A 288,358-nucleotide genomic window follows, 5' to 3' on the forward strand; every position below is an offset into this window, starting at 1 on the left:
CTCAGCTGGATTTCTCAACGCTGTTTCCAATCTATTATTTTTCACTGGAAACACCTCGATTTGTTCAGGCAACTGTCGTGATATACAACTGCGAGCTACTGTGAACGATACATCGGCTGGTCCAGGTGGTTACAGAGCAATCGCTGTTATACTGTCGGACAAACAATGTTGCTTGAAGGTGTTTGCGGACGAATGAGATGCAACGTAGGAAACGTGAATATTTTCCAAAAGTAATTAGATCATTCATTATGTTATAATATCAAATCATCACGTCAACGTTACTCTGACATTCGGTCAGATTAAAAAGCTACAGTCAGCATTTATTTCGATTCGTACGGACTGGTACCACCGACGAAATTTTTACAATGTGTCATCGGACTTCAAAGCACTCCAATCTGGTATTCGACATTACAAACGCAGTCAGTAACAGATACACCAATATGCGGTCCAGAAGAACTTGCCGTACTTGACGCATAAAGTCGTGTACAAATACACTGCTCGTCGTTTCAAACAGGTTAATGGTTTATAATGGCAGATATTTACGGAAGATCTGCTAAAGGCAAGCCCCAGGGTGACATTGATCTATCGAAGTATGCAACACGAGTTGAACTTGTCGATCTTTTGCGTCTCGCTGGGGTTGATCCGGATGAGGTTGTTGTTTTTCAGGATCAGCATCGGCGGCCAAAAAATGCTAACCTTGCCCAGGTGGACTTTCTCGGAGGGGCGAAGCTCCCCGACGTCTGTTACATTCAAGACATGTCAGCGTGGCATTTTCGCGTGTGTAGTTGAGACTACTATCGATTCTGTCCAAGGTAAATTGTCGTACGTCGTTACGAAAATATTGCTACAGCATTATAGTGTTACAGGAGGCGCATTGATTATTTTGTCGTTGTTGTTTTTCGGCTGCAAATGATAATTTTATTTGTGCATGATTGTCTTTTTCTAGTTTTCTTGGTTTAAACCGCTAAGTTTCAATTTTTTCAGGCGGCGTATCCAGTAAGATTCCTTTTCTTTCCTGTTGGGGACTCCAGTTGGGGTTGTGAGCAATTGCAATAAGTGTTATATCACTGAAAGTGTGTCCAGGGGAGGATAAGTGCTATACATATCCCCTCTCTGCGAAAGTATTTATGTGCATTATATTTAGGAGGATATCAAAATAAAACATATTACGCCATGCAATGAAAATAAAATTTCACTCGCCAATTTCATTTAGTTCAAATGAGAATTTCATTTACGTCACTAACTTATTTATTTCTTGTGATCGGTGAAATTGTCCAAAACGTTTGCACAAGTATGTTTTTGGGGCTGGCAGTCTACAGAAAAATGGCTTGGTGGTCCGTATAGTATACCGCGGTCAAAAGAAAAATGGCTTGGCAGTCCGGATGGTATACTGCGGTCTACAACTTGAGTACTAAGTAGTAGCGGGCGACAAAAGTTAAAATTAACGCCAGTATTGGTCATTTGGAGACGCTAAACTTAATTAGACAAATACATTTTATCTGCTTTCCGCCCTTTATTAAAAGATCGCCGAAGTAGCTAAATATTTGTAATAAATATTAGCCATTACTGAAGAAAACCAAGAAAAATGGCAGTGTTTGTCGATTTAGAAAACTGAAAAAAGGACTTATTCAATTATTTAAATTTGGTCAGCGCTTTATTTTTAATTGCAATTGGAATTTTGTTTTTTATATATAGATGTTATTATTTTGTGAAACTAATGCAACTGTTTATCAGTGCTTCGACAATGTTTTGTTCGAATATGCTTTACTCATGCAATCTATATGGCAGGAACAGTTTATTAGACAAAGATTGGTTCGTAATTATAGAGGGGGCAGTAAATGTGACAATACGGTATATTTGACCGTGTACAATAATGGGTACGAATTGACCATCACCTTGAGTACGAAATGACCAGTTTCTACTGGGTAAGAAACGACTTGGGTACGAATTGACCATCAGCTGTTTTAAACATATTTTACATATATTCACTTAGGTTTCTATTATGACACCCGTTTTAGCCTCAGTGTAAATCGTCCATGAACTTCTGCTTGAAAAGATAGAATGTGTGAGAGTTAAATCGATCCATGAACTTTACTCGTGGTTACAGCAGTAAACAAAAATGATTTAAATAAGAAACACCATCCTGGGCCATTCCTTATGGATAAACACCTATTGAAAAAAAAACTAGCGTCCAGCAGTCTACACTGATGGGGGGAGGGGAGCTATTGTAATGTCCCCTGTGTCGACGTCTGCACGTGTACAAGTATATAATAAGTCTTAGTGCATCTTAGGATTTATTCATTCGTACTGGGAAACAGTTGTGAGTGGTTTCACAGCACATATCCCCGTGGGAGGGTGCTGTGAATTTGGGGCTGGATGCATACACTTTTTTTGCTATGCGCTTCAATTGACTTGTAAGGTCAAATGAATGATATTGTTATGTTTTGATACCTATACAAAAATATGGACATTTTTCACCTGTGTACTCTATTTTTAAAAATGAATTTCTACTTGAGGCAGGCTGCTGTGACCTCAAATTTTCCCATACGCTCATATGTTGTCATCGAGTTCATCCATCGAACCTTCCATTTAAACATCATTGAGCAGAATCACATGAAAACTCTTGATATATGTTCTGATATAAAACAGAGAGAATGTATGTGATGGAAGGTTTTAAGACTAACTAATCTCCATCCTTACAGCCCAATTTCTCTTCCTACAGTTCTATCAATGACCCGTGTCAACACGACAGCATACGTGCCACAGAAGCACTGATGGGTGAATCTAAACCCATGGTTTGAGGTGATTCTTTGTTACAAATATGAAGTTACACATTAATAATTCAGATGGAAGTGGATTATAGATAGTTGATTGTGAGATCGAAATATCTCATAAATACATCTTGCACTTCAACGTATATACATTTAATTTTAACAGCATGTACCAACTGGAATCCTTTTTCATTTGTCGTTTGTATTAAACGTCGCCATTAACACAGTATTATATACTATTTATGGGACTGGAAGGCCCCCGGGTGTTTGCTAGTCATTTACATTAGATAACTAATTTACATTCTGAATATTGACAATGTTTTCGTACCATCTGGTATTCATACACATCTGATAGATAGATAGATAGATATATAGATAGGTATGTAGGTAGATAGATAGGTAGATAGGTAGGTAGGTAGGTGGATAGATAGATCGTGAGATAGATAGATAGGTAGATATGTAGGTAGGTAGATAGATTGGTAGATAGGTAGGTAGTTAGGTAGATAGATAAATAGATAGATAGGTAGATAGATAGATAAGGTCAAATGAATGATGTTGTTATTTTATGATGGATGGAAGGATTGATTGATGGATGGATGATTGGATGGACAGACAGGCAAAGGTAGATAGATATATAAACAGATATACAGATAGATAGGTAGGTAGGTGGATAGATAGATAGTGAGATAGATAAATAGATAGGTAGATATGTAGGTAGGTAGACAGATAGGTAGATAGGTAGGTAGGTAGATAGATAGATAAATAGATGGATAGGTAGATAGATATATAGATAAGGTCAAATGAATGATATTGTTATGTTATGATGGATGGAAGGATTGATTGATGGATGGATGATTGGATGGACAGACAGACAAATATAGATAGATAGATAGATAGATAGATAGATATGAATCTGGCCCACGGGAGTTTGTGTTTACACGACAGTCATGCATTTTTGACATACTTTATTGAAAACGATCAGTTCTAAGACGAACATGAACAATAAAAACAATAGCAACTTATTTTGTTCTCTTTACCTACTGCGTAAAAAATGAAAGCATCATGAAAAACAGGTAAAGTAAACATTGATAGTATGGCGTGTCAAAAGTTCAAAGATCAGCTTCAATGCATTTAATATTTGTAACAGTATTTTATTCAATATTTAGCATTTGCGTGTATTAAATAGTTTACTTTTTTCAAGCAGTTTCGCACTAAAGGATTGTCTTGTTTATAATACCATTCCTATTCAATATATTTTACTTCGTTTAATTGATATTTTATAGTCATTGTGGTTTTTCAGTAAATGTATTAATATGAAATATTTCATACAGAAAATTGCAGCATTTGATACAACTTTATTTCAACATAAATTTGATGTCTTGAATCACATTCAAATATTCAATCAAATTCTCAGGAATCCGGACCATAAATTTCAAAGGACCAGAGGGTATAGGCGATGATGAATTGACGCGAACTATTTACCGAAGCTAATCTTTGGCGTCCCAGTGATACCTTCATGGCTTCGATCGATGGCTGACTGTCGCTCTATAGGCAATAGGACGTTCTATAATACTGATATGGTACAAAATGTGAATTGCTTTGGTCTTCTTTTCGCTAGCAAAGGAAATTTTCTAAAGCTCAGCAAACTTTGGCTGATAAAGCACTAAAGGCAATGAATATGCTTATTCGTAATTAGACAAAAATGTTACTTATATTATAATGAATGTTTGAAACTTTTTTATATTATGTTGGTTCCAGTGTTGATTTTCGTATCAGAGGAATTGAGTTTTCGCCAAGCCAACGCATTTGAACATGTACAAGGAAGGTTTTTAAAAATATTTTGCTAAATGTTAAAACATCTATTTATGAAGTTGTATTCAGTGAATTTGGCAGAATCCCATTGAAATATTTAAAGCTGGTCAAGTCAGTTAAATATTGGTTTATAATTCTAGGCAGTTATATGTTAAAAATGAATCAAATAATGGTATGCATTATTTTACACTTCTAAAAGAGACTTTTAACGGATTTGGTTTTGGTAAAGTGTGGATGTTTCCTGATTATGCCAATTACTCCAGGTTTATTTACATTTTTAAACAAATAGTTGCAGATATTTTTCTATAAGATTGGAAAAATAAATTACAAAATTCTTACGAAATATTAGTATAAACAAAAAATAATAACTTCGGCAGATTAAATGCTTGCAAAACCGTAAACATCGGATAGTTTTGTCAAAACTCGAGTGTCTTCCCATAATTGGAAAAATGAAACCGGGTAGCAAATAATAGATAGTAGTGAAAAATATTGAATGTTCTGCGCCATCTATGATATTGAAGATTAGTATAATTTTATTTTAATATATCCTGTGTATTTGAGTTTTCGTGTAAGCCTAATTTGAAAGTACTTCTGGGATAAACTATCCATGCACAAGTACATTGAATTGTTAACTTCTAGTAATACAAAAATAATATACTCACTACGTTTGTATCTAAAGCATTTAAAATAAGAGATAGTTATTTCAAGATAAATTATTACAAAGAGTGCATATTTGTCCATCTTCTTCCTTTCAACGCTCGACATTTTTTTGAGTTTATGTTTAATATTGTAGCACTGGGTAACTAAGCAGAATCTGTAATTTACAACATATACTCTATATGCATACAGTTATATTTCACTAGTGGCGCAGTTCTCTGATGATTTCATCTTGCAGTTGTTGATACGCTTCGACTATTTTCTCGCGTCGGTAGGTTTGAGGGTCTATCATAATTCTTCTATAGATATTGTCAACATGGAAACTAATTTCTCAACATGCTGACCTTGTTATGCTTCAGTAATTGTATGCACTCTCAGCCAAACACCTTCTTTACGGTACAATCGTCATACAATGATAAAAATCTCTAAATATTTTAAAATCTTCGACGATTGTGCGCTCCTGTGACCTGGCAATTAGTTTCATATAGAAAGACACCGGTTTCACATTTCCGTTTCGCCTCTGACGATCATTTTTGTCCAAGAACTTGTTACGCGGACAATTGTGTTCTTGATGATTAAGAGTTAAGATCTTTCTCGTCTTAGTTTAATCAAAGTTGGTTTATCATAATCGCCGCTAAGGAATCTAACTGGCTGGAGTGGATTCTGTTGTGAATTTCACTTCATCATTGTGGAAATAGTCTTTGGTTCATCGCCTGACCGTCGTGTATATTTTGTCAGGCGTTTTCGTGTGCTAATGCTATTACTCTTAGTTGGCCTCGAGTTGGCACTGGTGCCAACGGTTAATATATATCTGGCGCTAATTTCGAATATATACGCGAGTTTTGAACCACTACTCTGAAGCAGATAGAAAGATTCCATTAATTGACAATTGGTACAAAATTACAACTGAATTAATCTACACCAAAAGGTGCTGCAAAACCAATATCAAACCCAAACATTTTAGTTTGATTGTGTAATAATTTCGCTGGGGTTTTGTTTAGAGACATAGTGCACTGAAATCAAACCATTTTTGTCCTCTTGACTCAATACTCCACCAACCACCACATACTGCTAAATAGGTCTAAATGCTCCAGGTTAAAGTAATATAACGTAAGAAAGTTTTGCTGAGAAATCTACTAGCCTTTGTCAATATTTTGGTCTCGGTCCAGTTATTTCAACAGTCCATGATACATACGAACATCTTGATAGTTGTCAAACTGTCGTAAGACGTTTTCGGTGGGTTCTTGGTAAACGTTCAACCTTGTAAGAACCTCAGTTACTACCAGGTTTGCAAATATCATCAGATTTTTCAGTTGGTTATTCAGATTGTCTACCATTTAAAATTATATAAACACATGATGTGGTACAACGACATTTTGCTTAGTATTTTTGGGGGATGATAACTCTTCTCGAACGGTGCTTTGTTTAGAGTCTTTGGTTATTGCGAGAAATTAAATTAGAGATTTTCTGCCAGACAACGTAAAAATGTTCAACGCGTGTCTTTGACAAATTGTGGATTTATTGGTGACATCCAAACTGTAAATTTGAAGAACTTAAGTATATCCTTGTTAGGAATCATCTTATTATCACTCCGAATCGCATCATTGGTAAAACCATGTGTGACTGTGTGCTTGTGTGTTTGGTACCGAAAATAATCAACTGAAAGTCACTACAAAACCTAACTATGTGTGAGAGGGGAATCGTGCCTGAAATCTTTTTATGCATTAATTTGGGCTAGACGCTGTGCAAATCCACTGTGAAGTTACTAGTGTCTTCGATTATGGCATTTCATGCTTTCAAGGTATATTTTTTATAATCAGGTTTTTTGCTTCGGTCCTTAACAGAGCTCATAGACTGGCAAGAAGACCTTGCGTAATCGTTACTGTAACGGGAGAGTCTGAGAATTGTTGTTTTGACGTCGACGTTGTCAAGAATTGCTTCGATGTACTTTGCATCGACGAAGTAACCTTTTCATTGTAAATGCTGCAATTATTATATTATAATGATCAAATAACGGACCAGTGCCTTGACTAAACCCGGTAATTTCCATGTATAACCATTTGGTCCATGCATCTTCTATATTCGATTCTTTATTTTTTCTCCATTTCCACTGAAGGTGTGATTCCGTTAAATTTTGTTTAAGTGTTTTCACGGGTAGTGGTGGTGGTGAAGTTTCTCAAGTATCGCTTTGATGTTTTCGTCAACTTCTTGAGTATCTCTTTGGAATCTCTCCATCTGCGCTGGAAAGTGTTAAATAGCTTTGGCTGTCCTGAAAATCGGACAAGGTTCTTCTTTTGTACCCACGATCGCCGCGTTGGTTTCACAGCTTTCTTCATCTTTTCTACAGTTTCCGTGGTCGTGATTACAATCTCTTTTGTTTGTTTGATGAGGAGTACAAACGTTTGTGAGATTTTTCAGCGCGATCTGTCGCGACTCTATGTCTTTGATACGTTTGCTAATATCAATTGTTATGTATATTTAATTTAACTGTTTCTTTGTTAGATTTAAAAAATTATATTCTGTTATATGTTATTGTAATGTAATATTGTTTCCTGGACTTTATTTCTTTTTCAGAATTAAATTCAGTTCCGTTTGACTTAATTGTTTTTTTTAATTTATTTAAATACCTAATAATAGAAACATTGTATCTACTTGCTCACCTTAAAATCAGTGACAGTTTTGGTAAACACCTTTTTTTAATTCTTTCTCAGAGTAAGAATCATTAAGTTGAGTCAAGGTCATATATGGACTACATGACATCAGGCACGTGTTAATTAGTAAGCAAACTTCTATTTTTTTCCAGAAGGATGAACTCTTGACCCCTTTTCGGGAATCTGTTTTGCGTTTTAGTTAGTCTTATAACTGATGTTTTGATAAAAATTCAATCAGTCGTGTCTTAACACTTGAGACGTCAAGTTGTTTTATGTTATGTCCAGTTAGGGGCTTAATTTTTCATTTTCTTTAAATTATTGAATTTCAAGTGAGAGTTTTCCCTGGAAATACTAAAGTGATCTGATAGTTCATGGACAAAGACATTTACCGGAATTTATACGGAATTCTAAAACTGTGATTAAACAAGAGACTGTTGACACATCAGTACATATTGCATACGTCATCGCCTTCCATCTTGGATTTTCATCATCTTTTGAACTGTGATTCCCTTAGAACTTTTCATTGATAGGACTTGTGTTTTTTAATTCTTGGATTAAAATTTGGATTTATTTCGCAACCGTAAGTTCTTTTTTCGTATTAATCTTTACATTGTAGTCTAGGGAAAGAAATTAGTTGTTAAATTTTACAAAGTATGTTGTGTTCCCTCTTTTCTGTTACGTTTTTTAAGAGCATAGACTAGTAACAGAAAATTGGAATGCTCGTCTTTGGGATACGAATTTGTGATAAAATATTTAAGAAAACTTTGGGTTTTTTTAAATGTAATTCCCCTTGTTTCGGAATTTTGAATCCCAAATATTATTTCACATTTAAAACATCTTTAGTGAAATCAACAGACATTTTTTTACAATAGCATCGAAAGTGGAGAACTTTCTTTCAAATCCTACCCGGAAGCAGTTAGACTGTTTGAAAACATATGAATTGATTCAACTTGCCAGAAAATATGATCTTTCTTAGGCAAAAGCGTCTTTAACGAAGCAAGAAAAAATTTTTTTCCAGTATTTGGTGGAAAATAATGTTTTGGATAAAAGTGCTTTGATTTCGATCAGTAGGTCTGTATCAGACTCTGACATAAAAGTAAAGGAATTAAAATTAAAATACAAGATCGAATTAGTGTTAAGAAAGCTTAAACCTCAGAATGAAAAAGTGGACAAACAAATGCAAATACAGTTACAGAAAGAACAAATGTAGTTACAGAAAGAAATAAAACAAATGTTATTGGAGAAAGAGGGAGAGAGAAACAAGTGCAGTTACAATCGTAGAATTGGGTGGGAGAGAGACAGATGCAAATGCAAAGAGAGAAGGAAGAAAGAGAATATCAATTTACATTAAAAGAATTAGAGCTGGCAAATTAAATACACGTTCCCACTTTGCATGCAAATTCAAGTTTTGATGTTACTAGGAATATTAGGTTAGTGCCCCCTTTTAGAGAAAAAGAAATAGACAAATATTTTCCACAGTTTGAAACATTGCTAAACATGCCAAGGTAGCATTGAACTCTATTATTACATAGTGCACTTTTTGCAAAGCCCGAGACATCTATGATTCTCTGTCAGTGCAGCAGAGTGCTGACTATGATATGGTTAAGGAATGCATCTTAAAGGGTTATGAGTTAGCCCCTGAGGATTATCGACAAAAATTCAGGAACAATAAAAATCAAGCTGGACCAACTCATGTCGAATTTGCATGTGAAAAAGAGCATTCATTTGATAGGTGGTGCTTAGCCAAGAAAGTTGATCAAGATTACGAAAATCTCAGACAACTCGTTTTACTTGAAGAGCTCAAGAACTGTGTCCATAGTGACTTTAAGACTTATCTTGATGAGCATAAGTTCAAAACCTTGGAAAATGATGCTCGTTCTGCTGATGAGTATTCTTTAACTCATAACGTTTCTTTTGTAAGTAAGTCTTCCACTCAGCAGTCTTCTGTTAGAAAAGTATTTCAGCGAAAAATACATGCCCTTCTAAATCTCAATCTGGCACAACTGTTAGAAATCACGTTTCTGATAAGAATGATCAGAAATCCTTATCTCTTCCTACGTGTACCTATTGTGCGAAGAAAGTACATGCTATTTCTGATTGCGACAAATTGAAAAATAAGCAGCGGAATCAAGACAGACCTATTCCAAGTGTTCTTATTTTTAAAAGGTCAAGGTCACGGCCTTGTATTGAAAGCAATACATTTGTTGGGTCTAATAAATCCCAGTCTGATGTTATTATGAAAACTTTTTAACCATTCATGTCGAAGGGTTCTATATCGCTCATGGGTGGTTCAGCCAATCCCATTAATATTAAAATTGTAAGGGACACTTGAGCTTTTCAGAGACTTTTATTACCAGGTACTTTGCCTTTATCTGAGAAGTCTTCTTCTAATGAGAGTCTTCTTATTCTGGGAGTAGTGTGCGACTTTGTTAATGCTCCTCTTCATTGTCTAAATTTGTCGTCAGACTTTGTCTCAGGACCCGTGACGGTCGGAAGAGTCTCTGTTTTACCCGTTGAGGGCTTTCATTTATTACTAGGCAATGGCCTAGCTGGATATAAGATTGTAGTCAATCCACTTGTAACTGACAAGTCTTGTTTGGATCAGAAAGTCGATCCTATTGAAAAAGATTTCCCTGATTTATACCCAGCTTGTGCAGTTACTAGAGCTATGGCAAAGAAAGCTCTTGGGAATGATGTTGATCAGGAAAGTATTCCTTTAGCTGACACATGTATTGGTCAGGCTTTTGATGAGGTCACTTTCACTCCTTGTTCGAACCAATCAAAGGGTATTGATTACAGTGATCCTCTTTTAACTACTAATTCTCTTTATTCTAATCAGGGTGACAAACGACAATCACTTGTCGTCGAACAGGAAAAAGATCCTGATATATCCTGTTTATTTCAAAAGGCCATTAATGAAACTGGAGCTACAGAAGTACCTATTTGTCATTGCATTAAAAATGAGATTCTTATGAGAAAATGAAGCCCACCCGAAGTAACTGCTGGTGACGAGTGGTCAGTGAACTATCAAATTGTAGTTCCAAAATCTTATAGACAGGAAATACTAGGTCTGGCCCATGAAACTCATTTGGCTGGTCATTTAGGGGTTAATAAGACTTATCACAAGATCTTTAATCACTTATATTGGCCAAAAATTAAAAGTGATGTTTGTAAATACTGCAGATCTTGTCATAATTGTCAAATGGTAGGGAAACACAATCAGAAGATACCTAAGGATCATCTGCAGCATATTCCTGCATTTGACGAACCATTTAGCAGACTAATGGTAGATTGTGTTGGTCCCTTACCTAAGACCAAGTCAGGTAACTAATACTTGTTGACCATTATGTATGCGGCAACAGGATTCCCAGAGGTGATTCCTTTGAGGGAATATTAAAACTAAAACAACACAGCAAATCAAATGAATGTTTGCGAGGCCTAGCGAGTGCATGCCGTGAAATATTATCAACATGTTGCAATTCTTCCATAAAACTCCTGAGTATATCAAAACATGGTTGATCGTGCCCTGACGGGCAATCATATTCAGCCGATGGCACGCTAATCATCTCATGATTATATTCGTTAATAATTCGAATTTCCTTGATTTGGATTGGCCGATGATTAACGTGCAAAATACGTTTGGCAATCTGTCACCGCGCTCGGGTGATCTGGACATTGCCTGCGCTGAGAATCCAGTGACTGTGAAGGCGGAGTTTTTTCTGTTTCGTGATCTCATGCTAACATGATCAAGCGTTCATGCTGTGTGCGATGCCACTTGAAAACTCGTACCCAAATCCAATGCAGGTTCAAACACGTAACGGAAGAACCGTGATCGCTGAAACTTGTGCTCGTTATGGACCTGGTAAATGCAAATATTGATCTAAAAGACTGTAGGTGATGTTGCTGATTTCTGAGTACAGCTACTGGGAGTACTGTGGAAAGAATACCCTAGTGAAAAGCACACACCCAGATACAATTACTCTGATCCTGAAACACTATTGGATATACGACTGGATTCTAACAAGCCAAAGCCTGGGAAAGCACTTATAAATCGTGTCGTGGCTGTATGGCTTCATGTATCTAGCAGCTCTCGATATCCATGTAAGTGCTGATATAGATATCGTCTGTGTGGTTTGGAACTAACTTAGTACATTCTCTATAATTGTGTCTGGAATCGTCTACTATTAAAGCACGGTGCTAGTAGTGAATAATTTGTGTGACTTTTGTGAAGTTCATCTGGGTATTCAATGTCAATTTCATAACATTACTCGCTATCACTGTTATGATCCTACCCACATATAGCCACAACTGGTGGATTGACCCACTTAAAACCACCAGCTAGTGATCTCAAATCGATCGTTTGATTCAGCTGCAATGTTACTGGCTAGCCTAGAACGTATAAACTGCAGATGTCTAGGCCTAAAAAATTATTTTTTCCATGTTATTGTGGTTGACGCATATTTGGGCTACCAATGATACTGCCACTCCTTGCATGATCTGGTTACCATCATACCCATCCAGGTAATGAAGCATCATATGGATTTTTGTTAAGCTTGGATAAATTCGTTACTGTAGATTGCATCGCTGTCTGAGCTCCTATATACATGCTTGTAATCAGGGCCGGCGCCAGACTATCTGGCACCCTAGGCAAGGTTAGATTCTGGCGCCCCCACCCCACCCCCCGGAAAAAATCAATTTCAAAATTTATAAACAATAAATTTTTAAAAATTTTTGGGAGAAATGCGCCCCCTGAAATCAGCGCCCTAGGCGGCTGTCTAGTTTGCCTATATGGTAGCGCCGGCCCTGATTGAGAGAAGTTGTCTAGTGTCTCTCCCTGATCTATATATGTGTGGGATGATTGCCGCATAATTTTCTGATTAACAACTACGCTTGTGAAACTCAAACTTAGGTATTTGTAATTTCTGTACATCTGCGTCAGCCACAGTAGCAATGGTTTGTGTGATACGGTGACGGCAACTTTATTCAAAAAACCTACCCAGCAGTCTTGGCATTAATAGCGACTGCAATAAGACGACGGTTTTGTTCATCTAAAACCAAGCGTACAATTTTGGCTTGCCAGGCTCGTGGAGGAATTTGGGTATGTAACCATGCTGAAGTCACACGAAACTGACTCACAGTTTGACGCAGGTCGGCTATAATACTTAATAACGCAAGTTTATAAGTTTGTCTTGCAACTTTGGATCTTTGCATATCAGACTCACGCGCCAATTGTTTCAGTTGCAACCAACTGCAATTGATTCAGTGGAAGTTGTTGTTATCCTAATGATGCAAGTATGTCAGCTTTTCGCAGACGGAATGGTATACGCATCCTACGCCCACGCGAAAGTTTCCTTACTTTAATCGCGTCCTTATTCTAGTATATACAAGAAAATCTAGCTCAGGATCAGATAATACTCATAATTTCCTTCAAAATACTAAAAGCATCAATGTATGAATTTTAGTACCTCGATAACTATTTAATATAAACATTCTCTGCCACTGGAAATTATTCTCAAACTACGTGTGCCACAGAAAAGACACTTTATTTTCACAATAGACGTTGGTTGCACAGAAAATATGGAGTATATCCTCAGTCAGTAATAAAGACCAGACTGATTTTGCTTTACAAAATCGCTTACGTGATCATATGGTGTAGTAATTGTATTTCCCGAAAGGTTATAATTGTGTTTGCCAAAAATTACAGTTTTACGCTGCTGATTTTACCACCTAAAATCTTTCACGCTAAGGTTCTAATTATATTTGTATTGTCTCATAACGTATGCTTTTGAGTGTGACGATCGGGTGAAATTAATAACATCATGGAGTACAAAAAGTGTTAATCTATATCGATACCAAAAATCTATAACACACGTTACCACTCTACTCATGCACTTGTTGTTCTTGCTTCATATATCAAGGATCACAGAACTTGTACCAAAACATCCTACAGTACAAACCTTAACAAAGAACCTAACCTTTGCATTATTTGGAATCAGGAATATTCAACAATATTTGACAGTTGTAGGAGAGATGAAGGTGTGTGGCCTGATATTTACGAAATAGGTATATAGATCAGTACTACTGGATAAAAGCAAAAATATTACAAATGTATAACTTGTTAAATCTGAAGATTCTCGAATCTTCGGTAAATTAGGCATTTGTCTATAAAAGAGGTTTTGGAATGTTTAAAACGTATGAAACCTGCTGTTCAGACAGTGGAAAGGAAAAGAAGTAGATGGCTCGGTCATGCGTGTCCAGTCCAGAACCGCATTACGCTGGACACCAGACGGAAAGCTTAAAAGGATCAGCCGACGGATATAGTTGTCCAAAAGATGAAGGCATGCGGCCTGACATGAGAAACCATCGATAGAGGGGCTGCAGACCAGCAGCAGTACTGTTCTCTCGTGAAAATCGTATGTGGCACGTGAGGAAAGTAGAGAATTGAATAAATGAATGAAGTATGTTATTTTGTGTACCTCGTCTATTTTCTAGTTCACTATGTAAATTATTTATGCGTTGTAATATCGGCCTTTTTTGGGGGGGTGGGGGATAGTTCGTAATCACAGCCCGTCTTGGACTTTTGGCAGGGATGGATATCTTTTTGACATACTGGTCAAATATAGAATGACTTGTTTGGAGAAAAATAATTAAGTCTAAGGACTGTCGAATTTCTCAAATTTTCTATCATTTTTTGCTTCAACTTGAAACCATGAATTATTTTATTCTCCAGTGACTTAACTATAATAGAAATATTTTGAATGATCGTGACCTTACAATGATATGGACACATCAGTCAGTTCCATATTCCCATTTATTCAAAATTGTCTGCCGGATCAATACTATGTTAGCAAACTTGACATGTTAGCAAACTTGACATGGTGAACTCTTTTGTTTGTCTAAGTGTACTAACTATGTTTTTTAAATTATGGATTTTGCTTTGAAATATATTTAAATTCTTTAGTAGTTAATTTACGTATTTCTTTTCGTATGTTTAGGCTGAGAAATACCGAATTTACAGCAGTCGTAGGTTTGTATGACAAAGTAGTAATTACTACTTGTTCATTGTGTATGTCACGTGTCGCTAGTGACGAGTTTTATGATCTTCTAGAGTGGGAGTTTTAAGGATGAGATAAATACTATATTATTAGGTGACTTTACTCTTCTATTGAGAAATTTATCAACTTAATGTTGTTGATGTGTTGTTTTTCATGCAAATTAAGATTTATCATCGAAATTCCTGTCTGTGTGTTCAATCCCCTGCTTTCTATTTTATTGTCATTACACGTTCAGGTCTATCCGTTTGTTTCATTGTCGTTTCATGTGTTAATGTTTATCACTGTGTACTTGTATTTCCCTTTGGGATCCAGAGTTTGCATTAAAGTTTCAAGCACTCATGCAGTTGAGTGCAGTCCACATTTTCAAAGACCATGAAAGTTTCCTGCTTCCTGTGGGTAAACATGTTCTGTTTTCTCGAGTTCTGTCATTCATCCTTCTCCTCACTGCTTTAATATATCAGAATTTCTAGCACTTTTTCTCAGAATCCTGCTTTAATATCAGAATTTCTAACACTTTTTCTCAGAATCCTGCTTTAATATCAGAATTTCTAACACTTTTTCTCAGAATCCTGCCTTAATATCAGAATTTCTAACACTTTTTGTCAGAATCCTGCTTTAATATCAGAATTTCTAACACTTTTTCTCAGAATCCTGCTTTAATATCAGAATTTCTAACACTTTTTCTCAGAATCCTGGTTATATATCTTCACAAATTATTTGCTAATCTGGCGGATTTGATCGATAGCCACATGCGAAAACACAACAGAGGCGACCCAAATTTTTTTAAAATATTTATTTCAAATGAAGAAGCGGCTCTAAATTGATGCTTTCAGGGGTTCAGTTTCGGTAATAACATACCTTTGATATTATCCACTGTTTGGGTTTATATCTAAATTTAAACGTGAATTATACGTTCATATTACAACCTTATTTAACTCTGTATTTTGAAAGGCCAGGATGAAAGCAGAAGACACTCAAACACATCTTTGAAGCATTATGTGTGGGGTTTACAGGTAGTAACTTTACTAATGGAAATTGTAATACACAAAGTTGCAACTAAAACAGATGACATCGATTTTACAGTGTGATTAAACCAAGTTATACTTATAAATTGTAACAGTTTCTTAAAATTTGGTGAATTGAATTCATCGTTTTTTGATCCCCATGTGTGCGTGTGTGTGTGTGTGTGTGTGTGTGTGTGTGTGTTTACTTTCGGCTTCCATGTTCAACTATCAAAATATAAAACACCATATATATTTTATGGTGTGGACTTTTAGGTTTACAACTAATCGTTTGACCGTTTGTTCGTCCTTCAGTGGAATTAAAGCCCCTTATCGTAAGACATATTCAACTTGTTACTATACAACTTCTGTATTATTGGATTTTCCCCAAAATTGTAGGAAGCTTGATTTTCATTAGATTTCAACTGAGTTTGATTGCCAGTTTTCGGCATCATCATTTCGCGGCCTTAGAGCTATGAATATCGCACCCACCCGTTTTAATATCTCCACAAAAAAACTAACTTTGAAAGAAAACTTGATATTATGGAACTGAAACTTGATATTTAGGGGACTAAATCTTGTTATTTATGGGACTAAAGCTTTTATATGACTAAATCTTGTTATTTATTGGACTAAAGCTTGATATTCATATGACTAAAGCTTGTTATTTATGGGACTAAAGCTTGATATTTATATAACTAAAGCTTGTTATTTATGGGACTAAAGCTTGATATTTATGGGACTAAAGCTTGATATTTATATAACTAAAGCTTGTTATTTATGGGACTAAAGCTTGATATTTATGGGACTAAAGCTTGATATTTATATAACTAAAGCTTGTTATTTATGGGACTAAAGCTTGATATTTAGGGGACTAAAGCTGGTTATTTATGGGACTAAAGTTTGATATTTATATGACTAAATCTTGTTATTTATGGGACTAAAGCTTGATATTTAGGGGACTAAAGCTCGTTATTTATGGGACTAAAGTTTTATATTTATATGACTAAAGCTTGTTATTTATGGGACTAAAGCTTGATATTTAAGGGACTAAAGCTTGTTATTTATGGGACTAAAGTTTGTTATTTATGGGACTAAAGTTTGATATTTAGGGGACTAAAGCTTGATATGTATATGACTACAGCTTGTTATTTATGGGACTAAAGCTGTCTTTAATTATAAACATTGTCGGTCATCTGACTTTATTTATCAGCATTGTAGATCATCACTTAGTTGAGATGTAGACCCTGGTTATCGTGCCCAGTTTCTTTCATTTGTATACAGTAAATCTTGTATCTATTATTGTCCCAGCTTGATATGGATCATTACTCTGACAAACATGGCTATCGGCATTCTACGGTGTCATTAACACAGTTACGACCCCTCTTTTCTGACCTACTTTCGTAGTTAAATATCTTAGGAGATGACGCACAACACATTCACATACAAACACCTTCAAAAATGGTTACAACAACATTAAAATAACAGTTTCTAGCATACTAGCGCGACGAACTGATATTATCGTATGGGATATGACAACACCAAATTATCAAACCCTAGCGCAGAACTAACATGTAGATATAACACCTCTACATAGTGCAGTCAGACCGGGAAGTGTGGGTACGGAGGGAGGGGTCTCTAGAACAGTCTTACATTCGTGCTATCTTACACAAAAAGAAAACGTTCATGCTAAAACATCACAGTTTTAGAAATAATGAAATATAATTAAAGATAGTAATCACTAGGACATCTGTCTCCTAATATTATGCAATTCGAGCATGGTCAGGATGTATAAAGGCCAATAAAAGACACATAGCGCATATGGTTACCTTAAACAGTTTTCCAAATAAAAATAGACATCTCAATTGACAAATATAAAAAAGAAAAGAAAAATAATACAATAAGGAAGCCCTATACTGCTATTCATAAAGTTACTAACATGCTTTCAAGTGTTACGAGTCTATGCTCTTAAAATAAGTAGCAGAGAAGAGAGAAAAACAACACGCTTGGTAAATTTCAATAAATTATGTTTTCCCAGAATACAAAGTGAAAGTGTAAAATAAACACTTCCGGTACTGAGAATTAAATACCAAATAATTATAGAATTACAGTTACAAGTCCTAACAGTAAAAGTTCGGAATAAACCTTAGTGGAAATCCAAATTAATCCAACGCTGGAAGTGTTGATGTGTTAGGGGTTGCCTGTATCGTTGTGTTGTGCCAAAAGTTTTTGCTGAAACAAAGTAATATAGGTCCAGCTTTGAATTAGCTATAAATCCCGGTGAATGTCTCTGTCCGAGAACATTATATTTTCCTGAGTACTCTGTATTTCCAGAGAAAAACCACTTGAATAATTTCCAACCCCCAAAAAACATCTGGACACAACAATAATACAAACTGATTCTGCTAGATCTTAAAGAACGTAAGGCTAATTTTCCAGTAAACAAGATTTATATTCTACACTAGGACGCAAAAAGAGATCCCGGATAAGGGTCAAAAGTATATTGTTCTAAAAATATCTTTGTTATAGTTAGAAAGTCCATCACCAAAATAACAATAAAACGCATGACAATTATCAAATAGACTAACTTTAAAACTAGTGTCCTTGATCTGCATAGATAATGATCTTTACTCTGAGAAAAAGAGAGAAAACAGTTGTTTACACCAATGCTGTCACTTATTTTGGACAAGGCCAGCCACTTGATACAATATTTCATTACCCACAGCATATCATAGAAACACAAAAAGCCTAACAAACAGTGGACATTAAATATACGTGACAGAGATAACTCCTTTTCACGCGGCATTACTTTAGCACGATCAGTAATTTATATATCCGATGCATACTTTAAATTGCAGACACCAAACTTGGAGTTTGGTAGGTGTTTTTCAACAAAGACACCAATCTTTGGAGTTTGGTAGGTATTTTCCAACAGAAAATCATTGTATGAATAAATAGAATGTATAAGCAACTCTGGTCATAAATGCTGTTGTAAAAAAAACAACTGAACAAGTGTCATCCATCTCAACGTGCTTAATCTTAAATTTTACAAAACTGCCATTTAAGCCTTAGGCAAAAGTAGCTTTGCATTTTAGCCGCAGTTTAGTATTTATACCAGGTTGCTTTAGCCCATATCAGTTTTGGCAATAGCACATTGACCAACCTTGGTTCGCAAAGATATAGTGCATTACTGATTTCGTACGCATGCGTCGTAATATATGTAGCTTTTAATGTTTAAACAGTTGGCCTGGACCAATTTAAAAAAACTGTATTATTCTACCATATGAAAAAGAAAATCATATTTTCTTTTAAAAACTTGGTTTGTAGCTGGGAATACATAATTTAGGCGTAAGGTTACAGATCGAAAGGTATTCGGTTTAAATTTCAGCAGACCATGCTGTGCAATTGAAAACCAGTCAGGAATATGTTGAACGAGTAATGAATCATACTAAGCACACCTCAAATATCAGTTTGATATTTAGGACTAATTGGACCATTAAACGATGACGTATTGGTAGACATGAAACTGGCGATACGTACTTCAACACACTCAGATATAGTTAAAATATATTTTTAAATATCTTCAATTAAAGAAATGACAATACACACAATTATACTTATGAATCAACACTAAACAACGAGAGAAAAAGAGTAAAGATCCCTTTTATTGAATTGGACTCTAGAACGAATTGGAACCTACCAATAAGCGTAACAGAATTTAAGTCGATTTATCACTAAAAGACCTAGAAATTCGTTTAAAACAAATGTAAAGGAATACAGAATTCATAGAAACGGGAATCAAGATTTATATCAATTTTTAAATGATATGGGAGATCATCGTTATTTGAAAACTTCGATACTTTCGTTCCGTTTAGCGTAAGAATACATACTTTACATACACTTTAATGGCTTTCCGGGATATGTTGCATAAAGTAATATATATCTCGTATGCAGTTTTGTCATTATTGTAATTACCTCAGTTTCAGTTCATAGTAACATCCTGTACAATATAAGATCCAAAGGAAATTAAGTATTGCGCTGGTAGAATGCAATGCATTACATATTTTTTACAAGACATAGAACACTTCACTTGCTGCCAAGAAGGTCTTAGAAAAAAGTAGCATTGCATAAGCATAAGACCAAATATATTTAACCTAAGACATAATTATATCCGGCAACAATCTGTGCACATTTAGATAGTCTGTTTGTAATATCAGCTGTACTATCGGGTCTATTTGTAATATCAAGTGTACAATCAAGTCTATTTGTCATGTCACGTGCACAATCAGGTCAATTTGTAATATCAGCTGTACCATCGGGTCTATTTGTAATAGCACGTGTACAATCAGGTCTATTTGTAATACCAGCTGTATTATCAGGTCTATTTGTAATATCACGTGTACAATCAGGTCTATTTGTAATAGCACGTGTACAATCAGGTCTATTTGTAATACCAGCTGTATTATCAGGTCTATTTGTAATATCACGTGTACAATCAGGTCTATTTGTAATAGCACGTGTACAATCAGGTCTATTTGTAATACCAGCTGTATTATCAGGTCTATTTGTAATATCACGTGTACAATCAGGTCTATTTGTAATAGCACGTGTACAATCAGGTCTATTTGTAATATCAGCTGCACAATCGGCTCTATTGTAATATCACGTTTACCATTAAATTTATTTTGTAATATCACGTGTACAATCAGTTTTTATTTGTAATATAAGATGTACCATCAGGTTTATTTGTAATATCAGCTGTACCATCTGGTCTATTTGTAATATCATGTGTCAATACATTTATTAATCAGGTCTATTCGTAATATCACGTGTACCATTACGTCTATTTGTAATATCACGTATGCAATCAGGTCTATTCGTAATATCACGCGTACCATCAGTTTTATTTGTAATATAAGATGTACCATCAAGTCTATTTATAATATCAGATTACCATCGGGTCTATTTGTAATATCAGCTGTACCATCGGGTATATTTGTAATATCACCATTCCATTACTGAAATTGTTAGTCCCCAAGACAACCAGTTTAGTACCGCTGCTTACCGAAGCTACGAAGAAGGATAAGAAACGAGTCATCAGTCATTGGGTTAAGGTTTCATTAATTACTATATTAACTGACTGTTCTTGAGATAAGGTCACCCAAGATTATGATATACCAATTATCATTCAAACATTACAGAATAATTCATATAGATGATGACTTATTGGCAATCATATGATTATCCACTCTGAGAAATTTATGTTACATTTGCAAGACAGTAAATTTCGACGAATATTATTGGCAAAATACACATATATGACCATATTTGTATTACAACATTATTATGTCAATACATTTATTCATCAATAATGACATAAAAACATGAGATAAATTTTGTAAAGATCGTAAAACACGAAAGACAAATTGTAAAAGAATAACATAGCCTGGCTGGAAAGAAAATACCAGCTCCTATCCCCCCCCCCAAAAAAAAGGAGATGAAATGGTCCGTCCCCAAGACAGTCGGTTTTGTAACAATGCTTACCGAAACTATGAAGAAGACTTAGTCAGCTACAATGAGTCATGAGTCATTTGGTTCCAAGTCTCATAGGGTCTCTATGTATTGACTGTTCTTGAGATATGGTCACCCATGCTTTTGATACGCCGCTTATCATTCAAACACGACAAAAAAATTCATATAGATAATGATTTATTAGAAATCATTTACCTATCTACTTTGACATTTACAACATATATTACAGGCAAAATGCACATTTATGACGATAGTTTGTATTACAAAATGCATCTGTCAAAACATGTATATGCATCAGTAATAATACTAGAAAGAGATGAGATAAAATTAAGTACAAAACGTAAAACATGACAAAGATTATGGGTATGCGTAAGATAAAATTCTAATACTTGAAAATGTCCAGTTAAGCCGCATCTAGAAATAATTAGCCGACGAAATGCTTACCAGAATGACCTATAATCGAAAAAGAAAATATTCTAAAAAAGGAGAAATTCCCCTAACTGAACCGCTGGATGGCTTGAATTATGGTATTCCTTCCATTAGGGGCATATATGGCTACTGAGTCAAAACTAACTGCCTTCTTACCGCCTGCATCATCATCATCATCATCATCTTTATTTCCTTCCATGGAAGATTACATGATATAAGAATAAATCATCTGAATACGATCAATAGATAAGTATTAAATATATATATATATATATATATATATATATATATATATATATATATATATATATATATATATATATATATATATATATATATATATATATATATAAAATACAAACAAAAAAAAATTAATATTAGAATACAAATTCTTACACTATATCAGTCAACAAAGAAACTAATTAACACATTGAATATAACACTTTAACCGGACAAAGTACATAATTGGGTATTTCAACCAAACGGATATTCAAAATTATTTTCTCTCATTAAATTGGTTTGTCCGTTTTGATTGCATAACCTAGTAATCTCCGTACATGGACTCATATTATCTCAGTAAAATTGTACTTGGATTAATTCTTTTAATGCTTTTTGGATCCAGATATAATTTTCTGGCAAAAAAAGATAAAATACAATTATGAATAGACCCCAGTTTGTAACACCTACCGATAATGTTACTTGAATAATACTGGCAATGTCGATGAATAGACACCATTTCGTAACACCTACCGGTAAAGTGAATTGCATACTGACATTGTCCAGCAACAATCCCAAAGTCATTGGTTCTGCTTTATTGGGATAACGGGGGTTTAATTTTCATATTCATTTAAAACATAAATCCAGTTCATACCGATTAACATATTGCAACGTGGTTGAACTGGAATTGTTACTTTATGGAAAATCTGACCGAGTTGGTACTTATATGAAAACAATAATCAAAGTTGGTATGATTATTCTGATTAAATGCTGAGTTTCGTGTAATATTGTAAACGTGCACGAGAGAGAGAGAGAGAGAGAGAGAGAGAAGGACAGTGTGTGAGACCAGTGTCAAGTGTTAATGTATGAATGCAAATTAGTGTATGCAATGAAAAGGGAGAGAAAGAAACTAATCTATGAATTATAAATCATTGTCCAGATAAATCAACAAATAATTTAAATAGTCAACAACTAACAAGTTATGAATAATCATTTACAGTGAAAGTATCATACTATCTACAATAACTATGCAGTTTATGACAGACAGGTAGACCGGCAGTCAGATAGACAAAGAGTAGAAAGGTAACATGAAACAATACACCCTTATTATACTTAAAACCCCTTATTATACTTAAAACCCCTTTTTATACTTAAGACCGATCAAAAAGAGGGAATAATGTGGCCGCTCATTCCAGTAGCTTAATATATTAGGTATTTGGTTAGTTGTATTCCCCAACAGGAAATGGGGAGAACTGCAACCTCGGTGTAACCACGATCATATTCGGATTTACTTCCCCTGGTACGCATACGCTCTTAACTCGAAATGAGAATCAATCGTAATCACCTTTAATACTGACAAAGCTCTGGTTCTGGGTTTCTCTTCTGACGATGCTGACAAAAGCTGGATACTGTGGTTGCTTGATGTTAACTGGCGGACGGCCAAGGACACAGCTGCCGAACGCTCAGATCCCGTACTTTTATACCCGATTCTGTGGCCATAAACTGAATAACAGAAAGAACCAAAACCAACAAGTTTTGTAAAACTTAACAAATAATGCAATTATTAAATTTATAAGATGAAAACGTAAGAAATTACAGTATTATTAAGTGAATCCAAAATACTCCTTTAAAAGGTTCTATTCAAGTCTAAAAGAATCGAATGTTCCGAATGAATTTCATATCCTCGAATGTATGTATCACAATGGCATTGTCCAGCAGTGAATACTTTACAATTGTCCTACAGTAATGTTTAAATCCAATGAGCACTTTGTAATTCTAATGAGTCATTCTAACAAATGTCTCGTCTCAAATTATCTAAACACATTCAACACATCTGCAGACTGGTTCCAAGATATAAAACAAGAATCATACATATGAATGAATCCAAAATAGAAATTAATCTGATTGCTCAGCCCTCTTCTTATATACACTTTCACGGGTCTATTTATGACTAGATGTTGCAATATATCCCACGTGTGAGATCTTTACTACTCAATCTAATTTGTCAAAATACATATTTATGGGACCTAACTAATCCAATGGGAAATAACTTAATTCTTCTAAGAACTTAACTGACCTAATCCATCTAACGGAAAATAACCCCAAAAATAATAAAAAGGTATTTTTATTAATATTATTATTAATGGTCGTAAACACCTATTTCAACAACTATTAATAAATCCTACGCAATCTATACTACTACTATCTTAAAATAGAACTTTATACCCATGTACATAATTAAGTATCTAATATATTGACCGTAGATGATCGTTACAATTTATTGTCATGAATAAAAACTACACATAATATAGACACAATCACGCACCAAGAATTACAAAAATATAGATATATATAACAACAATTATTAAATACTTCTGAAAGAGGGACTGGTATAAGGGAAGATTGCGTGCATTTGCAATGAGGAAAATGGAGGGAATGTTTAAATACATCTATGCTACTTTCATGCATTTTGACTGAAATTTCTGTATATACGGTATTAGGACAACAATACACTGCCTAAAGCAGTCGGCTGATCGAAATGGCTGCTCCCATGAGCTTGAGAAATGAACCTGAATTAGTTAAAAGTGCACTAATTTAAGCAGTCGTTACAATAGGGAAAATACATTTTGCCACATTGGACAATATTAACTTCTGAAAGTGCAACAAATGAATCATATAACATATTTCAAAAGATTTAAGCATATTATCGGCTGTGGTTTTGTTTTCTTCTAAATTATACCCGAAGTTCAGGGCGTGAAAATGATCAAACGGAGCTAGCAGTCTTTTGAGAAATTCACATCTAAAGTGACGAAAAACTGTCTATGGCTTTTCGGACACTAGGTTATTTCACTTGAATCGGAACTCTCCTGTTCACTCAGTGCGCATGCTATCTTTGCAGGTCAACTTTCTGGGAATATTGATACAGGACATATGGTACTAATGGTATGGAAAAATTGGAACCAGCCAGGAAATGGAAACCTAAAATAGAGTATATATGGGTTAGGCTGACCAGGATTGGTTAATAATGTAAGTTATGTTGTAGGAAAAAGAACCTTTTGAGAGATTATCCAAGTTGCAAGTGAAAAAAAATAGAGACATTGTTTTATTGATGGAATTTCAGTCCTTTAACAGTCTTGAGTTTGGAACACTCATTACTAAAATTATCACCTGACTCTTTGGTACGGAGTTGAAAGCACATGTTTCAAACACATGCAGGTTCAGAAAATGTCGTGGCTCATATCCTTTCCTCTACACAGAAGCTGACATCCAGGTTTCATCTATACTGATAAATTTAGGTTTGATCATGAGCACTAAAAACTTTTAAGTTATTGAATTTTTAATATCATGGTGTTTGCATAGGTTTACTGTGGGAACTGAATTAGTACCGTGAGTCCTATAAATGCACGCAACTCGTCACATATTAAAGTGAACAGTTGTAATCTATGTTGTAAGTCTACAATGGAATTACACCCATCAATCGTACACACCCTGCCCAAATGGAAGCACAGTTTATTTGGACAATGCCATTGATGTACAAAGTCTTTTATTAAGTAACAAGGATAAAAGGGAGGAACTCCTGGGGATTTTTTTTTTCTTTAAAACTCAAACCTGTGTTAAGCACGAAACGGTATTCATTGCACTAGTCTCAATTGACGTTCTGATTAGTTGTCATTTGAAAATTAATTACATGCACAAAGTTAAAACAAAATACATTCCAATAGCACTATGTATATACCACAAAGATTTTCTTGAAACTTTTGTTATGTTCTTAAAGGATATTTTCTTTTTTAAACAGCTTCTATCATACTCTTGAAAGCGACATTTACGCAAACTGGACCACCATTTTAAACTGATTACTTATTAGGTACATGTACATATATAATTATACTTGGAGATAACACAAAATCTAGTTCTACGTTTATTTCCTTTCTCGTCGGAATGCGTGTATTTCTGACTTAAAGGCAAATAATAATAACCATTCGTGTATAACAGCTTTTGAAAGATTAATTTTCTACGCAAGAAATGCAATTTTTGCAAGAATGTATCATACATGAATGATTTTTCAATATTCGTCATCGGAGAAAATATTTTTGATGCCCAGTTTGTACATGATTGTATTTGTTGTTGTTGTTGTTGTTGTTGTGGGGTTTAACGCCATTTTTCAGCACGATAGGCTATACATGGCGGCCAGTATTAATGATGGAGGAAAACCCCGGAAAGAACCACCGACCCACGAGAAGCTACTGGCAAGCTTTCTCACATGCCCACATTGGCTGAATCTTAGACTCGAACCGCCGCAGACAGAGGTGAGATGGCAGTGATCCGTAACGAAGAGCGCTTTAGACCACTCGGCCACTGACTTAACGTATCTTCTACTTTTATTGGAGAAATGAGCTAATGTGTCCATTGTTCTACATGGCTGTTGTAAATATTCTTCATTTGTGTGATGATATTGTTTCATATTCAGTTTTTTATTTTTTGCTTGCAGTCCATTGCGAAACGTGTTGTATTCTCGTCATTTGAAATCAGGTGCCATTATTCCTAATGTATGTAGGCCATTCAGCTTTACACTTGAGGGCGCTCCGTTAATATTTTTCTAAAGTTTTCCATAGTTAGTAATATTCGTAAAAACTTTGCCCTTGGATTTCCTGAGCGTGTTCCCAAAACCTTAGGAAAGGGGTAAAATCCGCCAGCTATGGTTCAGCTGGGTCCCAGTGAAGATCTATACACCAAACAAACAAACAAAAAGAGCCTCCACCCAAATTTCGACAGTTGAAACTTCTTTGAATTTAATTGAAAGATATACTATTTATTAACGACACATAAACTAATTAAAATATATTAGTTTTATACCGTTATTATTATTACTGACCGTTATTGTGCGTCTTCACTAGTACACTTTGCCGAACACAACCTGTGAACAGTGTTCAATTAGTGTTCAATTAGTGATTTTCCAACATAAACTTTGTCGTTGAGACAAGTTATCAATAATTACAATAATAATTTGTCTACGATGTTTCAGCGATTATTTAATTCTACAAGGTTGTTTTAATTTTTGTTTCTCTCTTCGTATCAGATAGAAGTTTCCACATAGTTACTGTGTCGTCGTCAACATAGACACATGCTTTCCTTTGTCGTAGTCCAGTCCATTAGACTCGGGTCATAATTATTTTTCCTATAAAGTCTTTATGTTTCTCAATAATGAACTTTCCACTGTGTCCAAATCGTAATAAATCAGATCTTAATCTAAAATACCTTTAAAGATGATTTCACGGTAAAGTTCTTGTCATACGACATCAGGCATTGTTTGCTGTTGAGATGCTGGACTGTAAACAGTGCACCGTTCAATGGGTCACAAATTTCACTTCTGGATCAGCATCAATGCCTCGTTACTCACTGTTGCCGAAATAACACAGGGACAACCACACCATAATACCCATAGTCTAACGAATAAGCAACTACTTTTATATTAATGCCAATACTGTCTAAATCTAACTCTTGTATCACCAACAAGCTGAGAGAGGAATAAATGCTCTAAAAATAGACTGGGACTATAGGACTATACTTGTGGATGTTAAGCAAGAAGTTAATAATTGTGACCTGAGTCTATTGAAAATTTGGTATTCTGATTAGCTTGATCGAACTTCCTATTCAGCTATATTTATCACCCTAAAATTACAAATTTCAATATATTTTGTAATTTCCTTGTCCCCTGTATGTTGAAATAATTTACAATACATAAATACCCTCTATGCCAAAAAAAACCGACAGACTGCGTCACTTCCATCATTATTTAAAGTCACTGCTTCATAATGTTTTGCAGTAATCAAGGCAATCGAATTTGCAATTAAAAATAATAAACGATGGTTTGGAATTGAATGCCAAAAGGCCTGCATTAAATTTCACAGTGCAAGAAATATCCTTATAAATATCACCAAACAGAAACAAATAGGGCCAATCTTATCCATCCTGATTTGAATTACAGATCAAGTATTCCATTTTACTTTTTAATGCCGTTTGACGTTTGCAAATAATGAGCACGCGCTTCATTTGTAATACATTTGCATCCGCTGCCATAGTGACTCTGCCAACTAGAGTTCAGCACACGCTTAGCTGTGATGTCATACAGGGATTCTCCGATGATCCCTAAATGGAATTGAGATGTGATGACCAGTGCCATATATCAACCTGATCCGAGTCATAGGTGATTTGTAGGTATGATTAATCTCACCCCGCAAGGCGAGGTGGTGGTGGTGGGTGGGTGGATCGGAAGCCTCCTAGCTACTTTTGAACAGGGAAGTGCAGCCCCGGGTCCAAGAATGTTCGCGAAGACGCACTGCAGCATATTTAATCCTATACCTATTCATTCAATAGCATCATACGATATTCTGATTTACCTAACCTACTATAAACATAAATTGTACATTGTTAATGTCAACATATCCATGTCAAAGCAAATGTTCACCAGGTTTATTTCGTGTCCGATATTCACTTCGAGGTAGTTATCTCCGATTTCTAATTCGGGATCTTGTTCAAGAATTGAGAATGAAAGATGAGGATAAAATCATGTATCTGGATTTTATATAGAAAGTAAACGTAATTATATACCGTCCGACTTTAAAAAATACGCCCAATCAGGTGGAATGTACCAGGATAGCAGCATACGGGAAGCTTGTTTCTTCCCTCTTCCCCTTGCACGACATGGAAAACATTCGATCTTATTCAATTACTATTGAAACTAGGTACATGATTTTATGAAATTCTTCTTTTCAGACTCGTACTAACTCATGCAGAAAAATCTGAATTTTAACCTGTTTATTCAAGTGGAACAACATTCTGTAGCACAAAAAAATATTTAAATATTTATCTCCATGCATGACAAACTACGCGATCATTGTCATATTACAGGCAGGGCCGGCGCTGATAGGGCGCTGATTTCATGGGGCGCATTTCTCAAAAAAAAATTAAAAAATTTATTGCTTATGAATTTGAAATTGATTTTTTTCCTGGGGGGGGGGGGGGGGGCGCCAGAATCTAACCTTGCCTAGGGCGCCAGATAGTCTGGCGCCGGCCCTGCTCTCAATAAGATTCCTGGAATTATATCGGTGTTACGGCGCTCTGCTACTTCAGGGGTTAATGCGGATATTATTCTTAAGCGGCCGTTGACTACACCGCTTAATCGCAAATCAGTAGACAAGGACGGTTTCAAGATCAAAGTCCTGTGATTTTATGGTGGTCCACTTATAATCTTAAACGGCAAAAACACCGTGACTAACAATGATGAAATCGACAAAGGTTTTGAAAAGGATTCTGGATTCGTTACAAATATGAAACCACGCAGTGTTATGCATATCTATATGTTTTGTAACTCCTGGCAGATTACTTTGTCTATTTTTTGTGATTTTTGTTCGTGACTGTGAATTGTAGTAATTATCTATATCTGGAGTTAGCTTACATGTATAAGGTCTATTTTAAGATATTAAAGAACGTAAACTTTTATAGGATCTATAAATAGATGCGTGCATACGTCTTGACAGTTGCTAATAATACTATTATTAGTAAATATGTTTACAAGTTTGGGGCTTTTTCTCATTGGACAGGTCGGACAGGTGGTATCTTAGAAGAGTTAAGTTAATTCCCATTGGATGGGTTAAATCATGTGAGTTTTCCTACAATGTTATAATTTTGCGATTTAACATGTAGGTAGTAGTGATAATATGCGTTTTGTAGCCTTGTCGCCTGAATATAAGTCGCTCGGACTGAGCATATTTCTTATTTTTATTTGTTGTGTTCTTGTTGTAACATCGAGTCTGCAGACGTTTTTAATGTTGTGTTTATATACCAACCTTTAAATCAGAGTTATTGGCCTCGGATGCACTGCTGTCAAAAAGCATAGTAGAAGCGGAATTGTTCATTGATATTAATATGCATATGTTTATTGCTTGCTCACATTTTGGAGACATTTCAATAGCAAGCTTTCGTTATGTTCTCGCAAACAACCCTAGCATAATTTGGTACGACCCCGTTGTTCCAAAACCGTTAAATCGTTTTCTTAGCTCAAACAATCATTATGAGTGGCAATGTTACAACCACTGCCTCTTGGCGGGTTTGGGTGGGTTGACTGCTTTTACAACAACATCACAACACATAGACGTGCATATACACAAATATGACAGCAAGATTAATATCGGATAAGTCTTTAAAGTGGATCTAGAATACCCCGATGAACTTCAGCACATTCACAATCATTATCCGCCAGCATCAGACACGCTGTTCTTGCCCCGCCACGAGTGGTTGTCCCGTTATCAGTGTCAAATTGTAGACGAATCTAGACGCAAGTTTACTGAATCCACCAAGCTTGTTTCAAATCTTCGGAAAACAAAGAACTATGTAGTGCAAGTACAAATTTTGCAGTTATATTTGCGGTTGGGAATATATGTAAGTACAACGCATTGGATGCTTAGATTTCGCCAATAAGCTTGGCTGGCGCCGTATGTACAAATGAATGTAACTTTGTGAACGGATGCAAAACACGATTTTGGGCTCATGAATAGTACGTATTCAATGAAACCATGGAGAATTTGCGAAGGCGAATCCACGTCCACCTTGGAACAAGACACCGATGCACCAAGGTGAGTTTGTCACCGCTTTATATCAAAACTATGGATATTCCCATACATAACTACATGTACCAATTACACGCTTGGACATCACGCAATTGCGATTAACGTTAGTTCACTAGCGCCGCATTGATACGTTAACGTCAAGGACGTAATTTCGGGGGCGGGGGGCATTAGCCCCACCCCCCTTCTGAATCTGCATTTGCTGTAAAATTGACGTAGCCTATATATGAAAATTAACAAGCCAGTTAAGTCTTGCCCCTCCCCCCCCCCCCCGACGGCTTCACCTTTCCAATAACCACAAATACTGTGGGATATTTTGGATATTGTCAGACAGAATACATTTTATCAATATATTTTACCTCGAAGTGCAATCTTGGCCTTCATGCCTCCATTGACGATACGTATAGCGATTCGTTATCCGAGTGTAGGATTAATTACAATTAGGTCATGAATGAGATCCACGTCAGTATGTTTATGCTTTATAAGTAAGGGCATATCGTTAATATATGGCATACACATGATTTATAAATGGTTCACTAGGATTCGGTTGGTTGTTAGAATCAAGCGGTGTGTCATGCCCACAGTATGTTTTCATCATCATATTTACTTCACAATGCTCTAGCAACTTCTCTAATGCGGTAGTAACATCACCAACAACGACATTTTTTAGAACTGGACCCAGAGGGTATCACTCGTGAAAAGCATTTGCGTCCACCGATGGACCTGGAAGATCCCACATGTGTAAACTTCTTTGCTCCACATTAAACACAAGTTCTAATGATCGCTGATCTTCCATCACGTGCATGAACTCGAGTTTGATTTGTGGTACAAGTTTTCATGTGGCATAGCACACAATACTAAATGAAAAAGGATATTTAGGAATATTGTATCATACAACAGTGTTATTCAATAGTTCATATGGCATAGCAAAATAGAAAAGATCAGATTAAACGAATAAATCATATTTTGACCGTCATTGGTTTCTCAGCGCTGGTAAAATCCTAAACACCTAAGTATAGTTTGGAAGCGGTTTCTTGTTTCAAAAATCAGTCAGGATGGAAAAAAACCACAACTGTTGTTAAATGTGATTATAAGATTGTTAACGTGGACTGTACTGAACATGACTGCGCCGTGTGCTGACGATCACTGGTGTTATGTTGTTCGCAAAGATTTTAAGGTAGCACTTAAGTGACTGAGTGGCCAAAGGCCCACGACAGGAAAATCATGACCGTTGATTTCTTTTCTACAATTGATAAAGCTGCTACTATTACTAATCTGGATTCAGTTGCAATAATATTGTTGTGTAGGGCACTGTTATGTATGAGCACCAAATAAATCCCTGTGCATATGTTGTCGAGTCGATAAAAAATCACCTAAAATATCAAAACATAAAAAAACGTGATCTATTTAAAACAAATATAAGCACACGTGTCGAAAGTAATCCGAGACAACAATATCTTATTTATGATATTTCATGGGACTGTTGCGCATGGGGCAGCAGAGAGGGTGAAAAGACCCTTACAACTAAAGTCAATTTACGAAAAAATAAGCTTTCCACAAGGTCAATAACGTCAAAACGAAGCCTCTGACCGACCGAGATTTTCTCTAATTGGATTAGCTCATTTTGTTACTTTATCTTTGTCATTTGTTTTCAAATTTATATGTGTGTTTTGTTTACCCGTCAGACACTCATTTGTGATCGCATCCTCTCTGCCGCTGTCTTTTTATCCAAAGATTTTATCAAGACGTATACGATATCGTGACCGAGGATCATGTAATTTATCGTGATAAATCCGTGTGGTGTAGCTTGCGCTTTTGAGAAGAAGTTTTTAAACATAATCATATCCATGTCCCCACTACACCAAGTCTGATGAACGTTTCGCATAGTATCAACTCCTTTCAACACAACTAAAATATTGCATTTATCTCTGATCACTTCGGGTATTTGTGAATATCGCTGAGTAACATAAATCACATCAGTATTGTTATGTCTGCCTCAAGAAAATATTCTAGGTGGATTTGATTGTTTGTCCAGCATCACGTCATCGTATACTACGAGATTATTAATAAATCCATTAAAATCGTCTATTGATGGGGCTTCATCAATATCGGTGATAAAATCAATAATATTATTACCATCCTCGTCCAACAATTTTGCGTTTTCATTAAAATCTTTAAGCATATCGTAGCATCTCTGATGATCCACAGATGTTGACATTAAGTATAATTTATCCCATTTGAGCCATGTCATCATCAAATTAAGCAACAACTGAATCTTACCAGACCCAGATGGACCTATGATAATTGCTCTGATAGAATTTGGAAGCGCTGGATGATGTTTGACTGGCTCTTGTTTTCGCGTCGCTGAGAAATCAATGACATCCATGTTGTACAAATATAATAAATAATATGGATTTATATGTTTTCGAAGCAGAGCACCCACTTTCTCAAGCTGATTAACAACAATAATAACAAAAATAAAATCGTGCACTTACTGGTAAGAGTGTAAAATGTGGTACAAAAATACAAATTTATTTCGTCTCGTATGAAGGCAGGTGGTGATATTGCTGCTTCAGTATTAAAATTACCAGGAACTCCGTGGGGCAAATATCCCGGTGAAAAACATCTTCCTGTATATAATTATTGCGGTCCTGGCACTTAACCTGATATCCGACTTGACGAGCGACATCAACCAAGACATGGAGAGTATCCAGTAAATGCGATTGATAAAGCATGCCATGTTCATGATGTTGCGTTTACAAATAAAGATCTAGAACAACGACATATTGCATATGTAAAGTTGATTCACTCGTTAAATTTAATAAAAAAAATATCAATCTTTCAGAGAATCATTAACTAATTGGTTGGTAAGATCTGCGATGAAAGGTAAACTAGAATTAGGAGCCGGTAATTAATCAACTTATTATTATAAGATAATGGAATCGATTTATTATAGCCCAAGAGGATATTGGAGGGGTAGAGCAGCGATTAGTAAACTCGCTGATGCAGCAAATGTTACACGTTCTGTTACTGCAAAATTCTTAGCACGACAGGCAATATGGCAAATGTATCTACCACCACCTAAACAAATTCAGTACGCACATTACATTAGTTCTTATGGCTGCAAAACTCCGATCAGGATAAGCCATACTGTTACTTAGAACCAGTTATCTTTAACATTTGATTTAATCGCTGCAAGACTTCACACTTTATCAATACGCTTCATTCTATAGTTACACACTAGATGATCCTTTAACTACAAACTAGTTCCTTCCATCAGTTATACGTGATCAAATAACTTAGATGACTAGGGATCCAATAGCTTAGATGACATCAAATGATGTCAATGAAGTTCATCAAGCAGATATTTTATTTTTACTACACGATACTATTAAAACACTTTGACGTCAATCACGCACATACAAATATGCGTTAACTGTCGTAGTGCAAGTAGATATAAAGCAGCAGAAGCATTATCAACTAAAACAGCAGCTGAAGTTTCATATGAGTTTGAACGAATTTATCAACGTGGTGGTCTACGATTACCACGCTTGCTACAGGTTGAGTATGGCAAGGAATTTCGTGATGCAGTATCATCTCTGATGAAAAAACATAACGTCAAAATCAGACGAGGACATACCGCATTTCAACGTGATGAGTCAATTTTTGAACGATTTAATCGAACATTTGCTGAGCGGTTATTTGGATATCAGTATGCGAAGCAAATAGTTCAAAAAGACAAGAGATCTCGTGAATGGATTGCAAGACTACCAAGTGTGATAGCTGCGTTAAATAATGAAATTATTCGTGCGATTTCTATGAAACCTACCAATGCGATCGCAAACATACATATACCATACAGCGACATGACTTTTCAAAACGACCATAACTAGGTAATGTGACTAATGTATTTATATGAACCTGGTGAACTTGAAGGTGGTAAATTAAAGAGCGACTAATCCTATTTGGAGTGTGACGCATATAATTTCCAGCGTGGTAAGATCCACGGGTAGACCTGCAATTTACAGACTAGATTCGACTGCTCCTCAACGTAGATTTGTACGTGAACAATTACAAGTAATACCTGAAGACACACAATTACCACCGCATTCACTTTGTGAACTGGCGCCTCGACGTCGATTACATTCAGGACAGGTCAGCATCACATTTTCGCGTGTGTGACCAAGACTACTATTAATTATATCTACAGTAAATTGTCTTGGATTATTATTCAAATACTGCCACAACATTATTGTGTTACAACTTGCACAAGGTCATGATAAATTCAGCGTCAAGATCAAAGTCGCGTTTATTTTTTTTATCACACTGTTTATAACTAATTTTTTTCTTTACTACATCATCGCCACTGCTAGCAGTTTGATTATTATTTACTGTGAATTCTACGATAACCATCTGCGGCTGAGATATTCTTCTAACACGAGATACTGCAAGATGTACTAAGTTTGACCACTCGTACGATCATCAACAATCCCAACATTATTATCAGAAATAATTGATTCTTGAGATAAATGAATCGACATAGCATGTCCTAGCGTCCGATGAGTTTTGTCCATTGATAACATATCCTCAACAACACTGACAGGAACTGAAACACTATCATTTAATACAAGATTTTGTTTACCCCGTGACAAATTCAGGGCGCCTGGAATTTCAACTTCGATATTTTGCCATCGCATATCTGTTGATTGATAACACAATGATACGGATAGATTGGAAAAATTTTCGTTTAAGCTCTCTGAATTTTGGATCAAGGGCTCTATGATCATCAGTTATCTCCTCGTAATAATCAAAAAAAATTTCAACCATCCATGCAGAGACAATCCAAGAAAAGGTGGCGGTTGACCATGAGCGCCACACATTATCACAACATTATTTTTTTGTCAACAACCAATCAAGAAATATTTTAACATATCCAAGGATACCGTGCATCTTTCATCTCAAACGATAATCGTTGGAATATATTTCTCGCCCATTCGTTCAGGAGTCCATGTATCTCCCTTCAACCGAAAGAAGCTGTGATAAGTGTGAGATTTAACTCCTCGTTTGTTCATTTCTCTGGCGAGTCTATGTGTACGGGTTAACATAATTATATCAGCAGAGTTTTGCGAACTCTGAGGAAATAATTCGATCACACATTTTGTCTTTCCTGGTTCTCCTGGTCCGCTTAGATAAACATATACCGATGGTGCAGATGACAATCATGATACTTGATTATTTTTGTAATAAATATCCTTAATTTCAACGTTGGCAGATTCAGAAAAACTAAGTATATTATCTTGTTTTTTTTTCTCCATTTGCCCCATGATGCATCAGCTTCAATATGCAGTTGTTCTAGCAATCCTGTATTTTTTTACTGATATAAAATGAATCTGTGGCGACTCTAACTGCAACATCATAAAATATGTTTATGACAATAAATTTATCGAAACGTACACGAGCATTGAAGATCTTAAATGAGTAAACTTCGGTGACTCACCATCAGTGTAACTCACAATTGTACCTAATTTAGTTCCGTCCGATAAATTAACATTACGTAGATTTATAAATATATTTCTCTTCGTTGTATCAGTAATTATAAAATCTAGTTCAGCATAGTCTATAATTAATATTGTACAATGTCGTTTATGATCATACGATCCTCCTTGGGTAAATTTACCAATTATTTTTCTCCCAAGATCTTTTCCGATTTTATTTTCAAAATCAGTCGTATCAAGACTTCATCATCAGAAATTTTTGTAGTTGTGGTGACCAAACTTGTTACTGCAAACTTTATGATATAAATGCTTCGTCTATAGTTTCTAATTCTAATATTTTTGAATCAAGCATATACCGTATTAATACTGTTGGTGCACACATTTTTTATGAAAAGTGTTTGCCAAACCAGACATAACAAATCGGATGAAGATTTTCGGATAACTTAAATGATTTAATTCGTGCAAATGCAGTCAAGTCAAAATCTGATAATGATCCGTTTATCGATATTCTGGTCATCTCGTGTGTTGGATGTCGAAATCGCTCAAAATATTTCGAACACTCTCCCATTCCGAGAAAATTCCAAGATAACATGCAACTATATCAACCGAGATAACATCCTTATAATAGTATCTGACATTCCACAACCCATCGTGTCCGTATTCAACACATCTGCGTCCGATATCTTCAAGAAATTTCAACCGTATTGGTTTCCATGAATTTTCCTACTGAGCAAAATGAGCAGCAACCGACGGAATGGTAAAACAATTACTCATTAATTGTTCCGTATCCTCATGGGTGTATTTCAGCGATGAATATCGCTGCGCAATATTTATATTTTTCATTTCTTCGTGGAGAGATTATGTACGATAAATATCTTAATTAGGTCGTACAAACTAATCATAGTTTCCATTATCTGAACTTTGAAACAGCCACTCGGATACAGGATCGTTTTTACTGATATTTCTGATAAAATCAAACCTATAACCGTTATAGAACTTAACAGTTCAAGTTCGTAGAAATAGTTTTATAGGATTAGTCCACGCATGCGTATTATGATCAATAATATTTATCGGAGCTCCTTTCGATAAATATTTTGGCTCATATAATATTTCTCCTGTTATTGTTTTTACTATTATTGGGAATTTTAGTGTTTTTCCTAGTTCACCAACATCATTTATTGTAGCTCATTTATCCTTGACTAATTCATCCCATTTGTTTATGTTTTTACGTCGTAGATCCATTAGTTTATTTCCATGTATCGCGTTTGTAAAATGTTCCATTACTCGTTCGGCTACACAATTTATTTTCGAAAATTTCATTGGTTTTAGATTATTAACGCTGGGTTTAGCATTCAGCGGATATATTGCATAAATAACTGCGCTCACAGGACACGCTCATTCATAATGCGGTTTGTAAATACCAGTCAACATTCCTGGTTTGGAATTTTTATTTAATGTAAGAATATTTCCAGTGTGAAGACGGACGGGGTCGCGTTTGTTACGGATAATCTAAGCATCGTCTACCGAGGTATCTACCGCTACAATAAATTTTAATCTGAAAAAAATAGGTTTCATCGTCGAGATAATTGATAAATTTTTCTGCAAGTTGACCATTCATCGTGGCAACGATTGCACCTTTCGTGTTGTGCATACTTCTGAATGCTGGCCACACATGAGATGCACCAGCGTCGCGAAATTATTTCTTGGCGTCATGAATACTTTTAATGAGAGTTTTTGTTGGATCAACCAGAGCTCTCCTCGGCAAGTCAGGGGTTCTTCTGTCAAAATCGAATCTAGATTTGAAGGTTCGATTGTAGATAATCTCTCAAACTCTTCCATATTATAATTAAAACAAATGTAGATTTAAACCGATATATAATTATATATATAACGATTCAAACAAAGAATAACTGTAGGTGGCTATTGATAGATTCTACAACTCCCTGTAACAAAGCCTGTGTAAATGAATTCTGTGGACTTCACTTACAAAGTGTACGAAGAGAGTGTTTAGGACCAAAACCGTGTTTGAAGTGTAGTGTTAGGGTTAGAGGAGAAGCGCAGTTTTGTGTGCAATGTGGTGGTAAAAAATACAGAGAGCTGAAACGATATTATGATTTTTTTAAAATAACACCGACAATAATGACAAGGTCATAAAAAACGCTGAAGATTATATTGCCAGATTTTCTAAATACCTTTTTTAAATAAATAATATTATTATTATACAGAATGGAGCGTAATGAGTTTTTAAAACATTCTATCATCAATAATTATGAAGCATCTCGTGATGGTATTATCAGAAACTGTCGACTAAAATACCAGTCAGTAATGTCATTAATACTGGTTATCTCAGATTTAATTTCTAAAGAAAATGTATTTTCTCATAAATTTATATATGAGTGTTTTCACGGAGTAATCGAAAAGGGTCTTGTGATTTATCATATTAACTCAGATCGGAAAAATAATTCGTTGGGTAATTTACGGGCTATTACACAGAGTCAAAATAGCAAATTTGGAGATGCTGGGAGACGTAAAATAAAATTGCAAGGAGGGTTAATAAATCTGTAAATACAGAGACTGGCGAAGAAATAACATTTCTATTGATAAATACAGCTGGGAAATATTTTGATATTCACCAAAATTTGGCACAAAATGTCATGAATAAATTATGCAAATCAGCATTTTTAAGAAATACAAGCGAAAAAATTAAGTATTGCATATAGCAAAGAAATTTTGAAGGGAAATAACTCTGTCGAAATACGAAGAGCTGTTAAAGAGTCACCTCGTTTGTATTTTTACAATATTCTCTTATAAATAAATTATATTTTTTGGTCGGTATTTTCTCCTTTGGTACAACAAGCCAAATCGGCTTTACAAGCAACTAAAAGATACTGAAAATTTCAATCCTGAAGTAAAATTGGAAACACTCCTATCGTAAGACAGAGTAATCTAATGTTTTATGAGTTCGTCGATGACACGATCCATCACAGCGTCCTGATGTAATCAGGGGTAATAACCATGTCAGATAAAAGTAGAGCCTGTAATAATAATGAATATTTACTGATGAATAATGTTTTCTACTTGTTTTTTCCAGAAACATCATCTTTTTTTCTGGATCTGTCAGGCTTCTTGCTTCATCTACATTTAGTCAGCGATAATAATTAAGAAAAACAAACAGCAAATAAGCCACGCCCATTGCGTGGGCTACTTTTGGATTTCTGAGTGTTGGTTAGTTTATTTAGCATAGAGCCCGTGTTATAATAGGGATTTTCCTAAATTTTCGATTTAACAGACAAGCACACCCATCCACCATGTCATCACGTGGTGGGTGCTCTTTAGCACTCACCGGGGTTAATTTTTGGGAAGGGTGTGCAGAAATGTTGAACATAGAGAAGGCCGTTTATATGTATTGGGTTGTCCATAGAATTAAGTTAGATAAGATTGTATGTTGTGCAGTCCATAGAATTAAGATTATATATATATCCTCCGAGACCGTTCCAGTGGCTTAGTGGTTAGAGCGTCCGCCTCAGATGCGGGAGGTTGTGGGTTCGAACCACTGCCGAGTCATATCAAACACTTATAAAAATAGTACTAAGAGATGCCTCGCTAGGCGCTCAGCATTAAGAGGTTTGTGTTAGGATTGGTTGGCCATGGTGTCAGGATAATGTTACTGGGTGGAACATCATGCTACATGCCTGCGGCATGATGTCCCAGTGCTAGACATCACTATAAACTGCCAATCTGCAGATATCGTAGCGATATGACTGAAAAAAAATTAATACTACGTTAAAAATCTTAATCACACACACACACACACACACACACACACACACACACACACATGTATACTCCGAACCTGCTAGAACGTCGTTTGTAATCTAGGTTCTCACATGGGAATTGTACGGTCAACAGAACTAAGTTAATTAAGTTAATGTTGTGCCGTCCATAGAACTAAGTTAATTAAGTAATGGTGTGTTGTCCGTAGATCTAAAAATGTATATACTGTAAATATTTCGTGCTTTCTGAACCTGCTAGAATGTCGTTTGGCAGCCTAGGGTTTCACATGTGAGTTGTTCCGTTCTTAGATCTAATATTTACTGCATATAATTCGTGCTCAATGAACACGCTAGAATGTCGTATGGCAAATTAGGCGTTAACATGGGGGTTGTGCCGTCCTTAGATCTAAGATTTACTACATATAGTTCATGTCCTCTGAACCTGCTAGAATGTCATTTGGCAATCTAGGAGTTCACATGGGAATTTTGTGTTCTGTAATTATTTTTTTTTATTTTAAATACGTATTTATTATTTAATGAATTACGAAACCATTAATGATATTATTTCTGCAATTACAAAATTTAAACATGACGGTATAAAAAAATGATGGGGGCCCCGAGTGGCCGAGTGGTCTAAAGCGCTCTCCGTTACGGATCACTGCCATCTCACCTCTGTCTGCGGCGGTTCGAGTCTAGGATTCAGCCAATGTGGGTATGTGAGAAAGCTTGCCAGTAGCTTCTCGTGAGTCGGTGGTTCTTTCCGGGGTTTTCCCAGGTTCTTCCTCCACTATTAATACTGGCCGCCATGTATAACCTATCGTGTGCTGAAAAATGGCGTTAAGCCCCAAAACAACAAAACAACATAAAAAAATGATGAATTGAACCCTGAAAAAATTATTTGTTATTTTAAATCATTACAACAACGAAAATTTGAAGATCGATATACACTACCAGAAGAATACAGATTTATTAAGCTGATTCAACAATCTATGATTCAATCATTGGCAACAGTCAAATATACAGAAGTTGAGCAATTCGTTTCTCTCTCACACGCAATTGAAAAAAAATAGATCAGATTTATCTCATGAATACGAAGCAAAAAACATTTTGAATACACGCGCATTGAGAAAGATTATATCAGATCGTGAAACGAACCATGTGGAAAATGATTGTGAAAGTGAAAGCAGTAAAAATGTCACAGATGAAAGTGAAAGTACGGCGATAGCGAACGTTTCAGTTTTGTCTAGTAACGGATTGTGAAAAATGAAAAACAATGACTAATTACAAAAGTTTTAACTCCATTATAATATCTATTCTGATAATAATATTTATTCTGATTCAATCTTATAATTATTACTTTTAGTATTTTTTACCCCCAAAAATTATGAAAATAGTCCTATAATTATTTTAGTACATTACCCCAACAAAATTTTGAAATCTGAATGATTGTCATGATTTTGAGTAGTATTTACCCCATCAAATTATAAGATCTTAATGATTTTTACAATTTCGGGTAGCAATTTCCCCAGCAAATTCAATAATCGGTGAAGAATAAAAATTATTCTGATAATAATACTTATTCTGATAATAATATTTATGTGATAATATTTATTCTGATAATAAAATTTATTCAGATTACAATATGTGTTATGTAATTTTCTGTTTTTCAATATGATTTTTACAATTTCGAGTACGATTTACCTGAAATCTGACTGATGATCAGTACAATATAAATTCTGTTATAATATATGTATTTTTTAATTGACAAAGTCAAGGGTGAAATTATTCTTGTTATGTAATATTTTATTTTATTTTCTATTTCCGATGAGATTTTTGTTATTTTGAGTATTATTTACTACATCAGTTTGATGAAATTGTTTTATAATCTGATTTAATTTGGGTATTTACCCAATCAAATTATAAAATCTGTCGGCCTTGACTTTATTTCCCTGATTAGGAATCAGGATAGAAAATCAATCACGAACTTGAAGATCTATGATATTGCGTACAGATTCAAATTCAAAACTTTTTTATTGCAAATCAAGAATGTGTCCGGATAGGTCAGTAAGTTTGAAATGCATCATTGATAATAGGGGATTATAACATCGCAGATAAACTGGATTAATAGTTTCAAGTACGACCAAAAATCCAGGAGGCACTTGAGGTGTAAATGTATATAAAATATATCCCTGCTGAGCCTGACTAGATTTTTCAAGATCAACTTGATAGCTGCCATCACTTGCATTACATACAAGACTGACTGCGATCGTTGATGTTATATTAACAATACCTGGTGAAATATGACGTATGGATCACTGTTATGTTTGAGAATATTTGATGGCGAGGTTATTTTTCTCAATGACTCGACGATTGTAGGAAAATATTTATTGATAAGACTGATTTATTCAGCTCATCACTGGCAAATCCTGGTACTATGAATGTTGCTAATTGTGCTTCTGTAATCGTATATGCTTTCAGGAAACATTGCTTAATTGTTGAGACACGATATATTCTACCGCCATGGTAAATTATATTTTCGATGACAGTTTTATTGGCAAGCTCAAGGTCGGTTATAACCTGATTTAAATGTTGTATCTTGCGATGATCTGCTGTTTTATATCGTCGTTGTAATAATGTGTGATGCTTAAAAAAAAATTTGCAGTTCATCGAGCATAGGTTTATATTCTAACTTGATATCGCCGGAATATACATCAATTTCTTCTTTGAATAATTCATACTCATTAATGTCCGCATTGTAAGCAAAACCAAGTCTAATTTCAGGAAGCCTTGTACCATCGGACGCAATGAAATTATTTTCCGTAGTTCATTGTTCTTTTTGATAATTTGGAAGTTTTATAAATAATTTCCTATCCGTTAGGAAATCATCTCGTTATGGTACTGGTGGTCTTTGATATTTCGGCAGGATTTTTGACCATCCTAATATTGTTCGGATTGACGATTGATATATATTTACAGCATAATCTAGGAAATTTATTCATTTTGCCGCTGATAATGTTGGTTCGTGAACAGTGATAGCAATTTTAGATTCTTTTTTCTATGATAGATATAATTCTGCGCTGAAATTCATCATTGATTTTATACTCATTGGGTTGCATACACGATTGATCAACGTGGAATTGTTTATCTTGATTCGTATGGTTGGCTCCACCAAAAGAATTTATAAATTATGTAAACACAATAAAAACTCCAGTTCGGTATTCAACATCACCAACACAAAAAATGACAGATCCGTCAATATGCGGCCGTGAAGTAATTGCTGTACTCGACGCTGTATCGTGATCAACATTACCATCTCATAATGTCGTGCACGATTACACAAGTAGATGATTTAAATAGATCTTAAAGTGATGTGATGTGATGTGATGTGATTTGAATTTTTAACGTAGCTTTAACAATTTTTCAGTCATATCGCTACGATGTCTGCAATGTGGCAGTTTATAGTGATGTCTAGCATTGGGGCATCATGCCGCAGACATGTAGCATGATGTCCCACCCAGTCACATTATCCTGACACCGGGCCGACCAGTCCTAACTCTAACCTCTTAATGCTGAGCGCCAAGCGAGGCAGCTGTTAGTACCGTTTTTGTAAGTCTTTGGTATGACTCGGCCGGGGATGGAACCCACGACCTCCCGCATCCGAGGCGGACGCTCTAACCACTAGGCCACCGGAGCGGTTAGATCTTAAAGTATAATGGTAGATATTTACGGAAGATCTTCCTGTAAACAAAAACAAAAAAACCCCCGACAAAATATGTAAGTAAACAGATTAGTGATAAAATATCTTAATTATTAAATCTTGCAAGTGTAGATTCAAATGAAGTGGTTTTATTTCGAAAAAAGCAAGGAACATTAAAAACGAGTACTCTTTCATAAAAGATATTATCGTTAAAGTTACTGAAAATGGTTTAGCTCTGTTTGATAGTAATGGAAAAATTAAGCCTGGTGTTATTATGTCAACGATATTAGGCATACGTTTCGATGGTCTTTTCGCCTCCTCTGTTGCGGACATGTTGGATCAATTTGTCTTCCTTGTCGCACAAGTAATGTACCCAACGAAGGTTTTGGCCGAGTATTGATGTTTGACAAAGTTGGCCATTTGAGGGCTGATGACAGCCAGGGTATTTTCGGGCGTGAATAGTTGGCGGTACACTAAGGAACACGCTTTGGCGATGGTGCAGGCTTCTTTGAAAGGATTGATCGCTCCGTGTTACGTAAATAATTATATAAATTTTTCACAGCAACGCCGTAAAATGCCCACGTCGGAACGACAATACTTTAACGTTTCTTCCTGAAAGTCGAAGGGGTCCGAGGCGTGAGTCTGGTACCCAGCGTTGAAAATTCTCGTTGTTTGGTACGCATTTTGTCGGGGTCGTAGTAGTGAGACGCGTAGAACGGCGTGTTGATTGGCTTCGGTATTGAAAAAGTGTGGAAAGTAGCCTTTGGTCATTTCTGTCATTCCAAAAGTTTTAGGCATTCGACTCAAAGGCATGGCCAAGTAGCTCATCGAATCTTTAAACTTCACTTGTCCCACTTGCTTGGAAATTATTTTGGCTCTGTTCGAAATCACTTTTTTCTGTATAGTATCTCAAAAGAAATTTCCCTTCGTATCCCGAGAAATTGTGAGCCATCACCGTGGCATGGCGATGACAATGTCCGTAACGTTCTATGTCCTCTTTGCTCCACGTCTCGTCGATGGGGTCTAAGATCCATTGGGCGAAATCGGCTAGAAAGATCGGTCCCCGAAAGCTTTTTTCACGTCCTCCAGGAATCTTGCTGCAGTGAGGGCAATGACGAAAGATAGGCTCTTTGATGCACTTATCGCATGCTCGATGAGCCATGCAGAAATTAGGAATGTAAATGCCGGTCTCTTGCATGCACTCGAAATCGAAAAAGATGAAATTGCTTTTCTTGTTGTCATCGTCCTCATCTTGATGTTTGCAATGATATTTTTGAATGTAGCATTCGTGTTCCAAGTCCACGATTTGGTGACAAATGTGACATCGTTTCTTTCCTGAACATACGTGTGCCTTGACATTATTGGTACGTATACCTTGTCCACAAGTAGGGCACAATCTTAGGAGTTGACAAGCACTTTATTGCAGTGAACCTTGCGTCTTCCGATGTTTTGGGTAACAAACAGGGCTGACAAAAGTGCGCTGACAAGCTGGGCAATGCACTCGTTCTTGTCCTTCGTCCAGACAGGTTTGAGAGGCCAAACATCCTGAGCATTTCGATCCACAATGCTTGTGTTGCTCTCGGTTGTTATAACCATGGTCACATTCCTCACAGTAATATCCGTATCCCAAGAATGCAGTGATACTGGTGATGGCATCGAAATGTTCATCATCATAATAGACGTGAATGTATTTTCCGTCTTTGAAATGTTTGCCTCGAAACAATAGCGGTCCACGTACGTCTTGAGGGTGTACTTTCAAGGTACAGCGTGGAGCTAGGACATTTTGCAAATTTTGCATTTCAGATATTCCACAGGGTGTGTCATTGGATATCCCCGCTTGCTGTAGCAGGAGTTCTCCTCTTCGTTGTTTGGGTAGGTCCGATCGTTCAATAGTTTTCCAGGCTCTTTTCCATTCTAACGTGTCGTTCTTGTCGGCATACGTTCATCCACCACGCTGGCATGGGCTAAACACATCTGGTCTTAAGGGTTGTTAATTTGGACGAGGCTACGCGTGATGATACGAAGGTCGTCCACCAATAACACTTTTCTGGGTTGTTGCGAACAGTCCCTTTGGGGAGAGACACGTGGGTAATGCACAGTGTCGCTTTTCCATCGGTGAGGTGAAACGTGTCGTTAGATTGTTGAATCTTTTCGATGACTTTGGAAGGTGTCAATTCTGCGGGATTGCTAAACTCGATCCAAACGGGGGACTTCAGACTGTTGTGATGAATGGAAAGTCTCAAGCAATCATCTTCTTTACCTTCACATTGTCGTTTCAGTGTGGTTAACAAAGAATCCCACACCCTGGTGATGAAACCCTCTGCTTTCTCCAGTAGTACAATGGACTTGAAATCTTTAAACTTCACCGTGTAAGTGTAAGCCGTCGTTCTAAATTTACTCGAGGAGCGCTTTTCCGTTTCTCGAATGTGGTAGTCATTTTCAGGGTTTACTAATGGTGGTGAACTTTTCCTTGGGTGTAGACTTTCTGGGTGTGGATTCTTGCTCACTCATGTCATCTTCAAAATCACTAGCATGAATTTGTGCCAAAACGTCAGCTACTGTACGAGGCGAGAAATCACATTTCTGCTTCTTACTTTCTTCTCCTTTCTCCACGAAATGATGCGATCGTTCCATCTTGATTGCGAAAAGTCAAATGACTACATTGTAAACACCATGGGTCACTTTATATCCATGTCAGACCAGCGGATATATAAAGAGTGTGTGTCTTCCCTTCCAATATTCAATTCACTCTCAAACTGAGCAGAAAGATTCAAGAGCCCACACAGATTGAACTTCTAATCAGATCTTTGCGAGGTGTCATAAGAAACTTTTCTTCAGACAAGCCGACGGACTACTCATCCTCCTTTCTAGATAAAGGTCAAGATACTTGCTATATCTGTAAGAAAACTGTCACTGGGCTACAGAGTGTCCAGACCGTCACAAAAAAACAAACCCAGATGTCAGAAGAGACAAAGGTCAAGATACCTGTTATCATTGTCAAGAAAAAGGAAACTGCACTTCAGAATGCCCCAAGAAAAAAACAGGTGCAAGAGGAAGAGAGGGATTTTGAACAGGAAGAAGAGGTACCCTCCCTAAAGGAAGAACCCAGACACGTGCAGAAAGAGAAAAAAGAGAAGAAAAGAAGACGAGGAGAAAGTGAGAATAAAGAGGAGAAAAAATCTGTGAAAGTGAAGAAATTATAAAAAAAAACAGAGAGAGCGAACAAAGAGACAGAAGAAGTCTTTTAACTTTTTAAAGTCTTGTGTTGTGTTGTAAATTGGATTGTAAAATTTGTACCAGAATAGACCAGATAGAAACCTAAGTGTCTCTTGGTTTTGATTTTTAAGATTATTGACATACACTCACGAATTCAATCACTCACTCACACACGTACATTATTGGTAAAAAAAGGGCTTTTGCGTTTTAATTAAATTTGGCAATTGAAATACTATCTATTTTTGAGAGAAGTGGATGACCCTGAAAAGGGTATTTGTTTATAAACAAACTCAGGAACGGGACGTAATCATCTTTAACTGCCTTACGTCTTTGCCACGGCCAAGGCCTATTTCTGGACTGGCTCCTGTCGATGATGATTTGGTAGAAATCACTAGGGGTGGTATCGCAGGCGCAGTAACAGGGTTGGGTTGTTTGGCTCAAGAAGGTCTTTTTCTCTTGGGTCGTAATAAATAAGTCTGATGCATTTGTTTGAAACTCCTTAACTCTGCTAAATGTCTAAGAGTAACGTCACCATTTGACTTTCACTGTCCTCCTTCTCTCTTAGACCTTGTTTATTCTCTAATGATCCTTCCTGTCGTTTCCTTATTGTCTCTTCTTCTTCTCGCAGTTGCTGATGAAGCAGAAAAGCTTGTTCTGCTTCTTTCTTCTGTTGTAAAAATTTATCCAATTCTTCTCTCTGTCTCTGCTTTAAATCCTCGACGTGTGATAAAGAAGGAGACGATGGTGAAGGTACGGGTACCGGAACATATTCTTGCAAAGAAGAATGAATATCGACAAAATCCCAATTTATAATCGACCTCTTCTGGAAGTAAGCCTGTGTTGACTTTGGTAGCCGCTGCTATTCCATCGCTTCTCGTCTTCACGGCCGGTGCACCCTATTTCATTGTCTTCTTAGTTTCCGTCATGTTTGAAAATTCTGTTGCATGAATTGAATGCGCACAGACACTAGTGAATCTATGTAGGGAATGTGACGTCACAGTCCGCTCTCTTCGGATTGGAAGACTGATTCTGTGTTGTGACTGAATTTTGTAACGCGTGTTTGGATAGGTGAATAAACTCAGTCCGTTTCGATTCGCACTTCCCCTATAAATAACCACATTTCGCTGCACTCCCTTCACATGTTCTCGTCACAAAATATGGACAAACGTAGAATCATCTACTCTCGTATCGTCAATGCTGTTCCGTACGGACTAACCCATGTTTGTGAAATCATCATGGACAATTATCAGAATCACCGATACGAGTATTTGGAAAAGAAGAATTTATGTGGAGAGACAAGGCTGTTTAAAGAGAGTTCTCATCTACGGACCAGCAGTCAGAAGAAGTTTCAGGAAGAGAAGAAGACCTATGCGTTGCCCTCTATGTCAACGGAATGATGCTAACAAAAACCAAAGGCCCTCTTCAGGGCTACTCATATACCTCGAAAAGATTTGCTTTCTCGCCTAAAAATTTTTTGTTAGTTGTATAGTTGTTTGTATAGTATCTATTGTCTGTGTTTTCTCTGTCTCTGTCCCGTTGCCGCCAAGCGTTCTGGCTTTTTCCCGCTCTTTGGTCCCGATTGAGGTTAGCCCCTTGCTACATTATTGATAATCGTCAGTACCGTGACGTCACCTTACCTGTAATGTATTTTCGAATTGTCGCTAAACATCTTGTCGCTTTATCGTTCGTGACACTATATCGTCCCAGGGGGTCTTGTAATATTAAATCCCTTTGTCGCTATAAATCGTGTCGCCATATCGTCCCGGGTGTGTATGTGTGTGTGTGTCTTGTAATGCTAATTCCCATTATCGCTATATCGTCCCCCTTCAATACTCACATAGTGGCTTAAGGGTAAAGGTTTTCAGGTCAACTGTGACCTGATCTTAATGTACATCTCCACTGTCTTTATCTTTACAGTATGTGTTTTGCGGATTTTGTAACACATTCCTCATCGCTAGCCACCACAATACGCGCATTAATAACACCGGCATTTATCGGAAGAGTAAGGATACAATTTTGAACCACGAGGTTTAGCTCACCCAGCAACTAGGGGTTCCCCATGGGGGGTTATTTAGCAGCATTGTTTCGAACAAAAAAAGTTTACATTTACTGGGGTTCTTCAAGCACCTAATCCCTAAATGTTGAGAATTGCATGCTTTGATAGCAATCTCTAAGAACACCCTAATTATTTAAGATTACAATAATGGTATGTTACGAGTCTGTGTTCTTAAAATAAGTAACAGAAAAGAGTGAAGACAACAAGCTTTGTAAAATTTAACAAATAATTTATTTCCCTAAGATACAAAGTGAAAAATGAGAAATAAGAACTTACGGTTTTAAGAATAAAATCCGAAAATAATCCAAGAATTAAAAAAAACAAGTCCTATCAATGAAAAGTTCTAAGTGAATCTCAGTTCAAATCTCGATGAAATGCAAGATGGAATGCGATGACGTCTGTAATAGTCAGCGTTGTACTGATGTATCAAGTCTCTTGTTGAAACACAGAAAATATTATTCCAGTTTTTGAATTCCGTATAAATTCCAGTAAATGTCTTTGTCTACGAATTATTAGAGCACTTTTGTATTTCCAGGGAAAACAATCACTTGAATTAAAAAATTTATAGAAAAATAAATAAAATTCAGCCCAAACTGGTCACAACATAATACAACTTAACGTGTCAAGTGTTTAAAGCCTGACTGACGGAACTTTTATCAGAACATCAGTTATACACCTAATTAAGACGCAAAACAGATTCCCGGATGGTGGTCAAAAGTTCATCCTTCTGGAAAAATAGAAGTTTGTTTACCAATTGACGCATGCGTAATGACATTTAGTCCAGGTATGACCTTGACTCAACTTACTGATTCTTACTCTGAGAAAGATAAAAAAATGTTGTTTACCAAACCTGTCACTGATTTTGGAACAAGGTCATCAACTAATTACAATGTTTCAATTCTGAAAAATGTCAAATCCAGTAAACAATGTTATATTTTATAATAGCATGTAATGGAATAAAAAATTAAAATCTAACAAACAGTTAAATTAAATGTACATAACATATTTAGATATGTTAAATCAGATATGTGTGAAAAAAGATCACCGAATTTACGCCTGATATTATCAATGAATGACTTGAGTAATCAACTTAATAACTGCAGTGCGGATTACATATGTTTCCTAGCAAATGAGTGGGGGAAAATGTAGATATAATCTTTTACAGAGACATATGCATCGTTTTTTGTGTCGATCTTGTAAATAAAAGACCCACGCAATTAGGTACCCATGAATAAGTACCTTTTACCAAAACTACTAAATTTGAAACCCACGAAAATAAAGTGTTTCACGGTATGAACGTGGTGACCGTCCCACCAGAATGCACAATCGACGAACACTTAAATATTCCTTAAACAGAGATTTCTATAATTGTATAACAGTTGTACCAGTCAAAAAGGTAATTGGTTGGAAGTGCGTGTGCGTGTTGCACCTGATGAAAGTCGGTCGGTCTAGCAATTCTACTTCGCGATTACATTACTGATAGAAGAACTATGATACCGACGCGAGAAAATATTCGAAGTGGAGCATCAACTCCTAGATGAAGTAACTAAAAGAACTGCGCTACTTCTGAAATACGAACACATGGTCGTAGATGCTATTTGCGGGCTCACCGCGGCAGCAGCGTTTGGTCTTGGTGCGACGGGAATCACAACAACAGCAATCATTATAAGTACATCAATCGGAATAGTTGTCTGTGTTTTTCCCTTAGTAACCGGTGACACGGGCAATGCTGGTAAAATAATTTCGTCACGGCTACTTCAGCGAATACGTGTCTAATGAAAACTTCTCGTGGTGGCACAAAGTAGAGATCTTGACACGAATACTAAACTAAGTTCAGTGGCTATCGAGGATAAAATAAACCGCATGGCCGAGTTCGACACTGTGTTGGCAGAAATGGAAAGTCACAGGCGACTCCAGTCACAAATACGGAAGTAAAAATCTTTTAAGCGATCAAAAGGCCTAGAAATTTCAATTCCTAAAACCTAGATTACATAGTTTTTACGCTTGCCAATATTGCTACATAAAATCATTCACACTAACTTTCTAATTATATTGTTATGGTCACACGGTGGTGATACGAGTGGTTCTGGTAAAATATTATTTTTTTAAAATTTTGATTCTCAGAGCCACGTTTCCACATTTTGATAAAATGTTGCTACCCTCAGATAAAAAGTCTGACGACCTCCATAACGTCCTCGCGACCCTGGTGTGCGTGTGTGTGTGTGTGCACTTTAAGGAAAAGACGGCACACACACACGCCCGGGATCTGGTATGATACCTGCTCGCTTCTATTAGAGCACTATTGAAATAATCTTGCCGTTCATTAGCAGTCTTTGAATCCGGCAATTGTCATAAACTGTGGAAGAATACCAATATCGGTCCTATACACAAGTGCGGTGACGAGCGATCCAATATATAGAGGCATCTCCTTTGTTAATACACTGTGCACGATTGTTACTGATATACTGAATACTCGTATGTACATGGGGTCAGAAGACAGTGGTCTGATAGACAAAGCACAAGCAGGGTTTAGGAAAAAAATATTCTGCATGCAACATTATGTTCATTTTTCAGGCTTTAGTTCAAAAAAATATCTCTAAAAAGGGTGGATTTTACTGTCTTTTGTAGATTTAATTTTAAAAAAAGAACTTTGATAAAGTACAGCATGCTAAGTTATGGTCGTCAATAATAAATAAAGGTATGAATGGTAAAACAGTACACATTTTGAGAGATATGTATAGAAACCTGAAAAGCTGTGTCCGAGCACCTGAAGATTTAATTATTTCGAATTGATACAGCGGCTTTGAGTCCTATGCTGTGTTCCCCCTTTGATTAATGATTTGATTCCACATTTTTTTTAGCTCGACTGAAGAAGAGGTGGTATTTATGTCAAAATATATTGATGATATTTTTGCAATACTCTACGCTGAGGATGTTACTAACTATTCTGATACAGTTGGACTCCTGCAGCAACCAACATTTGTCATCGAACGTTTCTGTGATAAAACTGGTGTGATGGTCAATCTCGATAAAATTGAAATCAGTTTTCAAAACTGGGGGATATCATAAGTACAAGGAGGTTGGGTTTTTCAAAGAAAGACGTATTGAAAGTGTACCTTACTATGAACATATGGGCTTATTTTGGTATGGACAAACTCAAAGCAGACACTAGCGGCTCAGACAAAGAAAGAAAATACAAGGATTTTGAATGATCAAAAACGATTTGGCAGTTTTAGTGTAGAGGATGTTTCTAAAGTTTTTAATTCTGTGTTAAAACTAATTGTTTGCAATGGGTCAGAAATTTGGGGATGTGGATTTAGTACGTATCTTGAAATTGTGCAATGGAATCTTTGCAAATAGTATTTTTATTGTACATAAACCTACCAATAATGCGAATGTGGTCGGAGAGTGAGGAAGATAGCCACTTTGTACCTTGTATTTTTAAGATGAATTAAATACTGGCTAAAAGTTGTAAGTATGCCTTCAACTTGCTACCCAAGCCAATGTTATTTCATTTTGAAAGGATTAGATAAAACGAACTGTGTCAACTGGGCTGCCAAAGTCAATTACATGTTATTTTGCTTCGATTTTGGGTATGTCTGCCTAAACCAAGATGTTGGAGACAACAATTTCTTCTCTCACTATTTTCACAAAGAATTGTGGATTCGGCATTCCAAAATTGGCAAAGCGATATTAACAATGGACATAAATATGTGTATAAAACGGACTTACAACCGGAAAAATATTTATCATGTGGATTGTCATATTTATTTAGGAAGTTACTTGTTAAATTCAGGTGCTCAGCGCATACGCTAAAAATAAGACAGGTAGGCATAATTAGACTGAGAAAAATAATAGATACTGTGAATAATGCCGGAAAAATAATGTTTAATGGGTAGAAGATGAATTCCATTTTTTTTGCATTTGTCCAGATTACGACCATTTAAGAAAGAAATACTTTATAAAGTTTATTATCTTTATCAGTCTGAAGACAATTGTTTATCCCTTATGAGTCATAGTAATATATTAATTATAAGGTATATTTCTTACTGTATAAATTCGGCTTCGTCTTATTGTTGTTTTTTGAGTTTAACGCCATTTTTCAGCACACGATAGGCTATACATGGCGGCCAGTATAACTGGCTGAGGAAGAACCCTGGAAAACTCCGGGAAGAACCACCGACCCGCGAGAAACTACTGACAAGCTTTCTCACGTACCCACGTTAGCCGAGCCTAAGACTCGAACCCACGCAAAGGTGAGATGGCAGTAATGCGGAACGGTGAGCGCTTTAGACCACTCGGCCATTCGGGGGCCCAGGCTTCGTCTTAGACAAGCTTTGAAAATTCGTACGAATGGTGAATAATACATTTAGTGATAGTAGCATCCTTATATCATACATTGATTCTTTATAGGAAATTGTTTTGTATATGCAGGACCAAATGAAGGGGAGGGGATTTGGCTGGGCTTCAACCTCTAAGGACATTCGAAAGCGTTTTTTTTTTTTTTGTTTTTTATTTCCTTTTTTTATATTTTTTAAAAATTAAATTAATATATACACTTCGTTGTATACTTCCTCGTTTTAAACTTTTATATAGTAAATCATATGGGCTTGTTTTTTTTTTAATTGAAAATTTCAAGATAATCAGGACCTAGGAGCCACAAACTCTCGAATTGGCCCAGGACTCTCACAGACTCTGAAGCGGCCTATGTATACGTTTCTTGATCAACATAAATTACTGTGTTTGTGATTTGGATTTTTAAAGTAGCTTTAACAATTTTTCAGTCATATCGCTACGATGTCTGCAGTGTGACAGTTTATAGTGATATATAGCACTGGGGCATCATGCCGCAGACATGTAGCATGATGCCCCACCCAGTCACATTATCCTGACACCAGGCCGACCAGTCCTAACACTAACCTCTTAATGCTGGGCGCAAAGCGAGGCAGCTGTTATTACAATTTTTGTTAAGTCTTTGGTATGACTCGGCCGGGGATGGAACCCACGACCTCCCGGATCCGAGGCGGACGCTCCCACCACTAGGCCACCGGAGCGGTCCATCAATTACTGAACGAAGCATTCTCATATATATATATATATATATATATATATATATATATATATATATATATATATATATATATATATATCCAGGGGGACTTATAATGATTTCCTTTGATTATTATTTTGTTTAACACCTGTTTAGATGCCTGTTTCATGTCTTTTTTGTTGGTGTGTTTCTCATAGATATATTGTTAAGGAAATACATTTAGACGAATTATATAGACATAAACAGATTTTACCTAAATTATAATTCGTCAAATTTATTTCCTTGTTTTTGTACATTTATCCTGTGTTATATGCCTAGTAACTTTCGTCATCCCTCTCCACAACGAACATGTTCATGTGCCGTAAAACACCGAATAAAACAACCAGCATATTTGTTGTGGGAATGTATTACTGAATGTATTGCCAATAATCATCGAGATTAACATAGCTCCGGTTCTTGAACCAATTTATTAGTGACTTTTATTCAAAGGTCCTTGTTGTTGTCATTGTTGTTGGTATTTCTAGCTACCACAGTATAAGCTATATTTCATATATTTCACAGTATTAGCTATATTTCATATATTTCACAGTATTAGCTATATTTTATATATTTCACAGTATTAGCTATATTTCATATATTTCACAGTATTAGCTATATTTTATATATTTCACAGTATTAGCTATATTTCATATATTTCACAGTATTAGCTATATTTCATATATTTAACAGTATTAGCTATATTTCATATATTTCACAGTATTAGCTATAAGTAGTATATGGGGATCTTATAGGGTCTATGGGATTTATCATTACAGACCCCCTTGGGAACATATAGGGTCTATGTAAATTTAACATGGAGAAAAATCGTGGGAACATATAGGGTCTATGGGAATTAACATGGCCAAAAACCCTGGGACAATATAGGGTCTATGTAAATTTAACATGGAGAAAAATCGTGGGAACATATAGGGTCTATGGGAATTAACATGGCCAAAAACCCTGGGACAATATAGGGTCTATGTAAATTTAACATGGACATAAACCCTTGGGACTGTATAGGGTCTATGTAAAATTGAAACAGGGAGGGTCTCTATTTTTTTTAAAATAAAATAAAAAAATAAAATAAAAAATAAAATAAAAAAAGGGGTAGGCAATTCAAAGACTATCTCTTTTCGAGAAATATGGCTGGCCCTGAAAAGGGCCTTTGGGTTTATGTTAATGTATTCATAAACATAAATGGCACCGCATTGGTCTTCTTCTTCTCCTTAGGCTGCGTCTTACTGTTGGTCCGTACATCAGCACTCTTTTCAGGCATCCTTGTCTTTCCACGTAGATCCTACGTATCCACAGGCTGGTGTTTGTCCTGTGGACAACGGTCCACTTCGATCGGACATACATAAGCAAGTCTGTCCGAAACATCATGGAAGACACAAGGGTGGATGACTCAACTGTAGTCCACATCTTGAAGCGACGAGAATAGGTGAATCAATGCAGTGAACGGCGCTTATTTATAGGGACAGGAGGGATTGAAACGGATTGAGTTCATTCACCAATCCGAACACGCGTTACAGAATTCAGTCAGCCCGCATCCAATCCGAAGAGAGCAGTCTGTGACGTCACGTAGTCAATATAGATTCGCTAACGCTTGTGTGCAGTCAATCTATGCGACAGTGATTCAACATGACGGAAACTCAGAAAACGATCCATTGGGCTGCACCAGCAGGGGAGACTGCCCAAGGGAACTCGGACTTACTTTCAGAAGAAGTGAATTGGGATTTTGTGGATTTTCTCTCCTCGCAAGAATTTGTTCCGGAACCTTCGTTACCTTCTTCATTACCGCAAGTGGAGAATTTTAGACAGAGACAGAAAGAAGAATTGGAGAAATTTATGCAACGACAAAAGGAAGCGGAACAAGCTTTTCTCCTACAGCAACAGCAACAAGAAGAAGAGGTAAGAAAAAAACAACAGCAGCAACAACAAGAAGAAGTAACAGCAAAGAAACAAGAGGGTGAAAATGAAACGGCCACGGTACTGTTGGACATTTTAGCGGAGTTAAGAAGTCTGAAACAAATGTATCAGACTTCTTTATCACGACCGAAGAGAATACGACCTTCCCGAGCTAAACACGTTAACCCTGTGACTAAGCCTACCGTACCACCCTTAGTGATTTCAACCCAATCATTATCATCATCATCAACATTACGCAGTCCAGAAGTAGGCCTTGGCCGTGGCAAAGGCATAAGGCAGTTAAAGTTGATTGCTTAAACTCACCCCTACATCGTAAAGAAAAAAGGTCCTTTTCAGGGCCACCCACATATCTCGAAAAGAAATACAATTTCAATTTGCCAATAACTCAAAACAAAAAATAAACCCCACCCATTTTTACCCTTATAGTACGTGCCTGTGTATGAGTGCGTGAGTGTAGCTTCTTATTTTAAAATCAAAACTCAAAGACTCTTACCTTATATCATTCATTTATTCTTTTCTCCATTTTTTACAATCCAATTCACAATTCACAACACAACACTTTAATAAAAAGTTCATTGATTTCTTCTTTTCTCCTTGTTTAGTCTCTCTGTTTTTTGAATTTCTTCACCGTCACACTCTTTTCCTCTTCTTCCTCCTCGCTTTCTTCCCTTCTTTTTTTCGTCTCCTGTTTCTTTTTCTTCACCTGTCTGCTTTCTTCCTCTGAAGAATCCCTCTCTTCTTCTGAAGAATCCTTCTTTTCTTCTGACTCCTCTTGTTTCTTTTTTGGGCAATCTGGAGACCAATGTCCTTTTTCTTTACAATAATAACAGGTATCTTTACTTTTGTCTTTTTTAGCTCCTGTTTTTTGACGGTCTGGACACTCTGAAGACCAATGCCCTTTCTTCTGACAGATATAGCAAGTATCTTGACTTTTATCTCGAAAGGAAGGAGAGTAGTCCGTAGGATGGTCTGAAGAGAATTTTCTAATGACCCCTCGCAAAGCTCTGACGAAACGTTCCATCTGGTTAGTCTCTTCCATCGTTGTGCTCGGCTTGAGAGTGAAATGAATAGTGAAAGGACAAGACACACACCCTTTTATATACGCTGGTCTGCTATGACTATAAAGTAGTTCATGGTGTTTGAACTTGAGTCATTTGACTTTTTGCTTTCAAGATGAAACGATCCCATTCATTCGAGAAGAAAGAAGAAGAAAGTAAGAGGCAGAAACGTGATCTATCGCCTCGTACCAGGGCTGAAATATTGACACAAATTCATGCCAGTGATTTTGAAGAGGACATGAGTGAACCAGAATCCGAACCCTCTAAACCAAGTCCACCACCCTTTGTCAACCCTGAAAAGTACTATTCCATTCGAGAGACGGAAAAGCGCTCCTCTAGAAAATTTAGAACCACGGCTTACAAATACACGGTGAAGTTTAAAGATTTCAAGTCCGAAGTACCGTTAGAGAAAGCAGAAGGGTTCATCACCGGAGTGTGGGATTCTCTGCTCACTGCACTCAAGCGACAATGTCAACCCAAAGAAGACGATCGCTTGAGACTTTCCATACAACACGACGGTTTGAAATCCCCTGTTTGGATCGAGTTTAGCACCCCTGCAGAATTGACCGCTTCCAAAGTCATGGACAAGATTCAACACGTGCAACAATCTAATGACCAGTTTGACATCACCGATGGAAAAGCCACATTGGACATGACCCACGTCTCTCCTCCTCAAGGGACCGGACGCAAAAAGATGTTATTGGTGAACGACCTTCGCAGCATTAAGCGTAGCCTTGTCCAAATTCACAATCCTCATGACCAGATGTGTTTAGCCCGTGCCATCGTGGTGGGACGAACCTATGCCAACAAGAACGACACGGTAGAATGGAAAAGAGACTGGGAGAACATTCGACAATCGGACCGAGCCAAACAACGAAGTGAAGCAGAACTCCTGTTACGACAAGCTGGCATGTCCAAAGACACACCCTGTGGCATTCCTGAGATGCAAAAATTGCAAGATGCCCTAGCTCCACGATACACTTTGAAAGTGCACCCTCAAGAAGTGCGCGGGTCTCTGTTGTTTCGAGGGCAAGATTTTAAGGACGGAAAATACATTCATGTTTATCATCACGATGACCATTTCGATACCATTACCAGTATCACCGGATTCCTAGGATACGGTTATTACTGTGAGAAATGTGACCATGGTTATAATAATCGAGAGCAACACAAGCATTGTGGATCGAAATGCTCAGGATGTTTGGCCTCTTCACCCTGTCTGAGCGAAGAACCAGTGCCTTGTTCCACTTGTCTGCGCACGTTTGTCAGCCCTACCTGTTACCAACAACATCTGAAAACGCAAGGTTCACAGCAGAAATGTGCTTGTCAACTCCTGAGATTGTGCCCTACGTGTGGACAAGGCATACGTACCAATAGTACCAAGGCACACGTATGTTCAGGAAAAAAGAAATGTCACATTTGTCACCACATCGTGGACTTGGAACACCAATGTTACGTGCAAAAATACCAGCCCCCACCAGAGAAAGAGGACGGTCACAAGAAGAAAGGCAATTTCATCTTTTTCGATTTCGAATGCATGCAAGAGACTGGCATTCACATTCCTAATTTCTGCGTGGCTCATCGAGCGTGCGAGAAGTGCATTCAAGAACCTATCTTCAGTCATTGCCCTCACTGCAGCAAGATTCCTGGAGGGCGTGAAAAAATCTTTCGGGGGCCAAACACGTTAGCCGATTTTGCCCAATGGGTCTTAGACCCCATCGACAAGACGTGGAGCCAAGAGGACATCGGACTTTACGGAGATTGTCATCGTCATGCCACGGTGATGGCTCACAATTTCTCCGGATACGATGGACAGTTTCTTTTGAGGTACTATACGGAACAAGGCACCGAGCGTCCTAAAGTGACTTTGAACGGAGCCAAAATCATTTTCATGCAAGTGGGACAAGTACAGTTTAAAGATTCGATGAGCTATTTGGCCATGCCTTTGAGTCGAATGCCTAAAACGTTTGGAATGACAGAAATGGCTAAAGGGTACTTTCCACACTTTTTCAATACGGAAGCCAATCAACATGCCGTTCTACCCCATTTGCCTGAGGCTCACTATTACGACCCCAACAACATGCGTACCGAACAACGAGAAGCTTTCTACGCTTGGTACCAGATTCACGCCTCGGACCCTTTCGACTTTCAGGAAGAAATGCTAAAGTATTGTCGTTCCGACGTGGACATTTTACGGCGTTGCTGTGGAAAATTTCGAGAACTGTTCATGGAACACGGAGGGGTCGATCCTTTGAAAGAAGCTTGCACCATTGCCAAAGCGTGTTCCTTAGTGTACCGCCAACGATTCATGCCTGAAAATACCGTGGCTGTCATCAGTCCTCAAACGACCCACTATGTCAAGCGTCAATACTCGGTCAAAGCCCTACGTTGGTTACATTACTTGTGCGACAAGGAAGACAAGTGGATTCAGCATGCCCGCAACGGAGGGGGTGAAAAGACCATCGGAACGTATTCGGTCGATGGCTGGGACTTAGAAAACCCCAAGATCGTGTACGAGTTTAACGGTTGCTTATTTCACGGATGTCCCGTTTGTTATCCTGACCGTGGCACTAAAAATCAGTTTTTGCAACGAACCATGGAAGACTTGTACCAGGACACTTGTCAGCGACGCCTAAAGTTAGAACAGCAAGGATACCAAGTGGTGGAAATGTGGGAACACGAGTACGATCACCGTATGAAAACCGATCCCGAGTTTAAACGCCTCGTGGAAAGTTACCAGTTCATGGACCCGCTAAACCCGAGGGATAGTTTGTACGGAGGAAGGACCAATGCCACCTGTTTGCTGTACCAAGCCGACGAAGAGAACGGAGAAGAAATCAAATACTTGGACGTGTGTTCGCTGTATCCCTACGTGTGCAAATATTGTCGCTTTCCTGTAGGGCACCCGCAATTGTTCACGGAACACATCGACCTGGTCAACATTCGACAATACGAAGGCTTGATCAAGTGTAAAGTTTTGCCTCCCACGAACCTATACCATCCCGTCTTACCTCACCATTGTCAAGGCAAACTGATGTTTCCCTTGTGCCGTACTTGTGCCGAAACGTGCAACCAAGACCAGCCTTGTCATCACAGCCAGGAAGAACGGGCCTTGACCGGAACCTGGGTCAGCGTAGAATTGTTCAAAGCTCTGGACATGGGATACCAACTGTTAGAAGTGTACGAAATTTGCCACTTTCCCAAGACACAACAATACCACAAGGGTGACCCCACTCAGAAAGGCATTTTCGCAGACTACGTGGATGCCTTTTTGAAACTGAAGCAAGAAGCCAGTGGCTATCCTTCCTGGTGTCACACTCCCGAAGACCAAATACAATTCAAAGAGAAATACTACGAACAAGAAGGCATCACTTTAGACCACATCGAGAAAAACGAAGGCAGGCGATCGTTTGCCAAAGTGATGTTAAATTGCTTGTGGGGTAAAATGGCACAACGCCCGTGTTTACCCAAGACGGAATATTTGACAGAACCTTCCCGCTACTTTCAGATGATTCACGACAAAACCAAATTCATGAAACACGTGGACATCGTTCGCGAGGATTTGATCTTAGTCAATTACGAAGAAGATCTGGACTTTGTACAAGACGACCCCTTTGGAAATGTCATCATTGCGGCTTACGTGACAGCCCATGCTCGCTTAAAATTGTACGAAGCTTTAGAACTGTTAGAAGAACGCGTCCTGTACTTTGACACGGACAGTTGCATTTACATCCATCACCCGATTCAACATCACCCTGACATCGAAGGAGACCGTTTAGGAGCCTGGACAGACGAGCATCCCGACGACAAGATTCTAAGTTTCGTCAGTGGCGGTCCCAAAAATTACGGCTACGAATACCGGGACAAACAAGGAGAAGTGCACACGACGTGCAAAGTGAAAGGACTGACTCTGAATTATCGTACCAGTCGAGTGGTCAACTTTGGGGTATTGAAAGAAGCCTTGCAATCGGAAGAGGATGGAAACTTTAAAGTGACCACCTATCAACCGAACAAGATTGTACGTTTACCCACTCACCACATCGTCAGTCGACCCTTGGAAAAAGTCTATCAAATCGTGTACCAGAAGCGAGTGCGACTTCCCAATCACTTTACGTTACCGTACGGTCACGTCGGTATTGGTCTGTATATAAAAAGGAACCCTAGACAAGATCGATAGTTCATTGTGACTACCAAGACCGAGCAAACAAGATGAATACTTTGAAAGAGACATCGTTCCAGTTTGGGGATTGTAAAAAAGTTGTATCTTCCTCTAGTGTGACTAATATTGGATGGATAAGACCCAGGCATTGCGACGGAAAATGTCCGGAAGGAAACTGCGATTGTCCATGTGGTTACCATTGTAATTGCGTCACGGAGTTTGCAGACGAGTGCGATTGTGAGCCTTGCGATGGATACGATGCTGTACGTTGTGACCTGAGCGATGCCGTAAAGCATCATGGGAACTTTAGTGCCCCTACCCCTATCATGGAAAGTGATGCTGTGCGTGTCAAACCTGTCGGATGCGAAAGTGATGCCGCTCGTCCTCTTGGACATTTTACTGGGTTTCGTTTTAAAGGGGAATGTTCACCTTCACGTCTACCCCCCTACGGATGTCATCCAGCCTTGAGCAAACTCCTACCCATGTCACTCAACCCTCATCGAAACGAACCTGTGAAAAACGAATATTCGTTTCCTGTGCGTTTGTCGGAATACTGCGACTTTGAAAATCGTCTTCAATCGTTCAAAGGAAAATGGCCAAAGTATCTGGGAGGACCGACCCCCGAAGAATTAGCCAGAGCCGGATTTTTCTACTTGGGCGAAGGAGATAAAGTCAGGTGCTTCAGTTGCGATGTGACACTTCACCACTGGGAACCGCAAGATTCGGCCTACGTAGAACATGCTCGATGGTCACCGAATTGTCATTACTTACCCTTAGTGGGACCGAGACATTGAAGTAACTTCTTACCATAATAATCTGTTCATGGATACTTTACAAGAGAACATTCGTGCTTTGCCTGTGGAGTTGAGAGAACGCATTTACCGAGAGCTGGTCAAAATACAAGTGAAACGTAAAGAACAATTGCATCCGTTACGTCACCGGTGTTTGAACCACTGGTACCTGAAGGCTATACAAGGATTGATTCAATTGAAAGTGTTCCATCGGACAGACATTGATCAACGATCCTCTAGTTTTAAAAAGGATTGGTTTGGTATGGACGATTCTACCTACATCATTGTAAACGTACTGCATCGAATTCCAGAGGAAGAGTTAACGAATTACCAACATCTTGAACACAATGTCAACTTAGTGAAAGAGGAAACTTCTGAACGAATTGTAATGTGTAGATTAGTGACTCAACGATTTAAATTTGACACTGAAGTGAAACCATGTTTGTGCAAAGAGTACATTTCTTGTGTCAGACCAAAGAGGATTTAGTATGACCTATTCATGGATACTTTGCTAGAGAACATTCGTGCTTTGCCTGTGGAGTTGAGAGAACGCATTTACCGAGAGCTGGTGAAAATACAAGTGAAACGTAAAGAACAATTGCATCCGTTACGTCACCAGATCTTTAACCACTGGTACCTGAATGGTATAAGAGAACTGATTCGTCAGAAATTGTTTCAGTGGTCAGACCTTGTTCAACACTTTGAGTTAGTGAATGATCGAAATGTTCATTATTTTGGTTACTTCGAGATTCACCTACAGCAATACATTGAGGAAGACAAGTTAAAGGATTATCAACATATTTTACGTGGAATCTACTTAGAGGAAGAGGAAACTTCTAAACGAACTCTGAAGTTTCGGTTACAGTATGCAAGATTTAGATTCCCTACTGGAGAACGAAGATCTCTGGCTAGAAAGTACGTGTATTGTTTCCGAAACAAAGAGACTATAAAAACAGGCTGCCATGCCACGACTTATGTCACATGTCATCCAACAGATTCCGTGGAAGGAACTCAATGACCATATTCAAACCGTGGATCATTACCATCGATTATTACAAGAACTGTATCCATTCAATTTGGGACGACAAGTGGTGTGTGTCTTAGTGACTTGTTTTTTGGGATTTCGTTTACCAGCCGATTCTTTGTGGACTCTTTACGATCAGTACTTACCACCTCCATGGCCTTAAATGGTCACGAAAAACTCCTTTTGCTCAAAGCCTTGCGTTTTCATCTGGATACTTCTCGACCTCTACGGGAAAAAAAGATTCGTCAACTTTTAGCGACCCAAGACGTGTATGACGATGTGTGTGTAGCTTGTGACTTACATCCCCATTGGACAGATGTCCGTGCCTGGAAAGAATGGGATTTTGAGGCTTGGACCCAAGAAGTGGCCCAGTATGCACGAGAGTTGTTCAAGGAAAAAAGTTACTTTTCAACCCGTGTTAGTGACGGTGCCAGAAGAACCCGTCACCCAGGACAGGACTGTCGTGGACAGACCTGAAAGACCCTTTTGGGAGGACACTTGTGTGACCTTACCCCCTGTTGAACTGGTTAGAACATTACCCAAAAGATGTGATTGTTGTACAGACACTTGTGTTTATTCCACGTTCATCGTTATCATGTGCCTTTTATCCTTGTACTTAAGCCTTTGGCTTTTATGTATTTTTGTCTTTCGTATTCATGTTTGATAAAAAAACATTCAATAAACGTGTTCTGAAAAAGTATATAAACTCTTGTCTTGTTTGTTTTCGTGTCACAAGTGACATTTCTCACACCATGGCTACCTCTGCTGTCTCTGCTCCCTCTTCCTCTACTGTCAAAGTCATCGACGAACACTTAGATCGTGCCAGTTGGGAGGCTTTGTATCTTCGCCATCCCTTTAACATGCTCATTGCTGGACCTAGCGGTTCAGGCAAAACCGAATTCGTCAAACGTTTGATCGAACATAAACATCATTTGATCGATCGACCCCCTCAACGGATCGTGTGGTGTTACAAAGAGTGGCAATCGGCGTACAGCCTCTTGCGAGAAAGTCAAGGCGATTCCATCGTGTTTGTGGAAGGCATTCCTAAAGAAGACGACGGCATCGTCTCTGACTCCCGTCAAACCCATTTGGTCATTTTCGACGACATGTTAGGAGAAGACGAAGAAGAAATTAAATTGTGGTTCACGCGCAAAGGGCATCACCGTAATGCCAGTGTCATTTACATCACCCAAAATTTGTTTCAACAAAGTAAAGCCCATCGCACCATCAGTCTCAATGCGCATTACGTGGTCTTGTTTAAAAGCCCTCGAGATAAATCGCAAGTGCAAGTCTTAGCCAAACAGTTAGGAACGCCTTGGCTGACTCAGGCGTACGACGATGCCACTCAAACGCCACACGCCTATTTACTCGTCGATTTGAAACCTACGACCCCCGAGGATTTGCGATTTCGTACCCACTTGTTTCACCACTGGTGCCAAGACGGAGGGCCTGTCCTGTACACGTCTCCGTCCTCGACTTCATTTCACTCCCCATCAAAAAATCTATAAAAACCTCAGACCCTTTTTCGTCTGTCTCACACAGTGTGAACATGACGTCCCTTCAGTCGCATCTTCCCGTCAAATTGATTCGTGCCTTGTATGGCATCAGTCGAGAAAAAAATCCACAAACACGAGCCCGTGTCTTAGAAGCTAGTCTCAAAGAAGTCTTACGATGGTTCACGGTGACGGCACGTCAATTACTCCAAGGAATCATTCAGATTCCTCATCAAACCCAACGCTTTTTCGATCGAAACAAAGTCGCTTTGGTCCAACTGGCCGATCCCCGCATCGACACTCAAACCAAAAAACAAATCATTTTGAAACCTGGAGGGAGCGGTACTCTAGGAGGGGTCATCATTCGCTCACTCTTAAGATGGGATCCTAATGCCCCCAAAGTTATCCCCAAGACAAAAGTCCAACGAAGCCCCAAGAAGAAAAAGAAAAAGACCAGGTCCCCAAGAAGAATAACTTCTCCAGTGGCAGGACCCTCCTCTTACCAGACACCACCACCCCGGAAAAAGAAAAGAAGCCCCCAGAAAAAGAAACAGAGAAAAAGTCCCCAGAAAAAGAAAAGTCCACAGAAGAAAACTAGTCGCAAGAGAGGCACTTCGGCCAGGACGCAACCTTACACTCGCAAACCACGACCTGCCACGGCAGTGACTGCGTCTCCGGCATCCTCACGTTCATCCACTTCTCCGTTGATGACACCCAGAACTGAAGAGTACTTGGAGACGTTGATCACACCAAGAACATCTCCGTTGATGACCCCCAAAAGAACTTCCCCAGTGGCAGGACCCTCCAATTTAGTGGCAGTGGCTGCTGCTCACAAAGTACCTTCTCCCAAAATCAAAGTCCAAGAAAGATCGGGCATGTTACAAAGTTTACTGGATTTGTCCAAGCAAGAACTGGCTCGATTTAGTCCGTTGCGTACCCCTGCACGACGTGTCATGCCTGTCCTCAAACTGATAAAACGTAAAGACAATCAGTGGCGACGCGTTCCAGTATAAAAAGAGCCTGTGACCAAGTCGGGGTATCAGTGAACTTGTAAAAAAGATGTCACCTCCAAGAAGCCACAAAAGAAAGAGACAAAGGCAGACGCGTCATCCGACAAAGCGCTTAGCCAAGCATCGACATTACCCTAAGAAAAGACACAGTCGTTCCAAGAAAAAGAGGCGTCAACAAAGGGGAGGATTCCTTGGTGATTTTGGGAAAAACATTGTCACCTTTATGACAAAGCGATAGTCCCAAAAAAAAGATAAAAGGGTGTGGGTTAAGTCATCGACGTTAGTGTCTGTTCGGTGAATGTCCCGGAACCACAAGCAAAAAATGTCACCCTCCAGAAAACCCCAAGGAAAGAAAAGGAAAGGACTGCCACCACGTTTAGCTAAACATGGGGACCTGTTATCTGTCCTGTCCAAAGCTTCTTCACCCCTACGAAAAAAACTCATTCAAACGGCCTCCAAAGAGGTCATCGATACCGTGTGCGAATGTTGTTTGAACGTTTTGAAAGGCACGATCCCTTTGTCCAAACACCAGAAACAATGCTTAGGCAAACATCGTCACGTTCTTCGCCAAATGGTTCAAAAGAAAATTCCCATTCGTCAAAAAAAGAAGATGTTGGTCCAACGTGGAGGCATTTTACCTCTCTTGTTAGGCCCCATACTGAAAGGAGTCTTGGGAACCATGTTGGGAGGACTGGTGGGAGCAAGATAAAAAGGCCTCGGAAGTTCCAAGATCTCAGAATCGACCCCTGACAACCCCATGGAAGGACGAAAACTAGCTTTAGTGCCTTACAAACGATGGATGGAATACCATCGGTGGCAAGAACAACGCACCCCGCATTTACCTCCCAATCCCAATTTGAGCGAGATGTCCCAGTTACAACACGAATTGCAATCCTTGATGGATCGCCAAGATTTGTCCGAAACAGAAAAATCGCAAAAGTACGGTCAACTGTTGCAAAGACTCCAACTCTTTCACCAGAAAGCTTTAGACGAAACAGCTTTACCCACTCTAAAAGATTTTAAGACCTTGATGAAAAGTCCAGCACCATCATCATCATTACCACCACCACTACCATCCCCATGGGTCACCAGAGATGCTACCCCACAAAGACCTGAGGAAGAAGAGATGCGCGAAGTGTTTCAAACACCGTCAGCAGCTCCCATTTCGAGTAAGATTGCAGCATCCTTGTTGACCCCGTCCCCCACACCCCAACGAGAAGAAATGAAAGCTTGGGTTAAAAAGATGATGTCCACGCCTCCTTCGACAGAAGTGAAAAAGAAAGAAGGGAAACCAGAAGCGAAAAAAGAAAAGAAAACCAAAGCCATTCCATTGCCACCTCCACCTCCATCACCACTACCTTCGACTTCTACCCCCGTAGCCCATCGGACACGAAAATCCGTTTCCAAACCACCCTTTCGACCCACCCAAAGTAGCATCACCGAAGAGTGGGTGACTTATTAACACAGCAAAAAAATGGAAAAAGTCTTAGCTAGCATTTACTACGATCCCTCGCATCCTGCAGGTTACGCAGGAGTTCAAAAATTGTATCGTGCTGCCAAAACGCGACTGAAAAGTCTCCGTTTACCTCAAGTGCAACGATGGTTACAAGAACAAGCTACCTACACTTTACACAAACCCATTCGACGCAAGTTTGCCAGAAGTCGCACCCGAGTGGAAGGCATCGATCATCAATGGCAAGCCGATTTAGCCGATGTCTCTCATTTGGCCAGCTACAATCGTGGCTACAAATATCTGTTTTGTGTCATCGACGTCTTTTCCAAATTTGCCTGGGTCGTACCCTTGACTTCCAAATCCAGCAGCGAGTTAGTGCGAGCCCTGCAACGAGTGTTGAAACAAAGCGGCCGTCACCCTCTTCGATGGCAAACGGACAAAGGCACCGAATTTCTGAACCAAGCTTTCCAAAAAGAATTAAAGAAACGTGACATTCATTTTTTTACCACCGAGAATCCCGAAACCAAAGCCAGCATCGTGGAGCGTTTTCAACGCACTTTGAAAGAACGCATGTGGAAATATTTTACGCATCACCACACTCTGAAGTACATCGACATCTTACCGCACCTGGTGCAAGCGTACAACCAATCTTACCATCGAAGCATCGGACGTGCCCCGCAAGACGTGACTCCCGACAATGAAGTGTTGGTGTTTGAGCGTCTGTTCGGTACGTCCCCGACGAGGGCTGTCCCCAAGAAAAGTGGAGAGTTGGCCGTAGGAGATTGGGTGCGCATTGGCAAAACCAAACGCACTTTCGACAAAGGTTACTTACCTAACTGGACGACCGAATTGTTTCGCGTCACTGGACGAGTGCATGGCCGTCATCCTGCCGTCTATAAATTGGAAGACATGAACGGAGAAGTGCTCAAAGGAACGTTTTATTTGCCCGAGTTACAACGTGTCACCAAAAAAGAAGACGACGTGTACGACATCGAAAGCATTCTCGAACGCAGAACCCGTAAAGTGGGCAAACGACGTGTCAAAGAAGTCAAAGTACGTTGGAAAGGATATCCACCCAGTTTCGATTCTTGGATCGACGCTTCGCAAGTCATCGACTATAAAAAGAAGTGACCATCATGCCCTTTCACACATCAGACGCAGCTACGTCGACCACTCCTCCTTCTTCACCCAGTTCTTCTGTGCAAGATTTACAAAAACAACCCTTGTGGGTGTGGTGTGGAGAACGTGTGCCTAAAACGCAAATCGTCTTTTTCTGCCAAATCTTCGTGGTGTATTGTGTCATCGGGGCAGCCATCGCCAATTTGAGTTTGCAACAAGGAGACAAACAATTGTGGACCATTTTATTGAGCAGTTGCATCGGTTACCTGCTTCCCAATCCCTCCCTGAAATTCTCCTCGAACGGGAACGTTGTGTCCAGTGCCAGTGCCAGCCACCACTCCAACAACAACCACAACCAGAACCCCATTTTGGGCGGAGACACGCCTCTGACGTTCACTAACCCCTCGGACAGCCACAGAACTCTGGAATTATGAGTCACCAAAACCAATTTTACTTAACCTTACCCAGTGACAGTTCCATGGAGGTGTTTCCTAAGAACACGTTGTGCTGTTACACGGCTAAATTACCTCAGGCCATCCCCTTAGATCACGAAGCCCATTGGGAAGTGGCTTTAGTAGAAATGATTCACCCTACACAAATCCAAAACATCACCGAAAAACAAAACTTTTTTGAGGTCGAAATCCTGAACGAACAATTACAAAAGACCATAAATGAAATCGGCGGGTTTTCAGGGATCACAACACAAGCCAGCAATCCAGCCTTCAAAATCTACACCTTGAAAATTCCACCAGGGTTTTATTTTAGTGGCCAACATTTGGTGGACACTATTGCGGACAGGTTCGAGTTAGCCTTTGGCAAAGCCCTGAACAAACTAACTAAACGTGTCATCCTGGAGTACCATAAAGTGGCTCGTCGCTTACTGATGAAATTTCAGGACACCCAAATATTGTCCCTCAGGTTCAATGGTAGTTTGTTTGAAATTTTGGGTGGACATCCAACAATGGTCGCAAACAATTGGAGCCCCAAGATCAACAGTAATATGGATTTTTACAGAGCTTTTGGAAACCCGGTAGAACTGAACCAAGGACTGAATTTAATGTTCGTGTACTCCGATGTGGTGGAGTACAACGTGGTGGGACACACCTCTGTGCCATTACTGCGTGTCATTCCTTTCAAAGTGGATTCTACTACGAACACTGACGAGGAAGGTGGAAACACTTACCACGTCCACCGCGAATTTGTACATCCTCATTATTTACCCGTCAGCAAGTCGTATTTGGACACGGTCAACATTACTATAAAAGGAGATTTGGGACAAAATATTCCATTCACCAAAGGAAAAGTCACGGTGAAACTCCATTTTCGAAAACGGTTCTCTCACGACTCGTAAGTAAGTCATGTATCCAGTGTACCGAGGGGTGGCTCGACAGCGAGGACACGGTTTAGGAGACATGTTAAAATCGGCCTTTCGTTCGGTGGTCCCGGTGTTGAAACCGATGGTGACACGCGGATTGCACGCCTTGAAAGATGCGGCACTGACGCAAGGCAAAGAATTTCTCCAAAATGTCATCATCGACAAACAAAACCCTAAAGAAGCCTTCATGAGGGCAGGCAAAAATGTCTTGCTGCAAACGGGCAAAGACATTTTGGGCCGACGAGACACACCTATAAATGCCCTGCACGCTACCGAATCAGCCATTCAGCAAGGACAAGGCAGAAAGAGACGACGACGAAAACACCCTTTCACCAGACTTCAAGCGAGAAAGGCCAAGAAAAGAAAAACCGTTCGAGACTTAGACGTTTTCGATTATTGAGAAAGAGAAAAAAATGATGCACCGAGAGTCTTGCGCTTGTTCCAAGACGGAACTGGATCTGTTTGCCATGCCCCCCACCATGATGACGATGCAAGAATCCCAGTGGGTGGAATTTCATCCCGTCTCCTCATTGACAGCCTCAGCTCCCATCGAGTTTGAAATCAAAGGACAGCCCGAAGATTACATCGATCTGAATAGCAGTTACTTGTACTTGAAAGTCAAAGTTATCGAAGATGACAATTCGCCCCTAGAAAGTACTGATGTAATAGCTCCCGTCAACAATTTCATGCATTCCTTGTTTAGCGGAGTGGACTTGTACTTGAATAACAAACTGGTCAGCAGCAGCATGGATACTTACCCTTATCGAGCGTACCTGGAAAATCTCTTGACGTACGGAATAGACGCCAAGAACACTCATCTCGATGCCTGTGTGGTATGGGAAGCTGACGATGCTAACGAGTTTGAAACAAAAGAAATTGATACAAAGGATAAAACTAAATCAACAAATGATGGATTTATAGAACGAAGAAACAGAATCATAGAAAACAAAAGTTTAGAACTGATGGATCGTTTGCATTTGGACATGTGGTTGCAAGAGAAATATTTGCTGAACGGGGTGGATGTCCGCCTGAGACTGAATCGGAGCAGTGCCGCGTTCCATTTGATAGGTAATGATGCTTGCAAAACTGTCATCGAGGAAGCCAGGCTCTACGTACGACGCGTGGAAGTGTTACCTAAAGTGGGTAACGACATCAGTCAAACATTGAGCAGAACAACCGCCAAGTATCCCATACGACGCGTGGAAGTGAAAACGTTCACCATTCCCAAGGGACAGCGATCCATGATCGAAGATCATTTGTTCCAAGGACAGTTACCCAAACGTTTGATCATTGGTATCGTCGAGAATACAGCCTTCAACGGAGATTTAGGTAAAAATCCTTTTAACTTTCATCACTTTGGCGTGTCCAAAATCGAAGTCAGTCGCGATGGCAAGACCTTGTGTACCCGACCTTTCGAGCCTAACTTTACCCAGAACAATTACTTGAGATCGTACTTGTCCCTGTACGAAGCCACGGGTCAGTTAGGAACCAACACTAGTCACGGCATTACGTACAAAGATTACGCAGGAGGCTATGCTTTGTGGGCTTTCGATTTCACTCCAGACCAAGGCAGCGACGAGGGACATTTCCACCCTATAAAATCTGGCCAGATTCGTGTGGAAATTCAGTTTAAAGACCGAACCCCTGATGAAACGGTGAACGTCATCCTGTATGCAGAATTCGATAATACCATAGAAATCAACAGTTTGAGAGAAGTCATTCTAGATTATTAGAAGCCATGGAAGACTGCTATCCCTCTTTACAAAGTGGAGAAACTTTGGACATGAAATGTGAGGAGACTGTGGAAGAAGAAGTGATCATGATGAAGTCAAGATGGCCAGAACAAGAAGCCCATTTAGTCTCCTGTTTTGCCAAACACTTGGTCGACAAAATGACGGAATTGATCAAGAAAAATTGCTATGGATGTCAAAACGATCATCCCAGTCAAATTCAACACGATAAATGCCTGATGTTGAGTCAAGAAGAAAAATTGGACGAGTATCTGGACGAAGCTTGGAGCCTCATCTCGAACAAAGACGTGTTGTACCAGTGGTATAAAGACTTGCGTGAACATTCTTGTCCACCATTAACCACTCAAGAGATCCATCGTATCGAAGCTCTCCTGAATCAGAGTGAAGAAACAGAACGAATCACCGTTTATTCGTCAGACATTTTCAAGCAAAAAGTCAGAATCGAATTGACGACTTATTATTACCTGTGAAGAAAAAACACAAAAACAATGGATACCTGGGAACTTTATTACCTTTTGAACCACAGTTCGTATACGGCTTCTTGGAATCCTGTCGTCTGTGCTAAAGATGAACTCCCTCATCGCAAACCTAAAGACCATCAAGCTTACGTGATCAACACGGACGACAGTCATCTCCCAGGAACCCACTGGGTAGCCGTCTACTTTCCTCAAGAAGGATGTGTGGAATATTTCGATTCGTACGGATTGCCCCCTTTGGAAGACGATATCATCGACTTTATGAGAAGAAATGCTCAAACCACCCGATTCAATAACGTGAAATTACAAGGCACAGATTCCTTGGTGTGTGGACAGTACTGTGTGTATTTTCTGCATCATCGCAGCCTGGGCTATTCCTTAGAACATTTAGTGACTCATTTCGATCCTCGTTCTTCTGCTAGAAACGATGTGAAAGTAGATCGATGGTTTTGTGACCATTATGCTTATCTTTTGTCTCAAGCTAGGAAACGTAGTGTCCATCAATGGCCTAATGATTTCCAACAGTGGAAATCACAATTTCATTCACAACGTTGTCAGCCTTGTTTAAAGTAGATTGTCCATTGAGAAAAAAATGTTAGTGATATGAAAAAATTGTTTGATGTTATAGTGTTGGATTATTGTTAAAAATGTTAGAGTTGTTGTTTAGTGTTAAGTGATTTTTGAATAAAAAATGTTGTGTTTTGAAAAAATGCTTTTGTCTTTTGTTTAGCTATAAGAATGTTGAATTGATGCTCTTTCATTTCTTACTATCCCTCTCATGACAATCACTGAACGTTGCGAATCGAAAACCGTGTGGGGGATGTTTTCCTTCACGTCCGCGCTTTCACTATAAGAACCGGGGTTGTTTCCAGTCTAGCCATCCATTGTCGACTCATCCTCCTAAGAAGATGTGTTCCAAACTAGCTAAGCTCAACGAAGCCTACGTGAATTTGCATAGGGTCAGACACAGTCTGATACCGAAGCCAGAAGAAATAGAGAATGTGAGAATGTTAAAAATCACTGAAGACCTGATAGAAGAGCTCTTCAGAGAAGAAGTGAACAGGGAAAAAGAAGAATGGACGGAGAAGTACAGACTTCAGAGACAGCAGCAACAGCAGCAACAACAGCAACAGCAGCAACAACCTGAAGCTGACAGAGGCTTTGTCGATTGTCGTATCGACACCAAAGAGTTCTTCTTCTCTTTCCGAAGAAGCAGACCTATCGCCAGAAAGTCTATCCTCAGAGGACATCGCATTCTTAGAAACTAAAAAAGAATGCCATAGCAAAACAAAAAAAACAGCCCTTTTCAGGGCTACCCCAATACTCTAGAAAAGAAGTAACGATCGATTTGCCAATGTGTGTGTAGGTAGAGTAGTGTGAAAATAAACACTAACTCTTTATTGATAGTGAAAGTGTATGTGTTGGTGTGTTTGTGTTTGTAAGAGCTCAAGTAAGTTGGTGTGGATAGTAGATTAAAATGATATCTTTTATTAGTGTTTGAGGTGTATATTAGGAGTGAGATTGAATTGCTTTGCGTATGTGGATAGTCTATTGAAGTGATTTATAAAAAATTTTAAAATAGTGATGGGTAGCATAAAAAGTGAGTGTTTCTTTTAGGTCCGCGCGTTGTTGTTTTTTTTGGTCATGATCTAGGTAAGATGAATTTTATGTTATTAGGGGGATGTTTTCCTTCACGTCCGCGCTTTCAGTATAAATTGAAACTCGTTCGGCAGTCCAGCTACCCTTGTTGATTGATCAACACCCAAAAATGAACACGAGACTTGAGAAACTGTTGGAGCTTCATGTGCATCTGGAATATGCCAGGCGCATATTAAATGAACTGGCCGCGGAAGCCATTGTCGAGGAGGGAAGGATAAGAGAGGAGGAAAGAAGAAACAAAGAAGAGGAGGAGAGAAGATATAAAGAAGAAGAAGAAAGAAGATATAAAGAGGAAAGAAGAAACAAAGAAGAGGAGGAGGAAAAGGAGAGAAGAAATTTCAAAATCCCAGAGAGCGAAAATTGGGATTCTGAAGCGACATATCCTGTCTCTGCTCTCTCCCCCCAAAAGGCAAAAAGTAACTGGGGGATAAGATGTGTATGTGGCGCCAGGCCTGGAAGGTGCCACCATTAACCAGGTGTCCATGAAGTTCCAAACAAAACAGCCCTTTTCAGGGCTACCCAATACTCTAGAAAAGAAATAACGATCGATTTGCCAATGTGTGTAGGTAGAGTAGTGTGAAAATAAACACTAACTCTTTATTGATAGTGGGAGTGTATGTGATTGTGTGTTTGTGTTAGTAACTAATAAAGTAAGTTTGTGTGAATAGTAGATTATGGGTTTCTTTATTGTTTCTTAGCGTATGTGGAGAGTATAGTTTGGGTTATATTATATGAAATGAGAAAAGTGGGGATGTTTTCCTTCACGTTCGCGCGTTGTTGGGTCATGATCTAGGTAAGATAGATTTTATGTTTTTTAGGGGGATGTTTTCCATCACGTCCGCGCTTTCACTATAATAACCCACAGTGTTCGTTGTTCAAACCATTCTGCAAAGAATAAAAAGAAGATGGCGTCAAACCAAATCGACAAAATTCAAACCTTGCAAGACGTTTTAGACAACTTAGGAATAATGGAACAGATGCTATTAAGACTGGTTGAAGACCATTATTCCTATAGTCCCCATCGTGTGAAGATGGAAATTAATAATTTAAGGAAAGCAAAGGACAAGATTAGTGGTGTCATGAAAGAGATCAAGGAGGAGAAGGAGGATGAAGAGGAAAGAACAAGAATACGCAAATGGAATGAAAAGATTGAAAAAGAAGAAGAAAATGAAAAGAGAAAGAAAGAAGAGGAGGAAGAGAAGAAGAAAGAAGAGGAGGAGAAGAAAAAAAAGAAAGAGAAGAAGAGTGTAGGAGATAAAATAAGAACTTGGTGGAGGAAAAGAAGAAATTAGAAGAAGAAGAAGAAGAAGAAAACCCAAAGGCCCTTTTCAGGGCCAGCCATATTTCTCGAAAAGAGATAGTCTTTGAATTGCCTACCCCTTTTTTTATTTTATTTTTTTAAAAAAAAAATAGAGACCCTCCCTGTTTCAATTTTACATAGACCCTATACAGTCCCAAGGGTTTATGTCCATGTTAAATTTACATAGACCCTATATTGTCCCAGGGTTTTTGGCCATGTTAATTCCCATAGACCCTATATGTTCCCACGATTTTTCTCCATGTTAAATTTACATAGACCCTATATTGTCCCAGGGTTTTTGGCCATGTTAATTCCCATAGACCCTATATGTTCCCACGATTTTTCTCCATGTTAAATTTACATAGACCCTATATGTTCCCAAGGGGGTCTGTAATGATAAATCCCATAGACCCTATAAGATCCCCATATACTACTGCTATATTACAGCAGTCTTAGCATTTACAACACGTCGACTGATCGCAAGAACACACACACCCACACTTAGGCTTTGTTCAACCTACACTCTTTGCGTGTGAGATTAGTTTTTATTTCATATATATTTTATATACGGCATTAATGTACATATTTTACTTCATTTATAGGTACGCAAACCTAGATGCATATAGTTTTAATGCTCTACTTGGATTGCACAAGCCAATAGGCCTGTTCTAGTCAAGTACCTTTGAAATACATACCTTTAGGCTAGTCATGCTTGTTTCTCGATAATGATCATCGAAACGAGAATACCATATAGTTTCAAATTAAAATATCCATTGAAAGGCAGGGTCTTTATTATTAACCACACGTTACCCCACCGCTATGAACATTATTCTACCAAATTACCGCCCTGGTTAATAAGTCAGATCACGACTTCAGGTAATAGCCCTCACCTGATCAATTATGAACCTATCAGACAAGGACCCAATTATGTACATGACAAAAGTTAAGTTATACCTATTGATCCAAACGTAAATGTAAAAAATGAGCCCAAACGAGCGGCATGCGGGTATCTGTATATACATCCTTTCCTGGAAATAATAATAATAATAATAAAAAAGAGCCTCCCACAACCTCGTGCAGAATATACAAGTGTCCAAGATTATATATATATTGGAAGAAGTGTTCCAACCATTAATTAAAACATTTTTAAATGGGGATAAAGTTATCTCTCCTTCTGTGATTGAATGCAGTAATTAGATAAAATAGAAGTGTTTGAAGTGTCTGAGTATGTATGTATGTATGCACGGATGTATATATGTGCGAGCTATCTGAGCACTTAAGGTATAAAAGTCACAAATCCAGAGTTGAACTGATACAGAATGCTCTCTAAATAAATAGATAAATAAATAAATAATAATTATAAAAATAACAGCATTAGCTGTGTAAATTTAACCTTTTATTATCTGCTTTGTCTGGCACTGATACTGCTGAACTTTAAAACGGCAGTCCAAGGACAAAAGTAGACGATGCTCAAAGAAGTACAATAAAGGTAGTAGGGAGATATAGAGCAAGAATTGAAGTGGGTAGGTAAACAAACAAAATTATCCATCTAAGAAGCCCCTCGTAGTAATATTTGCAGACTGTTGCTTAAGCAAAGAGTAATGCAGTCAAAATGGCAGAGTTCTGACCGAGACCGATTGAGACATCACCATTAAAATGGACATATATAAAATGTTCTACAACGTATCTACCCATACCTGTATAAATTCGACATCTTCTATCTCAATATAACCGCGGCTATATAATTCTGCATACAAAAAGGAAATGTTGTCAACATAATTTGAATTTTGTAAGTGTGAAAGAAGATCCGCTAGCCTCTTAACCTTTTGATAAATGTCATTTTCTGCATTGAAATCTCCAAGAATTTCATGTACGTTCCTGTACTGAGTAACGTAAGGGGGTACAAACGCTAAACGCATGTTTTCTCGATGAAGGAAAAATTGAGTAAAATAACTACGCCAGATGTCGCTGACGCGACCATGGACGCTAATTGGCAAAGCCAAGTATTTGAACGCTGGCTCCATCCAAAGTGTTGCCTGAGCATTGAATGGTGCATACACGCCGGCTGGAAGAACAACAGGCAGGTGACTTTCTGTGGTGGCGCCGAAGTTAAACGGAGTATCCCTCGTGAACCTGTAAATTGCATCTACATCTGGTTGCAGGTTGGCCAGGGACTGAACAACACCTACTTTTATAGGTCTACTCGACTGACACAGTTTCGGAATAATGTCTTTATTTCGGATATCCTCCAAAGGAATCCCTCTGGGCCATGTATAAGATTCATTCACAACAAAGTAGGGGTACGGATTAAGAAGGTTAGACTTATATTCCGAACAAACCGTCAAGTACTTCCAGTTCTCTTGCAATATACTGGCATTCACAACTCCAAGGTTATCATCGTCAAAGTCCCATATTAACTTCGCTCCATGATGAATGGCGTATAAATATCCAATATTTTTCCTTCCGAAATGTGCACGGGGAATAAGTGTTGATATCTCAGGGTAGAGAGCATCCTGTTCCTCAAGTGTCAGGAACTTAACATTGACAGGACGTTTAATAGCACTTAAGTAAACCTCTTTTTTCGGCGTCTTTGTGTCGGCAGCTATAACAAGACACCATGTGCTATCCGCCGCCAATAACTGCACAGCTGATGATGGGCTGTAAATTGTAGTCATCACCGCCCAATGCGTGCAGTTTAAAGTGTCATCCTTGGCATGAGATATCTGCCTTGGTCGCGAAATATCCGGGCGTTCTCTAAATATATCTCCTTTGAATACCGGTGCAGACAGACCGCTAATGAATTTTTGTACAGTAGGCATATGTTTCGCAGATCTGAAACTACTTCCAGCTACATGTTCACATTTTCCTGGGTCGGTCTTAATGTGCCAGTTGTATACTATATACAACATGGTAATCGCGAAGAATACAGCAACACATGTCAGGACAGATGAATTCCTCATTTTTGTTTCCAAGTTCCCAACTGAAGCGACTATGGAGTACAAACAATTATGCATCCATGTCGCTTTACACTGTGCCTAGTAATATCGATGACTTGCTAGTTCATTGTTTGGAACACTATTTTTGACGTGTATCCAACCGGCAAGTAACTTTATTATGTTACTACCACTGCGCGTGCGCGATATTCTCCCGTGAATCAAATTTCGAGACCTCGTCAGGATAATATGATCATTGACAGGGAATAGGTTTCTTTAAGGTACGACACGCCCTAAGCGATCGGTGTGGCAGTACTACCTGAATAAAAAAATTAAGAGTCCTGCAATTTTAAAAAGAATTATTATGGTTTTCTTCACGCGATACGTTATATGTGATTTTTTGGCTCCGCGAAGTCTAAACTGTTGGGGGTGGGGGAGGGGTCCGGGTGGTGTAAAGCGTTCGCTTTACCGATCACTGCAATATCACATCTGTCCGCGTGGGTTCGAACTCCATCTAGCTCGACAACGTGTTTATATGAGAAAGCTTGCCAGTTTTTATCGCTGTTTTCCAAGTTTCTTCCTTCACTAATTATACTGGCTGCCAGAGAGAGCCTATCGTGTACTAAAAAATGGCGTTTAGGCCTAACACCCAACAACAACCTCAAAGCTGTTAAACACTCATCTGCGTCGGACTTGGTGTCAACACTTATAAAAATATAAAGCATTATTTCCTGGTCCTTGACAACAGTGTGCAGTCCGTTTCATAGAGCGGATGCAGACAATGAGGCATTGAACGTTGGGGGGTGGGGTGGCGGCAGCCACCACCATCACTCACAGCTCTTGCATTTTAAGCGTTCTCATGGCATAATTTTAGCTTCGTAACTGTAAAGGGGGCGCTCACCTGTTAATATGTACTTCTGAGAGAGTGACGTATGTAAGGTGAAGTAGTTCGCATTTAAAACATGCACAATGGAGAGAATGTTGGCATACCTCTATGCTACATTAATGTAATGTGGATGATATTTCTTTGGATATTGTACTTTTGGAAATTTTACATGATTTAAGCACACTGCTAACTAAAATGACTGCTCCATTGTGTTAAAAAATAGCCTGAATTAGTCTAAAGTACACTATACATAGCAGCTATTAAAATAGGGAAAATGAATTTTGCCAGACTAGACAATACCAGCTTCTGAAAGTGCAATGAATGAATTACCAAATATATAAAATGTAAAAAAATGTATCAGCTCTTTTTTATACAATTTACCTCTGCAGTTCAGGAAGTGAAAATGACCAAGTAGAGCTAGCACTTTTTTGAAAGGTGCACATCTGGAGTAAGGCCAAGCTGTATATTTTATAACCCATAGTACACCCATCAATCATACACCAAAATAAAGGCAATTAAAGGTTCTTTGAATTATACCTAAGATATACAAGGTCTTTTTTAAATAGCCAGTATAACCAGTGAGGAAAGCCGGGGAAATTCTTTTTCTTTAAAATCTATGCAAAATACGAAACTGTAGAGCGCCACTAAAGAAAAGTTCGTCTAGGAATGTTAATTGTTCCGGTCAGCACCCTCTTCCCTAATCTGCCTACTAGTGGTGGAGGGCGCTATCTTTCACTCATGTTTCAAGTTTATTTCACAAGCTTGGTTCATGATTAACTTGTTAGATTAGATGATTGTATTTATCTCTTTTAGTATTACACCTTTACAACAAAAGACATTGTAAAATAATTTCACATTTTAATGTCACAAGTTAATTTTTGTATTAATTTATCTCGTGACCAGCTATATTTGTTTAAATCCCAGTACACATAATGTTATACTGGAAACATGAAACTCGGCAAGGAGCTGCATCTTGGTGAGTACTACACCTGCATAAAAAGTATGTCTCTGTGGCCCATAGTTCATTCTTCACTGGTGTTGGTTACATTTTATGCTTTGGGTTTATTTATCAAGTTCTGTTCATACAATAGTCATCAATCATCCTTATTACTAAAACACACAACAAAAAGTCATGTTAAGTTTTTGCAATTACCTCATGACTACACAGGCTTTTTGCACCATGTATACATATTGCTATACCTAGAATCATGAAACGTGCTTATGGGAATACTTAATAAGTACTACACATCTATCATATAAATAGGTCACTGTGGCCCATATTTCATGCTTAACTGACTTTAGTTTAATTGTGTTAATTTGTTAATCATTTTTCATGCTAGACTTTTTACAATATGAATGAATGCATCTCTGATAGTACAAAATTATTACAACAAAAGAGGGTCACTATGACCTACATTTCAGATTTACTGGGCTGCAGGAAGAGAAGTGTCACAAATAGTTTTTTTTCCTACATCTGCACATTAGTGTTTTGTTCGCTAGATCTTATATTCACTTAAGCATTTTAAAATACCGTCATTTTGCTGCCACGTAAATTTTCCGCCATACATCTTGGCAGTAGCATGGGGCGGAGGGGGGTTTAATATGAGTGCAAGAGGTCTTGTGGTACCAAAACCATGGGTGCTGGCGGTCTTCGGATGCCAAAACCCCTTTGGGCCATCCTTGTTGCCCATTTACCCTTAGGATGCCACTGGGCATGGGCCTATAGTTAGCGAGTTCTCATGCAACTAGAGACCTTGCCTTTGACCTAGTTCCATCCTGTTTCAGTAATGAGCGCATGTCCATGTGATACTGAGTGCAGGTACAAGAGTTCTAGGAGAATGTTGCCGTTACTCGTGTCATGCATTCTTTTCCTGCTTGCAATGAATTATTAACTAATCTATTCGAATATAATGGTGTATGTATATAGTTAGCGAATATATATATATATATATATATATATATATATATATATATATATATGGATTTTCTTGAGTGCACATAACTATGGTGACTTCAGATACATTAGTAAAGAAATGATAGAAAATTTAAACCCATTATAAAAATTCTGAAGGGAAGGGATGGCCTCCAGGATGTAACACATTAAATGATATGATGGTATCTAACATACTACAATGTTGCCAAAATCATCTCAAGCAAATGTAATAGAAATACAAACAGAAATATTGTGGGTGACTTTGGATGAGACATTGAGACAGCTCTTTACACCTAACATGAAGAACACTGCTACTGAATGTTGCTCTCAAACTGAGAACTCATATCACCTCTAAAGCGGGAGCAGAGAAGAACAACGATAGTGGAAAATGCCAAATGTGATGCACTTTTTTAATTTTTATTGTGGTGCCCACAACTAGGAACATCTGTTAACATGTATTTAGCATTAGGGTGAAATTCCAAACCAGGCTGCCCAAGGATTGCCTTCCCACCACTTACTCTGACAGCTCTCCACACTCTCAGTCCTGAAATATTGTGAGGTATTGCGAGAAAAGTACAATGTCTGCACAGAAATATACTGCAAACAACCCACCTCATTTTTTGCATACAACGCCACACATCGGCGTAGAGCAATATCTGCCAGCACATAATGCAAAGGCAGATCTGGGTCTAATCTATCCGTAGTCGGCTGTAACTTGTACACAGGTTGAATATGGTGATTATCAGCTAAAATATCTGTAACTGTACAGGTATTTTACTAATTATAGGTGTTGGCATGAGTCTTCCATATAGGATTCATGAAATATCATAATGAACTGCATCGCTTACCACAACATTCTCACCTCATTTAACTTTTAAAAAAAGCATTCAACAAAGATGAATTGGCCACTAAGAAACTGTCAGATTTGGAAATTTCAAATGATAGAAAACGAGAATGTGAATTTTTTTCATCCAATATAACAATCAAGCAACATTCCCGGAGGCAAATGTCTACATAAAATATGTAATTCAAAACCCCTGTAAGGAGGCCTTTATAGTGGTAATAAAAACAGTGCATGCATTACACACAAAGCCACATCATCTAAATTATTTGATTCCCGTTCATGAACATTTCTTCTCCTGTGTTCAATGCCATTTTTAGTACCTGATAGGCTGGCTGTACAAGGGTTGCTAGTACAACTGGTGGAGGATGAATCTGGGAAGAATTACTGACCTATGGGAAGCTACTGATAAGCTTTATGACTTCTGGAAATTTCAAAAGCTAAAAAAACACACACACAAATTTATAAAATGGTTAGTTAAAATAACTCTAAAATTGGAACACATGGCAACCTTAAACAATGCTGATACCTCCTGGAGCTAAAACCTATCGGGATCAAACTTGAAATGGGCTGAAACCTCTGGCAGCCATAGAGAGTAGCTCAAAGAAATGCCTTTTTCTGCATGGATATGAAAAGACCGATACAAATCTAGAAAGTTCCATCGAAAACAAATTATCCCTGGTCATATGACTAGTTGCCCAGGTCTGACCTTAGTACATATACTAGGATTGCCTAATGTGGGCAAGATATTTTTGCTTAAAGTGATAAAAACCAGGAACTTTTATATACAATGCACAATTCTCTAGCACAACTCATTTTCCAGTGATCTAATGGACTAAAATAATTGAAAAATATTCTTTTTGGACAACACGATAAAAGATGTGTAAAACAGTTGCTTGGGTTTTGAATGATTTACCTAACCCATTACTGCCCTCCTTAATATCCATATCTTTTGACGTCAACACTGATGATCACTGTAAATTTATCTAGGTCAACAATGCAAGCCCCATAGAAAATGGACTACTTGGGATGTTTTCTGTGATAAATTACAGAAATACACATGTAGGAGATTATAAAATTATGTCTTTGTATAGGTAAGTAGAGATAGTTTGATTCTTAGAATGTGTACCATGTTACAAAGTGATGCGGATAATGGTAATTTATTGCATGTTAAATCTGTCAGATTATCTAGAATTTTATTACATCTGGAGCAATAAATTTGATATTGTGATTACAGTCTGTTAAACAAGAAACAGTTTCAGATCAATACAAGCAAAAATAGATATCTTCTGTGAAGTCATCAAACAAGCGAGAGTATTTTTGATTTTCATCCAACAAGATACAGCTCACATTAAAATTGCCCCAATTAGATTTTGAACAGAATCACATAACTTGAATACAGAAATGAGTTGTTATGAGTATATTCAATGAAAGAACAGCTACGTAATAGGTGTAATTTAAGAACTGTCAAAAATGAATATCACCTTTTGCGTTTTCCATTTTATAGGAGCTGAGAAGAAAATATTAACCATGATATTATTGTTCACGACCGAATATAGAAACATTTAAAGCCATTATATCTGCAAATTCAAAAAGAAATCTTACTACATAGTTTAAACAACAGAAATGATCTAAAAATAACAGAGTACAAGTGATTACAATTATATTAATATTAATTTGGCTTGTATATTTTATGTAATTGAGAATTTATACTCACTAAATGCAGTCGTTATTTAATATTCAATAAAATTATGTTACTTATCTTTTGTAGTAATACAAGTTTGCACCACAGCATCTGTAGCTATAAATAGTTTTTGCAAATGAATGCTAAGAAAGATTTTAGTTCTGCTCAGTTTATGGATACAGTTGCTAGGGAGATGTATGGGTGATTAAGTGAATGGATGAGTAAGAAATAACAATCATAGCTGGAAAGCTAGCAAAAAAACCCCACATGGACCAATGTTTGGTCAGGTATGAGTTCGTACTTGGTTAGGTATGAGTTTGTACATCACTGTCATCATTATTATGCACTAGGACTACCATACATGTACCCAGCTTGTTAATCCCAGATAGGGGCCTGGGTGGCCCAGTGCTCTAAAGTGCTCACCATTACTGATCATAGCCATCTCACCTCTGTCCACATGGGTTTGTGTGTGTGCATGTCATTTGGATTTTTAATGTAGCTTTAACAATTTTTCAGTCATACTGCTACAATGTATGCAGTGTGGCAGTTTATAGTGATGTCTAGCACTGGGGCATCATGTCGCAGACATGTAGCATGATGTCCCACCCAGTCACATTATCCTGCCACCAGGCCGACCAGTCCTAACACTAACCTCGTAATGCTGAGTGCCAAGCAAGGAAGCTGTTAGTACCATTTTTGTAAGTCTTTGGTGTGACTTGGCTGGGAATTGTACCCACAACCTCCCTCATCCGAGGCGGACGCTCTAACCACTAGGCCATCGGAACAGTCACGTGGGTTTGAGTCTTGGGTTCGGCCAATGTGGATTGTGAGAAAGCTGCCAGTAGCTTCCAGTGGGTCAGTGGTTCTTACTGGGATTTTCCCTGATTCTTCCTCTACCAGTTATACTATCCGCCATATACAGCCTATTTTGCACAGAGAATGGTGTTAAACCCCACAACAACACAACAAACAACAAAATCTCAACTATGAAAGATTTTACTAATATGCAGACAAAAATGCGTGCATTTGGGCGACACTACAAAATCTTAATAACTGACATTTTCATATAATCTATCACTTTATATGGGCTTAAATGAATGAATGTAAAAATAGAAAGTAGCGGACAGTTTTTTTATTTGATTTTAAATATGTTAATGTATTCATATTTTTAAATAGCAATATACATACATTTACAAGGAATAGCTTCTATACAAAATGTACAATAATTTAACCAATAAGCATATTTTCATACAAAGAATTACATGTACTCAGTTAGAAAAACACACAATTTATGTACTGTATGAAAGGAGAAGTTAAGAATAAGAATGAAAATTAAATGCCCAAAGAAAAACACACAAAGCATAAAAAATAGCATGGACACTGTAACATAAACTAGTATTCTGTAGAAACCAGTATCTCATCCGCATCTAGGCATCAACATTTCCCCGGCCTCAACCTCAAATCTCTGACTTGGGAAAACTTAATTCATAACTTTAAGGTTGATGCTGTCACCACTGCTGGAAAAGAGATACATGTTTCTTCAGGCTTACAGAAGTGAGACAACAAGGAATCTTCACTAACTTTACCAAACGATTAGTTATAATTTACTATCTGCATGTCAACATGTAACTACATGCAACTTGAATATGCTATTAGCAAGCACTAAAAATTGTATTACCATAAGACAAAGCATGAGATTCCCAAACAATAGAGCACTTTAAATGGTACCAAGTCCCTTATATTTCTCACTTCATACAAGAGCTTTCAACAACAATGTTTATTTCTCTACAGAAGAGAATTTAAATCATGCCTCTACTCATGATACCCTCATATCTACCCTAGTTAACGCTGCAATTCAAATTCTAACAATGAATACCAAGAATATTACATATATCACATTGAGAAGCATATTGTATATACTCGCTCACAAGTCTAGTTCAACTGCAAGCTTCACAAACCGAGATCTGCCACTGCAAAATACATCAGTAAATCTGGGTCCACGAAGTTTGTTATGAGTAATCAGTATAACAAACAAAACAGACTCTGATCTGCACGTGCATTATACAACAATAGATCAGAGTTAATGTTGTTTTAAGTTGGAATTGACTTATAAACGAGTAAAGACCACATTCATTTTCAAGCACTGTGAATTTATTATTTATCGTGGGTAGCAATTTTAGTGGTTTTTGCAAAAACTAGATCCGTCAGTAAGCAGATGCTTACGGAATGTCCACAGCAAGATATGGAGTGCAAATATAGTTTTCAACAAATGAAGAGGTAACTCTATAAGCACTAATCAGACAGCTGTTACAAGTTCTTAAAAATTTCATAAGAATATCTCGAATGGTTTTGGATACATTAATGGACAAGAGTCTGAAGGTCCGCCAGACAGGCAGACAGACAGAAGAACACAATAAAGATAGCTCTTAAAATGCCAAGCACAGAGACTCAATTGTTTTTACAGAGCAGAATATTCTTGTCACAATGCAAAAATATACCAAGTTTCATGAAGATGTAAATTATTAAGTCAACAAAAGTGTGATGGACTAACAGACAAGATAACTTCATTATACCCCTTCCCCCATGTTCCATGTACTTTGATCGTTACTTTAATTAATTACCAATATGCTTCAGATGGGGAAGAAGATCTTGTTTATTTTCCAGAGGAATTTTTATTCATTCGATCTGCAAAGTCTTGGTTTGTAGCAACTAGGAAATCAACGATAATTGGTACCCCACTTACAAGTGAGAATTCAGAATAAGATTCAAGAAAATTACCCCTTCTAATATTAAAGAAGATGTCTTCTACAATAAGATCTTTTATTCTTCTAGAGCACTTATCTGGCTTGTTAAATCCTGTCATCATGCTACTATCACTAGGAAGGAAAAAAATAATGACTTTAATTAAAATGTCTGGCAGTGTTTGCTAATTGTTCTGAACTTTCATAATCTTGTCATGAATGAAAATATTCATGATACTTGCAATTATAAAGTCAACAGTGTTTGAGACAGATTTCCAAATCACCATATTTCACATTACATGATGATGCAAGAATTTCCATAAATAATGGAAAATGTGCAATGCAGCATTCAGTCCATTCCACATCAATAAATGTTTGAAATATTTGTCTGTATCCATTATATCCATTTTTGTGTGTGTGAGTATGTTGGCCTTTCATCATGGAAACATCTTCAGCAAATGCTTGCAATTCAAACTTCTAAAGAAATATTTAATTTCTTTCAATCTGGGTCATCAAAAGGTCCTACTTCCAGGCTGGGACTTTGCTTTGACCACCTTTGGGGGCTGGACCAGGACCAGCTACTTTTCTGTCCACCTTCTTGGCCTGGCTGGACTTGACTGAATCTTGTTTGGGTTGAGATGCTTCTGGTGCCTGCAACATAAAATGAGGCTGTAAAGTAAAAAAGGCAAGGTAGAAGAAGGAGGCAGAAAAATGGTTTTGAAACAAAGATATTGGTGGTGGTGATGACAATAACGATGATGATGAACAAGACAATGGTGTGATTGAGGTGGCTGTGAAGATGATATTGATGGCCATAATGGGAGTGATTACTATATAGCCCCCCCCATATCTGATGTTAGAGCATAAACAGTCTTTGTGCACCTCTCCCCCCCAGCCATATCCAATGGTAAAGTATCACTCATCTGTGTGCAACCCACCCCCCATATCTGATGTTAGAGCATAAATAGTCTTTGTACACCTCTCCCCCCCCCAGCCATATCCAATGTTAAAGTATCACTCATCTGTGTGCAAACCCCCCATATCTGATGTTAGAGCATAAAGTCTTTGTGCACCAACCCCCCCAGCCATATCCAATGGCAAAGTATCAATCCTCTGTGTGCAAACCACCCCCATATCTGATGTTAGAACATAAACAGTCTTTGTGCACCTCCCCCCACAGCCATATCCAATGGTAAAGTATCACTCATCTGTGTGCAACCATCCCCCACATATCTGATGTTAGAGCATAAACAGTCTTTGTGCACCTCCCCCCCAAGCCATATCCAATGGTAAAGTATCATTAACCCAAGTGCACCTACCCCAGTTATATCCAACAGTAAAATATCACTAATCTCTGTGTGCCCCCCCCCCTTTCCAGCCATATCCAATGGTAGAGTATCCACAGTCTGTGTGCACCTCATATCAAATGATAAAGCATCACCAGTTTGTGTGTTTATTTTATATATTTATAGTGATACATTTATGAAAGCGGATGAAGAATGGCAATGTGCTGATGCAATTTATTCATATGCAAAATTTCAACAAACATCCAACTAATGCAAGGATTATGTCTAATGGTCAGTACTGGATTTACCATTGTGCTTAGTCAATAACTCCAAGTACAAGTAGATCCACAGACACGGAAGCTTCAGTTTCCCCCACCAAATGTACAGAAGTGAGTGTTGGCTCTTCTACTGATTTCATTGTCAAGAATGATAAAGGTTTATGGACCACATTGAGCAATGAAGAAATTTCATACTGGATTGAGAAAGGCCCTTTGGAATGTCAACACTGGGAGAGACCTTTCACAACTTCGAAGCGAACCTACAAAAACCAAACTCGTTAATGCTCAAGAAGTTTATTCTTCTCCACTAAAATAAATGGAGAAACCTACCCTCGGGAATGGCTAGTATATTCTCTAGCAGAAGGAAATGTCTACTGTTTTGTGTGCAAACTTTTCTCAAAATTCTCTAGGAATGTTTTTTCAACTACAGCTCTAGCTTCTTCAGGATTTGATAACTGGTCTCATCCTCAAATTATTAACACCCATGAAAATTCAAAAAGTCATATGGACTCTATGTTGACCTACTTAACAAGAAAATGTGGTCAGACGCTTACAACAAAACTTGTTGTGCAAGTCAAAGCAGAACAGGAATACTGGAGGCATGTACTTCAACGAGTGATGGCAGTGATTTGTCTGTTGGCAGAACGTGGATTGGCTTTTAGAGGAGATGATGAAACCTTCGGCTCACCAAACAATGGAAACTTTCTCGGTTTGCTGGAACTGATTGCCAAATTTGATCCCTTCTTATGTACCCACATAAACCAGTATGGAAATAAAGGATCTGGCCATCCACCATACCTATCCAAAACCATATGTGAAGAAGTTATCCAGCTAATGGCTAAAAAAGTTCATGACGAAATAGTGAAAGAAATCAAAGAAGCATGGTATTTTAGTGTATCGGTCGATTCAACACCTGATGTTTCCAATGTTGATCAACTCACTGTAATTGTTAGATATGTTTCTCCCCTTGATGGAATACCAGTTGAACGATTCTTGACATTTATTGACCTGAAGAATCACACAGGTGAAGGAATGGCTGAATTGATACTGAACTTCTCTGAAGAACTTGAAATTGATTTCAGTAAATGCAGGGGTCAATCATATGACAATGCATCTAACATGGCTGGAAAGTATAATGGCGTTCAACTGAAAATTCTGGAAAAGAATAAGTTTTCAAAATTTATTCCCTGTGCTGGACATTCCTTAAATCTGGTTGGAAGAGCTACAGTTGACTCTTGCCTGGATGCAGTGAATTTCTTTGGTGTGGTCAATGAACTTTATTGCTTTTTCTCAGCCTCTACAAGATGGTAGGCAGTGCTGAAAAACTTCTTGCCACCACAGTCAAATGTTCTGCAACATTTATCTGACACACGATGGGAGGCCCATGCCAGAGCTACGACAGCCATCAGTGAAAGTTATGCTCACATTCTTGAAGCAGTCACATCCATGATGATGACACTGAAAAGGATGATACTAGACGACAAGCTCAAAATCTATTGCAAAAAATGGAAGAATTTGAATTTGTGTTCATGCTTCTTCGATGGACAGGTTTGCTTGAGCAGTTTCACAAAGTAAGTAATGCCCTTCAAAGTACACAGATTTCATTGACCACATGTGCAAACCTATGCAGTTCACTTCTGCAATTTGTTTCCAACACATGGGAAAACTTTGATGAGATTGAGGAGCAAGCAAAAACTACTCTACCTGATGTAGAGTACAGAACTCTCCAAAGAAGGCATAGAGTACGAAAACGACAACACAATGATGGCAGTGCAACTGAAGCCTTGGATGAAATTGAAATTCCTCCAAGAGATAAGTTTAGGATACATTCATTTATCCCTGTAACTGATACTCTTCACTCAAATTTAGAAAGAAAAGCTATTGTGTATAGGAGTGTTGCTGACAATTTCTCATTTTTAATTGATATGCAAGCAATGAGGGAACAAATTCTCCATGGTGTCAAGAGACTAGAACAAGAATATCCAAAGGATGTTGATCTCAGTCTTGTTGATGAACTCTTGACTTTCCGCTTGTATGTCAAACAGGCTCATGCAGAAAAAGAAAGCTTCAGCCACCAAGACATGTACAAGATAATAAAACAGGAGAAAATTCAGGCTGCTTTCCCAAATGTGGAAACAATTTTTAGATTGTTCCTGTGTTTGATGGTCACTAACTGTTCTGGAGAGAGATCATTTTCTAGGCTGAAAAGGATCAAAAGTGACCTTCGTTCAACAATGTCACAAGAGCGGCTATCTGGTCTGAGTATTCTCTGTATAGAGAATGATAAACTGCGACTTACTAATTTTAATGAAATCACTGATGAGTTTGCAGTCAGGAAAGCTCGAAGGAAGATGTTCTGACATTAAATAGCCTACTGTAAAAATGTAAACAGGCCTTAACAGGGTAATACAAAAACATGGCAATTTGATTATTTGACTGTTTTGTGTAAACAGTAAACTTCATCAATCATCATTGTAAAAATAATGATTGATCAGGTAACACGTCACATTTTAACTACTCCTAAACTTCCTGAGTATGTATGCCTGACTACCTGTGTAGGCCTACCGGGCCTACCTCTTTCAGGGCCCAAGTAAGGGGCCTCATAACGTAACTAGCACAGGGCCTCATTTGTCCTAAATCTGGCACTGCTAATAGTTTGCAACAAACTTGTTGTTAGCATCTTTCTTTACTTCATAAAGATCATATTATATCCAGTTATAATAATTAATAAAGCTAAACTTCATGCAATCCAATGAAATTAGTAAACGTATGAGAATCATGACTGTATTAAAATTTCAGAAAAGTTAACAAGTTTGCATTTTTTTAAAAGCACATGAAATATTTAATTACCTTGTGTCTTTATTAATCCCTGAACATATCCAACATGTATGCATCATGAATCATTCTATTACCAACTGTTCCATACTGGATATATATATATATATATATATATATATATATATATATATATATATATATATATATATATATATGTGTGTGTGTGTGTGTGTGTGTGTGTGTGTGTGTCACTATTAACTGCTTCACTGCAGATATCATAGTGATATTACTCGTATTGTGAAAGCAGCAAATCAATCCCACCTTCTCATAACCCGTTTTATTTATGGCTGTCCAAGGTGACACTTTCTCTTGTGTTGAGATAATTCATTCAGCATGAATCGTCTTAAAGGTACATGCCTTTAAGTTTAAGTCAACTGAGACCTTAATTTAGAATACATCTGCAATGTCCTCACATTTTTAACTGAGTAATAACCCAAGCCAAGACAGATAATCTTGGGGGGGGAAGGTTTTACATGTGTCAACCACAAATAGGATACCAATTTCCCTTTACATGGAACAGCAGTTTCTCCTGACCATATGATGTGAAAACATTAGGGAGCAGTAGCGCCTTTCAAGTTTCCCACTTTTTTCACCATTCTCATTGCCACTGTAATAACTGAGAGGACTGTTTATATATTGAAAAGATAAGCTCTCTTTTATGTTATCCACTTTGTTTTAGCACCTAATCCCATATTGTTGAGAGTTTATGGTTTGACAGTGGTCTTTAAGGACATTGAAAAAAATGAATTCATTATTATAATGGAATTCAACTAGTATATGCCTACAAAAGCTAATCATCTTGTTTTGTTTAGATCTCCTTAGACATGATTGTTGTTGTTATTGTTGTAGGGTTTAACACCATTTTTCAGCACATGATAGGCTATACATGGCGGCCAGTATTAATGGTGGAGGAAGAACACTGGAAAACCCCGGAAAGAACCACCGACCCACGAGAAGTTACTGGCAAGCTTTCTCTCATACCCACATTGGCCGAATCCAAGACTCAAACCCACACAGACAAGGGTGAGATGGCATGAAAAATATTGACAATGATAAACTCATCACATTAACTACATTACTGCAGGAAGCATGTTTGCTTGCTTGAAAATGCATGAAAGTGAATGTCAGTATTATTTTCACTTAATACTTTCCATAATTTGGGAGTTTTGTTTTTTTTTCTTCAAATTACAAATCTATTAAATTCAGTACCCATGAATAAGCAATTTCCGCCCAAACAATGAAATCTGACACCCACAAATACCCCAACACCATACCAGAAAAGCTAAACTAAACACAAAACTTATAAACCATACACATATAGAAAGACAACACTAACATTATTTGCCTTGAGCACATTCATGGTGAAGTATACAAAAGCCTAATTTTAATTAATAAGTTCCTGAAAGTAAGTCAGAGTCCACAGGGATCCCTACTATGGCAAGAATTAATTAAATATTGGAACCAAAAGGGCAATAACTTGCTTTAAAAAGTACGAGTAAATCTGAAGATTTTTTAAAACTGACAAATAAATCTGTCAGCTAGTAGCCAATTTAAGATGTTTACAAACAGCAGCATGCAGAAATGGTACATTTCTAATTAAGGACCATAACTCTGTCAAAGCAGGGATTATGAACAGACAATACCATTCCTGCCAAACCCAACAGTGAAATAAGCATAACCAATATATTACATGTAATAATTACTAAACCCTACAGAGAAATAAGCATAGTGTATACATGTAATAATTACTACACTCTATGAATTTGACAGTTAAATCTGTCAGCTAGTTGCTGATCCATGATCTTTACAAATGGCAGCATGATGAAATGGTACATTATCTAATCAGGGACCATAACTCTGTCAAGGTATGGAGATGAAAAGATAATACCATACCTGCCAACCCTTACACTTGTATAAGTGGAATCTAAGTGGAAAAAACCATAACCTGATCATAAATGTAATCTATATATTACAGTCATAATTAAAATAAAATGTATGAAAAATGTACATTTATTTCTGCTACTAGCTGGAATCTGTAGCTGATTAAAGCTCTTGTCATAAATGGGCAAAATTCATACAAGCACAAAACATATGGACAATTTATACAACTAACTTTCACTGAGTGAACATAAAGTTAACTCCATAAATCCTGCAATGACCACGGACCCTGGTGGTGTGCTAAACATGGTATCAAGGTAAGGCATTTTTTTAAAAAAAAAACAATATATATATATATATATATATGACAGGGTAGTTTAAATCTTCAAACAGTTCATATAAAAATTATACAAAAAACTAAATCAGATGTATGGGTGACTACTTCAAGATGAAAGTGCCTTCCCTGGGTTCCATGTATAAAGGACTCCTGGCTCAGCAGTTTTGATTAAGGTCTGTGCAGTCAGAAATAACTCGAAGCGCTTTTACGATGACCTGAATGCTGTCTATCGACCCTGGTCCTCTGGGTCCTCTCCACTCCCAAGTGCAGATGCTTACTGAAAAGGATCAGATCCTGGAGCAATGGTGTCCTCAACGATGAAGCCACAGAACTGTCAGTGCTGTGACAACTGACAGCGGAATCTCCCTCTAGTCAATCGCTGGTAATGTCCTGGTCAATCATCTCAGTCACCATCTTGAGCAGGGTCAACATCCAGAAAGTCAGTTTGGTTTCCGTGCAGGCCATAGGACAGTCGACATAAATCTGCTTCATGACAACTCCAGGAGAAATGCCAGAAGCAACACAGAGACCTATTCACAACCTTTGCTGATCTGAGCGATGTGTTCAATACAGTCAGTAGAGATAGACTAGGAAGAACATGGCAAAATTCAGCTGCCCATATAGGTCTGTCACAGTTCCATGATGGCAGGAACCTTCAGATGCCTTCCCAAACACAAATGGCATCAAACAAGGCTGCATTCTGGTGTCCCCTACTTCAACATGATGTTCACTGCCATGTTCACAGATGATAGTGATGAAGTCATCCATGTCAGATACAGGACTGACAGGAAGTTGTTCAACCCATGCAACTGCAGGCAGTCATGAAGATGAAGGAAACATTCATCAGGGACATCCTCTTTGCTGATGACTGTGCCATAGTAGCCAGCTCAGAAGAGGACAAGCAGACCAGCATGGACAGGTTCACTGAGGCATGCTACGACTACAGCTCCACAATCAGCACAAAACAGACTGAAGTTAAGTACCAGCCTGCCCCTGAGAAGCCATATTGTTAACCAAATATCACAGTGAAGGATCGGAAACTTCAGCATGTTGACAGCTTCACATATCTGGGCAGCAAACCTCCCATGAGCAGTCAACACTGACATTGAGGTCAACAGTAGAATTGCCACAGCCAGCTCAGCCTTTGTGAGACTATGTGGGGTATGTGTGGGACCGCTGATAAATCAGTCTTACCACAAAACTGAGAGTGTACCATGCTGCGGTGCTCACCACCCTCATGATTATGTCAATAGCAGAATTACCAGTGAGATGTGGGCTGTCAATAGCAGTATTACCAGTGAGACGTGGGCTGTCAACAGCAGAATTCCTGGCAATTCACTCAATTTCATATGAACTGTCTCTGAAGGATAAGGCTGCAACACAAAATTCCTGATACTGAGGTTCTCATGAGGGCCAACATCTGTCTTCATGTTGCTGCAGAGGACCCAATTAAGTGGGCAAGACACATCATCCACATACTCGAGGAACGGATTCCAAAACAGCTGCTCCATGGCAAACTCTGCACGGGAAAGCACACTTTTGGAGGAAAAAAGAAACACTTCAAGGACTCAGTGAAGTTGTTCTTGAAAAACTGGCATACCAACTGTGCCTCATTGTAGACCTTGCTCAAGACTGTCCTTCCTGGCACAGGAAGGTCACATATTGTGCCCACGTAGCAAAACAACAGAAGCTCCGAGAAAACATGCCTCTCATAAGGCCAGAGCTGCCAATAACTCTACTTCTATACCAATCCTTGTGTGCTCCACATGTGGGGGAGACTTCCGTCCTCGGCTTGGCCTCACTACTCATCTCTGTACACACCGCCTGACAAGTGTGTGTTTTTGGATTTTTAATTTAGCTTTAATAATGAGTCATATTGCTAACATATCAGCAATGAAGCAGTTTATAGTGATATTCAACACTGGGGCTACATGCCGTAGAGATGTGGCATCATGTCCCACCCAGTGGCTTTATCCTGACACCAGGCCAACCAGTCCTAACACTAACCTCTTAATGTTGAGCGCCAAGCGAGGCAGCTGTTAGTGCCATTTTTACAAGATACCAATGGACAAACATCAACTGGAACAGCCCATACATCACTCACATGTTACATTTTAAAATTTCTACAGTGCTATTGATTTTTCCTTTTTCTCGTCTGACATAATTTAAAGTTTAAAAAAAAAACACCTCTGTTCTGAAGCTTTTTGTACAGTCATTTAACTCTCAAGAGTTGCACTGATAAAGCCTCCTTTTGTTGACATCTTGTGCCATTATTTACAATATAGACAGGTCTTCATTAATATAATGAAGTCTATATGGCATGGTTTCAGATTGAAGAAACCAGTCTATTTTCTTGGAAATCTGTCATTTAGAGCTGCTGTACTCTTATGTACTCTTATGCTAACATTATGTAGAAGCCTTCTGTTCTAGAATATAATGTGTATGATGTGAGATAAAGAGATGATAACAAAACTTACAACACAACTTTTTATGACTTTTTCCACTGTGTACCAAATAACCATAATCCATACAGAGTTGAGGTAAGATGTAATCGAGTGAAAAAACTATAGTGAAAAAAAACAGAATAATGAAAGTACCCAAAAAACATAATGGTTAGAAGGTATTCAATACTCTCATGAAGTGTCTTGATTCTGGAGCTTATACCGTAATAATCACTTCTGAGTCGAGTCCCACTGCAAACAGAGATCCTGATCTGCCATAGCATATTGCACCTGCAGATCAGGGTCTATGTTGTTTGTTCTACTGATTACTCCTAACAAACTGCACAGACCCAGATCTACCTGTGCATTATGCACCTGCAGATCAGGGTATATGTTGTTTGTTCTACTGATTACTCCTAACAAACTGCACAGACCCAGATCTACCTGTGCATTATGCGATGGCAGATCTGGATATGTACAGTTTGCAGTTGGTCTCGACGTAGGAGTATATACGGTAGCTAGATTACAGTAATGAAATGACTTTTTGTTGATTAGTACTTGTTCCTAGCAACAAACTAAAAACCATATGAGTTGTTACTCATGCTTTTGGGTCAGTTTTTCACAGTGACATAAAGACTTAAAAGATCAATGCTGGAATGTTAAAGGAGGATTAACTGACATCTAATTAAACACCTGATTGGTCAATTAAGTGCCTGCTTATTTTAATAGTCAAACATGGCCTCAACTCCTGTACAGGTAAAACTACTAGTTTCCAGAATCATGATGTGAGTAAGATTACCAGGTAAAAGTGGTTGTACCAGGCATTTTGCATGTACTTTGTGCAAGGACTCTTGGGATATTGAAAATTTCACAGCTAATAATTCACAGCAAATATAAATATGGTGTATAACATTTAGAATATAAATCAGGTGTGCTAAGATTTGTGTACATGATCTATGATCTATGAGTATGTATAATAGTGTTGTGTTGTTCTGGATCAATGAATCAGAAAATAGTTTACATATAGCTTTTACCACACTAACACATTCATACCATATATATAAGTCGACTCCAACTGCAAATAAAAAAATTCCTGATCTGCCATAGCACAATGTGCATGTATATCAGGGTGTATGTTGTTTGTTGTACTGATTACTTCTAACAAAGTGCACAGACCTGGATCTGCCAGTACATTATGCTACAGCAGACCTGGGTCAGCACATTATGCTATGGCAGATCTGGGTCTCTGCAGTTGGACTCATCTTATAAGCCAGTATAGATGGCAAATAAAATAGCACTACTACAGATTATCTGGGATGACAGGATATGAAGCTTAAAACTCTCAGTACTAGAAAAGATTTTATCAATTTGGAATAATATGTATGGGTGTATATTATTAAAATTGTAAATTCAGCATAATGATATAATTACAGTATCTTTGTTCCGATTCTCAGTCTTTGTTGTCTGCTGGAAGTTCAAAGTTCTCTTCACTTTGTTCAGTTCCTTTGTCCTGTCTGGAGTTCTCCTTCTCTCAGATTGTCCCTTCTTACTTCTAAGGGGACTCCTTTAACAAGAAACAAAAAATTATATTCCTGCATTCAGGTGCTATATTTTCCCTTTTCTACCCCCCCCCCCCCACAAAAAAACATTAACTCAAGGTGAATATCACATCAAATCAGTTAAGTTTCAATTAACAAAAATTTTCATGCTAAGAAAAGGTGTTATAACCAAGGATTTATTTTCTGTCACTGAGACTAACTATATGACAGAATAACAATTTTTTATTAAATATTTTCATACAAGAGAAAATATTCATAAGTGTCTGAAATTTAAAACAAGGGTAAATTGACATCCTTAATTACACAATACAACTAGGAACATTTCAATAGGATTCCAATTTTGGAATATTCCTTGCCGAAAGACAAATGAATTTAAAATTTTTATTTGACTATTTCCATTTTCACTTTCTCTGTATAGGCTTGTTATGAGTATTATTAGAATTTTTCTCAAAAGGTACTCTGCGTCTGGATATTTCCTTGCCTTGAGAATATTAACTTGCCCTGTGAAACGGAATTTCAAAGGCCTGCATATGACACAAAAGGATGTTTTTCCTGACTGCAATGAATATAGCTCCCAGTCAAACTGACTTTGTGGCTCAAGGCATCTATTACTACATAAAATATTCCTGGTTTGTTGCTGGGCAGTTGTTGTTTTGACGAATGCATCCAACTTCTAACACAGCAGACCCAGATCCACTGTCACATATTGGGCTAGCAGATCTGAGTCTATGTGGCTTGCCCCTCACATACCTGTGGTAGTATGATGAAAACCCACAAATGAAATGACAAGAACAAGTCTTGAAAAATAAATCAGAGCTGTTCCAGTAAATTATACTTGGAAGGAATTTTTAATGTGGAGCTCACCAATGGATGCAATTTAAAATTCTGTATTTTATTTTCATATTAACTCAGAGTAATCAAAAGAACCATGGCATGTATATTCATTTTTAATAAGCACATTCCAGGGGTAAAATGTATGTTTAAATGGTACAGCCCCCCAGGGAGAGGCCATCATATATATCTGCATTTTTTTTATTTTTGCCCCACCACACCACCATAATGACCTTCCCCAGCTCCCTTGAACTACATTAAGAATTCAAATTTGTATTGTTGTTTGCTCATCAAATTGAAACATATGCAATGTGATCACTCTCCCTCAAGTGGATTAGATGGAGTTGAGGTTAAATGGACGAGTCCATATCACCAATTACAATGTCACTTTTGACTCCCAATTCATCGTTCCTTCAGGGAAATGTTCATTTTAATCTAATCATCCTCCTAAAACATAATATCAAATATGATCACTCTCCTTCAATAGCTCATTTGGCGTTAATGGTGTGATGTGATTTGGATTTTTATTGTGGCAGATTATAGTGATGTCTAGCATTGGGGCATCATGCTGCAGACATATAGCATGATGTCCCACCCAGTCACATTATCCTGACGCCAGGCCGACCAGTCCTAACACTAACTTCGTAATGCTGAGCGCCAAGTGAGGCACAAGTTAGTACCATTTTTGTAAGTCTTTGGTATGACTTGGCCGGGGATCGAACCCATGACCTCCCACATCCAAGGAGGATGCTCTAACCACTAGGCCACCGGAGCGGTCGTCATAAATGGAGTTAAGCTCAAAATATATAATAGTGAGGACTGATGGATAGATGCACACAAACAAACAGACACTATCACATTATTTCTTCAACTGTGTTGATAACAAAAAACTTTCAAGCAAAGCATACATCACCCAACCCCAAGATTATAAAACAATTCTTAAGCTCATAATCAGAATCAACTCATAGCTCTCATGTCTGATTGGGCTAACATTCAGTAATTGACAAATCAGAAATCAGATGTCTGGCTAAAATCCAATAAGTGACCAATCAGATGTCTGATTGGCTAACGTCTAAAAATAAATCAATCAGATGTCAGACAGCCAGGTGACATTTAATAACTGACCTACCAGAGGCCAGAGTCTTAGTTAAGTACGAGTTTAAATCTGAGCTTGAGCATGACAAGTTTTATAATACTGGAACCTAATGTTGCCTGAATTACTAATATATGTCAAGTTTACTTTGGTGAAGTTCACCGCAGTCAAGTCCATAAAAACCTTATCTTTACCAACATTCATTTCAGATAGGTCAATTAGAATTCATATTTTGCAAGCATTCAAAGCAGATTAGTCCATCAAGACATCAGCATGATTCAGCATCAGTGAAATCACCTAAAATACATATCAGTAACAACAACTAAAATCAATAATATCTACTAACATGGAAGTCTGCATGTGTTGAAGCATGCCGATAAGTTGTGCAATCTGGGCTTGATCAGGGTTCTGGTTGCTGGGTTGCTGTTCGATGGGATGCTTCAGCTCCCCTTCCCTCTCTTCCTGTCGTTGCTGGGTAATGTAGTTTTCCAAGAACTTGGAAATGTTAGCAAGCTGCTCTGGTCTTAGGATCTTTCCTGTCCTCTCTACAATTAATAAATTAATAACATTTTCCTAATCATAAACTTTTTCTGTACTAAATGTGCAAATACAACATATTTACATCACCAGCAACATTTCATATAATGCATTGCAGGAATGAGAATTTTGCCATGTTCTATATCATTAACATGCCAACTCTCGTGACTTCTCAAAATGTTATAAGTTTCAGGTGTCATTTACAATGTTAAAAGGACAATACAAAACATGTTACAAGCAATACTGCCTCAAATGAAAATATATCTACGTTACCATTTCAACATGAAGATCGAGTGTTTATTGACACATGTAATAACTTTAATCAAAACTTTGACTGGAGACATTTCTGTATGATAAAAGTTCATTTTTGTTCACAAATCTTAACACTTTTTAATTTTTTCTTACATTTCTGGCTAATGATATTTTTTGTGACAATGATTTATTGCAATCAAATTATCATAAACATAGCAGAGACGCAGCTCTGTGATCTTCAAAAGTGCCAAACATATTTCCAAAAGATTTTTTTTTGAACAAAATGGAACCAAATGTATATCATCATATAGTTCCAAAACACATCTGCAGTATATTCAAAACTTTTTTTTTTCTTCTCTTTCTCCCTCAAGAATAGCTGCATTTGAATAGTACAGAAAGATTGCATAGAGAGATAAATAACATGGATCAATAGATAGATGTACGTGGGGCAAAACAGCAAGTAAATACAAAGATCAATAATAGACAGAAGTATATGGAGAAAAAATGGCAAGTAAAATACATAAATCAATAACAGATGTATATGGAGAAAAATGGCAAGTACATACAAAGATCAATAATAGATGTGTATGGAGAAAAATGGCAAGTACATACAAAGATCAATAATAGATGTATATGGAGAAAAATAGTAAATACATGGATCAGTAATAGAAGTATATGGAGAAAAATGGCAAGTACATACAAAGATCAATAATAGATGTAAATGGAGAAAAATGGCAAGTACATACAAAGATCAATAACAGATGTATATGGAGAAAAATGGCAAGCAAAATACATGGATCAGTAGACAGATGTATGTGGAGAAAAATAGTAAATACATGGATCAGTAATAGAAGTATATGGAGAAAAATGGCAAGTACATACAAAGATCAATAATAGATGTAAATGGAGAAAAATGGCAAGTACATACAAAGATCAATAACAGATGTATATGGAGAAAAATGGCAAGCAAAATACATGGATCAGTAGACAGATGTATGTGGAGAAAAATAGTAAATACATGGATCAGTAATAGAAGTATATGGAGAAAAATGGCAAGTACATACAAAGATCAATAATAGATGTAAATGGAGAAAAATGGCAAGTACATACAAAGATCAATAACAGATGTATATGGAGAAAAATGGCAAGCAAAATACATGGATCAGTAGACAGATGTATGTGGAGAAAAATAACAAGGAAATACATGAACCAATAGATGTATGTATGTTGGGCAGGGGAGAGTAAATAAAGATGTAGTAGTGTCCAATTCAGTGGTAATATTATGCACACTGAAATAAGCTAAGAATATACTGAGTTACATGCAGTACAGACTGAGAATATGTGTAGGTATTAACACAACATACAATATTTAATTGTAGGAGATTTTACCATGGTCAGATGTTGCGTTGGTTTCATCTTTCTCTGATTGGTTACTTGAAAAACCTCTTCCCTGGTCTGCCCCTGATGCCTTTAATAAATAAGAAAAACTGAACTACAAAATGTTTGTTCCAACATATTTTTTCTTTGACATGACTACATAAATAAATTATGTAGGTTGCATGCCAGACTTGTAACCTATCACTGGATCAACCTGGGCCAGCTACTGTGATTGTGTCCCTGGGCAAAGCACTTTATTCCAATGGCCTGGGAGTGGTGTAAGTTTCATATCTGACTGTGCTGTACCAAGCCAACCAAACAAGAATTATGAAGCAAAGCCGCAATGTCACTATTTATCACATTTACATATACATATATGCATGTGTGTCCTCCAAGCCCCACACAAGTTTGCCAATCGGGAGATGGATCAAAATTTCAAAACTGTTGTGTACATTTGCAGACTACCCCTATCATATTCCAAAGTTTGACATATCTCTGTCTCAGATAGTGCTGGACATGAATAATATCACACATCCATGCACACACATACAGACAGGATAAATCAATCCCCAACTTTTCTTTGTAAAGCTTGGTATAATAAATAAGAACAAAGGTTTCACAGTATGGTATAATAAATTAGAACAAAGGTTCCACATTATGGTATAATAAATTAGAACAAAGGTTCCACAATATGGTATAATAAATTAGAACAAAGGTTCCACATTATGGGATAATAAATTAGAACAAAGGTTCCACATTATGGGATAATAAATTAGAACAAAGGTTCCACATTATGGGATAATAAATTAGAACAAAGGTTCCACATTATAAGGTGTCTTGGCCATCTACAATGTTATGATGTACTGCCAGTTTATCTAAACTATAAAACTTTCACACAAAAGCTTGAACATCAAGTTATTAATGTTACCTGAAAGATGACATCTACAGTACTGAATCTTAACATTATATGAAAATAACATCAACACTACCAAGTCTTAACATTATCTGAAAGATGACATCAACACTACCAAATCTTCACATTACCTGAAAAATGACATCTACATGACCAAAGCCTAACATTACCTGAAAGACAACATCTACACTACCAAATTTTAATGATACCAGAAAGATGACATCAACACTACCAAATCTTCACTCTATCTGAAAAATGACATCCACACTACCAAATCTTCACTTACCTGAAAAACGACATCTACATGACCAAAGCTTAACATTACCTGAAAGACGACATCTACACTACCAAATTTTAATGATACCAGAAAGATGACATCAACACTACCAAATCTTCACTCTATCTGAAAAATGACAGCCACACTACCAAGTCTTAACATTACCTGAAAAATGATATCAACACTACCAAATCTTAACATTACCTGAAAAATAACATCTACACTACCAAATCTTAACATTACCTGAAAAATAACATCTACACTACCAAATCTTAACGTTACCTGAAAAATAACATCTACACTACCAAATCTTAACATTACCTGAAAGATGACCTGGTACAGTACCATTTATACTCCAGTATAAGTCAGATTAAACTACAAACAGACCAAGATCTGCCACTGCATTATGTACCAGTAAATTTTAGTCTGTGCAGTTTGTCAAAATAAAGACCTTGATCTGGTTCTATGTTGTTTGCAGCCAACTTGTATGCAAAGAAAATATCTGTTTACAATTTGAAAAGTTGTTTTCCATGTTCAGGCCATAACATTTTCTAACTGAAATTTGTACAAGTGAATTCAAGAAGATAAACATCTATAATGGCTAGGGTTGAAAACCAGTCAGTTGCTGGTAAGCAACAAGGCAGGATATGATCAAAAGGACTTTTTATTTGCTGAATAGTTAACTTACCTAACTGTATCAACCAGGTATTAAATATATAAAAATTTATTGGTCTATGTAAAGAGAACCACAGTAGCTTCGTTCAGCATTGGACTCTTAATCCGAAGGTCTTGGGTTCATTACCCACACAGGCCAGCCCGGGTCAGCTGTCTTTAACCGAGCTCCCTTTTTCTTGCCATGATACAACCAATAATGTGTTATAAGCACCAGTAAAACCAATACCCACCCACCCCAATTCATATTGTGGCAATCAATGTGCAAATTACCATGTACCACCCTGACATCAGGATAATTGGGTGTTAAGTTTTACCTGTCAAACACTGTCAGGTAGTCTTCAATGTCTAACAGTCAATTTGATTAAAATAAAAATTGTTGATGACAACCAGATTCAGACTTTAGAAAAAGAACAACCTGCTCCCATTGAAAGTAGGCCTTCAGCATTTAAAACTGCCAGGAGACAGCAATTAACGGGCAGATGGTAGGTATCGTATATACTTGTGCACATGTCTGATCCAACTGCAAACCATGTAGATCCAGATGTCATTGCATAATGTGTCCAAAAATCTGAGTCTGTGCAGTCTGTTAGGGTTATTAAGTAAAACAAACAACATAAACCCTGATGTGCCTGCACATTATGCTGTATCAGAAGATCAGGATCTATGTTGCTTGCAGTTGGACGGATTTGAAAGCGAGTATATATAGTAAGCATACTGGTACTCATTTACAGTTGAATATACTGTGTAACTCAAATACCAGTACTCATTTACAGTTGAATATACTGTGTAACTCAAATACCAGTACTCATTTACAGTTGAATATACTGTGTAACTCAAACAGTAGTACTCATTTACAGTTGAATATACTGTGTAACTCAAATACCAGTACTCATTTACAGTTGAATATACTGTGTGAATCAAATACCAGTACTCATTTACAGAAGAATTTAATGTGTAACTTGTATATCAGTACTCATTTACAGTTGAATTTACTATGTAACTCAAACAGCAGTACTCATTTACGGTTGAATATACTGTGTAACTCAAATACCAGTACTCATTTACAGTTGAATATACTGTGTAACTCAAATACCAGTACTCATTTACAGTTGAATATACTGTGTAACTCAAAACAGTAGTACTCATTTACAGTTGAATGTACTGTGTAACTCAAATACCAGTACTCATTTACAGTTGAATATACTATGTAACTCAAATACCAGTACTCATTTACAGAAGAATTTAATGTGTAACTTGTATATCAGTACTCATTTACAGTTGAATTTGCTATGTAACTCAAACAGCAGTACTCATTTACAGTTGAATATACTGTGTAACTCAAATACCAGTACTCATTTACAGTTGAATATACTGTGTAACTCAAATACCAGTACTCATTTACAGTTGAATATACTATGTAACTCAAACAACAGTACTCATTTACAGTTGAATATACTGTGTAACTCAAATACCAGTACTCGTTTACAGTTGAATATACTGTGTAACTCAAATACCAGTACTCATTTACAGTTGAATATACTATGTAACTCAAATACCAGTACTCATTTAGAGTTCAATTTACTATGTAACTCAAATACCAGTACTCATTTACAGAAGAAATTAATGTGTAACTCGTATATCAGTACTCATTTACAGTTCAATTTGCTATGTAACTAAAATAGTAGTACTCATCTGCAGATGAATTTAATGTGTAACTAAAACAGCAGTACTCATTTACAGATTAATTTTGAAAACTAAGAGTGATTGCGATCCAAACCTTTTTATGTACTGAATTTTCATTTACTGCAATTTTTTGTGGTTGTAGACAAAAGTATGCCATGCAATAAGTCATTTGAGTGGTACAAGTCATTTGAGTGGTACAAGTTATCTGAGTGGTACAAAGTAGTCAAGTACTTCAAGCTCTCAAAGTCATACTGTATTTCAGTGACGATAAGATTTCGTTATTTCACATCATGCAATAATTTTGTACAGCACAGTAAGCAGTCTTCATGGTCATGTGAGTTGTGAGGTTGCACACCTCCCAGATGTATTTTCAACGTAATAGATTTATAGGAAATTTGGTAAAAAAATATAATAATAATGTTAATTATTGTTGTTGTTCAAGGGTTTAATGCCATTTTTCAGCACAAGATAGGCTATACATGGCGACCAGTATAACTGGTGGAGGAAGAACCCTGGAAAACCCAGGGAAGAACCACCGACCCAAAGCTACTGACAGGCTTTCACATGTACCCATGCTAGCCGAGCCTTGGACTCGAACCCACGCAGAGGTGAGATGGCAGTGATCTGGAACAGTGAGCGCTTTAGACCACTTGGCCACTCAGGGCCCAAATAATAATAATAATAATAATAATAATAATAATAATATTTTATTCAGTAATTTAAGAAATTGGCCTATATTACAAAATACAATACAAGTAAATATAATATGCGCCATGGTTTAGAGAAGTTAATATGGTGTTCATCATGAGTATAGATACATAATTTCCAATAATTGATGCATTATTTTATAAAAATGTCACTACCTCTAAGTATATTAATCACCATTCGTTTGAGTTATCAAAGATTGTCTAAGACGAAAAGATGAATTGAGTTAGTAAGAAAGATTTCTTGTAATTAATATATTGTGACTCGTTAGGGATAAAAAAAATTTCTACAGACGGAAAGAGATGATAAACTTCATTGAAGTATTTCTTTCTTATATGGTCGTAAGCTGGACAAACAAAAACAAAATGGAAGTCATCTTCTACCAAATAAACATTATTAGTTCACAATATCTATTATTTCTCTCAATCCTGCTATGCTTACCTGTCTCTGTTTTCAGCGTAAACACTGAGCATCTAAATTTAACAAGTAATTTCCTAAGAAAATATGATAATCCACGACAGAGGTATTTTTATGGTCCTAATTCGGTTTTATACATGCTGTAATACCCACATTTATGTGAGTTTTTAATATCACTTTGCCAGTTTTGTAGTGATGAATCCTTAATTCTTTGCAAAAACAGTGCAAAAAATTTGTTTTTCATCTCTAACATCTTGATTTAGCCAAACATACCCAAAACCTAAATGAAATAACATGTCTTTAACTTCTCTAGCCCAGGGGACACAGTTAGTTTCATCTAATCTTTTCAACATTAAATAGCATTGGTGTGGGTATCGAGTTGAAAGCATTCTTACGACCTTCAACCAGTATTTAATGCATCGTAACAAATATGAGGTACAGAGTGGGTATCTTCCACACTCCCCTAACACAATCACATTATTGGTAGATTTAGGAACACCTAAATACTGTTTGCAAAAGTTGTATTGCACAATATCAATATCTCTACTAAATTCATATCCCCAAATTTCTGACCCATAGCAAGCAATTGGTTTTATTACCGAATGACAATTTTTAAATACACTAAAGCGGCTGAATAATTTTTGATAATTCAAAATCTTTGAAGTTGCTTTCTTTGCCTGAGCTGCTAGTATCTGCTTTGCTTTCGTCCAAACTAACTTTGGGTTAAAAAATAAACCCACGTACAGCACAAAGGCACAAATTCGATTCGACTTTCTTTGAAAAATGTACCTGTTTTATAGAGAAACCATTTTTAAATACGCAGGGAATGTGATGTGCTACCACCATCAACTGAATACAACTTTCAAGTATCTGAACACACATTTTTGTAAATATTAACAACACCAGAACCTGCACATACAGCCAACTATCAATCCATTCATGTAAACTCATGACTCTGACCCCAAGCTCAAAAGTTTGAACAAGCTTGAATCAAAAGCTTAATGAAGCTTTTCTGTGACCATGAACTTGACCCATAGGTTAAAAGAATTGAGCCTGAATGTTTCAGAATGAATTGTCTAAGCTTAATTCCAAAAGCTAAGAAAATACAATCAATGTAAAAAATTAACCACAACATTTAATGCACATTTTCCTTGACTGATTTTGATTCCAAGGTCAAAAGGATGAATGAGCAAAAAGAAAGAACTGTCTCAGCTTCAAAATGATTCACCGCAAGTAAGGAGAAAATCTATCAAGGGGTTTAGAAAATATAGGCAAATGAAACAGCATTAAACAAAACCTTAATACAAAATATTTCCATGACTGTGACCTTAATCGTCAAGGTAAAAGGGGTGACGGAGCATGTTTAAAATAAATTGTCTTTGCGTTATAATGAGTCGTGTTATAATGAGTCATGTTATAATGAGTCGTGCCATGTATGATCAGTAAGGGTTTAGGAAATATAAAAAATGAAAACCTTTAGCCAAAACTTTATCAAACTGTGGCTGCTGCCATTGCTGGAAAAGTGACTGCTATGTTTTACTTATCAATAATGTATGCTCAACAACTTCAGAGTTTTTATTTATACAAAATATTGCAATGCTCACCCCATTTTCTGTCACCTCCTTGGTTGTGCCACTGTGGGTAAGGATAGACCCTGGGACCAATGTTGTTTGCTTATCCAGAGCCAAGGTCTGGGACCAATCTCTTTGGTCCCAGCCGTGTAATGTATTACCGCCACTATCCCATAGGAAATTTAATATTTTTATTAGATGACCCTAAAAACTAAAAGTATTGTACTGAAAAGAGTCATATAAGTGCAACGATGCTAGTGTAAGATATAAGTAGTCAAATTATAAGGTAATGTACTTCATTATAAGGTGGTCTCACAATCATGTAGTATACCCCGAGTCCCTTAAACAGTTTTGTAATGCAGAAGTGCTGAGCTATCAATTCATTATTTTCAAGGTGTAAAAACTTCATGCATTTCACTGCTGCTACACACCATGAATGTAAAGACCCATCAAGCAATGTCCAATCTTTAGAAACTGGCTTCTTTTCTGGCGCCATGTATTAAGTACTAAAGAAAGTGTCATTCTTCATAAACCATGCACATTTATTCCCACAAAAATAAAAATGAATTCAAGTCATTAATAATAGTGTTTGGTCAGAATACATGTTGAAAATGTAAATAACACAGAATGTAATAAAAACAATTAAGGTGCAAGGAAGATCAAGCAAATAGGGACCTGTTTATCTCTCAGTTCCTGTATACGGCTAAGTTCTTTTTGAAGCTGTGCAGCTTGTGCTGTGTCATTGAGATCAAGTTCCTCTGAAAAGAGAAAAGAGTTTTGTCCATCACCATTTTAATGGACTTTTATTGTTACAGTTTGTTCTAAGGCAATAAAAAACCTTAAAACAAGCAAATTTACACCTACTAAGAAAATTATTATCCTTATGAATACTCTTCAGCATTTAAGTGCCTCACTTTCTAGGATGACTACAAGTCCTTGAGCATCATAAATCACAGATCATTTGAATAGGAATTGTACATTAGTGCCTTCTTTCATGAATGACTGCAGGTCCTGACACATCACAGATCATTTGAATAGGAATTGTACATTTGTGCCTCACTTTCATGAATGACTGCAGGTCCTGACACATCACAGATTGTTTGAAAAGGAATTGTACATTTGTGCCTCCATTTCATGAATGACTGCAGGTCCTGAAGCATCACAGATTGTTTGAATAGGAATTGTACATTAGTGCCTCACTTTCATGAATGACTGCAGGTCCTGAAGCATCACAGATTGTTTGATTAGGAATTGCACATTAGTGCCTCACTTTCATGAATGACTGCAGGTCCTGAAGTATCAGATTATTTGAATAGGAAATTTATATAACTACATCACAGAACCCTTATACTGACAATGATGCCTACAGGCAGCAATCAATGCCACATAAATAATGCCTACAGCTTCCCATTTACTAATGCTGGCCAGCAATTTTTTTTATACCTCACCCGCTTTCATCAAAAGCAGATTTCATTAATTAAATCTTTTCATAAACTGTGTATCTATAATGACAACAAATATTGATTTTACTTATGGACAACAAAGGTAACTGAATTTGCTTGGCATTGTGCCCCTGCTTGGCCTACATATGATGTTATAACACTACTAAAACATTAAGCCACTATAACATAAAAATGAACTGGTCTAAAAATACTAAACATACTAAACTCATGAAATACTTTCAGCAGGAAACACACATCATGTGAATGAATAGCGTTTTTTCTATTTGGATTAGTAATATTTGTGAACAAACATGTTTGTTTGTGACAAAATTTGGACTAGACATTTGACTGGCATTTTATTTACCTCCTCCCCCAACACAAGTATACTCCACATATTTCCTCATTTTTGCTATACTAATGTTCAGTACATAATGCTGTCAGCAGTTATGGACCCCCCACTACTGTGTTATAATGGGGGAGAGCTGTATTTTAAATAAAGCATTATGCCACTGTATCCCACAAAACATTTATCCCAGGATGATATGACACTATTAAAGCATTTATCACAGGATGTTGTGACACTATGGAAGCATTTATCACAGGATGTTGTGACACTATTAAAGCATTTATCACAGGATGCTGTGACACTATTAAAGCTTTTATCCTTGGATGTTATGGCACTATTAAAGCATTTATCACAGGATGTTGTGACATTATTAAAGCATTTATCACAGGATGCTGTGACACTATTAAAGCAATTGTACCAGGACATTATGACACTATTAAAGCACTTATCACAGGATGTTGCGACACTATTAAAGCAACTATCCCTGGATGTTATGACACTATTAAAGCATTTATCACAGGACGTTGTGACATTATTAAAGCAATTATACCAGGATGTTATGACACTATTAAAGTATTTATCACAGGATGTTGTGACATTATTAAAGCATTTATCACAGAATGTTGTGACACTATTAAAGCAATTATACCAGGATGTTATAACACTATTAAAGCACTTATCACAGGATGTTGCGACACTATTAAAGCAACTATCCCTGGATGTTATGACACTATTAAAGCATTTATCACAGGATGTTGTGACATTATTAAAGCAATTATACCAGGATGTTATGACACTATTAAAGTATTTATCACAGGATGTTGTGACACTATTAAAGCAATTATCCCTGGATGTTATGACACTATTAAAGCAATTATACCAGGATGTTGTGACACTATTAAAGTATTTATCACAGGATGTTGTGACATTATTAACGCAATTATACCAGGATGTTGTGACACTATTAAAGTATTTATCACAAGATATTATGACACTATTCAAGCATTTATTACAGAATATTATTACACTATTCAAGCATTTATTACAGAATATTATTACACTATTCAAGCATTTATCCAAGGTTGTTATGACACTATTAAAGTATTTATCACAGGATGTTATAACACTACTAAAGCATTATGCCACTTTGTGACCAACATACTATTTATCACAGGCTGTTTTAATATTATTAAATACAAAAAAATATCAAATACATTTTTTTACACTCAAACTGAATTTATTTACTTTCATGTGTACCCATTTTTGTGGTTTTGTGAAAAAACATTTAATTGGTATTTAAATTTTTGGATCAAAGGAATGGGTTCTGTTCTTTCCATGAACTTAGGAAGGGGTCCTATTGTTTCCACATAAGGAGGTCTATTGTTTCCACAAAAAGGCTATTGTTCATTGGCTCTATAAATTCATGGTATTGCTGCCACCATGAAGTTCATGCAAACTGGTACCCTAAAAATAATAGTGAAATTAGAGTATGGTGTTATGACATCAATAAATATAAACATCGTGTGATTAACACTTATAAAACTAGTACTAACCAGTCTGATCCTGTGAGAACAAGGATCCTGTCTCTGCCCTGTCTGATTCCCCACCAGCACTCACTGGAGACCTGTTCAATAGCTGTCAGATTTATAAAATAATTAAATTAATTAATGATTAGAATAAAGAGCAGTGTAAAAAATCTAACCATTCCTGACTTTTCTTATGAAAGGTACTTAATATTTTAAGATGACTAAAGGCAACACATACATTAAAAAATAAAAGAAATAATGACATTAAAGAACTTAAGAATGGCATTAAAGTTGTGTAACATTTCTTCTTCACTGGTATCAATTTTCATAGCTTTGCCAAAATTTACATTTTTATCATTGTTGGAATTCAAGGATGTACCCCTTGATGGGAATGGAATCTTTATTTTCCATAAAAGCAAAAATATTTTAAAAACAAAAGTGAATTAAAAGTACACTGTGATAATTCAAACTTTTGATCAACTATCATAATTAAATGATACAGTTATGGGAATAATGTATGAAAGGTTATTTCAATCGCTTGTTTACCTGACAACTGGTTTCATTAAACAATTTTGATGCGATTTTATTCTCAACAAGGAGTCTATACTGCATTTAAAATAATGTATGTCCAGATATAGAGATTGCTCATAAGGTTCACCTTTAATCCATGGCCATTTTTAATATGGGTAGGGTCAAGAAACCCAACAAATTGGCTACATTTAGGGTTATCATTGCAATCACGCTGGAGAAACCAATTTTTTCTAGTAAAAAAATTTTTCTTTGATAAAACTTAACCAATCATATTACCTTAGGAGAACTACTACTACAACCTTGCAAATTCTGACCTTTCAGGTTCAAACATTTTAGCTAAATGGCTAAATGTTGTTAGCCCTCCTAGGTGGCAGTTAGAGTTATCTCCCCATGATACAGGACTTGGTGCCAAATCCTGTGAAATCATTACTAGTGGAGCAGAAGGTATGCTCTTTATGAGGATGGAACTGCAGGGAAGCTGGGAGGGTGTATATTTATTATGATTGGGTAAGTATTATTGAAGAAACATATTTAACAAGAACACACTTCTTCAACATACTTTAACCTAGGAGATAAGGTAAGAGATGGATCCCCTTATCCCAGAGAGACACCATTTCTGGTCCCCTAAGGTATGTTAAACAGCTTCTTGATACTCTGACTGGGAACAGACTCCATATGTTGGCAAGTGACTGCAGGAAAGGGAAAAAAAATTTGCTCCTGCAAATCTAGTGGAAGTTGTGAAGCCTCCTCTTTATGAAGTTGTCAAACAACCCCGAGAGGTAACCTTATGTACAACAGGTAAAGATTTCTCCGGATCAAACTAAGCCTTTTAAGAAGAAAGATCTCTGATATGACTTGGATTTCAATTGCATGGCATTGATGATTAAAGTTAGAGAACAGTTCGTATGCAGTGATTGTGGCAACTGTACTAACTTTGAGTGCCAATATGTGAAGCAAATTCATTGGTGTGAGTTTAGTCCAATTTGCAGAACAGATGTCCCAACTGATTCAGGATGAAAGTACCTGTGTTGAAACATCATCCTTCCCCTCTTTTGATGGCAAAATGAGGTGTAATCTCCCTCAATGTAATGGCACAATCTTCCTGAATACTACTTAAGAGCTCACACTGTATCCTGTAGATGACCTTGAGATAAAGTGTCCAGAACTGACTGGCTAATATCTGATTCCCCATGAATGGTAGCCTGTTCTTGGCAATAAAAGCTTGGGGATTCACAAGTCATATTGATCCATCTTGCGAGAATTGCAGGTAGATGGGTCCAAATAGTAAAAAACATGTGCTGATTTCGCCTGCCAATCATCAGAGCAGTGAGGAGTCAGGACTTATATGGTGAACTAATTAAGCCCTTGAGAGCAGTTCAAATGGTGTCTTGGTCTGCCAAGTAAATACCCATGATAAATTCCACTTTGGCAAGGATACATTATCATTGGCTAGGTGATAAATTCCACTTGGGCAAGGATACATTATCACTGGCTAGGTGATAAATTAAACTTGGGCAAGGATACATTATCATTGCGAGATTAAATCCAAAATAAACAGAAGATCAGATCAGTCTATGATTTGTCTGATATCTTCTCTTCCATCATAACACAGTGTCCCAGTGATTGTAGAAAAGTAGGTTTAATTGTGTTTGGTGTCAACTGTTTCTCACCAAAGAGCCATAAGACGTTAGCTATTGAGGTATGGATGCCTACATTTTATAAACTGCTCCTGTACACTCCACTCCACTGAGATTGTATTCCACTACCTCCAAATGCCTCTAAGGTGGATGCCAATCAGACTTGAAGGATTCTCCACCAGTAGTTGTGAGAACTGATTCTTTAAGGGCATGATTAATAAAATCCCGATGTGCAGGTACAGTAAATATGGGTGGGATGAAACATCTGCCATCATGGTTGCTTAATGTACATGAGGAAATATATTGATTCTAGATAAGATTTCCCATCTTAGTGGATCAATCAGGATTAGGAGACATTCAAATTCTTTTGATTCCTGTATCAATTTCAGATCCTTAGGTACTGAAGATGTATATAAATTTTGGTCATTTCAATCTATAGGAAGAACATCAATTATCCAGGCTTTTTGGATTAAGAACTGGTGAGACAAAGGTTAGGATTTTGACATTCCACCTTGTCATCAATAGGCCATCACAGGTCAATCCCACCAAGTATCTATTGAGTGAAAACTGAGGAATGAAGAGACAATTTCATTTATTATTTGCAGGACAAAGAGTCCACCAATATATTAACCAGCCTAGCATATGTCAAATTTAAATGTGAATTTGTCACTGAGGACATCACGTTAGAAAATCCCAAACAAGAATACAAATGTCTGGGTAAATAGTTCTGCTATTTGAGATAAGTCACCATAGTGGAGTTGTCAGACAGAATGAGAACTCCATTCCATTTAGATTCTCCAGCCAACAACGAAAAACATTCCAAATGGTTTCATCTGAAGAATGTTGATATGTAAATAATGATCCTGAGGGGGCCACACTCCTATGACATCCAAAAATGGTGGGAGGCTTGCTCCCCCAATCATCTGTTTTATCCATAGTGATCATAATTGCCAGAGGCTGAATTTGTAGAGGTATCCCCGACATAAGTCCTGGGTGATTTACCTGCCTCTGAGATGCAATCTCATATGTGTTAATTGTGAAAGTTGGTCCAATGGTCAAAGGTTTGGCCTCCATTTGGACTACAGTTTCATTGTAATGGAAGCCCAGAGAAGTGTCTAAGGTCTAAGGTGTCTGCAGCCACAATGAGCAAAACTTGAAGGTATTGTCTAGCTGATGGATTGCTCCATGTAGACAAGGAATCTACCACTGCATGATTTCAATAATTGTTCCTGGGGTAAACATTCTTTTTACCTGAACACTGATTCCAGACTTAGTCGACTGAGTTCTTGAAAGGGTACAAAGTCAGAGATGTCCTGTTGACTAGAAGTTTGAGAATGACAGAGGGAAACATGAAATAACATCTTGCTTCAAAATATAACTAGCCTGCTGCTTTGTTGTCTATTGTAGGAAAATCACAAAACTTCTTTAAGGTATTTGAGTGGGGATGTAAAGCAATGCCTCTTGCATGTTCAAACTGACTGCACAGTCTCCACAATGAACAGTATTAGAACCCATTCTTTCATTCCATCATGAAGCCAAGAACATAACCATGTTGAATGAATGCACTCAGGTTGATGACCAAGTGATACATACTGCTTTGTATCCAAAAGAACTCTGGACAGAGGCTTAGTATGTGTGCAGAATGTGATACCAAGTCCCCAGGGAATCATTTGTCCGGTCCACATGTCATCATCGTAAATCTCCCTGCATTCAACAACAAAAGATTGGAGCCTGCTCCCTACCAGGATCTCTATGGGGGACATGTATGTAAGTCATTTGACATAGGGAAAGTCTCATGGAATGCTGGTGATCATGATCATGGGAAAACTGGTTTTTGATGGCTGTAAATCTGGTGGAACTGCTTCCCACTGGCATGTACTAGAGGGGCATCACTGTGACCTTTATGTTGATTGCCTTGCTAATCCCTCCACGGTAGCTGCGACTGTGAGGGATGGAAAGAAGGTATTCTTGGTGGCTGTCAACCTGATTATTAAAGAAGAGATTAGATGAAGGCTGCAAGTGTAGCTTGGCCTATTATGGTCTTTAAGAAAGATGGAGGTAGAGAGCACTGCATCTTGTTACAACCAGTAAGTTCATAGCTGATGTTATGGCCATTGCACCTCTATGTTACGAAGTGGACCATTCTATAAACATGCTCCCACATTCAGGGTGGGAGGAGGTAAGCTGTGTTCCACATATTGAAGATCGCCCTAGATATTAGATGCAACCTTGATCTCACAATCACGATGTTAAGAATCAACTCATGGGGACCAAAATGGAGAACTGGGAAGGCATTTGCAAGAAAAACACATCTGTAGAGACTTGTAACTGACAATGTTAGCAGTCCCAATGTGTTAGCAGCTTGCCAGACCATAGAAGCAACTGGAAGTTCTTCCATAGACAATGATCACCTGATGTCAGAACTGCAGATCTGGCAGGTAATGTAGAGGAAGAAGATGACAGAACTTTGATGAGAGTGGGCAGGAAACTTCTTCAGTTCCAGCCTGCAAGGCAGAAGTTCACTCATCAGAGTAAGATCTAATAATGAAAAGGGAAGTTGAGGGCCAGTTTTCGTCAGTTTTGGATCAATGGCGAGCCAATGTCTGCTGTGCTATATGCAAAGTAGTTAGAGAAGAATGTTAAATATGGCAGTTTACTTTACTACACTTACAACACATTATGAACAAAATCTTAAAAGGTGTCACTAAGTAGAGGCTCCCTTTGGGTGGCAGAGGTTTGAAGGTGAGTGAAGAGACTCTTGGGAACTGAGGCACCAAGATGGACATCATATGCCAAAGTGACTAAAGATACTATGCAGGTTAGAGAGATCCATGAGAGTGCCTACATAAACTAGACATCATCCACAGTAAATCCCTGAAAGCACTCTGTGGGTTAGACTAACAGAGCCTGTATAGACAGCACATCATCTGCAGGGGGTGCTTGTCAGTACTATGCGGGCTAGTCTGCTGTATAACTGGTTTTATAAAGTGGGTTCTAGGGTAGTGCAGCACTAAACAAAGCATCGTATGCAGGAAGTGCCTGGCAGCACTATGCAAGTCATGGAACTGGACAAGTTCGTTTTTTGGGTGACTAATGTATATTAACTGTGGCCATGGCCCATTTTGATTAGAGTTAAATGGCTGAGTCCAGTCGTGAAAGAACAAGGCCATCTTGGTTGGCATGACATTATCCAGTTCTTGATGTTAAGATAAGGCATGGGATTCTGATATGTAAGATCATAACTGAGGCTGTTGTTGTTCTCCATCTCACTCCCCAATAAATGGCAAGACTTTAAACTTGTGGGTCCCTCAAGCTTTGCTAAGTACCCTAAGAATTGCCATTTCTTTCCAAATATACAAGTCTGAAATGTACTCAAGGAATGACAACTAGAGTAAACAACACATTTTGAGTGGTTGTCAGACTGATCTCGCTCATGGTCTAAATCTGTAAGACAAAATAGAGCAGACAATACATACAAATGGTGTAGTTAGTGTCCTGCTTGATGAACTTGTGCAGCGTTACCAACAACGATAAATACCTGTAAAATCAGAGAACAGCTATTAATATTTACAAAACAACAAGTAACCTGTGGGAAGGTTAATTTTGACTGTCTATACAGGTAAAAGCACAGAAGCATCACTTTTAGCAACAACATGTACATAGTGAAGCCAAAATAATCAATTCTAGTAACAACTTACCCATAGGAAGGCCAATTATTTTTACTGCCAATACAGGTAAAATCACTGAAGTGTCACTATGTATGAGCTGGAGGCTATTGAGGAAACCATGTATAAAAAGCTTATCTGTACTTATCCGATCATGGTGGAAGCAATACAGTAACATAAACAAGTTTTCTATATTACACACAAAACCTGCACACAGAAAAGGAACTGAAGTGTCATTATTGATATTTATGATGCAGATGCTACAACATCCATTATGAGACCATGTTAGAAAATGCCCAGTGACAATATACAGTTAAAACCAGTAAAGTGGCACGTATACGACAATGAATTAGATGCTAAGACATGATAAGAAAGAAACTTAATTGCATTTATCCTGACTCGGTGGAAATTATACAGCAATACTAAATGAATTTTCTACATCATGCCCCAGACAAACATGTATTAATATGGTTATAGCACTGTGTGGGGATACTATCATGACCCATGTACATATCTAACAAAGGTGGCTAAGTGTGTGAAGATGGCAAGGTGTTACCTTTGAAAGTTAGGAGAGGCAATTGGAACAACAGACAATTTTGAAATTTATAGAGTATACTTCCCTTCAAAAGTGAAACTCTAACTTATTTTTAAGAAGAAAACTTTAAAACTGCTTGTATGGATTTTACAAGTCGTGTCTGTAGAGTGCGTGCTACACTGCTTGTATGGATTTTACAAGTCGTGTCTGTAGAGAGCGTGCTACACTGCTTGTATGGATTTTACAAGTCGTGTCTGTAGAGAGCGTGCTACACTGCTTGTATGGATTTTACAAGTCGTGTCTGTAGAGAGCAAGCTACACTGCACAAGTGAAAGTAGTAACTGGCAATTTCACAGGATTTGGCACCAATCCAGGCATCAAGTGGAGATCACTCTAACTGCCATGTATGTGGACTGACAACTTCTAGCTTTTTAGTTAAATTGTTTTAACCTGGGAGGGTTGGATTTGTGTTGCAGTAATAATTTGCCTAACATATTTTGAATAAGAAAAGGTGAACTGATATAATCGTTGTTATTTAGGGCTTAACATCATTTTTCAGCACATGTTGTGCTATACATGGCGGTCAGTTTAACTGGTGGATGAAGAACATGGGAAAGACCCGGTAAGAACCATTGACCCATGGGAAGCTGCTGGCAAGCTTTCTCACATACCCACACTGGCCAAGCCCAAGACTCGATCCCCCTGCACATAGGTGAGATGACAGTGATTGGTAAAGGTAAGAACTTTAGACCACTCAGCCGCCAGGGGACCCTGGAATGATGTTGCTGTTGTTGATGTTGTTGTTGTTGGGTTTAACGCCATTTTTCAGTACACGATAGGCTATACATGGCAGCTAGTATTAATGGCAGAGGAAGAACCCAGGAAAACCCCGGAAAGAACCACCGACCCACGAGAAGCTAATGGCAAGCTTTCTCACATATCCACATTGGCTGAATCCGTGACTCGAACCCACATGGACAGAGGTGAGATGGCAGTGATCTGTAACAGAGAGCACTTTAGACCACTCGGCCACTCGGGGCCCCCTGGAATGATGTAATAACACCTGTGCATGAATGCAAAAGGTTGCATAACAACTCCTATATTGTTTCTGGTAAAGAATTCAAACCTTGGATATAATTGGGGGTGGTCTGCAGATATGACATAGCTCCTGGGTCATAATGTGGAAACTACTGACATTCTCATCCTTTAACTTACTAAGCATGAAAAACAAATTGAAATATGCAACTAAATTTGGCCCCACATCTGCATCTATTCTTATGATCTGGCATTTTACCCATGAGCAACAGATTTTTGGAGTTGGGTGGGAAAAAATAGTTCAGTGTGCGGATGTGTGTCTCACAGACACTCTTTCTCCTGAGTTTAGTTCCTTGGCTGTCAACTTGCATTATTGATGATGATTCAAATCTATAATTTAGCCTATTTTTTATGGTTTTGTCTACAGTATGACCAATTATAACACCAGCTTTCATACCTCAGGATAATTGTCTTTGCCTATAGTAAAAGTCACACAGGTCATGCAGGCATGCAACACCGATTATTTCAGTAATGGGTGTCATCTTTTAAAATTTGATTTTACAAACCTTTTAAACTACAATTATTCACTTTATTTGGATCCTTGTACATATATAAACCTTTAGAAAGTCATTTTTTATGTGCCAGGAAAAGTACATACAGCAAAATAAATGTTAAAGTAAATGGATATTTTGGACAAGATCAACCAAAATATAAATGTAATCCAGTCCAATCCAGATTGAATGTCACATGCTGTGATGTGACAATGAAAGCTACGCATGTTGATGAAAATATAAATGTGATCCAGTCCAATCCAGATTGAATGTCACATGCTGTGATGTGACAATGAAAGCTACGCATGTTGATGAAAATATAAATGTAATCCAGTCCAATCCAGATTGAATGTCACATGCTGTGATGTGACAATGAAAGCTACGCATGTTGATGAAAATATGTGATCCAGTCCAATCCAGATTGAATGTCACATGCTGTGACAATGAAAGCTACGAATGTTGACAAAAATATAAATGGGGGGCCCCGAGTGGCCGAGTGGTCTAAAGTGCTCTCTGTTACAGATCACTGCCATCTCACCTCTGTCCATGTGGGTTCGAGTCACGGATTCAGCCAATGTGGGTATGTGAGAAAGCTTGCCAGTAGCTTCTCGTGGGTCAGTGGTTCTTTCCGGGATTTTCCCGGGTTCTTCCTCCACCATTAATACTGGCCACCATGTATAGCCTATCGTGTGCTGAAAAATGGCGTTAAACCCCACAACAACAACAACAACAACAAAATATAAATGTGATCCAGTCCAATCCAGACTGAATGTCACATGCTGTGATGTCACAATGAAAGCTATGCATGTTGATGAAAATATCTGTGCTACCCTATATTGTGACCATTAGACCTGACATACTCTTTTCTTGATACAGTTTAGTACATGGCCACCAGTGTACAAGTTCATAGTGATTAATCATATGAGTCTGAAGCTTCTTGATGACACTTAAGGTGCAAAACATTCAATAATCAGGACTGAATAAAGTTTGGTTAAACAAAATTAATATTAATTTTTAAAACAACAATTTTTATTTCATTAAAATGAGTAAATGCGCATACAAGACCAGTATGTCTTGTACTATATAACACTACATTCGGTGGTTAACATAAACCTATTTATAATTATGGATAACTGCAACTAAACTGTAGCTTTAAAAACAGAGCCTTAAATGATTCTATCACAACACAATACCAGTCAGAAATGATACACTCAAATGAACAGTGACCATCTTACTATCTGAACATAGTGTCTAAGTTCCGTCTGCCTTGTCTCATGCTGCTCAACTCGTTCAGACAGAAGACTGTAGTCATCATTCAACCTGTAATTTGTAACAAAATTTTGTCATGGGCTAAAAATGAAATCCACATTTAAAAGTAAACTCCTTCAAGAATGTGAGTATGCATGATTAGCTGTTGAAAAGCCTCATAAATCCAGTGTCTACAAATCTAATGTGTGAGTAGGAATGATTAGCTGTTGAAAAGCCTCATAAATCCAGTCTCTACAAATTTAATGTGTGATTAGGCATGATTACCTGTGGAAAGGCCTCATAAATCCAGTCTCTGCAAATTTAATGTGTGAGTAGGAATGATTAGCTGTGGAAAAGCCTCACAAATCCAGTCTCTACAAATCTAATGTGTGAGTAGGCATGATTAGCTGTGGAAAGGCCTCATAAATTCAGTCTCTACAAATTTAATGTATGAGTAGTCATGATTAGCTGTGGAAAAGCCTCATAAATCCAGTCTCTACAAATTTAATGTGTGATTAGGCATGATTAGCTGTGGAAAAGCCTCATAAATCCAGCCTCTACAAATCTAATGTGTGAGTAGGCATGATTAGCTGTGGAAAGGCCTCGTAAATCCAGTCTCTACAAATTTAATGTGTGAGTAGGAATGATTAGCTGTGGAAAAGCCTCACAAATCCAGTCTCTACAAATCTAATGTGTGAGTAGGAATGATTAGCTGTTGAAAAGCCTCATAAATCCAGTGTCTACAAATCTAATGTGTGAGTAGGAATGATTAGCTGTTGAAAAGCCTCATAAATCCAGTGTCTACAAATCTAATGTGTGAGTAGGCATAATTAACTGTGGAAAAGCCTCACAAATCCAGTCTCTACAAATCTAATGTGTGAGTAGGCATGACTAACTGTGGAAAAGCCTCATAAATCCAGTCTCTACAAATCTAATGTGTGAGTAGGCATGATTAACTGTGGAAAAGCCTCATAAATCCAGTCTCTACAAATCTAATGTGCGAGTAGGCATGATTAACTGTTGAAAAGCCTCATAAATCCAGTCTCTACAAATCTAACAGAGCTGTATCTGTAACTCTGAGTAAAAACTAATTTGCATCCAACATACTATCATAGAAATTATCTCCCTTTGACAATGAACAAATTTTATTTTATGTGGGATGGCACTTATAGGAATACAAATGAGGCTGTATGAATGAATGGATGTTAGAGTGATAGAATATACACATGGATGAATTAATTCATCAATGAATTATACACTGATTGAAGAGTTTTGCACATAATGGAAAAAAACAAAACATAATTTTCAAATTTATAGAATATGAATTAACTCAGAACAAGGACAGGGCTCACATGTGAAGCATATGCTGAAGTATTGATATACAATATGACCTTGATGTCCCTACTGCCAAAAGGTTACACAAGTTTGTTGCAGATGAAACTACCTTTGCTTTATAATGATTCATGCAAGTATGAACTTGCATACTATCAAGGGGTTTAGGAAATAAAAGTGAATAAAACTTAAATCAAAACCTTGACAATATTTTATGACAGTGACCTTGACCCCAAAGTTAAAGAGGTAAAGGTGTGTCAGAAAATGAATCTTCTTTGCTTATAATGCTTATATCTGATGTAAGAAACTGTCTATGGGTTTAGGTAACATAAGAAAATGAAAAACTTCACCTTACCACAAATAGTCTATGACCAAGACCTTGACCTCAAGGTCAATATGGTGAGAAAATATGTTACTGAGAGAAGTCTATAGTATTTTAACTTCATAATAATTCATGCATAAGTATGAACAGAATCGATCATAGGTTTTAGTAAATATAAGCAAATTAAAGTATATCTCACCAGATCCTAATTGCAGATCTTCTATGACTGTGACCATGACCCCTAAATGAATTATTTTAGCTTTATAATGACTTATCTTGTGCATGACCAGGATCCATCAAGGGGTTTGGAAAATACATGTATAGGCAAATGACAGTCTTTAATCAGAAACTTAATAACAAATTGCTGAAGACACAGATGACAACAAAGGTAACAACATAGATGACAACTCAGGTGGAACTGTGACTGACATGTCTTGCTCTCCCACTTACATGAGCTTGACAAAATAATTACAGCTTGTAAACCAAAATAATTCTGCAAGTTTTTTTTTTAAAATTCTACTACTGTCACTACCTTTTGCCAGTAGAAGTAGTAATGGTGTTAGTAGCAGTAAAAGTAACATTTACCTGCCAGAAGCCTCTAGAACAGTGGACATTTCTTCTTCTTCTTCAAGTTCATCTGAATCTTGTGATGATATTGATTTGCTTTGCTTTGTGGGAGGGGAGAAACTCTGTGTTGCAGTACTCCTATAGGACATACTATCTATAAAAAAAGATCGGAGCACAATGACTGATAAAAAAGGTTCTAGAACAAATCCAAAAGCTTCCTAGCTAATGACTTAAAATTTGCCTATATATATATATATATATATATATATATGATGAGTGAAACATTTTAGTGATGAAGGGAGACTTAAAGATGATACAAGAAAAGGTAGGCCATGGACACCTCTTTCCAAAGAAATAGGAGATCCTGTGAAAGTATATTTGAAGGAAGAAAATTATACTACTTCACAGCAAAGTGAAGAGGAAATTCTGAGCAAGGGATTTGGAATGCATGGGTTTTGTACCTGCTGGATGTACATATTGCGCTAAAGATCAACGAGGTCATTGGACTCTAGAGACAAAGAACTAAAGTTGTTGTTGTTGTTGTTGTAGGGTTTAACGCCATTTTTCAGCACACGATAGGCTATACATGGCGGCCAGTATTAATGGTGGAGGAAGAACCCTGAAAAACCCAGGGAAGAACCACCGACCCACAAGAAGCTACTGGCAGGCTTTCCCACGTACCCACGCTAGCCGAGCCTTGGACTCGAACCCACGCAGACAGAGGTGAGATGGCAATGATCCGTAACGGAGAGCGCTTTAGACCACTCGGCCACTCGGGGCCCCCCAAAGAACTAAAGATCGTTGAGGTCAATGGGCTGTGTAGAGACCTTGGAACTAAAGATCAATGAGGTCAATGGACTATGTAGAGACAAAGAACTAAAGATCAATGAGGTCAATGGACTATGTAGAGACAAAGAACTAAAGATCAATGAGGTCAATGGACTATGTAGACACCTTGGAACTAAAGATCAATGAGGTCAATGGACTATGTAGACACCTTGGAACTAAAGATCAATGAGGTCAATGGACTCTGTAGAGACAAAGATCTAAAGATCAATGAGGTCAATGGACTATGTAGAGACAAAGAACTAAAGATCAATGAGGTCAATGGACTATGTAGAGACAAAGAACTAAAAATCAATGAGGTCAATGGACTATGTAGAGACAAAGAACTAAAGATCAATGAGGTCAATGGACTATGTAGACACCTTGGAACTAAAGATCAATGAGGTCAATGGACTATGTAGACACCTTGGAACTAAAGATCAATGAGGTCAATGGACTCTGTAGAGACAAAGAACTAATGATCATTGAGGTCACTGGACTCTGTGTAGAGACCCTGGCACCATTACTCTACTAAGTGTTCATACCTAGACTAATTATAACAAAAAATTAGCCAATAAACTCACACCTGTGATGATATTGCTGTACATGATAATGCTATATTATAAAACATTCGTTTAGTCTGAGAAAGATACTATATGTGCATATCAAGTAGGCCTATATGTGCATATCAAGTAGGCCTTTGTTCATTGTGTTTGTGCATACTAAATGTGCATATCAAATAGGTCTTTATTGGTTTTGATGTGCATACTAATTGCAGCGATGAGCCACCACATCCAATAAAAATCAAGTTGTTCAAATTCTGGCTTGCCACTGCATCTAATGAAATTCACAGACCCAAAAGTAATGAAATATTGGATCAATCCACCAAGGTGTAGATAGGTTAACATATCAGAACTTTGGCTAGTGAAGATGACTTGATATGCACTTTAGCATGCATAGCAAAACCAACAAAGACCTACCAGAATTGTACATTTGATCCTCCATAATCGAGACAAAGGGTGCACACAACTGGAATGGACTCATAAATATGCAATTTTCCACTGCCAGTCCATGTTTGCACAAATACATCCTTTCCCTCAAATACATATGTAATGGCTCCTTCTGGTATGTAGTCAGTCTTTCAATATTAGACTTATAATGAATGTATCCTTTTGAAGTCAATTTGCTCCATCACTTTCGGCAGATGTACAATGCACCGCTGTTACATGCCACTGGATATTAGACATGCATGAAATCCAATAACTGTCGCTAGTGCAACTCACTGAAACACCATATCATCTGTTAAAATATCAGAACCTTGGCTAGCAACGATGATATCAAGTAGACCTTTGTAGATTTTGTGATGCATACTAAATGTGTACATTAAGTAGGTCTTTGTAGATTTTGCTGTGCATACTAAATATACATATCAAGTAGGTCTTTAATGATTTTGGTGTGCATACTAAATATGCATATCAAGTAGGCCTTTAATGATTTTGGTGTGCATACTAAATATGCATATCAAGTAGGCCTTTAATGATTTTGGTGTGCATACTAAATATGCATATCAAGTAGGCCTTTAATGATTTTGGTGTGCATACTAAATATGCATATCAAGTAGGCCTTTAATGATTTTGGTGTGCATACTAAATATGCATATCAAGTAGGCCTTTAATGATTTTGGTGTGCATACTAAATATGCATATCAAGCAGGCCTTTAACGATTTTGGTGTGCATACTCAATATGCATATCAAGTAGGCCTTTAATGATTTTGGTGTGCATAAATATGCATATCAAGCAGGCCTTTAATGTTCTGGTGTGCATAACAAATTAGCATATCAAGTAGGCCTTTGTTGGCTTTGCAGAAAATATCTTAACAATAAATGATGTTCATGTTAGCATCTTATTAATAGCATTTTTCCATGGAATAACATGCTATATATATATATATATATATATATATATATATATATATATATATATATAAATACACACACATTCACACAAAGATACAGATATAGTTTCAATATTTTATTTATAGGAGAAGGGTAGGGTTATTTCATACCACACAAGCTACAGAACCAGTTAAGATAAACTTATATTATAAAAGGATTATATGTCTTCATAAATCAGCTACTGAATTGTAATACTAGCAGTAGAAAAAAGGAAAATACAATAAGTTGTTATCATTAATTAAAGCTTTTCAGTAAAAAATGAAAAGAAATCAACCACTTCAACAAGTATCTGAATGTTCTATGTTACTTAAACCCATGGAGAAATGATAATGTTCTATGTTACTTAAACCCATGGAGAAATGATAATGTTCTATGTTACTTAAACCCATGGATAAATGATAATGTTCTATGTTACTTAAACCCATGGAGAAATGATAATGTTCTATGTTACTTAAACCCATGGAGAAATGATAATGTTCTATGTTACTTAAACCCATAAAGAAATGATAATGTTCTATGTTACTTAAACCCATGGAGAAAGATCATGTTCTATGTTACTTAAACCCATGAATAAATGATAATGTTCTATGTTACTTAAACCCATGGAGAAATGATAATGTTCTATGTTACTCAAACGCATGAATAAATGATAAGTTCTGCAGGACAAGTAAGCTTTAAGAGTCACTTGTCTGGAACAAATTGATCCCACAAATATGTGAGCATTCCTGTATAACACAGAGCAAAATGTGTTAAAAATATGTAAGAAACAACCTCTGATCCAAGTAAAACCCATGACCCCCAAGTACTGCAAGTGCATTAATTATTCGAGAGAATCTCATGAGTAAGCAAGAACACATATTTAAAGTTGCAATGAAATATGAACCAAGTTGATATTCAACGTGCCCTGCTTCCCTCACTACGCATTGGTAAAGCATCACTCAACTTTAGGGACTTTCTACTGGCTAGCATCATGCATATGCTATTTTGTACACTCAGGCTTTACAAGTCCAAAACTGTCATGGGACTTGCTTGATTAAATCTTGAATTTGTTCAGTTCCATTGACAAACACACTGGCTGGATTTCCAGTCTGTGCCAGTTTGCTATACTGTTTGAAATGACAGCAATACATCTTTCTTTCAAAGTCAATTCAAATCATGGATAATTTATCTCTGAGCACATTGTGCACCAACCAGTCATCGAAACACTGGATGATGGGAATCCCTAAAGAATTAACATGGCCTTCTATTACTTCATCACCCTGGCAAGGGCTCTGTGAGTGGAAGCAAGGCTGAACTGAACAGCCCGAAATTGAAATACCACCCCCTGCCAAGACAAAACCAGAAGCATTTCTTGTGATGTGAGAAGATGGGAACGTGAAGGCATGCATCCTGCAGATCTATGGAGACAGCCTAATGGTGTTCCTGACCAAGGCAGTTGTTTCCATCTTGAAGTGTTCTTCTTCAAGATCAGAAGATCAATGATGAGTTCAAACTTTCAGCCTATATCCAGACCAAAAATGGTCCTGGAATAAAATACTGGAATTTGATCATTTCCACCATGTTGACTGTTTTACACTAGGGCATGCACTCCTTCCCTTAGATGAACCAGTCTGGACTGGTGAAAGTAAATGAGGATCCATGATAGAGAAGGATGTTCCCAGAAGCAATGCTAGTAGCCCAGCTTTAGAGTGATGTCCAATCAAGCCTCCAAAATGAGGGCTAGTTGAGGCTGGGAAGAGAAAAATGCTGCAGAAGACGTTGCAACTTCCTAGGGTTGACTACCTCCTTCACTACGGAAGAGGAGGAGTCAAAAGGCTTCCTCTCTTGGCTTCTTTAACTGCTTTGTCTAGTAAAATGGGTACAAGGCAGAACTGGACTGGGTCTGATTGTTTGTCTGCTGAGGCTGATCCCTTCTAATGAACTTTTGAGGGGGTCACTATGGTCGGTCAGAGTGTGCATGCTGACTGACTGGTGTCAATGAGTCTGGAATAATGTCCAGGAACTGGCATTGCTGGTCCCTCAAATCATGCAATGCTACAGAGATATGTTTGGATGAGACCTCCAAAGACTATCTCTGCCTCAAGTGGTGTGGTGCAACCCTCAGAAAGTTCTTGCTGTGATCCAGTACTCCTGCAGGAGTTGCACTCTGCAGACAGCGCAATTAAAATAGCATGCACATGACTTGATGTTATTGCCACAGTCTTCTGCAAGTACTGAAGTGCCTCTAGAGACAATGATTCCTACCTCACGAGACTGAAGGAGGCAGCTCAAATGAGACTGGCATAGGAGGTGATCATCACCAGGGTTGCTGATGCAGGTCCGATTTAATATCTCCACTTGGGTCACACCAGAGTCTAAGGAGGGCAGGCTAAAGTGAACCTAATAGCTAGAGGCATACGACAGTGGCCTGAGTACCCCTTCTGATGCCTGGCAGACTCTGAGACAAGTTCCCAGATACTAGCATAATACCTGAACACCAGTTACTAAGAAGGGTTAACAATGAAAAGAAGCACCGCCTGCTGAGCAAGGTGTAAACAAATCTTCAAGATAATCAAAAGGACCACATAAAAACATTCAAGTAGTGCAAAGATGGGAGAGAAACACTCAAACAACACAAAAAGGTAGAAGACTGGTAACAAAGACATAACAAATTTGCATGCACGATCTTCATACATGTGTATATGTATATAGTCCAATTAAAAAAAGTGGAAGGTATTATGTATGATGACAATGAAAATAAGAAAATATGCTGGGATCATGTTCTTTTTGGTTATAGGACTAGATGTCAAAGGGTACCCAGATACTGACCAGTTGAGGATAACCCAGGTAATTAAAATGGGCAAAATCGGGTACAATTTATTAAAAAATTATAAAATAAAATTGAAGAAAAAAACATGTTTTCAAGTTCCGATCAAAGTCAACTGGAGCAAGCAAGACACTGAATAACAATTATAGTTCCAGGATCTATCCAAGCAAAACATTGAATAACAACTACAGTTCCAGGATCTATCCAAGCAAGACACTGAATAACAATTACAGTTCCAGGATTTTTTCCAAGCAAGACACTGAATAACAATTACAGTTCCAGGATCTATCCAAGCAAGACATTAAATAACAATTAGTTCCAGGATCTATCCAAGCAATACAATGAATAACAATTACAGTTCCAGGATGTATCCAAGCAAGACATTAAAAAACAATTAGTTCCAGGATGTATCCAAGCAAGACACTGAATAACAATTACAGTTCCAGGATGTATCCAAGCAAGACACTGAATAACAATTACAGTTCCAGGATGTATCCAAGCAAGACACTTAATAATAATTACAGTTCCAGGATCTATCCAAGCAAGACAATGAATAACAATTACAGTTCCAGGATCTATCCAAGCAAGACAATGAATAACAATTACAGTTCCAGGATGTATCCAAGCATGACATTAAATAACAATTAGTTTCAGGATCTATCCAAGCAAGACACTGAATAACAATTACAGTTCCAGGATCTATCCATGCAAGACAATGAATAACAATTACAGTTCCAGGATGTATCCAAGCAAGACATTAAATAACAATTAGTTCCAGGATCTATCCGAGCAAGACACTGAATAACAATTACAGTTCCAGGATCTATCCAAGCAAGACATTAAATAACAATTAGTTCCAGGATGTATCCAAGCAAGACAATGAATAACAAGTACAGTTCCAGGATGTATCCAAGCAAGACAATGAATAACAATTACAGTTCCAGGATGTATCCAAGCAAGACAATGAATAACAATTACAGTTCCAGGATCTATCCATTTATTCATTCTTAGACCTCCTTCTAGTTTCCTTATTTTCTATTTATAGTAATTGTACATGAATCAGTTCCAAGAAAACAGACAGGTTACCTGAACGTGAAACCATGTTTCACAGATTCATTCAATTTTGATACAAACATACATAGCGGACCAGTCTAATTAGAAAAAAATGGCACTAGATAATAAGAGAAACATGCTTTATCGATGTGATTCATGGATGTTATATGACTGAAAAATGTTACAGGAGATGGATTTTGTTAAGCTCAAAAACATGTTATATCCAGAAAAGGACAAATCAATAGCACTTTACAAATTTTGAAAAAATTCAAGTTATGTAATAGAGAATTCATCATTTATGGACCATTTGTGAAAGTTACCATAGATATGTAGACTAATAAAATGAGTGTCATGCATAAATAATTGATAAATTTGTTTTGTGCCTATACTCTTGTACTAACTACTAATCCACATGGATTTAGCCAATTCATGACATTAATTTTAACTGCTGAGCAAAACGTTCAGTTTTCTGTAATTATGGCATGTAATATAGAGATTGCTCTTTTATGCTCAGATTACACTTTTCTGTCACTTATATTAGTAATGATTACGCTTATACCTCTCTTGGGGGTTGGCATGTATGAACCTATAATAAAACAGTTCAGGTTCACATTTTATACAATTTCCCTTTGATCTGATAACCGGAACCAATCATTAGGATCGATGGGTACTTAGTAGAAGTGTCCTAAAATTCTGACATCCCTATCTCCAATTAGTAATCATGGGGTGCAATATTTAACTTGGACTGGGGACTTGGGGTCCTAGAAAAGAAAAACAGTGCTAAAGTAGCAGATAAAACATATTACTGATATTAAATTGTGTTATTTGGGGGGGGGGGTTTGGAAGACACAAATCATGTGACATGTCATGATCTGACATATGTTATAAAAACAATTTTTAGGATACAAGGTTTCTCTATTTTTTGCATGTTCACCCATACTTGATGGCACATTAACATCATTTGTCAACTATTTGAAAGGCCTGTACGCCAGGATGCTTTCTTTCAAGTTTGTTCAAATTTGTTGATCAAGTTGTTCAACGGTTTTTTGTTGTTAGTAATGGTGTCCATATCTGATGATGGACCAGCATCCCTTACACAAATATGAAAGATCTTTGTGCCAAGATACTTTTAGTCAATGTGGTCAAATTATACAGAACTCTTTTTGAGATAAATAAACATGAAAGTTTCAGTTAAGTGGATTCTGAGAAGTGTTTTAAAGGTTTTTCTATTTTCAGCAGCAGTGACCATATTTGATGGTGGACTGCCATAATTTGAAAGATTCCGAATTCCAGGACACCATCAACTTTGATCAAGCTATGTCAAGTGGTTTAATGAAGAAGACTTTTCCAGTTCGACAGTTGGCTGGAAAGTGAAACAGATGGACCGGTTGTACCAGTCCTCAAACAAATCAGTATAAAACAAGATGGTCTGCTGATATATGCCAAGGCTATCAAAAAAACTAACTTCTAATCACCAGTCATTATTTATGGACTGGCTGGTCCACAACCAAAATGGTATAAGGAAACCATGCAGGCTGCTAAAACATATCAGTGAGGCCAATATCACAATTAAAATACTGAGATTCACAAATTCACGGCTATGCTCTGGCATACAAATGAGTTATGCCAGCTGGACTGCCAAATATTGGGAGAAACTCACTCTCCTGTTAATCTAGTCTGTACTGGAAAGATGCAACCAATTGAAGGATAAAACTCCCCTGAAGCTAACAACTGTCCAGTCATCTCCAGAACAATTTCCTCATTTGCAACATCAGGAATGCTTGGGATGAATGTAGCATGGATGCATCTGACACAAACCAATTCTCCATCTTTATCTTCCTGGATGTGATGTGATGGTGGTGTCTCCAAGAATCTTCGAAGAGGGATGTACCATCAAAGTATATCCCCCTACAAAGATGTTTTAGATGGAGACACAGGATGTCACTATTGCTCAAACCTGGACTTTGCTCATCTATATTCCTTCCAAACTTTTCCATAGTACTAGAAACCATGTACATTCTAATCATTCTAGCTTTAGATAATGGGATACACAAAAAAAAACTGCACATTTCTATGACAGTAAAAAAAAGAGACAATATTTTAAATGGAATTAAATTACAATATATATACTTGCTTATGAGTCCAAGTGCAAACTGCACAGACCCAGATCTACCATCATATAATGCACCAGAAAATCTGGGTCTGCACAGTTTGTTAGGAGTAACCAGTAGAACAAAACAACATAGACCCTGATTGGCAGGAGCATTATGTGAGGGTAGATAAGGATCATTGTTGCTTGCATTTTGACTTGACTTCTACATAAGTACATACGGCATAAAATAATCATTTTCAATGTTGTCCTGGAAAATTTTGAACACAAGCTACATGAACAGCACATCTGCACCATGCTTAATAGTTTCCTGTACAGACCACATAAATATCTGTGCAGAAACAACTTTTCTTCTTTCAGTCAGATTTACTTTGATTTTTTTTAACTTTAAGATTCCAGATCAGTAGGTTTGTTCTAATGGTAAGTTACAGTGTCTGGTTGTTGTTGTTGCTGTGGGTTTTAATGCCATTTTTCAGCACACAATAGGCTATGCATGGTGGCCATTATTAATGGTGGAGGAAGAACCTGGGAAAACCCCTACAGTGTCTGGTACTGATCTGAGATGTAAAACTGACATTATTGTTAATGACACCATTTTTCTTAGCAGTGGCATTGATCTCTGACCCCAAAATCTACAGTCTTTGTTCTTACTCTAAGTGCAAGCCATCCACAATTATGTGGCATTATTACCATTTTTATTCTTTCAGTCTTGACCTTGTCTTGACCTTTAACATATTGGCCACATAATCAACATGATTGGAAGCCATCTACAATATGGCATAACTAAAGATCATCTCTCAGTAATAAACAGTGAGCCTGACCAATGACCTTTTGACTCCAAACTGAATAGGAGTTTTCATTACAAAGAATACATGTTAAAAACAAAGTTTGGTAACTGTAGATGGTGGATAAGGTAAGTTATTGTGCAGAAAGCATTATTTTCCTTCATTCAGTGAACTTGACCATTGACCTTTTGACCCCAAGATCAATAGGTTTCTTTCTTACCCCAAGTACAAGCCATCCACAGAATTTGGTAAAAATATGTGGTGGGAAGGTCAAGTTATGCAGTTACTGTAAAAGCTGCAATGTAATGATGATGTACATTTTGTGCTGACAAGGATCTATGTCATGATTGTCCTCGTCAAAATTCAAAATTGTATATCTAAGTAAACAATAAACAAAATATACAAACAAAGAAATAGCAACAAAGTGTCAATAAAAATCATAACCACAGTCATTAAAAATACAAGTGAGAAATTCAACTAGTGCTCACAATTTAAATGAACAAAAAACAAGCTGCATCATTACTCTGTGCAAATTACCAGTTCAGGAAAATGTACACAAATTGTGAACAATAATATAAACATCAAATAAAATTCACAATTAAGGTTTTACAAACCTAGTAGAAACCCTAATTACCAATACCGTAACATACTTTTTGATCAATAGATAGAAATAAAGATGATACTGATGGATACTGAAAGGCCGTTGACTTCACCGTTGTGAAAGTTCAAAGGGTTAACATTGTGTATTTGGACTGTCGTCTAGCAGAGGAAAGTTGGGTAATCTGAAAGAGTTTCTTCCCTTTATATATGCTATATACTAGACAGAAAAGGATTCTTCATCTTTCCAGGAAGGCAGGATTTGAGGTGTAGTGGAATTTATTTCTTAATGTTAGTATAATTAGGGGCTGTATTTGAAGGATAAATAATCATACCTACTTATTAACCAAACTTCTACACTGTGTCCAAACTCACCTGTTGATGACGGCCCATCATGCTTAAGGTCAGAATTCAGAATGACACTTGCATGCTGTTGTGGAGGACGGATCTGCACAGCTCTGGCTAACACATCATTAGCTTGTGCAACTGATTGTTTATATTTCCATTCTTCCTCCTTCTTATGCTTCCCTGTCATTACATCACTTCCTTGAAATCCAAGACTAATATCACTGGAGAATCCTACTGACTTGCTGGATGTATCATAACTTCCTTTAGACTGGTTCTCATAACATTGATAAGCTCTATCACTTGAAAGACTTTGGAATGGTAAGTTTAGTCTTTCTGTGGATTCTTGAGACCTTTGGACAGATGTCTGTGCTTGTTTAGATTGGTTCTCTAATGTAGGCCTGGCAATAGGATTGAAACTGAGAGGGAAACTTCCTGAAGACTGACTAAAGCTGAAAATAATTAAAAATGCATGACTAATCAGAGTGGAAATGAATAATCACAGAAAAATATGACACAAAAACCAGAAATTTGTTCAAGGAATATGGATGCCCAATCACAATGTCTGAAAACTGGCCTAAATGCAGAACCTAACCATGGTGGAGTTTACTGTGTGTGTGTTTGTGTTTTCTGGATTTTTAATGTAACTTTAAAAAAAATCAGTCATACTGCTACAGTTACTGCAGTGATGCAGTTTATAGTGATGTCATGCACTGGGGCATCATGCCGCAGACATGTAGCATGATGTCCCACCCAGTCACATTATCCTGACACCAGGCCAACCAATCCTAACACTAACTTCTTAATGTTGAGCACCTAGTGAGGCAGCTCTTAGTACCATTTTTATAAGTCTTTTGTATGACTCGGACAGGGTTTGAACTTGCGACCTCCCACATCCGAGGCTGATGCTCTAACCACTTGGCCACTGGAGGGGTCTGTAGCTTACTGATGGTTGCTTGGGCAAATGGACAGACATACTGATGAACAAACAATTGTTACACTATGATTCCTACTACTATTGTGATGAAGCATAAACAACTGGGACCCGGTTGTATTTTTTTCTTCATTTAATATTCGAGATGACGGGGCAGTTTGTCTCTCTCCTTTCCTTTTTCGACTCAAACTTAATTATGCATTTGTCATTCCATCACAGATATTTCACTATTAGTGGATGGTAATAGGTTCATTTCCTGTCATCAATCCCAGAGCCCTTGTCTGAGACCAATGGCAATTTTAATTGTGAGCTTTGCTATACCAAATGCCAAGTAAGTTTACAATCATTATGACTAACAAACTCGAATTCATAAATCATCATGCTCACGCATTTTGACCACCACATCAAAGTTTGAGCTTTTGGGGTATTTTTAGAGTTTAAGGATTTAACCAAAAGCAAATGTGTGTGCGTGTGTGTGTCTGTGTGTGTGTGTCTGTGTTATGAATATGTAATTTATATTGTGTGCTTGACATTTTACCATGAATGTAGCTTGGCTTTTGTCATAGTTTTTTTAAAGATATTTATTAAAATTTGAGTTCAAGGCCTAACCTTGCTTACAAACCTTGAGTGTTCTGAAAGCAAACTTGTTTACATTTTGAAGGAATTTTTCCTTTAGAAATGACTCACATCTAGGGAATTCCAGATTGCATTGTAGGTAAAGTGGGTATTTGCATATATATATATATATATATATATATAGCTGATTTGGTAAGCAAAATTCTTTTCTGTTTCATGTCTAACTCAGTCTTTGGGAATTTACAGTCAGAGTTTAGAGTTGTGCTCAGATAAAATTCTAGAAGAATTATTTAAATTATTCCTTGGAATTAAAATATGCTTATATGGGTTGTTTTTTTGGACAAAATTACTACTTCGTGATTACCGGGAAGTCATTCAAAGAAATTCTTGATTACATCATCTGGATACATCAGGACACTGAAAATTATTTAAATTTATTCAGAACATTTTATACTACTGGGACTTGTGATAGAATATTTAGGATTATATGGGATTTAATTCACAATACTGTAAAAGTCTTGTGAATTTTCACTGTGTATTCTAGGGAAACAAATTGATGAATTTTAATTAATTAGTCTATAATATTTTTAGTCATGACACATGGGCCAATTCCATTGTGGTAGGAATGTAACCCATGATCCATGTAAGTTGCATGTAGAAGTTTGTCTCTTCATGTCTTTTCAGTAAATGTATATAAGGTTTTAGAGTGAGGATCTCAAAAGTTTCCAAGCTGAGATCCAGGAGCTAATTTCCTGCCATTTGAGACAACCTCAAGGCATCACTTGGGAGACTCACTCAGTTGACACACAAACCAATTCTCAGACACGTTAGATATATAACTTGAATACAAATATCCCCCCCAGAAGCACGATTGATTAAAATTCCTAAAGTGTTGGCATAATAAACACCAATAGGACTATCATTTTACCAAGTTTCGTGTGTGTTTATCTTAATGGTGTAGAAGGATTTCAAGGCCATCACACACATACACATACATGTGCATGCGCACACATACACACATATATATCTATCTATATATATATATGTGTGTGTGTGTGTATATATATGTATAGAGAGAGAGAGAGAGAGAGAGAATATGTCACAAAGTCTCTGCACTTTCTTGAAAGTGCATGGAAAATAAATTATGCCATATTTTAAGCCTACGAAAATACTCTCACATACAGATTTTAATAATAAAGATATCTTCCTACTAATGGGCAATATGACTCCATGGTAAGGTCTACCTTGCCTGTCTGTCTGTGTATCAAGTTGTTAAATAAAAGTTTCACAAAAAACGATGGTTATACAGTGTAAAAAGAATGCACAGTAAAGTGGTCCCCATATTATGCAATTTAAAAGACTGTCCAAGACAGACCTCTTGTTATAAGCACTATCAGACTAATAGCATCTTCCCATGAATGAGTGCAGAACTGGAAAATCTAAATCAAAGGGATAAGATCACTTTCAGGGCCTGCCCTTATAGAAATCTTACACCCTGGAGTTAGATCTTTCTATCCTGCATAAACACTGAATGGATTCCTTTTCTTGCATTTTCCAGCAAACAACAAAACAACATAGCAGACCTGCCAACCCTGACAAATCCGTCTCAGTAAGGCAGTAGATTTTTTTCCGTAAGATTGACCAGTTTTCAGTAAGGTGTAACAAAATATCAATAACTAGTATAATAAAGCTGGAAAACATAATTAAAAGTTCGATAAACAGTATGTTCAACTGAAAAGTTTGTAAAAGTAGGCATAGACTTTATTTACCACTAGTACAGTTGCACAAACTCTAGTTCCAAACCCTATGCAGCTCAATGGCTTGTTACTATCTCTCAACTTGACATAATTCTTGGAAATTCTTTTCCATTTCACATGCGAATGGCAATGATATCTCATGCCACAAGATATACTCAAATTGGCACGTGATGTCCAATAAACGTAACTGTGTCCTTTCCAGCTTTTATTCACAAGAATCTGAATACTCCTTTTTATTCTTCTGTGTTGATCATTAAAACTTTTCTAGAAGCATTTTTTCCCTTTCGTTTTAAACATGCATTGCTTTCTGGATGCCATTTTTAAAAATTCTATAATCAACAGTTTGATCATGCCGATGCTTCTCATGAACAAATATGTGTAGTTTAAAGCATCTGGGGTGTTGCTGTAAGTTAGTGTGGTTCCCTGACTAATTTCACTAATTCTAAGATGAAATCCATATCCAAATAAAACACAGATGAACAAATCATCCAGATTTTTCGGCAAGCATCATTTTCCCGTAGTTTTTGCTAGTATGCCGTAAGTCGGTATTTTAAGGGTAATTTTTGTAAGAGCTGGCAGGTCTGACATAGCAGAATATGAAAAATCTGTGTACAATTGTGTGCATGACAATACTTACATTAACAAGTTCAAGTAAATGACATCACAGGGACTATATGTGAACTTGTGTTGTGAGACAAGTTTAGTTTTGTCTTTGTTGGTTTTAACGTGACTTTTAACACATTGTTGGCTATAATATGCTGGCCAAATGAAAGCCAAGTGCCTTTCCCAAGGACACACCCAGAACTTGAACCTGGATGGCCTGAGTGGGTACTGAAACTGCAACTCTTGGATTGCGAGTCTGATGCTTAACCAACTGAGCAACCAGTTTTCTGGGTAAGACAGGGTTTGACTAGTGCAGGGAAATAACCAGAATAATTGTGATGAGGAAAACACACAAAAAATGTGAACTCTGTTAAGACAACTTCTAGCAAGAAGAAGAGTAGCAATTTGGCATTTCTATTCCTGGATATTCACTGTGTTCCTGACTAGTATGCAAACAAAATAAAAACCAAAAAAGTAAAATCACCAAATTTGGGATAAAAAAGTGAAAGTTAAAATGAATGCAATAAAATTACAAACAAACAAAACATATTAACAAATAACTGTGTGACGATCCACCAAAATCTTACCCCCTCCCATTTCTTGATGAATGCGTTGCTAACTGCCGTTGACCTCTACCTGAACTTCCACACATGGACTGCATACGATATCTCTGACTAAAAGGATAAGGTAGTATAAGGGCCTATATTTGGTCCCATAATCAGACCGAGATGAAATTTGCAATCATAAAAGAGGTCCCCATCTCTTCCTTAAATATGTATTTAAATTTTTAACAAAGAGTTCCCTTAATAAATGAAAGCAAACATTGAAAGTGCCAATGGTTTTCTCCTCCACTGTGGTATCAATATTTGTAGATTACAGACGTGACGGATAACAAGGTCCTATATATGTGTTTTAAACTGTACATTGGCACAGAATAAGCATAAAAATGTATCTACAAAACGTGATTTTTCTTTTGCAACAGCGTATGTCTATATTTCCCTTAAGAATCATTGACTGTCTTTGACACCTATTTTCATTAATATTTAAAAGTTTTCATTTATGTTTGGCATTGACTTAATGTCAAAAACATGCAAGGAATTGCACAGAAAAGAAACATGTAAGCATATTTTAATCATTTTCTTTACAAAAATGCATTGCAAATATATTGTACATTAGTAATAACCAGACTTTGCTAACATGTAGGGTCAAGAATTAAAAATGCACAGAATATATTAGTGACCAAAGCTCTTTTGTGTATGTATTGCATGGGAGGGGAGAGAGAAAGTACACTAGATGTATAGTGTGTACCAAGTGAGGCACATGTACCGTATGTTCAGCAGTTCTGTTAGTGTGCAGACTAAGGAAATAAACTTTAATATCTTCATTGTTAATATGCTGAGCAGACAGGTACTGTTTTCATATTTTATATCAAATGAATCTCCAGAATGCAGGCAGGGATTTTTAAAAAAACCCAGTAAAATAGATTAATATAAATGTGTTTGTTTCAGTGTGCACTCTTCCTCCTCCATGATTTTGTTTTTTTGTCTATGTCACCACTGCCACATAGCCAATCAGAAGTCACCTTTATCTAATTTTTAAAACTACAGCATATTTATCCCAAAATTCATCATGAAATGGTGCTTGATTTTGTGGCCATATAAATTCATCATCACATTTTTTCGTAATAAATTTTGTGGATATGTTGCTCTGCTTGGGTACTAAGACTGTTTTCCTGCTTGTATCATCTAACAGTTTGCTATTCATCTGTATGCATTTTATGCTTTATACCTATGTTTGTAAATTAGCTACAGTCGGTTGTAACAGCTCATGTTGCTGGTTGTATGTATATATGTACAGACTTAAAATAAAATTTTATTTAATGGGCAGACAACTTATTATCATTGATAGTATATGGCCTTTTGGGGTTCTTTAGGGTAAAAACAGTATTTTAAAAAGTTGATCTCCTTGAAACAAAAAATTATAATTTTATACCTATTATTGCATTATAAACTTAAGTTATAAGTGTTCAATATAGCCTTTCATCAAAAATAAAATCTTCAAGAACTGTTGTAATCAATTTTATCTGTCCATCTTATGGTCAACATTAAGTGAAGATCTGATCTAGTTTCCCCATTGTAAGACAATCTTGTTTCCCCATTGTAAGACAATCTAGCTTCCCCATTGTAAGACAATACTTCTGAAGTCTGTATCTAAAAGAAAATCTTAAAATGTAAATAAATAATGAAGCCATTATATATTGCACTTTAATAGTATTCAATGCTGATTTCAGAATTTTCATACCTTGTATGGGTGTCATTCTCCTTGGTATCTCATATACCAACTTCAGAATTTTCATAGCTTGTATGAGTGTCATTTATATTGGTATCTCATATACCAACATCAGAATTTTCATAGCTTGTATGTGTCATTGATACTGGTATCTCATATACTGACTTCAGAATTTTCATAGCTTGTATGAGTGTCATTTATAGTGGTATCTCATATACTGACTTCAGAATTTTCATAGCTTGTATGAGTGTCATTTATATTGGTATCTCATATACCAACTTCAGAATCTTCATAGCTTGAATGAGTGTCATTTATGGTATCTCATATATTGACTTCAGAATCTTCATAGCTTGTATGAGTGTCATTTTATTGGTATATCATATACCGACTTCTGAGTTTTCATAGCTTGTACGGGTGTCATTTCCTTGGTATCTCATAAGCTGACTCAAGAATTTTCATAGTTTGTATGAGTGTCGTTTATATTTGTATCTCATATACCAACTTCAGAACTTTCATAGCTTGTATGAGTGTCATTTATGGTGGTATCTCATATACCGACTTCAGAACTTTCATAGCTTGTATAAGTGTCATTTATACTGGTATCTCATATACCGACTTCAGAATTTTCATAGCTTGTATGAGTGTCATGTATAATGGCATCTCATATAATAACAATAATAATGAGGACTTTGTATAGTGCCTAATCTTTAGAAGCTCTAAGTGCTTTACAACATTAGACAACACCTATAAGATAAAAAAAACATATAATGATATGATTACAAAAACAAACACCATGAAATTAGAAAACATTAAAAAAACATGCTGAGAATATTTAAGGTAGGAAACATTATTAGGTCTTTAAGTTTGTTCTTGCAATCGAAATAAGTGAGTTTTAAGAGCCCTCTTGAATGTGATCACTGTGTCTTTGTGTCTAAGTTCAGTGGGCAATTCATTCCACATTGCTGGGCCCTGGTATGCAAAAAAACGCTGTCCATATGACTCTGTTTTCATAGTGGGAATAATGAGTATACGATTGTCAGAAGAGGAGCATAAGTATCTTGCTGGTGTGTACACATGGGTGAGGTTGGATAGGTATATTGGACTACAGTCCAACAGTGAAACGTAGTACAGAGAACCAATTTTGTGTTTGATTCTGGATCGAATGGATAGCCAGTGTAGGGTACAGAGCAGCGGGGAGATGTGCTCTGATCGTGGTACTCTAAGTATGATCCAAGCAGCTGTGTTTTGAACTTTTTGAAGTTTCTGGAGCAGATATTGAAATGAACCAGACAGAATTGAGTTACAATAGTCCAGTCTTGAAAGTACTAATGAACACACAAGTGTTTTAGTGGCATCAACTGAAAGATATTTGCGAACTGAGCTGATGCGTCTCAGCTCAAGATATGCAGCCTTGCATATGTTCATGACATGTTGGTGCAATGTAAGAGTACTGTCCAGAGTAACACCTAGGTTTCGTACTGATTGTGTGAATTTAATGTTGGTGTTGCTGATATTCATTGTTTGAGGTAAAGGATGTGAATGAGAAAGTCTTTGTATTGTGATCAGAATGGCCTCAGTTTTATCATCATACATCTGCAGTTTGTTATATGTCATCCATGATTTCACATCAGAAATGCACCTCTCTGCACCTTGGATGGTAGCATCAACTTCAGTTGGGTGGCTAGATTTGTATATTTGGGTGTCATCAGCGTACAATTGGTGAGACACTGGATGATGATCTATGAAACTTGAGAGTGACTGAGTGTACAGGATGAAGAGAAATGGTCCAAGAACAGATCCTTGTGGAACACCACAACATAGATCAACTGGGCTGGAGTGTATTCCATTTGCAGATACAATTTGTGTCCTGTTGACCAAGTAGGACTTGAACCACAGTAAGGCTGTATCATGAATGCCAAATACATGCTGGAGACGGTTAAGTAATATATGATGGTCTATTGTGTAAAATGCTGCAGACAAATCAAGGAGGGTGAGGACTGTAATCTTTCCGCTATCCAATGTCTTTCAGAAGAGTAGTTTCAGTACTGTGGCAAGGGCGATATGCAGATTGTACATTGCTAAAAAGACTGTTTGAATCTAGATGAGATACAAGCGGGATAGAACAACCTTTTCTAAGATTTTTTATATGAATGGAGATTAGAAACTGGGCAGTAGTTCTTGAAATCGTTATGGTCTAGTGTTGGTTTCTTCAGCAGAGGCTTTACAATGTCAGTTTTGAAAAATGATGGGAATTCCCCGGATGAGAGAGAGGTATTAATAACATCAGTTAGTGAAGGCAATACTGGATCTAAGCACTCAAGCAGCAGTGATGTTGGAATTGGATCAAGTTCACATGACTTTGGTGCACTCTTCTTCAGGATTGTACGTACGAAATCCATAGAGACAGGTTCAAATGCTGCTAATGGTTGCCACTCAAATATACCGACTTCAGAATTTTCATAGCTTGTATGAGTGTCATTTATATTAGTATCTCATATACCAACTTCAGAATTTTCATAGCTTGTATGAGTGTCATTTATATTGGTATCTCATATACCGACTTCAGAATTTTCATAGCCTGTATGAGTGTCATTTATATTGGTATCTCATAAACTGACTTCAGAATTTTCATAGCTTGTATGAGTGTCATTTATATTGGTATCTCATATACTGACTTCAGAATTTTCATAGCTTGTATGAGTGTCATTTATATTGGTATCTCATATACCGACTTCAGAATTTTCATAGCCTGTATGAGTGTCATTTATATTGGTATCTCATAAACTGACTTCAGAATTTTCATAGCTTGTATGAGTGTCATTTATATTGGTATCTCATATACCGACTTCAGAATTTTCATAACCTGTATGAGTGTCATTTATATTGGTATCTCATATACCGACTTCAGAATTTTCACAGCCTGTATGAGTGTCATTTATATTGGTATCTCATATACCGACTTCAGAATTTTCACAGCCTGTATGAGTGTCATTTATATTGGTATCTCATATACCGACTTCAGAATTTTCACAGCTTGTATGAGTGTCATTTATATTGGTATCATAATTATGCTGCTCATATTTTGTCAGTCTTTGTTGTTGCTATGGGTCATCTTGCTTCATGTGTCTGCTCTATATTTAGCTACAATCATCCCAATGTTTTAAATGATTATTATTTGTGATTTGCACTAAGCAATGCCCCCCAACAACAACAATCTCCCATGCAAATGACAATCAAAATTTAAATGCAAGTTTCGTTGCAAGAAAAAGAAAATGGTTCTTTTTGTGATACTGTACAACAGACTTTCAAGACCCATACGTCATATGGCAATGGACATTATAAAGGGTGAGCTAACACTGTCTGTGAAAGCTGTTTTATTGATAGGTGAAAAATTTATCAGTAATTCTCTGCTGAAAAACAAGTAATAGTGACTACATCATTGTACGAATTTTGTACAATGTTAACAGAACAACTTTGATTCTTAGAAACATACCTATCTAGATATTTCTGGAAATCCTGCAGATGTGACAAAGCTGCCTGCTCATCATAAAAACTTGTGTCTTCTTGAGCCTGGACATTTAGTCCTGGACGAGTCCGTTGTGGTGATTCTTCATGACTTTTTGCTGTAGAGTGTGACACCATACTGTCTCTACTGGGACTGTCAAACACCTGCTGCTGTAGGGTCTGTTTTGGAATGGGGCTACCAAGGTTGAAACTAAACCCAGTCACTGCATGCACATTGGAGGAGGCAACATTTGGCAGAGAAGTGTTCAAAGTCTGCAGATGACAAAGAAAAACATTACAGATACTAAGAGCAAACAAAGTATTAACCATGGTAGTGCTGTGTTGTTTTAGGATGAAATTGAAACCAGGGATGATTTGTTTCTAACTGCCCTCTCTGTGTATGCTGAATTGTTTCAGAACAATACAGACTTTTCGGGCCAAATCAATATAACAACAACAAAACTAGTATTTATAATCAGATTGCTGTGAAATTGTACAAAGTGATGCATACATGCATACAGATTGCAAGCACTAAAAATGTCAGTGAAATTGATGTGTGTTCATGGTTACCATAGCAACCTAATAGAGAAAATGGGAGGAAAAGTAATTTTTGACCAAAAAAAATCGAATATAGTGTATACTTTTCCATCAAATATAGTCATTCTGAATTTGTACATGGACAGTTAATTTGTTTCTACATATTACATATCCTCAGTTCATTACTTTTAGGCCTCTGCTAGATAATTAAAACTTTACTTTCAAACATGTCTCTACATTTCAGCATGGTACAATATTTAGATGGTGCAATATTTATGTAGTTATTATTCACAAATTTTCTCCACATAAAACATAATTCCATTCTCTTATACAGTTCACTGAAAAGAAACAAATACTAATCATACTGAAAATGATAAATAATTATAAATTTACTTTGGCTGCCATATCAACCAAAAAGTAATGTTAGTATTTGAAAGGCCTATAAAACTGTTTAAAATAATATTGTTGGCAGAATCTTTTATCCAACTAAATACAGCATTCATTGTTCAAAGAACTCAATGTTATCAAGTTGTTTTAATTATGAAGGTAAAATAATAATTATCATAAATGTAGAACAATTATATTTGTCATGTTTTAGGGTGAAGACAATACTGTTTATACAATGAAGTCAAACTAATGGAAAACTAGTTATCTCATTTGAAAATTGTTGAAAGGCAGATGTCTTACAGATTTTTATGTAAACATCTCTATAAGCAATTACTGTTGGTGGCAAGAATAAATTTGATGAATAGAGGTATCTCTCTATACATGTGACAAATGTGACACAAAATCCATCTGCAGGTTTGTCAGTGACATCATTAATTCATCACATCATGTAAATAAAACAAATATAAATTTTTCTTTCAAAATAAAAAACAGTTAAAAAAAGTTAGGATTTCACACATGGAACTAACAACATTTAGGGTTATTTCTAGACTCAGACTACATACTTTTATTTTTGCCAGCATCATTACCAAATCTTATGTACATCATAACTTTCCTTGACTATTTATTAACATGCAGACTGAATTTGATTTCTTTAATAGCTTTTATAATAATGCATTCTTTAATATATGACAGCAAATATAGTTTTATAATAACTTTCTTTACAACTCAAGTTGTTTTAAATTCTCATTTTTAATACATCTTATAATGTTCAGCTAGTTTTTTTTTTGTTTTTGGGGGTCATCCATCTTTTGATCTTTTCAGACCATTAGAGTTTGGCCCACCTTCCTAACTGTAGTTGTACCCGTAAGGTTAGTGTATTTGTTCATGGTGAATGCTATTCATTAAAGTTTTTCATTTTAGTTTGTTTTCTTTAATTAGGTGTTTTTTTGGGTAGCTTGTCTGGGTTGTGCCTGTGCGCTTTCTAATATTGTATATTTTTGTTTGTTTTCTTTAATTAAGTATTTTGGGGGTGTAACTTGTATCGGTTGTGCCTGAGCGCTTTCTCAGATTGTATTTATTTATTTTTTTATATTGTTTCTAAGGTTTCATATATGCATTAATGAGGAAGATACTGGTCTCTGAAGCTCAAAATACATGATGAGATAGACAGGTTTGGATCTAACACATAAAGAACTTGAAAGTATTGAAAGAGAAATGCCTAGAGCCCTTAATGGTTGAGACTGACCATTCTTTTTCCTCAAAAAGGAAGAGAATAAAATCAGCAACTGCAGATTACAGGGGACAAATAGGATAAATGCAGTCTGATTACACCAGGTGTGGACAAATAAGATAAATGCAGTCTGATTACACCAGGTGTGGACAAATAGGATAAATGCAGTCTGATTACACCAGGTGGAGAACATTCTCCATGTAGCATCATAAACATGAAAATATACAGATTCCTAGTCTGCGTGATGCAGTTGTCAACTTTGCTCAAAAACTGGTCTTGGCATATTGATAGTTCAAAATATACAGGCATGAAGATGGAGAATCTGTGGATTATTATGTACAACACCCCCCATACTGCAACAACAGGTCTCTCCTCTGTGATAATCTCATGGACTCATCTACTGACAGGTCAAAGAGACTGTTTAACCATGACCATTGGGGTCATATGGGGACTATCAGGATGAGTTTAGACATAGAGATTCTCATCTGGCAGATAATCTGCGGAACTATATTGAAAGGTCATAATATGTAAGCACACAGAAATTCAACTTCAGAGTGAAAGCATCCACTACCCAAGGTCTCTGTTCTGGCACTGGAGTGACAGAAAGAGAGGTCTGTTGCTCAGTTTTGAAGCAAACAAGTCAACTATTTGATACTAGAAAGATCTGGGAAGAGAATTCTAGACTTTGGTCATTTGCCACCCTCTCTACGGAGCCCTTCTGTATAAGGGTGTATGCCTCCTCCTTTAGGTGAACCAGTTTGGACTGGTGAAAAAAATGGGGGTCCGCAAAAGGGGTAGAGGTTCCCAGAAAAGAAGTCAGTACCACACCTTTAATGTGAAAAGGACCCACCCATCATACATGATGCTCAACTAAGTCTCGGAAATGAGGGCTAGTTCGGCACCAACCTGGAAACTGGAAAGAGGAGGATAGTGCTGAACTGCAGTGAACTGTGTGAATCCCTACGGCTGACAAATTCCCTCCTTAGCAAAGTACTAAAAGTCCAAAGACATCCACCAGTCGGCTCCCCTGGCCTCTGTGGCAAACTTGTCCAGGGAAAGACAAGCAGGAGGGAGTTTTTAAATGGGGCTGCTTGTGTGGCCATTTATGATGACCCTATCTGAAACACTTGGGAAAAGATCACATCAACCAAAAAGAGTGAGTGTGCTGCATGTCACTGACCAGTTTAGAAAGAACCCAAATCCTATCATGTTACAGAAGAAATTTGATCTCCAGTGGGATTAGATCTCCAAAGAGCATTTCTGTCTCATGTAATGCAGCACTCAACAGGTCTTTGCACAACCCTGAAAGTCTCCAAAGCATCATTTCCACTATGTTGAGAAGCTCTGTAAGATCATGCTTGGATGTTTTAACGGCAACAAGAGACAATGAAAAGGGACTGGCATGTGACCAGTGTTCTAGCCTTTAGTTTTAAGGCCTCTAAAGATCTAATCAGGAGACAAGACCAGGTTCCTGGCAAAATCACCACCTGGAAAACACCCAAATCCAAGGGGTGGGGGCCTAAGGGGCCAGATAGGGGAACTGACCCAATCATTAGAGGCAGAAACCAGCAGCCAAAATGTAGAGGAGTGGACTACCCACCTCTTCTGCTGTCTGGGGTCTATAACGGATGTACCTCCTCACTGATTTTCGAATAGGACATGCATCTATCTGGCAGAATACAATATGTCTGACCAATTCATTGCAAGTGAGAGAAAAAAAGGCAAAGATTTACAATATGAATTAGATGGTACTTTATTATGGAAGCTATGGTACCCTAATTACAGTGGGAAAGCTATGGTACCCTAATTACAGTGGGAAAGCTATGGTACCCTAATTACAGTGGAAAAGCTATGGTATCCTAATTACAGCGGGAAAGCTATGGTACCCTAATTACAGCGAGAGAGCTATAATGGTACCCTAATTACAGCAGGAAAGCTATGGTACTCTATTTACAGTGGAAAAGCTATGGTACCCTAATTACAGGAGAAAAGCTATAGTACCCTAATTACAGTGGGAAAGCTATAGTACCCTAATTACAGCAGGAAAGCTATGGTACCCTAATTACAGTGGGAAAGCTATGGTACCCTAATTACAGTGGGATAGCTATGGTACCCTAATTACAGTGGAAAAGCTATGGTACCCTAATTACAGTGGGAAAGCTATGGTACCCTAATTACAGTGGGATAACTATGGTACCCTAATTACAGTGGAAAAGCTATGGTACCCTAATTACAGTGGGAAAGCTATGGTACCCTAATTACAGTGGGATAACTATGGTACCCTAATTACAGTGGAAAAGCTATTGTACCCTAATTACAGTGGGAAAGCTATGGTACCCTAATTACAGTGGGGAAAGCTATGGTACCTAATTACAGTGGGAAAGCTATGGTACCCTAATTACAGTGGGGAAAGCTATGGTACCCTAATTATAGTGGGAAAGCTATGGTACTCTAATTACAGGGTGAAAGCTATGGTACTCTAGTTACAGTGGGAAAGCTATGGTACCTAATCACAGCAAGAAAGCTATGGTACCCTAATTACAGCAGGAAAGCTATGGTACCCTAATTACAGCGGGAAAGATACGGTACCCTAATTACAGCAGGAAAGGTATGGTACCCTAATTACAGTGTGAAAGCTATGGTACCCTAATTACAGTGGGAAAGCTATGGTACCCTAATTACAGTCGGAAAACTGCTATTCCAAACCTAATGGTAGGTTTGTGCATAACAAATCCTTCAACAGATTCAAATTCCAGAATGCATATATCAATATTTAATCACATATTTCAGTAATCAGATTGCATAAAAGATTATTATAATTCCAATTTAATCTCTAACAGAACTGTAAACTTCAGCACAATTTTCAGAGAGTTGCAAAAACATTAATTATGATAACATTTCTGTAATTTACTATTACAATACATAATCAGTATATAAAAAATGAACACAATACTATCATCATTTTGTTTTTGAAATTAAAAGTGGGGTACAAACAAATGGGAGGGTATACAAATAATGTAGTCATTCATGAATAATTAAACATAGATTCTAAGATCCTCTCTGTAATGTATCATGACTATTCACATTCACAAATTATGCCTTGATTTGATTAGAGGCCTTAACATTACTAAACCAGACATGCCAACCCTAACAAGATCACCTCAGTAAGGCAGTTGATTTTTTTTCCCTTAAGTTTGACCAGTGTTTAGTAACGTGATATAAAATGTCATGTAAAGTTGGAAAATATGCAATATAAAATGTTTGGTATTGTAATCTAATGCAGTGATGGTAAACATATTCAACTGAAACGTTGTAAAGAACATGTACACCTCATTTACCTCTAGAACAAATTGCACAAACTTCAGTTCCAAACCCTATGCAGCTCAATGCTTGTTCCCAACTCTGAACTTGCCATAATTCCTGGAAATTTTTTCAATTATACATGGTGATGGCAATCATATTTCCTGCCACAAGACATACTCAAATTGACACATGATGTCCAATAAACATAAGTGTGTCCCTTCCTGCTTTTATTCACATGAATCTAAATATTCCTTTTTATTCTTCTGTACTGATTATTAACACCTTTAAAGAGGCATACTTTCTCTTTAGTTTTCAATATATATATATCAGTGGTGTCCAACCCGCAATCTGTGGGCCGCATGCGGCCTATGAATTGATTTTAAATGGCCCACCAGAGCTCAAGCAGCTATATAGCCGTTGTTTTCCAGTTTTCTGCTGTGGCCCATGGTGTCAAAAAGGTTGGACAGCACTGATATATATATATATATAACTTGCTGGACAACATTTTTTTTAATGACTATAATCAAGAGATTGATCATGAAGATTTGCATGAAAAAATGTGTGTAGTTTAAAGCATCTGAAGTACTGCCAGAAAGTAAGTCTGGTTCCCCGATAAACTCCACGATAACTAATATGATACCCAGATCCAAATCAAATATGGACAAGCCAAATATTCAAATTTTACAGTAACAATCTTATTTCTGTAGTTTTTGCTTTTATTCCATGAGTCTGTAATTTTAGGGTCATTTTCGTAACTTATGACAAAATCATAGGGGTTGGTGGCACTGCTAAACTATAAAATATCTTCTTAATTAGCAGTGCAGACTTAGAAAACCGCACAATTCTACTACAGTATCAGATTTAAAGATAAGAAGTAAATAAGCAACATACTGTAGGAGGTTTTCGGTGAGGGGAGGTAGCCAGCAATGACACTGCCTCATTCCACTGGGACTGCATTAGGTATTGTAGTTTTGTAAGGATTTCTAATCTGAAATGGAAATACATGTGCTAAAAGTTGTTTTTATATAATATACTTCCTTGGATAAGTATGCAATTTGCTCAAGATTGGATAAAAAGCACAGTTTTTAGTAAAATATGTTTCTTTGAGAATAAGTACCAGATCACAATTATGTTAGGAAAATAAACTCTGCTACCTCCCAAATCCAGCCCTCCTGAAAGAGCAATAATTTATTCTTACATTTGTCACGAACTATCATTCAAATTAGCCTAGAATATCTGGAGCTAGTACCAGCAACTTAAGTTTATAATGACCGAAAAAACATGGACTGTGCTTACAGCAGAAGCAATACCAACAACATATTTTATATTGATAAAAACAACATGGACTGTGCTTACAGCAGAAGCAATATCAACAACATAGTTTATATTGATAAAAACAACATGGACTGTGCTTACAACAGAAGCAATACCAACAACATAGTTTATATTCATAAAAACAACATGGACTGTGCTCTGTGCTTACAACAGAAGCAATACACTGACAACTCTGGATGAAATGCATACAGCTAAATGTTTTATGTAATACAAAAAACATTAAAAACTTGTGTGTTTCTAGTCAATTTGTGCTGAAGACTACACATATTGCTAACCATGAGACTCAGTCTGGCTGCATGTTCAATCTTTCTCACTTTCAAAATCTTTAACACAAAATCTTCATTCTGATAGTAACATCGTTGCTGCAGAAAAATCTGATACCAACGTCTAAACATTTACTAAATTCAGGTGTAAAAATAAATGAACCAATATCTGTCCATGTGACAGACATGGGTGGTCTCCCCTTGGAAAGAGAGCATGCCACAAAATCTCATTAATTGTCAGTTCCTATTAGCATGGATGTGTACATTCTTCCAGGGGTGTAAGTGATGTAAATGTAAGTAAAGAATAGGAGGGTGTCAGACCTGCCAGTCATAATAAGACCGTTTCAGTAAGGAAGTCAATATTTTTCCGTAAAATCACACCAATTTTCAGTAAGGTGGAATAAAATATGTACTGACATTGTAAAGTTGGAAAACATGCACTTAAACAGTTCCGAAGTGTAAATGGAGACTTATAAAGTGATGGTAAACATTATGTTCATCTAAAAAACCAAAATGTTTGTAAAATACATACACCTTAATTACCTCCAGTACAGTTTCACAAACTGCAGTTGACAACGCTATGAAGCTCAGTAGATTCTTGCTGTATCTAAGCTTGAAGTAATCTTTCACATTTTTACAAATTTCACATTGCAAAAGCAATAATTTCACCTGCCACAAGAAATAATCATATCAACACATGAAGTCCAATAAATGCAATTGTTGCCCTTCCTGCTTTTTCCAAAAGAATTCTGAATATTCCTTGTTATTCTTCTGTGCTATTCAAACTTTTGAAAGGCTTATTGTCCCCATCATTTTGAAAATGCCTTGCTTGTTGGATACCATATTTTGAAAATTCTCTAAGTAAAAGCTTTATCATGCAGGCATCTTGCCTGAAAACATTTGTACGGTTTAAAGCATCTGAAATCCTCCTATAGATAACACCTGGTTTCCTGACCAAGTCTGTTGATTTTAATATGAAACCTGGATCTGAAGCAATTATTCAGATGTTACAGTAACAATTGTATGTTCTTAAGTTTTGCTATAAGTCTGTATTTAAAGGGTCTTTCTGGAAGACTTAAGGTCAAACTGTAAGGGTTGGCAGGTCTGGCGTGTATGAGGATCGTCCTCCCTATATTGGTGTGTATGGCGTGCATGTGGATGATAACACTCCCTCAGTTCATGTATACAGTGTGCATGATAATCCTCCCTCAACTGATGTAAATGGTGAGCATCAGGACTAGTCCTCATTACTGTATGAAAATGTGACATCTGACCCCCAATCCCACCTTCACTGTCACATACTCTTCTTTCTGATTCAGTGTATTAAAATGAAATTCATTTTTACAGGGAAAAGTGAGTGATGGATGGACACATGGAAAGATGGATGCACTGACATACAAATGGATGGACAGGATTAAACACAATCTCACAAAAGTGTAGAAATAACAAAACACATATACCTCTGTGACTCTAGTTTCTGCTTAGTTGTCTTCAGTTCTGTATTTTCATTTCTGTAATCCTGAAGTCTACAAATAGGCAAACAAATGTAAGCAGAGCTTTGTATTTTTACTCAAAATATTCCTTGTGTTCAAGTCAATTATGCAACAAAATGTTTTTAAAAAAATGTCTCCCTATTAACCAATGGTCTCCTTTTATAAACAAGAACATAGTTTCTGAACATTTTTATGACAAGTTTACCCTCACATGACAGACTATAACTGTCAAAGATGGAGACATTTTTTTCACATTAATACTATTTTATAAAGATAAAACTAAAAGACAAGACAAACATTTTAAATTGTATCTTCCTATTGCAATATCTGAATGCAAGGATAATGTTTGAAAATTCCTGCTACTTAATTATATGATTTTGTATTATTTTATTTTATGCTTAAAAAATAAACTTTATAATAAATAACCTTGAAAGCTTAAGACTACACCACAAATACACTTTGATCTAGGATACCAATTTTCCTTCATTTGCTATGAACAAATTCAATGACCCAACAAACAATGATCCTTCTGTGGAAACTATGAGGACCTTTCCCCAGTCCACAAATGTAAATGCAAACTATGGGGACCTTTCCCCAATCCACAAATGTAAATGCAAACAAAAATGTCCTTTTCTTAGCAAAAACAGGAAAACTGATACTCACAAAAACTCACAGTATTCAAAATTCTTAAGCAAACTCATTAATTTAGTGATCAGTTACGTATGGGGTTATTTATTCATAATCTCAGAAACAAAATGTCAGACATCGTCATAAATTTCATCCTGAAGAGGAAAACTAGTCTAATACCCTGTGCAAGGAAATCTTTGAAATAATATTTTAACAAAATACTGTGAAAATAATTACGTTTTCTCAAACTCCATCAGCTGTCTTCTAAATTCCTCCTCCTTTTGGCTGAGTTGATCTTTAAACAGAGACATGTGTTCCTCGATCTCCTTGTTTTGCCTCTGACTAAGTTCAAGGATCTGCCGCGTGTGACTTTCTTGCAGTTCGTCTTGCTGTCGCTCCATTTTCTTCAGCACTTCTGCCACTTGCACAGCTATCTGTAAGATTAAATATGGACAGAAATTAATCTTGTTATTTTAAACTTACACTGCTATCTGTGAGATTAAATATGGACAGAAATTAATCTTGTTATTTTAAACTTACACTGCTATCTGTAAGATTAAATATGGACAGAAATTAATTTTGTTATTTTAAACTTACACTGCTACCTTGGTCTTGTCAGAATGATGTCACTATGCAAATTATTGTGAAAATTGTTATGTTTTTATTTCAAATTATGAACAAATGTAACAATATGACACAAGGGAACTGAGATTGCCCAAATTATATGCTTAATAGCTATACAGAAGAACATCTGGCCAAGAAACACATGTTAGTGTTATGCTCTCTGGTCAAATAGACTCAGGTCAAATGGACAAATGCCCCAAATTCAGAGTTAACTACTAATGCATATCCTTAAAACTTTTATACTGAAAATGTAAAAAACATTGTGTCAAAAATAGTGAAGTTTTAACAGTTTCAATCTGTTCATGTCGTATAGTAAAATGGACCACAATGATCATCCTCCAGTTAACCTGGTTCCTTTATATAGTGAAATGGGCCACAGTGATCCTCCCAAGTTAAATAGGCTGATTTAAAGGAAAACCAGTGGGCCCATGGAATGGGCCAACAGCCCACTTTCCTATATGAAGCAATCCTAAATTAAGAAAAACAAATGGCCATCCAAAATTTTAAGGGGCCTCAAATAAAAATCTGATGGGCCAAGTATCCCATAACATTATCCTTGGAGCAAAACAAATGCTATATTTCAATTGGTTATATAGGGAGGAGCCCATTCAAAAATGAATTCATGTTAACTATTTTACTTCTCAAGCAAACTTATGTCAGCCAATCCCAGCAAGATCCCAGCTTACAATAAAATACAATAAATCAAAGCAGATATAAAGGAGAAATGAAACTGACCATGAAAAATAATCCTAGTAGCCTTGACTTAGAAGACAGGACAACCAAATATTGAATGCAATATACATGGGGGGGGGGGGCAAGTGGCTGAGTGATCTAAAGTGCACACCATTACGGATCATTGCCATGTCACCTCTGTCTGTGTGGGTTTGAGTCTCAGGTTTGGCCAATGTGGGTATGTGAGAAGTTTGCCAGTAGCAAATTGTGGGTCAGTGGTTCTTTCTGGGGTTTTTACTGGGTTCTTCCTCCACCACTGATACTGGCCACCATGTATAGCCTATCTTGTGCTGAAAAATGGCATTAAACCCTACAACAACAACATATTCCAGGGACAATGTACAAGTGCACCAAATTTCATTCATTTATCTCAAAGATACTGGCACCTGAAATATTATCCTGTGACCTTGACCCTGAAGATTGGACCCCCAATATGGTATCAACAAATATAGTAAGTTCCTACTTCATCACAATTGGTTTTGTTGGAAAATGGAAAGGAAAATATGAAGGAAGTCTTAAAGTACTGACCCATGACCTTCACTTTGATGACATGACCCAATCTGGTATGAGACACACCTGCTAATGATGATGTATACGAAGACCAAGTTTCACCTCTTTATCTCAAACAGCTCCTAAATTAATAGGAGGAAAGGAAAGTGTAATGGAAATTTTAAAACTGACTCATGACCACGATCATCAACATACGACCATAAATGTGACATACTAGACATTTTCCAATAATAACATATGAGTATGCCAAGTTTCATCTCAAAATATAAAAGGACTTTAATGTTACAAAGCGGAAAGGAGGAGTGATGGAAAACTTTAAAATACTGACCTGTGAACTCGAACTGGTAGATAAGACCCCCAATGTGGTTCACAACATACTTTATACCTAGTTTCATCCCTTAATCAAAGATAGCTTTAAAAGTTATAATCAGGAAATGAAATTGTGAGGGAAAGCTTGATTGTGACTGTAACATTAAGACCTCCAATGAGGTACATGCCACACCTTTTAATGATGATGTACAAGGATACAAAGTTTCAGCAATTAACCTTATATAGTGGAAATGAAAATGGGATGGATGAATGGATGGATGGATGACAGGACATGAAAATGTAGATACTACATCCCCCACATTTTGTGACAAAAAGATTTATGATAAATCAAATATAGGATGTAAACAAAATAGGCAGAATCTTTCAAAAACAGCTGAAGCTCAACTTATTACTACCCATAAAAAAAACTAAGATTTTACTGAAAACATTCTGCACTAATGCAAATTACAACTGATAAATAATTAGTAAGAAAATAAACCTAGCTATGGCTATTAGATAACACATTCATCCATGCCCATCCAAATTAATATTTCTTTTTGACTTTTAATTTTGAATAACAAACCCTAAGCTTACATGGCCTTGTGGCCAAAGTAAGCTAAAAATGAACTAATTGGATTAAAGCAGTTTGACATGATTTTAACAGATTTGTTATTATATTATATTTATGATTATTATATTTATCATGTGTCTGATCATCTAGCAAACTGAATGATGTGCATGTTTTCTTTTACACTTAGTCGACTAACTGCAGATATTAAATTACAAATGAAAAAATCCACTTCATCAGTAATATTACACTAATTTCGTAAAAGGCATTTTATGGACATGTTGTTGTTACAAAACAGGTGTACGATTAAGTCATGTGGACACGTCAAAATACCCCAAAGCTTCCTTCCATTCTTTTTCCTGTTAAACTTCTCAATAACAAGTCTTGCCTTTAATGGCTGAAACAAAATTAAAATAATGTTGTATGCGTTTTTCATTTTATTCAATTTGTGAGTTATGTTTAATACCTCTTTCTCCATTTCTGAATGAAGGTCAGCTTCCAATTTTCTCTGAGCATTTTCAAACTTGGCCTCCATTATTCCCATCTCAATTTTCAGGCTCTCCTGTAGAAATATTGATATTGTTGTTATTTTATGCAAATGCACCAAATGGAAAAAGAAAGTATCAAATATTATATCTAATTAGCATAATGTGAAATCAACCAAGACATCACAATTACTCTTATATTTTTTTTCCTGATGTCTACATCAAATTACATCTTTCACATCAATAAAAGTAAAAAGTGTCATTTAGAACATAATGTTTCCAACAATATCTTTCCTTGAGATAAAAAAAAGAGTATGGGATTCATCTTAATAGGTGTCTGGCTTGTGCTGACATTGGCTGTAGTATTATTTTCATCATTCAGGCAACCCCTGTAACTGTCAGCATATTGTTGTTGTATTTTCTTAATTAATTTCTGTAATTTAGATACTTATGGATGTTAATATACAAAAGAAAATACCTTTAATGATGCAAACTTTGACAAAGGCAAATCCTAATCCTCACAAAAATGTCTTTTTTTTTACCACAGTATTTTGAATTCCAATATTCTATTTACAGTTTTTGATTAACTGCATATAAAGTTGACTCCGTGTACTATAATCCAATTTTATATGGGAAATAAAACACACAATTATCCTGTACTTGATTTTTATTCATAAAATACATATCATCATGCAAGATACATGTCACCATACAAGATACATATCATCATGCAAGATACATATCACCATACAAGATACATATCATCATACAAGATACATATCACCATACAAGAGACATATCATCAAACAAGATACAAATCATCATACAAGATACAAGTCATCATGCAAGATACATATCATCATGCAAGATACATGTCATCATACAAGATACATATCATCATACAAGATACACATTACCATACAAGATACATATCATCATGCAAGATACAGGTCATCATACAAGATACATAACATCATACAAGATAAGTATCACCATACAAGTATCACCATACAAGATACACATCATCATGCAAGATACATGTCATCATACAAGATACATATCATCATACAAGATACATATCACCATGCAAGATACATATCATCATGCAAGATACATGTCATCATACAAGATACATATCATCATACAAGATACATATCATCAAACAAGATACATATCATCATACAAGATACATGTCATCATACAAGATACATTTTATCATACAAGATACATATCAGCATACAAGATACATATCACCATACAAGATACATATCATCATACAAGATACATATCACCATGCAAGATACAGGTCATCACTTATTTCTTTAGCCTAAAGCCTGAAAATGACAATTACCTGATAAAGATAAAACCTATATAAATAAATAAATAAATAAATAAAAATAGTACTTGTACTATACCTTCTCCCTCTCCACAGCGTCCAGGTCCAGCTCAAGCTTTTTAGAGTGGGTCAGGCTTTTTTGTAATTGTTCCATTAGCTCTTCAGCCAGTTTACCATGCTCCTCATTTTTAACCTGGAAGACATGTAACATAAAATGCATTTATCTTATCAAGATTAGAATTCTTATATAACACATATGGTAGAATGAAAAGGTAATCAAAAAATTCCAATTCCCACATTTTTTAAACCCAGCCTACATTCTGTTCAACATTATATCTTAAATAATGTTTGTTAATGTGCCTTGATTATAAGCAAATTATATAAGGTTTCAGTTTGGAGGCACCAACTTCATAAAATATCAATCTATGATGCTGAAAAAGGTCTAATAGTCTATGTGTAATAAACAAGGGAACTATAAAGACAGGTAATGCTATATTTTTGATCTGTTAATTAGTATAAATGATTACTTACAACTGATTTTGGGTGCTTGGTAGTGGTAATTATTATTATTATGAATATCATTATTGCCATAGTTATTCTAATAGAAGCCCCATTGTAATAAACACTGCCCCTTATCATCGCCCCCCAATTCCTTCCTTATCAAGGCTTATAGATCTGTATATATCTATTATCGTATTCCAAATAATTAAAACAGCACATAAATAATCCAAAGACAGTTAGAAAAATCAAAACAATTTAATTTATGAATTTTTTAAGCAAATAGTGATGAATAGTATTCAATGTCACCCCCCTTTCTGAAACTGCACTTCATGTTTAACATTTATACTTTTGTAAATTTGTGTTTGTTCATAAAATAAAACAAGGCAAACAAGGCACTGAGAATATTTTTGTTACATAATCATGCGGACACCCATATCATTTACCACAGTAAAACTCAGACAAAAGATAATCTCTGCAGATAGGCTGCCAGGAATATTTTTTAAGAAAGGGAGATCCATAACACCTACTTCCAGACAGAGGAGGGGGGAAATCAGGGGGAGACAGTATGGAATGGGAGCTAATGAGTGACAACATTATATGAAACTCTAATTTAAGACAAGCAATTAATGACTTTATATCACTTCTCTGACAACAAATATATGCGCTATCTGCATAACCAACTAATATATACACTATCTGCATAACCAACAAATATATACACTATCTGCATAACCAACTAATATATACACTATCTGCATAACCAATTAATATATACACTATCTGCATAACCAACAAATATATACACTATCTGCATAACCAACTAATATATACACTATCTGCATAACCAACTAATATATACACTATCTGCATAACCAACTAATATATACACTATCTGCATAACCAACTAATATATACACTATCTGCATAACCAACTAATATATACACTATCTGCATAACCAACTAATATATACACTATCTGCATAACCAACAAATATATACACTATCTGCATAACCAACAAATATATACACTATCTGCATAACCAACAAATATATACACTATCTGCATAACCAACTAATATATACACTATCTGCATAACCAACTAATATATGCGCTATCTGCATAACCAACTAATATATACACTATCTGCATAACCAACTAATATATACACTATCTGCATAACCAACTAATATATACACTATCTGCATAACCAACAAATATATACACTATCTGCATAACCAACTAATATATGCGCTATCTGCATAACCAACAAATATATACACTATCTGCATAACCAACTAATATATACACTATCTGCATAACCAACTAATATACACACTATCTGCATAACCAACTAATATATACACTATCTGCATAACCAACTAATATATACACTATCTGCATAACCAACTAATATATACACTATCTGCATAACCAACAAATATATACACTATCTGCATAACCAACAAATATATACACTATCTGCATAACCAACTAATATATACACTATCTGCATAACCAACTAATATATACACTATCTGCATAACCAACTAATATATACACTATCTACATAACCAACTAATATATACACTATCTGCATAACCAACGAATATATACACTATCTGCATAACCAACAAATATATACACTATCTGCATAACCAACTTAGCTTAATGAGCTGGTAAATATTCATCTCTCCTTATCACTCCACTTCTTCAAAGCATTTGAAAATAGTTATAGTTGATACAACCCCGTTGCATTTCAATACTCCTCAGTTTATTCACTGTTTCTATGTTAAGAGCAGTGTAAATTCTGTTTTGTGACCTAAATCATCACTCACAATCTGATGTTTCTAATGGGAGAACAACTGCAATTTTGGCCAATTTAAATAAATCAGGGAAATGGTCTTCATGATATTTGAACCTAATTTTCCTCAACTTGATCATGTTGTCTCTAGGATTGCAAGGCTTTATGCAAAGGTTGCAGCCTTTGAAGAATATTGGTTAACCTATGCAACCATTTTTGTTAGTGAATGGATTATCTTTCTTATATTCTCAAAAGAAAACACAAAGCATGGCCCCTTTTTGGTTCTTTCCTTAACCAGTTGATGATAATCAATCACATCTCTTGGAATTTCAGTTCTGTTTTGTCTCTTTTTCTCAGCCTCCAGTTCCACATGCTGTGGATGAGGTACCAACTATTTCCATGTCATAGGTTTGTGCGATGTCTTCAGCTTGTGTCAGGACATGAGAGCTTTTGTTTTGTTCTATAGTATCGACCATACCAGATGATCCTATCATAAAGAAATCTGTTTCTTCCATTTTGACAAACATAAACCTCAGTGCTTGTTAAACTATATAGAATTCTGTTATGGCATTCAAACACAAGATCTACCTCAGTATAGCTTGACTGAGATCCCAGGCAAAATGGATGACCAAGACTTATTTTGAACAAAGCAATATTTTCAGTTTCTTTATTTACTAAAAACAATCCAAAAATAACTCAATCGAGCTTAGGGCACAAAGAAACTGCAGGAACCAAAAATAGTTTGCATGACCTCCCCCCCCCCCACCGGTTTTGAGAAATTGCATGGTTTCTGATTTTTGTTTTGTGAGAAACCCACAATCCACGGCCTGGTAGCATCTCTGTCTCTGCTTTACATCACTGATCATCCAGAATGTGTAGATGATCATCACTGGTTGAGTGTCAATTTTCCGTTTACAACAATATGCTTTGACACGAATCACATTTTCAGTCAGTCATTAATTAACCAATGAACGGATTCCATTTTTGGCCATTGGGTACTGAAAAAATCTGTATCAACCAAATCATTCAGAGGCTCATATATAAATGTCTTTATATTAAATATAATGTAAAATAAATATAAAATAAGTTTATATGCAAAACATTTTTTAAAATTTTTATAAATGATCAACGTATTCTCAGTTAATTGTCCGTCATTTGTCTGTGGACAGGGAAAAAGAACAGACTTGCATAGATTTCACACTTAACACAATGACAACCTGATGGCTAAGAAATTTTATGGGGTTATAAAAAGATTGATCACTCAAATATTAAGTTGATAAAATTTGTTTCCCTGAATATATGATGTACTTTATTTAAATATCTATCAGTTTTCCTCATTTTTCTTAGTATTATCAATGTGATACTAAGCAAAATACTTTGTATATTCAATTCTTGACAACTCAGACTTGGGTAATAAACACGTCAAGCTGATCACAGAGATTAAAACATCTGACTGCAATCCAGAGAATACTGATGATGATGATGGTGAAAGATGTTATCTAGAAAGAAGCACACTTAAATAATTCCCTGGTGCATATGCCTGGCAGATTTTTCAACTTGTCCCAAGAATCTAAGGAATGGATTGTACATGGCTTATGTACTGATTCATTTGAAACAGAATTATTTCACTCTCACGTCATTAAAAGTAGAATAACATACACCATTATAAAACTGCTGAGCAACCTTAAAAGGTGGCTTGTTGGGCTTCTGCAGACCTGCCAACCTTGACGAGTCCTTCTCAGTAAGGTAGTCGATTTTTTTTAGCAAGATTAAACAGTTTTCAGTAAGGTGTAACAAAATATCAAGCTGGAAAATGTAATTAAAAATTTTGATGCATCGACCAAAAACATTATGTTCAACTGAAAATTTTGTAAAGTACGTTTAGACTTTATTTACCACGAGTACAGTTGCACAAACTCTATTTCCTAACCCTATGCAACTCAATGGCTCATCTCTCTCAACTTGACATAATTCTTGGAAATTCTTTTACATTCACATGACTATGGCAATCATATCACCCACCACAAGACATACTCAAATTGGCATTTGATGTCCAACCAACGTAATTGTGTCCTTTCCAGCTTTTATTCACAAGAATCTGAATACTCCTTTTTATTCTTCTGTGTTGATTACTAACAATTTTCTAGAAGCTCATTTTCCCTTTCGTCTTAAACATGCATCACTTTCTGGATGACATTTTTTAAAATTCTATCATCAACAGTTTGATCATGCAGATGCTTCGCATAAACAAATATGTGCATTTTAAAGCACCTGAGGTGCTGCTGTAAAGTTAGTCTGGTTCCGTAATTAATTTCACTAATTCTAAGATGAAAACCGGATCCAAACAAAACATGGATGAACCAATCATCTGATTTTTTGGCAACAATCATTTTTCTGTAGTTTTTGCTTTTATGCCATAACTCCGTATTTTAAGGGTAATTTTTCGTTAGACTTATGGCAAAATCATAAGAGTTGGCAGGTCTGCTTCTGGTATAGGTCTCACCAAGTCAAACAACTCTTTAACACTGAAGGCCTTAACGATATAAACTTAAGAATGCCTTCTTGGACTTCCATCCCAGAGCTTTGATGATGTAAGGTAGGGAATTGTTGTGCTCCAATGCTATGCTAGTGGGGATTTCCATAACCCTGTCAGTCAATATGCAAAGAGAAACTAAACTCAACTTGGTTTATGGCTAATATGCATAGAGAAACTGAAATGAATTTGGTTTACAGCTGATATGCATAGAGAAACTGAACTCAACTTGGTGTACAGTCGATATGCATAGAGAAACTGAACTCAACTTGGTTTACAGCTAATATGCATAGAGAAACTGAACTCAACTTGGTTTACAGCTAATATGCATAGAGAAACTGAACTCAACTTGGTTTATGGCTAATATGCATAGAAAAACTGAACTCAACTTGGTTTACAGACGATATACATAGAGAAACTGAACTAAACTTGGTTTATGGCTAATATGCATAGAGAAACTGAACTTAACTTGGTTTACAGCTAATATGCATAAAGAAACTGAACTTAACTTGGTTTACAGCTAATATACATAGAGAAACTGAACTCAACTTGGTTTACAGCTAATATGCATAGAGAAACTGAACTTAACTTGGTTCACAGTTGATATACACAGAGAAACTGAACTCAACTTGGTTTCAGCTAATATACATAGAGAGACTGAACTGGACTTGGTTTATGGCTAATATGCATAAAGAAACTGAACTGGACTCGGTTTACAGCTGCTATGCATAGAGAAACTGAACTCAACTTGGTGTACAGTCGATATGCATAGCTAAACTGAACTCAACTTGGTTTACAGCTAATATGCATAGAGAAACTGAACTCAACTTGGTGTACAGCTAATACGCATACTAGAGAAACTGATCGGGACTTGGTTTACAGCTGATATACATAGAGAAACTGAACTCAACTTGGTTTACAGCTAATATGAATAGAGAAACTGAACTCAACTTGGTTTATGGCTAATATGCATAGAGAAACTGAAATGAACTTGGTTTACAGTTGATATACATAGAGAAACTGAACTCAACTTGGTTTACAGCTAATATGCATAGAGAGACTGAACTGGACTTGGTTTACGGCTAATATGCATAAAGAAACTGAACTGGACTCAGTTTATAGCTGATATGCATAGAGAAACTGAACTCAACTTGGTGTACAGTCGATATGCATAGATAAACTGAACTCAACTTGGTTTACAGCTGATATACATAGAGAAACTGAACTCAACTTGGTGTACAGCTAATACGCATACTAGAGAAACTGATCGGGACTTGGTTTACAGCTGATATACATAGAGAAACTGAACTCAACTTGGTTTACATCTAATATGCATAGAGAAACTGAACTCACCTTGGTTTATGGCTAATATGCATAGAGAAACTGAACTCAACTTGGTTTACAGTTGATATACACAGAGAAACTGAACTCAACTTGGTTTACAGCTAATATGCATAGAGAAACTCAACTTGGTTTACAGCTAATATGCATAGAGAAACTGAACTCAACTTGGTTTACAGCTAATATGCATAGAGAGACTGAACTGGACATGGTTTACAGCTAATATGCATAGAGAGACTGAACTGGACTTGGTTTACAGCTAATATGCATAGAGAAACTGAACTCAACTTGGTTTATGGCTAATATGCATAGAGAAACTGAACTTAACTTGGTTTACAGCTAATATGCATAGAGAAACTGAATTCAACTTGGTTTACAGCTTGCAAAATGAGCAGATAACACATCCAAGGAACCAAAGAATGAACAGAAATATCCTCCATTCTTTAGTAAGATGCAGCAATCAGAAAGGTCTCCTTCTACTGGTTGCCTCAGATTGCTTCAGGTATAAAGGGAACCCTGGGATAAAGGGTTCAAAGAATATTATGATCCAAAATTGTGGAAGAGTAGGCTTGATTGACATCGGAGCTAACTTCTTCCTGAAAAGCACAGGAGGATATTAGCCAACCATGGTACTGACACTTTATGGGACAGATGTTCTCTACTGAAAAGATTAAGAGAAAACTTTCCATTTCTAATCACATACTTCCCAAAGGGCTAGATAATCTTCCTTGAGCAGTTCAATCCCCTGCTTGTTCGGACAGTTTTTTTTCATAGGGCTTATTTGATATGAGCATGTCATGCAGGTTCAGTATCTTTGGCTTGGGATGCATACTTGCATTCAGTTTATTCAGCAGGCAATGAGAAGGCAGGCATTCTTTTGACTAGATTCAGGAGGTAGTTGATCCATATTGTTTCCTGCTTTTAGGTAAGTCATAAGGATTGATTTGCACTCAGATTCCCTCACTTCCAAAGACTCCTGGAATCTGAGGAGTTAAGTGAAAGGGAAGCTTAGCGAGAATGTTCAAATTCAGAAAAAAGGTGTCCGTTGTCCAGGATATCATACATGTGGCTGCCAATGTGAGTGTCAGGAGCTGGCATTTCTTCCTGCATGTCAGAGATTCATTAATGCAGCTGTGGCATTAGCGAGTGGGTAGGCATTAGAGAGTGGGTGTTCATCTCTTTTAGTGAGGATAGTGTACATTCTAGTAAGTGCCACCAGAAGGTGGGGCAGGATGTCTCAAATTCCATGGTGAAAAAGTGAAGACTTCTTCCATGGGAAGTATCAGAAAAAAAGAGCAACACAGGAAAGATTTTTTTTCTGTGAAAAGGTTGCTGTGAAGGGAAAGTGGGTCTAAACCAAATGTTCTCACCATGTATTATATCCTGGGTTGCTGAGATAGTGCGAGGTTTCTCATTTTAGTTCCCTGTTTTCTGTAACTCTTTCTGGCCATAAAATAACATTTGGAAGATAGAGGGTATGATCTAAGGATGGTCTAGTAATGGTCTTTGCACAGGACATGGATTGAAAAGCATCTCTTTTTGTGAGCTAGAATTTAGTGGGTGCCGCTATAGTATATGAGACAGGGTGTTGAGCTGCCCTTGTGAGTATACAAACACTATGAATCCCAGATAAAGACAATATGAATCCCAGAGAATGAATCCCAGATAAAGACGGAGTATGAACAGGTTGCTATAATATAGCCAATGACAATAAACTAAGCAAAAGTCAATCACTACAGTGTTGTAAACCAGTTGTTTTGTTTTGAAAATGGTTTCTGGTCCATGCAAAGAAAGGAAGGTTTCAACATTTCCAAAACCACAATGTCTATATCAACAGCTGGGATGTCAGTGTAAAAAACCCAAATTCCTACATCATAAGCTAGGATGTGAGTGTAAAAGACCAGCATATGTCTTGTAAAAAAAGTTAAAAGTTAAATGTTTTTGTGAGTCATTGTTACAAAATGAAAGGCCTGTTGATGCTTGAGTCTCAAAGTTGCCTTTCAAAGAATTGCAAAATGTGAGTAACTCAACAAAAAGCTGCTTTGATAAGGGCTGGTCTTTTAATGGATGCGGGGATTCTGTATGAGGCCACTCACGGACCAGTAAGAGATAAAGGCCAAAATACGATTTCAGTCGATGCACAGAATGCCATAGTGATGGTTACCCAGGACTGCTGTCAAGACAGATGGTATCCACATTCTTGGTTGTACACTCCATAACTCCCTCATTTGCCTGAGACAGCTGTCAAGACAGATGGTATCCACATCCTTGGTTGTACACTCCATAACCCCCTCAATTGCCTGAGACAGCTGTCAAGACAGATGGCATCCACATCCTTGGTTGTACACTCCATAACTCCCTCATTTGCCTGAGACAGCTGTTTGACAGTGATGGCCACCCATATATCCCCAGACCAGTAATAACATATATTGCACATATGGCCTCAACTGTACCCCATACAATTAATAAAGGAAAGCTTAACTGACTGGCTGGGTCTTTCTGGATATCCCATCAAGAAAGGAAAATGGTACCTATGAACATGTGTCAGTCCTGCTGTACCACAGTAAGGCAGCCAAAATCTTTCTGTAAGTTAGACCCCTTTTCAGTATGATGTAAATATAGAATATATACTGCTACATGGAAACTTGCATTTAAAAAGTTCAGATGCATGATCCGAGACTAATGCAGCAAAGGCAAACATTAAGATCAAACAAAAAAGTTTGTATAGTACACTCTGACCATAATTACTTCCAGTACAGTTTCAGAAACTGCAGTTCCAAACACATGTATCTCAAAGGATTCTTTATTGTTAAACTTGATGTAATCTTTGCATTTGTCTTGTTTTGTTTTGTTTTTGTTTCTTTGATTTAATGTGGCAACAGCAATCATCTCTCCTGCCATGAGACATACTCAAATTAACACATGATGTCCAATAAACATAACTGTTGCCTTTCCTGCTCCTTCCTTGAGAATCTAAATATTCCTTGTTAATATATTTTTAAGCGGACTTTTTAAATTTTTAAACATTTTAAGAGTAGTATTGTCCCTTTAATCTTCAAAGTGTGTTTGTTCACTGTATGCCATTTCTAGAAAATACTGTAAGTACCAGCTTGATCATGCAGGAATTTTGAATGAAAGATATGGACAGGTTAAAAACATCTGAGGTACTACTGAAAAGGTTGGACTGCTTCCCTGTGTTATCTATATTTAATTTGTATTGTTTAGTAGGTTTTTTTTCTCCAGGATTTTATGTCATGTATAATTGTATTTTGGACTTCATTGTGAACCTGACGAGTAACTTCTATTTTGCAAACAAAAAATACATAGTTAATATTTCTCTATGAGTGTCTGTTAAATATTAGGATAATATCAATAAAGATAAAAATGTTTAATTGGGTCTAGGTCTAGGATATTGGAATTCCCCCATAAAAAACGCTGGTCTACCAGATGTTTACCACATTCTTTATTATAATTTTAGTAACAGAATTTATCTTGTTGACAACTTTGAATTTTCTAGAAATGAACTGGTGACCCTCATCCTGGTTCTACTTGTGTGTCAGTTTTATATATAATCTTGATTGCTTGAGAAATTACTCATTGATGCATTTAACATCTGAGGCAAATGCATTATCTGCCAAGAACATTTGGCTACAAAACCTTCCCTGTGGCTTGTTACAAATGAATGTAAAACTGTAGGTACAATGGATATAGGGACTGGGAGGAGGAAGTTCAAAGACTAACATTATAATAATTAGACTTACAGTTCTAAAATTTAAGACACCAACCAGGATAGTTACAATGTTGGGGTGGGTGGGAAATAGGCCTAGATCCCACTAATCCCCCATCATTTCTGTCAGGGTTGATGTCTTGCACTGTTTGACTACTGGACACCCATCACTATAACCATTTACCGATATTCTTAATTTCATTTATAAGGAGCCCTTGTAGGTATCCTAAACTGTCAATCAGCATGAAAACAGATTTAAGAAACGAAAATTGGTCAGTGGTTACTCACATGTCTGGACAATAACAATTCAGCCAAGTCACAATGAACTCATCAAAGCATCAAATCCAAGAGTTATTCATATGTCAAAAAAACAAAAACACATCCTTTGCTTGGAATATTGGACTTCTACTCAGATCACATAGGCCAATTTAGATAAAATATTAAGAAAATTCCGTGGAATGTTCAAAACCTTCTATCGCCTACCATTGATAGAATCTGATGCTAACATAGTTATTAAGTCACAAATGGAGAATCCTCTGTTCCATAAGTAGCTAGTTAGCAGATGCCCTCTTCAAGAATTTGTATTCTTAAATAAGGCTATAAAACTGATAGAAAATATCTTTATAAAAAAAATACTAAAAAATATAAAGAATTGCAATTATAAGATTTTAATGTTGTCTTTTTACGAGTTTATCATGGTATAAAATGTCAGTTGCTGACTCACACAGCTTACATTATGGCCTTTGGGTGTTATTTGCTGTGTGATTCAGTGACGGACAGTTTATACCATGATAAACTCAGAAAAAACATTAAACTATTGAATAATTTTTTTAATCTACCATAAAGGAATATCAGAAAAAAAAGCAACACAAACGATGAGTAATGAGTGTTATTAGGTTGGAAACTGTAAGCATGTTTCAAAATTTCCCCACTGTTCATTTTCTGATGAAAAATTCCCAATTCTAAAGTCTGTGACCCAAAGATTTTATTGGTGAAATCATCCATGTATACTAAGTGGTAACTTTAATTAGTCGATATATCAGCCAATTATCTTGTATTTATGAACAGTCTATTCATACATGCAGTACTGTTCAGTCGCATCATCACAAAATCTCACGGCATCAGTACTTGATTGCAAGATTCCTTTTGTTTACAAAGAATGTTTCTACCGCATGACCTTTTGCCCCTGATGTCACGAAAAATGAAGTCCATGAAAACATGCAATGTAAGAAATAACTGACTGTGATGTCCTGTTTGTATGTGTGTGTGTGATTTAGATTTTTAACGTATTTTTAACAATTTTTCAGTCATATCACTACAATGTCTATAGTGTGGCAGTTTACAGTGATGTCTAGCACTGCGGCATCATGCCGCAAACATGTAGCATCATGTTCCACCCAGTCACATTATTCTGACACTAGGCCAACCAGTCCTAACACTAACCTCTTAATGCTGAGCGCCTAGTGAGGCAACTGTTAGTATCATTTTTATAAGTCTTTGGTATGACTTGGCTGGGGTTTGAACCTCCAACTTCCAGTATCTCAGGCGGACACTCTAACCACTTAGGCCACCGGAGCGGTGTCCTGTTTGTAAACACAACATCTGGCTCATGTGTCTGTATATCAGAGATTAAATAAGTTTCAATCGTTATGAATGACAAAATAAATATTCAACCTGTCACTATCAGGCAGTTATAATTTGATACAAAGTCCCTTAACTTATTTAAAGTGACTATTCAGTTATAACATGGGTTTTGCAAATTCTATATTGCCAAAAGGAAATGCACTCTGACCAGACACCCCAACAGCCTTGTCCAAATATATATGACTAAAAACAGGTGCCAAAAGGTCAGAGGTTTGGATTGTGCACTCACTTCTCCCTAATTTTGCTAACTCTGCCCTAATCTGATAGTATTTCATTTCATTCTAGACCAGCATGGACCCTGTATAAATCAAATTATATTTATAAAATTATTGTCTCTTGTTTCCTATTGAATGATGATATTTAGCCAGTATCAAGAGGGTGGTGGGTTACAAATGGACAAGTTTTTACTGCAATATATTCTCTAAACTGCTCACCTTTTCCGTCTGAAGGATTTTCATATTGTTTTCTGTCACCTCTTCAATTCTCTGTAATAGCTCTTGTTCACGCTGGTACCATTCATCTTGCTCCTGAATAAAAGAAGATAGAAACATTGTTACTTTCTGTTTTTTGTTTCAAAATAAAGAAAAGTGTCCACATTTTAATATTTAAAAAAAGTCAAAAGCTTTAATTTAACATTAATTTGATGCTTGGAAAGGCATGAATCCACAAACTATGTTCTCTGCACAAAAAAAATTCAGGTTTTACTATTTTTGTACATCTTTCAAAATACTTAAGACAGAAAAGTATTGTTCAATATTTCAACAATAATGACTGGATGCTGACCTTATGCAGTCGTGATTGTAGTTGGCCAAGTTTTGCATCTAACTGCTGACGAGATTCACGGACATGGTCACACTCCTGCTGTAGAAGCTGAACCTTTTCTCTCTCTGCTTCCAGGCAGTCTGCCACGTGGGCACGCTCACGCTCCTTGGAACTCACCTCATTAAAATAATATTGCAGAACTAAATACATTTTTTCACTTCCTGCAATGCATACAAGTCTGTAACAAAAACTATATTAAAAATGAATACCCTAACAAACTAATATTTTTTTACACAGATAAATGCATCTACTTTTCATATAATGTTGAAATTTGCTACAATAAATCCATTACATCAGAAAAATGGAAGCCAATGTTAATTATTTTACAAATGAAAAATACAAAGAAAACTAAAAAAGAAACAATGTTAAATTATTTTTACAACTGCCCTAAGATTAGGTCAACAATCTCTGAAGGATTTGGTCACATTACTGCTACTTGTATTATCATAAACATCGTTTTACTGGATTTGCTTACATAAACAAATGATGTGTTGAAATTAATTATCCATAAATGGACTAGCATCATAAACATTCTATCAAATCTGATGCAACAATTTCTACTCAACTGTCTCCATTATTTTCTATTAAGAAATAAACAAACCACTGCAGGCATATTTGTGCATCAAACTCCAACTGTCAAGTGGAGATAATGTAATAAATTCTAGACAATAAAAGGGGAGATAAGCCACCTACCTCCTCATTTAGAGATTCAATTGTTTGGGTGGCATTGTCCTTATCTGCTTGTAATGACTCAACTGCTTCAGACATCTCCCTCTCTATATTAGCAATCACCTGTCAATAAAACAACACAAGAGAATACAAAATAAAATGGAATAGATAAGACAAAAATAGAATAGAAAGATACATAGAACTGAAAATAGAACATAATAAACTAGAAGAGAACAGAATAGAAAGAAATGCAAGGTACACAGCTCATCTGCAGCACACCTGCTAAAATTCAATATAAAATGAAGAATAAGCAGTTACTTAATAATTAAACAAAAACAGAACATGTTATTACCTCTATATTAGCATTAAATTAAAGTGTCGAATATGGAGGTTACTGTTTTCAGTTTTAGTAAACTTCAAAGATCTTCTACTGCAGATTTTAACAAATACTTTTCATTAACCTAATGCCATTCCAATTAAGAATACATGGCATCCAGGGAAAGCAATTTTTAAAAATAAAATAATTGCAAAGGTATATTGATCACTCAAAAGTTTCATAACAAAATATACAAAATATACACAATTCTAAACTACCTCAATTGGATTATGCTCCACATTTGAAACACCTTCCCTGGGTCCCAAAAATATTTTACTGTGACTGCCATTTATAATGATAGTTCAAACTGAGAAACCATCATACAGTAATGACTGAAAATTGGCTGAAATAAACTCTACATAAATCACAATTTAAATCTGGAATATTATCTCAAAATCTGATAAATTACTCAGTTTTATTGTGTGCATGAACTGTAAGATTTATGCACAATTTATTTCATCCTTTATACTATATTTTAGACTGAAGAAAATAAAATATGAATAAGGAAATAATTATGAAGCTTTTGATTTTAGATAGTAAACTGAGATAACAGTGAATCTTGGGCTAAATCAAATATCTGTCAAAAGAGAAAATTAAGTTCATTTCTATTAACATGAAACCAGAAACTGAATGCCAATTCTATACAATCTTTTCAAAATACAAATGCTGACTATATTTGGCATTAAAGACTAAGATGATATTGTCATTTCATGAAAACATTGCAGTGATGTCTGATGATCATTTTCACTGCACTAAAAACTTAAATATTACACAAAATACAACCTGAATTTGGTTCATGTAATAAAAAAAATTAAGTATATATATATATATATATATATATATATATATATATATATATATATATATATATATATATAGTTATATAGATATAGATAGAGATATATATACTGGACTTTAAAAATTAAATTTTGACCAAAATTAAAGGTAAAGCACTAAGTGAAAACAGAATCTGGACATATACAACTTAAAAGATTAAAACATTCTTCAGATTTCTGACATGTCACCAATGGAAAAATGATTCATATGTTTTGCTTTTTGCAAAACCAGGCAATAAAATTTAATTTTAGTAAATACTTATTTGCTTAGAACCTGGAGAATTTAAGCATCCATGATTTTTTTTAAACTCATGAAAATTTATTTAATACATCTTCATGAAGATAACTGGTAATAAAATATCTGAAACAAATGGCAATTGTTTTTAGAGAAAAATGTCCTCATACATTTTCTTGGTGTTTTAAGATTTCTTCAATGCTCTGTTTATCTTGTTTCAATTTGTTCATCAATTCATCCTTCTCAGCATCTCTTCTCTTCCATCCTTCAACAACCCTGGCGAGTTGCTATAAAACAATGAAAAATATCTGAAAAGTATTTTCTCAAATAATTTGTAATATTTATAAATTACTGACCCCAGAAAGCATTGGTCACAGTCTGAACTATTCTATTTGCATATAATAAAAGTCTTTACATATTTACCTAATTATCTAAATAGGGATCACTGTTCCTTACAATAATATTACCATAAACATAGCTACATGTTTACTGGTATGATTTCAACTTTATACAATTAGTAGCTCAGTGGTATGCATCTCACAACCTCAAGGTTTCAGGTTCAATATCCTACTATCGGATCAGCCATTTCAATTACCATGGTGACACTTTAATATTATCATCTAAGCACTAAGTAACTTAATTAATTTGTGTCATTAAACACCAAACTAAATGCACAGAATATTATGCCTCACCTGTTTTTTGTTTAGTTATGGCTTTGCACAACAACTTCAATTCTGGCTTGCACAAAACATTTAATGCTAAGTTGCATAAATTGTTAACAGTGAGTTGATGTCATTGTTGCTGGAAAACATCACACCTGTTATGTCTCTCATTTTACTCCAACGAAAAGGCAAGAAAATAAAGCTGCATAAAGGACTATATTGCATAATGGCCATTTTCTGCCCCCATTTTTATGGAAATAATAATTACTTGTAAATTTGATGACTATTTGTCTCATTGTATTATTCTATATATAAATCACACTCTCCTGCATTAAATATGCTTATAAATTTACTTTTCATACCAAAACAAGACCTTTGAACATGGGCTGGTACGGAAAATTGAGGACAAAATGCTCCATTTGACCAACTTGAAACTGGAAATAAGATCTGAATGCAGGTTTATTCCAAGAAGGAATTTTCTACTGATTGAGTAGTTTTTATGACCATTTTTTCATATTAACTTATGGGAGCACAGTTGTGCAAATCACTAAATACTAAACAATTCTTGAATTTTACTGTCTAGGTAACATTGTCACTTTTTCCCTGTGACACAGTAGTTGTCTACATGTTGCTATGCGTGAACAACTTAAACAACTTTTTCTACAGTGCTCTGTATTATTTTTTCCATTATTATAACAAAGAAATTCCCCAAAACAATTTAGATATTTTAAAAACAATATTATTAATTCATTTCTTTCTTTCTTTATTCTTTCTAAATTGCCTTGGGCACAGGAGTTTTCGAAGAGGCACTAAAGGGGCATTGGGAAATGAAAGTAAACACTGAGTGGAGTAAACATTACCTAGAATTTTATTTTCATGTTGCCTATTTTCTCAAAACCATGCTATAAATAATAGGGTAAGTATATATATTATTTATTTTATAAAGAAATAAAAGAAGTTAACAGTTTCTGCTCATGTCCACCATGATACTTAACTATTTAATTGCTATGTGTACTGTACTCAATATTGTAGTGCATTTCTATACAGGTGATCAACAAATGAAGCTGTCAATTTTCAGATGGAGAGAACATTTGCAACCTGTGTATATTTCATCAAATTTTATTAACACAGTCTTTCCTGTAGCAATATTAATTGCTGAAAGCAAGAGCGAGCATGAGCTGAACAAAGAACAAGGAATCTTCTGTAGTTGTATAAATCTTCTTATAAGAAATGTGTCATCAGCATGATAAACCAGTAGGTTATCGACCACTTTAATAGCCCAACTGGTAGAGCATCGATGTGCCAAACAGCAGCAGAGGGGGTGAACAAATCACTTTTTTGGAGGGTCCATTTGTGAAATTAACCCTTCCTAGGAAAATGACACAGACACATCAATAACACTAAACAGAGGCCTCTAACTGGGTTAGCCCATTTTTATTACTGGGAGCTAGTGTGACACATTTTTATGTGTCCTCATTCACTGACCCGTTGGTTGTCACCCCCTCTGCTGCTGTGTGTGTGTGTAAAAAAATGGTGTGGTCAGGTGGAGTAATTAAATCATTATTATATCACTAATAATGAGCGATACTATGCAAACTATGGAATTTCGTACAGCTAAACTTGCTTGACAGCGACTACAGGAAAGTAAGAAAAACCTCCCCATCCGTGATTCTGTCAAGCTCAAGTGGAATTTGCAGAGAATACAGCAGAATTATTTAAAGCAGTCTTAGAGACTACTAAAGGTCTTCTTCCCACGTTAGAGTAAACCACTAAGTCAACTGGGAAAATCACAAAAAGAACTAAAAAAAACAAAAAAAAGATTCCACGAGAGCTTCCAGCTGAAATAGTTGCTGCTCAGCCACAATTACAAGAAGAAATACAAGTACTTGAGGGTATTCACAAAGTTCATAAGGAGATCGGTGATGTGAAGGATAGTGTTGCATCAAAACCAAGACCAAAACCAAAACCACCAGCCAGACTTACCAAAGGTCGTAAACTACTTCAAGAGAGAACTATAGTGGTTGCTGCAGCAGGATATTCAGATCGATGAATGAAAATTTCAACTTGGGATTGCAATCATGTTGATCAATGTTAAACAGTGATGAAGAATGTTAATGTGTAACTTCACTATCACATTTCTTTGGATTTTGCAAACATGTTAGAAACGTTATATTTGGTGCTAAACACACTGTGGTACTTGTGAGAAAAGCCACTGACAATGATAAAATATAGCATGCTGCTAGGGTTGATGCAGGTAAAGTAATACTAACAAAACTTTCATTGTGGATGCCAACAATGACTCCATCGCTTAATGAAGAACAATGGCTGTTCTCTTTCATGGACTCGGGTGGTAAATCAACATTGTCGTGGTTGACGATTACCATAGACAGTATCCAAAGTAATGTTGCTGGGTTATTCACATGGCAGATACCATCACAGTAGGGGGTGTCAGCACCACAATATATTCATCGCATTTCAGGAAAATGCCAGAGTAGATTTGCAGGAATGAAATCCAATGGCGTTTGACATAGTGAAGTTTCTCTGAGAATAAACAGACAGCAAGAACCATATGAAGAAGTGTTGCTGAATTTTGATAATAATCATGTTGCACGTGCTTATCACTGGTTGATGACATTCATGGGGCATGATCAGAACGTTGACACTGGTTTGCAGATATCTCAGCAGGATTTCACAACAATATATATCAGATCTATTATTTCTCACTGGAACAATTGAATTTGTTCTGGCAATCAGTCGCTGATATGCACTTGAGGGAAGCAATAACATCTTATCGTGTGCAAAAACAAGTCTGGCTACCAAAACCTCCTAATGCTAGTATTAGGGTTCTAGCACCTGGAAGTGAGAGCTTGGCCTTTGACAGCATCATGGATGACCATAATGAAGTTGTACTTGCAAAAGAGCTGGACAGAAAAATAAGTGGGAAATTTACACAAGGCGCATCATATGATCATAAACGGCAATGCACAAGATTAATCATCGATGATGCTGAGCTCAATTTCATAATTGCTGATAAAACAGAGAAAAATATATTTGCAGATCTAAACAATGTTAACCTAACAGATGGAATCAAACTAGGCACAATTGTGAGCTACATTGATGGTGACTCACCACAGTTTACTCATTTAAGATCTTCGATGTTAGCGTATGTTTCAATAAACTTATTATCAACGATAAACAGATTTCCTAAGGAAGCTGTTAGAGTTGCCACATATTCATTTTGTATCAATAAAAAAATACAAGATTGCTAAATGAATGATTGGAGTTGATGCACCATGGGGTGAGTGGAAAGTCAACAAAGAAAAGATACATAGTTATTCTAAATCTGCTGATTATAACCCCCCAGATGGATCTGGCATAACATATTACAAAAATAGTCAAATGTCACAACCATCATCAGTACCATCGGAATAAGATCCTGTGGCCAGACATAAAACCATTTATCTCAATGGACCTGGCAGTTCTGGTAAAACAACACATGCAATTGAATTATTTCAGAATGCTGACATGGTTATACTAATTCCAACTCACTGACTCGCCAGAGAGATAAAAGAAAGAGGGGTTAAGACTCATATGTTCACAGTTTCCTTCAGTGGAAGGGAGATGCGTGGACACCTGAACGAATGGGTGAGAAATATATTCCTAAGATCATTATATGGGATGAGATATGCACCGTATCCATGGACATATTAAAAATGTTTCTTGATTGGTTACTGACTCAGAATGCTGCTATTATCATGTGTGGTGATCATGGTCAGTCCCTGCCATTTGTTGGCTCATCTCCGCATGACTGGCTGAAAGAATTTGTCGATTATTATGAGGAGACACCTGCTGATCACCTGGCACTTGATTCAATGCTGAGGGAATTCAAGAAGTTAATCAGACTGCAGCCAGATAATATTCAATGTGAGATAATGCGTAAGGTAATTCCAGAAAGAAGTAGTCTCGGCCACACATGTCAAAATGTGATGCTGACCTGTCTTGAGTGTAATCGACCTTGAGGAGCTGGTTCCTTATTGCTAACAAATCACCCTTCACAAGAGTGAAGGCAGTGGTAATTGTGTGTCTTCAGGAATTACTTTTAATTGTTCATGTACAAATCCACGTTGAGGAGCAGTTGAATCTAGTTTGCAGATTGCAGGTCTACCCATGGATCTTACCACGCTGGAACCTGTATGTGCAGTAACACTCCAGACTGGGTCAGTCGCTATTTTTTTACCCCCCTCAGTCACATTACCTAGTACTTGTTGTTTTGAAAAAGAGCCATGTTGCTTAAATGGTATGTGTTTCTTCGAGACTGCATTGATGGGGTTCATAGAAACTACATGAGTAATTTCATTATTTAATGCAGCTATCACACTTGGTAGTCTTGCAAACCATTCACGGGATCTCTTGTCAACCTGAACTTTATTCAGAGATATTTCTTGAGTGTATTGATATGCAAACAATTGCTCAGCATGTGTTCGATTAAATCGTTCAATGACTGCCTTATTGCGATGAATTGCGGCATGTCCTCATTTGATTTTGACGTTATGCATAGCTGCCAACCTTCCAGGCTCGCAATTAGTGAAAATAGGGATAAAAAGTAGTGAATCTGGACATGAATTAGTGAAAAATACTATCACAATAACTGCATCCACTCTGACCGTCAATACCACACTATATCAAGATCGCAATATAAAACTAAAACACTACATATATGCAGAAACATATCTGCATTTCTATTTATTATGGTATTCATAAACTTCATTTGTTCTTGTGGTTATTTATCAAGACATGATACTGTGGCAGACTTGAACTTCCTCAACTGCTTATCATAAATTTGTTTTCTAAACAGTTCAGACTTCTTGCCTGCTGGTTGGTCTTGGAGACTAAAATTGCTGACAAATTTTCTACAGCTAAGGAGGCCCTAAAGTCTGTCTTATTTTTCCTCAATAGAGAAAATACTCTTTCGCTGTCACTGTTGCTGGGTGGAATGCACAGGTTCTGCAGCACTTTTGGTTCTTCGACAGGAAAATTTGGAAGCGATTTTCGAGTCTGGGAACACTGTCGGAACAAATGTTTAGCATGATCTCCAGCTGATAAAGGTAGATTGTGTTCAACAAGAAAACTCACAAATAATGCTTCAGCGTTGGTAGCTTGCAGGTCTTCAGGTGATGGCCTAAAATATTCCAGAGCTGAAATCTGCGAATTCTTAATTTTCCCAACTTCTACATGTTTTTTCCAACCGATGTGCTTCCTCACAGCATCTCTGCCATATGCCAAATACTAAAATTTGTGGCACACTCTGTGCAAAAAGCATGATGTATATCAATGTTTAATGGCAGAATGCACTTCCAGTTTTTAATATATTCCAAATTAAACTTCACTTTTTGAGCAATACATTTCTTTTTCCTTGGTGGTGAAGACATTTTCAACATCTTACATGCGATGCCGAAAGATAACTCAAATCAGTGTTGGTGACGCATGCGCAGAGCAAAATTCCGGTTAGGCCCCAGTTTCTCTCAAAAGCATTTGTAAAACTACTCTTATACAGATAGATTAAAATAGGCTAAAATGCATGCTACCGGGCCAACTGTACTAATTGGTTGTAGTTCTACTAATATCGCGACCAGCAGTACCGGACCGTTTTGGCAACTGTCAATATCATGACTAGTGCTTAAAGGGAAATGGTTATTTTATTAAAGATTTAAAATAATTGAGAATTGGAGAATTCATGAATTTTTTGGCTTGCGGCGTGAATCAGTGAATCGCTGAAAAAGTCGTGAAATTCACGCCAAATTCGTGAGCGTTGGCAGCTATGCGTTATGTTACTGCATCAAAGATGTTACTGCACCAATAAATTCTTTGCCAGGATCAACTTGTAGCAACTGTGGCCATCACAGGCTGCCATGTTGATAAATTCGTTCAAACGCAGATGCAACTTCAGTTGCTGTCTTTGTTGATAGTGGTTATGCTACTTTATATCTACTTGCAACTTCAATGACCGTCAACGCATATTTGTATGTGCGTGATCTACATCTACCAGTTTTAATAGTATCATGTGGTAAAAACAAAATACCTGCTTGATGAATTTCATTGGGAGTGCCGACATCAAAATATGCGTACTGAATTTGTTTTAGGTGGTGGTAGTTAAGTTTGACATATTGCCTGTCGTGCTAACCAATCTGCAACATCAGAACATGCTACACCAGCTGCATCAGCAAGTTTATTAATCACTGCTCTACCTCTCCAATATCCTCTTGGGCTATAATAAATTGAATCCATATAATAGTTATCTATGATTAATTACCAGCCCCTAGCACTAGTTTACTTTTCATTGAAGATCTTGTAAAAAAAATCAGCAAGTGATTCTCTGAGAGATTTATTTTTACAGACTTTAGAGTGTGAATTATCTCCACATCTGCAAAATGTCATTGTAACAGATTTGGATTTTTATACCCAATGTCATGATCATGGCACACTTGATCGCATTTATTGGATACTCTCCAGGTCTGGGTTGATCTTTCTCATCAAGCTGAATATCAAGTCGGGTTCCAGGACCACAATAATTATATCCAGGATATTTAGCCCATGTAGCCCCCGGTAATTTTCCCAGTGAGGCAGTGAGCTTGAGAGATAAATTTATATTTTTTTCTAGCACATTTCACACACTTGTCTGTAATTGCACGCTTTTTATTCCTCGTCGTTATTGCTTTTAATCCACTGGTATTGGTGGGTGCTCTGCATCGAACACGATATAAATTCATATACTTATTATATTGCTACAACATGGATGTCACTGACTTCTCAGTGACACAAAAGCAAGAGCCAGTCAAGTATCATCCAGCGCTACCAAATTCTATCAGAGTAATTATCATAGGTCCATCTGGGTCAGGTAAGACACAGTTGTTACTTAACTGATAATGAAATGGCTCAAGTGCAATAAGTTGTATTTAGTGGCACCATCTGTAGATGATCAGAGATGCTATGACAAGCTTTAAGATTTTAATGAAAATGCAAAGTTGTTGGATGATGACAGTAATATTATTGATTTTATTACCAACATCAATGATGCATCAATGGTAGATGATCTGAATGGGGGTATCAACAATCTCTTAGTATACAATGATGTGATGTTAGACAAACGGATATTTTCCCAAGGCAGACACAAAAACACCGATATTATATATGTTACTCAGCAATATATGCAAATACCTAAAGTGATTAGAGAAAACTGCAATCTTCTCGTTGTTTTTAATGGTGTTGATACCTTAACACTATGAAACATCCACCAGACTTGGTGTTCAGGGGACATGGATATAATCGAGTTTAAAAACTTCTTCTCAAAAGCGCAATCAATTCCTCATGGATTTATCATGATAAATTTACATAATTCTCAATCATGATATCACATTGGTCTCAATAAAATTTTTGGTTGAGAGACCTGCCACATGACTGCTACTTATTTTGCTACTTTTTTTACACACACAGCAGCAGAGTGGGTGATAACTAACAGGTCAGTGAACAAAGATATGTACAAATCTGTCACACAAGCGTCAATAATTAAAATGCGCTAACCCGGTTTGAGGCCTTGGTTTAGTGTTATTGATGTTTGTGTGTCATTTTCGTAGCAAGGGTTAATTTCACAAATGGACCCTCCTAAAAAGTGGCCTGTTCACCCCCTCTGCTGCTCAAACTAAATAAAAAGATGGCATATACAGCCTGCCTCCAGCAATATAAATAAAAAGATGGCATACAAAGCCTGCCTCCAGCAATATAAATAAAAAGATGGCATACACAGCCTGCCTCCAGCAATATAAATAAAAAGATGGCATACACAGCCTGCCTCCAGCAATATAAATAAAAAGATGGCATACACAGCCTGCCTCCAGCAATATAAATAAAAAGATGGCATACACAGCCTGCCTCCAGCAATATAAATAAATAAAAAGATGGCATACACAGCCTGCCTCCAGCAATATAAATAAAAAGATGGCATATACAGCCTGCCTCCAGCAATAGCCATGCCATTGACTTTTATTGGCAATGAAGTAAGGATATGATAAGCAAGGCTGACAAACATCTCATAAAGGTGGTTAAATATATTATGATTCAAAACAATCTAAGCAAAAACCTCACCTTGTCCAGTTGTTCTATCATTATGTCCTTCCGTTTGTCTGTAGACACAGCCACTGCCAACTGTTGCTGTAGCTCCAACAACTAGAAGTAGAGTAAAATAAATACTACTATGATATATACTCATGTATAAGTCAAATCCAATTACAAGAAACACTCTGATCTGCCCTCGCATAAAGTGTCAGTAGATCAGGGTCTGTATTGTTTGTTCTACTGATTACTTCTAGCAAATTGCACAGACCCAGATCTGCCAATGCATTATGTGACAGCACATCTGGTTCTCTGCTGTTTGTAGTTGTGCTCAAACTTACAGTAATAGTTCCTCTGTATACTCAGGATCCCACCCATCAAAATTTAAAGAGAAAATCTTTACCTATTGTGTAACAAAAAGTAAACTGTACCAACTAAAAGATTTATGAAGCACTAATCATTAAAATAAATCCAATTAACAGTTGTTGAGTTATTAAATATAAAGTTACAACATGTCTATGTGTTAGTCTGCTATGCTCCCACAGGATAGTCTGTGTTACCATTGCATACTACACTTCTTTGCTCCCAAAGGTAGCCTATGTTACACAGCTATGCTCTCATCTTGTGTTACTAAATGTATGTTACACTGCTATGCTCTCATCTTGTGTTACTAAATGTATGTTACACTGCTATGCTCTCATCTTGTTGTTGTTGTTGTTGTGGGGTTTAACGCCATTTTTCAGCACACGATAGGCTATACATGGCGGCCAGTATTAATGGTGGAGGAAGAACCTGGGAAAACCCCGGAAAGAACCACCAACCCACAAGAAGCTACTGGTAGCTCTCATCTTGTGTTACTAAATGTATGTTACACTGCTATGCTCTCATCTTGTGTTACTAAATGTATGTTACACTGCTATGCTCTCACAACTTAAGGTAGCTTATGTTACTACTGTATGTTACACTACTATGATCTTACAAGGTAGCCTGTGTTACTACTGCATGTTACAATGCTATGCTCACATATGGTACATTGTATGTAACACAGTATTCAAGTGTCAAGTTACAATATCTTCTCTGTATTTTAATGTTATGCTCACACAGGATAGCCTGTGCTAATACATTATGTAACAATGCAATCACACATGTCCAGCAACATGAGATAGTGTGTGTGCGATTTAGAATTTTAACGTAGCTTTAAAAAAATTTCAGTCATATCGCAACGATGTCTGTCTGCAGTGTAATAGTTTATAGTGATGTCTAGCACTAGGGCATCATGCCGCAGACATGTAGCATGATGTCCCACCCAGTCACATTTTCCTGACACCAGGCCAACCAGTCCTAACACTAACCTGTTAATGCTGAGTGCCAAGTGAGGCAGCTGTTAGTACCATTTTTGTAAGTCTTTGGTACAACATGAAGTAGAACTGTTGCTGGTCACCGGTAAATTCATAAGTAGTGCTGAGTAAGGTTGACTGACATAGCATGACCATTATTTGTGAAGACCAACAGGATCACATTTTGAATGAAACCATCGCAATTCAGCAAACAATTACCACATTACCAGTACAGCTCTCCCTCATTGTTATGGACTTCAATATTCCATTTTCAGCATGCTACCCATGACCAAAATTAAAAGGAGAGCTGTACTGTGAAATTATTTAATTTTACAGACAACTATTTTACAGATTTTGCAGAAAAAGAACATTTGTTTGGGTATTGAAAACCATGGAAGAAAAATCTTGTTCTCACTGAATTATCATTGTTCATGGGTACTTAAAACCATGGGTCAGGAACCATATTCTATTGTTACTGGTGAATTATCATTATTCACAGGTACTTAAGACCATGGATTAGTAATCAAGTTCTATTGTTATGACTGAATTATCATTGTTCACAGGTACTTAAAATCATGGATTAGCAATCAAGTTCTATTGATACGACTGTATTATCATTATTCATGGGTACTTAAATGATGAATTCATAGTACACCACTCCCTCGATAACTTGCACCCTGTTAACTCATGAACCCGCTTAAAACGCAGTGTCACGCATGGATCCCATTTTCTAAACCCGAAAATACCCCAAAAATGTATCCCTATTTGTTGAACTTGACGAAAATCGTGATCAAAATTGGTAAAGGAAACTTTGATGTATCGCTCGTTTTATCATTGAAAATGGTAGATAGGACCTGGAAATTTTAATCAACACTATGAAACATCAAATTTAAAAATAGCTCATACAATCTGTTACATTTTCTTTCCAAACGACATTCCTAGTACACCGCAATTAACGATATGTAAGAAAATTTTGCTCAATGAAAATGTCACTTATGCCGAGTGGAGGCAGCACTTTAATAAATAAATGCAAATTAAATAATTTTTTTATCAACTGAAAGTTGTGTTCTAGTTCCATCTTTTAGCTCCTTTTAAGTGTGATCATCATAAGTGCAATGTGTCGTCTTGTAATTAAATGTAAAATGCGTCAATCTACCATAACAGCTATGTCCGCGAGCGTTTCTCTGAGAACCTAATTAAGTACCGACCGTGTTTTGAGAACTGACTTATGGAAGTATCTGTTGTATTGTTGCACTGAATTAAATGCTGGCCTCCTTTATATTATCATGTTAATTATGTCTTCTGAATAAAAAAGGAGGTGGAATAAAATAAAAGTTAAAAGGCACAAAAATAGGACCAACTTAAAGGGGCCCCAAGTGGCCGAGTGGTCTAAAGCGCTCTCCGTTACGGATCACTGCCACCTCACCTCTGGCTGCATGGGTTTGAGTCTTGGATTTGGCCAATGTGGGTATATGAGAAAGTTTGCCAGTATCTTCTCATGGGTCGGTGGTTCTTTCCGGGGTTTTCCCGGGTTCTTCCTCCACCACTAATACTGGCCGCCATGTATAGCCTATCATGTGCTGAAAATGGCGTTAAACCCCACAACAACAACAACAACTAACTTAAAATCTAGTGGCCTCAGTCGTATGTTGGGTGAACTCGCTTCATTTGATCAATCGAACACTGTAATAAACATTATTGTGTATGTAACAGAAACTACCTTAAATTAACCGACTCTTTCATAACTGTGATCAAAGATAACAAGGCAGCAAAGCGATGAATACTTCATAAAATAAAGAGCTTGATTTCACAGATACGGACCATTGTGGGCAAGTGAGTTTCAGAGAATTCTTGAACTGGCATTTAGAGATGTCCTCAGGGATGATAAGAAGTTTCATTATTACTTCCAATGAAATCACGACATTAACAGTGTACTTACTGAACAATAGAAAATTGACTTTCAATGCAAACGTGTCACGAAATAATTGTCGCGTGTTTTTGAAAAAAAAAAAGGAATCTTGTTTGGTTGTGTATCAACAGTTAGTCTAGTTCCCAAATTGTGGACTACCGATTTGGCAAGATACCATTAAATACCAGTATGGGAACCAGACTCATCAAGAAAACAAAAAGCAGTGACGTAATACATCGATTTGTTGTGGACACGTGATGGTTGTTCAAACCAGTTGGAACGATCTTTCATATTTTGGATATTTTGAGAGAAAAAATGTTATTTAAACAGAATTATGAACAACTTTTTTTTGTAAAAGCGCATTATTAAAAATTATTATCGAAATGAGGATTCAGTCATTAAACAGCCCAGTTCCCTAATGCCGCCCCCACCCCCCCCGGGTTTTCTCGATGTCAAAGCGATTTTTTTCAATTTTTTGAGGTCCCTCAGTAACTTGTGCCTCGCTTATAGTGCGGTCTATGTTTGTGGACCCTGTTGTCTGCGACTTATCGAGGGAGAGGTGTACAACAATCTCGCTATAATACATTTCCTGTAATAAGGCAAGTACGGTTATGTATCATGAAACAGTAAAAACATAAATGTGTGTATATATATCTATATATATCTATCTATCTATCTATCTATATATATATATATATATATATATATATATATATAAAATAAATGTCATTATCAGGCAGGGCAGGATGATAAAGATGTAACATTAAGTAGGGCATATTGATAATGATGAAAAGTAATGCTAAATAGGAAAGGATGATAAAAGATGTAGTGTAATGTATGACAGTGCTTGATTAAGGGTAATGTTAGACAGGGTAAAATGTTGTGTAATGAGAAAAAAATTATAGTGTAATGTTATATAAAGCAGGATGATCAAGACATAGTGTAACATTATACCAGGCAGGATACTAAAGATGTAGTGTAATGTTTGATAGAACAGGATGATAAAGATGTGTGTAATGTTAAATAAAACAGGATGTGTGCAATGTTTGATAGGACACAATGAAGAGATGTAATGTTAGATGATGAGGATGATAAAGATGTAATGTTTGATAGGACAGGATGATAAAGATGTAATGTTGAAAGATGTGTGTAATGTTACATAGAGCAGTATGATAAAGATGTGTGTAATGTTAAATAGAACAGGATGATACAAATGTGTGTAATGTTAAATAGAGCAGGATGAAAAAGATGTGTGTAATGTTAAATAGAAAAGGATGATAAAGATGTAATGTTAAACAGAGAAGGATGATAATGATATAGTGTAATGTTACATAGAGCAGGATGATAAAGATGTGTGTAATGTTAAATTAAAAAGGATGATACAAATGTGTGTAATGTTAAATAGAGCAGGATGATAAAGATGTGTGTAATGTTAAATAGAACAGGATGATAAAGATGTAATGTTAAACAGAGCAGGATGATAAAGATATAGTGTAATGTTAAATAGAGCAGGATGATAAAGATGTGTGTAATGTTAAAAAGAGCAGGATGATAAAGATGTGTGTAATGTTAAAAAGAACAGGATGATAAAGATGTAATGTTAAACAGAGCAGGATGATAAAGATATAGTGTAATGTTAAATAGAACAGGATGATAAAGATATAGTGTAATGTTAAATAGAACAGGATGATAAAGATGTGTGTAATGTCAAATAGAGCAGGATGATAAAGATGTGTGTAATGTTAAAAAGAACAGGATGATAAAGATGTGTGTAATGTTAAATAGAGCAGGATCATAAAGATGTGTGTAATGTTAAATAGAGCAGGATGATAAAGATGTGTGTAATGTTAAATAGAGCAGGATGATAAAGATGTGTGTAATGTTAAATAGAACAGGATGATAAAGATGTGTGTAATGTTAAATAGAGCAGAATGATAAAGATGTGTGTAATGTTAAATAGAACAGGATGATAAAGATGTGTGTAATGTTAAATAGAGCAGGATGATAAAGATGTGTGTAATGTTAAATAGAGCAGGATGATAAAGATGTGTGTAATGTTAAATAGAACAGGATGATAAAGATGTGTGTAATGTTAAATAGAGCAGGATCATAAAGATGTGTGTAATGTTAAATAGAGCAGGATGATAAAGATGTGTGTAATGTTAAATAGAGCAGGATGATAAAGATGTGTGTAATGTTAAATAGAACAGGATGATAAAGATGTGTGTAATGTTAAATAGAGCAGAATGATAAAGATGTGTGTAATGTTAAATAGAACAGGATGATAAAGATGTGTGTAATGTTAAATAGAGCAGGATGATAAAGATGTGTGTAATGTTAAATAGAGCAAGATGATAAAGATATGTGTAATGTTAAATAGAGCAGGATGATAAAGATGTAGTGTAATGTTAAATAGAGCAGGATGATAAAGATGTGTGTAATGTTAAATAGAGCAGGATGATAAAGATGTGTGTAATGTTAAATAGAACAAGATGATAAAAATGTGTGTAATGTTAAATACAACAGGATGATAAAGATGTGTGTAATGTTAAATAGAACAGGATGATAAAGATGTGTGTAATGTTAAATAGAGCAGGATGATAAAGATGTGTGTAATGTTAAATAGAACAGGATGATAAAGATGTGTGTAATGTTAAATAGAGCAGGATGATAAAGATGTGTGTAATGTTAAATAGAGCAGGATGATAAAGATGTGTGTAATGTTAAATAGAACAGGATGATAAAGATGTGTGTAATGTTAAATAGAGCAGGATCATAAAGATGTGTGTAATGTTAAATAGAACAGGATGATAAAGATGTGTGTAATGTTAAATAGAGCAGGATGATAAAGATGTGTGTAATGTTAAATAGAGCAGGATGATAAAGATGTGTGTAATGTTAAATAGAGCAGGATGATAAAGATGTGTGTAATGTTAAATAGAACAGGATGATAAAGATGTGTGTAATGTTAAATAGAGCAGAATGATAAAGATGTGTGTAATGTTAAATAGAACAGGATGATAAAGATGTGTGTAATGTTAAATAGAGCAGGATGATAAAGATGTGTGTAATGTTAAATAGAGCAAGATGATAAAGATATAGTGTAATGTTAAATAGAGCAGGATGATAAAGATGTGTGTAATGTTAAATAGAGCAGGATGATAAAGATGTGTGTAATGTTAAATAGAACAAGATGATAAAGATGTGTGTAATGTTAAATAGAACAGGATGATAAAGATGTGTGTAATGTTAAATAGAATAGGATGATAAAGATGTGTGTAATGTTAAATAGAGCAGGATGATAAAGATGTGTGTAATGTTAAATAGAACAAGATGATAAAGATGTGTGTAATGTTAAATAGAACAGAATGATAAAGATGTAATGTTAAATAGAACAGGATGATAAAGATGTGTGTAATGTTAAATAAAACAGGATGATAAAGATATAGTGTAATGTTAAATAGAACAGGATGATAAAGATGTAATGTTAAATAGAACAGGATGATAAAGATGTGTGTAATGTTAAATAAAACAGGATGATAAAGATATAGTGTAATGTTAAATAGAACAGGATGATAAAGATGTGTGTAATGTTAAATAGAGCAGGATGATAAAGATGTGTGAAATGTTAAATAGAACAGAATGATAAAGATGTAATGTTAAATAGAACAGGATGATAAAGATGTGTGTAATGTTAAATAGAACAGAATGATAAAGATGTAATGTTAAATAGAACAGGATGATAAAGATGTGTGTAATGTTAAATAGAGCAGGATCATAAAGATGTGTGAAATGTTAAATAGAACAGAATGATAAAGATGTAGTGTAATGTTAAATAGAACAGGATGAAAAAGATATGTGTAATGTTAAATAGAATAGGATGATAAAGATGTAGTGTGATGTTAAATAGAGCAGGATGAAAAAGATAAGGGGATGAATTAGTAGAGCGGTAAGACAGTTCTCTAACAAATATGTTGTTAGACTACAATGTGGTAGCCTTTCAGGGGCAGAGATGACATTTTCTATTATATACAATGTTCTCTACTATGACTTAGTCTGATAATTTATTTTATATGACTGAGTTGTCCCAGCCAAATTATTACTTGTCTGAGTTCTCAAGGATGCCATTATAATGAGAGAGTTCTGTATTTGTATTTCCAATAATCAAGCTGCATAACTCTTGTAACAAGGACATAAAATGTACTATTCTCTATTCCAAGCCATACCTCAAGTGAACTCATGAATAACCTAATACATAGCTTTTTCATTTACAAGGTTAACAAGTCAACTATAAGTTTTATGAAATAGCAGTTTCAAAATCTGTTTCTTTCACTTAAAACCTAACACTCACATGATGTCATTTTGCTTACCTTAACATTTAGCTGCTGTATATACTGCTCACAATGCTGAAAGAAAGCAAAAACATCTTAAAGATTACGCTTCTGATCAGTTAAGTTATGGCTGTTCCATTTAAACATACATTATATCCCCAGTTTTCCAGTTAAACATACACTGCCCATAGGGCTATTCCACTCAAATATACATGGTACACACAGTTTCCCAGTTAAACATACACTGCCCACAGGGCTGTTCTAATTTAAACATACACTGCCCACAGGGCTGTTCCATTTAAACATACATGGCACACTGGGCTGTTCCATTTAAACATACATGATACCCAGGGAAAGCATTTTTTAAAACAATATGCCATGGTACCCTGATTCAGGACTTCCATTAAGTTTATATTTTATGGAGTTCCAAGGACCCCCACATTTGAAATTTATAGGGTCCTTACAAGAGTCCCACTTGAGAGTTTCTACAGTAAGTTGTGTGTGTGTGTGTGAGAGAGAGGTCTCATTAGAAATTTGGTGAAAATAGGAGTTCCACCAGCATAAGTTGCAGTCCCCTCTCTCAAATATGCTGGGCATACATAAAGTAGATAAATGTTCATTACAATGCAAGGAATAAAGAGACAAAAAACCGTGTCAGTTTTACTTATTTATAATTGTTTAAATATTCATGTATTAAAATTGATAGCATGTCAGTCCACTTAGGAACATGCTACACAAGGCCATTATTTAGACAGTAATACGTCATGCCCTCCAAAACAAAAATGTCAGGTGTGGCATCTTAATTACAGAACTGGATGATTGTGAATTTTATTTTCAATTTGGCAATGAGCATTCATGTGCTCAATCCTGAGTGCTGTACACCGCTCCCTCGATAACTCGTGCCCGGATAACTCGCGATCCCACTTATAACGCAGTGTCCGTCTTGGCTCCCGATTTTTGCAAGAAAATGTTTTTAAAATATGCTGAACATGAAAAAATTACAATAAGAATTGATAAATTAAACCTTGATACATTGCTTGTTTTATCATCGAAAATGGTGATTAATGCCCGTAAAAATATAATCCATATTTTGAAATTTGCAAGTTCTAAATAAGAATTAATTTCAGAGATCTCGAAAACGCTTAATTACGCGTATTTGGATGCCAATATTTTATCTGGGACGCAGAAAATCACTGAGGCGGGAGTCCTCCGTATGCATGTAATAGGTGCGCGGGAAAATTCCATGATTTGCCAGTCCTGTTTCAGCCACCTGCTTTGTGGGAAAATGTGTTGATCAGTTAACAGTGCTGATATTTCCAATGACAGAATTCAGTGACTGAAAGACTCTTTGATGTACATACATGTTGCCATTTTATAAGAGTACATAAAAAAAAGAACATGATGCAAATGCTTGGCGGCTAGTTCAAAGGCTTTGACTGGCGGCCGCGTGAGAGAAAATGTACTGATATTTAGTGATTGAATTCAGAGGCAGAAAGACCCAGTTTTAAAATCCTAGAGAGACCTCTGTTTCAAGATATATATTATGTAAGTTTTTATGATAAATAGTTGTCAGTATACTGTAAATAAACAGTCTGGTGAAATAGCGATCAATGAAAACTTCTGGTAAATGCTAACAGGTGGCAACAGAGAAAGAAATAAACACTAATTAAACATCTTCCCGTGTGAAAGTCACGTTCTAATCCTTTAATTCCGTTTCAGTGTAAACATTATAGGTGGCGCTCACCAGATAATATGTACTTTTGAGAGAGTGACGTATGTAAGGTGAAGTAGTTCGCATTTAAAACATGCACAGTGGAGAGAATGTTTGCATACCTCTATGCTACATTAATGTAATGTGGATGATATTTCTTTTGGATATTGTACTTTTGGAAATTTTACATGATTTAAGCACACTGCTAACTAAAATGACTGCTCCCTTGTGTTAAAAAATCAGTCTGAATTAGTCTAAAGTACACTATACATAGCAGCTATTAAAATAGGGAAAATGAATTTTGCCAGACTAGACAATACCAGCTTCTGAAAGTGCAATGAATGAATTACCAAATATATAAAATGTAAAAAAAGTTATCGGCTCTTTTTTATACAATTGACCTCTGAAGTTCAGGAAGTGAAAATGACCAAGCAGAGCTAGCACTTTTTTGAAAGGTGCACATTTGAAGTAAGGCCAAGCTGTATACTCTATAACCCATAGTACACCCATCAATCATACACCAAAATAAAGGGAATTAAAGGTTCTTTGCAGTATACCTAAGATATACAAGGTCTTTTTTAAATAGCCAGTATAACCAGTGAGGAAAGCCGGGGACATTCTTTTTCTTTAAATTCCTAACCCTAGGCAAAATGCGAAACTGTATAGCGCCACATTAAAGAAAATAAAAAAATGCTTGCAATTATTTTTTTTTATTTTCATATAATTATGTATGATGTTCTGAATAAAATGGTACATTCATATTGCATTAAAGCATGAAAATAAGCTAATTATGATCGGTTTTCTCTTGCTTACATAATTTGCCATGAGGTATGTTTGTGTGAGTAGTGACCTTAATTATGGGGAAATTAGAAGACTTAGAATATAGGAATAGAGTCAACTTAAATTTAAAACTGTTGCAATAAGTGACAGAAATATATGGTGAAAATGTTTCTTTTCATTTATTTGCAATGAAATAAAAAAAATAAATGATGAGAAAGTGAATTCGCTTCTTCCATATTAAACAATAGGCAAATATTTTACACTTTGACCTTTGACCTTTATGAAGCTGATGAGTTACCTCCCTTTTCTAATTGTAAAATTCATTGTTGATATCTCAGAAATAATTCTGGCTAGTTTCATGTTCCTATCATTCAACATAACATTGGTTGCTATGTTTACAAAATGTAATATGCATTCTTAAAATAGCTCACTTTTATCATGGGGGCGGTAGGCTGGACTTGTTAGAGACTCTGACACTCATAAATACTGTTCTGTGGGGAAAAAGGCAGGAGAATTATTCATAAGGATTGTTTCGATGGCTGCGACTTAAATGTTTCAGCCATATAAACATAATTAAATCATAAAAAAATAATACCTACATCTTCTTTATGGTGGCGCTCACCAGATAATATGTACTTTTGAGAGAGTGACGTATGTAAGGTGAAGTAGTTCGCATTTAAAACATGCACAGTGGAGAGAATGTTTGCATACCTCTATGCTACATTAATGTAATGTGGATGATATTTCTTTTGGATATTGTACTTTTGGAAATTTTACATGATTTAAGCACACTGCTAACTAAAATGACTGCTCCCTTGTGTTAAAAAATCAGTCTGAATTAGTCTAAAGTACACTATACATAGCAGCTATTAAAATAGGGAAAATGAATTTTGCCAGACTAGACAATACCAGCTTCTGAAAGTGCAATGAATGAATTACCAAATATGTAAAATGTAAAAAAAGTTATCGGCTCTTTTTTATACAATTGACCTCTGAAGTTCAGGAAGTGAAAATGACCAAGTAGAGCTAGCACTTTTTTGAAAGGTGCACATTTGAAGTAAGGCCAAGCTGTATACTCTATAACCCATAGTACACCCATCAATCATACACCAAAATAAAGGGAATTAAAGGTTCTTTGCATTATACCTAAGATATACAAGGTCTTTTTTAAATAGCCAGTATAGCCAGTGAGGAAAGCCGGGGACATTCTTTTTCTTTAAATTCCTAACCCTATGCAAAATGTGAAACTGTATAGCGCCACCATAATCACAACATATCCTGTTCATTGAAAACATGGAAAGAGTCAATCGACTGTCACATCGACACCCGTGAGTACTTCTGTGAGAACCTAATTACATGCCAGCTTTGTTTTGATAAACAACTTGGGGAAGTGTTTGTTGCATTAAAAAATCAATTACAAGAGACCTGGGGTGCTGAATTAAGGGTCTTGGAGCTGCCTTTGACATAAAGCAAAACAATAACAGACAGCGACGATGATAGTGACTTCGAAGGTTTCAGTGAAACTGATGTCATTAATGCCGAGGCTGTTTGGGAGAAATTCATACAGACGCATGGTCCTGAGATGGGCGTTTCTCTTGATGATATGAAGGAGTGGATTTGTGCTGACAATGATTGCCCCACAGCCGAATACATGTCAGATGAAACAATAATTATTTCTATAACGAACAAATTTGCAGCAGAAGACGATTCTAACTGGAGTAACACAAGTGTTTAAAGTGATGCAGACGCATATGCTGCACCACCTCCCCCCTCTGCACAGGAAGCAATCAAATATTTTGATATTGCCATAAGGTGGCTGGAAACCCAAAATGTTGATTACGTAAAGCTCATGCAGTTGAGAAATCTGAGGGATTTTGCTCGGCAGCAGAGAAACCAAGGAGTAACACAAAAAAAAAATTAACTGATTTTTTCAAAAAGTGAATTGATATTTGTCAAGCGTGGCACAAACAGCAAGTATTAACTTGTTCTAATTTATGTTGTTTTAAATCTGTAGACCAATTAAATATGTTAGTACTGATTAACCCTTGTTTTTTGTTTTCCACTTTACTTCTATCCCATTAAAATCTATCTATCTATCGTTCGATCGACACTGTTTCTCGAAAAGAGTCGATCTTTTGTATAATAAAAAAACGTCTAATTTGGATCAAACAATAAAACTAGAATGTATCCAATTCAACATAAAAATTAGTTACGTAGTACACAATGTGTGAAGTGGTTCACATGTTAAGCGAACGGAAACCACGTGGAATAATGTTTTCGATGATCGCCTCAATATACTGTAACTTATCCTGAAATCAATGTTGCCCTATGAGGAAATAATAAATAAAGTACACTGTTATAAAGAGATATTTATTCACAGTTAATCTCAGCACGATCATAAAATGAGCATTCAACACTATAATCTGCCTACCTCCCCCCTTATTTTTCCTTTATGTCGTCGATCACTTTATTGGTTTTGGACTTATTTTATAGGTCCCTCGATAACTCGCGCCTCACTTACAGTGCGGTCGATGTTTCTGGACCCCGATGTGCGCGAGTTATCGAAGGAGTGGTGTATTACATTACTCTCATATTCTTCTTTAAAGTTTGTGAAATAGTGTTGATTTGTCCTTTTTTCTGATCTGACATGTTTTGAAGTTAGGAAGATCCATCTGCTCTAACATTTTCCATCATACAACACCCACAAATCACACTGTAATGCATCTTGCTTATAATATGGTGCCATTTTCTATAAAACCATAGACCGGTCCGCTACCTAATTTTATTATGAATATAATGAATCTGTTAGGCTAAGTTCAAATTGATGAAACCCATCTGTTTCCTTGGAAATGAAATGGGTTATATATAGTACAGTTTCTATAAATAGAAAACAAGGAAAATTCTTATGCAGCAGTAATGTTTTTAAAGCAGGTTCTCAAATTTATACGAGTGGAATCAAAGAGATGATATTAAATAATCACACAACATTTTACTGATTTTTATTTATTTTATTTTTTCATTTACCAAAACAGCGTAATCCATATACTTAAGAACATAAAACATAATTGTTGAAAAAATGGCGTAATGATTATGACAAAACTGTTATGGCTGGCATGTATGCATTTAAGTCTCGACGTGAAAGTAACAAATGGTAGTAATATTATTTATCGTAGTGTTTATCTTTTAATATAATCTGAATCCTTAGTGAATCATCCTTTCAAGATCACGAGTACTATACTTAATTGGCTACACTCAGAAATGAACATAATGCATAATTAATAAGCGTGACCTCAAGAGATGGCATTGAAAAACTTTGAGACCTCTGTTTTGAGAAACCTTGACCTTTTCTGCAAGCTGGACATTAATTTGGTCAGTAATTTTTACTGTGTCCTACAGGACTCTTAGGCTAGGGTTTTAATGCATCATTTTTAATTTTATTGCATCAGGGACCAACATTTTGCGTTATCGGAAGTCCTGCTGATTACTCAAACAGTTGACATGAAAATGATATAAAATTCTAATTTGCATCACACTGGGGTTTGGGGAAACATGGGTGTGATTGCTCCGCAATGAAAGTGCCTTCCCTGAGTCCTAAGTATGTTTCACTGGAAAACCCCATAGCATTAAAGTTGACATCAATCTAATAATAATCAAACTATGTCTTATCGACAAATAGAAAACACTTAAAATGTATGGAATTCACTAATTTTCTAGGCCTGAGTGTGTAAGTTTACAACAAAAACTAAATGGAAATCACAACAAATGAAGAAAAAAACAAATAATGAAATGAAAATGAATGGAAACAAAATGCAGAATGAAGATAAATGAAATGTTGTATCGGACCTAGGATCTATTTCTTACCTTTGAAATCCTGATAAAGTCTATTCTGGCCTACTTTACACAAAACAAGCAAGTGTTCAGCCGAAACCAGTGTCTCACCTGTTTACAAACACCTGCAGGATTCTGACATAATTACCCAAGTATCTGACTGACAAAACTTTAACATTAAACTCAGACACAAAACTTAAACACAAATTTCAACATTGTTGATGCTAACACTGCAAGCACAAGACAAGAGAATTGCACATTACGCATATCTTGACAAAGTTTGAGAGGACTGGGTGGAGTAATTAATGGAGGTGGTGTAGATGAAAACTTTTGTCACTATAGTGAAATAAGCATTAAAGATGTTGTAATATGATAAAAAAATCTTTTGGCAAGCCTACTGTGTAATATTTCTATTAGCATACTTTATTTCATCTACAATTTGTACTGAAATCTGCAACCAATTATGTCAGAATCCTGCAGGTGTTTGTACAATTTTCTGTACTAAGTAAATGATAAAACTGTAAAATTTAGATGCAGCACGTAAGATGAATGATCTTCATAATTTTCTATATTATCTGTACACAATAACCCTGAAAAGTCCAATACATAGTATAACATAGTGAAAACTATAACGAAAAAAAAGACTGCATAAACAACCGTTACAAACGAAAATATTGACTCTTGACAAAATTCATAGAAATGATAATACAACTGCATGCAAGTTGAGTTAATGTAAATATGTTAGGAATCCTTGACACTTACAGTTACATACTACACTGTCAAGATGTGTTTGGAAAACCTTGCAACATAAATATTTAGATAAAGTTCAATAAAAGCATATCTTGCGAATGAAGTAGCCTGGATACTTTATCGAGTTAAATGATCCCTAAGAAAATTATACAAGTATCTCAGATTTAATTAAATAACCTGATTAATAACTATGAAATTTTCCAATCAGAATGATGGTGAATGTGACTCTTGAACAGGACAAGCCATGCCAAAGATATTTAATACAAATTTACCTATTGATGATCCTCAACATATCTAAATATATCTCACATACCATTGTATTGAGCACATTCTGATCTCTAATGTCATATATAAAACATGTATCGCAAATCTGTTTATGTGAAATGGACTTCAGAGTTTTTCAAACCTCACTGTAGATGCCATCTTGAATATTCTAATATCTGTAAACAAACATCTTTAACCAATAGTTTGGCACCATATCAATCAATAAATGTTCACAACAAAGCTGTGATGACATACAACTAACAAATAAAATGAGCTAACTCAATTGGTAGCAATTATTCACATATTTAAAATGCAATCTGTATACTTGGAATTTTTGTCAAATCATCGAGAAAGAATCTTTCTTCCTAACTATCCAAAATCGCAGATAACATATTGAATTTCTTTTCTCAAATCCAATAACTTCCAAGTCAATTATCATTTTGTTTTTACAGTAAATCATTTAGTTCAAATTACTGTAATAATTATAAATTATGAATTAAAATAATTGCTATGAATATTCATACATTATGTTGGCACACCCCTTAAATATATATTTATATGCAGTTCAATAGTTTAAATTCACTAGTTTATACTTCTCTTTCTTTTTTTTAACTGTCAACAGTTGTTAAAAATAATAAAATGAGTATACATTCAATATTAATTGTTTTGATTATAAATGAAAATTACACACTCCCCATCTAAAATAATTGTAATTTTTTTAATAAAAAAGATACTACTGTAGTATCATCAGCTTTTGGTGACGAACGAACAGATAGCCAAATTTCATTGAAATATCTTTAAATAACAAAAGCTGCAAAATTATTAAGAAATGTATTGTTGGTTTTAGGTCCATCATAGGGCAAAATAAAACCAGGCATTATACACGACTAAAATATCTGAAAATGACAAAAGGTTTGTCAACAAGTTATTTTAACTTTGGTTCTAGCAGAGATATCTTGATAGCTTAAACTCTTCTAAAGAGGTTTCAATTAGCTTTTTAACTTGGAATAAGTTTCAGTAATTTGTAAAACAATCTGACTGGGGTTGGTACTCTTAGATCTCCAAAGTTATGGGTCAGATCAAAAACTGTAATGGCTAGACATATGTATAGCAATGCCACTGCACCCCATCGTAAGCGTGCAAGTCAAAAGTGTGCAGCGAAATATGCCCATTAAATGCACGCCATCAAAAGCATGCAGCATAAACTATAAGCCTGTAATCTTATTATGACTTTGATTGATAAATGTCTCATTTCGAATGAAATACACTAATAGTTTGAATCACTGTTTCCAGTGAGCAGACATCAAAGTGTGTACACTCGCAATATTGAGTAGAAATTAATAGTTTGAATCACTGTTTCCAGTAAGCAGACATCAAAGTGTGTACACTCGCAATATTGAGTAGAAATAAAGTAATAGTTTGAATCACTGTTTCCAGAGAGAAGACATCAAAGTGTGTACACTCTTAATACTGAGTAGAAATAAAGTAATAGTTTGAATCACTGTTTCCAGTAAGCAGGCATCAAAGTGTGTACACTCTTAATATTGAGTAGAAATAAAGTAATAGTTTGAATCACTGTTTCCAGTAAGCAGACATCAAAGTGTGTACACTCTTAATACTGAGTAGAAATAAAGTAGTAGTTTGAATCACTGTTTCCAGTGAGCAGACATCAAAGTGTGTACACTTTTAATACTGAGTAGAAATAAAGCAACAGTTTGAATCACTGTTTCCAGTGAAGAGACATCAAAGTGTGTACACTCTTAATACTGAGTAGAAATAAAGTAATAGTTTGAATCACTGTTTCCAGTGAACAGACATCAAAGTGTGTACTCTTAATATTGAGTAGATATAAAGTAATAGTTTGAATCACTGTTTCCAGTGAGCAGACATCAAAGTGTGTACACTCTTAATACTGAGTACAAATAAACTAATACAGTAAAACCTGTTATGAGAGACCGCCCCTTCTGCCAACCAAAAGCGGTCTCTCAAGACAGGTGGTCTCTCATAAGAGGTGTGTGAAAATGGACTGGTTTTCAGGGTCAATAGTTAGCATTGTTGAAAAATAAATAATACCCATACTCACTGTACATGCATCATATCCTTTATTCATGAATCTTGTTAAATATTGCATGCATTCCTCTCAAAATATCTTTATATAATAAAGATATACATCTATCAAACAACGAGAATAAAATTTATATTTCAACATCACATTAATATGTACAAAAAATGAACAGTTAGATATGATGTATATATCTTATTTTATACACTTATTCACTTGTTTTTTTAAAAGAAATCCATTATACTTCTTTGTTGACATGTTTTACTCAGCTATTTGGTCTGAACATGTATCTCAATTATTGCCTTTTCCGGAATCAACTTTCCACTTACTGGTATGTTTTTACTCCTTGCAACACAAAACCATTCCCATACTCGCTCGTTCAGATCTCTGTAAACTGTCCGTCGTGCCATGGCATATTTCCTCTGTGCTTGTGCACCTTTCTGCCATTCGTTTCTAATGGACTTCTTGTCTTTGATTACATTTTGAACTTGCGTTTTACCGACGCTTAAGCTGACTACTATTTTGCGAGTGGTCTCGCCTTTTTCATTTCTTTCAATGACATTAATCCTTTCTTCCAGTGTTAAAATGTTTCTTTTTTTCAGGGGAGATTCTGCCGTTGTTATTAGTGTTGACGTTATAAAGACTATCGGTTTTGATCAGGTTTTGGGGAATTGTAGAATAAATATATATTATGTACCAATGAATGAAACCAAAAGACATAATTAACTCATCAAGAAACAATACATTTATTCTGAGACGAAGTTTAAATCAACAGCGTTATAGCTCGATAAACAAATGTTCCGACCATCTGCACCCACGTAAACAGATTGTGGCTTGGTGAAACACTAACAAAAGAAATAAAAAATAATTTTTAAAAAATCCGGAAATGATTCTCACTTACTAGTATTAAAGACAATGAGCTCATTCACCCTCCAGGCATTATGGATTAACTGGAAAGCAAACGACGTACTCAAACCAACACTGAAGCCCTTTCAAACGATTTCTCACTTGGACATAAGGACTACCGGCGTTTTGTGAGTTTTCATAAAGATAAAGAAAAAAATACAAACCTCTAAATTGACTGCGTATATCCATCATTACTCCCTTTAATGTTACTCTTACTGGCTATTCACATGACTTCGGCACTACAATGGCGGTTAGTGACATGTACTTTAGTCTGGTTTACTGCAGTTTACAAATGACACCGTACGCTGGAGTTGTAAATTTCACAAAACTGGTACTGTAGCAAGACAAATTATTTGTAAATACTTTATTAGAGCAATCTTTGCTATTTATGCAGTCTTTGTTACAAAGGATTAAATGATGGTTAGAGGTGTTTATCCCGATATATGGTTGTTCAACTATAGTGTTATTTAATGTGTACTTTGTTTGCATACTACATTTATCCCGAGCTCTAGTGTTTACAAAGGATTAAGTTAAGGTCAGTGGTGTCAATCTGTTTTGATTTTTTGGCGATGCGGTCGTTCATAGCAGTGTCAAAATGCATATTTTGCCAAGAAATCGCGGTCGCTGGTCGCGTTCAGCAGGTGGTCGTCCATAACAGAGCGTTTATATAGTAAAATCGATCCGTGCATTACGATTGTGGTCAGAAATGACAGGTGGTCGCTCATAGCAGAGGTCGCTCATGACAGGTTTTACTGTAGTTTGAATCAGTTTCCAGTGAACAGACATCAAAGTGTGTACACTCTTAATACTGAGTAGAAATAAAGTAATAGTTTGAATCACTTTTTCCAGTGAAAAGACACGAAAGTGTGTACACTCTTAATATTGAGTAGATATAAAGTAATAGTTTCAATCACTGTTTCCAGTGAGCAGACATCAAAGTGTGTACACTCTTAATACTGAATAGAAATAAAGTAATAGTTTGAATCACTGTTTCCAGTGAGCAGACATCAAAGTGTGTACACTCTTAATACTTAGTTGAAATAAACTAGTAGTTTGAATCACTGTTTCCAGTGAGCAGACATCAAAGTGTGTACACTCTTAATACGGAGTAGAAATAAAGTAGTAGTTTGAATCACTGTTTCCAGTGAACAGACATCAAAGTGTGTACACTCTTAATACTGAGTAGAAATAAAGTAGTAGTTTGAATCACTGTTTCCAGTGAACAGACATCAAAGTGTGTACACTCTTAATACTGAGTAGAAATAAAGTAATAGTTTGAATCAATGTTTCCAATGAGCAGACATCAAAGTGTGTACACAAATAATATTGAGTACAAATAAACTAATAGTTTGAATCAATGTTTCCAATGAGCAGACATCAAAGTGTGTACACTCTTAATACTGAGTAGAAATAAAGTAGTAGTTTGAATCACTGCTTCCAGTAAGCAGACATCAAAGTGTGTACACTCTTAATACTGAATAGACATAAAGTAATAGTTTGAATCACTGTTTCCAGTGAGCAGACATCAAAGTGTGTACACTCTTAATACACTGTACTGAGTAGAAATAAAGTAATAGTTTGAATCTCTGTTTCCAGTGAACAGACATCAAAGTGTGTACTCTTAATATTGAGTAGATATAAAGTAATAGTTTGAATCACTGTTTCCAGTGAGCAGACATCAAAGTGTGTACACTCTTAATACTGAGTAGAAATAAAGTAGTAGTTTGAATCACTGTTTCCAGAGAGAAGACATCAAAGTGTGTTCACTCTTAATACTGAGTAGAAATAAACTAGTAGTTTGAATCACTGTTTCCAGTGAGCAGACATCAAAGTGTGTACACTCTTAATACTGAGTAGAAATAAACTAGTAGTTTGAATCACTGTTTCCAGTGAGCAGACATCAAAGTGTGTACACTCTTAATACTGAGTTGAAATAAACTAGTAGTTTGAATCACTGTTTCCAGTGAACAGACATCAAAGTGTGTACACTCTTAATACTGAGTAGAAATAAAGTAATAGTTTGAATCACTGTTTCCAGTGAGCAGACATCAAAGTGTGTACACTCTTAATACTGAGTAGAAATAAAGTAATAGCTTGAATCACTGTTTCCAGTGAGCAGACATCAAAGTGTGTACACTCTTAATACTGAGTAGATATAAAGTAATAGTTTGAATCACTGTTTCCAGAGAGCAGACATCAAAGTGTGTACACTCTTAATACTGAATAGAAATAAAGTAATAGTTTGAATCACTGTTTCCAGTGTGCAGACATCAAAGTGTGTACACTCTTAATACTGAGTAGAAATAAAGTAATAGTTTGAATCACTGTTTCCAGAGAGAAGACATCAAAGTGTGTACACTCTTAATATTGAGTAGAAATAAACTAGTAGTTTGAATCACTGTTTCCAGTAAGCAGACATCAAATTGTGTACACTCTTAATATTGAGTAGATATAAAGTAATAGTTTGAATCACTGTTTCCAGTAAGCAGACATCAAAGTGTGTACACTCTTAATATTGAGTAGATATAAAGTAATAGTTTGAATCACTGTTTCCAGAGAGAAGACATCAAAGTGTGTACACTTTTAATACTGAGAAGAAATAAACTAGTAGTTTGAATCACTGTTTCCAGTAAGCAGACATCAAATTGTGTACACTCTTAATATTGAGTAGATATAAAGTAATAGTTTGAATCACTGTTTCCAGTGAGCAGACATCAAAGTGTGTATACTCTTAATATTGAGTAGAAATAAAGTTTCAATCACTGTTTTCATTGAGCAGACATCAAGGTGCATATTTACGTACCATTAATCAAATATCTGTGCGGAATCGCATATAACATTGCAATCTGAAAAATGATAGACTTAAGAAAATGAAAATCATATTAATTTTTATAATTGCTTTGCCTTGTCAGTTTGTCTTAATTATGCACATAAGGTTGCATCTTGAACAGTGATAGAAATAATACACTGAAACTCATGTTAATAATATTAAACATTTTTAAATAGCAAATATATGCTTATTTATTTGACATAATAACTGTTATAATTTATGCCTTGTGCGCTTTTGTCGGTGCACTTTTGATCTGTGCGCTAACAACAGGACACCCAATGCCACAATGTGTATACCAGACTTGAGACAGATACATATAAAGTGATGAATTTGTATTACCAAGCTAAGACAGGTGAGACAATAACCTAATTTGAATAATATGTCAATGAAAATGATGCTATCTTGACATATGAGGTACAGTAATATCATGAAAGCTGGATAAGAAATTATGGAAATCTACTTATGGGCTTGATGTCTCATGGATAACAGTTTCTAACCAATCATACTGACATCAATTTAATTAAAGAGGAACAAATACAATTAAACCTGTCTTAAAAGCCCACCTATTGGGAATTAGAAAAATGTCCTCTCAAGACAGTTGGTTGCTAAATATAGGTCAGCTTATTTCTACAACAATGAAGTATGCAGGACTTTAAAAGAGTGGCTCTTTAAGACATCTGTCTGCTTGATACAGGGCAAATTCAACTGTAAATATATGTTGTTGTTTTGGGTTGAGTTTAACATCATTTTTCAGCACAAGATAGACTATACAAGGCAGCCAGTATCACTTGTGGAAGACAAACCTGGGAAAACCGAGCCAGATACTCAAACCCATGTTTTAAAGAAGTGAGATGGCAGTGATTGGTAAAGGAGAGCGCAGGCAACAACTCTGCCACCCGGGGCCCCATAAATGTAAAATTTAAATTTGTCTCTTGATATACAAGTTCCTAAGTGAGGTGAGGAAGGGTGTGACAGGAAATGAATGTCCAACAATTTGTTCAAAAGTGTAAATATATCCTTTGATACTGTTTGTACAGTACTCTTGTTACATCCAAATGTTTCTGGATCTATAAAAATAGAATCAAACTTGTATATTATAACGACCTTGGAAAAATGGCCTCATAAGACATACCTACTCAATACATGCTCATTTCTACTAACTTCTGCTGCACGGGCTTCAAGAATTTGGCTGTTTAGGATAGGAGACTGTTTAATAGAAATGACAATTAAGACAGATTTACATGTATTTTCTTAGTATGGTTGTTTCTTGTAACAAACCGTTCTAAAGACGCAAGATTGTGCAGCGTTCACAGCAAATACTTAACATAGTCTATATAGTCACAAATTTCATTAAAAAAAGAACAACTGTTCATTAAATCTGGTAGAATTACCTTCCTTCTGTATCTTTCTTTTTCCACCATTTCCCTCAGTCTCTGGTTCTCCGCCTGAAGATTGGTATCAGAGCGGGGTATGTTGATGCTTTCAGAGAAGACATGAGATGAAAAGAAACTGGGGAAGTTTTCATACAACTCGGACACTTCATCCTGGGGATTACTGTAGAAAGGGATAAATAGTATTAAATACTGTCAATTAACATTAATTATCTCCATGTTCCTTTACAAAGTATTGTGATCACCCTATCTGTCCATATATTCATTTGACTGTAACTAAACTGATGTGTGGAAATTCACCAAACTTAGTACACGAGTCACCTTTGAAGAAACACTTCACCCGAAATAAGCCTTGAATAATTCCTGCTCTGAACTTTGTGTGATATTTTGCTACAAATATTGAACAGTGTGCAAGACTTGCAGGGCAATGTCAGAAAGAAAAAAAATCACTGCATTTATGTCTTGGATATAGTTTTCATGGATTGTCAAAAGCTGTCACGTTGCAACAGAGAAGACCCAAACAACTATTCTGATTGCAAACATGGATGTAATGGAAATTAAATACAGTGGTGGCAGCGGGGTTGGTTGTTGATGTTTTAAAAGCTGCACATTAATTTCTTAATTATGTTGCAAACTTCAAACCAGCAATTTAACAATTAATGAAATGTCACTTGCATGAGAAATTTGGCAATCCCTGAAATGTTTTGAGCACATATGTTGTAGATATCGAAATATATACTGCAAAACATACTCTAAAGTGATGTATACCAAGATGATTTACTGATTTTCACATGCTCTCACCTGATTTTTTGGACTTTAATAAAGTTGTGGAGAACAAAACAGATGAATAATCAAGCCATTTCTGTATAATGCTTACTGCCCTCTGGGGAAAGGTTTTCCCATTTTATGAAAGCTTTACTGAAGATCTGCAGCAATACAGCTTCAAATTGTTTTATTGTGCCAAATGTTAAAGTTGGCTTGTGGAAAGAGTCAGAAACAGAAATAGACTTAATAATAAAAGAAAATACTGAGCATTTCAAACAAAAAAGTAGATTCCAGTAATCTAAATATTCTTATATCATGCTAAGCTCTGATACTGACAAAAACACTTGTGAAGTTTAGCATACAGAGCTTAAGAAAGTAGTAAAAAGAGTAAAAACAGAATGGCTAACAGATGAGGAAACCAATGATGATGACAAACAGCAGAAATCTATATTAAAGATTGATACAGTGTACTGAAGGTAATGGCGATCTTACTCTTTTCTTATTCCTCAACTTCCATCCCAATTTTAGTCAATGAACATGTCAAATGTTTATATATCTATTATTTTCCAGGTCCTTATTTTTCTTTCATTTGTCACCAGAATAAATCGATGTGTCTTATCCTAAGATGTAATTCTGAACACTGCCAACAGTAGTGCAGTGCATATACAGCGTATTACTCGGCTTACAATTCATAACAGTTATCTGCATTTATAAATTTGTCCTGCAGAAGATCAAAGGTTTCTTCAGTATGTACTCTGATGAACACACACACACTATGATAAACCAGACATCAGCCATAGGATATTTCAAACAGTCTTCAATTTGCTGTTTTCCATTAAACTGTTAAATAACCACCTTAAGGAAGTAAAACTCAAAGGTATTAAAGGGTCTAGTTTACAGACTGTTTCTTTGTCGGACAATCAGCAAAGATGTAGCTGACAAAGCTTAACTGACTGGTAACTAGCTCTAGTTTACACATTGTTTCTTTGTTGGATTTGGAATCTTCTTTGCCATGTGTTTATCCTCTATAATGCCCACACCAAGAATATAACTGATTCTTCAGTTTGTGTAGCTAAAGGCTGGCTTAAAACAAACAGCCTATATTACCAATAACAAACAGAGTAACTCACTATTCATTGGCTGATCATATTAACACTAAAGCAGGATGAAATCAGGACCCATAAAGATAAATTTTCTGGTACATTTAATAATTATGCATATCACAGTTTATTTTTGGCAACTTGTTGTTTTAAAATAAAATAAACGTTACTCAATATAGTTCTTACATATGCAACTATGCAAATAAATTACTTTCATAAAAAGACACATTTAAACAATACTTTGAAATATTTAAACCAAAGTATAATGTTATAAAAGAATTTTGCAAAAGAACATTTTTAAAGTATATATGTTATCTACAAAAAGCATTTAAAAAAATTTCTATGCATAAAAATACCGCAACAAAAAACACATAAACATAATTTATGCCTCATTATTTTAAATGAAATTACTCAAAACTGACATAAATAAAAATGCATGAAAAATGTGAAATCATTAATTTCATCAATATTTTACACTGCAGCTTCTGAACAAATGGAACACGGTTTATACAGCACCAAAAGTTTTTTTCATGGACTTTTCAAGGTGTTTTCAAGTTTTCAAGCATTATTTTTCTGACAGAAATTGAAATTTCTCCACACCGTTCCAGTGGTCTAAGTGGTCAAAGCATCTGCCTTGGATGTGGGAGGCTGTGGGTTGGAACCCAGGCACAGTCATACCAAAGATTTATAAATAAAAATGGAACTAGCAGCTGCCTTGCTTGGCACTCAGCATTAAGAGGCTAGTGTAAAAGCCTGGTGTCAGGATAATGTGACTAGGTGGGACATGATGCCATGTGTCTGCTGCAAGATACTCCAGTGCTCGATATCACTTTAAACTGCCACACTGCAAACATCATAGTGATATGACTCAAACTGTTAAAGCCGCATTATCAATCCAAATCACACACACACACACACACACACACACACACACAAACACAAACTTACTCCATGTGTTACTTTGTTCATCAGTGCGTAGATAGGTACAAAATTAGAAGCAATATACAGCTGCATCACTAAATCAAAGGCATGCTACTCCACCTAGTAACGTCTAGTTTTATGTGTCTTTGATCAACCTAATTTTATCCCATTTAATATACCAGTTTCGTGGAAAATGTGTATACAAAAAATTTAAAAAAACAAGTATTCCAAATTTTAAAAAGTAACATGTCTTAATCAGTTTAAACTTCCGTAATCCTTGAAAAACTAAAAAAACTTTAGGCTGGCTTTTTATATACTTTACCTTATAATTTCAGAAGGTGCAAATGGCCATACAGAGCTAGGAATCTTCTTATGGTTGCACATCTAAACAAGGCACAGCTATGTCCCAAAATATAAACCTGAATCAATCTCCATCATACAGACATAAAAAATAAAGAAAGCTGTTGACTCTATATAAGATATGCAAACAAAAGCTATTACCAGTGTGGGACATCAGGAGACTACCATCTCTATACATTTTGTAGTTCTGCGCAAAATGCACAATTTATGTTAATAAGGAATGGCCTCCCTTGATTCCTACTCACTATGAAAACTTCATCTCTTGTTCCATTCCATTATACTTCATACTAGCTTCAGATTGGTCCAGTATATCTGATTGACCCACTGATCCTGAAACAAAAATATGTATTACCAAAAAAGTCCAAAATAAAAACCAATTCCTGAAACAAAAGCCAATTTGGTATTGCTCACCCAGAATATATGTAGATCCATTGCAAAAATCACATACATATTTCTTATATTCAATAATTCTGTCACAGGTTATTATGTGTCTGAATTCAATGGGAAAAATTAACATCAAAATTAGATTAAGAAACACGAAGCAAGTGTACGGTTCATTACGTTCCAGGGTCTATGAATTGTGTCTGTACAAATTTCATACTGCTAACATTTTCTCATATGCGTTTCTGTGTACATTTATCCATTGTAAATTTCCAATAATTAATGTTTGTACACCTATTTGTTTAAATGACTATAGCAAGAATAATTAACAATCAACACATGCTAACAGCGTGAATATAGCTTTTACTTCAGATTTTGTGAATATCGAAAGAAACATGTGAAAACTACTGTACTAATTAATCATTGCGCAAAGTGCAGAGAACGACTTGTGTTTGTGAACTTGCTTTTCCATAACAGTAAAATACTTTTATAAGAAATAGGAAATTAATAACGAGTTCATAAGCAAACACCATACACATGTAAAACCTGAGAACTAAGTGCAGTAGGCCTGCAACGGTCATAAGTCAATTTTATTTTAAAAAATTTAAGCTGAATGCATTTACAATTTCATACCCTTTCAATTTCCAGTTAATAAAGCGGACATTATTTACTGGTCAACTGATTGCGTCCAATAACACCACCAAGCAAAGCAAACATGCCGGCGGCTTTCGTTTTTTTATGCTTATTAAATTGTGAGAATCTTTTATCAACCACCGCATTGTCTGCTGCTTGGTTGTGTATGCAGTTAAAGAAGAAACACATGATGGCTATTGTTTGAGCAATGACTGTATACAGAATTAACTGAAGACAATCACAAAGACGACTTACTGGCTTTACTCATAAGTAACATTTTCGATAATGTTTATTTGGGCATAACACTTTAAAAACCTGGTGAAATTGTTAAATTTCAGAAGCTATGCCATGATAGTATTATATTAAAATTCATACGCGAACTCTTCCCCAAAATGATAATAAACCTTTTATACACTATTTCTCGTACTTAAAAAAGATATATTTTTTCCCAGTGCGAGAAAAATACACATAAATGTATTTAAAATTTCAGGAACCATGCCACGATCGTATTAAATTTTGAATTCATGTGTGATCTCTTCCCCAAAATAATAATAATTTTTTAAACACTATTTCATGTACTTTGAACAAAAAATATTTTTTCATGTGCGAATGAATATACGAAATTTCAGGAGCCAAGCCACGGCCGCATTATATACATAGAGCATTATGTCAGTACTACAAAATAATGAAATGGCTGATGGATGATGGATGATGTTCCATACCACAAGCTCACAGCAAAACATAAAAAAATGATTCAGAATCAGAAGCTGACAACTAATCCAACACAAGTACCATTATTAATAGCAAAAGGCGCAGGTGAACTGTACGCCTAATAAGTGTACCAAGTTTCATAGTGTTACCTTGAACGGTTTAGGAGTTATGCTTTTGGAAATTAAATTGTGGATAATAAATGAGTGGATGCTCATGGACAGAAAAATGGACAAAAACTGCAAAATTGTAAACAGCAGAAGACTTGTCTGGACCACTAGTCTAATACAAGTACCAAGTCTCATAGAGATATCTTTAAGAAATTTTGCTATGCTTCAGGGAATGAACATGTAGGTAGTGAATGGATGGATAGATGGTTGGATGGACTAAAAAAAATGAATAAAACTTGAAGGTAAAATATACTGAAACTGAAGAAGTGTGAATAGTATCAGGACAACTAATCCAACACAAGTACCATGTTGTACACCAATGCCTTGAATGATCCAAACATTATGCTCCAATTATATTTATGGATATACAGACAGGTGGACATAGTGATAGCTATATCCCCTTTTAATATATACATTATATATATATATATTAGTTAATGTAACAGAAGATCAGAAAAATATCTATGATTTATTCCTTCGAGTGCTTGTGCATCATCTTTATGGATGCTCTTCAGGTGAATACATCATTTCTTTACCATATTTTTGTAAAGAAAAACAAGTATATATATATATATATATATATATATATATATATATATATATATATATATATATATATATATATCAGGGTAAAACAGAAGATTCGTAAGAATTATCTCAATGAGAAACATCATGACTACAGTAGATATAATGAGCAGTTATAAATGTAGGATTCAGCCAGGTGAACAAATTGAATTATGCTTTAACATACAGCTGTTAATTTAAACAAGATCTTTTCATTAATATTTTGGCATGAGGTAAAATATGTATGACAGACTAACCTTGAACCTAGGACATCCATACACCCCCAACTCACGCATAGCTTACAACTTAAGAAAGATACTGAACTGCCCAAGTTATCTAACTTAGTCTCTTCTGTGACAAACTACCCTTATTTTAGCAGGCGCAACATTACACCTTTGAAGACTATGTCAATTCTGCTGATCCAAAAGCATAAATCACAGGGCAGAAATATACTAGGGCTGACAGGGTTTAAACCTTGAACCTCAATAAAACAAGTCAAACAACCTACCACTTTTACTACCCAAAGCTGATGCTATTTATATTCAATTTATATCATGTGCTTAACCTTTGTCCATGACTGAAAGTAGAGTTTTGGCCTATCTGACTATTGTCATATAATGTCTACCTGATTTTTGTCATAAGTGGTAAACAAGCTATTTACTAAAATGGTTACTAATATTTAAGATAAAGACCTTGTTTATGAATTTGATGGAATTTTCCATTTATAATGACCTACATCCTGGGCATTTTGCTATGTCATTAAGTCAGGAAACAGTCTGTATATAAAGAACTAGGTAAACAAATAATCATTCTTGGTTTAATACCAGTCTGTGAAATCACTTTTAAGTTGTGTTCAGATATAATTTGAGAGGAAAGTTTTTTTTTATTTATTGGAATTACAAAGAGCTCATTGAATTTTTGGGCTAAAACATTACTCTGGGATTATTGAGGACTCATTCAAAGACATTCTGGATGATATCATTGTGATTCATCAACACTAACAATAAATCAGCAAATTCAAGATTACTGGAATGTATTCTGAACACACCGGGTACTATACCACTGAACTTGCGATAGAACATTTATGATTATATGGGATTTAATTCACAATACTGTAAGTTCCACTTAAATTTTCACTTTGTATTCTAGTGAATAAATTGTTGAACTTTGCTAACCTTGTTGGCTTTGATTTTTTCTGTTACATAGTTTACGACAATAGTCATAACATGTATCAAATAGTTCCACCAACATTATACAGATTAGGCCTTCCCCATTTGATTCAAAAAGTGGTGGTGGTATATCAAGAGGATAACAAAATGGCACAAATACCAGTATACTGTTTTAGTATCAGGCGAGGTACCCTCTAGGCAAGGGCGGGTAACCCTCAAAAGAGGCCACTCAAGAAGGTGACAACTGTACTTCATTCATTACCTAATAATCTGTTTCTCTCTCATTTCTCACCTTGCATCTCTGAAGCATTGGACATCTGCAACATCTGTTTGAGTTGATGCCTGATATCCTCCATCCCCTGTACGTCTACTGATATATTAGCAGTAGCCTGCAATCAAAATCAAGTTTTAAAAATTGAAATTTTCACGGAGCTGCTTAGTAGAAGATCTAACTCATAAAACCAACAAAACAAAAATTAAAATAAACCAAAATTTATTTCCTTTTCTTCATGGCCCTGGATGGCCAAGTGGTCCTGGATGGCCAAGTGGCCCTGGATGGCTAAGTGGTCTTTCTAAAGTACTTGCCTTTACCAACCACTCACCTCTAATTCTGTCTGTTTTTAATCTCAAACTCTGCCAATGTACATGAGAAAGCTGCCAGTAGCTTCCACTCAGTCAGTAGTTCTTACCTGGGTTTTCTTGAGTTCTTCCTCCACCAGTTACACTGGCTGCCATATACAACCTATCTTGTGCTGAGAAATGGCATTAAACCCGAAAACAACAATTATTTCCTTTTTCAACTAACCAAAGGAATGCCAGCGTACATGTATGAACCACATTTTTATATACAATGATATACAATAGTATACAATGATATACAGTGTTAAATAATGATACACAATGGTGTAAATAATATATGGTGGTATACAATGATACACAATGGTATACAATGAATGTGTGATTTATATTTTTAATGTAGCTTTAATAATTTTAGTCGTATCACTATATTTGCAGTGTGGCAGTTTATAGTGAAATCTAGCACTGGGACATCATGCCGCAGTCACATTATCCCAACATCAGGCCAATCAGTCCTAATATTAGCCTCTTAATGCTGAGCGCCAAATGAGGCAGCTATTAGTACCATTTTCGAACCCACTACCTCTTACATCCTAGGTGGATGCTCTAACAACTTAAGCCACTGAAGCAGTGGTATACAATGATATACAGTGGTATACAATGGTATACAATGATATACAATGGTATACAATGATATACAATGATGTACAATGGTATACAATGATAAACAATGGTATACAATGATATACAATGGTATACAATGATAAACAATGGCATTAAATGATATACAACAGAAGCTGTATAATGTCCCTAAAATACCTAGTCACAGAAAAATAAACTTTATGACAAGTACCAGGTTTGAAATGCCAAATTTACAAACAAAATTTAATGACATTTTCAAATATTTTTTGACCAAACTGTATATATGCCTTTAGGGTAGCCATCTGCATGAGGGTGTTAAATGTGGACCCAGGGATACTTGGGCAAGGGTCAAATGTCAGTCTACAACAATTTCAATTATTTTCCTACCAAACTATATATATGCAGCCAAGCGAGAAACACACTGCATACAAGATGGGCTTTTCACTATGACCAATCAGATATTGTTGGGGTGGGGAGGTGGGGTTGGGATGAGTATGTAGAGGGATGGAATATCTTGCAGAAATAAAGGGGATTTTTAATTACTAAAGCAGCTGCTATAGTTACTATTAGTTCAGTCCCCCACTATGATACCCTCCGTCTGTCAGCTTATCCCCTTAACCATTTTCAGTAAACTTTGTAGTTATACAGGGTGCACCACAGCCTCAAATTTAGTTTACTTTTCTCCCCTGCCAGAATGTGGTGAAATAGTTGGAAAACAGGAAGAAGTTAGTACAAAGAGACAAATTTTTTGAATATTCAATGCATTAACTTAACCATTTTACTAAGTCTTTGACCCAAATACATGTACATGTAACATAAGAACACTGTCATTAAACTTAATAAAATGATATACAGCAAACTTAATGCTTTCTGCAAATGACCATCGACAATGGGTTACTAATGAAAACAGTACACTACAGATTACATGATTTTTCCTTTTTGCATGCATTAATTATTGTGCTGCCCATATCATATTCTTTGCTCATTTTATTTTGCTTTTTCTAAATGGGGCAGGGGAAGAAAATACCTAACTAAAATCCAAAACACTTATCTTTGCTGAAAAAAAATATACCACATACAAAACAATAAGGCTATATGCAAAATAACAAGGCTATGTGCAAAACAATAAGGCTATATGCAAAACAATAAGGCTATGTGCAAAACAACAAGGCTATATGCAAAACAACAAGGCTATGTGCAAAACAACAAGGCTATATGCAAAACAACAAGGCTATGTTCAAAACAACAAGGGCTATGTGCAAAACAAGGCTATATGCAAAACAACAAGGCTATAATCTCCTCATAATATGAATAAAAATAACTACATGTATTTTAGCACGAAAATTAAAGTAAATATATTTCTTTTTGTGACTGCTGTAACATTTTGGTTATTTTAAAAAGAACTTGACCTCATTCTTTGAACACAGAGACTAGAGAGCCGCTGTAGCTTAGTTGGTAAAGCATTATACTTGCAAACCAACGGCCATAGATTCTATAGCCACCAAGGTCAGCCTGGGTCAACTGCCTAAGTGTGTCCCAGAGAAAGGTACTAACTTAGTCTAAGCATGATATAGTCAACAGTACCTAGATTTGTCACATATTTACCTCAACCTATAAATCTCCATAAAATTTGCTTAAACAGCTTGAAATTACAAGGAATTTCACTTGTTTTTGTCAAGCTTCATCTGTGAAATTTTGGTTGGAATCTTGTTCATTGCAGTGTAATTGGAGGCAAAAATAAATCAATTGCCACAAAAGACAAATGAAAAAGAATAAAAATTAAAACTTTACATGCTCTTTGAACACAGGATTTAAAATATTTTACATTGACCACAAAAGATTCCAAGGTGAAATGGGGGTGTGGGGGGTATCACCTTGCAAAATGAAGATGTCAATTTTACTTTCTTTTCATATGAGGCAACTATTTCATCTGAACTGCCCTACTGTGAACCCTGGTTACCTTTTTGACAACCACTTGTGCAAGAAGTGCCATCCTTACCTTTCGCCTCTGGTGTTCCTTGGAGGGAGTCAGAGGTCAAATGTAAAACAAGGGCAGGGACTCCACATATAGCAAGGCAAAATGAATGACCTTGACTCAAAGCATGTCACATATTGAATTGTCTTAATTTAATAATGATTCATATCAAGAAGGAGGAAAAAACCATCAGATTTATGAAACATAAGTTTTAAAAAAAGTAAACACAAATTTTCTATTCCCATGACTCTGACCGCAAAAGTCAAAGGGGTAAGTAATCATGTCAAAGACTGAATTGTCTAAATTTTATAATGATTCATCTGAAGAAGGAAGAAAAATATCAGAGGTTTAAGAAACACAAACAGGTAAAAAAAAACACTAATGCAAATTTTTCTATTAAGTTGACACGTTCTAAAGTCAAAAGGGGAAAGCAAGCATGTACATGGTGAATCATCTTAAAGTCTAAATGATTCTTCTCAAGTAAGAGCAAAATCCATTAATGGGTTTAGGAAATAAATGCATAAAAAAAACTTGAATCATGACCCTAATATTGTAACCCTGACCCAATGTAAATGGGACAATCAAGCGTGTTGCAGAATCAACTGTCCATGGTTCTTAATAATTCATACCAAGTATGAACAATATCTATTAAGGGGCTTAGGAAATTAAAACAAATGAAAACAGTCAACCAAAACCTCCATGCAAATTTTCTACGACTATGCCCTTGATGCCACAGTGAAAAGGACAATCACTTATGTCACAGAAAGAACCGTCTTTAGTTCATGCCCGGTATGGTAAAAACCTAAGATAGGGTTTAGTAAATATATGCAAACGAGAAACATGAACCAAAACCATACAGCAAACTGCTTTAATGAAAACTATAGCAAACTATTGACAATAACAATGGAGTTGAAAAATAATTGTTGTGTCTTACTTCACACGAACAGTTGATCAACTAAAATTGTAATCACACTGACTTTTCAATTATTTTCTGACTAATCTTTATATCTACAATCATAACAAAAAGGAAACATTGATAGGTTTTTCATTATGACCGCAATGTTACTGTCTGGAGTTGGGTGTATAGATATTGGGCTTTCTGTTTTATTATTATTATTATTATTATTATCACTGATTTATTATGTTAGTGACAATTACCATCATCATCATCATCATTATCACCAGTAATTTCTGAATGTCTTCTTTTTTTCTGCTCACTATTAATTTTCTCAGATACATGAACACATATTAAGGGAGGTGTTTCTTGTTTAGTCTCAAAGATACACAAACACATATTAAGGGAGGTGTTTCTTGTTTAGGCATATTAAATTACTAAACCAAACCAATATCCATTCTGAATCAGAGTGACAGACAGCCATCACAAATACATCAATAATACAGAAGATCAGATCAGCAAATGAAGGTCAGAGTGACAGAAAACCGTCAGAAATACATCAATAATACTGAAGATCAGATCAGCAAATGAAGGTCAGAGTGACAGACAGCAGTCAGAAATACATCAATAATAAAGAAGATCAGGTCAGCAAATGAAGGTCAGAGTGACAGACAACAGTCAGAAATACATCAATAATACAGAAGATCAGATCAGCAAATGAAGGTCAGAGTGACAGACAGCAGTCAGAAATACATCAGTAATACAGAAGATCAGATCAGCAAATGAAAGTCAGAGTGACAGCCGTCAGAAATACATCAATAATACAGAAGATCAGATCAGCAAATGAAGGTCAGAGTGACAGACAGCAGTCAGAAATACATCAATAATACAGAAGATCAGATCAGCAAATGAAAGTCAGAGTGACAGACAACAGTCAGAAGTACATCAATAATACAGAAAATCATATCAGCAAATGAAAGAGTGACAGACAGCCATCAGAAATACATCAATAATACAGAAGATCATATCAGCAAATGAAGGTCATAGTGACAGACAGCAGTCACAAATACATCAATAATACAGAAGATCAGATCATCAAATGAAGGTCAGAGTGACAGACAGTAGTCAAAAAAGATGTCAATAATACAGAAGATCAGATCAGCAAATGAAGGTCAGAGTGACAGACAGCAGTCAGAAATACATCAATAATACAGAAGATCAGATCAGCAAATGAAGGTCAGAGTGACAGACAGCAGTCAAAAAAGATGTCAATAATACAGAAGATCAGATCAGCAAATGAAGGGCAGAGTGACAGACAGCAGTCAGAAATACATCAATAATACAGAAGATCAGATCAGCAAATGAAAGTCAGAGTGACAGACAGCAGTCAAAAATACATCAATAATACAGAAGATCAGATCATCAAATGAAGGTCAGAGTGACAGACAGCAGTCAAAAAAGATGTCAATAATACAGAAGATCAGATCAGCAAATGAAGGGCAGAGTGACAGACAGCAGTCAGAAATACATCAATAATACAGAAGATCAGATCATCAAATGAAGGTCAGAGTGACAGACAGCAGTCAAAAAAGATGTCAATAATACAGAAGATCAGATCAGCAAATGAAAGAGTGACAGACAACAGTCAGAAATACATCAATAATACAGAAGATCAGATCAGCAAATGAAAGTCAGAGTGACAGACAGCAGTCAAAAATACATCAATAATACAGAAGATCAGATCATCAAATGAAGGTCAGAGTGACAGACAGCAGTCAAAAAAGATGTCAATAATACAGAAGATCAGATCAGCAAATGAAGGGCAGAGTGACAGACAGCAGTCAGAAATACATCAATAATACAGAAGATCAGATCAGCAAATGAAAGTCAGAGTGACAGACAACAGTCAGAAATACATCAATAATACAGAAAATCATATCAGCAAATGAAAGAGTGACAGACAGCCGTCAGAAATACATCAATAATACAGAAGATCATATCAGCAAATGAAGGTCATAGTGACAGACAGCAGTCACAAATACATCAATAATACAGAAGATCAGATCATCAAATGAAGGTCAGAGTGACAGACAGCAGTCACAAAATACATCAATATTACAGAAGATCAGATCAGCAAATGAAGGGCAGAGTGACAGACAACAGTCAGAAATACATCAATAATACAGAAGATCAGATCAGCAAATGAAAGTCAGAGTGACAGACAGCAGTCAAAAATACATCAATAATACAGAAGATCAGATCAGAATGAAGGTCAGAGTGACAGACAGCAGTGACAAATACATCATTAATACAGAAGATCAGATCAGCAAATGAAGGTCAGAGTGACAGACAGCAGTCACAAGTACATCAATAATACAGAAGATCAGGTCAGCAAATGCCATTTTTCAGCACACGAGAGGCTATACATTGTGGCGAGTATTAATGGTGGAGGAAGAACCTGTGAAAACCCCAGAAAGAACCACCGACCCACGAGAAGCTACTGGCAAGCTTTCTCACATACCCACACTGGCTGAATCATAGACTATAACCAACGCAGACAGAGGTGTGATGGCAGTGATCCATAACGGAGAGCGCTTTAGACCACTCGGGGCCCCTGGTCAGCAAATGAAGGGCATAGTGACAAATAGCAGTCAGATATTCACAGATAATATGCAAGATCGAGACAGCAAAAGAAGGGCAGAGTGACAGACAGATTTGCACAAAGATGGAAAGTAGTATAGAGCATGTTACTGAGACAAATAAATGGTAAGAAAAAGAAAAAGGTAAAAGTCTAAGTCACATAGAAAACATGCTGTGCAATGTTAAGTAAACAATCAGAGCAATTGCAATAGCTTGTCAGTACAAATCCCCACATTTTATTACACATGCAAAGCCAACATCACCCTAGATTATGGAGATTAGGGACTAACGGGTCTCAACGACCTTGACATCTGGGCAATACAAGCAGTCTTGAATGACACTTAACATGTGTGCAAACCATTTTATCTTTCCTCCTATTTATCTACAGATTTCTTACTCAACATGTCTTTCCTCCTATTTATCTATAGGTTTCTTACTCAACATGTCTTTCCTCCTATTTATCTACAGATTTCTTACTCAACATGTCCTTCCTCCTATTTATCTATAGGTTTCTTACTCAACATGTTTTTCCTCACATTTATCTATAGGTTTCTTACTCAACATGTCTTTCCTCCTATTTATCTATAGGTTTCTTACTCAGCATGTCTTTCCTCTTATTTATCTATAGGTTTCTTACTCAACATGTGTTTCCAAATATTTATCTATAGGTTTCTTACTCAACATGTCTTTCCTCATATTTATATATAGGTTTCTTACTTAACATATGGAGGCCCTGAGGAGCCAAGTGGTCTAAAGCGCTCATTGTTCCGGATCACTGCCATCTCACCTGTCTGCATGGGTTCAAGTCTCAGGCTCGGCTAACATGGGTGAGTGAGAAAGCTTGCCAGTAGCTTCTCGTGGGTCAGTGGTTCTTCCCGGGGTTTTCCAGGGTTCTTCCTCCACCAGTTATACTGGCCGTCATGTATAGCCTATATTGTGCTGAAAAATGGCATTAAACCCTACAACAACAACAACAACAACAACTTAACATGTGTGCAAACCATCAACAAAGCTTGGTCAAGAAATGTACTCTTGAATGAAAGTCATTGTACAGAATCTATTTTCTGTCAAGTCATAATGACCTTAATCTTTGACCTTCTAACCCCAAAATGAATATGCATCTTCCTTAAGTTACCTTACATGAAAACCCTCCACAAACTATGGCCAAGGTCTGTGGTCCTGAACTGAAGTCACCATGAAACAACTTCTGTATATTCCCCAACTAAAGCCCCCTCCCCTTTTTCAAGACCAGAAAATTTAAAACTTTCTAAGAATCATCACCAATCTTTAATCACACCATTACATGTATTAATGTACAGTCTACGAAACCCACAGGCACACATGTAATGTTAAACATGATGCAATTGCTGTGCAGCAAGTTAAAGGACTTTACTTAATTCAATCATCTGCTGATTGGGAAAACGTGTTGGTCGCTTGATTATTTTAACTGCGCTGCTATTTACAATCACTGAATACAGTGGTAGAAAGACCCCAATAAATATGCACCAAGGCAAATCATACTGTAGGTTGAATAGGGCGTAACTTCAAATTTTGCCCACAAAATGTGCAAGAATTAGCTTTCAAATGTTCAGTTAGATCTATTTTAAAATATGCTTGTACAGTTTGGGACCCACTCTTAAGCATTACAGGATGACTTATCCAAACATATGCAGCCAGATTTGTTATATCCAATTATAACTACACACCAGGAAGTATGGGCTTAATACATATGAATGAAATATGACTCTCAAAATGATGTTTTGCACCTTCTGCACCGAGTATTCTGAAATACAGAAAACTGTACATATCAGTGACAAAAAAAATCTTCATTTCAAGCCTTGCTGTCACAAATATTTTTGTTCTGTTTATTAAAATTTATTTATTTTACAAAATCCAAAAGCAATCAACCAGATTTGTTATATCAGTAAAAGTTTGGCAAGATCAGAAAGACTGTTACTATGGTAGTATAGATGATAACTGAAACAAGATCAATGTTTTATGCCCTGCTGCTAAATTTGTTTGTATTAAGTCTGTCAAATCTGGACAGGAGTTACAGTTGCAGACATGCTGAAATAAAATTCACCTACTTTCTGATTCTGCAGCTGGTCTACAGGTAGATGCACTGGGCTGATTTGTTGTACCTGGGTGACTACCGCTGTCTCATGAATGGATGGCTCATGAACAGATGGACCCATTTTAGTGGATACTTTTTGACCACCGTGGCTCTGTGATGCGCTATGATTCACTCTAGCACTACTGGTAAAAGGTACCTGGCCATCTTGTCTAGATGTTGCTAAAAATGTCACCTTGGCATTTGGTTTACCTATTCCCTGTTGTTGTTGAGGATTTCGCTTTAATCTTCCCTGCGTATCTGTTTCCAATTGACCCCGCACACTCACCCCTCCAGGTCCTGCACCACCCCTAACTTGACCAGTGATAGTCTTAGAATTTGAACCCAAGTTCTGTCTTGACTGAGACGATCCCAGTCCAGAGCCTAACCCATTCCTGTTTGAGGCAGTGACATTCAAGCCTGTCTGACCCTTTGTAGCAAGTGTCTTTTTTCCTACATGCTGTTTAACAGTTCTCTCAGAATCCACTCCACCAGTTCCTGAATTCCCTGTGACTGCAGCCTTGTTACTGTTTAAAGAGGATTTTGCTGAGGTATGAAAATGACTTACTTTTGATTTTGCCTGCTTTGAGGCATCCTGTGTAAAACTTTTATTTTGGATTGGATCTGATGATCCATGAGGTTGCACTGTTCCATATTTCTTTGGATCAAACGTCTCTGTAACATTAGGCTGATTCTTAAACAGTTCAACACCATATCCAGAATTAGCAAACTGTTGATTCTGATGCATCCTTGAAGATAAATTTGCACTATCACTAATCATACCAACCGTAGCACTTTCATTAATGGTTTCTTGATTAGTACTTTGGTAACTTTCTTCTGAACTTCCATTATTTCTATTATCACTTTGAAATACACGAGTATCAGAGTCTTCATTAAAAACCCCTTCAGCACCACCATCCAAACTATCATCAAATTCCGGTGACCCCAACAAGTGTCGATCAGGTGATTCATGTGGATGTCTTGATTCCATGTAAACTGGTTGAGGTATAGTCACAGAAACTTGTGTTTTCGTGAGGTATCTTTCCTGGAATTTGCTGTGTGACATCCCCATACCATCTCCATCATCTTCTATCTCTTCATCCTCAATATTTCTTTCTATCCTTCTGTCAGTATAGTCTATCTCCGACTCTTGGTCAGAAAACGGGGGATGATTATTTGACCTATCCATACTTTGAAAGTTTTGGGCACCTGATGAAGCCGAGATGTGTCGACTGTTTTCCTGATTATTTTGATGACTTGGCAAAAAATTTCCATTTTGACCAGCACCAAACTGCAAGTCATCTCCTGAGTACAGGGGCGGAGTCATGTCTCTTTCCTGGTCATCAACAAAATCATCACGACTGTTTCTAGACATTAGTGGAGAAAAAATACCAGAACCAGATTCCTGATCCTTTTTTGTGAAATTGTTTAAAAATTCCCTATTTAAACCTAGAGCAGATGGTTTAAAGGATCCGGTTCCAAGATACGAGCTTGCTTCACCATCTGGTTGCAGCTCCCGAAAAGTTGTCGACAGATTTTCTGGCCCATTTCGTGTTACCTCATGGTAAAAATGCTGATGATATATTTGACCATTATAATCATCCTGATAGCTGTCATGGTATACAAGATCACTTCCATTTTTAGGTGTCGACAATCCAACATCTTTGATGTGAATGGAATTAGCATCAGGTTGCGTGTCATCAAGATTGGAAAAGTTTAACGTCTTTTTAGGATTAAAAACTACAATGCTTGTATCATTATTATTTAATGATGTAACTGCTCCCTGTGACATGGTAGCCAGGAACGCAGGGCTTCCCTCCGGACCCGATCGTGTTGGCATTGCTGGATTCCTTCCCTTTCTTTCTCTTATCTCCTGCTGATCTGAAATATCATCCATCATGAATATATCTCCATCACCTTGCAATTTTTCATTATTAATATCCATCAAATCTTTGTCAGTAAATGCACGAGGAAAAAATGACTGGTCATTACTGCAAAGTCCAAATACTGATGCTCCGTTTGAATTTAAAAATGAAACCAAGCCATCCGGATCCTCACATGCAAGAAAATCGGTCTGATTAAATGGACATGATATAACAAATCCCCCAATTTCCTTTTGCGGTGAGGAATAAACCTGGATTCCAGAACCATTCATCTGGCTCCCCGAAGCAGAGACGGATTCAAACAAGGGAAAAAACCATCAGCAAGAACTCAATCCGTCTTAGTTCTCTTGTAGCACGCTGCATGCACCAATGTTCTGCCATTTACTCCAGTGCAAAATTCTGCTCTTCGGACTAATGAACTGAAAGTAAATATATAAAATGAATATTATATGCTCTCAATTAAGGATTCGCTGCCAACACCCAATTTCTTCAGCAGCAGTATAAATAGACCAACATGTTCTCTAACCAAAGATTTCTTATTTTCCGACATTAGTAGCTGAAGTACAGTACAAAATCATACAAGTTGCAATTCAGTCCTGGATGTTTCGCATACATTTTCTAGCAGTTTGCATGGGAGTTTAATTGATGCTGCCCAAACAAATTGTCCAACTCTAAAAGTGGTTGCAAATTTACAGTTAACGTCTGGGATGATTCAGTGTAATGGATCAAAAGAAATGGAATTAAATTTGACATCTGGGCACAAAGGTCGATCCACATAACTGAGTTTATTAGTTGAGAGCTAGCCATATTTAATAATTTCTAAGAGATGAACTGCCCACCACTGAATTTGTTGTTGTATAGTTGATCTATACCACAGCCCCCCAAAAATATCAGAAAATAACATGTTGTGTAAAAAGTATCATGAACAGAACATTATACAATTAAATCAGTAGGTTTCTTTCTTGACCAACTTGTAAATTAAATCAAAAGTGCTCAAAAAATCCAATAGCCTGATGCCTAGGGCACTTCTAATTTTAGATCAGGTCCATCTTGTATTCTAAGTGAGGTGCCCATCAGGCTTGTCGGAAAAATATTTTTATTTGCCTGAGGAAACTTTTGATCATGCTGATGAAATGTCTAAATGTATTTTCAAGATGCTGACATACCTGCCAAAAAACAGCATAATCTATATCAGAACCACTGTCCTACATGAAACTGAGATCTGATTTTAATCAAATTAAAGCATGGCATGTCATGCTAAAAATATAATTTTATACTCCCAAACCCCAACATGGTCGTATTTTGAGGAAACACAATTTTCAGTAATCTTCAAACACGGAAGAAGAAAAAAAAATGCCCCCAAAACACCACTTTCAGCATATGCCCATTACATGTAGCATGTATAAACAGTAAACAGTCCGGATCGGAGCTGATGCAAAAGTATCCCTTGAGCAGTTTCAGTAGTGGAAATTAAAGACAAAGAGGTCAGGTATAAACCACCATTCCATATATTACTTAACTGGCTGACAATAGCTAGTGAGATGTGTTTGAAGGCTGCAGTGAGTGAGCCCATTGTGTTAATTTGCATAGGTAGGATCAGGAAGTAGAATAACACAACTTAGGTAAATCAAAGAGATGCTAGATGCATGTAAAAACCAAAAGTTATTACATATCATTACCCTGAATGAGAATGTTTAAGCCATCAGTAATAAAGATTACTGACAAGTTTGTGAACAGCAACGTTTCTTTGAAATCGGATTTTACTGCATGTATAGAATGCAAAGCAAGACTGGAAGTGTGTTCAAGTGTAATTCATTTTTTAAGCCAATTTAGGAAGCAATTAGCTATCAGTAGAGCTCAAAAAAAATAAATTCCAGAACTCTTGGTTGATGGAGTTTTACTTTGTGAGCAAAACAAAAAAAATGGGGGGAGAGTATTAATTTGTGCACATACTGCAAACAAAACATCGACATACGTCATCTCGATTCTGACCAGGATTCACTCAGAGAATCCAGCAAAAACGTTTGAACACCCGCACCATCCAGTCCCTAGTGAGTATAATGATGCACACTAATGACACTTGAGTTACCTTCAAATCACTTTGAACCATATTGAATTAATCTTCGAAATGTAGCTATTGCAATGTTGTCTGACAATGATAAAAATGGGGACTTCTGGACATTTGGAAACTGGAGTCCGAGCTTGTGGAATTTCAGCCAGAGTTTGTGAGTTTATTTATGTCACCAGACCTGGGCCAGTGTCTAAAAAAAATTTCTTTGAGCTCTGATCATCCAAAATCTTTGATGAAGGTCACAATCAAAGTTACGTTCACATTGGTACTTGGACATCAAAATCATTCATATCCCAAGTGTAAGCAATCCACAAAGTTTTGTCCTGGTCTGTGATTATGAACTTTTATTATTGTGCAGAAACCATTTTTATCCTTTCAGCTACAACGAGTCCAACAATGACATTTGACCCTAAAACCAATAGGCTTATTCCTTACCCCATGTGTAAGCTATCCTCAAAATTTGCTAACTGCAGATGATGAAGGAACTAGTTAATTTGGAGAAACCATATTTCTTCTTTATTCAGTCACCTTAACCTTTGATGTTTTTACCTCAAACATTTGCAGCCTTCTTTCTTCGAAATGTAGCTATTGCAATGTTGTCTGACAATGTTAAAAAAGAGGATTGGAAACTGGAGTCCGAGCTTGTGGAATTTCAGTCAGAGTTTGTGAGTTTATTTATGTCGCCAGACCTGGGCCAGTGTCTAAAAAAAAATTCTTTCAGCACTGATCATCCAAAATCTTTGATGAAGGTCACAATCAAAGTTACATTCACACTGGTACTTGGACATCAAAATCATCCATACCCCAAGTGTAAGCAATCCACAAAGTTTTGTCCTGGTCTGTGATTATGAACTTTTATTATTGTGCAGAAACCATTTTTATTCTTTCAGCTACAAGTCCGACAATGACATTTGACCCTAAGACCAATAGGCTTATTCCTTACCCCATGTGTAAGCTATCCTCAAAATTTGCTAACTGCAGATGAAGAAGGAACTAGTTATTTGGAGAAACCATATTTCTTCTTTATTCAGTCACCTTAACCTCGACCTTTTTACCATAAACTTTTGCAGCCTTCTTTCTAAGAGCTATTGGATGTCTGATAAGCACTATATTCATTTAAAACTAGACATTATAATAAGTCTTCTGGTGAAAACATAACGCTGATATAAATTTCCATCTAGGAAAAGTAGCTACAAGATTTTCAAGATGGCCACTATCATGGCCATACTCAATATCAGATCAGACTAATAAGACTATAAGAAGTCTTCAATTTACAAGTTGATATGACTTATTATTCAGGAGGAGTCACAATAACAAGATTTTCAAGATGGCTACTGTGATGGCCATATTAGAAGTCAAATCATCACCATTTTCATTTAAGACCAACTAAACATCATATGAAGTCTTCAAAGAAAACCCCATATTGATATGTCCATCCATGCAGGTGGTTGTTGTTGTTGTTGTTGTTGTGGGGTTTAACGCCATTTTTCAGCACACAATAGGCTATGCATGGCGGCCAGTATTAATGGTGGAGGAAGAACCCGCGAAAAGCCCGGGAAGCACCACCGACCCACGAGAAGCTACTGACAGGCTTTCTCACATACCCACATTGGCCAAATCCTAGACTCGAACCCACGCAGACAGAGGTGAGATGGCAGTGATCCATAACGGAGAGCGCTTTAGACCACTCAGCCACTCGGGGCCCCCCCCCATGCAGGTGGAGTAGCAATAACAAAAATTTTGGAATGGCTTTAGTTATGGCATCATAACAAGTCTTCTAGTTTAAAAAAAAAAACCAAGACAATATGACTTTCCATTCAAGAGTCACAGCAATAACAAGATTTTTAAAATGGCTAATATGCCGGCCATAGAGGCATCAGAACGGCACCATTTTAATTTGGGAGTTATCTCCCTTAATATGCAATGCCAACTAACCAATAGCATCGAACATCAGTGCATTGTAAATGGGACAAAAATAGTGGAGGTAATTGACTTCAAAAGTTTAATCTTGAAAGTATGAGTATGTACCAGAGAAAAGTCATTACAGGTGTATTTGAGTGAAAGGATATATTGTGCAAATATGGACCAGCAGTGGAAAATTGTTTCTTTTATGAGTTCATTCAAGTTGTGTGCAGTCCTTTTCTCAGTCATGGAGGAACAGTCTTCAAATTTGAACAACTTGATTTTGATTGGATGCAGTGGCTTAATGCTGCATCCAATGAAATTCACAGACCTAAACCAATGAGATATCTGATTGATCCATATCTGATAGATTAACATATTGGAACCTTAGCTAGTGGAGATGGGATAGACAGATGAATGTATTGGAACCTTGGCTAATGGAGATGGGATAGATAAACATATTGGAACCTTGGTTAGTGGAGATGGGATAGACAGATTAACATATTGGAACCTTGGTTAGTAGAGATGGGATAGACAGGTTAACATACTGGAACATTGGCTAGGGGAGATGAGATTGACAGATTAACATAATGGAACCTTGGCCAGTGGAGATGGGATAGACACATTAAACATATTGGAACCTTGGCTAGTGCAGATGGGACAGACAGATTAATATATTGGAACCTTGGCTAGGGGAGATGGGATAGATAGATTAATATACTGGAACCTTGGCTAGTGGAGATGGGATAGACAGATTAACATATTGGAATCTTGGCTATGGGAGATGGGATAGACAGATTAACATATTGGAACCTTGGCTAGTGGAGATGGGATAGACAGATTAACATATTGGAACCTTGGCTAGTGCAGATGGGATAGACAGATTAACAGATTGGAACCTTGGCTAGTGGAGATGGGATAGATAGATTAACATATTGGAACCTTAGCTAGTGCAGATGGGATAGACAGATTAACATACTGGAACATTGGCTAGGGGAGATGGGATAGACAGATAAACATAATGGAACCTTGGCTAGTGGAGATGGGATAGACAGAGTAACATACTGGAACATTGGCTAGGGGAGATGGGATAGACAGATTAATATATTGGAACCTTGGCTAGGGGAGATGGGATAGACAGATTAATATATTGGAACCTTGGCAAGGGGAGAAGGGATAGACAGATTAATATATTGGAACCTTGGCTAGGGGAGATGGGATAGACAGATTAACATATTGGAACCTTGGCTAGGGGAGATGGGATAGACAGATTAACATATTGGAACCTTGGCTAGGGGAGATGGGATAGACAGATTAACATATTGGAACCTTGGCTAGGGGAGATGGGATAGACAGATTAACATATTGGAACCTTGGCTAGGGGAGATGGGATAGACAGATTAACATATTGGAACCTTGGCTAGGGGAGATGGGATAGACAGATTAATATATTGGAACCTTGGCTAGGGGAGATGGGATAGACAGATTAATATATTGGAACCTTGGCTAGGGGAGATGGGATAGACAGATTAACATAATGGAACCTTGACATGGGGAGATGGGATAGACAGATTAACATATTGGAACCTTGGCATGGGGAGATGGGATAGACAGATTAACATATTGTAACCTTGACATGGGGAGATGGGATAGACAGATTAACATATTGGAACCTTGACATGGGGAGATGGGATAGACAGATTAACATATTGGAACCTTGACATGGGGAGATGGGATCAGTAATACATCATAAGAAGACTTTTGGTGAAAAATTTCATGATAATATGACCATCTATTCTGAAGGAGTAGTAATAATAATATTTCAAGATGACTGCCATGAAGGCTGCAGGAAACATCTGTTTGTTACCATTTTAATTTATGACCAACTAGTCATCATAAGAAGTCTTCCACTGAAAGCCAAATGCTGATATGATCATTCAGTAGTGATAACAAGAATCTCAAGATGATAAATGTGGTGGTCTAAGGAGCACTATTAACATTTAGGACAAATTATTCATTATGCAAAGTCCTTTTCTAAAACAAAACACATAATGATATATTCTAGTGATTCTCAATTCATGTGGCCATCCCTTCTGCAGCAGAAATGTGGCCTTGTAAGAGGGGTGACCTTTCTGGAGGGAGATCACACACATGAGTAATACTACTTAGAATACTGATTAATTTTAAAATCACAGGTATACCAGATTATGGACATAATGTGATAAAACTTGTATCAATGTTATTAACATAAACATGATTAATCATCATCAATCATAGTGCAAAACCACTACCAACTGAAGGGACTTTCATTGAAATATATGCCAGGGTACTGGGATTCCTCAGAGTTCATATGAAAATGATACAAAATTATAAGTTGTATCTATGGGAGATGACTCAGAATTAAAAGTGCCTTACCTGGGTCCCAATTATATTTGACTGGAACAGTCTTAAGTTGTATGCCACAATGCTAGTGATAAAGGGAGGTAATCCTTTCTGGGACTTCAATTCACAGTTGTTTTTTATTGGTTTTGCAAGTCCTAAATAGTGTATGCATGAAAACTGTACCCAAAACCTGTTATCAGTCAGATGAATTTCAATACCAGTATGAAAATTGTTTACCCCCCAACCCTGTTAGCAGTCTAGAGAATCTCAATACAAGTATGAAAATTATGTATCCCTAACCCATTAGCTGTCTAGTGAATTTCAGTACAAGTATGGAAATTGTGTACCACTAACCCATTAGCAGTATAATGTATTTCAATATAAGTATAAAACTTGTGTACCCTTGACCCAGTTATCAGTCTAATGAATTTCAATACGGAAATTGTATATTCCTGACCAATTACTGTCTAGATACAAAGTTTAGCAGAAATAAATTTATTAATTAGTAAAGACTGAAGACTGGCAAGATAATTGCACTGAATTACAAAGTCGATGCTCCTGCATGAATCATGTCTTCACAAAGTTATTCTCCGACACCAAAGACACTTGATTCAAGTGGAAACTAATGTGTACACTCATGGTAATTGGCAATTGTATATATCAGTTTTCCCCTGAATAAAGTGCCTGGGTCTGACACCAGTCATGTGATCACCACCCCTCAAAAAACGGTGGAGTACAAGTTGTTGGTCCACCCCATATAATACAATGTAAGACTTTGACCCTGATATTTATGTCTTGGGGTCAAGGTTTTACTGCCAAAATAAAGGCGCTGTGTAGCATGTTCCAATGTCAATTAACATCAGAATGACATGTCAAATGTTCTGAAATATTTTACACACTTGGCAGTCCATATCATTGCTTTTCTAAAAGTTAAAGTCATGTTTTAATCAGACTTAACTTACTCTGATGTCTTTTTTCTAATAAATTCAAATTCTCACACAAGCAAATGGCCATGCATTCAAGTTTCAATGCCCTACATTTTAGGTGGCTGGAATGCATGGAAGCTGGGACTACCAAAATTGGTTAAAGGGATGATAAGAATCATGAACAAAACAAAGCTATCTAAAACATTATCTTCCATTCTAATATATTGTATTCATTTCATTAAAGAACATACTTCAACTATTGGCATTCCCAGTTTAGGCAGTAAGACCTCGACCCCAAAAGTAATTATAAGGGTCAATGTCTAGTCCTATAATGTAAGACACAGCATGTTGTTTTTGTTTCAGTGCTATGTCTTACTACCCAAATAACAGCCTTGTATAGTCTGTTTCGATGCCGGTTGACATCGGAATGAATAGTCAAAGTTTCAGGAATATCTCACACACTTGGCCACCTATACTGACACTCTTCCACTAAATTTATGTGTAATTAATATACTTACTGTGCTGTCTTTATCCTGGCAGAATGAAAATATAACACTAGCAAATGGACACATTTTCATGTTCTGTTGACATACATTTGAATTTGTTACAATGCGACGATAGTCGAGGTATGCCGAATTATGTTTAAGAAGGTTCATGTGTAGGATATGTTTCTTGAACAAAATGAAACGTTGCTTATGGTTCCAATAGGCATAATATATTTTATTCATTTCATTAAAGAATAATATTTCAACTTAACCCGATTTTGGCATTCCCGGATTTCATCAATTTCCAGCCAACTGAAATGTAGTCCAACAAAACATGAAAACAGGTCCATTTTTTTTGCAAGAATTTGAATTTATTAGAGAAAAGACATCAGGGTATGTAAAGTCTGGCAAACGCTTTATAACTTTCATTTGTAGAAAAGCATCGTTATTGGTTGCCAGCTGTGTGTGATAGTCCTGAAAATTTGACTTTCGTTACACTGTTAGTTGACATCAAAACACGCTACACAGAGCCATTAGTTAGGCAGTAAGACCCATCAACCCCAGAACAAAAATATCGGGTGGCATGTCTTACATTGTAGGACTAGGTCAATGTCTTAGACTGTAGGACTACGTCCACCACCAACCCCTAGCTCTACATGTAAGACCTGACACTGATATTTATGTTGTGGGCGTCAAGGTCTTACAGCCTAACTAACGGCGCTGTGTAGCATGTTTTGATGTTGACTAACATCGTTACAACAGTCAAATTTTCAGGAATATTTAAAACAACTGACAACTAAAATAACGACACTTTTCTACAAAGTAAAGTCATATTTCAGTCAGACTTTACTTACTCTGATGTCTTTTCTCTAATAAATTCATAATGCGTCCATTTGCTAGTATCATATTTTCATTCCGCCAGGATAAAGACAGCACAGTAAGTATATTAATTACACATAAATTAGTGGAAGAGTGTCGATATAGGCTGCCAAGCATGTGAGATGTTCCTGAAACTTCGATTACTCATTCCGATGTCAACGACATCGTAACACGCTATACAAGGCCGTTATTTGGACAGTAAGATATAGCAATGAAACAAAATCAACATGTGCTATGTCTTACATGTACGACTACACCCACACCCATCCCAGTCAACATCTCCAAGGGAACAAACAAGTCTAATAAACGTTGAGACACGTTGCTTTGATGCACATTTTCTGTGTGAACATAGTAGTAAAAATACGGGTTACCAAACTTACCAAAGCAAGATATGTTAATCTCAACAACCCTTTTTAAGTGTTTAATAGGTCCGAATAGCGAGCCAAAAACGCTTGCGTTGGCCACAGCCACTTCAGTATTATACTCAGTTCTGAGTTATCAACTCTTGTGTTCGGAATCTATTCAATTTAACACTAATTTACAGTAATGGGTCTTCTGCAATTTATGTACTAAGCAGTTAAATGCGAGATTTACTTTGCCATGCCTACCGACCCGCTACGTTCCTGTCAAAACACGATTTGAAAACGAGACTTCCGGTGTTAGGACGCTTCTAACTCGAGGCGCTAAACACAACACAGCATCCGAGAATTACAACTATCTTTCGCTTAAACAAAAATCGGTCGTTTGTAGGAGTAAGCTTTATTGCCTTCCACACTTTGTAAGCATCTCTCTCTCTCTCTCTCTCTCTCTCTCTCTCAATTTTGCAGGGACGTACTGATTTAGACAAGATTTATTCTACCCAGATTAAGGGCTGATTGGGACCATATTAAATATTCTTAAGCTTCGTTTTGAATTTAAATGTGGCATTTACAGTCGGTATAATCATGATATTTCTCATTATTTCCCATGTACATTTTGTCCAATAAATCAAACCGACCCAATCCCACAAATCTGTGTTGATAATGATGGACGATATGAGGATATGATGTCACCTCTCTTTTAAAATGTGCAATTTTGCTGCATGCAAATCTTTCCGGGACACACATGTTTACTGTTTAGACACCTACCGGTACATGGTAACGGCCATATCTAGCGCGAAAACCGACCAGAGATATAAAAAAATAACAAATTAATTTAAAAAATTCGAAGTGCCACGCAAATTTAAAAAAATAAGAGAAATAATTTTAAAATATAGGGAAAAAACAGATTTATGGAAAATAGAAATAAGTAAAAGTCACGCTTGGATTAGGGAGGAGGTACCCAAAAATATAAAATGTAGAGTAGAGCATGACAACTGGGGGGTAAATTGGACAAAAACTTGGAAAAATTGGGGAAAAATAAGATCTGTCAAAACACAAAGTATAATTTTTAAATACCTGCACAACGCCTGGCCTACAGGCGAAGAAGCAATCACACGTCGTATGATCAGGATAATGCCGAAATATCCATTATGTAAAAAAGCGAACTTCACCAAACTACATACGATTGCCCAATGTGATAAAACTAAACATAATAGGATAAAGTTAATAATGGAAATATGCAAAAATATAAGTATAACAAAAATAACATTTTATTCATAGATGTAGACTACGAAAACAAAATCGTTCTAAAAATTATAGACTATATAGTAACTACGATGATATCCTGTGGACAGGTGATAAAGATTTTTAAATAAGATACGGGGTACAAATAAGAATACTAACTACAATAAGAACTCAGTACGTCTTACGACGAACAGATACTTACCGTCAGGCTGATATAACGCAATTTATGTTGGAATTGGGGGAGAGAGGGGGAGGGAGGAATGGGTATTACAGACCGAACGGTCGAGTAACGCAAATGCGAGCCGATGCCATACCCATACCCCCTCCTCTCACCCCACAACAGCCATATTTCAAAGAAAATTTCAAATTCTATTTCAAATATTTAAAAAAAAACATGCTTTTTTTAAAGAAAAGGGAAGAAAGGAGTGAAAAGGAAAGATTTTTTTTCTGAAAGAAAGAAAATTCTAAAGACATATAGTAAGAGTAGTGAAGGGGGACACTTTACGTACAATGGGAATTAGCATTAAAAACACCCTTGGGACACTTTACGTACAATGGAAATTTAACATGGAGAAAAATCGTGGGACACTTTACGTACAAGGGGAATTAACATGGGAATAAATCGTGGGACACTCTACGTACAAGGGGAATTAACATGGGAATAAATCGTGGGATACTATACGTACAAGGGGAATTTAACATGGGATTTTTTTTTTTTAAAAGTTTTTTTAAAATTTAAATTTAAATTTAAATTTAAAAAAGGGGTAGGCAATTCAAAGACTATCTCTTTTCGAGAAATATGGCTGGCCCTGAAAAGGGCCTTTGGGTTTTCTTCTTCTTCTTCTAATTTCTTCTTTTCCTCCACCAAGTTCTTATTTTATCTCCAACACTCTTTCTCTTCTTTTTTTTCTCCTTCTCTTCTTTCTTCTCTTCCTCCTCTTCTTCTTTCTTCCTCTTCTCATTTTCCTCTTCTTTTTCAATTTTTTCGTTCCATGTTCTTATTCTTATCTTTTCCTCTTCATCCTCCTTCTCCTCCTTGATCTCTTTCATGACACCACTAATCTTGTCCTTTGCTTTCCTTAAATTGTTAATTTCCATCTTTACACGATGGGGACTATAGGAATAATGGTCTTCAACGAGTCTTAATAGCATCTGTTCCATTATTCCTAAGTTGTCTAAAACGTCTTGCAAGGTTTGTAATTTGTCCATTTGGTTTGACGCCATCTTCTTTGTATTCTTTGCAGAATGGTTTGAACGACGAATACTGTGGGTTCTTATACGAAAAGCGCGAACGTGAAGGAAAACATCCCCCTAAAACATAAAATGGATCTTACCTAGATGATGACCAAACATCGCGCGGACGTGAAGGAAAACATCCCCCTACTTTCTCATTTCATATAATATAACCCTAACTATACTCTTCACATTTGCTAAGAAACCCATAATCTACTATTCACACAAACATACCTGAGCTCTTACAAACACATACACTTCCACTATTAATAAAGAGTTAGTGTTTATTTTCACACTACTCTACCTACACACATTGGCAAATTAATAGTTATTTCTTTTCTAGAGTATTGGGTAGCCCTGAAAAGGGCTGTTTTGTTTGGAACTTCATGGACACCTGGTTAATGGTGGCACCTTCCAGGCCTGGCGCCACATACACATCTTATCCCCCAGTTACTTTTTACCTTTTGGGGGGAGAGAGCAGAGGCAGGATATGTCGCTTCAGAATCCCAATTTTCACTCTCTGGGATTCTGAAATTTTTTCTTCTCTCCTTTTCCTCCTCCTCTTCTTTATATCTTCTTTCCTCCTCTTCTTTTTTTCTTCTTTCCTCCTCTCTTATCCTTCCCTCCTCGACAATGGCTTCAGCGGCCAGTTCATTTAATATGCGCCTGGCATATTCCAGATGCACATGAAGTTCCAACAGTTTCTCCAGTCTCGTGTTCATTTTTGGTGTTGATCAATCAACAAGGGTAGCTGGACTGCCGAACGAGTTTCAATTTATACTGAAAGCGCGGACGTGAAGGAAAACATCCACTAAAAAACATAAAATTCATCTTACCTAGATCATGACCAAGAAACAACAACGCGCGGACCTAAAAGAAACACTCGCTCACTTTTTTATGCTACCCATCACTTCAATAGACTATCCACATACGCAAAGCAATCCAATCTAACCCAAAATATACACCTCAAACAGCCCCAAAAAAACAAACATCATTTTAATCTACTATCCACACCAACCTACTTCATCACTTACAAACACAATCACACTAACTCATACCCTCACATTTTTTTTAAGAAAGAGTTAGTGTTTATTTTCACACTACTCTACCTACACACATTGGCAAATGGATCGTTATTTCTTTTCTAGAGTATTGGGTAGCCCTGAAAAGGGCTGTTTTTTTTGTTTTTTTTTGCTATGGCATTCTTTTTTAGTTTCTAAGAATGCGATGTCCTCTGAGGATAGACTTTCTGGCGATAGGTCTGCTTCTTCGGAAAGAGAAGAAGAATTCTTTGGTGTCGATACGACAATCGACAAAGCCTCTGTCAGCTTCAGGTTGCTGCTGCTGTTGCTGTTGTTGCTGCTGCTGTTGCTGCTGTTGCTGCTGTCTCTGAAGTCTGTACTTCTCTGTCCATTCTTCTTTCTCCCTGTTCATTTCTTCTCTGAAGAGCTCTTCTATCAGGTCTTCAGTGATTTTTAACATTCTCACATTCTCTATTTCTTCTGGTTTCGGTATCAGACTGTGTCTGACCCTATGCAGATTCACGTAGGCTTCGTTGAGCTTAGCTAGTTTGGAGCACATCTTCTTAGGAGGATGAGTCGACAATGGATGGCTAGACTGGGAACAACCCGGTTCTTAAAGTTAAAGCGCGGACGTGAAGGAAAACATCCCCCACACGGTTTTCGAGCCGCAACGTTCATGAGAGGGATAGTAAGAAATGAAAGAGCATCAATCCAACATTCTTATAGCTAAACAAAAGACAAAGGCATTTTTTTCTAAACACAACATTTTTTATTCAAAAATCACTTAACACTAAACAACAACTCTAACATTTTTAACAATAATATAACACTATAACATCAAACATTTTTTCAAATCACAAACATTTTTTTCTCAATTCACACTCTACTTTAAACAGGGCTGACAACGTTGTGAATGAAATTGTGATTTCCACTGTTGGAAATCATTAGGCCATTGATGGACACTACGTTTCCTAGCTTGAGACAAAAGATAAGCATAATGGTCACAAAACCATCGATCTACTTTCACATCGTTTCTAGCAGAAGAACGAGGATCAAAATGAGTCACTAAATGTTCTAAGGAATAGCCCAGGCTGCGATGATGCAGAAAATACACACAGTACTGTCCACACACCAAGGAATCTGTGCCTTGTAATTTCACATTATTGAATCGGGTGGTTTGAGCATTTCTTCTCATAAAGTCGATGATATCGTCTTCCAAAGGCGGCAATCCGTACGAATCGAAATATTCCACACAGCCTTCTTGAGGAAAGTAGACGGCTACCCAGTGGGTTCCTGGGAGATGACTGTCGTCCGTGTTGATCACGTAAGCTTGATGGTCTTTAGGTTTGCGATGAGGGAGTTCATCTTTAGCACAGACGACAGGATTCCAAGAAGACGTATACGAACTGTGGTTCAAAAGGTAATAAAGTTCCCAGGTATCCATTGATTTGTGTTTGTTTTCTTCTTCACAGGTAATAATAAGTCGTCAATTCGATCCTGACTTTTTGCTTGAAAATGTCTGACGAATAAACGGTTATTCGTTCTGTTTCCTCACTCTGATTCAGGAGAGCTTCGATACGATGGATCTCTTGAGTGGTTAATGCTGGACAAGAATGTTCACGCAAGTCTTTATACCACTGGTGCAACACGTCTTTGTTCGAGATGAGACTCCAAGCTTCGTCCAGATACTCGTCCAATTTTTCTTCTTGACTCAACATCAGGCATTTATCGTGTTGAATTTGACTGGGATGATCGTTTTGACATCCATAGCAATTTTTCTTGATCAATTCTGTCATTTTGTCGACCAAGTGTTTGGCAAAACAGCAGACTAAATGGGCTTCTTGTTCTGGCCATCTCGACTTCATCATGATATCTTCTTCGTCTTTGTCTTGAGATTCTTCTTTTTCCACGGTCTCCTCACATTCCATCTCCAAAGTTTCTCCACTAGGTAAAGAGGGATAACAGTCTTCCATGGCTTTCTAATAATCTAGAATGACTTCTCTCAAACTGTTGATTTCTATGGTATTGTCGAATTCTGCATACAGGATGACGTTCACTGTCACTGGTAGTTCTTTTGCAAACTGAAGTTCCACACGAATCTGGCCAGATTTTATAGGGTGGAAATGTCCTTCGTCGCTGCCTTGGTCTGGAGTGAAATCAAAACCCCACAAAGCATAGCCTCCTGCATATTCGTCGTAATCAATGCCGTGACTGGTGTTGGTTCCTAACTGACCGGTGGCTTCGTACAGGGACAAGTACGATCTCAAGTAATTTATGTTTGGGGGCTCAAAGCTAGGTTCGAAAGGTCGGGTACACAAGGTCTTGCCATCACGACTGACTTCGATTTTCTTTACGTTGAAGTGATGAAAGTTGAAAGGATTTTCAGCGAAGGCTCCGTTGAAGGCTGCATTCGAGACCATACCAAGGATCAAACGTTTGGGTAACTGTCCTTGAAACAGATGATCTTCGATCATGGAATGCTGTCCAGCAGAAATGGTGAACGTTTTCACTTCCACGCGTCGTATGGGATACTTGGCGGTCGTTCTGCTCAACGTCTGACTGATTTCGTTTCCCACTTTAGGTAACACTTCCACGCGCCGTACGTAGAGTCTGGCTTGTAGGATTGTGCTTTTAGGATTGCCACCCTTAAGAGCAGTTTCATCAGCCAACAAATGGAAAGCGGCACTGCTACGATTCAGTCTCAGGCGCACATTGACCCCGTTCAGCAAATATTTCTCTTGCAACCACATGTCCAAATGCAAACGATCCATCAGTTCTAAACTCTTTTTGCCTGTGATTCTGTTTCGTCTTGCCGCAAAGCCGTCATTGTCACCTGCGTCAGCTATCTTAAACTTGCCCGCTTCGTCATCTACCCACAGCACACAGGCATTGAGATGACTTGTCTTGGCATCAGGTCCGTACGTCAAGAGATTTTCCAGGTAGGCACGGTAAGGGTAAGTATCCATGCTGCTGCTGACCAGTTTGTTGTTCAAGTACAAGTCCACTGAGCTGAACAAGGAATGCATGAAATTGTTGACGGGAGCTATAATCTCAGTGTCTTCTACTGGACCATCATCCTTATCTAGAACTTGGACTTTCAAGTACAAGTAACTGCTATTCAGATCGATGTAATCTTCGGGCTGTCCTTTGATTTCAAACTCGATGGGAGCTGAGGCTGTCAATGAGGAGACGGGATGAAATTCCACCCATTGGGATTCTTGCATCGTCATCATGGTGGGGGGCATGGCAAACAGATCCAGTTCCGTCTTGGAACAGGCGCAAGACTCTCGGTGCATCATTTTTTGTTGTTGCTGTGTCTCAATAATCGAAAACGTCTAAGTCTCGAACGGTTCTTCTTTTTTTGGCCTTTCTCGCTTGAAGTCTGGTGAAAGGGTGTTTTCTTCTTCGTCGTCTCTTTCTGCCTTGTCCTTGCTGAATGCTTGACTCGGTAGCGTGCAGGGCATTTATAGGTGTGTCTCGTCGGCCTAAAATGTCTTTGCCCGTTTGCAGCAAGACATTTTTGCCAGCCCTCATGAAGGCTTCTTTAGGGTTTTGTTTGTCGATGATGACATTTTGGAGAAATTCTTTGCCTTGTGTCAGTGCCGCATCTTTCAAGGCGTGCAATCCTCGTGTCACCATCGGTTTCAAGACTGGAGCCACCGAACGAAAGGCCGATTTTAACATGTCTCCTAAACCGTGTCCTCGCTGTCGAGCAACCCCTCGGTACACTGGATACATGACTTACTTACTTACGAGTCGTGAGAGAACCGTTTTCGAAAATGGAGTTTAACCGTGACTTTTCCTTTGGTGAATGGAATATCTTGTCCCAAATCTCCTTTTATAGTAATGTTGACCGTGTCCAAATACGACTTGCTGACGGGCAAATAGTGAGGATGGACAAATTCGCGGTGAACGTGGTAAGTGTTTCCACCTTCTTCGTCAGCGATCGTGGCAGAGTCCACTTTGAAAGGAATGACACGCAGTAACGGCACGGAGGTGTGTCCCACCACGTTGTATTCCACCACATCGGAATACACAAAGATCAAATTCTGTCCTTGGTTCAGTTCTACCGGGGCACGAAAATACTGGCCAAAAGACTCGTTGCTGTAAATGACGGTTTTTTGTTTTAGTGTATGTTCTACTTTCTTCCTCATCTTTACGTCACCACCCAACATGTCAAACAATTCATCACAGAAATAGAAACCCATGATTTTTTCCTCAGGAAATTTCCTCAGGAAGCGACGAGCTATTTTGTGGTATTCCAGGGTGACAGCTTTGGACTTGAAAGTCTTAAAAGCTTCCCCAAACACACCATTTAACTTGGAGGCTATGGCGCTGACCAAATGTTGACCACTAAAATAATAGTCCGAGGGAATGAACAACTCATAGTCCATCCAATTTGGATTGACTTTGTTTTTTGTTTTATGGGGATATTTGTTATTCTCATTCATCCACTTTTGCAATGATTCGTCATAAACTTCCACCGTAAATTTACTTTGATTGTCAATGACATTGAAGACTTGGGTTGGGTGAATTATTTCTACCAAAGCCACTTCCCAATGGGCTTCGTGATCTAAGGGGATGGCCTGAGGTAATTTGGCTGTGTAACAGCACAACTTGTTGTTGGGAAACACCTCCATGGAACTGTCACTGGGTAAGGTTAAGTAAAATTGGTTTTGGTGACTCATAATTCCAGAGTTCTGTGGCTGTCCGAGGGGTTAGTGGATGTCAGAGGCGTGTCTCCGCCCAAAATGGGGTTCTGGTTGTGGTTGTTGGAGTGGTGACTGGCACTGGCACTGGACACAACGTTCCCGTTCGAGGAGAATTTCAGGGAGGGATTGGGAAGCAGGTAACCGATGCAACTGCTCAATAAAATGGTCCACAATTGTTTGTCTCCTTGTTGCAAACTCAAATTGGCGATGGCTGCCCCGATGACACAATACACCACGAAGATTTGACAGAAAAAGACGATTTGCGTTTTAGGCACACGTTCTCCACACCACACCCACAAGGGTTGTTTTTGTAAATCTTGCACAGAAGAACTAGGGGAAGAAGGAGTGGTCGACGTAGCTGCGTCTGCTGCTGTGTGAAAGGGCATGATGGTCACTTCTTCTTTTTATAGTCGATGACTTGCGAAGCGTCGATCCAAGAATCGAAACTGGGTGGATATCCTTTCCAACGTACTTTGACTTCTTTGACACGTCGTTTGCCCACTTTACGGGTTCTGCGTTCGAGAATGCTTTCGATGTCGTACACGTCGTCTTCTTTTTTGGTGACACGTTGTAACTCGGGCAAATAAAACGTTCCTTTGAGTACTTCTCCGTTCATGTCTTCCAATTTATAGACGGCAGGATGACGGCCATGTACTCGTCCAGTGACGCGAAACAATTCGGTCGTCCAGTTAGGTAAGTAACCTTTGTCGAAAGTGCGTTTGGTTTTGCCAATGCGCACCCAATCTCCTACGGTCAACTCTCCACTTTTCTTGGGGACAGCCCTCGTCGGGGACGTACCGAACAGGCGCTCAAACACCAGCACTTCGTTGTCGGGAGTCACGTCTTGCGGGGCACGTCCGATGCTTCGATGGTAAGATTGGTTGTACGCTTGCACCAGGTGTGGTAAGATGTCGATGTACTTCAGAGTGTGGTGATGCGTAAAATATTTCCACATGCGTTCTTTCAAAGTGCGTTGAAAACGTTCCACGATGCTGGCTTTGGCTTCGGGATTCTCGGTGGTAAAAAAATGAATGTCACGTTTCTTTAATTCTTTTTGGAAAGCTTGGTTCAGAAATTCGGTGCCTTTGTCCGTTTGCCATCGAAGAGGGCGACGACCGCTTTGTTTCAACACCCGTTGCAGGGCTCGCACTAACTCGCTGCTGGATTTGGAAGTCAAGGGCACGACCCAGGCAAATTTGGAAAAGACGTCGATGACACAAAACAAATATTTGTAACCACGATTGTAGCTGGCCAAATGAGAGACATCGGCTAAATCGGCTTGCCATTGATGATCGATGCCTTCCACTCGGGTGCGACTTCTGGCAAACTTGCGTCGAATGGGTTTGTGCAAAGTGTAGGTAGCTTGTTCTTGTAACCATCGTTGCACTTGAGGTAAACGGAGACTTTTCAGTCGCGTTTTGGCAGCACGATACAATTTTTGAACTCCTGCGTAACCTGCAGGATGCGAGGGATCGTAGTAAATGCTGGCTAAGACTTTTTCCATTTTTTTATTTTGTGTTGGTGTGTTAATAAGTCACCCACTCTTCGGTGATGCTACTTTGGGTGGGTCGAAAGGGTGGTTTGGAAACGGATTTACGTGTCCGATGGGCTACGGGAGTAGAAGTCGAAGGTAGTGGTGGAGGTGGCAATGGAATGGCTTTGGTTTTCTTTTCTTTTTTCACTTCTGGTTTCCCTTCTTTCTTTTTCACTTCTGTCGAAGAAGGCGTGGACATCATCTTTTTAACCCAAGCTTTCATTTCTTCTCGTTGGGGTGTGGGGGACGGGGTCAACAAGGATCCTGCAATCTTACTCGAAATGGGAGCTGCTGACGGTGTTTGAAACACTTCGCGCGTCTCTTCTTCCTCAGGTCTTTGTGGGGTAGCATCTCTGGTGACGGTTGGGGATGACAGTAGTGGTGGTGGTGGTGGTAATGATGGTGCTGGACTTTTCATCAAGGTCTTAAAATCTTTTAGAGTGGGTAAAGCTGTTTCGTCTAAAGCTTTCTGGTGAAAGAGTTGCAGTCTTTGCAAGAGTTGACCATACTTTTGCGATTTTTCTGTTTCGGACAAATCTTGACGATCCATCAAGGACTGCAATTCGTGTTGTAACTGGGACATCTCGCTCAAATTGGGATTGGGAGGTAAATGCGGGGTGCGTTGTTCTTGCCACCGATGGTATTCCATCCATCGTTTGTAAGGCACTAAAGCTAGTTTTCGTCCTTCCATGGGGTTGTCAGGGGTGAATTCTGAGATCTTGGGACTTCCGAAGGCCTTTTTATCTTGCTCCCATCAGTCCTCCCAACATGGTTCCCAAGACTCCTTTTAGTATGGGGCCTAACAAGAGAGGTAAAATGCCTCCACGTTGGACCAACATCTTCTTTTTTTGACGAATGGGAATTTTCTTTTGAACCATTTTCCGAAGAACGTGACGATGTTTGCCTAAGCATTGTTTCTGGTGTTTGGACAAAGGGATCGTGCCTTTCAAAACGTTCAAACAACATTCGCACACGGTATCGATGACCTCTTTGGAGGCCGTTTGAATCAGTTTTTTTCGTAGGGGTGGAGAAGCTTTGGACAGGACAGATAACATGTCCCCATGTTTGGCTAAACGTGGTGGCAGTCCTTTCCTTTTTTTTCCTTGGGGTTTTCTGGAGGGTGACATTTTTTGCTTGTGGGTTCCGGGACATTCACCAAACAGACACTAACGTCGATGACTTAACGCACACCCTTTTATCTTTTTTTTTGGGACTATCGCTTTGTCATAAAGGTGACAATGTTTTTCCGAAAATCGCCAAGGAATCCTCCCCTTTGTTGGCGCCTCTTTTTCTTGGAACGACTGTGTCTTTTTTTAGGGTAACGTCGATGCTTGGCTAAGCGCTTTGTCGGATGACGCGTCTGCCTTTGTCTCTTTCTTTTGTGGCTTTTTGGAGGTGACATCTTTTACAAGTTCACTGATACCCCCGACTTGGTCACAGGTCTTTTTATACTGGAACGCGTCGCCACTGATTGTCTTTACGTTTTATCAGTTTGAGGACAGGCATGACACGTCGTGCAGGGGTACGTAACGGACTAAATCGAGCCAGTTCTTGTTTGGACAAATCCAGTAAACTTTGTAACATGCCCGATCTTTCTTGGACTTTGATTTTGGGAGAAGGTACTTTGTGAGCAGCAGCCACTGCCGCTAAATTGGAAGGTCCTGCCACTGGGGAAGTTCTTTTGGGGGTCATCAACGGAGAAGTTCTTGGTGTAATCAACGTCTCCAAGTACTCTTCAGTTCCTGGTGACATCAACGGAGAAGTGGACAAACGTGAGGCTGCCGGAGACGCTGTGGCAGGTCGTGGCTTGCGAGTGTAAGGTTGCGTCCTGGCCGAAGTGCCTCTCTTGCGACTAGTTTTCTTCTTCTTCTGTGGACTTTTCTTTTTCTGGGGACTTTTTCTCTGTTTCTTTTTCTGGGGGCTTCTTTTCTTTTTCCGGGGTGATGGTGGTGGTGTCTGGTAAGAGGAGGGTCCTGCCACTGGAGAAGTTCTTCTTGGGGACTTGGTCTTTTTCTTTTTCTTCTTGGGGCTTCGTTGAACTTTTGTCTTAGGGATAACTTTGGGGGCATTAGGATCCCATCTTAAGAGTGAGCGAATGATGACCCCTCCTAGAGTACCGCTCCCTCCAGGTTTCAAAATGATTTGTTTTTTGGTTTGAGTGTCGATGCGGGGATCGGCCAGTTGGACCAAAGCGACTTTGTTTCGATCGAAAAAGCGTTGGGTTTGATGAGGAATCTGAATGATTCCTTGGAGTAATTGACGTGCCGTCACCGTGAACCATCGTAAGACTTCTTTGAGACTAGCTTCTAAGACACGAGCTCGTGTTTGTGGATCTTTTTCTCGGCTGATGCCATACAAGGCACGAATCAATTTGACGGGAAGATGCGACTGAAGGGACGTCATGTTCACACTGTGTGAGACAGACGAAAAAGGGTCTGAGGTTTTTATAGATTTTTTTCATGGGAGGAGTGAAATGAAGTCGAGGACGGAGACGTGTACAGGACAGGCCCTCCGTCTTGGCACCAGTGGTGAAACAAGTGGGTACGAAATCGCAAATCCTCGGGGGTCGTAGGTTTCAAATCGACGAGTAAATAGGCGTGTGGAGTTTGAGTGGCATCGTCGTACGCCTGAGTCAGCCAAGGCGTTCCTAACTGTTTGGCTAAGACTTGCACTTGCGATTTATCTCGAGGGCTTTTAAACAAGACCACGTAATGCGCATTGAGACTGATGGTGCGATGGGCTTTACTTTGTTGAAACAAATTTTGGGTGATGTAAACGACACTGGCATTACGGTGATGCCCTTTGCGCGTGAACCACAATTTAATTTCTTCTTCGTCTTCTCCTAACATGTCGTCGAAAATGACCAAATGGGTTAGACGGGAGTCAGAGACGATGCCATCGTCTTCTTTAGGAATGCCTTCCACAAACACGATGGAATCGCCTTGACTTTCTCGCAAGAGGCTGTACGCCGATTGCCACTCTTTGTAACACCACACGATCCGTTGAGGGGGCCGATCGATCAAATGATGTTTATGTTCGATCAAACGTTTGACGAATTCGGTTTTGCCTGAACCGCTAGGTCCAGCAATGAGCATGTTAAAGGGATGGCGAAGATACAAAGCCTCCCAACTGGCACGATCTAAGTGTTCGTCGATGACTTTGACAGTAGAGGAAGAGGGAGCAGAGACAGCAGAGGTAGCCATGGTATGAGAAATGTCACTTGTGACACGAAAAAACAAACAAGACAAGAGTTTATATACTTTTTCAGAACACGTTTATTGAATGTTTCAAATATGAACACGAAAGACAAAAATACATACAACCCAAATAGTGATGTACAGGAATATAAAACACAGCAAAGCGATCAAAGTGGAATATAAACAAGTGTCTGTACAACATGTTTTGGGTAACCAAGATGTCCTAGGGACAGTGTGTAATGTTCTTACAGTCTCTACATGAGGTATTGTCACACAAGTGTCCTCCCGGAATGACCTTTCAGGAATGTCCATGACAGTCCTGTCCTGAAGCGAGTGGTTGTTCTCGGTGACGGGTTCTTCTGGCACCGTCACTAACACAGGTTGAAAAGTAACTTTTTTCCTTGAACAACTCTTGTGCATACTGGGCCACTTCTTGGGTCCAAGCCTCAAAACCCCCCTTTTTCCAATCACGAACATCTGTCCAATGAGGGTGTAAGTCACAAGCTACACACACATCGTCATACACGTCTTGGGTCGCTAAAAGTTGACGAATCTTTTTTTCCTGTTGAGGTCGAGAAGTATCCAGATGAAAACGCAAGGCTTTGAGCAAAAGGAGTTTTTCGTGACCATTTAAGGCCATGGAGGTGGTAAGTACTGATCGTAAAGAGTCCACAAAGAATCGGCTGGTAAACGAAATCCCAGAAAACAAGTCACTAAGACACACACCACTTGTCGTCCAAAATTGAATGGATACAGTTCTTGTAATAATTGATGGTAATGATCCACGGTTTGAATATGGTCATTGAGTTCCTTCCACGGAATCTGTTGGATGACATGTGACATAAACCGTGGCATGGCAGCCTGTTTTTATATTCTCTTTTTTTCGGATGCAATAGACGTACTTTCTAGCCAGAGATCTTCGTTCTCCAGTAGGGAATCTAAATCTTGCATACTGTAACCGAAACGTCAGAGTTCGTTTAGGTGTTTCCTCTTCCTCTAAGTAGATTCCACGTAAAATATGTTGGTAATCCTTTAACTTGTCTTCCTCAATGCATTGCACTAGGTGAATCTCGAAGTAACCATAATCATGAACATGTCGATCATTAGCGACCTCAAAGTTTTGAACAATGTCTGACCATTGAAAGAATTTCTGACGAATCAGTTCTCTTATACCCTTCAGGTACCAGTGGTTAAAGATCTGGTGACGTATCGGATGCAATTGTTCTTTACGTTTCACTTGTATTTTGACCAGCTCTCGGTAAATGCGTTCTCTCAACTCCACAGGCAAAGCACGAATGTTCTCTTGTAAAGTATCCATGAATAGGTCATACTAAATCCTCTTTGGTCTGACACAAGAAATGTACTCTTTGCACAAACATGGTTTCACTTCAGTGTCGAATTTAAATCGTTGAGTCACTAATCTACACATTACAATTCGTTCAGAAGTTTCCTCTTTCACCAAGTTGACATTGTGTTTAAGATGTTGGTAATTCGTTAACTCTTCCTCTGGAATTCGATGCAGTACGTTTACAATGTAGTAGATAGAATCGTCAATACCAAACCATTCCTTTTTATAACCAGGAGGTCGTTGATCAATGTCTGTCCAATGGAACACTTTCAATTGAATCAGTCCTTGTATAGCCTTCAGGTACCAGTGGTTCAAACACCGGTGACTTAACGGATGCAATTGTTCTTTACGTTTCACTTGTATTTTGACCAGCTCTCGGTAAATGCGTTCTCTCAACTCCACAGGCAAAGCACGAATGTTCTCTTGTAAAGTATCCATGAACAGATGATTATGGTAAGAAGTTACTTCAATGTCTCGGTCCCACTAAGGGTAAGTAATGACAATTCGGTGACCATCGAGCATGTTCAACGAAGGCCGAATCTTGCGGTTCCCAGTGGTGAAGTGACACACCGCAACTGAAGCACTTGACTTTATCTCCTTCGCCCAAGTAGAAAAATCCGGCTCTGGCTAATTCTTCGGGGGTCGGTCCTCCCAGATACTTTGGCCATTTTCCTTTGAACGATTGAAGACGATTTTCAAAGTCGCAGTATTCCGACAAACGCACAGGAAACGAATATTCGTTTTTCACAGGTTCGTTTCGATGAGGGTTGAGTGAAATGGGCAGGAGTTTGCTCAGGGCTGGATGACATCCGTAGGGAGGTAAACGTGAAGGTCGACATTCCCCTTTAAAACGAAACCCAGTAAAATGTCCAAGAGGACGAGCAGCATCGCTTTCGCATCCCACAGGTTTGACACGCACAGCATCACTTTCCATGACAGGGGTAGGGGCACTAAAGTTCCCATGATGCTTTACGGCATCGCTCAGGTCACAAGGTACAGCATCGGTCCCATCGCAAGGCTCACAATCGCACTCGTCTGCAAACTCCGTTACGCAATTACAATGGTAACCACATGGACAATCGCAGTTTCCTTCCGGACATTTTCCGTCGCAATGTCTGGGTCTTATCCATCCAGTATTAGTCACACTATAGAAAGATACAGCTTTTTTACAATCCCCAAACTGGAACGATGTCTCTTTCAAAGTATTCATCTTGTTCGCTCGGTCTTGGTAGTCACAATGAACTATCGATCTTGACCATAGCCCCCTTTTTATACTAGTCGCAATGCAGTCTCCAGTTTGTACATCTTTCCTTTTTTACGTTTTTTATGTCTTGTTTCGGAAGGTACCGTCTCTAAGGTACCGTCAACATTGTACCGTAGTGTAATGGGTGGAAAGGCCATAGAAAGGTAAGGGCAGTGCGGAGACCATCGAGTATGTTCCAGAATAGCTGAATCTTTATAGATACATAGATCCATTCGTAACTTCAGTCCGCAAGCGAAACACTGTACCTCGTATCCCAATCCTGACTCAGGTCCCAAGTAGACAAATCCTGTTCTAGCTAAAACATGCGAAGAAGGTAATCCTTCCCTATCCGTAGGCCATTTCTGAAACGTGTCCAATCGACGGGCACAATCACAATAGTCAGGTAAGAAGACTTGAAAATGGTAGGGTTTGAACTTGGAGTTCTCATCGGGTTTCTCACTTGATTCTTGCTGTGGCGAAGTCATCTTTCTGGTGGGTGGCTATCCTCTTACAACCAATGTTTTATACCAACGTGTCCATACGGTAAGGTATTGGGAAGTCGAACTCGCTTCTGGTACACGATTTGATAAACTTTTTCCAAAGGTCGACTGACGATGTGGTGAGTGGGTAAACGTACAATCTTGTTCGGTTGGTAAGTGGTCACTTTAAAGTTTCCATCCTCTCCCGATTACAAGGCTTCTTTCAATACCCCAAAGTTGACCACACGACTGGTACGATAATTCAGAGTCAGTCCTTTCACTTTGCACGTCGTGTGCACTTCTCCTTGTTTGTCCCGGTATTCGTAGCCGTAATTTTTGGGACCGCCACTGACAAAACTTAGAATCTTGTCGTCGGGATGCTCGTCTGTCCAGGCTCCTAAACGGTCTCCTTCGATGTTAGGGTGATGTTGAATCGGGTGATGGATGTAAATGCAACTGTCCGTGTCAAAGTACAGGACGCGTTCTTCTAACAGTTCTAAAGCTTCGTACAATTTTAAGCGAGCATGGGCTGTCACGTAAGCCGCAATAATGACATTTCCAAAAGGGTCGTCTTGTACAAAGTCCAGATCTTCTTCGTAATTGACCAAGATCAAATTCTCTCGAACGACGTCCACGTGTTTCATGTATTTGGTTTTGTCGTGAATCATCTGGAAGTAGCGGGAAGGTTCTGTCAAATATTCCGTCTTGGGTAAACACGGTCGTTGTGCCATTTTACCCCACAAGCAATTTAACATCACTTTGGCAAACGATCGCCTGCCTTCGTTTTTCTCGATGTGGTCTAAAGTGATGCCTTCTTGTTCGTAGTATTTCTCTTTGAATTGTATTTGGTCTTCGGGAGTGTGACACCAGGAAGGATAGCCGCTGGCTTCTTGCTTCAGTTTCAAAAAGGCATCCACGTAGTCGGCGAAAATGCCTTTCTGCGTGGGGTCACCCTTGCGGTATTGTTGTGTCTTGGGAAAGTGGCAAATTTCGTACACTTCTAACAGTTGGTATCCCATGTCCAGAGCTTTGAACAATTCTACGCTGACCCAGGTTCCCGTCAAGGCCCGTTCTTCCTGGCTGTGATGGCAAGGTTGGTCTTGGTTGCACGTTTCGGCACAAGTACGGCACAAGGGAAACATCAGTTTGCCTTGACAATGGTGAGGTAAGACGGGATGGTATAGGTTCGTGGGAGGCAAAACTTTACACTTGATCAAGCCTTCGTATTGTCGAATGTTTTTCAGGTCGATGTGTTCCGTCAGCAATTGCGGGTGCCCTACAGGAAAGCGACAATATTTGCACACGTAGGGATACAGCGAACACACGTCCAAGTATTTGATTTCTTCTCCTTTCTCTTCGTCGGCTTGGTACAGCAAACAGGTGGCATTGGTCCTTCCTCCGTACAAACTATCCCTCGGGTTCAGCGGGTCCATGAACTGGTAACTTTCCACGAGGCGTTTAAACTCGGGATCGGTTTTCATACGGTGATCGTACTCGTGTTCCCACATTTCCACCACTTGGTATCCTTGCTGTTCTAACTTTAGGCGTCGCTGACAAGTGTCCTGGTACAAGTCTTCCATGGTTCGTTGCAAAAACTGATTTTTAGTGCCACGGTCAGGGTAACAGACGGGACATCCGTGAAATAAGCAACCGTTAAACTCGTACACGATCTTGGGGTTTTCTAAGTCCCAGCCATCGACCGAATACGTTCCGATGGTCTTTTCGCCTCCTCCGTTGCGGGCATGCTGAATCCACTTGTCTTCCTTGTCGCACAAGTAATGTAACCAGCGTAGGGCTTTGACCGAGTATTGACGTTTGACAAAGTGGGTCGTTTGAGGACTGATGACAGCCACGGTCTTTTCAGGCATGAATCGTTGTCGATACACTAAGGAACACGCTTTGGCAATGGTGCAAGCTTCTTTCAAAGGATCGACCCCTCCGTGTTCCATGAACAGTTCTCGAAATTTTCCACAGCAACGTCGTAAAATGTCCACGTCGGAACGACAATACTTTAGCATTTCTTCCTGAAAGTCGAAAGGGTCCGAGTCGTGAGCCTGGTACCAAGCGTAGAAAGCTTCTCGTTGTTCGGTACGCATGTTGTCGGGGTCGTAATAGTGAGCCTCTGGTAAATGGGGTAGAACGACATGTTGGTTGGCTTCCGTATTGAAAAAGTGTGGAAAGTACCCTTTAGCCATTTCTGTCATTCCAAACGTTTTAGGCATTCGACTCAAAGGCATGGCCAAATAGCTCATCGAATCTTTAAACTGTACTTGTCCCACTTGCATGAAAATGATTTTGGCTCCGTTCAAAGTCACTTTAGGACGCTCGGTGCCTTGTTCCGTATAGTACCTCAAAAGAAACTGTCCATCGTATCCGGAGAAATTGTGAGCCATCACTGTGGCATGGCGATGACAATCTCGGTAACGTTCGATGTCCTCTTGGCTCCACGTCTTGTCGACGGGGTCTAAGACCCATTGGGCAAAATCGGCTAACGTGTTGGGTCCCCGAAAGATTTTTTCACGCCCTCCGGGTATCTTGCTGCAGTGAGGGCAATGACTGAAGATAGGTTCTTGAATGCACTTCTCGCACGCTCGATGAGCCACGCAGAAATTAGGAATGTGAATGCCGGTTTCTTGCATGCATTCGAAATCGAAAAAGATGAAATTGCTTTTCTTCTTGTGACCGTCCTCTTTCTCTGGTGGGGGTTGGTATTTTTGCACGTAACATTGGTGTTCCAAGTCCACGATGTGGTGACAAATGTGACATTTTTTCTTTCCTGAACATACGTGTGCCTTGGTATTATTGGTACGTATGACTTGTTCACACGTAGAGCACAATCTCAGCAGTTGACAAGCGCATTTCTTCTGTGAACCTTGCGTTTTCAGATGTTGTTGGTAACAGGCAGGGCTGACAAACGTGCGCAGACAAGTGGAACAAGGCACTGGTTCTTCGCTCAGACAGGGTGAAGAGGCCAAACATCCTGTGCATTTCGATCCACAATGCTTGTGTTGCTCTCGATTGTTATAACCATGGTCACATTTCTCACAGTAATAACCGTATTTCAGGAATCCGGTGATACTGGTAATGGTATCGAAATGTTCATCGTGATAATAGACATGAATGTATTTTCCGTCCTTAAAGTCTTGGCCTCGAAACAACAGAGGTCCGCGCACTTCTTGAGGGTGCACTTTCAAGGTGTAGCGTGGAGCTAGGGCATCTTGCAATTTTTGCATCTCAGGAATGCCACAGGGTGTGTCTTTGGACAGGCCAGCTTGTTGCAACAGGAGTTCTGCTTCGTTTCGTTGCTTGGCTCGATGGGAACGTTGAATAGTGTTCCAGGTTCTTTTCCATTCTACCGTGTCGTTCTTGTCGGCATAGGTTCGTCCCACCACGATGGCACGGGCTAAACACATCTGGTCATGAGAGTTGTTAATTCGGACGAGACTCTTTTTGGTGTTGCGAAGGTCGTCCACCAATAACATCTTTTTGCGTCCTGTCCCTTGAGGAAGAGAGACGTGAGCCATGTCCAGTGTGGCTTTACCATCGGTGATGTCAAACTGATCATTAGATTGTTGTACGTGTTGAATCTTGTCCATGACTTTGGAAGCAGTCAATTCTGCAGGGGTGCTAAACTCGATCCAAACAGGGGATTTCAAACCGTCGTGTTGTATGGAAAGTCTCAAACGATCGTCTTCTTTGGGTTGACATTGTCGCTTGAGTGCAGTGAGCAAAGAATCCCACACCTCAGTGATGAACACTTCTGCTTTCTCTAACGGCACTTCAGCCTTGAAATCTTTAAACTTCACCGTGTATTTGTAAGCCGTGGTTCTAAATTTTCTAGAGGAGCGCTTTTCCGTCTCTCGAATGGAATAGTACTTTTCAGGGTTGACTAAGGGTGGTGAACTTGTTTTAGAGGGTTCGGATTCTGGTTCACTCATGTCCTCTTCAAAATCACTGGCATGAATTTGTGCCAAGATTTCAGCCCTGGTACGAGGCGATAGATCACGTTTCTGCCTCTTACTTTCTTCTTCTTTCTTCTCGAATGAATGGGATCGTTTCATCTTGAAAGCAAAAAGTCAAATGACTCAAGTTCAAACACCATAAACTACTTTATAGTCATAGCAGACCAGCGTATATAAAAGGGTGTGTGTCTTGTCCTTTCACTATTCATTTCACTCTCAAGCCGAACACAACGATGGAAGAGACTGACCAGATGGAACGTTTCGTCAGAGCTTTGCGAGGGGTCATTAGAAAATTCTCTTCAGACCAGCCTACGGACTACTCTCCTTCCTTTAGAGATAAAAGTCAAGATACTTGCTATATCTGTCAGAAGAAAGGGCATTGGTCTTCAGAGTGTCCAGACCGTCAAAAAAGAAAAAAAACAGGGGATAAAAAAGACAAAAGTCAAGATACCTGTTATTATTGTAAAGAAAAAGGACATTGGTCTCCAGATTGCCCAAAAAAGAAACAAGAGGAGTCAGAAGAAAAGACGAATTCTTCAGAAGAAGAGAGGGATTCTTCAGAGGAAGAGAGGGATTCTTCTGAGGAAGAAAGAAGACAGGTGAAGAAAAAGAAACAGGAGAAAAAAAGAAGAAGGGAAGAAAGCGAGGAGGAAGAAGAGGAAAAGAGTGTGACGGTGAAGAAATTCAAAAAACAGAGAGACTAAACAAGGAGAAAAGAAGAAATCAATGAACTTATTATTAAAGTGTTGTGTTGTGAATTGTGAATTGGATTGTAAAAATGGAGAAAAGAATAAATGAATGATATAAGGTAAGAGTCTTTGAGTTTTGATTTTAAAATAAGAAGCTACACTCACGCACTCATACACAGACACGTACTATAAGGGTAACATGGGTGAGTTTTTTGAGTTATTGGCAAATTGAAATTGTATTTCTTTTCGAGAAATGTGGGTGGCCCTGAAAAGGGCCTTTTTTCTTCATGGTGCAGGGGTGAGTTTAAGCAATCAATTTTAACTGCCTTAAGCCTTTGCCACGGCCAAGGCCTACTTCTGGACTGCGTAATGATGATAATGATTGGGTTGAAATCACTAAGGGTGGTACGGTAGGCTTAGTCACAGGGTTGACATGTTTGGCTCGGGAAGGTCGTATTCTCTTCGGTCGTGATAAAGAAGTCTGATACATTTGTTTCAGACTTCTTAACTCCGCTAAAATGTCCAACAGTACCGTGACCGTTTGATTTTCACCCTCTTGTTTCTTTGCTGCTACTTCTTCTTGCTGTTGTTTTTTTCTTACCTCTTCTTCTTGCTGCTGTTGCTGTAGGAGAAAAGCCTGTTCCGCTTCCTTTTGTCGTTGTATAAATTTCTCCAATTCTTCTTTCTGTCTCTGTCTAAAATTCTCCACTTGCGGTAATGAAGAAGGTAACGAAGGTTCCGGAACAAATTCTTGCGAGGAGAGAAAATCCACAAAATCCCAATTCACCTCTTCTGAAAGTAAGTCCGGGTTCCCTTGGGCGGTCTCCCCTGCTGGTGCACCCCACTGGATCGTTTTCTGAGTTTCCGTCATGTTGAATCACTATCGCATAGATTGACTGCACACAAGCGCTAGCGAATCTATATTGACTACGTGACGTCACAGACTGCTCTCTTCGGATTGGATGCGGGCTGACTGAATTCTGTAACGCGTGTTTGGATTGGTGAATGAACTCAATCCGTTTCAATCCTTTCTGTCCCTATAAATAAGCGCCGTTCACTGCATTGATTCACCTATTCTCGGAGCCTCAACATGTGGACCGACGTTGAATCTTCAACCCTTGTGTCAACAATGATGTTCAGGACGGACATGCTCATGTATGTCCGATCCAAGTGGACCGTTGTCTACAGGACCAACAGCAGCCTGTGGATAAGAAGAGTCTATATAGAGAGACAAGGTTGCCTCAAGAGGACTCTGATGTATGGCCCTGCTGTAAGACGAAGTTTGAGGAAAAGAAGATGTCGCAAATGCCCTCTATGTTAAGGGCATATTAACATAAACCCAAAGGCCCTTTTCAGGGCCAGCCATATTTCTCGAAAAGAGATAGTCTTTGAATTGCCTACCCCTTTTTTAAATTTAAATTTAAATTTTAATTTTAAAAAAACTTTTTAAAAAAAAAAAATCCCATGTTAAATTCCCCTTGTACGTATAGTATCCCACGATTTATTCCCATGTTAATTCCCCTTGTACGTAGAGTGTCCCACGATTTATTCCCATGTTAATTCCCCTTGTACGTAAAGTGTCCCACGATTTTTCTCCATGTTAAATTTCCATTGTACGTAAAGTGTCCCAAGGGTGTTTTTAATGCTAATTCCCATTGTACGTAAAGTGTCCCCCTTCACTACTAGTAAGGGATACAGGGGAACTAAATGGGGGAAGTAAAAGGCGATGACATCATGGGGCTAAGTCACATGGCGCTACGCGAAGTGGACAAGCCCATGAAAGAGTCTTTGAAAATACCCCATGTAGAAACATAAACAGACAAAACAGAGACACAAATACATACTGTATAACACAGTTTAAAACCCTACTAACTTCTTCTATATCTTAAAAACCATACAGCTCCCGCACTGTATGGTTGACCACTATACAAAAATGTGGTCTCATTAAACAATTTTGGATCTTTCAATAAAGAATAATCAGATAAACTAAATAAAGGAGGCCTAACGCGACCCAGGAAAAACACATAGAGAATAAAAGAAGCGTGAACCTTGGATGGAGCGTAACCTACCTATCAACATCTTTAAAGACTATTATGAGGAACGACACATATTATCACTCGAATAATAAAATAGGAAATTATTTTTTTAACAAAATCTAAATAGTACACCGTTCCATCGTCAAAATTCGAAAACCATAAAACAAATTAAAAGATTATCATAACGGATCTTAAATCCAAATTAGGAAGAAATACAACTGGGAAAGATATATGATTTATACTCGCTGTCTCAAACATACAGAAATTATAGCATGTACACAATATAGCACCACTACATATAGAAAACACTGAGACCTAGGCGACCTATAGCAAAAGGTCACAAAATTTCAAGGGAAGGAACTTCGAGCAAGGTGAGGGAAACCAAGCTCGGACGAACAACCCTTTAAATAACACCAAGGAAGCAAAAATACCCCATCAAAAATTCTAACAACTAAATTTTTGATATAAAATTTTGTTTTAAATAAAACATACAACACATCTGAGGGGGAAACACGCAAACATAAAATACTTTTATTTGCTGGGAAATGGGGGGGGGGGGCATCTGTCTGGTGCCCCCACCCCCCAAAAAAAGAAAATCAAAATGGCCTCAGAACAGAGGGTTGTGCTATTCCACGTTGATTTACAAGTCGCCAAACACATGATTTTATCCGGAAATAGCATGTACATATTGCAACAAAAACAAAAACAACCAACAGCCGCGAGAAATACCGGTACGTGCATAAAATATACACCGATGTGTGCAGACAAGACGATCTGCAGATTTTTTGCAGGTTTTGATGAATCGGCGATATCATCACCGAAATATCACTACATGTGTGGGGCTGATTTATCAGTGTAAGGTACACTGAGCAGCTCAATTCTGCATTTAAGGAAGAAGAAAAAAAAACTTGATTTTACGCGAAAAAAAATGGCGTTGCTATATATAATGAAATTAAATGAAGTGATATTGTTTATCTTGCATCGTGAATTTAATAGTAAAATATAATGAAAGCAGATCGTTCACCTTTGTACAAAGTTGAAATAGATTCATTTATTTTTGAGAAATAAATAAATACTAACACTGAACAAAATCGCCAAAGAGTGGCTCACGTAGTAAAGATTTTTTCGTGTGTGTGTGTGTGTGTGTAGACAGATAGGCACACACACACACATACACACACACACATATACATACATGTGTGTGTATATATATATATATATATATATATATATATATATATATATATATATATATATATATATATATATATATATATATATATATATATATTAGTCTGAGCAAGTAAATGCTTGTGTTCACTCGTTATTGTCTACTGATGTGGCTATGATCATACCTTTGTTTTGGTAGATTTATGACGAATTTCGTTTTATCTTGTGTATCGTACTGATACACAACCCCAAATGACCTGTTTACCTATTGCTCTGATAGAGCGGATTAAAACTGCTTTGCTCCTAGATGAACACCAGCGACAACAAAAATACAATTTTATTAGCACACAAATCAGCAATCAACACGGTTTAGCGCCCAAGCTAAACTTTGAGTCGTCATATGACCAAATTACTCGTAGTCAAGTTCTATTTTTAGACGAGGAAACTCTAGCAAACATCTAAGCTGGACGTTCGTTAAACACATTATTCAGCCTTTTACATTGAAGATAATCTTGATTTTACGATTTTTCAAAATTTTTATTACTAAATACAAACAAATGTAAAGTAAAATGTAAGAAAATGTATAGAGCAGTGCTCCTTAAAGTGACGTCACTAATTTTAGCTGCTAACATTTATGAAATGCTCCAAATCTCTGTTTTGAGCCAGCCCTATAAAGTGTCCCATGTATTTATGCAGACACTAAATCTTTATCAGCCTATACAGTGTCATATGTAGGAATGCATGTCTGACTGACTTTCGAACAATGTCCATAGACCAAATGAGATCAATGTTTGAAGCAAATTATTGTTAGTTTCCTCTTAAGGCATGCAATTTGCTTTAAAACTGCAGCTATCCGCGTTACACCCTAACCTCAGCCCTCTTCACCATACATGCACTAGTATGCGAAAAAGGGCATTAAGTCATCAATAAAAAAAGCAGATTCCTGTTATGTTCACTGCATTATGTATTCGTTGTTACCTAAATTGGCAGGCTAATATCACAGACCGGTTGCAGGCATAATCGAAAATCAAGATTAATTAGACTAACGAGAATTCAAAGCAGGGAACCAGACGGATAGGCGCGGAGCATGGTGGGAACAAGTTACTTCCCATCTGTCGATCAACAGTGTTAGGCACATGGTGATTTTCAAATTCAACGACTTATTTAAGGTTAATGTCTGATTCGACACAAATAAAATTTGTCTTTTCCAAAAATATTTTAACATTCAAAGTAATTAACAGGTAGACGACGGCCTCATTTTACATAAGAAAAAACGTTTTCCCTCTTTCCACGGACCTCAAAACAACAGTTGTCGTCAAATGAAAGGTTATTAACACGCATACACTACACATAATATTGTTCTAATCAGCTAATACCACACATCGTGAACTCTAATAATTTCACACTTGGATGCTTTTTCTTTTTTTCACATTTGTATGACTCATCAGAAAGACTTTCAAAGCTATATATTAGTACTCTGCGCCATGCAATACAGAACACGACCCAAACACCAATTACAACAAATATTTCCTATCTCAAATTACGAAACATGTATACCTAATATTGTCAAGATAAGCCCCTATGCTTTAAAATTAGGAAGATTCCATTTTTCGAAACTGATCCACGCAAACATAAAAATTTCATGAATGCTTTACATTATGACATATTCTCCTAGAAATTGGCTAATTACTCGGCTGAGAAATCCTCCTGATATCGATTCCCCATAGTCAACAAATAGCCACTGAAACATAACAAAGCTATAAACGGAGACATAAATACAATTAAGGGCCGTCCATTTAGTAAATACGCTAGGAAGGGGAGGGAATAACCCAAATGCATACGCTTGCATGTTGGGGGGGGGGGGTCTACTGATAATGTACGTACCCATAGGAAGCGGGATGGGGTGAAACCTTGATAATAATTTGTCTAATACGTAACCTGTTCGACTAGGTTCAGTCGGCGTTTGAATTTTAGCGGACACTAAACAAACTTTTTAAAGTTATGCAGCTTTTTTCTTTGATGCAGCCAGACATTCAACGTCGGTGGACTCTCTGTTTTAATAAACATGCTAATATTATTAATCATTGATCATTTCTGCGTGGATTAAATATAGACCATTCTATATAATGGGTGCGTCAAGCGTAGGTACTCTGGTGGGGGTGTAAAAACCTACGCATGTGTACAGGGGGTAGGGGTCAAGCTTTGCCAGATTTTTGCGTACGTAGTAAATGGATGGTCCCATATCACATACCCTAGGTGTATTACGTTACCCCCGCCTCTGAAAACCACTCGTCCACAAGTCATCCTAAACGTCATGCTTGTGGTTATTTATCATAACTGATTGCTATCCACGAGTTAACCACCAACCAGATTCATGATTCCGAAACATGATTACAAATATGACTCAGAGTCAATGGATCTTATCCTCTAGAATAGCTACTCTCCATAGAACTAAAGATAATACACAGTCAGTCATCGCCCAAAATTGAAATACTTATAAACACTGAACAAACACTATATAAGTTGAACCCAACATGACACTGCCTTCACTGGACTAACAAAGCTGCAGATTCTTGTATATTAATAGCATGTTACAGGTTAATTCAAATAAATCAGGGTCTTCTCAAGCGAATTTATTACAAAACAAAAAGGCGATAGCCAGCTTCTCCCTGATGCTAAAACGGCTATTACCCGCGTATATCGCCCGTACAAGCAGAAGGCCACCAATAACTGGTGAAACAAGTAGACACCTCCTGCTACTACGGCGAAGATACTGCAGGGAGAGCGATATCGATTCTTATTGGCTGCCTGACAGTTTTCCTAATAAACCGTTGGACGCTATCAGCTTCCTACTGTCGAAAAGCCCCGACATCTCATTCCCCTCTATGAGTCACAAGTTGCCCAACACGATGACAATAACCCTGGTGCGTTCAAACTACTCAGCACAAAAAAAAATCCGTCGGTTTCAGACCATGTCAGGTTACACTGCTGCTCACATCAATGTACTCGCGCTGTTTATGACAGCAAAGAAACTTCCCCAGGAAGTTTCCATCAGCATCCACACAATCGATCTGGTCGGTTTACAGGAAGGGAAGACACTGACCCTTTATATAGGGAATACCCTGGTTTGACATGGATATACGGGCACATAGCGTTTAAATAGTAGTCATTTGACTTTTTGCAGTCAAGATGAAACGATCGCATCATTCTTTGGAGAAAGGAGAAGAAAATGAGAGGCAAAAACGTGATTTATCGCCTTGCACAGTAGTTTAAGTCTTGGATCAAATTCATGCCAGCGATTTTGAAGATGACATGAGTGAGTCCGAATCCAGACCCAGAGAGAGGAAGACGATCAAGAGGAAGACGATGACCAGAAGAAAGGCAATTTCATCTTTTTCGATTTCGAATGCATGCAAGAGACTGGCATTCACATTCCTGATTTCTGTGTGGCTCATCGAGCGTGCGAGAAGTGCATCCAAGAGTCTATCTTTAGTCATTGCCCTTACTGCAGCAAGATTCCTGGAGGACGTGAAAAAATCTTTCGGGGACCGAACACGCTAGCCGATTTTGCCCGATGGATCCTAGATCGAAAAGATGTGGAGTCAAGAGGACATCGAACGTTACGGAGATTGCCATCGCCAGGCCACGGTGATGGCTCAAAATTTCTCGGGATACGATGGGCAATTTCTTCTCAGAAACTATACGGAACAAAGTACCGAACGTCCGAAAGTCACTTTGAATCGAGCCAAACTCATTACCATGCAAGTGGGACAAGTGCAGTTTAAAGATTCAGTGAGTTACCTGGCTATGCCTTTGAGCCGAATGCCTAAAACTTTTGGAATGCCAGAAATGGCCAATGGCAATTTCCGCACTTTTCTAATACCGAAGCAAATCACCACGCCGTTCTAACCCATTTGTATGAGGCTCACTACTAAGACCCCGACAGCATGCGTACCGAACAACGAGAAGCTTTCTACGCTTGGTACCAGACTCACGCCTCAGACCTCTTCGACTTTCAGGAAAAAATATTAAAGTATAGTCGTTCCGACGTGGTCATTGTACGGCGCTGCTGTTGAAAATTTCGCGAATTGTTTATGCAACACGGAGGGATTGATCCTTTGAAAGAAGCCCGCACCATTCTCAAAGCGTGTCCCTTAGTGTACCGCCAACGATTCATGCCCGAAAACCCCCTGGCTTTCATCAGTCCTGAAACGACGAACTTTGTCAAACGTCAATACTCGGTCAAAGCCCTACGCTGGCTACATTACTTGTGCGACAAGGAAAACAAATGGATCCAACATGCCCGCAACGGAGGAGGTGAAAAAACCATCGGAAGGTATTCGGTGAATGGCTGAGACTTAGAACATCCCAAGATCGTGTACGCGTTTAACGGTTGCTTATTTCACGAATGTCATCTCTGCTTCCCTTGACGTGACACTAAAACTCAGTTTTTACAACGGACCATGGAAGATTTGCACCAGGTCACTTGCCATCGACGCGTGAAGTTAGAGCAGCAAGGATATCAAGTGGTGGAAATGTGGAAACACGAGTACGATCACCGTTTGAAAACCGATCCCGAGTATAAACGCATCGTGGAAAGTTACAAGCTGGAGGACCTACTAAACCCGAGGGACAGTTTTTACGGAGGACGGACAAATGCCACCTGTTTGCTGTACCACGCCGACGAAGGGTAAGGAGAAGAAATCAAATACTTGGACGTGTGTTTGATGTATCAATACGTGTGTGAATATCGTCACTTTGCCCCAGGGCAACCACAATTGCTGACAGAACACATCGACGTGGACAAAATTAGACAATACGAATAATTTATCAAATGCAAAGTCTTGCCTCCCACGGACGATCCCGTTTTATCTCACAATTACCAAGAAAAACTGGTGTTTCCCATGTGCCGTGCTTGTGCCGAAACGTGTAACCAAGACCAGCCTTGTCAACACACCCAGGAAGAACGCGCCTTGACAGTAACATTTTTTCTAAGCTCTGGACCTGGGATACCAACTGATATAAGTTTACGTAATTTACCACATTCCCAAGACAGAACAATACCTCAAGGGAGCCAAACTCAGAAAAGCATTTTTGCAGACTACGTGGATGCCATTTCAAAACTTAAACAAGAAGTTAGCGGCTATAGTTTCTGGTCGCACAATACCGAAAACCAAAGGAAATTTAAAGAGAAATACTGGGAGCAGGAAGGCATCACATTAGACCACGTGGAGAAAAACGAAGGAAGGCGATCGTTTGCCAAAGTGATGTTGAATTGCTTGTGTGGCAAAATGGTACAGCGACCGTGTTTACCCAAGACGGAGTATTTGACAGAACCTTCTCGCTACTTTCAGATGATTCACGACGAAACCAAATACATGAATTACGTGGACGTCGTTCATGAGGATTTGGTCCTGGTCAATTGTGAAGAAGAACTGAACTTTGTAGAAGTCGACGGATTTGGAAATATCATCATTGCGGCTTACGTGACAGCCCTTGCTTGTTTAAAATTGTACGAAGTTTTATAACTGTTAGGATCTTGTGTGCTGTATTTTGACTCAAACAGTTGCATCTACATCGATCGCCTTGGTCACTGTTACCCTAAAATCGAAGGAGACCGTTTAGGAGCCTGGACAGACGAGCACCCCAACGACAAGATTCTAAGTTTTGCTAGTGGCGGTCCTAAAATTACGGCTACAAAGACCGGGACCCACAAGGAGAAGTGCACACGGAGTGTGAAGTGAAAGAATTGACTCAATTATCGCAACAGTCGAGTGGTGAACTTCGGAGTAGTAAAAGAAGATTTGCAGTCTAGACAGAATGGAAACTTTAAAGCGACCACCTATTAACCGCACGAGATTGTACGTTTACCCACACAACAAACCGTCAGTCGACCTTTGGAAAAAGTGTACCAAATCGTGTACCAGAAGCGAGTGCGGCTTCCCAACCAATTCTCTTTGCCGTACGGACATAACGATATTGGTCAGCATATACAAAGAGATAACGGACAACGTCCAAGACCGATAGTTCATTGTAACTACCAAGACCAAGCGATAAAGATGACTACTTTGAAAAAGACATCATTCAAGTTCGGTGTTTCTCAAATGGAGTTCGATGCTGTGCATTACGATGAGAGTGATGTCTTACGATGTGATATCACATCCTGCGAACTTTGCTATGACTACTTCAGCAGGACATCATGGGAACTTTGCTATGACTACTAATACCATTTCACCTACCATGGAAAGTGATGCCGTACCTGTCAAACCTGATGGATCGAAAGCGATGCCACTCACAACAGAACACCTTATCACTTTACTGGTTTTCATTGTCAATGTCATTCTCCAAGTGAAACCATTCAGCTACCACCCTACGGATGTCATGCAACCTAAAGTAAACTCCTGCGGATTTCGCCATATCCTCATCGAAATAAGCCTGTCAAAGACGAATATTCGTTCCTCGTGCGTTTGCTTGATTACTGCAAGTTTGAAATTCGATTCCAAACCTTCAAAGGAAACTGGTCTAAATATCTGGGAGGACCTAAGCCCCCCCCGCCCCCAAGAATTAGCCACAGCCGGATTTATCTACTTGGGCGAAGGGGATACATTCAAGTGCTTCACTTGTAGTGTATCACTTCACGAGTGGGAGCAAAAATATTCGGCTCACCTGGAACATGCTCGATGGTCCCCGGATTGTCACTACCTACCTTAAGTGGAATATAGTTATTGGAGTAGCAAATTATATCGTTTAAGAAACCAGCTTGGCTAGGAGTCAAACGTTGGACAACACCTAGACAAATATTTAAGCCCCATTAAAAGAATTATATTCAAGGATTTCCAAACGTATTCAAATAGAAGATCTACGAGGAAGTTTGGCAGGGACTTGCCGGAGCAAAATCTTTTGTGTCCAGAAATTCACAAGAAGAAATTGACAAAAGTCAACAAACTAGTCCGATTTTTCTGGATCAAGTCTGCATTCATCCGATTATTCCGCTTTAGACCGTTTACATCAGAAGATTTTATTACCATTCTTGACAGTTACCCTGAATGGCAGTGGTCAGAAATTTCTCACTATGTCCATTACTTTCGCTCTAGGAAAAGATTTTAAATAACATAAGGGCAATTTGAAGTTACCCTACATGGGTATAAATACTGACTGACGTGATCATAGATACTTTACAAGAGAGCATTCGTGGTTTGCCTCTAGAGTTGAGAGAACGCATTTACCGAGAATTGGTCAAAATAGAAGTGAAACGCAAAGAACAATTGCATCCGTTACGTTATCAATGTTTAAACCACTGGTACCTAAATGCTGTAAGAGGACTGATTCAGATGAAAGTGTTCCAGTGGTTGGACATTGTTCAACTGGAAATGGGAGAGAAGGATTGGTTTGTTGTGACTGATTCATTTTACTACAAGGTAGACATACTGCAAGGAATTCCAGAGGTAGAATTCCTGGGTTACCAAAATCTTTTACACAGTGTAAACTTAATTCAAGAGCAAACTTATGAACGGTCTGTGATGCGCAGGCTAGTAACCAAACCATTCAGATTCGCCAATGGAGTACGATCATCTCAGCAGAAAGTACACTTATTGCTTTAGACAAAAAGAGATATAAAAACGGCCTACCATGCCACGACCTTTATCAATTATGATGCAAATGATTCCATGGAAGTAACTCAATGAGAGTATTCAAACGGTGGAGGATTATCAACATTTATTACGAGAATTGAGTCCCATGAATTGGGGTCAACGTGTGGTGTGTGTCTTAGTGACTTCCTTTCTGAGATTTCGTTTCTTGTGGACTCTACGAACAGCAACTACCACCAAATAAGACGTGAAAGTGGTCGCTTTAAATGTCCACGAGAAACTCATTCTATTAAAATCCTTGCGTTTTCATCTCGATACTTCTCGACCTCTACGGGAAAAAAAAGATTCGTCAACTTTTAGGTACTGAAGATGTGTATGACGATGTGTGTGTAGCTTTTGACTTACACCCTCACTGGACAGATAAACGTGACTGGAAAACTTGGGGTTTCGAGGCTTGGATCAAAGTAGTGGCCAATTATGCCCAAGAGTTGTGATCCTCAATTCAAACGTTCAGGGTAAAAAGGTAACGTTTGAACCTGTGTGAGTGACATTGCCAGAAGAAAAAGAACCCGACACCGAGGACAATCACTCCTTTCAGGACAGGACCGTCATAGACATTTCCGAAAGACCATTCTGAAAGGACCCCTGTGTGAATGTACACAATGTAGAGACTGTAAGTACATTACACACTGTCCCTAGGACACCTTTGTTACCAAAAAAAGGTTGTGCAGTGACTTGTTTATATTCCACTTTGATCGCTTTGATCGGGTATTTTATCGCTGTACTTAGCAATTTGGCTTTTATGTATTTTTGTCTTTCTTCTTGTTCACTTTTAAAATATAAACGTGTCCTGAAAAAGGTATAAAAACTCTTGTCTTGTCTTCTGTCTTCGTGTCAGAAGTTACATTTCCCGGCACTATGGCTACTGTGCTGTCTCTGGCCGCCATGTATAGTCTATCGTGTGCTGTAAAATGGCTTTAAACCCTACAACAACAACAACAACTGCTCTCTCTTCCTCTATTTTCAAAGTCATTGACGAACACTTATATCGTGCCAGTTGGGAGGCCTTGTATCTTTGCCATCCCTTTAACATGTTAATTACCGGACCCATGTGTTCAGGCATAACCGAATTTGTCAAACGTTTGATTGAACATAAACATCATATGATCGATCGTCCACCTCAACGGATCATGTGATGTTACAAAGAGTGGCAATCGGCGTACAATCTCTTGTGAGAAAGTCAAGGCGATTCCATCGTGTTTCTGGAAGGCATTCCTGGCGAAGACGACGGGATTGTGTCTGGCCCCAGTCAAACCCATTTGGTCATCTTCGACGACATATTAGGAGAAGACGAAGAAAAAATTGAACTGTGGTTTACGCGCAAAGGGCATCATCGTAATGCCAATGTCATTTACATCACCCACAATATGTTTCAACAAAGTAAAGCCCATCGCACTATCAATTTCAATGCTCATTACGTGGTCTTGTTTAAAACCCCTAGAGATAAATCGCAAGTGCAAGTCTTAGCAAAACAGTTAGGAACGCCTAGGCTGACTCATGCGTACGACGATGGTACTCAAACCCCACACGCCTGTTTACTCGTGGATTTAAAATCTACTACCCCCAATTATTGCGATTTTGTACCCATTTGTTTCACCACTGGTGCCAAGACAGAGGGCCTGTCGTGTACACGTCCCCTTCGTCGACTTAACAGCAACAAAATCTTTAAAACCTTGGACACTTTGGGTCTGTCTCATACAGCGTCAACGTGACGTCCCTCCAGTTTCATCTTGATGTCAAACTGATTCGTGCCTTGTACGGAACGGTCGCGAAAAAATCCAAAAATACGTGATCGTGTCTTAGAAGCCAGTCTCAAAAATGTCTTAAGATGGTATACGGTGACAGCAAGTCAACTACTGCAAGGCATCATTCACATTCCACATCAAAGCAAATGCTTTCTTGAGAGAAACAAAGTAGCCTTGCAGTAACTGGCCGATACCCGCATCGACACTCATACCAAAAAGCAAATCATTTTGAAACCTGGAGGTAGTGGCTGTCTTGGAGGTGCCATCATTCGCTCCCTTTTAAAATGGGATCCTAATGCCCCCAAAGTCCTCCCCAATAAAAAGACCACTCCCCCCAAAAAAGCCAAACGAACCCAAAAGAAGAAAATGAGCAACGGTGTCAAGACCAGGTCACAGCTACAGAAAAAAGTCACCAGAACAAAAGTTCACAGAAAACAGCTTCTACCGCAAGAGAGACACTTCGGCCAGTACGCAACCTCACATTCGCAAACCCCGTCCTGCAACGACAGTGATCGCGTCTCCAGTAGTCTCAGGTTCTCCGAATTATCCGTTGTTTGGTGATTCCTGCCAAACCCAATTTGACCCATGTTCTTCCTCAGTTGATGAAACAATGGAAACTCGCGTCTCCAAAAACTTATCTTCCAGCGGTGACACCCTCTTCCTCTCTAGCTGCAGTAGCAGATGCTCATAAAGTACATGCTCCCAAAAATCAAAGTCCAAGAGGGATCGGCATATTACGGAGTTTACTGGATTTGTACAAGCAAGAACTGTCCCGATTTAGTCCATTGCGAACCCCTCCACGACGTGTGATGCCTGTCATCAAGTTGATATGACGTAATGATATTCAGTGGCGACGCATTCCAGTATAAAAAGACCATCACTAAAGGATGGGGATCAGTGTTCATGTGCTTATGAACGCCCAAAGATGTCCCCTCTAGGAAGTGCACACCGTCACAATCGTGGTTCTCCTGCACAAAAAAAAGGAAAAGGAAAAAATGCAAGGATAGTCTTGTCATCTGAAAAAAATGCTTAGCTTAGCATCGTCGTCAGCCCCAGAAAAGACCCTATCGTCCAAAGTAAAGGAAAAGCCAGCAAAGGGGAGGATTTTTTGGCGATTTTGGAAAACACATCGTCACCTTTTTGACAAAGCGATATTCAAAAAAAAAGATAAAACGGCGTGTGCCAAGTCATCGAAGTCAATGCATTTCTGGTGTGTGCCCTTGAACCGACAAACAATGATGTCATCCCCAGAAAATATCCTTGCTCACTCACCAAAGGAAAGAAAAGCAAAGGACTGCCTCCTCGTTTATTCAAATATGATGACATGTCCGTCCTGTCCAAAGCTTCTCCACCCATGCAAACAAAAACCTCATTCAAACAGCCTCCAAAGACTGTTATTTGAACATCTTGAAAGGCACGATATCTTTGTCTAAACACAAGAAAAAATGGTTAGCCAAGCATCGCCATGTTCTTCGCCAAATGGTTCAAAAGAAAATACCCATCCGTCAAAAGAGAAAGATGTTGGTCCAAGACGGAGACTTTTTTCCCTGTTAGGACATCTTGTCAAAGGAATAGTAGGATCCACTTTGGGACTCCTGGGAAGTGTTTCACCCATGCTTCCAGGAAGACAAACGGGACCTCCTGCGTCAAAATATCTCAGATGTGACCATTGAAATCGAATGGAAGGACGAAAACTGACTTTAGAGCCTCACAAACGATGGATAAAATTTCCATCGTTGGCAAGAACAACGGACCCCGCATTTGCCTCCCAATCTTCATTTGACCGAGATGTCCCAGTTACAACACAAATTGCAATCGTTGATGAATCTCAGCAATTTGTCCAAAACAGAAAAATCGCAAAAGTACGGTAAACTATTGCAACAACTGCAACTCTTTTACCAGGAAGTTTTAGACACAACAGCCGTGCCAACTCTGAAATATTTTAAGACCCTGATGAAAAGTTCACCACTACCACCACCATCACCACCTAAGGAGGTCAAGACAGACGCAGCTCCATGAATGCCTGAGGATGAAGAGGTACGAGAAGTCTTTCAAACACCGTCAGCAGCTTCCATTCCTAGTAAGATTTCAGCGTCCTGGTTGACCCATTCCCCCACTCCCCAACTATAAGACCTGAAAGCTTTTGGGTTAAAAAGATATGCCCACTCCTCCTTCGACAGAAGTAAAAAAGAAAGACCAGAAACTAAAAGTGAAAAAAGAAGACAAAAGCCATGCTATTAACACCCCCACCGCCACCACTACCCTCGACTTCTACTCAAGTGGCACATCGGAAACGTAAAGCCGTTTCTAAACCACCATTTCGCCGCATCCAAAGTAGCATCGGCGAAGAGTGGGTGACTTTTTAAAAAATGAAGATGGTGTTAGCCAGCATTTACCATTTAGGATTTTCCAGCCCATCCAATGGAATACGGAGCAGTTCAGAAATTGTATCGTGATGACAAAAACACGTCTGAAAAGTCTCCGTTTACCTCAAGTGCAACGATGGTTACAAGAACAAGACGCGTACACTTTACACAAACCCATTCAACGGAAATTTTCCAGAAGTCGCATCCGAGTGGAGAGTATCGATCATCAATGGCAAGCCGATTTAGCCCATGTCTCATTTGGTCACTTACACTTGTGGCTACAAATAAAAAAATTTAGGTCATAAACGTCTTTTCCAAACTTGTTTGGGTTGAGCCATTGACTTCCAAATCGAGAAGAGAGTTAGTACGTGCCCTCAAACGGGTGTTAAAACAAAGCGGTCGTTATCCTTTTCGAGGGCAAACCGACAAAGGAACCAAATTTCTGAACCAAGCTTTCCAGAAAGAATTAAAGAAACAAGACAGTCATTTTTTCACCACCGAGAATCCGGAAACCAAACCAAACATCGTGGAACGTTTTCAACGCACCTTGAAAGAACGCATGTGGAAATATTTTTACGCAGCAATACACTCTAAAGTACATCGACATCTTACCACGCCTGGCTCAAGCGTACAACCAATCTCACCGTCGAAACATCGGACATGCCCACCACGAATTTACTCCCGACAACGAAATGATCGTTTATGAGCCCCTGTTTGGAACGTACCCGACGGTGGCTGTCCCCAAGAAAAGTGGAGTGTTGTCAGCAGGAGACTGGGTGCGCATTTCAAAACAAAACGCACTTTCGACAAAGGTTACTTACCGAACTAGAGCACCGAGCTGTTTGTGTCACTGAACGAGTGCGTCGCCATCATCCTCCCGTCGTTAAATTAGAAGACATGAACGAGGACTTGTTAAAAGGAACGCTTTAATTACCGGAGTTACAACGCGTGACCAAAATATAAGATGATGTGTACGACATCGAAAGATTTCTTGAACGAATAACCCGTAAAGTGGGAAAACACCATGGCTCAGAAGTCTTAGTGCGTTGGAAATGATATCCTCACAGTTTTGATTCTTGGATCGACGTTTCGCAAGTCATTGACTATAAAAAGAAGTGACCATCATTTCCTTCAATACAACCTCAGCTACCACTACCACTGCAGTGACCACTCCATCAACCAGTTCCTCTCTGCAAGATCTACAAAAGCAACCCTTGTGTGTGTGGTGTGGAGAACGTGTGCCTACTATGTTAATGTCTTTTTCTGGCAAATCTTGTCGTGTATTGTATCATCTATGATTACATTGCCATTTTAAGTTTGCAACAAGGAGACTAAACAATTGTGGACCATTTTTCTGAGCAGTTGCATCGGTTACCTTCTTCCCAATCCTTCCCTGAAATACTCCTCTAACGGGAACAAAAGAAGTCTTGCGCCAACGCCAGTCACCACCCCAACAACTGCAACCACCACAATATTCCTCTATTAGAAACTCTTCTGACTTCGAGTGACCCATCGGTCAGCAGAACTCTGGAATTATGAACAACAACAGCCAATTTTACTTAACCTTACCCAGTGACTGGTTCATGGAGGTGTTTCTCAACAAAACGTGTTGCTACATGGCCAAATTACCTCAGGCCATCCAATTAGATCACAAAGCCTAATGGGAAGTGGCTTTGGTGTAAATGATTTATTCTACACAAATCACTGAAACTCAAAACATTTCCAGGTCAAAATCCTGACTGTCCAGTTGCAAGAACAGACTCATAACATCGTGTTTTTAGGTGACAAAAAGTTAGCAAACAATTCATTATTCAGCACCTGCACGTTGAAACTTCCGCCAGGCTATTACTTTAGCGGTGAACATATGGTGGACACAGTTGCTGACAGGTTAGAGGCAGCTTTTGGCAGAGCCAAATATTGTGTTAAGATTGAGTACCTTTAAGTGGCTTGTCGCCTACTGATGAAATTTCAGGAAATTTCAGGATACCAAAATTACATCAGATTTAATGATAGTTTGTTTGAAATTTCGAGTGGACATCCACAGATGGTAGCGCAGAATCTGAGCCCGAAGATCAACAGTAATATGGATTTTTACAGGGCTTTTGTATCCCCTGTAGAACTGAACGAAGGACTCAATTTGATCTTTGTGTACTCCGATGTGGTGGAGTACAACGTGGTGTGACACCTCCGTGCCGTTACTGCATGACATTCCTTTCAAACCGGATTCTACCACGACCAATGACCAGGAAGATGGAAACACCTGTCATGTTCACCGTGAATTTGTACATCCTCACAAATCAAAAACATCACTGAAACTCAAAACACTTTCCAGATCAAACTATGGACAGTCCAATTGCAAGAAGAGACGCATTAAATCGGGGTTTTAGGTGACACAAAGTTAGCAAGCAATTCATTAGTCAGCATCTGTACGTTGCAAATTCCGCCAGGCTATTACTTTAGCGGTGAACATTTGGTGGACACAATTGCTGACAGGTTCAAGGCAGCGTTTGTCAGAATCAAAAACTTTGTTAAGATTGAGTACCTTAAAGTGGCTCGTCCCCTACTGATGAAATTTCAGGATACCGAAACGTTGTCCATCAGATTTAATAGTAGTTTTTTTTTAAATTTTGGGTGGGCATCCACAGATGGTAGCGCAGAATCTAAGCCCGAAGATCAACAGTAATATAGATTTTTTACAGGGCTTTTGTATCCCCTGCAGAACTGAACGAAGGACTCAATTTGATCTTTGTATATTCCGATGTGGTGGAGTACAACGTGGTGGGACATACCTCCTTACCGTTACTGCGTGGCGTTCCTTTCAAAACGGATTCTGCCACGACCAGTGACCAGGAAGGTGGAAACACATATCGTGTTCACCGTGAATTTGTACATTCTCACTATGTACCCGTCAGTAAGTTGTATTTTGACACTGTCAACATTGCTATAAAAGGAGATCTGGGACAAAATATTCCATTCTCAAAAAGGAAAGTCACGGTGAAACTCCATTTTCGAAAACGATTCTCTAACGAGTTGTAAGTCATGTATACAGTGTATCCAGGCATCGCTCGACAGCGAGGACATGGTTTAGGAGATATGCTGAAATCGGCTTTTTGTTCAATGGTCCCGGTTTTGAAATCGATGGTGATACGATGATTGCACGCTTTGAAAGATGCTGCATTGTCTCACGAAAAAGAATTTCTCCAAAATGTCATCATCGACACACAAAAAAACAACCGAAAGAAGTTCTCTTGAGAGCAGTATTTTGATTCATATGGATTGCCACCTTTGGAAGACGATATCATCGACTTTATGAGAAGAAACGTCCAGACGACACGATTCAATAATGTGAAATTACACGGCACTGATTCCATGGTGTATGGACAATACTGTGGTTTTTTTTCTTCATCAACGCAGTCTTGGATATTCTTTAGAACTTTTAGTGACTTATTTTGATCGTCACTCTTCTAGAAACGATAACAAGGTAGATTAATGGTTTTGTGACCATTATGGTTATCTTTTGTCCTTAGCTACGAAACAGTGTAGATCAATGTCCCAATGACTTCCATCAGTGGAAGTCTAGCTTAACTTCACAATTTTGTCAACCTTCAAAAATTTGAAAAATTGAAATATTATTAGTTTGTTTGTTTGTTTGAAAAAATATTTTATGGTTAATTGTTGGTTGTTCTGAACAATGCTCACTAGAAAGCGGTACTCCGCAAGGGAGTATACTCAGTCCCACACTCTTTAACATCATGATTAATGACCTCGATCTAAATCTAACTTCTAACCGAATTGAAGTGTCACAATTTGCGGATGACAGTGGACTCTGGCGATCAGGAAACCCTGAAAATCACACAGTTATCAGTGAAATCCAAAATAGTCTAAATAAAATAGGGAAATGGGCAGACAAATGGGGTTCAAACTATCTCACGAAAAAAACCATTGCAGTCATATACTTCCCCAAACGTCAAATCAAATTAAGATACCCTAAACTTACCATACAAAATAAAACCATTAAATTTGTTAAAGTTGCTAGATTTCTGGGTATGTATTATGACGAACATCTAAACTGGAGACAACATATTATATACCAACTAGTTAACAGTTGTAATAAGGATCTAAACTTACTTAAAAACCATAAAGGTACCACATCGGGATCCAACCAGGAAACTCTATTAACACTATACAGGGCGTTAATAAGATCTAAATTAGACAACGGGTGCCAAATATACGACTCGGCACCACATAAACAGCTTAAGAAATTAGACTCGATTCAAAGAAAAGCACTAATAATATGCACCGGCACTCTACCGTCTGTATCCCCAGCTGATCTCCAAATTCTAACTGGAGAATTACCACTGCACTTAAGAAGGCAGGAGTTAACCTTAAGATACGCAGCTAGATTATCAACTCAACCCAATTCACACACCAACCGGGTAGCCATCAATAAATGTAATAAACCATTCAGCAATAAATTAGTACCCAACGTACCTGCACGGAAACACGTACATCAACTAATCAGACGATTACCAATAGCCAACTTCCATGGACTAACATCAAACCATCAATCAACACACAGGTAACGAAACTTGGCTACAAAAATAAACAGGAGCTTAAGATAAAATCAATTTCCATAATAGAACAAATGACTAAATACCCTAATTCAGTCAAAATGTACACTGATGGATCCAAAATAGCAGAACAACCCATAACAGTAGCATCAGTAATAATCCCTGCATTGAACATTAAAATGGGAATTAGACTACCGGATCATTGCTCCATATACGCAGCTGAATTCTGGGCCATCATGGAAGCCCTAAGATGGATTAAAGAAAATAATATCAAACAAGCAGTAATATTAAGTGACTCACTAAGCGTCATTTCATCTATCCTCAACAATAACACTGACTCAAGAGAAAATTTCCTTAAACAAACTTATCTCTCAAAAAAATAGCTTAATAATAACCATCAAATAGTTGACTTCATCTGGATACCATCCCACATTGACATCAAAAGAAATGTATTAGCAGACCAAGTAGACTGAAGCAAAAACTACATGACCCAACTTATACTAACCTCCACTACAGTGTCAGTGAATTATTAAGTATAACCAAATATTATATCAATAGGATATGGCAAGAAAACTGGAACCGAAATACTACAGGCCGAAAACTACATTCCAACATGAAAAACGTCACCAGATCTAGGAAACCACCAAAATTTAACAATAATGATCAAAGGATCATAAACAGAATTTACACAGGAAAAACCAAATTGGCCAGCAGCTTTGGGTAATACATAGGACCCCAACCCCAAACTGATATCACTGCCGGGTTCCAGAAGACCTAACGCATATATTCAACACCTGCCACAAACTAAAGAAAGAAAGAACCAAACTAAAAATGGAGCAAAATAAGAAAGGAATCCCGGAAACATACACAGCATTTTTTAAATGAATAACAAACCTAACTTCAATCTCACATATATAAATATAACTAACTCTATACATGAATCTGGGTTACAAAACAAAATATAAAACTAAAATTACATAATTCAATTATCATCAACTAGGAGACTGGCTAACAAACCAAATGCAAGAACCAATAAGGTCAGATGTCTTTTACATGTCTTTGCGACCAGAGCATTCAGCAAAGAAAGTTATCTTATCCAAATAGTTTTAGACACAAAATAACATCACACAACTGGTATACAGGCTAAGAAACTCAAATTTAGGGAATCAAATAAGGTCATATGTTTTTGACACGTCTTAGCCACCGCAGTGCTCGGCAAAGATATCTGTCTTAATCAAATAGACTTAACCTGAAAATAAAATAACACCAAACAAATCTTATCACATAAAATAACACCGGACAAATAAGGCAACTAGGAACAGAAATAGGAAGGGGAAAAATATATGAAAAAAAAATAAATGAATAAAAAGAGGAATTTGTTCTTCACCACCCTTTTTCTTCGAAGAAAGGGAGAAAAGTAAAAATTTTCGTTTGATTTATTTTTATAAAAAAATTCTTATAATTGTTTCTCTTATATATATATATATATATATATATATATATATATATATATATATATATATATATATATTTTCAATCTAACCACTCCTTTTCCCCCTTCTCTAAACTATATCTGACAACCTAGCATGCACGTAACACCACTAATACTTCTGAGAATTTAACACTCTAGCCGAAGGTGACAGTAATATCTATACCACGAGAAATTCTAGGTCCCCACAAAAAAGAAAATTAGATCGTATAAGGTGGTCCAACACCCAAGACCATTAGGACCCGCCGCACAAAGTGGCAAACCTATAAACAACTTTAGGAAAGAAAGACCTCAATTAGCATCTATAAGGTGGTCTAAAACACCAACGACCATCAGGTCCAGCAGCACAAGGCTGCAAATAAAAGAACGATAAGTTAGACACGTAAGACCCAAACAACCGAATCCTACATAAAAGGTGGTCTCAAAAGTCCAAGACCATCAGGACCAGCCATACAAGGCAGCAAACATTACTAAAAACTGTCACCTAAGATAGCTCTCCTACGCTAAATTCTAAACTCAAACCAATACAGAGTTTTTTCAAAATTGTGTAGGAGGATAATTTAGACCCGATACCCTGAAGTCTAGAAGCACCGACCTGTGATCTTGGAACAGCCTTTCCACCGTCTCCTCCCTTGCCACGGCCAGACATCAAAATAAATAGCGTGCAGTGCACGCCCTTAATACTACTGAAAATTCAGGACCAACATCTGAATGTGTGATGGATCCATTTCCACTCGTACATACCTAAATGCAGCTAAGTAGTAGCGACTGAATAGGTCGAGTGTGTGTTGGGTCTATTCCCACTCACCCTCAAGCCATCCATTCAACAGTTAGGGACTAATCTTAGTCCCACTGCCTGACAACTTCAATTAAGCAGTGCTCCGTGAGCACATACAAGAATGGGGGCAGTGGCTTGAATTCCTTTCCCTAGGTGAAATTAAACAGCCTACCGCGTAGGCATAAAACAGTGGTACATGCACGACTGTGCGAAAACCACTTAAATCTAAATTAACTAACTAAATTCGCGCCATTCAACATTGAATAAACCAAGCTGGCTTCAAACTGCCTTCACAACCATGCATAACTCATAAATACTTGCAAACGAAACATTTTGACCTGGCTCACGTGTCCATTGTCAAATCACACAGTTCTCCTGAATTTTTGGGTATATCCACACTTGTATTAGCCACACACACACTTCATGAATCCACCATGCGCACAAGTTTACAAATCAGCAGTTCCGTCCTTGTATGGCCTTGATGGTCACATCTGGTTCCATCCCCATACAGACCACCAGTCAGACTGACAGCCTGATATACCCGCACACACATACGTACAGGCAGCCCATGGCTGTAGAACAAAAATGGAGAATGTACACTCCTTGATAAGATCCAAAAGACCAATGTGTCAATTAGAAAAGAATACTTGCCTTAAATCTACAGGAGAATGAGTATTAGTAAGGGTAAAATACACGTGCATACCGCGCTTTTCGTATCTCTCGCCGCAAGCGATCTACGATGAGATACATGCTAGTTCAGTCGCTTAACTAGAAAATCAGTTATCCACCCTAGGTAACGTTGTAGGCATGATCAAATCAAGGCGAAACCAGAACATTTCTTGCCTTATTATGTGACACTCAAAAAGTTTCTTCTGGTTGTTTCTATATTGGCTGTGTGCCCCGTTCTCTTAAAATTGTATTTTTATGCAGTAAGTTTGGAAAACCGTCCTAGCTACGAACCCCAGCGAAATAATGTTATTTAATATCAACGGAATCGCGTAATAATGTGTAATTAAATCTCAATGGAATCGCGTAATAATGTGTTATTAAATCTCAACGGAATAGCATATAAATGTGTTATTAAATCTCAATGGAATCGCTTAATCATGTGTAATTAAATCTCAATGGAATCGCGTAATAATGTGTTATTAAATATCAACGGATTAGCATAATAATGTGTTCTTAAATATCAACGGAATAGCGTAATAATGTGTTATTAAATCACGAAATCATGTTAGTGGCATAAATGTAATATTTTAGAGCTTCTTTACTTGTTTTCCATTTTTTAGGACGTTATGGTTCTTTGTCAGAATATTCTCCATTTTCTCTCCCCCATTCACGTTCGTCACATCTTTGCCGAGTTTTGCGTTTAGGTCAGTATTTTTAATGTTGTGTGGCATTCCTGTTCCATGAAATCATTTCTTGTTATCTTTCCACTGTCAATGTACAGCGTTTGATGTTGTATTTTTATGCAAGTTTTATACTTTTTGTGCTTTGCGGATTTATAAACGATTTCACAGGGATTTAATCTCGCGAATCTATTACTGTTAGTCTATGCAGTTTCGTAAGGAAAATAAAATGGCAGTCATTTGCTGTTATATTCGCGAATGTGATCCTCTTGCAAACTTGTTAGTCTCATTAATGGCACAGAGGCACAAATCGGGGTAATCTGCGCGTTTGTCTTGTCTTTTGTAAGTCTATTCAATTTCAATTATACGTGTGCTATCATTTCAAACGAACACAAGTTAGAATATGCATATGAAAATTTCTTTTACTTTCATACTTTGTCATTGTATATCTCATTGTGCTTTATAAGTGTTTTTTTTCCCAGTTTTACTTGAGATTGTTTGACCTTTCAATCACTCTCTATGCGAAAGTCTTTCTTTCAGCGACCTTGTCACTATCGAAGTCAGCATGTTTTATTTTGTGTGTAGACGTTTACAAATATTTGATAATTTGCAAATATTTTCAGGGAAAAAATGGATACTATTTAGACTAACAAGATACCAAGTAATGTCATGAATCTGGTTTACCATCAAAACGAAGTGTCTCTAACCTGTAAGTAGTCACAAGCCGTAATTTTGAAAAATTTACTTTAAATATAGATGGGTAATTTTTCACTTACTTTAGCCTGATCTTAATACCTCGTCATGACCATCAATACTTTTCTGACACTCTGAATGGATTAAAGACGGAAATTAATTGTGTCAAGGCTGGTAGCGAATGACCTTTCATTTTAACAATTAACCGCGATTTTACTTGCAATGTTCTTAAGTAGCGAATACTGTTGCCAGAAGTTTTGTAGAATGTGTAGTCCTTGTATCAAACAAATTTAAAAAGAAAGGAAATATACCCTAGCCGTGAAGTTTTATTTATTTAAGCAGAAACGTCCTATTTTGGCGTGTTTCCTCGCTTGACTGACTCGTGTATATCTTGTGATGGCAACCCTACGGATAACTATAAATAACATCCAATTCCATTATCTTATGAATAATTGTGCTTCTTTAAGGATACACACATTTTCCCAACATTGCTCTCCTCCCGAAGATCTTTCTTGATGTCTATGCTGTCCCTGATTTCAGACGTACGTTAAATCCGACAACTGTCCTTTGCGCACCAAACCCATTCTTTGGTTTCTTAACCATGAGGTAAATGGTTAAAGGTTATTTGCATAGCTACTATAATAATTGTTAAATAATTTTTTACTTTCTGCTTCAACATACGTGTGCACTATAAACAGCACCAAAAGCCACATGCGATTACTGAAAGTGGTGCCCACCTTTACGTGATTCCGATTTTAATCCAGATCATCAAGAAGTGCAACATATTACCGGAGAGCTTATGTCAGGGGTGAGTGAAAAGAATTATTTTCATTTTAGTTTTCTGAATATTTACTGGTACATAATTTTCTTCTAATTCCACTCCATGCAGACAAAACAGACAAGTAAATAGAATAAATTAATAGATGAAAATAGATTGAAACAAATTGTAACATGTTTTCAATTAGCAGGTAATACTAATGGCATCCACGACAAAATCTTGTCTATTCTGTTCGCGTCAATTATTATTATTATTATTATTATTATTATTACTATTTGCCCAAAATATCTTACTTTATATGACATAGTTGTTCTATATTTATCAATTTGTTCATCAGAAGTCAATAAGCATAGCGGTGCATATCATTACTTGCACCGAATTTTTTATTGCGGTTTCTTTTTGTGTGTGTCTCTCTCATTTTCTCAATATTTGTCTTGTTTCTATGTTATTTTTAATGAATTGATATTTACTGCAGTTTGCCTTACGAAACGCCCCTTTTTGCAACAGTTAGCTCTTTAAATATTTATTTGAGACCCCACTTTTCTTTAAATTATATATTTCAGTGCTATTCTAGCTTTTCATATTAATTGCCTTAAAATATAAATTAATACGTACAAAATTAATAATTATACAATGAAAATGTATGTCAATATCGATTCAGACAAATATTTCTCAATTTAAGAATACTTGGAACATTGATTGCTACATTCTAAAAAAAAAACATCTAATTAAAATGGTGGGACGTATTCCTCACAGTTTCATGTATCATACCTACCAGTTGATGCCTCGATGGCAATAATTATTTATTTTGTAATCATTGCAATATTTATATATTAAAATTTTAAAGGGAACTTTTTTTGTCTCGTCATCGATATTTTTTGGACTTTAATATTATCGATTTCCGATCAGTTTTGAAATATTGTGAGTTTGTTCAAATTCGATATCTAATTAAATCAATGTTTCTTATTTTCTTGCCTTTAAGTTTGAAAAAGATTTTGTTTTGTTTTGTTTTTGTTGCGAAACAAATCATTCCCGTCTCAATCACCTGAAATTTCAGTACAGGAGAGCCACCACCACCCAAAAGAGCTTGAAACAACCGGAACTTTTCTTTGAGTAAATTTTCTTTCCAGTTAGATGGTTACAATTATGCCTTGGAAACGCTTTAAGCTGCATGAGCTTTCAGTAGGGTTTCGTCCTTGGGACCCCACCTGGTGTTTTATCTCACGTACCTCTTATTTACTTTTTACGCGCCTTGCCCCCCCCCCCTCCCCATATAAACGATATGCCTGATACGCACCTGCAATAAAACAAAGATACTTTCTCCGAGCTGTTCGCATTCTCTCAATCGATTTGCTTGAATGATTAAGAAAGAACACATCAAATGAATCCGGAGGCAGAATACTTACAGATGTACTGCAAGCAATATGAACCAAACTATATTTATACTCCGCCAATGGAAAATGTTTGCAAAAGAAAATTACTACGAACTATATGTATGTATTTACAGCATGAAGACAAAATTGCAATCAGCCGTATATATTTGTCAATATAGAATTATACTTTTGGTATAAAATGTAGACATTTCCAAACATTGACAGCCACTGACAAAATGTTTTAAATATGAGCTATCCACTATGGTTCGGTAACAAAGATGCCATGTTTATAAATAAATTCAAATAAAGGTAAATTTGCATGATTAGCGATTATTGTTATAAGTTTTCTTTGCACTGTGGATGTGGTCACAACTGTATGTTCCACTCTTTGTCACAATGAACCAAACATTATTCTCAGCTTTCCTTTTGTGTTTAGAGCTTTTACTCTCTCCCGATAGACACGAAGAATATACCAATTGCGGACGTGGAGTCGTATTTAAAAATACCTTCACTGTAATATTTCCAGTAATTTCATTAACTGTTTCATTTCAATTGATTGAATCAATCTTATTTGGATACGTAAGTAAAATCTATCAAAGGTAGCGAGAAGACAGGGGCATAATTTTTAATTACATTAATTGTAATTAGTTGCCCTGGCAGGTATCAAGCATGCGACCCTGGATTACGAGTCAGACACTCTGTCATCTGAGCTACCACTGTTCCCTTTGTAGTCATCAACAGATACAAACATAATATATTCACTGAGATGTGGTTTATAATATTGGTGTGGTACAAAGTAGTATTGTCGAATTAGACAATATGATGAAGCATGTAAACAAGATTCATTTGATTTAAAACAAGAGTTTACAATATAGACAAATGTAATTAAAGCTACAAGGAACACCACACACACACACACACACACACACACGCCAGATACAACAAAACTCTTGCATTATGTGGTAACATTGATACAGTTAAAATAGAAAACAGGCACAACTAGATGCAATTAAAACTAAATTAAACAGGGAAATGACAATAAGGACATGGAGTTGGTGATAGATAAAGTTATGCATTTATTTAAGGAAAATTGTGTTTTATTTGCTTTTTCAACGGGATCACTATGCTAATGAATCGCTTTGCGAGCTAGGCGCTTTTCTAGCAAGTAAGAATTAAGTTAAACCTAAGAACAAGCTGAAATTGCCGTCAACTTTGATCTGGAGACATATAACATTCTTAAATAAAAATATGTACAAAGCATTCTAGGGGATCCCAGTGGCCGAGTGGTCTAAAGCGCTCACCGTTCCATATCACTGCCATCTCACCTCTGTCTGCGTGTGTTCGAGTCTCAGGCTCTGCTAATGTGGGTACGTGAGAAAGCCAGTAGCATCTCGTGGGTCGGTGGTTCTTCCCGGGGTTTTCCAGGGTTCTTCCTCCACCAGTTATACTGGCCGCCATGTATAGCCTATCATGTGCTGAAAATTGGCGCTTTACCCTACATAAACGAAGCTTTCTTGGACGAGGTGTATCAAAGTGGCCGTATCCACGATTCAGTATCGGATTTCACGCGCCATTAATGGTCCGCTGCGTTTTTGTAATTATCATTTTCAGAGTTGCACTCAAGCAAACGACAATGCGTTTTGACTGAAGACATGCACTCCAGTCGTACAGAGTAGAGAAATGTTCTGAGCATGACAATAAGTCCTTTCTTGCATTAACGCATATTAAACGTTCGAAGCAATATAAATTACGATACAAGCAAAGATTTTTCATCTTGTCTGCTTCACGGCGTGTATTCACATTTGCCTATAAATTAAAGTACATTTCAGAATCTGAGTAATTTAAAGTAATTGCTTGCTAAAGATCTGGTAGTTGCTGTATTCCTCAAAAATCACATCATATTTTACTAAACGATTCGTTAAAGTGGGTATTTTTGTGGGCTTTTGTTATCAATTGATCTTAGAAGTTGACTCTCTTACAAGATGCCCATTGGTTTACGTCAGCTGATCAGGTACACGCGCTCTCCTGTCCGGGAAAATGATTAAATAGAGGACACTTGATTGTATCGAGTGAATAAATGGATATATTTCATCGCATGGTGAAAAACTCCTTATTTCTAACGATGAAAACTATCGACGATTGAAAACAACCTGAGTTTTTCACCGACGAGATAAAAGTTATCGGTTATTCATTCATAAAATGTAAATCGACTTTTTGTTTTATCCTCAGACTTACTGGCTAGCTAACGTGTATAACAGATTAATATTGAAGTAGCAGAATGTTTTATGGTGTTCCAGGTGATGATGTCAGCCACCGTTTACGTTATTCTGTGTTATGTATATGTTCGCTTAAAAAATATAATTAGTAATAAATATCTATTTTTTAATTTAGTTTAAGAAAATCACATTCAGGTTTCTTCATTAAAAGAGAACAAAACATGAAGACACAAAAAGCACATTGCTTAAATCCAACCCGGTACCCCCCCCCCCATGACAATGTGTGTGTGTGTGTGTGTGATTTGGATTTTTAACGTAGCTTTAATAATTTTTCAGTCATATCGCTACGATGTCTGCAATGTGGCAGTTTATAGTGATGTCTAGAACTGGGGCATCATGCCGCAGACATGTAGCATGATGTCCCACCCAGTCACATTATCCTGACACCAGGCCAACCAGTCCTAACACTAACCTCTTAAAGCTGAGCGCCAAGAGAGGCAGCTGTTAGTACCATCTTTGGTATGACTCGGAGGGGATCGAACCCACGACCTGCCGCATCCGAGGCGGACGCTCTAACCACTAGGACACCAGAGCAGTCCCCCCCCCATGACAGGTTGCTACTCTTTTCACTTGACCAAGCAATTGACATCCTCAACATGAAATCCTATGCTCATAATGACTAGATTTTAAACATAATTTATATAGAAAATTATTAAAAATAATTCTCTTGGAAAATCCACTAATTCACGGACAATCACAAAATAATAAAGTCAACTCTTGATGAGCTTGTAGTTGCTGCTTGACAGCATCACGAACAGGGACATATTTTTTAATTGTATCTAATCGTTCTCGAGCTAATCTAGCTGTGCGAGATTCCATTATTGATATAATAATAATTTAATTACTCACACTTTACAGCAGCAGAGAGGGTGCGACCTCAGTGAAACGTCTGGCGGGTAAACGAACACACATACAAATTTTAAAAAACACGAACGACAAAGATAAAGTAACAAAGTAAACTAACCCAATTAGAGAAACTCACGGTTTTGGTTAGAGGCTTCGGTTTGGCGTTATTCACATTATATTTGTTTTTGTTTTCTCGTATGAAGTTTTCATTTTCAAAAATGACGTTTCAGCAAATGGTCTGTTCACCCTCTCTGCTGCTAGCTTTAAACAGGACTGTTGCCTACAATATATGATGGTACAGTAAATATATGTAGCCAAATGTATTGATGATGATGGTGATGATAATGAAGATGATGATGATGATTGTCGCACAATGCCTTCAAACCAGTGGGAACGCATTTCAAATTTATCATTGCTAACGTGTGTAAACCTACACAGCTGTAACTATGTGCAAGATTTTGTACATGTGAACCATACAAGTTATGATTCGAGATTACATCCACCAATCCGTTTCAGTAAGTAGAATGTATTTTATATAAAACAGTAGAAAAAATAAAAATAACGAATAAACAAACGTTGCCGCTCGACAGCTACCACTCTCTTTTTCTCTCTCCTGCATAGAACGCCTTCTCTTGCTGAAAAGTATATACAGATTTTGTATAGGTGGTGGTAATTTAAAGGCATACTGTTTCGCTCTTGTCTTCTTATCGCTTTGGTTTCACCGACTCTGACAACATGACATTGAATGTTGAATAGATCATTATATTGCATGCTTTCATGATTTTGACTATGTAATCGACAGGTCATCAATCTTAGCCCAGAAACAGATTTAAGTTCCATGCCAATTTAAAGACGAGTTGACAATATTATCGTGATGACTGGAATAATCTTTAAATTTTCTTGTCAAAAATGACCCGATAGGATAAAAAAGTATCGGGTAGAAAGACCTTCAAAAGTTTAACGTTGCAACTTGTAATGCGTTAGTAATCCTTATCTGATAACGTCAACCTTTACTCTGATTGAAAATTCAATCGAAATAAAAATGTTTGTGTTAAAACACATGCTTAGTTTGATTAGATAATTTTCTTCAGTATATATTCAGGTTTGCCACAATCCAGAATAGACCTTTGTAACTAGTTTCATAAACGTAGGCTACCAGCTTTAATGAGGCCCCGAGTGGCCGAGTGGTCAAAAGCGGTCACCGTTACGGATCACTGCCATCTCACGTCTGTCTGCGTGGGTTCGAATCTCGGATTCGGCCAATGTGGGTATGTGAGAAAGCTTGCCAGTAGTTATCGATATACAAAGACTTCAACAACGATTCATTGTGCTGACAGTAGTCATTGATATACAACTCTTTAACAACGATTCATTGTGCTGACAATAGTCATTGATATACAACTCTTTAACAACGATTCATTGTGCTGACAGTAGTCATTGATATACAACTCTTTAACAACGATTCATTGTCTTGACAGTAGTCATTGATATAAAACTCCTTAAAATGGTTCGTCGTACTGACTGTGTTTATTTAGAGGATTGAACACTAACGATTTTGTGATAAACACAACGGGCTCAAGATGGCCTTAAAACCTAGCAAATACAATCTAAAATAAAAAAGGGCCTTGGTCAAGGAATCGATCAGAAAGAGTTCAGTTACATCCTTATCAAAGTTTGTATTTACAAACCAAAGTGACTTTCTTAATTTTCCTATTCTAAACGTTCAACAACAAAAATGTTTCTTATCAAAGATGTGTACCGTTTTGAAGACTATTTGTACTGACTGTCAACTACTTTAAAAAGTCTCCAAGTTTGTAAATGGATAAATTTTAAGAATTAACAAAATCCAAACACTAACATTCACCAAATCACTCATACAGGTGTACTATACATGGCGGCCAGTATAATTGGTGGAGGAAGAACCCTGGAAAACCCCGGGAAGAACCACCGACCCACGAGAAGCTACTGGCAGGCTTTCTCACGTACCAACGTTAGCCGAGGCTGAGACTCGAAGTCACGCAGTATTATTTTATGGTATACATTTCCATCTTTTATATAATGTATTTATTTGTATGATTCTAAAAGAAAGAGAGTAAATCGGATTTTCTGGGTTGCCAGTTCAAGAAGGTCATGGAGTGGGTCTTCCTGTTAACATTTAGAAACCACATTTTCGTATGCATTTCGAGTCGAAATGCGGGATATTTTTGTACACTTTATGAATATCACTTTCCTTAATTAAAGCACGATTGTTCTTTCTTCATACAAAATTGATTTTTGAACAAAAATAACACGTGATCCAATGTTTACAAAAATGACGTATCGTTGCGCAGAATTACCCGACCCGCAGAATTAGCTGACATGGTGGTACATATTGTGAAAAGGAAAAAAACCCCATATATACTCACTTATAAGTCCAATCAAAACTGCAAACAACAAACGATCATGATCTGTCGTAGAATAATGTGCCTGCAGATCCGGGTCTATGTTCTTATTATTGCTAACAAACTGCACAGACCCAGATCTGTCGACACATTATGCGACGGCCGATCTGGGTCCGTGCAGTTTGCAGTTGGAATCATCTTAAAAGCTAGTATGACGGTAATTGCAGTTATCTAAATAATAACTGACCGCTCCGGTGGCCGAGTAGTTAGAGCGTCCGCCTCGGATGTGGGAGGTCGTAGGTTCGATTCCTGGCCGAGTCATACCAAAGACTTATAAAAATGTTACTAACAGTCGCCTCGCTTGGCGCTCGGCATTAAGAGGTTAGTATTAGGACTGGTCGGTCTGGTGTCAGAATAATGTGATTAGGTGGGACATGATGCTACATGTCTGTGGCATGATGCTCCAGTGCTAGACATCACTACAAACTGCCACACTGCAGATATCATAGCGATATGACTTAAACATTGTTAAAGCTATGTTAAAAATCCAAATCACACACACACACACACTAACTAATAACTTATTTACAAAGCATAGAATTCAGTCACCATTATGCAAATGTGGAGAGCCGCTTGAAACGGTGCTTGTTATTTTTTCTGAATTGTAACCGCTAGGTAGATTATAGCAGGACTTCATTTACCTTTGATTTTGAAGTGACCGCAATCTTCAAGGAACATCTCAACTAACTTTTGATGTAAGCTGTAAAGTGTTTGAAGTTTATTTTGAGGAAACAAGACGATTGTCCTGAATTTTCTCTTCATATGTTTGTAAATGAATACTCACAACACCAGTGTAATTATTATATGTAACGTGTACTTATTCATCTCTCTCTCTCTCTCTCATAGTACTCTGCTTTCATGAAAGGAGGGCTGTATTGTAACTAAAAATCTTATTGATCATCACCAATGTTTTCGTTACTAGGGCGATAACATATCTTAAAACGAGACGAATAATCATTTTGTCAAAATCAGATTATACCACTGTTATACATTTCTTTGCTGGGGCCCCGAGTAGCCGAGTGGCCTAAAGCGCTCACCGTTACGGATCACTGCCATCTCACCTCTGTCTGCGTGACTTCGAGTCTCAGCCTCGGCTAACGTAGGTACGTGAGAAAGCCTGCCAGTAGCTTCTCGTGGGTCGGTGGTTCTTCCCGGGGTTTTCCAGGGTTCTTCCTCCACCAATTTTAAGGCCATCTTGAGCCCATTGTGTTTATCACAAAATCGTTAGTGTTCAATCCTCTAAATAAACACAGTCAGTACGACGAACCATTTTAAGGAGTTTTATATCAATGACTACTGTCAAGACAATGAATCGTTGTTAAAGAGTTGTATATCAATGACTATTGTCAGCACAATGAATCGTTGTTAAAGAGCTGTATATCAATGACTACTGTCAACACAATGAATCGTTGTTAAAGAGTTGTATATCAATGACTACTGTCAGCACAATGAATCGTTGTTAAAGAGTTGTATATCAATGACTACTGTCAGCACAATGAATCGTTGTTAAAGAGTTGTATATCAATGACTACTGTCAACACAATGAATCGTTGTTAAAGAGTTGTATATCAATGACTACTGTCAGCACAATGAATCGTTGTTAAAGAGTTGTATATCAATGACTACTGTCAGCACAATGAATCGTCGTTGAAGTCTTGTATATCGATAACTACTGGCAAGCTTTCTCACATACCCACATTGGCCGAATCCGAGACTCGAACCCACGCAGACAGAAGTGAGATGGCAGTGATCCGTAACGGTGACCGCTTTTGACCACTCGGCCACTCGGGGCCTCATTAAAGCTGGTAGCCTACATTTATGAAACTAGTTACAAAGGTCTATTCTGGATTGTGGCAAACCTGAATATATACTGAAGAAAATTATCTAATCAAACTAAGCATGTGTTTTAACACAAACATTTTTATTTCGATTGAATTTTCAATCAGAGTAAAGGTTGACATTATCAGATAAGGATTACTAACGCATTACAAGTTGCAACGTTAAACTTTTGAAGGTCTTTCTACCCGATACTTTTTTATCCTATCGGGTCATTTTTGACAAGAAAATTTAAAGATTATTCCAGTCATCACGATAATATTGTCAACTCGTCTTTAAATTGGCATGGAACTTAAATCTGTTTCTGGGCTAAGATTGATGACCTGTCAATTACATAGTCAAATTCATGAACGCATGCAATATAATGATCTATTCAACATTCAATGTCATGTTGTCAGAGTCGGTGAAACCAAACCGATAAGAAGACAAGAGCGAAACAGTATGCCTTAAAATTACCACCACCTATACAAAATCTGTATATACTTTTCAGCAAGAGAAGGCGTTCTATGCAGGAGAGAGAAAAAGAGAGTGGTAGCTGTCGAGCGGCAACGTTTTTTTATTCGTTATTTTTATTTTTTCTACTGTTTTATATAAAATACATTCTGCTTACTGAAACGGATTGGTGGATGTAATCTCGAATCATAACTTGTATGGTTCACATGCACAAAATCTTGCACATAGTTACAGCTGTGTAGGTTTACACACGTTAGCAATGATAAATTTGAAATGCGTTCCCACTGGTTTGAAGGCATTGTGCGACAATCATCATCATCATCTTCATTATCATCACCATCATCATCAATACATTTGGCTACATATATTTACTGTACCATCATATATTGTATGCAACAGTCCTATTTAAAGCTAGCAGCAGAGAGGGTGAACAGACCATTTGCTGAAACGTCATTTTTGAAAATGAAAACTTCATACGAAAAAACAAAAACAAATATAAGGTCAATAACGCCAAACCGACGCCTCTAACTAAAACCGTGAGTTTCTCTAATTGGGTTAGTTTACTTTGTTACTTTATCTTTGTCGTTCGTGTTTTTTTTAAATTTGTATGTGTGTTCGTTTACCCGCCAGACGTTTCACTGAGGTCGCACCCTCTCTGCTGCTGTAATGTGTGAGTAATTAAATTATTATTATATCAATAATGGAATCTCGCACAGCTAGATTAGCTCGAGAGCAATTAGATAAATTTATAAAATATATCCCTGTTCGTGATGCTGTCAAGCAGCAACTACAAGCTCATCAAGAGTTGACTTTATTATTTTGTGATTGTCCGTGAATTAGTGGATTTTCCAAGAGAATTATTTTTAATAATTTTCTATATAAATTATGTTTAAAATCTAGTCATTATGAGCATAGGGTTTCATGTTGAGGATGTCAATTGCTTGGTCAAGTGAAAAGAGTAGCAACCTGTCATGGGGGGGGACTGCTCCGGTGTCCTAGTGGTTAGAGCGTCCGCCTCGGATGCGGCAGGTCGTGGGTTCGATCCCCGCCGAGTCATACCAAAGATGGTACTAACAGCTGCCTCGCTTGGCGCTCAGCTTTAAGAGGTTAGTGTTAGGACTGGTTGGCCTGGTGTCAGGATAATGTGACTGGGTGGGACATCATGCTACATGTCTGCGGCATGATGCCCCAGTTCTAGACATCACTTTAAACTGCCACATTGCAGACATCGTAACGATATGACTGAAAAATTATTAAAGCTACGTTAAAAATCCAAATCACACACAAACACACATTGTCATGGGGGGGGGGGGGTACCGGGTTGGATTTAAGCAATGTGCTTTTTGTGTCTTCATGTTTTGTTCTCTTTTAATGAAGAAACCTGAATGTGATTTTCTTAAACTAAATTAAAAAATAGATTTTTTTACTAATTATATCTTTTAAGCGAACGTATACATAACACAGATTAACGTAAACGGTGGCTGACATTATCACTTGGAACACCATAAAACATTCTGCTACTTCAATATTAATCTGTTATACACGTTAGCTAGCCAGTAAGACTGAGGATAAAACAAAAAGTCGATTTACATTTTCTGAATGAATAACCGATAAATTTTATCTCGTCAGTGAAAAACTCAGGTTGTTTTCAATCGTCGATAGTTTTCATCGTTAGAAATAAGGAGTTTTTCACCATGCGATGAAATATATCCATTTATTCACTCGATACAATCAAGTGTCCTCTATTTAATCATTTTCCCGGACAGGAGAGCGCGTGTACCTGATCAGCTGACGTAAACCAATGGGCATCTTGCAAGAGAGTCAACTTCTAAGATCAATTGATAACAAAAGCCCACAAAAATACCCACTTTAACGAATCGTTTAGTAAAATATGATGTGATTTTTGAGGAATACAGCAACTACCAGATCTTTAGCAAGTAATTACTTTAAATTACTTAGATTCTTAACTGTACTTTCATTTATAGGCAAATGTGAATACACACCGTGAAGCAGACAAGATGAAAAATCTTTGCGTGTATCGTAATTTATATTGCTTCGAACGTTTAATACGCGTTAATGCAAGAAAGGACTTATTGTCATACATTTCTCTACTCTGTACGACTGGAGTGCATGTCTTCAGTCAAAACGCATAGTCCATTTGCTTGAGTGCAACTCTGAAAATGATAATTACAAAAACGCAGCGGACCATTAATGGCGCGTGAAATCCGATACTGAATCGTGGACACTGCCACCTTGATACACCTCGTCCAAGAAAGCTTCGTCGTTGTTTATGTAGGGTAAAGCGCCATTTTTCAGCAGATGATAGGCTATACACGGCGGCCAGTATAACTGGTGGAGGAAGAACCCTGGAAAACCCCGGGAAGAACCACCGACCCACGAGATGCTACTGGCTTTCTCACGTACCCACGTTAGCAGAGCCTGAGACTCGAACACACGCAGACAGAGGTGAGATGGCAGTGATATGGAACGGTGAGCGCTTTAGACCACTTGGCCACTGGTAGCCCCTAGAATGCTTTGTACATATTTTTATTTAAGAATGTTATATGTCTCCAGATCAAAGTTGACGGCAATTTCAGCTTGTTCTTAGGTTTAATTTAATTCTTACTTGCTAGAAAAGCGCCTAGCTCGCAAAGCGAATCATTAGCATAGTGGTCCCGTTGAAAAAGCAAATAAAACACAATTTTCCTTAAATAAATGCATAACTTTATCTATCAACAACTCCAAGGTCCTTATTGTCATTTCCCTGTTTAATTTAGTTTTAATTGCATCTAGTTGTGCATGTTTTCTATTTTAACTGTATCAGTGTTACCACATAATGCAAGAGTTTTGTTGTATCTGGTATGTGTGTGTGTGTGTGTGGGTGTGTGTGTGTGTGTGTATTGTGTTCCTTGTAGCTTTAATTACATTTGTCTATATTGTAAATTCGTTTCAAATCAAATGAATCTTGTTTACATGCTTCATCGTATTGTCTAATTCGACAATACTACTTTGTACCACACCAATATTATAAACCACATCTCAGTGAATATATTATGTTTGTATCTGTTGATGACTACAAAGGGAACAGTGGTAGCTCAGATGACAGAGTGTCTGACTCGTAATCCAGGGTCGCATGCTTGATACCTGCCAGGGCAACTAATTACAATTAATGCAATAAAAATTATGCCCCTGTCTTCTCGCTACCTTTGATAGATTTTACTTACGTATCCAAATAAGATTGATTCAATCAATTGAAATGAAACAGTTAATGAAATTACTGGAAATATTACAGTGAAGGCATTTTTAAATACGACTCCACATCCGCAACTGGTACCTTCTTCGTGTCTATCGGGAGAGAATAAAAGCTCTAAACACGAAAGGAAAGCTGAGAATAATGTTTGGTTCATTGTGACAAAGAGTGAAACATACAATTACGACCATATCCACTGTGCAAAGACAACTTATAACAATAATCGCTAATCATGCAAATTTACCTTTATTTGAATTTATCTATAAACATGGCATCTTTGTTACCGAACCATAGTGGATAGCTCATATTTAAAACTATTTTTTTCAGTGGCTGTCAATGTTTGGAAATGTCTACATTTTATACCAAAAGTATAATTCTATATTGACAAATATATACGGCTGATTGCAATTTTGTCTTCATGCTGTAAATACATACATATAGTTCGTAGTAATTTTCTTTTGCAAACATTTTCCATTGGCGGAGTATAAATATAGTTTGGTTCATATTGCTTACAGTACATCTGTAAGTATTCTGCCTCTGGATTCATTTGATGTGTTCTTTCTTAATCATTCAAGCAAATCGATTGAGAGAATGCGAACAGCTCGGAGAAAGTATCTTTGTTTTATTGCAGGTGCGGATCAGGCATATCGTTTAAATGGGGGCGGGGGGGGGGGAGAGGCAAGGCGCGTAAAAAGTAAATAAGAGGTATGTGAGATAAAACACTAGGTGGGGTCCCAAGGACGTAACCCTACTGAAAGCTCATGCAGCTTAAAGCGTTTCCAAGGCATAATTGTAACCATCTAACTGGAAAGAAAATTTACTCAAAGAAAAGTTCCGGTTTTTCAAGCTCTTTTGGGTGGTGGTGGCTCTCCTGTACTGAAATTTCAGGTGATTGAGACGGGAATGATTTGTTTCGCAACAAAAACAAAACAAAACAAAATCTTTTTCAAACTTAAAGGCAAGAAAATAAGAAACATTGATTTAATTAGATATCGAATTTGAACAAACTCGCAACATTTCAAAACTGATCGGAAATCGATAATATTAAAGTACAAAAAATATCGATGACGAGACAAAAAAAGTTCCCTTTAAAATTTTAATATATAAATATTGCAATGATTACAAAATAAATAATTATTGCCATCGAGGCATCAACTGGTAGGTGTGATATATGAAATTGTAAGGATACTTCCCACCATTTTAATTAGATGTTTTTTTTTAGAATGTAGCAATCAATGTTCCAAGTATTCTTAAATTGAGAAATATTTGTCTGAATCGATATTGACATACATTTTCATTGTATAATTATTAATTTTGTATGTATTAATTTATATTTTAAGGCAATTAATATGAAAAGCTAGAATAGCACTGACATATATAATTTAAAGAAAAGTGGGGTCTCAAATAAATATTTAAAGAGCTAGCTGTTGCAAAAAAGGGCGTTTCGTAAGGCAAACTGCAGTAAATATCAATTCATTAAAAATGACAAATATTTCAATTCATTAAAAATAACATAGAAACAAGACAAATATTGAGAAAGTGAGAGAGACACACACAAAAAGAAACCGCAATAAAAAATTCGGTGCAAGTAATGATATGCACCGCTATGCTTATTGACTTCTGATGAACAAATTGGTAAATATAGAACAACTATGTCATATAAAGTAAGATATTTTGGGCAATTAATAATAATAATAATAATAATAATAATAATTGGCGCGAACAGAAAAAACAAGATTTTGTCGTGGATGCCATTAGTATTACCTGCTAATTGAAAACATGTTACAATTTGTTTCAATCTATTTTCAATTATTAATTTATTCAATTTACCTGTCTGTTTTGTCTGCATGGAGTGGAATTAGAAGAAAATTATGTACCAATATATATTCAGAAAACTAAAATGAAAATAATTCTTTTCACTCACCCCTGACATAAGCTCTCCGGTAATATGTTGCACTTCTTGATGATCTGGATTAAAGTCGGAATCACGTAGGGGTGGGCACCACTTTCAGTAATCGCATGTGGCTTTTGGTGCTGTTTATAGTGCACACGTATGTTGAAGCAGAAAGTAAAAAATTATTTAACAATTATTATAGTAGCTATGCAAATAACCTTTAACCTTTAACCTCATGGCTAAGAAACCAAAGAATGGGTTTGGTGTGCAAAGGACAGTTGTCGGATCTAACGTACGTCTGAAATCAGGGACAGCATAGACATCAAGAAAGATCTTCGGGAGGAGAGCAATGTTGGGAAAATGTGTGTATCCTTAAAGAAGCATAAAATCGCGGTTAATTGTTAACATGAAAGGTCATTCGCTACCAGCCTTGACACAATTAATTTCCGTCTTTAATCCATTCAGAGTGTCAGAAAAGTATTGATGGTCATGACGTGGTATTAAGATCAGGCTAAAGTAAGTGAAAAATCACCGATCTGTATTTAAAGTGTAAATTTTTCAAAATTAAGGCTTGTGACTACTTACAGGTTAGAGACTCTTCGTTTTGATGGTAAACCAGATTCATGACATTACTTGGTATCTTGTTAGTCTAAATAGTATCCAATTTTTTCCTGAAAATATTTGCAAATTATCAAATATTTGTAAACTTCTACACACAAAATAAAACATATTGACTTCGATACTGACAAGGTCGCTGAAAGAAAGACTTTCGCATGGAGAGTGATTGAAAGATCAAACAATCTCAAGTAAAATTGGAAAAAACACTTATAAAGCACAATGAGATATACAATGACAAAGTATGAAAGGAAAAGAAATTTTCATATGCATATTCTAACTTGTGTTCGTCTGAAATGATAGCACACGTATAATTGAAATTGAATAGATTTACAAAAGACAAGACAAACGCGCAGATTACCCCGATTTGTGCCTCTGTATCATTAATGAGACTAACAAGTTTGCAAGAGAATCACATTCGCGAATATAACAGCAATGACTGCCATTTTATTTTCCTTACGAAACTGCATAGACTAACAGTAATAGATTCGCGAGATTAAATCCCTGTGAAATCTTTTATAAAACCGCAGTAGTGAATGGGGATACCCTAGCGACAATGGGAATTAGCATTACAAACACCCCTGGGACAATCTGGCGACAAGGGAAAATTAACATGGAGAAAAATCGTGGGACAATCTGGCGACAAGGGGAAATTAACATGGAGAAAAATCGTGGGACTGTTGAACTACAAGGGAAATGAACATGGAGAAAAATCGTGGGACTGTTGAGCGACAAGGGAAATGAACATAGAGAAAAATCGTGGGACTGTTGAGCGTCAAGAGGAATTGAACATGGGAATAGAGTGTGGGTCTGTCTAGGGACTAGGGGAATTTAACATATGGAAATTGAACATGGTGGGTCTGTATAGCGTCAAGGGGAATTGAACATGGTGGGATTGTCTAGGGACAATGATGGTAGAGGGTCAAACACAACAGAGACAGAAACATACATGCACTAGTACAAGCGTGAGATTTATATATAAA

General features: G+C 37.3%; 2 protein-coding genes across 2 annotated transcripts; both read right to left on the minus strand.

Moving 5' to 3' along the window:
• Positions 1-76,054: 76,054 nt before the first annotated feature.
• Positions 76,055-77,781, minus strand: LOC149798623 (uncharacterized). Its single transcript, XM_089957455.1, has one exon. The coding sequence runs from the start codon at positions 77,683-77,685 to the stop codon at positions 76,348-76,350; it is 1,338 nt and encodes a 445-aa protein (XP_089813581.1). The 5' UTR covers positions 77,686-77,781; the 3' UTR covers positions 76,055-76,347.
• Positions 77,782-84,065: 6,284 nt separating this feature from the next.
• LOC149798624 (uncharacterized) lies at positions 84,066-227,364 on the minus strand. Its single transcript, XM_089957456.1, has 26 exons — positions 227,125-227,364; positions 216,194-218,518; positions 207,671-207,767; positions 203,999-204,083; positions 200,608-200,770; positions 186,125-186,160; positions 178,542-178,622; positions 169,911-170,027; positions 168,318-168,416; positions 167,586-167,741; positions 167,237-167,329; positions 155,334-155,447; positions 153,900-153,995; positions 150,928-151,124; positions 150,031-150,096; positions 147,864-147,960; positions 141,504-141,787; positions 131,882-132,303; positions 121,393-121,528; positions 119,141-119,225; positions 109,979-110,060; positions 107,313-107,395; positions 100,409-100,487; positions 98,577-98,775; positions 96,179-96,311; positions 84,066-86,340 (listed from the first exon to the last, which is right to left on the minus strand). The coding sequence occupies exons 2-26, from the start codon at positions 218,369-218,371 to the stop codon at positions 86,212-86,214; spliced, it is 5,307 nt and encodes a 1,768-aa protein (XP_089813582.1). The 5' UTR covers positions 218,372-218,518; positions 227,125-227,364; the 3' UTR covers positions 84,066-86,211.
• Between the last annotated feature and the right edge of the window lie 60,994 nt (positions 227,365-288,358).

This window comes from Sinohyriopsis cumingii, chromosome 5 (genome assembly GCF_028554795.1).
Source record: "Sinohyriopsis cumingii isolate HCF-2022 chromosome 5, ASM2855479v2, whole genome shotgun sequence".
Lineage (NCBI taxonomy): Eukaryota > Metazoa > Mollusca > Bivalvia > Unionida > Unionidae > Sinohyriopsis > Sinohyriopsis cumingii.

Bases quoted from the DNA above. Each gene is read 5' to 3' on its own strand.
- LOC149798624 (XM_089957456.1), bottom strand. From the start codon at position 218,371: ATGAATGGTTCTGGAATCCAGGTTTATTCCTCACCGCAAAAGGAAATT. The intron at 147,961-150,030 runs GTATATGTGTTT...TTTCCATTTCAG, and splicing joins CAGAAACTAGAGTCACAGAG to ATTAGAAATCCTTACAAAAC. The intron at 107,396-109,978 runs GTTAGTACTAGT...TTCTCTTTTCAG, and splicing joins GTTCTCACAGGATCAGACTG to AGGAACTTGATCTCAATGAC.
- LOC149798623 (XM_089957455.1), bottom strand. From the start codon at position 77,685: ATGCATAATTGTTTGTACTCCATAGTCGCTTCAGTTGGGAACTTGGAA.